Source organism: Bubalus kerabau, chromosome 5, assembly GCF_029407905.1.
Source record: "Bubalus kerabau isolate K-KA32 ecotype Philippines breed swamp buffalo chromosome 5, PCC_UOA_SB_1v2, whole genome shotgun sequence".
NCBI lineage: Eukaryota > Metazoa > Chordata > Mammalia > Artiodactyla > Bovidae > Bubalus > Bubalus kerabau.
Genome location: NC_073628.1, coordinates 58454196 through 58740508, shown reverse-complemented (window position 1 = coordinate 58740508; position 286313 = coordinate 58454196). Strand labels below are relative to the sequence as shown.

At 46.7% G+C, this 286313-nt stretch overlaps 7 protein-coding genes, 2 long non-coding RNA genes and 1 pseudogene across 13 annotated transcripts; 4 read left to right on the top strand and 6 right to left on the bottom strand.

Annotated features, from left to right (window-relative positions):
* Positions 1 to 71538: 71538 nt before the first annotated feature.
* Positions 71539 to 95304, top strand: FCAMR (Fc alpha and mu receptor). Its single transcript, XM_055583751.1, has 9 exons — positions 71539 to 71622; positions 74313 to 74373; positions 79858 to 80196; positions 81117 to 81876; positions 82548 to 82666; positions 83571 to 83659; positions 92371 to 92527; positions 93914 to 94078; positions 95090 to 95304. Exons 1-9 carry the CDS (start codon positions 71539 to 71541, stop codon positions 95302 to 95304), a joined length of 1989 nt encoding a protein of 662 aa, XP_055439726.1.
* A 6235-nt stretch (positions 95305 to 101539) lies between these two features.
* PIGR (polymeric immunoglobulin receptor) lies at positions 101540 to 111234 on the top strand. Its single transcript, XM_055583556.1, has 10 exons — positions 101540 to 101582; positions 102403 to 102747; positions 103489 to 104142; positions 105307 to 105639; positions 106587 to 106910; positions 108140 to 108302; positions 108678 to 108799; positions 109440 to 109571; positions 109694 to 109752; positions 110749 to 111234. Exons 1-10 carry the CDS (start codon positions 101540 to 101542, stop codon positions 110845 to 110847), a joined length of 2274 nt encoding a protein of 757 aa, XP_055439531.1. The 3' UTR covers positions 110848 to 111234.
* Positions 111235 to 117974: 6740 nt separating this feature from the next.
* On the top strand, positions 117975 to 138970 carry FCMR (Fc mu receptor). Its single transcript, XM_055581788.1, has 8 exons — positions 117975 to 118161; positions 125781 to 126116; positions 126891 to 127022; positions 127991 to 128213; positions 130776 to 130912; positions 131217 to 131375; positions 132152 to 132210; positions 135499 to 138970. The coding sequence occupies exons 1-8, from the start codon at positions 118125 to 118127 to the stop codon at positions 135673 to 135675; spliced, it is 1260 nt and encodes a 419-aa protein (XP_055437763.1). The 5' UTR covers positions 117975 to 118124; the 3' UTR covers positions 135676 to 138970.
* IL24 (interleukin 24) lies at positions 137522 to 143335 on the bottom strand. The gene is made up of 6 exons (XM_055583750.1): positions 143232 to 143335; positions 141352 to 141586; positions 140214 to 140276; positions 139186 to 139344; positions 138536 to 138607; positions 137522 to 137636 (listed from the first exon to the last, which is right to left on the bottom strand). Exons 1-6 carry the CDS (start codon positions 143333 to 143335, stop codon positions 137553 to 137555), a joined length of 717 nt encoding a protein of 238 aa, XP_055439725.1. The 3' UTR covers positions 137522 to 137552.
* A 16895-nt stretch (positions 143336 to 160230) lies between these two features.
* On the bottom strand, positions 160231 to 164447 carry LOC129654231 (integral membrane protein 2C-like; annotated as a pseudogene).
* Positions 164448 to 168228: 3781 nt separating this feature from the next.
* IL20 (interleukin 20) lies at positions 168229 to 171302 on the bottom strand. Its single transcript, XM_055583748.1, has 5 exons — positions 171144 to 171302; positions 170798 to 170863; positions 170535 to 170687; positions 169798 to 169872; positions 168229 to 168306 (listed from the first exon to the last, which is right to left on the bottom strand). The coding sequence occupies exons 1-5, from the start codon at positions 171300 to 171302 to the stop codon at positions 168229 to 168231; spliced, it is 531 nt and encodes a 176-aa protein (XP_055439723.1).
* A 14989-nt stretch (positions 171303 to 186291) lies between these two features.
* Positions 186292 to 200499, bottom strand: IL19 (interleukin 19). 5 transcript variants are annotated; one of them, XM_055583553.1, is made up of 6 exons: positions 198608 to 198829; positions 196978 to 197124; positions 196770 to 196835; positions 194358 to 194510; positions 193467 to 193535; positions 186292 to 186347 (listed from the first exon to the last, which is right to left on the bottom strand). In XM_055583553.1, exons 1-6 carry the CDS (start codon positions 198698 to 198700, stop codon positions 186306 to 186308), a joined length of 570 nt encoding a protein of 189 aa, XP_055439528.1. In that variant the 5' UTR covers positions 198701 to 198829; the 3' UTR covers positions 186292 to 186305. The 5 variants fall into 5 exon arrangements, with proteins under 5 accessions (XP_055439528.1, XP_055439529.1, XP_055439530.1 ...); XM_055583554.1 differs by lacking the exons at positions 186292 to 186347; positions 198608 to 198829 and adding exons at positions 191331 to 191848; positions 200351 to 200499; XM_055583555.1 differs by lacking the exons at positions 186292 to 186347; positions 198608 to 198829 and adding exons at positions 191331 to 191848; positions 198841 to 198897.
* A 45433-nt stretch (positions 200500 to 245932) lies between these two features.
* LOC129653895 (uncharacterized) lies at positions 245933 to 247950 on the bottom strand. The gene is made up of 3 exons (XR_008715256.1): positions 247830 to 247950; positions 246863 to 247005; positions 245933 to 246334 (listed from the first exon to the last, which is right to left on the bottom strand). It is a non-coding gene; the product is annotated as an uncharacterized LOC129653895 (long non-coding RNA).
* A 22420-nt stretch (positions 247951 to 270370) lies between these two features.
* On the top strand, positions 270371 to 275426 carry IL10 (interleukin 10). Its single transcript, XM_055583550.1, has 5 exons — positions 270371 to 271122; positions 271939 to 271998; positions 272295 to 272447; positions 273462 to 273527; positions 274608 to 275426. The coding sequence occupies exons 1-5, from the start codon at positions 270955 to 270957 to the stop codon at positions 274698 to 274700; spliced, it is 540 nt and encodes a 179-aa protein (XP_055439525.1). The 5' UTR covers positions 270371 to 270954; the 3' UTR covers positions 274701 to 275426.
* Positions 275427 to 281879: 6453 nt separating this feature from the next.
* On the bottom strand, positions 281880 to 282218 carry LOC129653894 (uncharacterized). Its single transcript, XR_008715255.1, has 2 exons — positions 282096 to 282218; positions 281880 to 281995 (listed from the first exon to the last, which is right to left on the bottom strand). It is a non-coding gene; the product is annotated as an uncharacterized LOC129653894 (long non-coding RNA).
* Positions 282219 to 286313: the final 4095 nt, after the last annotated feature.

The following is a 286313-nucleotide window of genomic DNA, read 5'->3' as shown; positions in this document are numbered from 1 at the left end:
TGCGGAACAGGCCCAACTTGATGTTATGAGTTAGAGCTGACAGTAAAGATTCAAATATGTGTAAATATGTGAGATGAACCACTTCATCCTTGGCAGAATGCAAAGTGTAGGTTCATAAACTAGAGGAGGAGAGCAGGGAGATGCTCAGGAGAAAGCATGACCACCTCAATCAGAATTTAGGGAGGCAGGTAGACACCATGCCCCCATGATCTTCATGTGAGTCATTATGGAGCATATACAGCTGGGCTCCATCCACCTCCATCACTTACCAGTCAGGGTACCATGGGGATGACACTTTAATTTTTGAACATCAGAGCTCTCATCTGCAAGGTAGGAATAGTAATCCTTTCCAGATGGCTGAGATGAACAAATTATATGAAATATCAAAGCTCAGTGCTTGACATAGCGTAGATATTCAATAAGTGATAGTAATTTCCCTTCTCAAAGGGAGCAAATGTATACAGGGCTGGAAGCCAAGATTTCACCCAGTCAAGCTCTGAAGAAATCAGAGAAATCTTGCTGCAAATAAAAATCTAAAGAAACATGCAGGTTTTGGCAGACTCCCCAAGTGACAACTTTACCCACACCATGGTTCCCAGAATTTGAAAACTAAGAATTGGAGTGAATCTGGCATTTCTGTCTTGGTGAAAGCTGAACTAGTTATTTCCAGCTTCTCTATCCCCAAACCCAGCTTCCCATTTATCATCAATCTCTTGTTGCCCATGACCATATAGTTTACTTCTTTTTGCTTCCTTTAACTTCCTTTTGCTGTGGTTCAGGGAAAAAATACAAAATGCTGTTCTATGTGTGTGTGCTGTGTACTGTCACTCAGCTGTGTCTGACTCTTGCAACCCCATAGACTATAGCCCACCAGGCTCCTCTGTCCATGGGATTCTCCAGGCAAAAGTACTGGAGTGGGATGCCATTTCCTTCTCCAGGGGATCTTCCCAACCCAGGAATTGAACGTGGGTTGACTGTAGGCACACTCTTTACCAACTGAGCTATGAAGGAAGCCTTGTGCTATTCTATAGTTATTTGTTTGTTTTTTTAATGGAGGAAAAGAATAAACATATAAAAGAAGGAAACTCTGGCTAAAATTCAGGAAAGGGTCTTCCCTGATGGTCCAGTGGTTCAGAATCTGCCTGCATATGCATGGGATACAGGGTCGATCCCTGGTCCGGGAAGATTCCACATGCCAAGGGACACGTAAGTCCGTGGACCACAATTACTGAGCCTGCGCTCTGGAAGCCCTTGGGCTCTAGAGCCACAATTACTGAGCCTGCCTGCTACAACTACTGAAGCCCAAGTGCCTGGAGCCTGTGCTTTGCAACAAGAGGAGTCACCACAATGGGAAGCCTGCACTCCCCATCGCAGAGTAGCCCTGCCTTGCTGCAACTAGAGAAAGCCCAGGCACAGCAACAAAAACCCAGCATAGCCAAAAATTAATCAATTTTTGAAAATTAGGAAGAGACAGAGGTTTCAAGATTCTTGGGGCATTTTGTAAAATAAGGTAGACATCTTTCAGGAATGAATCAGGCTTTCGTTAGTTGAAGAAGACATACTGGAAGACCTCTCCAAATCCCTTCTGATATGAGGGCCTTTGAATTTCAGGAGTCATCACCACCATCACCATCACTGACTTAGCATGCAAGTGAGTAAAAACAGATGATGTTCTAAAGCCCAGCCATCATTCTCTCTCGCTTATTGCCTATCTGGAGCATTGTCTTTATTCACCACTTACGATGTATATAGATTTCAAAATAATCAGAAATGGATTTTTTTTTAAAGCTCAAAGTCACCTAGTTTAAAATGGAGTACAAAGAATGACGTTTTAATGGATTGAATCTCATAGAAGCGATAACAAACCTTGTTGCGGTTGTTATGAGCATAGAAGTAAATGAGAGAATACATGTAAAAAATACTTAGCACATAGCTCAGTAAATAGTATCTATTAATGTTATTATCATATACACATGTAATTCAGATGCCAAAGGGTTTCCCCTTGAGGACTGGATTAATCCTAGCCTGCACCTGAATTCCTCAACCCCAGTCAAAAGCCCTTGTCCAGTTTCCGGAAGCTCCTGAAGCAGGCCTCCCACTTCCGACCCCCCGTGTTCCCTCTACTTATGTGATGCTGCTTCTGGGCCTCCCCACGCCTGCCTGCCTTCCCATCCCACACGCCGCCCACCCCAGAGCACCCTCACTATCCCCAAAGCCCAGGCCTCTTACTGATTCCCAAGGAGAACCAAGGTTACGCTTTTTGTTGCTTCCTGAGTTTCTAGCTGAAGATTGAGTGCGAGATGCCAAGGGACCTAAAGTGAGGCACACCACCTACCACCACCCCAGTGGCTCCCTTTTCCCCTCTCTGTCCCTCCTGCTATGTTACAAAGCACTCAGGAAACCTTCACCTCCATCTGTACTCATGGTCTGAGCATCTGCAGCAAGAGACTTCTCAAGAAATCTCTTATCCATGAATAGGGTGTTCCACTGAAATGAGCTCTGGAAACTGCAGTGTTCACTACCTCCTTACCTTCACCCCAAAAGAGGCTACAACACAAGAGTCTTGCAGCATCTGTGCTTCCAGCTCACACTGACCCCACTACGTTCTTCCCAAGGGGTTCAGCATGGCCTCCTTCAGATAGCTCCCCCTCTGTGGATAAGGGGAGAAGTTTGGTCTCCTCTTCCCCTGACACCACTGGTTTTCAGGTGGGGGTTCTTCTGTGTGAGCCAAGACCCCAGATAGGTCTTGTGAGCTGTGGGAATATCACCTAGTTGCAGTTAATTCAAATATGGTATCATTAACATTTTAGGGTGACTTCTATTGACTGAGGAAATTGCACAACCCACAAGTTGACAATTACGTTTTATTTGGTGGATGAAATTGAAGACTTAAGCTCAGGATGCAGAGAGACTGCTCTGAAAAGAAAAGAGAGAAAGCAGGAAACATAGTTTTTGCAACAAAGACCAGATAGCTGGAACATCAAAAGATTACCATTAGTTAAAGAAAACTAGGTATCTCAAGTTCAGGAGGTAGCACTTTTCTGTGTATGAGAAGATGCAAGAAGCTGGGCTCATTGAAATAATCCCTTCACCGTGCACCTCAGTTCTCTGGGACCAGTATTCTGTGCTTTCTCACCCTGGGTTGCCTCAAGGTCCATCACTGGAGGGAGGGGTGGCTGGAGTGCCTGACAGCTGGATGATGGGCATCTGTTTCCACCCTGAGTTTCCTCGGGACCCACCTGCAGGGGTGGCTATAATGTGATGGCTTGATGACTGCAACATCCTTTGTTTACTGATATGGCAGTTGACTTTTTCTTTGAGACTTGGAAATGAGGCACAATTCTAGCCCCTAATCTTCTGCCATCCCACCTCAACCTTGAGAAGCAGGGACTGCCCCGTGCCTCTGACCTCACCCGCTGGAACACATCCTCTGGCAGGCACTCTGCTCTGAGGGGCCAGCCTCTTGCAAGAAGAAGTTGGGGTGACTACCAAGGTTTTGTTTGTGTTTTTGTTCTTCTGCAGAAGACTGGAGTATCTATTGAGATTTTTAATTGAAAATGTATATTTGGTCTTCAAGCTTCCCTGGTAGCTCAGCTGGTAAAGAATCCGCCTGCAATGCAGGAGACCCCGGTTCGATCCCTGGGTCAAGGAGACCCCCCAAGAGAAGGGAACAGCTACCCACTCCAGTATTCTTGCCTGGAGAATCCCCTGGACAGAGGAGCCTGGCAGGCTACACAGTCCATGGGGTCATAAAGAGTCAACCACGACTGAGTGACTTTCACTTTCATTTGGTCTTCATCCCCTTTTCTGTCACAAAACTTCTAAAACATTTCCTTTGATGAGAGCAATAAAGGTGTCTTTTGTTGTATTAATGAGGTGACTTTTTGGAAAGTCCCTATAGAACCTATGGATAGGGCTTGGTCACCTGAGGAACCAACTTTTAGCCCCACCTCTAGCCAATGATTTAATCAGTCATGTCTGAGCAATGAAGCCTCCATAAACACCCAAAAGGATGAGTCTCAGAGAGCTTCCAGGTTGGTGAAGCAGAACACTTCAAGTGCCACTGTGCCAGGCCCCAAACTCCATGAGGACAGAAGTTCCTTTGTACAAGACCTAACCTTATGCAGCCCTTATTCTCCTTTGTAGTATACCAGTAATCCAGTGAGTAAGCTGGTTTCCTGAGTTAGGTGAGTCATTCTAGCAAATGAATGGAACCTAAGGAAGAAGTCACAGGAACCTCTGATTTATAGCCAGGCAGTCAGAAGCACAGATGAAATTCTGGGCTTGGGATTGGCATCAGACGTGAAGGGCTAAATCTTGTGGGACTGAGCCCTCAAACTGTGGAACCTGATGCTGTCTCAGGGTGGATGGTGTCAGGATTGGGTTAAACTATAAGACACCCCACTGGTGTCACTCTGGAATTAGATATTGGATCCTGCTCCCACACTACTGTACTCACTTCCTAAGTGTCCAGAAGATCAGGGCAGAATTCACAGCTTGAGAAATTACTCTTCAGACTTCCCCTCTGTACTTTATGCCTCAGCTGCTTCATTTCAAACTTAACATGTTTAAACACAGACCTACATGGGAGACCTCTCACCAAAGCTGACTCTTTAAATGTTCTCTGTCTCCGTGAACCACACTAGCATCCATCCAATCAGTCAGCCAGTAACCAAAGCATTATCCATGACATCACTCTCAATAATCAGTCGACAAATTATGACACCATCACCTCCAAAAACATCACTCAAACCTGCGCTCTTTTCTGTCTTTCTGCTACCACTGGAGCTGCACCCGTGCCCCTTCCTCTCTCCTGGTCCCCAGCAGCAGCCTCCCAATGATTCTCTTCACATCCACCCGAGCCTCACTCCAGTCCCTCTCCACCCAGCAGCCAGAATGGTCTTTCTATCTGTAGGATATTGCCTTTCATGTAAGAGAAAAGAAACCCTAAGAAAATGCATGTGTGTCTGCCATTTGTGTGAAAAGAAATACAGGAAGGGTAAACCAAACTCTAGTGTGATTAATACCTACAGAAGTTGGGTGGGAAAGCTGTTGTAAAAGCATGGAAGCAACCTTTGTTGGCAAAGTAATGTCTCTGCTTTTGAACATGCTATCTAGGTTGGTCACAACTTTCCTTCCAAGGAGTAAGCGTTTTTAATTTCATGGCTGCAATCACCATCTGCAGTGATTTTGGAGCCCAGAAAAATGAAGTCTGACACTGTTTCCACTGTTTCCCCATCTATTTCCCATGAAGTGATGGGACCAGATGCCATGATCTTCATTTTCTGAATGTTGAGCTTTAAGCCAACTTTTTCACTCTCCACTTTCACCTTCATCAAGAGGCTTTTTAGTTCCTCTTCATTTTCTGTCTGAGGTGATTGATTCCAGCTTGTGCTTCTTCCAGCCCAGCATTTCTCATTATATATTCTGCATAGAAGTTAAATAAACAGGGTGACAATATACAGCCTTGACACACTCATTTTCCTATTTGGAACCAGTCTGTTGTTCCATGTCCAGTTCTAACTGTTGCTTCCTGACCTGCATACAGATTTCTCAAGAGGCAGGTCAGGTGGTCTGGTATTCCCATCTCTTTCAGAATTTTCCACAGTTTATTGTGATTCACACAGTCAAAGGCTTTGTCATAGTCAATAAAGCAGAAATAGATGTTTTTCTGGAACTCTCTTGCTTTTTCCATGATCCAGCAGATGTTGGCCATTTGATCTCTGGTTCCTCTGCCTTTTCTAAAACCAGCTTGAACATCAGGAAGTTCACGGTTCACATATTGCTGAAGCCTGGCTTGGAGAATTTTGAGCATTACTTTACTAGCGTGTGAGATGAGTGCAATTGTGTGGTAGTTTGAGCGTTCTTTGGCATTGCCTTTCTTTGGGATTGGAATGAAAACTGACCTTTTCCAGTCCTGTGGCCACTGCTGAGTTTTCCAAATTTGCTGGCATATTGAGTGCATCAAGTACCTATATTATGTATAAAAGAGCCATATTTCTCCTTGTAAGAAAAAGAAACACAGGGAAAAAGTACTCTGAGATTATGCAAATAAGATATCTTATTTCTTATCATACTTTCTTCCACTAATTTTAGCATCCACTGATGATACTTGCCTGCAAAATTATTACAATTACTACTGTGCTGTTTGCCAAATTGTCATTTTTCTATTTCTACCATTCCTTCTTCTACATTTACTCTTTGGAATTCTAACATTCACATCAACTTTTCTGTCCTTTTGACATGCCCCCACCATTTTTTTAGTACTTCCTTACATTTTACCACCACAAGATGTTTTAGGCCAATCAGTTCTTTCCTCGTCTTCACCCTGGAATTCCTCATCAAGTATCAATGGATCATCTTTTTGCAAAGTGATATTTAGAAACTAAGATCAGGGTTCTAGATGTGCCCATTGCTTCTAGATCCTTTCAGGGAAAAGAGCTAGAAAATATATGTATGAATATACACACATCTATATCTTTGTCTGCATTCATCTATCTGTATATATGTTAAAAATCATGAGCTCATACTGATACCTCCAATTCCAGTCCAGAATCACAGGGCTCATTGTAGTCTTCCTCATTTTCTTATTTATTTTTAATAAAAGTCTGAAGGACAAAAGAGCCAATGTTAAGAGTCTCTCAATAACCAAGTGTGGAGTAAGTTGAGCAACAAAATAAAAGATAGTCATGATACCATATATACATGATTCCATACCGATAAAAATAAATGATTGAATAAATAATGAAATGGAGTTAAAAAACTGTTCTTTATTACAGTAGAATTTCAGGCAAGAAATGTAGAAAGAATGACAGGAATAGAAAAATGACAATTTGGCAAATATCACTGTGATAATTACTATTATTAAGGGCTCACATTCCTTCAATCCAGAGATGACCTGGTGTCAGGTGACAGGCAAACTGTGGCCTTCTATGGAAAGAAGAGTGTATCGTCAAGTAGTTACCACCTTCCATTTGGTGGAGATTTTAGTTCCACACAGGAGCCCAAAATGTTCAGTATATCCCTTGAGGTAGAACTGGAACACTCCCCCAAGGTTGTGTGTTTTTTCTTGACTGCTCCCTGCTCATCTCTGAATCCTCTCCCTTCCCTGATTAGCAACTGATTGAACCACTTCTTTGGAACTCAGGGAAGGGGACACAGAAAGGTTTTAATGCCCAAGAGCCCCACAGGGCCCTGCTTAGTTTCAGAAGCTGGGCATCCCAACTGGGATCTCACCAAAGTTGAAGACCTCTCTTCCTTACCTCCACTTCAGCTAATATTTACTGAGCCCCCATTATGAGCCAGAAATTCTCACACCCAGTATCTCATTTATTCCTCATCACAACCCCACAGATTTATACACAACCTTCTACCAATTTAATAAACTGAGACTCAAGAGAGTTTGCCTAACTTGCTCAAACTTGTAAATTACTAGATCTGTGGATCTAGCACTGAGGTCAGTGCTGCTTTTGAAATTACAGAGCTGACAAAAACATATGATTTCATTTGAACTCCAAATGGCCCTATGATCTAGACAAAGGTAAGATCATTTACTCTTGTTTTACATATGAAGAAGATGAATTTCAGAGAACCCATGTGATTAGAGAAATAGAATGACAGAGAGAATCAAGGCCCCTGGTTTAGTGCACTCATTCATTCATTCATTTTACAAACAATTTCCTGAATCCAAGTCTTCTACCCAATACTGGGAAGACAAAGATGAATAAGAAAAATCATCAGATCAGATCAGATCAGTCGCTCAGTCGTGTCCGACTCTTTGCGACCCCATGAATCGCAGCACGCCAGGCCTCCCTGTCCATCACCAACTCCCGGAGTTCACTCAGACTCAGGTCCATCGAGTCAGTGATGCCATCCAGCAATCTCATCCTCTGTCGTCCCCTTCTCCTCTTGCCCCCAATCCCTCCAGGCATCAGAGTCTTTTCCAATGAGTCAACTCCTCACATGAGGTGGCCAAAGTACTGCAGTTTCAGCTTTAGCATCATTCTTTCCAAAGAAATCCCAGGGCTGATCTCTTTCAGAATGGACTGGTTGGATCTCCTTGCAGTCCAAGGGACTCTCAAGAGTCTTTCCAACACCACAGTTCAAAAGCATCAATTCTTCGGCGCTCAGCCTTCTTCACAGTCTAACTCTCACATCCATACACGACCACAGGAAAAACCATAGCCTTGACTAGACGAACCTTTGTTGGCAAAGTAATGTCTCTGCTTTTGAATATGCTATCTAGGTTGGTCATAACTTGCCTTCCAAGGAGTAAGCATCTTTTAATTTCATGGCTGCAGTCCCCATCTGCAGTGATTTTGGAGCCCAGAAAAATAAAGTCTGACCCTGTTTCCACTGTTTCCTCATCTATTTCCCATGAAGTGATGGGACCAGACGCCATGATCTTCATTTTCTGAATGTTGAGCTTTAAGCCAACTTTTTCACTCTCCACTTTCACTTTCATCAAGAGGCTTTTGAGTTCCTCTTCAGTTTCTGCCATAAGGGTGGTGTCATCTGCATATCTGAGGTGATTGATATTTCTCCCAGCAATCTGGATTCCAGCTTGTGTTTCTTCCAGTCCAGCATTTCTCATGATGTACTCTGCATAGAAGTTAAATAAACAGGGTGACAATATACAGCCTTGACACACTCCTTTTCCTATTTGGAACCAGTCTGTTGTTCCATGTCCAGTTCTAACTGTTGCTTCCTGACCTGCATACAGATTTCTCAAGAGGCAGGTCAGGTGGTCTGGTATTCCCATCTCTTTCAGAATTTTCCACAGTTTATTGTGATCCACACAGTCAAAGGCTTTGTCATAGTCAATAAAGCAGAAATAGATGTTTTTCTGGAACTCTCTTGCTTTTTCCATGATCCAGCAGATGTTGGCCATTTGATCTCTGGTTCCTCTGCCTTTTCTAAAACCAGCTTGAACATCAGGAAGTTCACGGTTCACATATTGCTGAAGCCTGGCTTGGAGAATTTTGAGCATTACTTTACTAGCGTGTGAGATGAGTGCAATTGTGCGGTAGTTTGAGCATTCTTTGGCATTGCCTTTCTTTGGGATTGGAATGAAAACTGACCTTTTCCAGTCCTGTGGCCACTGCTGAGTTTTCCAAATTTGCTGGCATATTGAGTGCAGCACTTTCACAGCATCATCTTTCAGGATTTGAAAGAGCTCCACTGGAATTCCATCACCTCCACTAGCTTTGTTCGTAGTGATGCTTTCTAAGGCCCACTTGATTTCACATTCCAGGATGTCTGGCTCTAGGTCAGTGATCACACCATCGTGATTATCTGGGTCGTGAAGATCTTTTTTGTACAGTTCTTCTGTGTATTCTTGCCATCTCTTCTTAAATCTTCTGCTTCTGTTAGGTCCATACCATTTCTGTCCTTTATCGAGCCCATCTTTGCATGAAATGTTCCCTTGGTATCTCTAATTTTCTTGAAGAGATCTCTAGTCTTTCCCATTCTGTTGTTTTCCTCTATTTCTTTGCATTGATCGCTGAAGAAGGCTTTCTTATCTCTCCTTGCTATTCTCTGGAACTCTGCATTCAGATGTTTATATCTTTCCTTTTCTCCTTTGCTTTTCACTTCTCTTCTTTTCACAGCTATTTGTAAGGCCTCCCCTAGACAGCCATTTTGTTTTTTTGCATTTCTTTTCCATGGGGATGGTCTTGATCCCTGTCTCCTGCACAATGCCACAAACCTCATTCCATAGTTCATCAGGCACTCTATCTATCAGATCTAGGCCCTTAAATATATTTCTTACTTCCACTGTATAATCATAAGGGATTTGATTTAGGTCATACCTGAATGGCCTAGTGGTTTTCCCTACTTTCTTCAACTTAAGTCTGAATTTGGCAATAAGGAGTTCATGATCTGAGCCACAGTCAGCTCCTGGTCTTGTTTTTGCTGACTGTATAGAGCTTCTCCATCTTTGGCTACAAAGAATATAATCAATCTGATTTCGGTGTTGACCATCTGGTGATATCCATGTATAGAGTCTTCTCTTGTGTTGTTGGAAGACGGTGTTTGTTACGACCAGTGCATTTTCTTGGCAAAACTCTATTAGTCTTTGCCCTGCTTCATTCCATATTCCAAGGCCAAATTTGCCTGTTACTCCAGGTGTTTCTTGACTTCCTACTTTTGCATTCCAGTCCCCTGTAATGAAAAGGACATCTTTTTTGGGTGTTAGTTCTAAAAGGTCTTGTAGGTCTTCATAGAACCATTCAACTTCAATTTCTTCAGCATTACTGGTTGGGGCATAGACTTGGATTACTATGACATTGAATGGTTTGCCTTGGAAAGGAACAGAGATCATTCTGTCGTTTTTGAGATTGCATCCAAGTACCACATTTCAGACTCTTTTGTTGACCATGATGGCTACTCCATTTCTTCTGAGGGATTCCTGCCCGCAGTAGTAGATGTAATGGTCATCTGAGTTAAATTCACCCATTCCAGTCCATTTGAGTTCGCTGATTCCTAGAATGTCGACATTCACTCTTGCCATCTCCTGTTTGACCACTTCCAATTTGCCTTGATTCATGGACCTGACATTCCAGGTTCCTATGCAATATGGCTCTTTACAGCATCGGACCTTTCTTCTATCACCAGTCACGTCCACAGCTGGGTATTCTTTTTGCTTTGGCTCCATCCCTTCATTCTTTCTGGAGTTATTTTTCCACTGATCCCCAGTAGCATATTGGGCACCTACTGACCCTGGGGAGTTTCTCTTTCAGTATCCTATCATTTTGCCTTTTCATATTGTTCATGGGGTTCTCAAGGCAAGAATACTGAAGTGGTTTGCCATTCCCTTCTCCAGTGGACCATTTTCTATCAGATCTCTCCACCATGACCGGCCCATCTTGGGTTGCCCATGGGCATGGCTTAGTTTCATTGACTTAGACAAGGCTGTGGTCCTAGTGTGATTAGATTGACTAGTTTTCTGTGAGTATGGTTTCAGTGTGTCTGCCCTCTGATGCCGTCTTGCAACACTTACCATCTTACTTGGGTTTCTCTTATCTTGGTCGTGGGATATCTCTTCACGGCTGCTCCAGCAAAGCGCAGCCATTGCTCCTTACCTTGGATGAGGGGTATCTCCTCACCGCTGCCCTTCCTGACCTTCAACGTGGGATAGCTCCTCTAGGCCCTCCTGTGCCCATGCAGGATAGCTCCCTGGACGTGGGGTTGGTCCTCCCAGCCACCACCCGTGGCCTCGGGCGTGGGGTTGCTCCTCCCAGCCGCTGCCCCTGTCCTCGGACGCGGGTTAACTCCTTTCATGGCCGCACCTGACCTCGGACGCTGGGTATCTCCTCTCGGCCGCGCCCCCTGTCCTCGGACGCGGGTAGCTCCTTTCGGCCATTCCTGCGCCGTTGCAGTCTGGCACTCTTGGCCGCTGCCCCTGACCTCTGACGTGGGGTAAGTCCTCTTGGCCGCGGCCCTTCAGGCATGGGGTCCTCCCGGCTTCTGCCCCTGACCTCGGATGTGGGGTAGCTCCTCTCAGCCGCGCTTAGCGCGCCGGTCGCAGCAGAGATGTTCATAGTCTGGTGAGAAGAAAAGACAATAAAAATGTGACTGTGATAAAAAAAAAAATAGTAAGGAAATGGAACCTTAAGAATAAGGATATAAAAGATAGAGCTCTAAGAGAGGAGGGTGAAAGACTTGAGGAAAAGAAGGTATTTCAGGTAGAAGCAGCAGTACATGCCAGGAAAACATGAAAGACCATGGTTTACTTGGAGACGAGTCTGTGCTGTACATTGCCAAGGGATGAGGCTGGAAGAACAGGCAGCCGGAGATTGTGGAAGGTCTGCATGCCATGCAAAGGAGTCTGAACTTTATCCTCTACAGTGGAAAGCCAGCAGAGGATTTAATTAGGGAAGTAGCAGGATCAAATTTGCATTTTATAAAGGTTATTCTAGTCTAGGTTGTGAAGAATGGAACACTGCAGAGAGACTTAAACAGGGGAACCAGGTAGTGGACTAGCAGTCAAGAACGCTTTGGGCCACAAGTAAAAGAGTCCCCCCTGGCTTAACTCAAGGTTTATTTTTTCCCATACTGAGACATCTAGGGGTAGGTAGTTACTGGCACTGGTCAGGACTGGGGGCACTAAGATTCTCTTTGCCTTTCCCTCAGTGATTGCAAAGCAGTAACAGTCATGGTGTCAGCAGTCAAAGGTGGAAGAAGAGAAAGAAAGAGGAGCAGCAGCTATATCTGTCCTTTTTGATCAGGAAAGCAAAGTTTTTCCTGGACACTCTCCAAGAGTCTCCATTTTAGGTCCACGAGATAAACCTCCTCTAGTTGAATGTATCCCTTCCTCATCCCCTCTACGAGAGGCTAGCCAGGAGAAGGGATTCCCTGGTGGCTTAAATGGTAAAGAGTCTGCCTGCAATGCGGGAGACAGTATTCTTGCCTGGAAAATCCCATGGACGGAGGAGCCGGGGAGGGGGGGAGGGGCGGGGGGCCTGGCCTGGCCTGTCCATGGGGTCGCAAAGAGTCGGACATGACTGAATGACTTCACTCACTTGGGAGAAGGGGGTGGTGGGTATGAGTATCCTGGTGGCCAATCCACATGGTCCCCAAAGCGAGAGTTTAAATAAGTCAGTGAAGATGGAGAGGAGAGAATCAATTCTGCGAATGTTCCCAAATCAAACTAGCCATTTAGTGACTGACCAGTTATAAAGAATGAGGAAGAGAAAACGAGTTCAAGATGACCCTCACATTGCTGGCCTGGGCAAGCGGGTGGGTTTCAAGGAGGTGCTATAGAAATAGGACCAGGAGAAGCTGGAGGTATGGTTTTGGACAATACTGAGCTTGAAATTGCTGTGGGAATTCTAAGTTGACACTATCTTCAGGTAGGTGGACTGTGGATCTGCTACTCAGAAGGGAAACCTAATAATGAGGGTGATCGTGAGCATGGACAAGGTAGTCAGAGGAGGATGTGTAGAACAGGAAAAGCAGGAGTCATGGATGGGTCTCCAGGCCACACCAACAGCTGAAGAGAGGTAAAGAAAGAGATTCAGGAAGAGAGATAAAGAAAGAGAGGTTCAGGAAGAAAGATGCACTTCCAATCTCTATGTGATTGCTGTCATGTCTAGTATTCATTACACTAAAAAATTAACTACAACGTAGACAACTACAACCAACAGCAACAATAATATTTAAAAACCTTCCTTAACCCCACATCCTGTACTGCAAGATTGTCCAATAGAAAATCCTGCAATGATAAAAACATATCTGTTTTGGTCAACAGTAACCACAAGTCACATGTGGCTATATAGCACTTCAACTGTGGTTAGTGCGAGTGAGGAACTGAATTTTTTATTTTACTTCATGTTAATTACAGTGTTTAAACAGCCACATGTGGCTATTTGTAGAGCACATCTCTAGAGCTCTGTCCATCTCTCTTTCTTCTGGAAATGCTCCTTGAAACAATGATAGCCCATCCTTTCTCACCTCACACCCCTCTTCCAACCTTTTCAAAAAAGTATCTGTCTCCCCTATGTTCCCAAGACTGCACTTGTCAAGGTCACCATTATACCATTTGGCAGATCCACAGGTCCTCTTTGCTCTCATTTTATTTTACCTTTCAGTAATATTTGGCACAACCGACACTGACAACTTCCTTTTTTTTTTTCTGTCTGTGCCACACAGCCTGTATCTTGGTTCTCTAACAGGAATCAAACCCATGCCCCCTGCAGGAGAAGCATGAAGTCCTAACCTCTGGACCACAAGGATTTCCTGAAGGTTCCTTCTTTGTGAAAGACTTTCATTTCTGGTCTTCTGGCTTCTGTCTGCTCCCCCCTCAGTCGCCTTGGCCCGCTCATCCTCTTGAGCCCCTGGTGTTATTCTGCTCAGATATATCTACATATTGAAAGAGGAAATCCTTTAAATGTGTCAATTTTGTCTCAGCTTTGGGATTCTGCCTTGGCCATTTCTTCTGCTAGAATTCTCTTCCCCTCATCTTTACTTAGCCTTCTCAGCCTTCAAGTCTCAGATAAAATTTGAAATCTTCAGAGAGGCCTTTACTGAGTATTCCATTTAAAGATGATGTTCAATCTTTACTAATATCGCACTTATTTCTCTGCATAGTACTCAGTGCAGTCTAACATTGTTTATTATTTGTTTAATACTGTTTAACATTAACATTGTTTCTTGTTTGCTTATTTTATTTACTTTCTCTTTCCATCAACAAAAATATAAACTCTGTGGAAGCAAAGACTTTCCTATATTGTAGAAGAATTCTTGAGTAAGCACTCTACAAATATTTATTTAATGAATATATGAAAGAATTTCTTTGAAACATAGTAAAGAAACAGAAAAGGAGAAAGGCTGAAAGGGAAAAAGAGAGAGAGATGCTGAAAGCAGAAAAAAGAGCTCCTAAAAGGAGACATTGTCAACAGTATCAAACAGCCCTGATACATCAAATACCACAATGACAAAAACACTTTCACTGGATTTGGAAATTAAGTTACCAACAGTTTCAGCAAAGGCAATTTCAGTGGAGAGTTGAGTGTGGAAGCTGACTTTAGAGGGTTGTCAGGTAAGTGGAAGTGAAGACAGTATAGATTTAAACTTAGCTGTAAAAGGAAAATATAAAAGACAAATGACAGAAAGTCATTGGTGTTGAGGAGGACTTTTTAATAGTTTGCTTTAAGATGAAATAGATTTGAGCATGATCATATGCTAGGAGGAAAGAGTCAGCAGAGGAAAAAAAGTAACTATATAGGAAAGGTCATCATTATAGGGCAAGGTTTTTAAAGGGAAAAGGGGATAGAATCAGGTAAACAAGAATGAATTCTTGGGAAAGAGGGTCAGCACCTTCTCCAGATCAAGAGAGAAGGAAAAGATCAAGAGATGAAAAACAAACAAAAACTGTGGGTTGAGAAGGAGAAATGGAGGGAGTTCCCTCAATAAATTGCATTTTCCCTTTTAATTCAGAAGCAGCGTCAACTATTGAAAGCAAAGGAAGTCGGGGCAGGGTAAGAAGCTTAATAAAAGAGGGGGAGGTGTTTACAAAGTAGCCATAGTGGTAGGCATGACAGTTCAGTTCAGTCGCTCAGTTGTGTCCGACTCTTTGCGATCCCATGAATTGCAGCATGCCAGGCCTCCCTGTCCATCACCAAAGCTCATTTGGAACAATAACAGGAAAGAAGGTGTGGTGATACCGGAGGCCCAAATCGGGTCAGAAACGACCCAGGGAAGAGTGAATATGCAGAGAAAGAAAGGTGGTGTTGGATCAACTCAGGCTCGAGGGGGTGCAGACGTACCTCCAAACCTGGTCCTCCGACTGAGGCCCCCTCACTCACCGTTATACACCTACCACATACAAACATCCCCACCAGAAATCAACTGTATTGAAAAAACAGTTACCCCAACTTTCCACACAATTAAGCTAAAGCCACAGCTCTTGCAGCCACCCTTGCTCATCCTCAGAACCTGTGAGAACCACTCCAGTATCCTGATGGTACCTGAAGAAGCTGTAGGCACCTGGAGGCTGCTAAAAAGGGGCTTTAAGTTTACTCTGGAAGCATGGAGGATTGGTATTACATTCAGGAAGGCAGGAAAAGCATGTTCTGAAGATGGTCTGGGGTAAGCAGAACACTGACACCGCCTCCCAGGGTCATCACAGCCCCTAGGTATAAGGGAGCTGGGAGGGGAGGTTGGGGGGCATATTTCAATTAGGGCAGGAGACAGAGAAGCGGCCTGTGAAATGCTGAGCATACGGCAGAGTTCTGCGTCTAGTAGAGAGCGTGGGGTGTGGAGGAATTCTGGTGTAGGAGCCTCCATGTGGGCTGGGCTGAGATCCTTCCTTGGTGGTGGCAGGATTATGCTGGTCTGGGGTCTGCAGAGCAGAACACAGGCTAGGAGTAAGTTGTTCCCTTTGAGGTTTTCACTCCTCAGTCTTGGGAGTTGGGAGTGTCAGGGTAGAGAGGAGGTGATGAATTAAATAATCCTCGCCCCTGCTGTGACAGCCTTCAAGGCTTGGAGCAATCTAAGCTCATCTTGTACCAGTTACTCTAGTCAAGGCAGGAACTTGTTGAAGGGTGGATGGTTGATCGGCTTGAAATAACATCCAGCTTAAGTCCAATCCTAAGAAAGACACAGAGGAGAGAGTCTGTTCCCATACAAACCTTTCTAACACTTGTCCTTCGAAGAGTTTTGACTAGAATCGGTATTTAACAAACATTTAAAGAACATGACGTGTTGTAATTCAGGCTTCAAGTTGGGGACAAAGGAGCCATGGATTCTGCCCTCAGAAAGCCTTCCAATGTAGGAAATGTAAGCAGATAGGTTAGAGAGGCTCCCTGGAGAAAGAGAACCAGGGTTGGCTTTCATAAACGTACGAGAACCCATTTTGGCCTAAGCCTTCTTGTCATCTAAGTCTGGCCACAGTGCTTGGCATTGAGCTGGCCTCAATAATTAACAATCTTAAAGGAAAGTGCAGAAACAAAAAGGGAGAAATCAAGAAACAAGAATGCAACCTTGGGTCAGGGTCCTGATTCGTCAAGGGATATACATAATACTATATCTTTGAGTTCTTCACGCACTAAGGCCCCCTCCCAGGTGGAGAATGGAAAGATGGTGTTGACCCTTGACTTCAATCAACCAGACTTGGACTCTGTCAACCTTGGCCCCAATTTTATGCTGAATTCTCCTCTGCTCAAGCCCCGTCATGAGTATGTAATATATACCCTTAGCTTAAAACTTCCTCAGTTTTGCTGTTTTGGGGGATACTCCTTCAGGAAAGATCCCCAACGTTCTTCTTATTTGCTGCAAGTAGGAAATCCTTCTTTCCCCCGATTTTTGGTTTGGGTGTGTCTGTTAGGGGAAGCACACTGACCGAAACCGCCCACCCTGGCCAGGCACCATAGTAACCATTTGCATGAGTTGTTTTATGACAGGAAATCCTGATAAGGAATACGGAACTAATAAGCCACCACCAACCGGAAGAGTCTGGGAAAAGTGGAAAGGAGACATCATGTGTCCATCCACTTCCCAGAATCCCTCTCGCTAGCATCCATCTTGGCTGAGCGATGCCTGCGCCACCAGGAAAGACTCTGAATTAGAATGATTGGCCAAAGACCACCCGGAAACTAATCCCATCACCATAAAACCCGAGACTGCAAGCCATGCAGCAGAGAAGTTTTCCTAGGTTCCCTTACCCTACTGCTCTCCACCCGGGTGCCCTTTCCCAATAAAATCTCTTGCTTTGTCAGCACATGTGTCTCCTCAGACAATTCATTTCTGAGTGTTAGACAAGAGCCCAGTTTCAGGCCCTGGAAGGGGTCCGCCTTCCTGCAACAAATGGCGACTCTGGCAGGACTCTTCTTCACTGACGCTGACATCCTGACCACTCGGGGTACTCAGGGGCCAGCTTGCCTGCCAATGGGCCAGACCCAGTGGCCACAACTGGGACCCTTCTGCCCCTGGTCTCCTCCTGACGTGGACAACTGGCCAGAGTGCCCCGACCAGGTAAGGAACAAGAGACTTTATTGACCTCTCTCTCCTTCCCTCTCTCTTTCCTCTCCTTAAACCCTTCCTATTCTTCCCCATTTTTCTAGTCCCCCGGTCCTGGACGCAGGAATCTGGTCGAAGGGCCTCAGACTGAGCTGAGGATTGGAGACTGAGCTCCTTCTCTTGGCAGAGAACTTGAATTCTGGTTCTGGTCTGGTCTGATTTCTGGTAGGGCTGAGTTCCAGTCCTGCCTTCTCTGGAGGCCCAGGGTAAAGTCCCATAATACCTAGGTATCTTCAGGTGGCAGGAGATGTCTGTAAGGCCACCCCTTTTGCGCCCCTCTCCCGCCTCCTCCCCCTTCTTCTTTCAACCTGACTTCCTTTCCTCCCTTTGAAATCTTTGAAGCTGTTAGTACTTGGATCTGAAGTTCTGTGTCTCTATAGAAGGTTTTCTGAGAGACTGTATTCTTGTATGTAAGGGAGTGTCTGATGAGGACTGCCAGGTTTATATGTGTGTGTTTTAACTCTGTGTTCTGTGTTGTGATTTTTGATGGCCATTTTGCTTTGTCTGGCCACCATTTGGTTTAGACCTGCTGCCATTTTGTTAGAACTTGATTTTCTTTCCCTGTGCCTTGAGACCAGGGCTCTCAGGAACATTTATCTAGACCATCTCTAACTCCTGAGACTGAAAGAGAAGGGGGAAAAGACTTTAAAATTTGTATTTATTTCAACTGTTTTTTATAAACTAGTAAATTTTATATTGTAATATCTAATTCATGACTAAACTTAGAAAATGAAGCTAGATCTTGCACAGTGTCTGTCTAAATATGTCTTGGTATGTCTTTGTCTCTGGGTAATATTTTTGAGGTTAATTTGTAAATGAGCTCTGTTTATTTGGCTTTAAAAAAGGGTAAGTGCTTACAAATCAAATAATTCTAAATTAAACAGTAAATTCCAGGTTCGTGTGAACTGGGAAATATTCAGTATTAAATACCTGATATTAATGGTTGTTTGTTGACCTATCTAATATAGACATGTCTTAGAGTAATTAACATTAAGTAGAATATTTTCATTGTACCTAGGTTTAATATAAGTTAAATATTATATCTGTTACAAGTTTATCAACAAGGAAATTACCTCGAGTGAAGAAACTTCTTAAAAAATGTAAATGAGATGTGTGCTTTTACATAAACTCTATTAAGAATAATTATTCTTTAGAAATATCTGTCTAAAATAGTCTCTCCGGATTGGCATAACTTAAATTTCTAAGGTTGTGCCAAGTGTGCTAAGTGTTGGAAGTCTATTGAATAGTTGGGTCATTTCCAAATAAAATAAGATTTTGAAACATTTACTACTAAACACTAATTTCCTTTTACAGAGAAACCAAAGAGATTTGGGACTATAAATGAATAATGTTTGGTGCCATCCTAAAATGTTCTAAGAAAGCAAAGGTTTTAGAAATTATCACTGGTATTTATGCTCACCAATCTATAAACTGCTAATATAAAAGTTAGTTCTTGGTTGCTAAAGGAAAGTAGGAAGGGTGTTTTCAGTAAAAAAAAAAAAAAAGAAAGAAAGAAAGAAAGAAAAAGGTATGAAAAAATAGTAAAAAGAGGTATGCATGATCAGGATTTTCTAAAACTGGATTACAATTAGTTAGATAAATGGATTTTGTTAGAAATGACACAGCCACAAGAAAACTGGTTAGAGCCAACTAGGTCCAAGATGGTGGAGCTGACTTTCACTAGACCTTGAGCCTTGGTATTTAGGCCTATTGTGACATATCAGCAAGCTAAGTGATACACACATCAACGTTGACTAAATCTGACCAAATGTTCTAAACCCTTTTAATTGATCTTTTCAATAAAACTTCCTAAATAGAATTCTTTTGAAGTTCTTTTGACCTCTAGCTAACTTTAGGGTGCTTCAGAGGGCCCCTGAAACATCCCAAAGAGAGATATTAAACTGTGTTTATTTGGTTGGCTAAATTACATGAAAAAGATTATCAAATGAGTAATAAATCTGCTCATGTTATAATGTATGGTAAAATTACTAATACAGATATCCCAGAAATTATATGGAGTTCTTAACATTCTGATGGTTTTTCCAATAGTCATTTATGGATGTGAGAGTTGGACATCCATACATGCATGAAGAAAGCTGAGCGCCGAAGAATTGATGCTTTTGAACTGTGGTGTTGCAGAAGACTCTTGAGAGTCCCTTGGACTACAAGGAGATCCAACCAGTCCATTCTGAAGGAGATCAGTCCTGGGTGTTCATTGGAAGGACTGATGCTAAAGCTGAAACTCCAATACTTTGGCCAATTCATGCAAAGAGTTGACTCATTGGAAAATACTCTGATGCTGGGAGGGGTTGGGGGCAGGAGGAGAAGGGGACGACAGAGGATGAGATGGCTGGATGGCATCACCAACTCGATGGACGTGAGTTTGAGTGAACTCCGGGAGTTGGTGATGGACAGGGAGGCCTGGCGTGCTGCAATTCATGGGGTCACAAAGAGTCAGACACGACTGAGCAACTGAACTGAAGTGAACTGAACATTCTGATATGTCCTGGTATTCTAATGGAAAACCTGATGACTTCACAAAAGTTAACAAAAGGACTGAATGAACCAGCAAATATGCTTATAACTTTTATGGTTTCTATCTGAAAAATTATGGGTTTGAATCTTAGGTTTTCAGGGAGTAGGGAAAGTCTTCCTCTCAAACTAATTATGATAATACTTTGGTAAAATTAAACATTATAAACAAAACAATTATATTTTCTCTCTATATGACTCCTCCAAAAATTGGAAATTCTTATGTTTCCAGTAAGTTTATCAAATGAGTTAGGAAGTTTATCTCACGGGTACAAAAATCTCAAGAAATTTTTGAGACCTTAAAAAGGGAAGAATTCACCTAGATTTGTTAGGCAAAATCTGTGATAAGCCTTTGGTGTGAGTTTTCCAGTCCTGTTTTATTTTTAAAAGTTCAGTCTGAGACTCTATAAATGTTTCAGCATAAAACCCGAGACTGAGAGCCACGCGGAAGAGCAATTCTCCTGGGTTCCCTTACCCTACTGCTCTCCACCCGGGTGCTCTTTTCCAATGAAATCTCTTGCTTTGTCAGCACATGTGTCTCCTTGGACAGTTCATTTCCGAGTGTTAGACAAGAGCCCAGTTTTGGGCCCTGGAAGGGGTCCACCTTCCTGCAACATGTCTACTGGCTCAAAGGGCTTCCCTGGTAGCTCAGACGGGTAAAGAGTCTGCCTGCAATGCAGGAGACCCAGGTTCGAACCCTGGGTCAGGAAGATTCCCCTAGAAAATGAAATGGCAACCCCCTCAGTATTCTTGTCTGGGAAACCCCATGGACAGAGGAGCCTGGCAGGCTACAGTCCACGGGGTCACAAAGAGTCAGACACAACTGAGCGACTAACACTTAACAGTGGCTCAACATCCACCAAGAAGGGAACCTGGTTTTCAGGTAACAGAGACAGAGCACACAGATGAACAGTGCCCAGAAAGAGGAGGGCAGAGGGGCGTAGTACAGACAAGCGTGTCACTGCTGTCAGAGGAAGCTGACAGGAAGCAGGGGACACTGAGCTCCATTTTTGAAGGACGAAGAACGTAACGTGAAAAGCAAGGGGAAAAGAAGTCTTTAACAGGTTTGAATTTAGAAGGGAGGAAGGAAAAGGTGTAAGAACTCCTTGTCCTGAAGAGAAACTGTGACTCCGGTTAGCCACCTGAACCCCAGTCACGCCCAGACCGGAAGTCCTGCGCAAGCGCGTCCCATCAACCTGACACAGGGTTTTCTCTGGCCTGGAGCCGGGCCACTCTCCTCCTCCTATTTCACCACATTCACAGCCACAGACTGAAACCAGAGGCTCTGGAAGGCCTCCCACCTCTGGAAGGGTCCAGGCAGGAAGGTAACCATGAGCCAATGTTTAGCTCAGGAGACAAAAGGCCCTTTGATGGGACCCTGGCCTTGTGGCAGACTTTTTCCTCTCTGCAAATAAACTTGGATTCCATGCAGGGAAAGCAGGAGTGGTAAGCACTGGTTATTGAGGAGCCTCTTGTCCTTGAAAATGGGTGCGACTATAGCATGAGGTGCAGTTTGAACTCTGGCCTAGCTATCAAGTTTCCACTGATGCCCTTGATAAGGTCCTTCTCACACCCAGGAATTTTGTACTGGCTCTGACAGAGATGGGGCTGGGGCCAGGGAAACATGTAGAGAGAACAGGACATGCAACAATACAGGGGTCCCAAAGCACAGTCCCTAGTTTAGGAGCTACCCTCAGGTTAGAGACCCTGAGCTTGCATTTCTAGAGGCCTCTCTCCTACTGTGAAGTGCTAGTTCCTTGGTCAACCTCAGTTATAGCAGCTTTCCAAGGCAAAATGTAGCAAAGAATACTAAGCAGTTGCGTGGATCTACAGGGAAAGATACTGAGCGAGGGAAGTTGGCTTGAGAAGTGAGGCCCAATGTGTTGGGGGAAGTGAGGAGCCAACCACCCAGGGGCTGGTAGAGGAGGATATGGTAATGAGGGAAGCAGAGAAGGGGCTCCTGAGCCAGCCCCTGGAGGTGGTGCCTATTAGACCTGCCCCTCTATTCTAGAATCACCCTCCCTGACACGCTTCTTAATCCTTCCACAAGTTTCAGAATCATCCTCCCTTCCTCTCATAACTTCCTCATCCCCTTGGGAAGTTTTTCTTGGGATAAATAGAAGACCCTTTTCTGAACTGTGTCAATTTATTATAAGAAGTGCATTGTGGAAGAAGACCATTTACACCCTTTTACCTTAGGAAAGGAAAGTGGAATGTTTTATAAGGTTTCAGCAGGAGGGGTCAGCTGAAGATCAGCTAGTTTCAGGAATAGCTGATCAAGAATAGTTTTCAAAGGAAGGAGAAACTGTGCTTCCAGATTAGTACCTACTGTTTGGGCCTTTTGGATTTCTTCAAGAGAACTGAAGAGGAGGGACTTCCTTGTGGTCCAGTGGTTAAGAATCCACCTGCCAGTGCTGGAGACGCAGGAGGCTCAGGCTCAATCCCTGGGTGGGGAAGATCCCCCGGAGGAGGAAATGGTAATGTTGTAGGAAGGGGGATCCCTTCCAGGGCTCGAAACTGGGCTCTTGTCTAACACTCGGAAATGAATTGTCCTAGGAGACACATGTGCTGACAAAGCAAGAGATTTTATTGGGAAAGGGCATCCGGGTGGAGAGCAGTAGGGTAAGGGAACCCAGGAGAACTGCTCTGCCGCGTGGCTGGCAGTCTCGGGTTTTATGGTGACGAGATTAGTTTCCCAGTGGTCTTTGGCCAATCATTCTAATTCAGAGTCTTTCCTGGTGGCTCACACATCGCTCAGCCAAGATGGATGCCAGCAAGAGAGATTCTGAGAAGTGGACGAACACGCGGTGTCTCCTTTAGACCTTTCCAGAACTCTTCCAGTTGGTGGTGGCTTTTTAGTTCCATATTCCTTATCAGGATTTCCTGTCATAAAACAACTCATGCAAATGGTTACTATGATGCCTGGCCAGGGTGGGCGGTTTCCTAACAGTAACCCACTCCAGTATTCTTGCCTAGAGAATCCCCTGGACAGAGGAGTCTGGCAGGCTAGATTGCTTGCATATCCAAACTTGTGATTAGAGGGTTGGAACTGGGAGGGTAACAGGTAGGAAGGCCAGAGATCCCCAAGCAGTAGGAGGAAATAAACTGCAAATGGCAGACTTTTCTTTTTCCCCTTCTCTGTTGATGAAACCGGTTCTGCCTAAGACTAACCTTTTTTTCTTTTCTCAGCCCTTGGGCTGATGATGGCTCAACAAACCAGTATTCAAGTCAACTATTTTATGGCGGGGGAGGGGGAGGGGATGGGGTGGGTAGGGGGAAATGACACACCTTGTGCCGTCCTATCTCAAAAATGCACACTGTTGGAGAAGGGCCTGGTGAAACTCCCTCAGCCTAGAGGTATCGCTCTTATCTGATTAGCAGCTCACTAACAAATATAAAACACCTTACTAAAAACTAGCAAGCAGGCACTCTTTCTGTCCCCTTCTGATGTCTACGTCAGCAGCTTTCCCTATTCTATTATACTTTAATAAAACTTTGCTACGCAAAAAGCTCCAAGTAGTCAAGCCTCGTCTCTGACCCCGGATGGAAATCCTCTCCTCCAGAGGTCATGAATCCCAGTGTAACACATGGTTCGCAGCAACCTTTCAGAACTTTCAGTCTCATCCACCACCTTCCCACCCCCAGCCTCTGGAGAGGGAAGAGGAGATGGACATTGAGTTTAAACACCAAATGAATTAATCAAGCAGGGCTATGCAATGAAATCTCCATAAAAGCCCCAAAAAGGATGGAGTTTGGAGAACTTCCATATTGGTGAACTCATGGAAATTAGTGGAAAGTGTTGGCCTAGAGGGGACATGGAAGCTTGTGCCCTTTCCTCACGCATTACCATGTGCATCTCTTCCATCTGGCTGTTCCTGCATTATATCCTTTCATAATAATCAGGAATCTAGTAAGTAAAATGTTTCTCTGAGCTCTGTGAGCTGGTCTAGTAAATTAATCAGAACCCAAGAAAGTGGTTGCTGGAACCTCAAGGAAGGGGTCACTGGAAGCTCCAATTTTATAGCCAGTGGGTAAGAAAAACCTGGACTTGTGACTGGCATCTGAAGTGGCATGGCAGTCTTGTAGGACTGAGCCTTTAACTTCTGAAATCTGATGCTATCTCCAGATTGTTGTTGTTCAGATGCTAACTTGTGTCTGATTCTTCGAGCTTCATGAACTGCAGCACACCAGGCTTCTCTATACTCCACTATCTCCTGGAGTTTGCTCAAATTCATGTTCATTGAGTCAGTGATGCTATCTAACCATCTCATCCTCTGCTGCCCCCTTCTACATTGGCCTTCAAACTTTCCCATCATCAGGGTCTTTTCCAATGAGTCAGCTGTTTGCATCAGATGGCCAAAATATGAGTTTCAGCTGCAGGTAGACAGTTTCAAAATTGAAGTGATTGCAGGTAACTCAGCTGGTGTCCAAGATTGCTTGGTGGTGTATGGACTCCTGCCCCCAAGTTACTGAACTCAGGTTTGACTGCTCACTACTCAAAAGCACATACTTTTGAGAAACAAGTCCTGGTAGAAATGAAAAGTTTGCTGGTAGGAATGGAAAGAGGCTGGCAACTGGGGAGAAGGTGGACTTGTGTCCAAAACCCAACTCTGAAGATTCTGCTCAACCATGAATGTTTTTAAAAGGAGAATCATTTGGGAGGGGGTCAGAGTCTTCATTATCTTCCACTGTGTAAAGACTGTCTTAAGATTAGTTGGTGGTGAGGTAACAGAGTGCCATTCCAGGAATCTTGTGCTCAGCCTGACCACCCTCCAGCTGAATGGGAGTCCTAGTACTTACAGAAGAACTCAAAGATATTGTTAGGATATTCCTTGAGGAGAAACCAGGAAAGTGCCCCATTGCTGCACTATTGCTTCTTCATAGTGCCTCCTTTTTTTTGCAATCCCTTCCTTCCGTCTTGCAACAACACAAGAGAAGACTCTACATGTGGACATCACCAGAAGGACAATACCAAAATCAGTTTGATTATATTATTTGCAGCCAAAGATGGAGAAGCTCTATACAGTCAGAAAAAAAAGAAGACTGGGAGCTGACTGTGGTTCAGATCATGAGTTCCTTTTTGCCAAATTCAGAATTAAATTGAAGAAAGTAGGGAAAACCACTAGTCCATTCAGGTATGACCTAAATCAAATCCCTTAGGACTATACATTGGAAGTGACAAATAGATTCAAGGGATTAGATCTGATAGACAGATTACCTGAAGAACTACGGATGGAGGTTCATGACATTTTACAGGAGGCATTGATCAAGACCTTCCCCAAGAAAAAGAAATGCAAAAAGGCAAAATGGTTGTCTGAGGAGGCCTTACAAACAGCTATGAACAGAAGAGAAGCAAAAGGCAAAGGACAAAAGGAAAGATATACCCATCTGAATGCAGAGTTCCAAAGAATAGCAAGGAGAGATAAGAAAGCCTTCCTCAGTGATCAGTGCAAAGAAATAGAGGAAAACAATAGAATGGAAAAAACTAGAGATCTCTTCAAGAAAATTAGAGATACCAAGGGAACTTTCCATGCAAAGATGGGCACAATAAAGTACAGAAATGGTATGGACCTAACAGAAGCAGAAGATATAAAGAAGAGGTGGCAAGAATACACAGAAGAACTATACAAAAAAGATCTTTGCAACCCAGATAATCACAATGGTGTGATCACTCACCTACAGCCAGACATCCTGGAATATGAAGTCAAATGGGCCTTAGGAAGCATCACTACACACAAAGCTAGTGGAGGTGATGGAATTCCAGTGGAGCTATTTCAAATCCTAAAAGATGATGCTGTGAAAGTGCTGCACTCAATATGCCAGCAAATTTGGAAAACTCAGCAGTGGCCACAGGACTGGAAAAGGTCAGTTTTCATTCCAATCCCAAAGAAAGGCAATGCCAAAGAATGCTCAAACTACCGCACAATTGCCCTCATCTCACACGCTAGCAAAATAATACTCAAAATTCTCCAAGCCAGCTTCAACAAGACATGAACCATGAGCTTCCAGGTGTTCAAGCTGGACTTCGAAAAGGCAGAGGAATCAGAGATCAAATTGCCAACATCCACTGGATCATCAAAAAAGCAAGAGTTCCAGAAAAACATCTTATTCTGCTTTATTGACTACTCCAAAGCCTTTGACTGTGTGGATCACAACAAACTGTGGAAAATTCTGAAAGAGATGGGAATACCAGACCACCTTCCCTGCCTCCTGAGAAATCTGTATGCAGGTCAGGAAGTAACAGAACTGGACATGGAACAACAGACTGGTTCCAAATTGGGAAAGGAGTATGTCAAGGCTGTACATTATCACCCTGCTTATTTAACTTATATGCAGACTACATCATGTGAAATGCTGAGCTGGATAAAGCACAAGCTGGAATCAAGATTGCCGGGAGAAATATCAATAACCTCAGATATTCAGATGACACCACCTTTATGGCAGAAAGTGAAGAAGAACTAAAGATCCTCTTGATGAAAGTGAAAGAGGATAATGAAAAAGCTGGCTTAAAACTCAACATTCAGAAAACTTAAGATCATGGCATCTAGTCCTATCACTTCATGGTAAATAGATGGGGAAACAGTAGAAACAGTAACAGACTTTATTTGGGGGGGGCTCCAAAATCACCATAAATGGTGACTGCAGCCATGAAATTAAAAAAATGCTTGCTCCTTGGAAGAAAAGTTATGACCAACCTAGACAGCTTATTAAAAAGCAGAGACACTACTTTGCCAACAAAGGTCTGTCTAATCAAAGCTATTGGTTTTCCAGTATTCAAGTATGGATGTAAGAGTGGACTATAAAGAAAGCTGAGCACTGAAGAATTGATGCTTTTGAACTGTGGTGCTGAAGAAGACTCTTGAGAGTTCCTTGAACTGCAAGGAGATCCAACCAGTCCATCCTAAAGGAAATCAGTCCTGAATATACTTTGGAAGGACTGATGCTAAAGCTGAAACTCCAATACTTTGGCCACCTGATGCAAAGAACTGACTCATTGGAAAAGACCCTGATGCTGGGAAAGATTGAAGGTGGGAGGAGAAGGGGACGACAGAGGATGAGATGGTTGGATGGCATCACTGACTCAATGGACATGAGTTTCATTAAACTCCAGGAGTTGGTTATGGACAGGGAGACTTGGCATGCTGCAGTCCATGGGGTCACAAAAAGCCGGACATGACTGAGCAACTGAACTGAATAAAACTTACTTCCCTGGTAAGCAACTATTTGATTCTGCCGTTTGAAACTCAGGGAGGTCAAGGAGGCTGAATGAGCCCTATTTCTTACAAACAATGGAACCGGGACATAGAAAGGGTTCGTACCTGGGAGGGCCCCACAGGGTTATCCATACCCCTCAGTCACACGCACATTGGAACTGGGTTCAGAAAAACAGGGTTAAAAATCATGTGTGTTTGGACAAAATCATATTTTCTGCCATTTCAATAAACAAAGGAATAATAAACAATAAACAAAGGCCCACCATCAAGCCATCCATCACTTTAGCCACTCCAAAGTGCAACCAGAGGGGAATTTAGAACAGAGATAAAACGGGATAGGGCCCTGGCCGTATTCCTTTGATGAACATCAAAGAGCCCAGACTTTTGCATTGTAGAAAAGTACTAAAATCATTAAGTTGAGATGTCTGTTTTTTGTGATTAGCAGTGATTTTTGGATGTTCAACTACATGTTTTTTGTTTCTTTTTATTTTCTTCTTTTTGTATGTTTTATTGAAAAACTCCTATGTATCCTGACCCTTCTTTTAACTCTTTGTAACAATTCCTTAGAGCTATCCAAGAGGCTGATTCCCAGGCTATCATCATCAATAAGGTCCCTGAATAAATCATAGCTCTTGACTTTTAGGTTGTCCTTTTTTTTTTTTTCCCCAGTCATATGTGCAAGAAGGGTTGAGGGGAATAACTGCTGGGAGAAGGACATGAGAGGGCAACCGTGGAAAACTCTCAGCCCTCTAAAAGTAAAGTAGTATATGAGCAAATACATGTGACCCACCTCCATCCCTTTAGTATCAGCACCAGCCCCTTCCCTTTGGCTCCAGCCCTGCCAGTGCCCCGCCTTCTCACAAACGGAAGGACCTAACACCTGGGGCTGGGCTTTGGAAGAGGGGCTGTAAGACCAGGGCTCTGGGGAGGAGGGAAGAAAGGAGAAGAACCTGTTGAACTAGGAGGAAGCATTCTTGTCATTCTCTCCCCAGACTGAAAAGGAAAGCGAGTGAGAGAGCAAGTGAGGTGAACTGGAGAGGGGATGAGGAGGGACTGTGAAAGTTTGGACGTTCTCCCCTTCTGAGTCAGAAACCGGTGGGTGCCGTGTTGTCTCCTTGCTTCCAGCAGGATCTGAAGAAGGCAAACTTCGGACTGCTCCCATCTTGCAAGGCTGTGTGTATGACAAGGGGCAAGGTTCGGTGCCCAGAGGAGAATGGAATTTGATGCGCAATAGACAGATTGACTTGGGGCCTCTGCATAGCCATGCCATCCCAGATGCAAGATGGGAAAGGCTCGCCCAGCCTCCATTCTTCTGTGAAACGTAAATTTGCAAGGCATTGCGTTTGCCAGTGCCTAAGTTCCCTTGTCCATACATAATAAAATGCATCATGTTTTCAAGTTAGCCAACAATGAAAATTGGTGAGTATATTTTCCTTTTTCTTCTTTCTACAATGCAATCAGATAGGCTATTCCTGTCATTTATAACATACATGTGTAACAGAAGGTGAATTCATCGGAGAAGGGAGAGGGACTGGGGAAAATGTGAAAGGGACCTCTTAATCTGTCTCAAGATTTCAGTTCAGTTCAGTCCAATGTTGCTCGGTCGTGTCTGATTCTTTTCATTCAGTTTACTAACAGTGCAATGGATTAATCTGACTCCCTCTTTTGATGCACAGTGAAGAGGAAAAGTAAAAGAAGGATTGGAACAAGACTCCAGAACAGAGTTTTAAATAAAGTGATGCTTAATAAATATGCAATGAATTGATTGGTCAAGGAGAAACAGTTAATGACAGACACCCAATTCAGGGCAACAGTTCAACAAGAGTCCTGGGTGAGGAAATGCCCCCTTCAGGCCTTGGGTTAACCTGCCCATCACCTCCTGACCTCTGACAACAACACCTGTCTTTCTCACCAGTCCAGCATTTCTCAGTAATACAAAAATGCCCATAGTGACAATTTCATTTGTATCTAAAAACATGGAAGATGAGGAAGTTGAGGTTTTTTATTTTATTTTACAGATGAGGAAGCTGAAGCTGAAACAGATTAAGTGACAGTCCACCGTCCCAAAGGGATGCTTCCAGGACCAGAACCCAGGTGTCCTGACTCCCAGGCCAGGCTGACTCCTTGGCTCTAACTGCGTCTCCTGAGACTTTGCTTTGGGTTCAGCTGCCATTTGGATTCAGCCACGCGGGACACTTCTCCCCAGACTGACCTTGTGCTGCTCCTGACCTCTCTGCTAGACTTGTTAAGAGTATGCCTGCCACAGTGCTTTTAGAACTAGGTCCCAGAGATAAGCACACTCATTTTTGCTCAGAAAAATCCCCAAAGCCACCACCCTATTGAAACCAAGCAAACCCTGTGAGGATCCCAGGCACAGAAACTTTTTGGTGTCCCCCATTTTTTATGTGTAAGGAATAGGCTCCAGGACCTTCCCTGAGTTCCACAGGGCAGATTCAACAGGTGCTAATCAGGAAAGGGAGGAGAGGCAAGACAAGGGAGAATAGGTCAAGAAAGAATAGCACAGCCTTAGGGCAAGGCCTCTTTCTGCCTCAAGGGATACACATCTCTGTACAGAATTAAACCCCCAACAGAAGGAAGGTGAACTATTTGATGAAGCATTCTTCATTCCAGAGAGAAGGTCATAGTTCTATAACCTTCAGAACCACAAAAGTTCCTCAAGAGACAACCTGAGACCAGATTAAAAGAATGCAGGCCCTGCACACACCCTGATCCTTATCAACTATCCTGCTCCAGAACCACTGATATAAAACTCCTCACCAAATCCATCCCCAGGTTGGAGCACACCGTTTTTGATGGTGGGAGCCCACTATGTCCCCCTTAGCCTGGCAAAGCAATGAAGCTATTCTTTTCTACTTCACCCAAAACTCTGTCTCCAAGATTCAATTAGGCACCAGGGCAGAGAGGTCAAGTTTTCGGCATCATTATGACCTCCTAACTGGAATCGCTGTCAGAAGCACTTTGTGATTTTCCTATCTGGCTCAGTAATCCTGGGAAAATCACTTCACCTCTTTCAACTCCAGCATCTTTACCTGTAAAATATGCATGATAATACAATCCATTCAATGTTGTTGACAAGATTAAATGAGATAGCTGTTTTGAAGGGCTTACTAGGTGCTCAGCAAGGGTGATCTGCCCATCCTTCCTCCTCCCTCTTGCTTTTTCTTCTTTGCTATGGTTCATCTTGCATGTCACTCCCAGACTGATCTTTCTGAAACTGCACTCACATCAGGCTATTCCCTGGATCACAAGTCTCAACTGACTTCCCACTGCCAAGTCCAGTCGCCTCTCCATGTACCATGCAGGACCCTGGGCCACCAGCCACCCACTCCACTCTTCTCCCATGCTTCATCTCCCACTGCTCAGGAACACACTCAGTCTGGTTGCACAGTTCCCATTCACGCTGACTAGCTCCTCTTTTCCTTTGCTTCTGCCTGTTCAACCCCCTGGAATGCCCCTCCCTGCCTCTCTAGCCCTGGAGGCATCCCTCCCTGCTATGTGAATCTCTCCCCTCTCTTATTTCCAACTCCATTTCCTATCTGTATCTGTTGCTTCAGCACCAATCACCAAGTTACATCAGTCTTCAGGTTGTTTCCCCTGCCTATATCTTTCCTTATCAATTTTACTGTCCCTCCAGGGCAGTCCAAGCTCTTTACCACTTTGAGTTCCCACTAAGCCGGTAGAGTTAAGTGGGTACACCAAATGAATCCACATCTCCAGGCCTGAGTCCAAATCCCAGGCACAGTATTTCCTTGCTGTCTCTTTTTCTCAGCTGTAAAATTAATAATTTGACTTCTTTGGTAGAGCGTTGCTTTTTTCAAATGTGCTTTGCCATCAAATAAATATTCACTGCATACCTGCTATATGTGACCTGTGCTTTTTGACATATTGAGCTTATCTAATACTCATCATCTCAATCTCAATGTAGTAACCTCAGCTCTGGAACCCCAAATTCTAGCATGAAGTTCATGGAAATGAAATTAAAAGATTGCATCTGAAGTTGCATCATGCCTGACAAGTAGTAGATGCTCAGTACATCTTTTCTGAACCTGACTATTAGGTCCTCAATTAATTGGACACAATTAACTCCCTCATGCAGTACTAAAACAAGCAGATTCCCTGTCCTCATGGAGCATTCCTCCCAGCAAAGGGTGAAATAGACATGAAGCAAATAATGACAGTTATCAAATAGAGTATGATGAGAACATATACTGGGACCTAGGGGCTTCCCTGGTGGCTCAGACGCCAATCGCCTGCAATGCAAGAGACCTGGGCTCAATCAATGAGTCGGGAAGATCCCCTGGAGAAGGAAATGGCAACCAACTCCAGTATTCTTGCCTGGAGAATTCCATGAACAGAGGAGCCTGACAGGCTACAGTCAATGGGGTCACAAAGAGTCATACATGACTGAGCGAATAACACTTTCAATGGGACCTAGCATGGCTACAGTATTGGGCCAGACTTCTCTGAAGAAGATACTGAGTGCACATCTGGAAGATAGGAATCATGTAAGTGGGAAGAGAGAGGAGAAAAGATTTAGAGGTAGGGAAGATGGATATTCCAGACAGTGGCAAGAGCAAGTACAAAGGTCCTAAAGCAGGAAAGCATAGAATCTTTTCCAGGAAATTGAGCATAGCTTGGTGAAGACAGTGGAGCAAGGTGAAGCTAAAGGCGGGCTCCTATAGAGTGTGCAGAGTCTGGCTGACCATGCTGAGAAATTTGCATGTGATGCCCCATGGGACCACTGGGAGTCCCAGGCCACAAGATTGACATGATCAGGTCTGTGTTTTTGGAAGATCACTCCGGATATATGTGAAGAATAGATGAAAGGTCGAGGGTGGATTCAGGAAAGTGGAACTGAGTTAAAGAAGCACTGGTGCCTGGAACACTCCCAGTAAAGATGCTAAGTGTCTGTGGACCTGGAAGCTGGCCACAGCTGTTGGTGCTCAGAGAGCAGCAGCAGCTTCCAGGCCCAAGAACCATCTCCTTCCTGAAGCACATTTGCCCCACCTCTATCTCTTGTCCATGCTCTTCCCTCTCAGTGAGACAGCCTGATTTTGGGTGGGGATGGAAAAAAAAGAACTGCAAACACCACCCCATTTAAGCGTGGGCTAAGGCCACAGACTAGTTTGAACCTGTTGGTTCAGAGCTAGCTACAAGGCAGAGACCTACCCGGCCTGATTCAGAGTGGCCTCTCCACATTCTTGTGCCCACAATCACCTACAGGAGGCCAGGGTCCACCCCTTCCTACCCAGACAGCTGGCAGTGACCCAACTTCCACTTACATCCCCTGCATCCAGACGTGACAGCTGCATTCTCTTGTTTGGAGTTAGGTAGCTTCTGGAGGTGGGATTAATAGGTAGGCTCTGGGTTGGAGATGTGGAAATAAGAGCCCGTTCCTGATACTGGCAGTTCTTCCCACTAAGACCTGATGGCCTAAACTTTGGGTGTATCCACAGCTCAGACAGCCCAGGCTCAGGTGGAGCCCCCAACACACACGATTCCGTGTTAGTCTCCTCTGTTGTGAGCAATTGAAATGAACATTGATTGGGGTTAGGGGACTTCGGTTTTAGGACTCTGCTCTGTCAACAATATACGCAGGTAACACGACTTCTCTTGGCTTTGACTTTTTCAACTCTAAAATAAGGGAACAATGCTTGTGTTATGTATATCAAGCAGGTGAGAAAGAAGACCTATGCGAAGGTATTTAGAAAAGTTAAAAATACAGTACCAACGTAAAAGGTGTTAATAATGATATCCATGAACAACAAGACAATTATAATAACTGTATGTCCATGGGAAGGAGGAGAGTGAAAAAGCTGGCTTAAAACTCAACATTTAAAAAATTAAGATCATGGCATTGGTCCCATCACTTCATCACAAATAGCTGGGGAAACAATGGAAACAGTGACAGAATCTATTTTCTTGGGCTCCAAAATCACTGCAGATGGTGATTGCAGCCATGAAATTAAAAGATACTTGCTCCTTGGATATAAAGCTATAACCAACCTAGACAGCATATTAAAAATCAGAGACATTACTTTGCCAATGAAGGTCTGTCTAATCAAAGCTATGGTTTTTCCAGTATTCATGTATGGATATGAGTGTTGGGCTATAAAGGAAGCTGAGCAATGAAGAATTGATGCTTTTGAACTGTGGTGTTGGAGAAGACTCTTGGGAGTCTCTTGGACTGCAAGGAGATCCAGTCAGTCCATCCTAAAGGAAATCAGTCCTGGGTGTTCATTGGAAGGACTGATTTTGAAGCTGAAACTCCAATACTTTGGCCACCTGATACAAAGAGTTGATTCATTGGAAAATATCCTGATGCTGGGAAAGATTGAGGGCAAGAGGAGAAGGGAATAACAGAGGATGAGATGATTGGGTGGCATCACCAACTCAATGGACATGAGTAAGCAAATTCTGGAAGATGATGAAGGACAGTGAAGCCTGGTATGCTGCAGTTCATGGGGTTGCAAAGAGTTGGACACGACTGAGCGACTGAACAACAAAAGATGTCCATGGGAACTCTGTGTGGCTGTCCAGGCACTAAGAATCCTTGAACTTGAGCTCTGGAAGTAGTACTCTAGCAACAAGGCTGAGGCTTCCCACACCCAATTTGCCCTCCTGGCCCTCCCCTCAACGGAGTCAAGGCTGGGACAGTAGTTTAGTCCCTCGTGGTTGTGCTGCACTAGGTTAGAGAAGTTTTGACACAGCCCTGCACATGGCAGCCAGAGAACTGCTCTCTCCACTGGGACTCTTATCCTGAAGCTCCATCTGACTAATGCAGGTACTTCATAAGGAATGAGGTACAGATAATTATCAGTTCAGGCAAGGCAGTTGCAACTGCCCTAGGCAAGATTGAAACTGATGCCTAAAATTGAGATGATTCCTGGAAGGATTCAAGTGCCTAGAGACAAGGCAAAAAAAGAGTACTAAGGCCAACCAGAGGACAAAATATAAAGTTTCTACACATGCCTTCCAAGTCCCAATCTTGCTGCCCCCCAAGGATGCCTTCTTTCTCAAGGTTTTCATGAGGTTTCCAAATCTGACCCTTCTCAGGGCTCTGACACTGTGAATAAGCTCATGAGTTTAAGCCAAAGGAATGACTCTTCAAGAACACACCCACCTACAGAGAAGCCTAATCAGCCAAGACCACCAGACACAAACCTGACTCGGTGCAGTGAGGGAGGGCATTCCAGGGAAGCTATATTAAGAGAATGAACCTCAATAATAGGGAAGACAGGAAGCATGATTTACAAGGATTTGGTTCCTGCTGAAGAATTTTGAAGAGAGTCTCACAGTTCTGACTTGATTGTTGTTTCTGATGCAAGATTAGGATACATGGAAATTAACTAGGGATTGAATGTTGTCATGAGCCGAGGAGTGTTCAGCAATTGAGTATTCCTTATAACAGATGGATAGAGCAATGTTGAGTTGAAAGAATCATCTGGAAGAAAGAGCTGGTCACTCAAGGAGGAGTCTTTATGACATTTTACACCTGCTGAATGACTTAGGGAGAAACAACACTTTCTATATTGCAGCTGGTTTTATCTGTATCTGTCCTCCCAACCTGATTAAGGGCAGAGCTGCTTATTTATTTTTCATAATGAGATGATTTTGATTATTTGGCCTTCAGGTTGGATGCCTATCTATCTATCGATCTATCTATCTATCCATCCATCCATATATGTCACATGATGGTTGGGGACATAGCTACTGGAATCAGACTGCTTGTATCCATATCCCAGTTCTACTACTTGCTTATCCCTGAGATCTTTAGCAAGCTATGTTGCCAAAGATAACTCTGTCTCTCAATTTCCTCTTCTGTAAAGTAGGAACAAAATCAGAGCAGTTGCCTCGTAGGATTATCAAAATAATACATGTGAAATTCTTAGACCAGTGTCTGGCCCTGAATTAGTGTTCAACAAGCTTTAGTTCTCTTTCTTATTATTATTATTTTTATTTTAAAAGTAACCTAACTTCTGATTAAAGATGACAGATCTACTATATATGTTTTCTTTTCACCCTTCAAAGAACTCTCTATATAATAATTAAAATGTATAACTGAGAGCAATGGAAAGACTAATAGATTATTAGCATATGGAAAGAAGAAAGTGAAGTCGCTCAGTCATATCCGACTCTTTGCAACCCCATGGACTGTAGTCTACCAGGTTCCTCCCTCCACGGGATTTTCCAGGCAAGAGTACTGGAGTGGGTTGCCATTTCCTTCTCCAGGAGATCTTCCCGATCCAGGGATTGAACCCAGGTCTTCTGCATTGTAGGCAGACACTTTACTGTCTGAGCCACCAGGGAAGTCAATGTGATGATTAGCATGTGGAAGAAATCAACAAATACTCAGAAGACATGAAGTAGGTGAAGGAGTGACCACTGTTGATGCTAAGAACAGGAACCCAGAACGCAGAGGAGAGAGTGCCTGGCATGCTGCATGCTAAGTTGCTTCAGTCATGTATGACTCATTGTGATCCCATGGACTGTAGCCCACCAGGCTCCTCTGTCCATGGGATTCTCCAGGTAAGAATACTGGAGTGGGTTGCCATTCCCTTCTCCAGGGTATCTTCCCAACCCAGGGATCAAACTTGTGGTTCTTACATCTCCTGCTTTAGCAGGTAGGTTCTTTACCACTAGCACCACCTGGGAAGCCCTCGGAGTGCCTGGGGAAGATCAGAGAGTAAGGGTGTAACTGGAAAGGGTCAATTTTGACTCCATACTGGATCTGTTTCTGCAACTTCAACTCTTACTTTGCCACTTTTGTTATTATCAGTTCAGTTCAGTCGCTCAGTCGTGTCCGACTTTTTGTGACCCCATGAATCGCAGCACGCCAGGCCTCCCTGTCCATCACCAACTCCCGGAGTTCACTCAGACTCAGGTCCATCGAGTCAGTGATGCCATCCAGCCATCTCATCCTCTGTCGTCCCCTTCTCCTCCTGCCCCCAATCCCTCCCAGCATCACAGTCTCTTCCAATGAGTCAACTCTTCGCATGAGGTGGCCAAAGTACTGGAGTTTCAGCTTTAGCATCATTCCTTCCAAAGAAATCCCAGGGCTGATCTCCTTCAGAATGGACTGATTGGATCTCCTTGCAGTCCAAGGGACTCTCAAGAGTCTTCTCCAACACTACAGTTCAAAAGCATCAATTCTTCAACGCTCAGCCTTCTTCACAGTCTAACTCTCACATCCATACACGACCACAGGGAAAACCATAGCCTTGACTAGACGAACCTTTGTTGGCAAAGTAATGTCTCTGCTTTTGAACATGCTATCTAGGTTGGTCATAACTTGCCTTCCAAGGAGTAAGCGTCTTTTAATTTCATGGCTGCAGTCACCATCTGCAGTGATTTTGGAGCCCAAAACAATAAAGTCTGACACTGTTTCCCCATCTATTTCCCATGAGCTGATGGGACCAGATGCCATGATCTTTGTTTTCTGAATGTTGAGCTTTAAGCCAACTTTTTCACTCTCCACTTTCACTTTCATCAAGAGGCTTTTGAGTTCCTCTTCACTTTCTGCCATAAGGGTGGTGTCATCTGCATATCTGAGGTTATTGATATTTCTCCCAGCAATCTTGATTCCAGCTTGTGTTTCTTCCAGTCCAGTGTTTCTCATGATGTACTCTGCATAGAAGTTAAATAAACAGGGTGACAATATACAGCCTTGACGTACTCCTTTTCCTATTTGGAACCCCTCTGTTGTTCCATGTCCAGTTCTAACTGTTGCTTCCTGACCTGCATACAGATTTCTCAAGAGGCAGGTCAGGTGGTCTGGTATTCCCATCTCTTTCAGAATTTTCCACAGTTGATTGTGATCCACACAGTCAAAGGCTTTGGCATAGTCAATAAAGCAGAAATAGATGTTTTTCTGGAACTCTCTTGCTTTTTCCATGATCCAGCGGATGTTGGCAATTTGATCTCTGGTTCCTCTGCCTTTTCTAAAACCAGCTTGAACATCAGGAAGTTCACGGTTCACATATTGCTGAAGCCTGGCTTGGAGAATTTTGAGCATTACTTTACTAGTGTGTGAGATGAGTGCAATTGTGCTGTAGTTTGAGCATTCTTTGGCATTGCCTTTCTTTGGGATTGGAATGAAAACTGACCTTTTCCAGTCCTGTGGCCACTGCTGAGTTTTCCAAATTTGCTGGCATATTGAATGCAGCACTTTCACAGCATCATCTTTCAGGATTTGAAAGAGCTCCACTGGAATTCCATCACCTCCACTAGCTTTGTTCGTAGTGATGCTTTCTAAAGCCCACTTGACTTCACATTCCAGGATATCTGGCTCTAGATGAGTGATCACACCATCATGATTATCTTGGTCATGAAGATCTTTTTTGTACAGTTCTTCTGTGTATTCTTGCCATCTCTTCTTAATATCTTCTGCTTCTGTTAGGTCCATACCATTTCTGTCCTTTATCAAGCCCATCTTTGCATGAAATGTTCCTTTGGTATCTCTAATTTTCTTAAAGAGATCTCTAGTCTTTCCCATTCTGTTGTTTTCCTCTATTTCTTTGCATTGATCACTGAGGAAGGCTTTCTTATCTCTTCTTGCTATTCCTTGGAACTCTGCATTCAGATGCTTGTATCTTTCCTTTTCTCCTTTGCTTTTCGCTTCTCTTCTTTTCACAGCTATTTGTAAGGCCTCCCCAGACAGCCATTTTGCTTTTTTGCATTTCTTTTCCATGGGGATGGTCTTGATCCCTGTCTCCTGTACAATGTCATGAACCTCATTCCATAGTTCATCAGGCACTCTATCTATCAGATCTAGGCCCTTAAATCTATTTCTCACTCCCACTGTATAATCATAAGGGATTTGATTTAAGAGCTTCCATTCTCTACATCATATCTTGGCATTATCAGATTTTTTAAATCTTGGGTAATCTGATAAGTATGCAATGTCCTCTCATTGTGGGTTTTTAATTGGCCTTTTCCTGTTTGCTCACCATCCTGAGCATCTCTTCATATGTCCATTTTAGGTTTCTTCTCCAGGGAAAATTGAGATGTCTTTTGTCAATCTTTCTCTTGGTTTGTTTCTATTTTTCTTATGATTTGTGAGTGTTTCTCCTTTGTTCTGGATAGAAATTCCTTTGTCACTTTTGGGTGTTGCAAATATATTCCTTCAGTGTGTGGCTTTTCTTCTATCATTATAGTAGACTCTGATAAACAGTATAAATTATTTTTTGATAAACATTACAAAGTAGTCAATGTATTCAAATATATATAATATATTAATGTATTCAAGTGTAGTCCCCTCTCAGTTTCTTATTTCTGTTTTGTTACAAGAAAAAAAACTTCTTTTCCTTGAAGACATGAACATCTTCTATAATGCTTCTAAATTTAAATTGTTTGTTGTTTATATTTAAGTTTTTAATTCATATGGAATTAATTTTTGTGTATGGGCTTCCCTGGTGGCTAAGTGGTGAAGAATTTGCCTGCCAGTGAAGAGATGCGAGTTGGATCCCTGAGTCAGGAAGATCCCTTGGTGAAGGAAATGACAACCCATTCCAGTATTGTTGCCTGGGAAACAATATCCCATGGATAGAGGGGTCTGGTGAGCTACAGTCCAAGGGATCTCCAAAGAGTCAGACACAACACTTAGCAACTAAACAACAAGTGGTGCAGTTAAGGACTTGATTTTTTTTTTTTTAATCATGGCTAAATAATCAGCAATAAAATCCTTCTCACATATCAAGTTTTCATCTATGTGCTTGACTGTTTCTGGGTTTTCTTATTTTTTCTGTTCCATTAATTCATTTGCTTATTCTCTTCTAACATGACACTGTTTTAATTACTCTTGCTTTATAAAAAAAATGTGACATCAGAGAACATGCTAGCCCATCCCTACCACCAATCTTGTGCTTCCTCAGAAGGCCTTTGGATATTCTGGGTCCTTTGTTCTTCCAAACAGACTTTAGAATAAGCTCATCATATTTCAAGGAAAATTAAGGCTTTGATTGGAATTTCTTTAATTCTATAGATCAAGATGGAAAAAATATATTTATAAAACTGATCTTCCTTCCACACAAATATATTATCTTTCTACTTATTTAAGCCTTCTATATCTTTCAAAAAATCATATTATTTTTTATATGAAGGATTTACATATTTTTAGAGTCATTTCTAGACATTTTTCCTTCTTTACTGCTCTTATCATTGAAAGTTTGAAATTATATTTTTGTTTATTGTTGATATAAAAATGAAGTAGTTTGGGGGTATTGGGTATTGATTTTATCCTTAGCAACTTTGCTAAAAAATAGTCAATAATTTTAATAATAAATATGTATATTGTTTGGAGTTTCTTATGCAGCTATTCATATTATCGGCCAAAATGAGACTTTTATTTCATCCTTCTTCATTCTTATATCTTTTCTCTTCTTTTTCTTGCCTTTCTGATCTTGCTAAAGTCTTCACTTCCATCTTTATTTGTTTCTGAATTTAAAAGCAATACTTTTAACACTTCATTTACAATATTAAAACTGTAGTTTTTAAAAATAATTTTCTTTCTATTTCTAGGAAAATAACCTTCTATATCTAATTTATTAAAGTGAAAAGTGAAAGTGAAGTCACTCAGTTGTGTCCGACTCTTTGCAACCCCATGGACTGTAGCCCACCAGGCTCCTCCGTCCATGGGATTCTCCAGGCAAGAATACTGGAGTGGGTTGCCATTTCCTTCTCCAGGGGATCTTCCCAACCTAGGGATTGAACCCGGGTCTCCTGCATTGCAGGCTGATGCTTTAACTTCTAAGCTACCAGGGAAGCCCAAGGAAAATAACCTTCTATATCTAATTTATTAAAAGGTTGGTTTTAATTTTTTTTAAGTGTATAAATGTTGATCATCATCTAATAATCTTTCTAGACCCGTTGAGGTGAATCACTTTAAATCTCTAATGGGATAAATTATATGAAGATATCCACTCTAGGATTCTTGCCTGGAAAATCCCATGGACAGAGGAACCTGATGGGCTACAGTCCATGGGGTTGCAAAGGGTTGGAAATGACCTAGTGACTGAACAACAGCAGCAGCATTTTCCTATACAACTTTGTGGAATAGATTTATATATCATTTTTTCCATTTTCATTTATTTATTTATTTTAGGCTGTGGTAGGCCTTCATTGCTATGCATGGGCTTTCTCCAGTTGCAGTGTGCGGGCTTCCCATTGTGATGACTGCCTTTGTTACTGAGTGCGGGCTCTAGACTGCAAGGGCTTCAGTAGTTGCTGCGCGTGGCCTCAGTAGTTGTGAGGCATGGGCTTAGTCACCTCATGGCATGTGGGATCTTCCTGAACCAGTGATCAAACCTGTCCCCTGCATTGGCCAGCACATTCTTTACCACTAGACTACCAGGGATCCCCTCATATATTATTTTTTAATGACTGGATTATGTTTGGAATATTTAACTTGAGCATTTTTGGTTTTTGTTTTTCATCCACTTAAGTAAATGGGTCTGATCTGTTATTTTCTTTTCCACACTGTCTTTGTACAGCTTGGGGATCAGGTTCCACTTAGTCTTATAAAATGAAGTTGAGAGTATTGCCTTTCCTACCATAAAAGTTTGATTAAGTTTGGATTATCTGCCTTTATCTCTTGAATATATAATATTAATAGAACTCACCTTTATAACTGTTTGGGCCCAATTTTTTTCTTTAAGATTCAATGTTAATAGTTATAAAACCACTCTAGTTTTCTTTTCTATGTAAAGGCAAATAGTTACCAGTTAAATTTTTCTAGGAGTTTGTCTATTTCACCTAAGAATACAAGTTTATTGGCATAGAGTAATTTATAACACTCCCTACTATCTTTGATCTTATAATGACCTCCTTTTTCATTCCTGATACAATTTGTGAGTGCCTTTGCTTTCCTTACTTGACAGTCTTCCAGAGCCTTGTTAGTTATTTTGGTTCTGTTGGCTCTCTCTGTGTTTCTATTCCAAGTGTTGCCCTTGTCTTTCATTTTACTCTCCACTTTAACTTGATTTTCTTCTTCTTGTGGTTCTTTTCCTAACATCTTTAGTTGGATACTTAATCTAGTAAAATTACTTAACCTTCACCTCTCTGTTTTAAAGCAAGAAATTTAAGGCTATAGATTTCCTTCAAATTTCTACTTTAATTTTGAAAGTTAGTATTTTTATTGTCTAGATTTAAATATTTTTCTAATTCACATTATCATTTATATTTTAACCATCAGATATTTAAATACCTATTTTGAATTTTCCAAATATATGGCTTTTACAAGATAAAAATGTTTTTATCTTCAGATAAAAAGATCTGTTTGATACTAACTTGAAATGTGTTGAAAGTTTATAACTTACAATGGCAGTCAATTCAAGAAATTTTTGTATATATATTTTAAAGAATGTGTTTTCTTTAGTTTTTAAGTATAGTATTTAATGTATGTCCATTAGGCCAACCTGAGTTAGTTGTTTTATTCATAGTAATATTTTTAGAAACACAAAGACTGAAGAAATTTACTTATCAAGCCTTTTTTGTAGGCAAATGATTACCAACAATCTTTATCAAATATGGGAGTTGTCTAAGACAGAGGAAAACATGGGACCCGGAAACAGCAAGCTTTTAAAATGAATACTATTTCTCTTATTGTATAGGTGAGAAAACAGGCTCAAAGATGTTGAGCAACTTGCTTCAAGTCACATAATAATTCATGAGTCCCGGATTCCAACCCAGGCACCAGTCTCCAGAGCACATGCTTTTCCACTGGCTTCAGCATTCCACTGGGCTTACACTAGCCCAGTGTTCCTTTTACAAATTTACTTGTTGTTAATTGCTATAGGTTGAATTGTTCCCCTGCCCCAGTTCAAGGCCTTCTTAAATGAGCAATGCAAAGAAATAAAGGAAAACAGCAGAATGGGAAAGACTAGAGATCTCTTCAAGAAAATTGGAGATATCAAGGGAACATTTCATGCAAGGATGAGCATGAAAAAGGACAGAAACTGTATGGGCCTAACAGAAGCAGAAGATATTAAGAAGAGGTGGCAAGAATACACAGAAGAACTGTACAAAAAAGATCTTCATGACCCAGATAACCATGATGGTGTGATCACTCACCTAGAGCCAGACATCCTGGAATGTGAAGTCAAGTGGGTCTTATGAAACATAACTACACACAAAGCTCGTGGAGGCAACAGAATTCCAGCTGAGCTATCTAAAATTAAAAGATGATGCTGTGAAAGTTCTGCATATGTCAGCAAATTTGGAAAACCCATCAGTGGCCACAGGACTGGAAAAGATCAGTTTTCACTCCAATCACAAAGGAAGACAATGCCAAAGAATGTTCAAGCTACTGTACAATCGTGCTCATTTCACATGCTAGCAATGTTATGCTCAAAGTCCTTCAAGCTAGGCTTCAGCAGTGCATGAACTGAGAACTTCCAGATGTACAAGCTGGATTTCAAAGAGGCAGAGGAATCAGAGATCAAGTGGCCAACATTCATTGTATCATGGAGAAAGCAAGGGTTCCAGGAAACATCTACTTCTGCTTCGTTATTTATGTTAAAACCTTTGACTGTGTGGATCACAACAAATTGTGGAAAATTCTTAAAGAGATGGAAGTACCAGACCACCATACCTGTCTCCTGAGAAACCTGTATGCAGGATAAGAAGCAACCATTAGAACCAGACATGGAACAATGGACTGGTTCAAAATTAGGAAAAGAGTACGACAAGGCTGTCACCCTGCTTATTTAAATTATATGCAGAATACATCATGTGAAATACTGGGCTGGATGAATTACAAGCTGGAATCAAGATCCCAGAAGAAATATCAACAACCCCAGATATGCAGATAACACAAATCTAATGGCAGAAAGTGAAGAGGAACTAAAGAGCCTCTTGATGAAGGTGAAAGAAGAGACTGAAGAAACTGGTTTAAAACTCAACATTCAAAACACTAAGACCATGACATATGGTCCCATCACTTCATGGCAAATAGAAGGGGAAAACGTAGAAGCAATGACAGATTTTATTTTCTTGGACTCCAAAATCACTGCAGATGGTGACTGCAGCCATGAAATTAAAAGATGCTTGCTCCTAGGAAGGACAGCTATGACAGAGTATTAAAAAGCAGAGATATCACTTTGCCAACAAGTATCTATGTAGTCAAAGCTTTGGGTTTTTCCAGGAGTCATTCATGTACGGATGTGAGAGTTGGACCATAAGTCTGAGTGCCAAAGAATTGATGCTTTTGAAATGTGGGGCTGGAGAGTCCCTTGAACTGCAAGCAGATCAAACCAATTCATCCTAAAAGAAATCAATCCTGACTATTCATTGGAAGGAATGTTGCTGAAGTTCCAATACTTTGGCCACCAGATGCGAAGAGCCAACTCATGGAAAAGACCCTGATGTTGGGAAAGATTGAAGGCAAAAGGGGCAACAGAGGATGAGATGGTTAGACAGCATCACTGACAAGGAATCTGAGCTAACTCCAGCAGACAGTGAAGGTTAGAGGAGCCTAGCATGCCGCAGTCCTCGGGGTTGCAGGGTCGGATTCAACTTAGCAACTGAACAACAACAATTCAAATTCATATTGAAGTCCTAACCCCTGATGCCTCAGAATGTAACCTTATTTTGGAAATAGGGTCATGAGGTTGAAGCCATGCCCCATAGGGTTAACAGAAACTGGTGACAAATAGAAACTCTTGAGTTTGTCTTCTTACAGCTTGCTAAAAATCCCTCCTCTTATAGCTTGCCTTCACTGAACAAACTTGCCTTAGTTATTTTGTTGCAGGTTGCATACCCTCTAAGCTTCACATAGGCTAAGTAACATGTTTGCCCCATTTTCTTTCCAGGCACTTTGAGTCAGCAGTGTCTAGTTTCAGCTTGAGCCTGCTAACACTGGTTAGGACCACCAACCCTAAAACTGGGCCTGCGTAGGTGTCTGATGAACGAACTTTTGATGTCAGAAGGCCAGAACTCTACTCTTAGATCATGCTAAGCACCTCCATTTTTTTTTTTTTTTTAGCATACATCCCATGAAGTAGCATGTAATTCGGATATGCCTGTACAGAATAGTGATTACCTAACCTTTTCCCACTTTTGCCAACAAAGGCCCGTCTAGTCAAACCTATGGTTTTTCCAGTAGTCATGTATGGATGTGAGAGTTGGACTATAAAGAAAGCTGAGCAATGAAGAATTGATGCTTTTGAACTGTGGTGTTGGAGAAGACTCTTGAGAGTCCCTTGGACTGCAAGGAGATCCAACCAGTCCATCCTAAAGGAAATCAGTCCTGGGTGTTCATTGGAAGGACTGATGCTGAAATTGAAACTCCAATATTTTGGCCACCTGATGAGAAGAGCTGACTCATTTGAAAAGACTCTGATGCTGGAAAAGATTGAAGGCAGGAGGAAAAGGGGACAACAGAGGATGAGATGGTTTGATGGCATCACCGATTCAATGGACATGAATTTGAGTAAACTCTGGGAGTTGGTGATGGACGGGGAGGCCTGGTGTGCTGCAGTCCATGGGGTTGCAAAGAGTTGGACATGACTGAGTGACTGAACTGAACTGAACTGAACTGACTGAACCTTTTCCCTAACTTCAATCAATTTTTCCCACACCTAAAACCACCCTGCTTTTTTATCCCATAAACATATCAAGCCCCTCGCCTGAAAGAAGTTGGATTTGAGATTTGTTGTCCATGCTCCTCACTTGGCTGCCTTGCAAATAAATCCTCTCTTTGCTGCAATCCTTGGTGTCTCAGATTATGCAGATGATACCTCTCTAACGCAAGAAAGCAAAGAGGAATTAAAGAGTCTCTTGATGAAAGTGAAAGAAGAGAGTGAAAAAGCTGGCTTAAAGCTCAATACTGAAAAAACTAAGATCATGGCACCTGGTCCCATCACTTCATGGCAAATAAAAGGGGAAAGTGTGGAAGCAGTGACAGATTTCCTCTTTTGGGCTGTAAAATCACTACAGATGGTAACTGCAGCCATGAAATTAAAAGACAATTGCTTCTTGGAAGGAAAGCTATGACAAACATAGATACTGTGTTAAAAAGCAAAGACATCACTTTGCCGACAAGGATCCTTATAGTCAGGGCTATGATCTTTCCAGTAGTCACATACTGATGTGAAAATTAAACCATAAAGAAGGCTGAGCCCTGAAGAATGATGCTTTTGAACTGTGGTGCTGGAGAAGACTCCTGAGAGCCCCTTGGACTGCAAGGAGATCCAGCTAGTCAATCCTAAAGGAAATCAATCCTGAATACTCTTTGGAAGGACTGATGCTAAAATTGAAACTCCAATATTTTGGCCACCTGATGCAAAGAGTGGATTCATTGGAAAAGACCCTGATGCTTGGAAAGACTAAAGGCAGGAGAAGAGGGTGACAGAAGATGAGATGGTTAGATGGCATCACCAATTCAGTGGACATGAACTTGGGCAAACTCAGGGAGATAGTGAAGGACAGGGAGACCCCCGAACAACAACACACTGAGCAAAACGAACCTAGCTTAGTAAAAAGGTCCAGTTAAGAAAAAGGTCATACTGGAATAGAGTGGATTCCTAATCTGACATAATTGGTGTCCTCATATTGGGTTGGTCAAAATGTTTATTCGGGTTTTTCTGTAACATAAAATGAAAAACAAAACTCTACCTGAGGGGACATATTTGCCCAGGGGGTGAACACTATAGTAAGATTGGAGTTCTGCTACCCGAAACCAAGAAACAACCAGAAGCTAGGAGAAAGGCCTGGAGCAGACACTTTGCTGGTCTTCAAAGGAAACAAGATGAAATCAGCAGCGTGATTTTGGAGTTCCAGCCTCCAGAACATAAGACATAAAGTGTCCATTATTCAAGAACCCAGTTTATGGCACTTTGTTATAGCAGCCTGGCAAACCAATATACCTGTTATTCACTTATTTGCAGATGAGATAAACTGAATGTTTGGAGGAGGAAATGTGACTTACCATAAATATATATTTGGTCTTTGTCCCCATTCCTGACACAGAATTGTCAACTCCTTGTAAACTCCTAAGGGATAAGAGCACTGAGGGCATCTTTTGTTCTAACAGGGGACTCTCTAACAGTCAGCTCCTGGGTGGCTCCTGAATACTGCTGATCTCCAGAAAGACCACGCCATGATGTGAAGCTTGGAATTTTCAGCCCCACCATCCAATCTCCAGAGCGGGGTGAGGGGCTAGAAATGGAATATAAAAATGATCATGCCCAAGTGAGGAAAGCCTCCATAAAAATCCCCAAACTGCAGAGTTAGGAGAGCTTCCAGGTTGATAAACACTTAAAGGTGCTGGGAAGTTCTCCTACTCAGAGAGGGTGTGGAAGCCCCTCCCCACATACCTGCCCTGTGCATCTCTTCCATCTGGATGTTCATCTGTATCCTTCATCATATTCTTTTATAACAAACTGGTAAACAGTAAATATACTGTTTCCCTGAGTCATGTAAGTTAATCCTATCAAGTTAATCAAACACAAGGAAAGAGTTGTGGGAACCTCCAATTCATAGCTGACGGACCAGAAGTACAGGAAACAGATGGGCTTGCAATTGGCATCTGGAGGGTGAGGGGTGGCACAGACTTGTGGGACTGAGCCCTTACCTGCAGGCTCTGATGCTATCTCCAGGTAAATAGTATCAGAACTGAGTTAAATTGTAGGACATCCAGCTGACTGGGTGTCCTACATTGCTTGGTGTGGGGGAATCCTACATATGTTTGGTGACCAGAAGTGTCAGAAGTAAAATGTTCTCTGTAAAAGTAACCGGGACACACAGACTGTAGGCTTTTCTAATACAAAATGGAATTTAACTTCTCATCCATGTGTTTTTTAAATGCAAATGATTCATTAAATACTGTTTCTCCAGTCTTCTTTCAAAACACCCCAGAGAGAGCGCCAGGGATATCTCTCCTTTTCACCCTCTATTTCCTGTGATTTGACCACAGTCTACTTTCTGCTAATGGGGCAGAAGGCAGGGTATCACTCAGTTGTGTCTGACTCTTTGCAACCCCATGGACTGTAGCCTGCCAGGTTCCTCTGTCCATGAAATTCTGCAGGCCAGAATACTGGAGTGGATAGCCATTCCCTTCTCCAGGAGATCTTCCCAACCCAGGAACTGAATCCATGTCTCCTGCATTGCAGGTGGATTCTCTACCGACTAAGCCACCAGGGAAGCCCCTGAAACACCCCAAGTATACTACTAATTCTTCTGAAAGACTTACAAAAATAAATGCTGGTCTTACTGAAATTAAGTAAATAATTGGAAATGAATTATTCTATTCACCAAATTACAAAACCACCTAAAACTATGCAGTGTGATGGCCAAGAACCTTTTCTCCAGAATCTGATAACCTTGGAGCACCCTCCCCTAATGCAATAGAAAACCTCATTTCCCGGAGCCTGGGAGCAAGCCCTACAGCTAAGGCTGCCACTGGCCTAGAAAGTGACCAAGAGGTTTCAATCACTAGTGAAAGCAGGACAATAATCAAACTGAACTTAGCTAGAAAAATCCCAAGTGCTACTTGAACTTGGTGGAGTAGAAACAATATTTTATCTCTGTTCCAAAATCCCATTAACATGTAAAGAATTTTAAAAGGTAAAAATTCACAAAGACAAAAAAGAGAAAAGGAGATGACAGTGAACCATGAAAAGCAAGTTAGGAGAGGGTTCCTGACCAGGAGGGGCAGGGAGAATGTGATCCCAAACCTGAGACTGGGAAGCCAGAGAGAAGCAGCCTTTTGTGCTGAGCTGCAGAAACATCAGGAATTAGAGGAACATGGAACACCATTTTGGTGTGGATGTGGAGGATTCCAGCTGAAAGTAAAGCAATTATACCAGATAACTAAACACAGAAACACCAGGCACAGCTGAGAACTGAGAGATTAATTCACTGTCTACTCTGAATAGTTGAAACCTCAGTCTTCCTCTATTTGATTGAAAAATCCCAGCAGAGGCTTATACCCTCTCTCCACCTCTGCCCCTCTACCCATCCCACCCTGCACAGGACTGGAAGATTCTCTGGGGAAACCAACCAGCCCAAGAGAAAATGGCTATTGCAACTGAATTTGGGGGGTTCTGCCAATGAAATGGATGGGTCACTGCCTGAAAAAACAAAACAAATCTTCTGCAGTAAAGCTTGTCAAGACTATCGACAGGCCCCAGAAATACACACAATCAGATAGCTGTTTGGGTGCTTCAGTCTTAAGGATGAACATATGTACACAGACCTCTAGACCTGAGGAAAGCCTCTAAAATCAGCCCAGAGGCCAAAATAAACAAACATGAAGAAAGAACTTGAGGGGAAACAGATACAGTGCAGAGATAAAAAAAAAAAAACTCTACAAACAATTCTTTAAAAAAAAGGAATCAGTATCTTTGGAAACAAAGAGATACTGTAACCATGAGCCAAGAAAATGTCATATATTTTAAAAAGGGAATTTTGAAAACAAAATATCCTTCTAAAATGTATACGCAAAAAAAAAAAAAAATGTATACGCGTGCATGCTAAGTCACTTTACATGTCCAATTCTTTGCAACCCTATGGATTGTAGCCCACCAGGCTCCTCTGTCCATGGGGATTCTCCAGGCAAGAATACTGGAGTGGGTTGCCATGCCCTCCTGCAGGGGATCTTCCCAACCCAGGAATCAAACCCTCAGTCTCTTATGTCTCTGACATAAAAGACATAAGTTGGCGTATGACTTCTTTACACTAGCACCACCCAGGGAGCTCTGTAAAATATATACACACACACATAAAGCTGTGGAAAAATCTTCTTTGTTTCTGACCCTCCTGCTTCTCTCTTCCCCTTTATAAGGACCCTTGTAATTACACTTGGGACCACCAGATAATCCAGGATAATTTTTTCAGGTCAAGATCCTTAATTTAATCCCCTTGCAAAGTCCGTTTTGCCAGGTAAGATGGCATAGTCACAGGTTCCGGGGATTAGAATGTGGACATCTTGGGGGTGGGATTTCAAACGGACACAGTTCATTCTCCTTCCTAAATGGGCCACCTCTGCCTCTGGTCTACAGGGAACTCATTCTTTGCCCGGATAGAAGCTGAGTGACTCTCTTTAGCTTGCTCCACTCCTAAAGTTGCTAGTCAACCAGCATAGCCTCTGCCCTGGATTCCATGGGCAGGAGTCGGCCCTTGCCCAAACTGCAGGAGGCCCCGCACTCTAAGTGGTCAGCTAAAGCTTGAGCAGGGAAGCAGAGCCACCCAGCCACCCATGGTCCTTTGTTGAGGGAGGGGGCTCAGCCTCAGCACAGGTCCCTGTAGAAACAGCTGCCTCACCAGCCCCCAGTCTCTACTCCCAAACCCCTCACACCCTCGGTACAAGGATTCGCCTCACTGGCTCTCTTGGTGGAATATTTTTTATGCGGATCTGCCTCTCATCTCACTCTGGGATCATTTATTTCATGTCTTGGTAATTCAGTCGAACTATCTAACTTCATCTGCTGTTATAAAAACAAAAATGAGAAAAGGCAATTTGCAAAATAAATATGAATAACTAATATTCATTTAAAATTCATTTTCCATGTGATGAAATATATTCAAATTAAAACAAGATACCATTTTCACTGATGAGAGGAAGAAGATCTTAAAGTTTGATAACACCCTGCAAAGGCCTGAATAGACCTTTTATACACTGCTGAAAAAAGTCAAAGAGTTAGTCGCTCAGTCATGTCCAACACTTGGCAATCTCATGGACTGTAGCCTACCAGGCTCCTCTGTCCATGGAATTCTCCAGGCAAGAATTACTGGAGTGGGTAGCCATTCCCTTCTCCAGGGGGTCTTCCTGACCCAGGGATCAAACCTAGATCTCGTGCATTGCAGGCAGATTCTTTACCATTTGAGCCACCAGGGAAGTCCTTGTACACTGTTGAGAGGAACTCAAATATTTTGGATAGCAATTTTTTAATATTCATCAAAGTCTTTAAAATTGGGTGAAATTGTTGGCAGGTGTACAAAGATGAATGAATAAAGAATCACCGAATCAACATTTATATTAACAAAAATGATTGATCATTAACCAATAAAGGATTGGTTAAGTACTTTATAACCTCCGTAGGTGATGTAATTCTTTGCAATCAATCCTCTGAAGTGATGTTATAGAATGTGAAATGACATCAGTAAATAAGTCTGGGTATACTGACAAATGAAAAAACTATTTGCAGGATAATTTTGTGGGAAAATACATATGAGAGAAGAATATTCAGGTTTTAAAATAGGATATCTTTATGTAGTGAGGTAATGGGTGAATTCTAATTTTCTTCTTTGGCTTTTCTATATTTTTAATATAAAACTATGAAATGGTATTTATAAATTTTATAATAAAATCCACTTTAAAAACACTAAATAGCTGTTTCTTGTATCTGCTGCAGAATTGTCTTCAGGAACTGGTTTTGATGTAAGCAAAGTCTGTTGGGAGGTACTGGGAGGCACTCTCACTGTAAAAGGGGAGCAGGAACATGGAAAACTCCGGACAGCGACAGGGCGAGACAAATTCCACATCACGATGAGTAGGGTGGGGAAGGCCGCTGGGTCAGACAGGTGTCTCTAGTCAGGGCTCTATTAATAGATGGCATGCTTTGCCCTCCGGGGGCCCCGTCAGCACACATTGATTCTATGCCCATGAAAGAGGATAAAGAGCATATTGTGTTTGAGTTTTAAAGGGATGGTTAAGGAGAGAAAATAAAATGTATGAAATAATTACAAAGGTATGCAGTAAATATAGTTTTAAATAGTATGGAAACTATTTTGATATATTTTGATATCTGGTTTGGCTGGATTATACAATGGTTGGGTGGTGCAGTACTCTCAGTAAGTGTTTTGGAAGGAAGAAAGGAAAGAAGGAAAGAGAGAGAGAAAGAAAGGAAGAAAAAAGAGAGAGGGAAGGGATAGAAGGAGGGAGGAAAAAAGAAGAGACATTTCAAGTGAAAGGTATGGCTGAGCCAGTGGTTCTCAAAGTGTGGTCCCTAGACCAGCAACATTAACATCACCTGGAACTTCTAAGAAATGAAGATTCTCAGACCTCACCCAGATGTGCTGAATCAGCTATAAACAATCAAGGGATTCTAAATGGCTACAGTTTGAGAACCACTGGGCTAAGCAAAGATGTGGAAGCTGGTATGAGCAGTTGTGGCTATAGACTCTGGCTTTACCAGAGTGAAGAAGTTATATCAGACATCAATGGGAGACAAAGTGGGAAGGAACCAAGAAGGCTTTGTATTATTGGAGGCAAAATTGATTAATTCTTTCATAAACAATATGATTGGTATTTGCAAGGAGCTGGTATTTGTATTGATTGGTATTTGCAAATATGAAGGAAATCTGTTAAAACATATCACCTATAGCCACCCTTCACCAACACATCAATTAGCTTTATATTTTCCCTGCTCCATCAGTGTTTGTATCTTTATTTAGACAATGTTCATGCAGTTATAATGAAGTCATACATGCAACGAGGGGTGGGGGGGGGTGTTATTCACTTGTTTTAGTTCTTTGTAGTTTTCTTATTCAACATATTATTGAAAGTTCTAGCCAGATCAGTTGGGGAAAAAAAGGAAATAAAAGACATCTAAATTGGAAAGGAAGAAGTAAAATGGTCACTATTTGTGACCAGGACATGGAAGCAACCTAGATGTCCATCAGCAGACGAATGGATAAGAAAGTTGTGGTACATATACACAATGGAGTATTGCTATGCTAAACTAAGTCATTTCAGTCATGTCCAACTCTGTGCGACCCCATAGACGGCAGCCCACCAGGCTCCTCCGTCCCTGGGATTCTCCAGGCAAGAACACTGGAGTGGGTTGCCATTTCCTTCTCCAATGCAGGAAAGTGAAAAGTGAAAGTGAAGTCCTCAGTTGTGTCCGACTCTTAGCGACCCCATGGACTGCAGCCTAACAGGCTCCTCCGTCCATGGGATTTTCCAAGCAAGAGTACTGGAGTGGGGTGCCATTGCCTTCTCCACAATGGAGTATTAGTCATTTAAAAGAATACATTTGAATCAGTTCTAATGAGGTGGATGAAACTGGAGCCTATTATACAGAGTGAAGTAAGTCAGAAAGAAAAACACCAATACAGTATACTAACACATATATATGGAATTTAGAAAGATGGTAATGGTAACCCTGTATGAGAGACAGCAAAAGAGATACAGATGTATAGAACAGTCTTTTGGACTCAGTGGGAGAGGGCGAGGGTGAGATGATTTGGGAGAATGGCATTGAAACATGTATATTATCATATGTGAAACAAATTGCCAGTCCAGGTTCGATGCATAACACAGGGTGCTCGGGGCTGGTGCACTGGGATGACCCAGAGGGATGGGATGGGGAGGGAAGTGGGAGAGGGGTTCAGGATGGGGAACACATGTACACCCGTGGCGGATTCATGTCAATGTATGGCAAAACCAATACAATATTGTAAAGTAATTAGCCTCCAATTAAAATAAATAAATTTCTATTTTAAAAAAAGAAAACCCTAAAGACACTTAGAAGTCATTAGAAATAACAACAGATACAATAAATTTGTAGGGTACAAAAATCTGTTGCATTTCTATATGTTAAGGATGAGCTTACAGAAAGAACAATCAAGAAAGAAATCTCATTTACAACTACAACAAAAGAATAAAATACCTAGGAGTAAATTAACCAAAGAAGTGAACGACTATAAAATACTGATGAAAGAAGTTGAAGAAGACACAAATAAATGAAAAGGTCTCCTGTGCTCGTGGATTAGAAGAATTAACATTGTCAAGATGCTCATATAACCTACGCCAGGCCTTGGCTGCAGCATACAAACTCGTAGCTGCAGCATGGGAGATCTAGTTCCCTGACCAGGGATTGAACCTGGAGCTTGGCATCTTAGCCACTGGACCACCAGGGGAATCCCTAAAATGTATCTTTAAAGTCAGAACCAAACCTTAGACGTGCTTGGGGCATTTTGGGTCCATAGGCAATGTAGAAAGACATCTATCTTCCCCTCCTCCCTGCCCCTCTTTTAATAGGTATAGCTGGGATTTCCTTATACTTTGTCAGAGGGTCTCAAGATTCTTTCATGTATTACTAACCTTGAGCTAAGTGGAGGATGGCCAGCGTTGGTAGTTGTAGGAAGCTTCTTGCTGGGAGTAGACAGAAGGGAGTAGCACAATTTAAAACGCTGCCTCTAAAGAATGCCAGATCGTCCTCTTTTTCCCTCACATTCCCTGTCCCAGTTTGTCTGGCATAGTCCCAATTTACACCCGCTGTTCCCGCACTAAGATTAAAAGCCCCCTTCCACTTTAAAAAATGTCCTAATCTGAGTAATGGGAGTTCCCCCATGGCTCAGTGGTCAAGAATCCACCTGCAATGCAGGAGATGCAGGAGACACGGGTTTGATGCTTTGGTAGTAAAGATCCCTTGGAGGAGGAAATGGCAACCTACCGCAGTATTCTTGCCTAAAACATACCATGGATAGAGGAGCCTGGCGGGCTGCAGTCCATGGGGTCACAGAGAGGGCATGCAGGCTCAGGATCTTAGTAATAAAAGATGTGGTCGCCCTAGACATGAAGCCTTGCGGCCACAAGGTGGCAACATGTGTTCATTGTTGAAAAAGCACTGCAGCTCGTGGGCAATCCCAGTGTCTGTGACAGAAGCAGCCCCTTCCTTAACCCAGGAGAAGGGTGGAAATATAGCACCCGACCAACGAAACGAGGGTAACTTAGAATTCAGGGACTTGTAAGGGGGTCCTCTTGTCCGCCCTCCAGACCTGAGAGCTATGAGAGAGGCTGTCCCCCCCGGGATAGGGATTCTCTTAGCCCTTTGTTCAAGCATTTCCTGGGTGATACCAGGGAAGGGTCCTCTCCACCAGCAGTTTCTGAGATCCTGACCTACAAAGGCACTAGTCCTTGCACTGAAGGTACACTGCTTAGGTGTATTCAATGCGCCTCTTTGGTTTTCCCAACAATCCTTTCATTGTTAGCTCTTTTTTTTCTTCCTGTTTTCGGGCTGAATTCTTTCCTCTGAAAGGATAGGCTGAAGTTCTAACCCCCAAGACCTCTTGAAAAAAAAGGTCATTAAAGAAGCAATTAGGTAAAATGAGGCTGTACGGAGTGGAGCAGACCCTTAATCCAATATGACAGGTGTCCATATAAGAAAAGAAGAGGAATGGACTGGGTGATGCGGACGCAGGTCTCAGAACACCTAGGGTGGAACAGGGAAGGATAAATCACTTCCTGGAGGCTTCAGAGAGGTCATGGCCCTGCCAACACCTTGATTTTGCACTTCTAACCTCTGTAACTATGAGAGAAAACATTTTTTTTTTTTTCTCTAGCCACTCAGCTTGTGATATTTTACAACAGCCCTATCCCACAGATTAGCATAGATTGCTGCATAACCATACTACCGTACAGTTAGCAGATAAAACAGTGCACATTTATTTTCTCGTGGTTTCCTTGGGTCAAGAGCCCCAGCAGGGGTTAGCTGAGATCTCTGCAAGACTGCAATCAAGGCAGCAGCCAAGGCTGCATTCTCATCTGAGAGCTCAGTTGAGGAAGAATCCATTTCCATGTTTGCCTGATTATTGGTACTATTCAGGTCCTTGAGGGTGCTGGACTGAGAGCCTCAGTTTATTGTTGGCTGGAGGCCAAGTGAAAGTGTTAGTCGCTCAATTGGGTCTGACTCTCTGCGACCCCATGGACTATAGCTTTCCAGTCTCCTCTGTCCATGGAATTCTCCAGGCAAGTATACTGGACTGGGTAGCCATTCCCTTCTCCAGGGGATCTTTCTGATCCAGGGACCAAACCTGGGTCTTATGCATTTTGCAGGCAGATTCTTACCATTTGAGCCAAGGCTGTCCTCATTTCCTTGCCCCAATGCCCTTTCCTCACAGCAACTCACAATAGGGCAACTGCCTCAGCAAAGTCCACAAAGAAAAAAATCTCCTTACAATCTTATGCATCTTAATCATAAAAGTGACCTCTCATCACCTATGCTCTTGGTTTAGGTAAGTCAGACTACACTCACATTTGAGGAAAAATCATGAGCACCAGGAGGCAGGGATCTGGAAGCCACCATCTAGCAAGGCTATGGACAACAAATTACTTGGAGATGAAATTTCCAGGCCAAACATCCAGGGGCATGAGTCCCTATAGCTCTCCCTAGCCCCTACCTTCCCACAGTTCAGTTAAGACATTCATTCATGTCCAACTGTTTGTGACCCCCATGGACTGCAGCACACCATGCTTTTCTGTCCATCACCAACTCCCAGAGCTTGCTCAAACTCATGTCCATTGAGTTGGTGATGCCATTCAATCATCTCATCCTCTGTCATCCCCTTCCTGTCCTGCCCCCAATTCCTCCCAGCTTCAGGGTCTTTTCCAATGAGTCAGTTCTTCACATCAGGTGGCTAAAGTATTAGAGTTTCAGCTTCAGCATCAGTCCTTCCAATGAATTTTCAGGACTTATTTCCTTTAGGATGAACTGGTTGGATCTCCTTGCAGTCCAAGGGACTCTCAAGAGTCTTCTCCAACACCACAGTTCAAAAACATCAATTCTTCAGCACTCAGTCCTTTTCATGGTCCAAATCTCACATCCACACATGACTACTGGAAAAACCATAGCTTTGACTAGACGGACCTTTGTTGGCAAAGTAATGTCTCTGCTTTTTAATATGCTGTCTAGGTTGATCATAGCTTTTCTTCCAAGGAGCAGGTGTCTTTTAATTTCATGGCTTCAGTCACCATCTGAAGTGATTTTGGAGCCCAAGAAAATAAAGTCTGTCACTGTTTCCATTGTTTTCCCAACTATTTGCCATGAAATGATGGGACCAGATGCCATGATCTTAGTTTTCTGAATGTTGAGTTTTAAGCCAGCTTTTTCACTCTCCTCTTTCACTTTCATCAAGAGGCTCTTTAGTTCCTCTTCACTTTCTGCCATAAGGGTGGTGTCATCTGCATATCTGAGGATTTTGACATTTCTCCTGGCAGTCTTGATTCCAGCTTGTGCTTTATCCAGCCCCAGCATTTCGCATGATGTACTCTGCATATAAGTTAAATAAGCAGGGTGGCAATGTACAGCCTTGGTGTACTCCTTTCCCTATTTGGAACCAGTCTGTTGTTCCATCTCTGGTTCTAACTGTTACTTCTTGACCTGCATACATATTTCTCAGGAGGCAGGTCAGGTGGTCTGGTATTCCCATCTCTTTAAGATATGTGGAATACCTTCCCACATATCCAAACAATAAAATGATTTTCCCTCCCCATTCCCAAAGTGAAAGCAACTTCTCACTGGTCTGTGGGGTGACTCCCTTCCCACACTTCCTGCTTCCTCTCTGCTGCCAAATGAACGTGTCACAGGAGGCCCTTAAATTCTGGGACAGGGGAGAGATTGAAAGCTGAAAACAGTCTGAACCAAGGCAAGGAGAAGCTGTGTTCTCCCTGAGCCTGGTGGGTACTCTTTCAGGGATGAATGGGCCCTGCTCACCCTCACTTGCTTCTGCCTTGCCTCCTGCTAGACACAGGGTCAGTCCCACTTTATGGCAGGGTCACTTTATCTCAATGGTCCATGGCCTTGCACTTTCCCGTACTCCTTTGCCATTAGGGAGATCCATGTGACCGATGCAGGCCCTGTATATTAGGTGCGACACTCTTGTGTGAAGAAATTTAAGTCCAGTGTGTCTCCTCCGTCCCTTTCTCCCCGGACTCAGCAAGCTTGGAGGCCTAGTGCTGAGAGGGTGATGCCCAAAGATGGAGGGAGCTTGGGTCCTGACACGTGGTTCTCCTTGCCAGAAAGACCCTGCTAGCCCACAGGGGGTATCACTTGACTGAGAAGTGAGGTTCATTGCATTAAGCCACTTGGGTATTGAAATTTGTCTGTCACATCAGCTTAGCGATAAGTACCCTTCCTGATCACCTTCATTTGGGCTTCTTTATCAGCCTCAGGCAAAACGGTCCAAAGAGAAGCTCAGCCAGCAGTTCTGAAACCTCCAGAACCAACACCGGGCTTGACAGATCTGCCAGGGCCACGTGGATGGCAACACGGACAACTCATTCTGTTCTATGCCACTTACAAGCTACATGACTTTGGGCAAATTACATAATCTCTGTGCCTCTGTTTCCACACCTGTAAAATAGGCTCTACTCTTAAGGCTTTGGTAAAGAGTAAATAAACGTGCAAAGCAAGGGAGCTGCTCCAAGTTCATCATCTGTTTTACTGGCAGGGATACAGGTGCACACTCTTGGGCACCAGGGTGGTACTCACTTTAACCTTATCCTCAACCTGCCAGCACAGGTCCCTGGGGGTGTCTCCTTGGCTTAGGAAAAGGACTGGGCCTCCCATCTCCAAAACAAGTCCTCACTTAAATTCTTTCTTCCTTCCCCAGCTCTCTCTCTCTCAGGCTATTACCTTCCTTTCCTGACACTAGAAGGTTCTTCGTGACGAGTATCATCCAAATCTCCCATTCAGATTCCCACAGTCCAGTTGCAAACGGTCAGAGGCCAAACTTGACCCTGGAGCACATCACTTTAAGCAGAAGATGGGCTTCTCGTTCATCAGAGGGGCAGCCGGCCTAAGTGCTGCTAGTATATAACTACAGGTGTTACAATTGTATAACATCAGCGCAACCCCATGTGACTCCTCGCTGCCATCCCAACCTCATCACCTTTGGTTTTATCAGAGTTTCCTAATAGGCTTTCATTTTTCCAAATGTTTGCTCTCCAATACATTTTTTAAAATGCATTTCTATGTATTACTTTATTTTACTTTTCAGCCACCCTACATGGCTCATGGAATCTTAGTTCCCTGACCAACGATGGAACCCAGGCCCCTGAAGTGAAAGCACAGTGCTCTAACCACTGGCCCGCCAGGGACTTCCCCCCAGTACATTCTGTCCTTTCCTCCACCCGGCTCGAAAGACCATTACCCACCAGGCCAATTTCCAACTGCTTTCAAGACATACTAAAAAAAGTGTATCTAGAAAGGAGCAGTTTTGATAGTGGGGTTGGGAGGGAGAATGCTGAAATCCCACTATGGGTATACATCTGAAAACTCTTGTCTGTGTAGTGGGGATAGTAATACTGCCTTAAGGGTCATTGCAGCGCTTAAATGAGACTGTGGTAGGTATGAGGACAAGCAGAAAATAGACATTTAATGAAGGACGCATTTTGCATTGATTTTCTATGATTTTTGCATTGATTTTCTATGATTTTAGTTCAAAGGAATGGAGACTGTTCAGGTGAGCAGACAGAAGACCCTAGTGGATGAGTTCAAAGGCTACTAAGGGAAGTGGGAGTAGATTTAATCTCATCTTCCTCTTTCCAGAACGTATAAGCATTATCAATAGGAAGGAATTAAAAGCAGTTAGAGTTTTCTCAATTAGAATTTCCTAAAAATTAGAGACATTTGAGAATGTGATGGCTTTGTATGAGTTTCCTGTCACTGGGAGTAATCAAACTGAGGTGGAATGCCTCGTTTTAAAATAGGTCTTTGAAACTGAATAGATACTTTTTCAAAAAGGAAATGTAGATGGCCAACAGGCATATGAAAATGTGCTCAGCATCACTAATTATCAGGGAAATGCAAGTCAAAACAATGAGTCAACCTCATACCTGTCAGCATGGCTATCATCAGAAAGAACACAACAAATATTTGGCGAGGATGTAGAAAAAAGGAAACCTTTATACATAGCTGATGGATGTAAACTGGCGCAGCCACTAAGGAAAACAGCATGGAGATTTCTCAAAAAACTAAAAATAAATGTGACCAACAATACCGCTCTTGGGTATATATCTGAAAAAAACAAAAACGCTAATTCAAAAAAATACATGTACCCCGATGTTCATAGCAGCACTATTTACAATTGTCCAGATGTGGAAACAACCTAAGTGTCTGTGAACAGATAAATGGGTAAAGGTATGGTACATATATACTATACAATACTACTCAGCCATAAAAAAGAATGAAATAATGCCATTTGCATCAATATGAATGAACTTAGAGGAGCATACTAAGTGAAGTAAATCAGAAAGAGAAAGACAATACCATATGATATCATGTACATGTGGAATCTGAAAAGTACAACAAACTAGTGAAAATAACAAAAAAGAGGCAGACTCATAGATACAGAGAACAGATGAGGGGTTACCAGTAGGGGGAGGAAATATAGGGGTGGGAGAGTGAGAGGTGCAAATTACTGGGATTCAGTAGAAGCAGTGCTAAGGGGAAGGTTCATAACAATACAAGCCTACCTCAAGAAACAAGAGAACAATCAAATAAATAACCTACCTAAAGCAACAAGAAAAAGAAGAAATGAAGAGCCCCAAGGTTAGTAGAAGGAAAGAAATCATAAAAATTAGGGCATAAATAAATGAAAAAGAAATAAAAAAAGACTATAGCAAAAATCAACAAAACTTAAAGCTGGTTCTTTGAGAAGATAAATAAGATAGACAAACCATTAGCCAGATTCATCAAGAAAAAAAGGGAGAAGAATCAAATCAACAAAATTAGAAATGAAAATGGAGAGATCACAACAGACAACACAGAAATACAAAGGATCATAAGAGATTACTATCAGCAACCATATGCCAATAAAATGGACAACTTGGAAGAAATGGACAAATTCTGAGAAAAGTATAACCTTCCAAAACTGAACCAGAAGAAAGAGAAAATCTTAACAGACCCATCACAAGCACGGAAATTGAAATTGTAATAAAAAAATCTTCCAACAAACAATAGCCCAGGACCAGATGGCTTCACAGGTGAATTCTACCAAAAATTTAGAGAAGAGCTAACACCTATCCTACTCAAACTCTTCCAGAAAAGTGCAGAGGAAGGTAAACTGCCAAACTCACTCTATGAGGCCGCCATCACCCTACTGCCAAAACCACACGAAGATGCCACAAAAAAGAAAACTACAGGCCAATATCACTGATGAACATAGATGCAAAAGTTCTCAACAAAATTCTAGCAACTAGTCTTGCCTTTAGAGAGCAATTATTCCAGGCTGAAGTAGATAGGGCTGCAGGATTCCAGCCCCTTCTCTCCTTCAAGATAAATCTCAGCCTCAAAAATTGAACAGTTAGGAAGGAGAAAACCTCAGGAACTTTGAGGATCCTAGGTATTAGCTTCTGAAATGAAGACTGAGGCTTCAACATTTCCTTAGGCATCTTTGTAGAAGCCATTAAAAATTTTTAAAGATTTTTGAAAGATGGAGGATTAAGGGCGATGATCTCTGAAGATAATCTCCCTTCTCAAATTAAGACATTTTGTTACTGTGGAGCTTACCAGATGAGAATGTGAACAAATAGGCTTTATGTAGCACTGAGAACTGAATGAAATGTCAATTACCAATCATTATGGAGCTTGCCCCATCGTAGCAAATCTGGATACACATCCATCTGCTCGTTTTAACATTTGGTGTGGAAACGGCCCTCGAGACCCTCCTGTTATCAGCTGCTGTCGAATTTCAGGGCAAGTTGGGCATGTAACACAGCATTCTTTCTGTAAAGGAAAGCTGAACCTGCCCTTTCTGTTCTCTACACTGAAGTCTAGAGAAGGGAGCCATCTGGTGGGGAGATGGGGTTCTGGAGCTTGGGATGGGGCATCTGGTGCATGAGGCTTCCAAAATTTTAAATCCCAGCTTCTTCTAAACTCTCAGAGCCTGCATAATTGGCCCACCTCTCCCTATGAAGAACTAGCACCACTCTCTCTAACCCCCGAACCCCACCACCCCATCTTGCTTGAAGACCCTACAGAGACCTCTCCCCACCATCTACCTTCCAGATAACTAAGCTTATGAAGTAGGGATAAGTCCCAACATCACCCAGCTGGGATGTGCTGGTCCTGATAATGGAAGAAAATGAGCTGCAAGCCCTAGTCAGCATGACTCAGCCAAAGTCAGAGGCGATCATGTCGGACTAGATTCAGAAGGTCTGGACCAAGGAGGCTGAAATAGAAGATAGTGCCGGGAAGAGCTTTCCAAGGGTATAAGATTTAACACCCTGGCAGGGATTTCAGGAAGTCCTCGCTGTTCCCATGACTCCTAGACGCATGGAGAAAGTGATGGCCCAAGCTAGAGGCAAATGAAATGCCAGTGCTCCTCCAGCAGGCAGTGGAGGAAGAAATAAAAGGATTCAGGAAGGGATCGTGCTAGAATGGATGTTCCATACATTTGGAACACCTACCAGATGATTTTGTTCCATGAGAAGGCCTGGGGAATATATATTTACAAAAACTACAAGAAATGAGCCAGTATTACTAAAAAAGATAGACGGGGGCTTTCCATAAGCCAGGCTGCTGGTAGGAGAGGTAGGTGGAAAATTTGGCTCAGTGATACCAGCAGTGATGAGAGGCCCAGAACCAGAGAGGCCAAGTGGATGCAATTATTTGATGAGTAACAGGATTGGAGTGCAGACACGGGCCCTGACTCCAGAGAGTTATAGAGATGATTAAAAGAATCTGGTGTTCTTACACGCAAAATAATTGGGGCTTCCCAGGTGGCAACAGTGGTAAAAAAAAAATCCACCTGCCAACACAGGAGATGTGAGTTTGATCCCTGGGTCGAAAAGATTCCCTGGAGAAGGAAATGGCAACCCACTGCAGTATTCTTGCAGGAAAAATCCCATGGGCAGAGGAGCCTGGCAGGCTACAGTCCATAGGGTTGCAAAGTTGAACATGACTAAGGCACTGAGCACACACAGGCAAAGTACAAACCAACAAGATCGTGTCTTAGATTCTACCATTAAAAGAAGTCAACAATGGATGACGGTCTTAGGGCTGCTGCTGCTGCTGCTGCTAAGTCGCTTCAGTCGTGTCCAACTCTGTGAGACCCCATAGACGGCAGCCCACCAGGCTCCTCCGTCCCTGGGATTCTCCGGGCAAGAACACTGGAGTGGGTTGCCATTTCCTTCTCCAATGCGTGAAAGTGAAAAGTGAAAGTAAAGTCGCTCAGTCGTGTCAGACTCTTTGTGACCCCATGGACTCCAGCCCACCAGGCTCCTCCATCCAAGGGATTTTCCAGGCAAGAGTACTGGAGTGGGGTGCCATTGCCTTCTCCGAGTCTTAGGGCAGCCACCCCAATAAAATGTCAGACTCAGATTCAGCCAAGTCCCGAAAAGAAAAAATAAAAAAAAAAAAAGCCAACAACACCACACCTAACATACCGAGTCGAGATTCCATAAGTCCTTCCCAAAGGGACCCACAGTTGTCCGATTGGGTAACTGGGGGAAGAGAACCCCCGGTTGTTCTGAGGACTATTGGACACAGAGTCTGAGCTGACATGATACCCAGAGAACCAGAGCATCACTCTGACCCCCTATTCTAACCAGTGGGGCATATGGGGGCCAGGTAATGACTAAAGTCCCTGCCAAGGTCTGGTTTACAGTGTGCCCACTTGGTCTACAGATACACCCAGTGGTAATTTCTCCAGACCCTGAAAGTGTAACTGGGGCTGACCTGCTTGTTAGTTGAGTCACTGGGTCTTAGGATTTTGGGTAAGAGCTATCATAGTGAGGAAAGCCAGGTGGAAGCTTGTGAAAGTGCCCCATCTCTAGCCAAGATCGTAAATACAAAACAATATCTCATGGTAGGGAGGAACTGTTAATATTTGCATCTCCCTTAAATCACTTCATGGGAAATAGATGGGGAAACAGTGGAAACAGTGTCTGACTTTATTTTTTGGGCTCCAAAATCACTGCAGATGGTGAATGCAGCCATGAAATTAAAAGACCTTTACTCCTTGGAAGGAAAGTTATGACCAACCTAGATAGCATATTCAAAAGCAGAGACATTACTTTGGCAACAAAGGTCCGTCTAGTCAAGGCTATGGTTTTTCCAGTGGTCATGTATGGGTGTGAGAGTTGGACTGTGAAGAAAGCTGAGCGCTGAAGAACTGATGCTTTTGAACTGTGGTGTTGGAGAAGACTCTTGAGAGTCCTTTGGACTGCAAGGAGATCCAACCAGTCCATTCTGAAGGAGATCAGTCCTGGGTGTTCTTTGGAAGGAATGATATTAAAGCTGAAACTCCAATACTTTGGCCACCTCATGTGAAGAGTTGACTCATTGGAAAAGACTCTGATGCTGGGAGGGATTGGGGGCAGGAGGAGAAGGGGATGACAGAGGATGAGATGGCTGGATGGCATCACCAACTCGATGGACGTGAGTTTGAGTGAACTCCAGGAGTTGGTGATGGACAGGGAGGCCTGGCGTGCTGTGATTCATGGGGTCGCAAAGAGTCGGACACGACTGAGCAACTGAAATGAACTGAAGGATCTAAAGGATGCAGAGTGGCAATTCCCATAATGTCTCTATTCAACTCAACAGTTAGCCCCTACAGAAACCTAGTGGGTTCTAGAGGATGACAATAAACTACTGCAAACTCAACCAATTATTAACCCCAATTCTAGCTACCATATCTGTTTATCTACTATAGCAGATTTGATATGGCCTCAGGCACATAATATGAAGCTTTGGTTTGGTTAATGCATTCTTTGCTATTCCCTTCAGAGGAGAGGATTAGAGACTATTTGCATTTGTGTGCATGAATAACAACATTTACTTACAATTTGGTCCCAAGGCTATGTTAACTCCCCTGCCCTATGTCACAATACAGTCCAAAAGTATCTGACCATCTGGACACCCTGGAGAATGTTATATGGATCCATTATTTATTGATGGTATTATGCTAATCGGGCCATGTGAGCAAGAAGCTGTTAGCATGTTGGAGGCCCCAGTAAGATACACATGACTCAGAGGAAAACCTCACGGAAATTCTGGGGGATAGTCACATCAGCAATATTTTTAGGGGTTCAGTGATCAGGGACCTGCCAGGGACTCTCATCTCAAGTGAAAGACAAGACATCATATCCTGTATCTTCCATCCCAATGAAGGAAACAACATATTTGACAAGTCTCTGGCTCTGGAGGCAGCGCATGGGAAACCTGCTCCAGGCCAGGCAGCAAGTGGCATGAAATGCTCTTCCCTTTGAGTGGGGCCCAGGTCGGGAAAAGGCTCAGCAGCAGGTCCAGGCTGAGATGGAAGCAGTCCTGCCACTTAATCTGAGAAGCACAGGTGTTGGCAAAAGATGCCATGTGGAGCTTATGGTTGCACAGTCCCCTGTGGCTCTTTGGAAAGGCCATACCATCTGCAAGGAAGAATCATGTGTCCTTTGAAAAACCACTGCTAGCATGATACTGGGCTCTGGTAGAGGTAACACCTGAACACAGGACCCCAGATGAATATGCATCTGGAACTGCCCATCATGAACTGAGGGCCACTATACCTACGAGGTCACAGGGTCAAGTAGGCCAACAGCAACTCAGCAGAAATGGGAAGTGCTGGGATTGAGGGCACATGCAGGCTGCATGAGCCAGTAGGCTGCCCCTCATCTCCATGACCACAGCTGCACCTACGCCCCCGACTCCATTCAAAAGGGGCCACACAGGAGCACATCTTAAAACCACAGGGCAGAGGAACAAAACCCAGGCTTCATCTATAGATGAGCTGTGGCTCAGCTGGTAAAGAATCCTCCTGCAATGCAGGAGACCTGGGTTGGATCCCTGGGTTGGGAAGATCCCCTGGGGAAGGGAAAGGCTACCCACTCCAGTATTCTGGCCTAGAGAATCCCGTGGACTATATAGTCCATGGGGTCACAAAGAGTCAGACACGACTGAGCGACTTTCACTTTCACTTCTGTTCCATATGTGGGTTCAAGTTGAAAGTAAACAATAGTTAGTTGGGCTACAAGGAGTAGCCTTGAGAAACAGTGAAAGCAAGTGAATCCTTCCAATATGCAGAACTTTAGGCAGTGCACCTGGTCATCTAATTTGTGTTAAAGGAAAAATGTCCTGATGTTAGAGTATATTCAGAGGTCTGGGTAGAGAAAGATTGGTTAGAGACATGTGGGTGAATGTGAGCCGGGTGTGGAGCATGAAGCTCTTTGTATTATAGGCTAATGCCCACTAGAAAGTATCCACCATGGAAGAGGCACTAAATTAGCAAGTGGACAGGATGATTTGGCCACCTGATATCAGCCAGTTTCAGGCATCAGCCACCATGGTGCTGGCACAATGGACACAAAAAAGAAGTAGTCAGGGTCAGAGGGAAGGACCATGGGCTCCCGCGACAGCCTGGACTCCCGGCCAACCAGGCTGAGTTTAGCACTGTTGCTAACGACCATACAGCCTGCGAGCAATAAAGCTGACCCAAGTCCCCCGTCCAGCACCATTCGGGGAGACCAGCTGCTCTTCCATGACAAAGTAGTTATTTGGGGTCCCTTCCATCCTGCAAGGGCCAGCAGTTAGTCACCACAGGATAATGTCTATTCCAAATAGGATCTTAACCCAATAATCCCAACCAGTAAGAATACATTTGTTTTAATCCCCAGACTCAAATCACTGCAGAAAGTTTACACTAAGAGCTGTGAAGCATGTTTTCCCATGGTGGTCTCCACCAGCACCCCGAGATGAGTATCAGCTAAGATCTTAGGCTATGAGTACACTGCTATGATCTATGGTATGGTCTCCTGTGATTCTTTACTCTGTGCTCTTCCCAGGAGGAAGTTAAACCACCTCAGTACTCTCCTGGCTGCCTTTAGAATGTCTTCTGTGTTTGGAGGGTGTGAATGTTGCTGGATTGTAATCTTTGCTATCAGCCCAATGATGATTGGAGTTGTAAAAGCTTGCTAATGGCGTTATAGAATGATCATTTGTTCTATACAAGCACTTTCTTCTGTTATCATCTGGACGAGTGACAAGTCTCATAGTTCACCTTCCTCTATGAATTTCTAAGGAAGTCATAAAAGACTTGTAGTAATCCAAATAACTTTATTTTTTCTGACTGCTCTGCATCTTCGTTGCTGTGTGCAGGCTTCCTCTAGTCACAGGGAGCAGGGGGTTCTCTCTAGTTACAGTCCTTCTTATTCCAGTGACTGCTTTTGTCATGGATCATGGACCCAAGGCTGAGTGGGCTAAATAATTGTAGCAAGTGGGCTTAGTTGTCCCAAGGCATGTGGGGATCTTGGTTCCCAGATTGGCAGAAAGAGTCTTAACCACTGGACTGCCAGGGAAGTCCCTCCAAGCATTTTTAAATAATGCTTTCTGCAGCCTTCAGTATTCTGACCAGAGCTTTGGTGAGGGAGGGGCAGGAGGGAAGAGTCTCTCCTGCAAATAACAAGGATAGAAAAAAAGCTTACATGTGTGGGTAGAGTATGCAGAAAAATGTACAATGATGTGCAAGTTCAGTTCAGTTCAGTTCAGTCCAGTCGCTCAGTCGTGTCCGACTCTTTGCGACCCCATGAATTGCAGCACGCCAGGCCTCCCTGTCTATCACCAACTCCCGGAGTTCACCCAAACTCACGTCCATCGAGTTGGTGATGCCATCTAGCCATCTCATCCTCTGTCGTCCCCTTCTCCTCCTGCCCCCAATCCCTCCCAGCATCACAGTCTCTTCCAATGAGTCAACTCTTCGCATGAGGTGGCCAAAGTACTGGAGTTTCAGCTTTAGCATCATTCCTTCCAAAGAACACCCGGGATTGATCTCCTTCAGAATGGACTGGTTGGATCTCCTTGCAGTCCAAGGGACTCTCAAGAGTCTTCCCCAACACATGCTTTTGAATGTTCAACATCAACATGCTTTTGATGTTCAAAAGCATTAATTCTTTGGCACTCAACTTTCTTCACAGTCCAACTCTGTCATCCATCCATGACCACTGAAAAAACCATAGCCTTGACTAGGAGGACATTTGTTGGCAAAGTAATGTCTCTGCTTTTGAATATGCTATCTAGGTTGGTCATAACTTTCCTTCCAAGGAGTAAGCGTCTTTTAATTTCATGGCTGCAGTCACCATCTGCAGTGATTTTGGAGCCCCCAAAAATAAAGTCTGACACTGTTTCCTCTGTTTCCCCATCTATTTCCCATGAAGTGATGGGACCAGATGCCATGATCTTCGTTTTCTGAATGTTGAGCTTTAAGCCAACTTTTTCACTCTCCTCTTTCACTTTCATCAAGAGGCTTTTTAGTTCTTCTTCACTTTCTGCCATAAGGGTGGTGTCCTCTGCATATCTGAGGTTATTGATATTTCTCCCGGCAATCTTGATTCCAGCTTGTGTTTCTTCCAGTCCAGCGTTTCTCATGATGTCCTCTGCATAGAAGTTAAATAAGCAGGGTGACAATATACAGCCTTGACGTACTCCTTTTCCTATTTGGAACCCCTCTGTTGTTCCATGTCCAGTTCTAACTGTTGCTTCCTGACCTGCATACAAATTTCTCAAGAGGCAGGTCAGGTGGTCTGGTATTCCCATCTCTTGAAGAATTTTCCACAGTTTCTTGTGATCCACACAGTCAAAGGCTTTGGCATAGTCAATAAAGCAGAAATAGATGTTTTTCTGGAACTCGCTTGCTTTTTCCATGATCGAGCAGATGTTGGCAATTTGATCTCTGCTTCCTTTGCCTTTTCTAAAACCAGCTTGAACATCTGGAAGTTCACGGTTCATGTACTGCTGAAGCCTGGCTTGCAGAATTTTGAGCATTACTTTACTACTGTGTGAGATGAGTGCAATTGTGTGGTAGTTTGCGCATTCTTGGGCATTGCCTTTCTTCGGGATTGGAATGAAAACTGACCTTTTCCAGTCCTGTGGCCACTGCTGAGTTTTCCAAATTTGCTGGCATATTGAGTGCAGCACTTTCACAGCATCATCTTTCAGGATTTGAAATAGCTCAAGTGGAATTCCATCACCTCCACTAGCTTTGTTCGTAGTGATGCTTTCTAAGGCCCACTTGACTTCACATTCCAGGATGTCTGGCTCTGGGTGAGTGATCATACCATCGTGATTATCTTGGTTGTGAAGATCTTTTTTGTACAATTCTTCTGTGTATTCTTGCCACTTCTTCTTAATGATGTGCAAGGAGGAATGTAAATCTTGACCACCAGCAACATGGAAGTGAAAACATCTCTGTACATTGTTCTTAATTATTCATTAGAAAACATGTTTTGGAGAAGAGAGAGATTAATACATAGATTCTTTCAGAACAAATGATTTTTTTGCATTGGTTAATATTCTGTATGCTGGTTTTCACTCTAGTGTGTCTATTGAGCGAATAAGAGCCTTTGCCACAACTGGAATTGGGGGTTGGAGATGGGGATGTCAGGAAGTGAATAAAGCTCTTTCCAGATCTGACATTTGGTCTAAGTATTATTCCGCCTTTTTCTGGAGTCTGGGCCCTGTAATCCGAAGGTCACAGTGTCATAATCCATGTAAACAGGCCACCTGTGCCTTTGTGCTGGGCAAGAGAATCCAGTTATGCTCCCAAGAGAAGTAGCCAGCACAGTTTTCACTCCCACAAAGTTTCAGAGAGGACACCACTTTGGCTTTGGACCAGTGCTCTGAAAACTAGCCCATGCTTTCCAAACTAACTCGACTTTGTAATTCACGTATTTATAATAAAAAAGCCTTTAAGGTGTTCAAAAAGAAGACATTATTTTTTTGCAAAATGACCACATAGGTTATAAAATAATGAAAATTTGACAGGTATTTATTTTTAAATACAAGATCATTCCAGACATATCCTGAGTAAAACTGACTTTCCTTTAATCTTTCAAATGGCAAAAGAAAAAAGGATAAAGAGCAGCAGACCTCAGAATAGGTGAAAACATTCAAAAAGGACTTTGGGGAAAGGTTTGATCATTGTAAAACTCTTGCTCCCTGTTGCTTTGTGTTAAGCTATTAACACTATCAGCTAATATTTACTGAGAATTTACTGCCTGTTAGGCACTTCAACTTCCATGGATTATCACACTTAATTCACATAATAACTTTATGAGGTAGGTGCTAATAGTCTCCTGTTTTAAAGATTAGGGAAACGAAGTTTCCAAAAGATAAGTAATCTGACCCACATCACTTTCCCAGTGAAAAGTACAACTGGGATATCAGTTTAGGGGAGTCTAATTCCAAAGTCTTTGTGATCAACCACAAGGCTATACTGCTTTCTGAGGAGCTGGGAGGGGAGACTCTAGCCAAGCACCAATCCTCTCTGCACCTGCATGCTAAGCTGCTAAGTCACTTCAGTCATGTCCGACTCTGTGCAACCCCATAGACGGCAGCCCACCAGGCTCCCCCGTCCCTGGGATTCTCCAGGCAAGAACACCGGAGTGGGTTGCCATTTCCTTCTCCAGTGCGTGAAAGAAAAAAGTGAAAGTGAAGTCGCTCATTTGTGTCCGACTCTTAGCGACCCCATGGACTGCAGCCCACCAGGCTCCTCCGTCCATGGGATTTTCCAGGCAAGAGTACTGGAGTGGGGTGCCATTGCCTTCTCCCCTGCACCTGCATAGGAGTCATTCAACTCTGAGGGTGAGTTTCTGAAGGCAGGACTGCCACGCACAGTTCTTCACCCTGTACACTGCTCCAGGATGCCACAGCTGAGGGGAGGCCATCCACCTGGTAGACGTGTTCCAACTTACAAGGGAGGCTCTAGGTATTCGCGAAGATCTGAAGGCCATGACCAGGTCCTGGGACAGCAACACACATAGCTGTGCACAAATGAAACGGGGTAGGGCCCTATGGTCCCGGCCCCCCAGGTCCTCAGCCTACGTTTTGTCCGCGGAAAAACTTTAGCCAAAGAATAAGTTTAATCAGAGAAGTGAGAAATGCAGAAACAAGGGAAAACACTCAAAGGAAACCAAATAATAATAATGTGCTCATTAAGAACAGTCAAGGGCCATTAGTTCCTTGTCAAGGGCTACAGGTAATATTCTGAGCCATATCCCATGAGCTTTTATAGATACCGAAACCCCCACCAGGTAGAGAAGTTAAGTACATGATGAGCAGACTGTAGCCATGACATAAGCTGCCACAAATCTGAAGTCCTCAAGAAATGGAAAAAAAAAACCAGATCCTGGAACAGAAGATTAACTGTACTTAATCAAGATGACACTGGCCAGATCACTGATGACCAATTTCAAGATGACTATCAGAGCTAACCGTGCTGTTTCTGCAAATAGCCCCTCCCTCTGTCTATAAAAGCTCTTACTCCTGATTGTCAGTGCCGGTGATAGGCCTTTGGACAAGTGTCCAGCTTCCCCAATAATTGCCTGCATCCAAAATAAAGCAAACTTTCCTTTGCACCAATCTGGCCTCTTTAATGGCTTTTGAGCGGCGCGCAGCCAGACCTGGGTTCTGTAACACAAGGACACTGGCATGCACGACTGCATGAGACCGTCTTGTCCCAGCCATATGCTAGGCATCCCCTGGAGGTATTTCTTTTCCTCTCCTATTGCTTTCAGTGACTCAGTTCCTATCCCTACTGTGTCTGCAAACCTGGAAGGGAGAAAGCATAGGCAATACATGCTGCCCCAGTGGTTTCCAATATGTAACAATACGCCAACTGCATCTATTTACTTTAAGGAAGAAGTGTTGTTTCTAATTGGCTCAGGAATACTACCTAGTCTATCAGGGGTCCTGGTGAAAGTCTTGTGTCCCCTGAAGCCCTTTCGTTGTTGAGTGCTTGGGCTATGCCTGCATTTTAATGTCAGTTTAAAGCCAAAAGAGGCAGACAAATTACATCTTCTGCAAGATATTTCCATGAACTATCTTCCACAGGGAAATATTGGGGTAATTTTGAAGTACGTCATCCACCTGGATAAGCGACACTTGCCAGTGTTCTCTCTCCATGGAGATCATCTCATTTACTCTATTGTGTTTTGTCCAGAGCATGAACGGTAGCTGCCAAGCGTGCAGTTGAACTGGAGTCAGGGCCTCAGACTGCCTCTCCGTGGAAGTCGAAGGGGACCGGTCAGCTAGTAGGCACCAGCTGCCAGCCAGACAGCAGGGGAATTCCTTTCCTGAATTTTCTCTTCTGCCCAAGCTGTTGCATCACTTTACCCAGAAGAGTTCTGAATGAATTGGCTGATCTGGGGCATTCTAAAAGCTCTGGGCCCTGGACTGGAGGGGACACAAGAGGTAGAAGGATATGTGTCAGTGCGTTTCCCCTAAAGGTACTGTCATCACCCCTGGGAAAGTTCTGCAGGAATGAGGGGCGGTAAGAATGACAGGGGGCCTGGACTGGCTCCCTATTATAAGAAATAAAAACCGAGGCCCAGTGTGAAGCACTGATGGGAGTGTAGAGTGGTGACCAGCAAGCAGCCCTATGCCTCACGCCTCCAGTTTCCAGTGCTAACTCCGGCTGCCTTCCAGCGCATTCGACAGCCAACTCAGCCTCAAGGTTTAAAGAAAAGAAACTAGAAGTTTTCCAATCACCAGCACGTCAAAAACAGAAAAGGAAAAGCCCAAGTGGATTTTATTTCTGGACTGAGATGGATCTAGAATCCCCAGCTAAGCCTGGAGATCCAAAGGTGAGACGAGACTTTCCCCAAGGGGTTGGGGGCTTGTCTCCTGATGTGGGTGATGAGGGGCAGAAGCAACTGTCCCAGAACAGCCAGGCCTTGCTCTCAGGGGCCAGGGAAGGATTCTGGAGGTCAAGCCAGCATCTCCCTCCTATGGTGCTACTCTTCTCTCACTCCCACTCTCCCTCCCACCAGAGTGTAGGACTCCTTACAGTCCCCTGAGTGACTTAGAACCAACTAACGTTAAGAAGGGCTTCCCAGGTACTACTGTGGCAAAGAACCCAGCCTGCTGATGCAGGAGACATGAGAGACACGGGTTCGATCCCTGGGGTCAGGAAGATCCCCTGGAGGAGAGCATGGCAACCCACTCCAGTGTTCTTATCTGGAGAATCCCATGGACAGAGGAGCCTGTGGGGTTACAATCCTTAGGGTCACAAAGAGTCAGACACAACTGAAGCAACTTAGCACACACACATGTTAACATTAAGAAGGAGAAGGAAGCATGGAGCTCCTGCAGTCAAAGCTTTTGTGTGGCTGTGGAGAGGAGAGATGCTTTGCTCAAGGTCATTGCCATGGGCAACATGGAACCTCCTGAATCCTGGTTCTGTGCTCTTTTCTCTACACCTGCCTCCTTCCTTTCTCATCTGCTGCCACAGGTGGGAGGACAAGAGAGAAGCAGGGCTCAAGGGGGCAGCAAGGACTTGGGGAGTTACACACCAGCCTGGGCTGAAGCTGGGGTAGAGCCCTTCCCAATGGGACTGAGGGACAAGAGAATTCCCCAATGTGTCCTGTCCTCTAAAATGCGATACACGATCCTAGAGGTATTTGGCCCCAAGCTACTGAGTTGGGGCTCCCTGTCTCCTGGAAAGAGGTTTGTTGACTTGGAGGCTTTCCGTTGGATGTTATCCTCGCAACCTCAAATCAAGGCTGATAACTCCTTGGAGGCATTTTATCTCACACCCCATGCTTCCTCATTGCCCTGCAGAGGCGGTTTTGCTCCTGCAGCTGAGAGATAGCTGCACCCACTGGGGCTTCAGAGAAGCCGGGCAGGGCCGTGCAGACTTTGGCCCCAGTGTGCGCTGCGTCGGCACTTAGCACTTGAGAAAAACCCGCCTGGGGGAACCTGGACAGCAGCCCCAGAAGTAGCCTGGACCTGGTGGATATTAATCAAACAACAGATTAGGTGCAGACACACCTGGGAGAGCCTCCAGATGAGAGCAGGAAGCCAGCAGCTTCGAGGGCAGGGAGGGCTTGAGGCTGCCATGATGGTGCCCGAGACAGGAGGCAGAGGGAACCTGTGAACCTTGCCAGATCTGACCACCCTGGGGGCTCCACTTGGGTACAGCTGGCAGAGGCTTGAGTGGACGTGGCCAGGCAGAGCCATGCTGAGGCGACAAGGTGCCTCACAGAGCTGACTATGGACTCCGTCTCCTTCTCTCCTCTCTCTCCTCCCTTCACCTCCTGCTTCACCCTCCCTTCCCCCTTCTCCTGTTTCTCTGCACCCGCCCCCCCAACTCCCACCTTGTTCCCTTTTCTTCTCCTTTAGCCCAAGCCCAGCCTGGCCACTGGCCACATGTGGTTTTGTCCATTTGGACAGGGAGTGGGGTGAGGGGACCAGATTATGACTGTATGAGACTGTTCTCAACATGAGCAGGACAGGTATTAGTGTGGGAAGGAGGAAACAATGGCTAACTTCAGTTTGATTTCTTTAGAAAAAGTATCCACAGGTCCCAGGAGCTGCAGGCAGTAGATCTATTCAAAGAAGAGATTTTTAACCACTCAAAAAGCATCCATGAAAACCCTCTGGGGACGACAAAAGAAGCATAATGTATTAACACAATCCTTGCCTTTTTTCTATCAGCAAGCAACAAAGGGCCACTGATAAGGGTCAGTATGGTGTTTGTCAAAAGAGTGAGAGGTTCTTGTTCATAACTTGTTTAGTTATGCTCAGTTACGTGCCTTGGGCACCTACACCAGGCTAGATCCCAATTCAGAGCCTGGAGGCTCAAAGTCCTACCTTCCAGGAGCTCCCCGGCCTGTGGGAGAGACCAGAGCAGGGGGAGATCAGCAAGGGCCAGGGGCCAGGGAGGGATTTCGAGAGCTTGTGGAGGACAGACGGAACAGGACCCTCGGGCAGAAAAAACTTGGCTTGAGAGTTGATTTTTAACTCCTGCTGTTGCCTGGAGGCTCACACCAATGAGAGAGATTTTTCCTTGAAGGAAGCAATCCTTCTGTGAAACAGAAGGGGAAGTGGGAGACTCGGCAGCAGGCCCCCTATGGACGCTTCTAACTCAGTCATTAAGTGGCACAACACCTGTACTGAGTCTCATTCCCCAGGACAGGAAGCTGATCTCCAACACCGAGTAACATTTCCAGGGTCCCACAGTTCCAACTAAGGCTTAAACTTCTGGCTTGGAGAGTTTCCACTGCACAGTGCTCCCCCAGATCTAGAGCCCCAGGCTGGCAAGTGGGTGCTGGGGCTGGCATGCCACGGAGGGAGTTTTTCCAGGCTTGGTGGCAGCGAGCCAGCCCAAATGTGGAGTGTCTGGGGCCGTGAGGATGGAGCCACGCTTCTCTCAAAGGGCCGTGACATCCTGCTCTTAAATGAAGCTGATCCGGCCCCAGGGCTGAGCTCACCCCAATCCCACAGTGAGACGGTGACCAACCAGATCCCAGGGCTACTGGACCGGCGTCTCACTCATCTGCTCTCAGGCCTCCTCTTTGACAGTGGGTTTTTCTTGCAGGTCACCAGCCAGAGGGCAGGATGGAGAATGCTTGTCTTCCTCCTGATGTGCCTGCTGCAGGGTGAGTCCCAAACAGCCAGATTCAGAGCTTGCACCCCCAGACCCGAGCCTTCCAGGCTGCAGCCTGGTGGGCACCTCAGTGGCCTTCAGCACCCCCTCCAAAGTACAGGCATTCTCCATGGCTTTAGAGCGAGGGAGTGATTGGATCTGGGCCCAGGGAGAGTGTGGGAGGTGAGAGCTCACACAAAAATTGTATGTCCGATCACTGGGATATTCAGTGTTTTGATCTGTCTCTGCCCTCTTCCATTCAAGCTGATGACTGAAAGTCAGCTGCATTTTCGAGATATGGGTTCCAGGATAGCACTGGTCTATTCGCACTCACTCTAAAATAACTCAAGTGCCAGGCCACAGCACCAGTCATGTAAAGACAAAGACCTTGCCTTAAAGAGTGCAGAGTCTACAAAGAAACCAGATGGGTAAATAAAAACCACATCGATGCATTTACTTCTTTAGTCAATGCACACTTATGGAGGGCCTACCCTGTACCAGGCACTAGGGACAGACGGACGAAAGTCAAGTTGCAGGCTGGTGTGGTGATCAGGCTCAGACAAGGCAGCACAGTCCTGTCTCCGTGCTGTGGTGTCTGGTTTTATTCTGATGGTAATGGGGAGCCACTGAGGAAGGCAGTAAGTTTGTGCCCAGAGTATCCAAGTAGCTGCTTAATAAAAAATGTTGAAAGAGTAAATTAACAAATAAATGCTATGATAACATCCTGATGCTGGGAAAGATTGAAGGCAGGAGGAGGGGATGACAGAGGATGAAATGGTTGGATGGCATCACCAACTCAATGGACATGAGTTTGAGAAAGCTCCAGGAGATGGTGATGGACAGGGAAGCCTGGTCACAAAGGGTCAGACATGATCTGTTGACTGAACAACAAATAATAACACCAAAAACAATTTTGTTTGGCTTATCAACAAATCAGATTTTAATGAATCAAAGGTAGCTAATATTGGAGCAAGAAACCTCTGTGATATAATCACACCACCTCTTTATTTTCATCTCTCACGGCCCCCTTTAAAATTTTTCAGTAGGAGCAAGCTTCCTGGCCCCCAGATGAAAACTCAGGCAGGCCCATGATTTTTCAAGTCTCAAAAGTTCTAATTGGATCATTTTAAGTAACCAGTTAAATATTTTGGTCAACTATTTCATCTTCATTCAGAGATACGCCCCCCCCGGCCACCCCAGGCCTGCAGTCAGGAAGGCAGGGAGGGCTGCCTTTCCCCCTCCCCTGGTCCTTCTCCCCTCCTTGGAGGCAGCTGGTACCTGGGACCCCAGCAGGGTCACAGTGGCGGGTGGGAGGGGAAGCAGGAGGCAGGCTGCTCATACCTGATGGAGTGGCCTGGAACTCTCTGGCCTGGTAGACTTCAGAGCTGGCTCTTCCTCTTGTGGATGTCTTTGCGGACCCCTCCAGGGCCCATCTCCCCGCTGTGGTCCCTGCACACAGAAGACCCCATCTCAGATGGCTGCAGGCTGGTTCTCTCCCCTCTGGGCCCCACCGCTGGGCAAAAGGAGCACCCAGACCTTTCTCATCCTGTTGCTGGGGCAGAAGTGATCCATCCCGGGCCCAAGCCGGCTCTCCCTGCTCCTGCCACATGCCCCTTGCAACTCCTCACACCAAGTCAGGCTCCAGTCTGTGGTCTCCAGCAGCAGGCCTCACTTCCCCGTCCCTGCCTGAAGCCACACAGCGGACACTGCTGGGAGATGATGGGTGAATGAGAGCAGGGGCACCACCTCCACCAAAGGGGCCCCTGGGAGCCATCACACTGATCCTAAAATGCCAGCCCTTTCTTTAATTCTCACAGTCAACTAGTACAAAATTCCCAAAGCCTTTATCATATATAACTAAGAGCTTACATAAGAGTCAGGCCTCCTGAGTGGCACTAGTGGTAACGAACCTGCCTGCCGATGCAGGAGGCATAAGAGACGCAGGTTCGACTCCTGGGTCGGGAAGATACCCTGGGGGAGAGCACGGCAACCCACTTCGCTGTTCTTGCCTGGAAAATCCCATGAACAGAGGAACCTCGCGAGCTACAGTCCACAGGGTTGCAAAGAGTCAGACACGGCTGAAGCAACTTGGCACGCACACACGCAAGAGCTACCAGTTATCCACTGAACAAGTTCTTAAGGGTGCATGAAATTTGATATTGATAAAAGAAAAAAATGTGCCTTGCAAAAGTTGATTAAGGATTCCTAATCAGCTCTCAACTGCAAAGTCGGAACACCCCATCCTGCTGATCAATGGGGCTCATAAATCCTCTTGCTCTGCCCCCTGCCCCCACACACACATGTAGATCACACACAGATTCCAGAAATCAGAGCATCATCACTGTTGTCCTGAGGCAGTCCTTGTTTGTAATTACAAAGATTCTTGCTTTTTATAAGTTGCTATGTAACTTTATCAACAGTGGCATAGTTGTAATGTGTCATTTAATTAAACCCACAGTGAGTATTGATTTATCTCTAACATTTATGGTCTTGACTCTTCCTATAATGAGACCTTAAGACATATGCAATAGGCAGGCCAGCTTTATGGGCATGTGCCCTGTGCAGTCACACAGGGCCCCATTTATAAGGTGCCTGGTTTAATGATCTACTATTGCCTTAGTGCACCCCGCTCCAGTACTTTTGCCTGGAAAATCCCATGGACAGAGGAGCCTGGTAGGCTGCAGTCCATGGGGTCGCTAGAGTCAGATACAACTGAGCGACTTCACTTTCACTTTTCACTTTTCACTTTTATGCATTGGAGAAGGAAATGGCAACCCACTCCAGTGTTCTTGCCTGGAGAATCCCAGGGACGGCGGAGCCTGGCGGGCTGCAGTCTATGGGGTCGCATAGAGTCAGACACGACTGAAGCGACTTAGCAGCAGCAGCAGCAGCATTGCTTTAGTGAGGGCTTCCCTGGTGGCTCAGACGGTAAAGCATCTGCCTGCAATGTGGGAGACCCGGGTTCGATTCCTGGGTCGAGAAGATCCCCTGGAGAAGGAAATGGCAATCCACTCCAGCACTCTTGCCTGGAAAATCCCATGGATGGAGGATTTGGAACGAGAGGTCCTCCATTTTTATTTTGCACTGGGCCTTGCAAATTATGTAGCCAATCCTGGCAACAGGATTAAACTTTCTTGGGTTCAGAGGTGCTAAACACATAGAGCTTCCCTAATAGCTCAGTTTGTAAAGAGTCCACCTGCAGTGCAGGAGACCCCGGTTCGATTCCTGGGTCGGGAATATCTACTGGAGAGGGGATAGACTACCCACGCCAATATTCTTGGCTTCTTTGTGGCTCAGCTGGTAAAGAATCTGCCCACAATGCGGGAGACCTGGGTTTGATCCCTGGGTTGGGAAGATCCTCTGGAGAAGGGAAAGGCTTCCCACTCCAGTATTCTGGGCTGGAGAATTCCATGGACTGTATAGACTATGGGGTTGCAACTTTCACTTTCACTTTCAAAGACATAGAATAAAGTGTAGATGCCAGGCACCCGTATCCTAAAGCAAGATGTTAAAGCACCTGGACAGGACTGTGGAGAGAAATGGCAAAGCTGGTTGTTCCAGAAATAGCCCCCCATGTCGTTCCCCACAGAATCATCAGGGGTCGAAAAGAAGAGCTCACAGTAAGAGCTTTCTGGAAAGAGGCATTGTGATGTGCCCTGCACCACCTGTCCGTGAGGGACAGAGGGCTCACCTCTTCCCCACTTTTAGAGGAGTAAGAGAAGGAACTTCTAGGAAGCCACTCAACAAGCTTGCTGTAGTCCCAGCAGTCTCCCGACAGCTCGGATCCAGCGGGGACCAAATGTAGATCCCAGAGAAGGAGCTGCCCCAGGGCCTCCAGCAAAAGGGCCACCCACAGGGGACTGTGACTTCACCGGAGGGGTATGCGGCCCTAGGTCACAGGCTTGATGTCAAGGGGCTGTTAAAAGGCCAGCAGGAGAGAAGACAGTTCCTGCCAGGTGGGAACTAACTGCAGCCAGAGGCCCCGACAGGGAATCTGGGAGGCAACTGGGAAGGACGGGATGCTGGACGCTGCCTTGCCCAGAGGATGCCACCTGCAGGCCAGGACTCCTCCTCCTCTCCCCTCTCCCCTCCATGCCCAGCCCCAGAGGGGCCCCAACAGCAGTTCTGAGTAGAAAAGGGGGTCTTTTCTACTCAGCAAAGAGTAGAAAGTAGTCTACAAAGCAAGAGACCCTGAGCAGTCCCCCTCCCAAACATCAGGCCTCCAAGCATAGCTGGAAGAAAGGAAAAAGGCTTCAACTGGATAAGAGATTGGAATTGCAACAATCATTGGGCTGTGTGTTTTCTTATCCAAGTGAGACTACAAAAGCTACTGTACTTGAAATTAGGTCTGAGATTTCATCAAGGAGCAGAGACATCCCCGAGCCAGGGTGAAGAGGCGGTCAGTGAAAGGGCCGTAGACTGAACTTCAGCTATGATCGCAGCCACTGCCAAAGCAGACGTAGTCACAGTTCTTCTCGGCTTTGACGGCAGCCCTTGGTGGCTTCCATTTCTAGAGAAAAGTGAGCCAGCGCTGGTCTGAGGAGGTACCGCCAAGCCGGGCAGGATTCCTGTGCTTCCAGCACCCTCTTCTTTCAGCAGCAAGCATACGCTTCTGTTTTTACTATTTTACATCTCTCTTTTTAAAAAAAATTATTGAAGTATACCTGATTCACAATGTTGTATTAATTTCTGCTGTACCGCAAAGTGATTCAGTTATACATATATGTATATTCTTTTTCATCTCCTTTTCCATTGTGGTTTATCAATGAATACCGAATATAGTTCCCTCTGCTATACAGTGGGACCTCCTTGTTCTAGTATCTCTCTTTTACATTCCATGCAAACAAATCAAATCACGGTCTTTTGTCAGGTGTTGCCTTGGCCCCCTTACAGGTGCTTAGGTGGCAGCTTTTTAAACATCTGCATTTTTTTTTAACATCTGCACTGGAGCCCAGTGGCTAGAACCCAGGCTCTGGGCAGACTCGCAGAAGATCAGCTGGCACATGTTAAGTTCTATGGTGGTTAGCTGAACAGTGGTAAAATCATTCTTGCATTTTCATCTCTCAGATGGGGCCTTTCACACAGCTCCATTCCATCCTTTGGGGCTACTCCTGATCTAATGCTAAGCACTGACATTTCTATATTGATTCTTTTTAGCTTCCCTGGTGGCTCAGTGGTGAAGAATCCTCCTGCTAATGCAGGAGACACAGGTTCGATCCCTGGGTCAGGAAGATGCCCCAGAAGAGGAAACGGCAACCCACTCCAGTATTCTTGCTTGGGAAACCCCATGGACAGTGGAGCCTGGCAGGGCCACAGTCCATGGGGGATCATAAAAGAAGCAGACACGACTTTAAGAACGACAACAAAACCTCTACTTTCACGGGGGCACTTTCTGACCTGTTCCCTAATTCTAGCAGAGTCTGGAGCTCAGAGCTCCTCAAAAGGCGACACACTCCGCACTCCTTCTCCATGGACTTTTTTCTCCCTCTGCCTGCAGCCGCCAGCGCACTGACGGGCCCACGGCTGGTGTCCGGGGAGCCTGGGGGAGCTGTGACCATCCGGTGCCGGTACCCCAGCTTGGCCATCAACAGCCACCTGAGGAAGTACTGGTGCCGCCTCGGGCCCCCGGCGGGGGTCTGCCGCACCGTCGTGTCCACCAACCGCTACACGCACGGGCGCTACCGCGGCCGCGTGGCCCTCGCGGACTTCCCGAAAAGAGGCTTGTTTGTGGTGAGGCTGTCCCGGCTGTCCCCGGAGGACGAGGGGCGCTACCGCTGCGGCCTCGGGAACTCAAACAACGCGCTGTTCTTCAGCATGAACCTGACGGTCTCTCCAGGTCAGGGCCGGCGGCTGGCAGGTCAGGTGTGATGAATGCTAGGAAGGGGGAGAGACCACAGGAAGCCCAGAGGCCCAGGAGGGTGTTAAACACGAGGACAGTGATGATGAAAGGTGGGGTCACCCAAGGACTGAAGGTGCGGGCTTGCATTTCAGATGGAGGGAAGGTAGATACCAGGGAAAATGGCCCAGTTGCGCCAACAGCCGGATACTAGGGACTCCCCGTAAGCGATCCCACCCTATTCCCCCTGAACGTTGTGGCACGTGTATTTTGAAGTGTTCCATGAAGCCAGTGAGTTAGATAATGTGGCTTTGTACGGTCACGTCTCTTTGTACAGACGTGCGGAGCAGGTAAGATGCGCAGGACCGAGCCCTTCCTAAGACAAGAGCCTCTCAGCAGGCGTCCGTCAGGGGCCAGGCCGGAGTCCTGTGCGGCCAGTTCCGGAGAGCTGTCCGGAGTCAGCTACTTGAAGTCCAGGGAAGGGCGTCCAGGCTGTGAGAGGAGGTGCAGGCAGGCAGGAGTCCAGAGAGAGGACTGTTCGATTAGAGGCTGCTCTCTAACCATCTGCAGACACTGGCCACTCTGCTGTGGCTGGAGTTTTTCTTTTTTTCTCATTTGCAGAGCAGTACGTGAAGGGCTGTGGGCCTCTGGGGAAGCAGACACCATGGGGTCCTGGGGCAGTTGGATAGAGAACATGTGGGCATAAAAGAAGGAGACAGGAACATAAAGTGTCAATATTTGCAACAGACTGGAAAATACATCTGGCTTTTTCTGTTTCATCCAATATATTGGCCAAAGACTGCACTGCTTAGCGAGGGTACATTCTACACGGCAAACACCTCAAGCCTGATGTCTTTTGCTAAAGCCTGTAGGCAGCCCGGACAGCCTTCTCATTAGGCCTCCTTCTGCTGTTCACACAGGTCTTTCCAGAACCATCCCCACAGCCACTCTGGCCTATGGTGAGCTCATCACAGGATCCTTTGAAATAACATCACCCCCAGCCACCAAAAGATGCACACGAGGAAACACCCAGATGACAGGAAGACAGAGGACAGGATGGGACACAGTTGCCCTGACTCCAGGAGCCAGGAAAACCACGGCTTCAGCCACGGGAAGGCAAACCCCAGGAGCAACCGCAGCGGTGGCTCCAGGAACAGGCAGCCAGGTGGAGGGCTCCGTCTGGGCAGCTGTGCCCCCTGTGCAGAGTCCGGCTGCAACAGTCAGAGGCACGACCGGTGCAACAGAACGGGGTCTGGTGTGGAGCACCAGCAATTCAGAAGCAACCAGGGCCAGGGCCAGCGAAAGAGAGAGGGAAACTACTCCTGGGGTTAACAGGCCAAGCGAGGAGACAGAGAGCATCAGCGCAACCCCGGGCACCACTGAGACAGCCGCAGGGACCATTAGGCCATCGACCCTGGCCTCAGAAAGATGGATGTGGAAACCCCTCCAAGAGGAGACATCGGCTTCTGAGCCACAGAGCCTGAGCTCCATTGAAGGGACCATCCTGGCTGCGGCTGTGTGGACCTCAGAGCCAACCCGCATAGAGATGGCGTCTGTGGAGGGAAGCAGTGAAGTTGACCCGGACACCCCTGCCGGAGACGGTGGTCCCCGCGTGATGCCGAGCCAGGCCCTGGCAGAGGGGCCCCCCAGGTCCCCGGCCGAGGAGTCTTCCGTAAAGAGGTAACCCCCAGGCCCCCCTCCCCTGGGGCTGCACCTCTGCCCGCTCCCTCAGTGAGCTCAGCTTCACGTGCCCCTGGGTCTGCTCACTCCTCTCCTCCTCCTCAGTAGCCTCAGGACAGTTAAGGGCAAAGGTCACGGGGGGTCAGAATGCTCCCTCCTTCCAAGGTCCTCACTGGGAGAATGCCATCTGAGTATTTTCACGTGACTGAGCAAACATCTAAGCAACAGAATATTTAGAATATTTAGGTGGGACTGTTGGGACTTTTCGTTTCTTAAAGATGAGGAAACAAAGCTCCAGCGGGTGGCAAGGTGGGGTGGTGGGGTGACTCACCGAAGCCACAAAGAGAGACTTTGCAGCAGAACCAAATGCCTAGCGTGAATTCCCTGACCCTGACTCAGTTCTCTTGGCCCCTGTGGCCTGTTGGCAGGGACCCCACACAGGTGGTCGGGGAGGGACAGGACTGAGGACTTGGGAACTGGGAGGCAGGGGACCGCGTCCCAGGTCAGCGACTAACCCGCCAGCCGTGGAACAAGGGCGGCCAACCGGCCCAGGCCTCCACGTCGCCTCTGTAAAATGAGGGGTGCGGCCCCAGGGCCTTGGCTTCCTGGGGCGCTCCAGGCCCCCCTCTCTTGTGCTTTTCTGACCCCCACTCCTGCTGCTTCCTCTGCAGCGCTTCTCTGGAAGAGAAGAACTTCTCTGGGATCCTGACTCCAGTCTCGTCGGTGCTGTGCCCGCTTATGCTGGTGACCCTTGTTCTATGGAAAAGGAAGCTCCAGAGGAAAGGGAGCTGTGAGTGGGGTCTAACTCGCCCCAGGCCCGCAGAGGGGAGGGCTCGTCCCCCTCTGACACCCTCAGGACTGGGGCGGGTCAGGGCCGGGGCCAGCACTGCTGGATGCGGAAATGCTAAATGCTAGTCTGGGCCATGCTAGCCAAGCTTGGCCTTGGTTCCTTTATCTGTCAGATGGGAAAGTCGTCTGTTTATTTATGTCCTGGTGATGTCCGAGAGCCTAGGGAGACGTTCTTCAGAGAATGGCGAGACTGTTGCTCAGTGTAGGCCTGCTGCTGCTACTGCTGCTAACTCGCTTCAGTCGTGTCTGACTCTGTGCAACCCCATAGACGGCAGCCCACCAGACTCCCCCATCCCTGGGATTCTCCAGGCAAGAACACTGGAGTGGGTTGCCATTTCCTTCTCCAGTGCATAAAAGTGAAAAGTGAAAGTGAAGGCGCTCAGTCGTGTCCGACTCTTAGCGACCTCATGGACTGCAGTGCACCAGGCTCCTCCATCCATGGGGTTTTCCAGGCAAGAGTACTGGAGTGGGTTGCCATTGCCTTCTCCGCAGTGTAGGCTTAGGAACCACGTGAACAATGCTGGCAGCAGACAGGAGTGCGGGGCCCAGAGGTGCAGCCAAACTATACCTGCACCCTCTGCAGACCTCTTGCAGCACCAGGCCCAGGTTTAAACACATCTAAAGCGACTGCTCCACGGTGGTTAGATGTGGCGAAGAAAGGGTGAGATACTCTGGGAGCAAGAAAAAGGAGCTAAGCTTCCCAGACCCAGGGCCTTGACGGCCTGGCCCAGTCTCTGTGAATCTAAGGGTCAGGAAGCCCTTGACGCTTGCAGCGGGTGAGGGTGGTTCTTGGGGAGTCGGGCTCAGCGCCCAGGACCCTCACAGTGTGCTCCGTGTCTGTGCAGCTCAGAAGACAGGAAGGCCCTCAGGGGTCACCTTGATTCAGATGACACAGTTCCTGGAGCTGGGCCTCCAGCCAGGCCAGCCACCCCCGGTGGGAAGGAAGAGGCTCCAAGTTGACCCTCCTCCTCTCCACGCCAGCCTGAGTCTCCCGGCAAGAGACCCGGGACCCTAAGGAATGGAAGAATAAGCCGCTCGGTCACTGTGGAAGAGGAACCAGGACTGAATACCATAGCCCAGCTTCTTCTCTTCCTTTCTCCACGTGAAGAGCTGAGGCAGAGGGAGCTGGGGGAGGGGGGTGTGGGACTCCATCTAGGGAGACAAAGGCTGGGCCAAGGAAGGTCGAGCATTTTCCACGGCCATAAGTGACACTGTGACTCAAAGAAGGCTGCAAGAAAGAATCAGTTCACTACTGTTGAAAGTCAGTGGACCCGGATAAGGCGTGAAATTTCCATTCCTGGAGGTTTGAAAATAGGAGAGGCTTCCAATCAGAGTGCAATGTTAACAAAATTTCAACCATCACTCCTAGCCCCTGTAGGTGCCCCCTTTTCTGATGTCTGTTAGCACCCAGCCTGCTGCACACGTTTGATTATTCATTTCCAGTAGATTCTAAGCTCTGGGGGCAGTAATTGTGTGTTGTCCTTCTCACTACGTCCCCGAAGAACTTCAGCTCAGTAGAACCCCCAATAAATAAGTGTATTGAATGGCTGACTGGAGGGCCGTGGTCTCTGTGGCCTCTGGTGACCCTGCCCATGAAGATGCTCTGAAGCGCTTTCAATGTTGGGGGGCTGCCCATAGATGATCCCACAGGTCCCTACATGGGGACCAAGAGAAAGAACACTTGTTCCCCATTCATCCCTCCCCATTTGGCCCCATACTCACTATGCTGTAGACCTTTTGACCCAGTCAAGATTTTCTGGGATTTTCCTAAGTTCATGAAGGAGAAGGGTATTTTTCAGTAGATTCTCATCTTCTTCATAAAGCTCCTCTTATTCAACTGCTTATAAATCCCTGATGCCAAGGACTGTTGATAAAGCTGGAAAGCAGTTATGGTAAGAGGGGTGGATAAGAAAGAAGATGGCCAAGAGGAATTTTATGTGGATTCTGCTTTGCGACCATTTCATCACATGCTTATTGGGGGTTTTGCTCTAGTCCCGGGTGTCATGTCTCATCAGGTGTCACCTCTGCTCTTTCACTTTGCCAGATCTGTCAACAAGCTGTCTGAGCTTCATGTTTGGACAGAGCAACCCTCGAGCAATGGAAGAGAAGGGAAAGAAAGGCTCCACCATCAAGTCAGGAATTGTCAGGTAGATATTCCCAGAAGGCTCAGCCCTGCCTCCTAAGCTGTCAGCAGCACCACAAATCCTACCTTGCTGCCCCTGCAAAGCTGGGGCTGAACCCAGATGCTGTCCAGAGAGCATAAATATGAAACGCTCTTCATGGTTTGGGAGAGAAATGCTCACTGTTTTGGGTAAGCAGTGAAGTTGCCTGCACATAACCAAACGGATTACAGAACTTTAGCACTAATAGATCCTCAGAGATCAACCAGTCTAAAACCCACTGCCCAGGGTGAGAAAACTGAGACCCTGTGGCAGCAAAACAGCTTGCTGAAAGTCACTGAGGTAACCCAGTTAGAATTAGCAGGATGAGGACTAGAAAAGGGAACTCATGACCTTGACCTAGCACTTTCCTCACTTCACCTTTGCTAAACACCATATCAGAGCAAAACTCATCATCAAAACTCAGGAATCAAAGACACCACACCCCCGGCTCTAGACCATTTTCATGCACATGATCTCAGGGGCCTGCTTCAAAACCCTGTAAGAGAGACAGAAGAGCCACCATCATCCCATCCAACCGATGTGGAAACAGGCCCTCAGGGGTATAGAGTTCAACCACGGTCCCTCAGCTCATGGCATGCAGGAATGGGAGCAAATCAGACTGTACAGGGTCCTATACACTCCAGCAGTGTTTTCCAGAGGCATCCACAAAACGCTAGCTTCTGAGAACTGTTACGAGCTATTCTGAGGAAAAGGTTTGGTAGATCAAAGAAATTTGGGAAACATGGCTTAAACCAAAAGCAGGTTTTGTGGAGGAATTTTGGAAGACTTTAATACACCAAGGTGCATTATGAATAGCCCTGGTGGGAGGGTCAGGGGACATTGTACGTGTTTCCTCGGGTTTTGGACTATCGTGTTTAGCTTGAAGCGACCTCACAAGACTGGGCTCCTCAAATCTCTCCTTGTTTGGAGAAGCCTGATGCACTGAATCAGGGGTCACAACCCTTTTCTATAAAGGGCCAGAGAGCAAATACTTCAGACTTTGCAGGCTGTAAAGCCTCTGTTGCAACTGCTCCACTCTGCCCTGGCAACCCAGAAGTGGCCAAAAACCATCCTGAAATGAATAACTTTTGGCTGTGTTCCAACAAAACTATTTACAGAAGCAGGCCACAGGCTGGATCTGGCTCAAGAGTGGTAATTAATTTACAGCCTTAATGCCAATCCCTGCATTAAACCGTAAAACCAACTGAGGCTCTCCACTTCCCACTCTGATATGAACGATCTGACTGCAACCTCTTCAACAGCTTCCCTTGACCACCCTTTGCTGGCACCTTCCTCCTTCTGAGCCCTTGTAAGCCTCTGTCTGGGATGCAGCAGTTGGGCATTCTGCCTGACCACCTGCCTGGGGGAGGGAGGGCACCTGGGGGCCAGGGTGTTGTCCAAGAGGTTGGGGTCAGGGGCAGCTTCCAGAAGTAGGAGAGGCTGCCAAACCAGAGTGTTCCAAGGAAAGCTGAGGTCCACCAGCGGGGAGAGCCAGTACAAGCTCAAAGGGATGGAGCAGAGCCAAGACCAAAGTCGTTGGAGCTGAGCAGAGATAAGATCTGAGTGAAATCAGGGCCAGGAAGGAAGTGGGGGAACCCCTAAGGCTTAAGGCCCTCTTTTATGGGCTTAAGGCGCTCCTTTATGGGCTAACAGATACTTGGAGAGGGGCAAGGGCCAGGATTTAAAGGGCCAAAGGCAAAGGAGGCTAAGAAGGCCATGGCCACCGCTGGGAACTGTCAGCGCTCCGGTTTTTAATCTCTTATCCCCAGCTAGCTTGATATCCACATCTCTGGGACGAGGAGCAGGGGGACTTCCATCTCTGAAGCTAGAATCAGCCAAGTGTCCATGGGAAGTATCCAAGATACAGGGAAGCACTCCCTTTCCTAAGATCAAGCATGTTGTCTGGATTAGGGAGCAACCCTCCCAAGTCTCACCTTGCTACATAACAATGCAGCTGCTGTTCATTGAGTATCTCTACCAAGCAGGCCCACTCCCGGGTGTTTTCACATTCCACGTGCACTTGATGCAACATTTCTATAAAGTAGGCAAGATAATCCCCATTTTACAGATGAGAAGACTGAGGAGACAGAAAGAGGCCGGGAGCCACTGAACACAAGGCAGCCACAAACGAAATCCTTGATCATGGCACTGCACCACCGTGCTTGGACTTACAGCCTGCTTATTTTGGCCACACGCTTCCCTGTTTAAGATTCTAGAGAAGTCCTTGTTTTCCTCTTTTAGGCCTGTGTGTAAAAGGTCTCATAATCATTTCCAGTCATTTGTTCTCTTCAGTCACTGAGCTGACCTATTCCTGTCCTGGCTAAGTGAAGCGGGAAAGTTCAGAGAGCTGGAGCTAAGTGAGAAAACTTCACTGACCAGCCCTGAGGTCCTTACTGGCATTTGCAAAAATCCAGCTCAGATCCTAACCGCTTGCAGGGGTGTCCATCTGTCACGGGTAACTCAGGACAAGAGCTTGACTTGGCAGCCGGCTTCTCATACCCTTCTCATACAAGGCTTTGGGGGGTTTCTTCCTCTACGCCAGGAGCCAGTGGGGTCTGGGAAGTACAGAATCAGCTCCCGTCAGATACAGAGAGGGAGGTATTTCCACGAAAGGACTTACACTTCACTTCAGTCAAGTAGACATGTATTATGTGATTATTTTCCATTGGTGCAGATAATCCAGGGCTAAGAGCTTGACAAAGGTTGAATGAAGAATGGAGAGCCCGTACTAAGGAAGTGCATTCTCTGTGGGTGGTGCTGCATGCCAAGTCCAGGGCCACCAAGCCCTCCATTTTTCTTGAAGTGACACAGCGTGACTTACAGGCACTGGGCCTCCCAGGCCAAACTGCTCCCCTCACTGTCAACAAGGGGCTGAGCCATCACCCCACGGCCCACCCTCCAAGGGGACAGCTGAAACCCAGATGGGCAGCAGAGAGGTGCCAGCTGCCAGAACGGACCCGATGCCGCACTCCTAGAGGCCCATAGACATCACGAGCACTGAAGCACTGGGTCAGGGGGCCACTGTTAGCCTCCTTGTCCTGTTTGGCTGAAACATTCCATGATTAGCATCTAGGGTTTTCTGTTCTGTCTCTTCCGGCCTCTGCCCAAGTTCCCATCCTTTGCCTGTTTGTTGCCTTGATCTAGACCTACCAGTTTTGCTCTGAGCACAGAGGTTCAGTTAACAAGGGCCACCTCCTTTCCTAACATTACAGATTCCTGGTTCCCCAACCCTGAGTATCTTAGAAGGAAGAGAGCCATGATGACCGTGACCGAAAGCATTTTCCAAGTTGTCCCATAATTTGATGATGTTGCGCTTCAGACAAGAGTTCAGGAAGAGGGCACTGGGGAGTTTGCTTCTTTAAATCCTGGCATGGGAAGGACAGACTGGTTAGGAAATACAACTCTCCCCGACCCGTGTAGCACAGACAGCTGAAAACCAACTACAGTATACATCACTGGAAAGAAGCGGATTAGACACCATTGTACAGGTGGGAATGTTGAGGCTCGGATGGGCACAGGCTGCAGGGGGATCACAGAGGATGTGTTTTTAATGGCTGACGCCAGGCAAAGCTTCAGCTAAAGGCCAAGCTCAGACCAGGAACAAGGAAACAGCAAGTTTTCAGGAGGACCCCAGTGGCTTATGAGAGGGGCTGGGCCCTGCCACCTGAGACTCCACCTATTGACTTTGGATGTCTGCTCTGAAAATCTTCCTTCTTCCGCCCCTCCCTGGCCAGGGGATGGAGGCAGTAGAGGGCAAGAGAGTGGTTTGGTAACTTCAGAAAAGATTTGCTCATTTGTTCCTGCCTAGCAGAATCAGAGAATAAAAGCTCTCTGGGGTCCCAGAACTGGCCTAGGGGAAATTGAAGGAACCTGGGGACCGAAGCCAACTTTCCACTTCCAGGATCTTTCACTCTCTGGTTCGACACTTCTAGCCCCCTCGGGCTCAGGCGTGCCCACCACCATCTCTGCCGTCACACCCCCACCAGTCACAACGATCGAGTACAGACAACCCCTGACTCCCGCCCCACTCCAGAAGGCCTAGAAGAAATGTCGTTTTCACTTTCTAATTAGGAATCAACAGAGCTAGGAAAACAGTGAAGGACTAGACATCTGGGCAGTGACACAGGGAGGCAAGTTGTCAGGGAGAAGGAGGTGACTCAGTGAGTTCATGGAGACAGAGAAAAGATCTGAGGCCCGGGTGCACACACGTGGCCAGTCAGTCGCTCTCTGCGACACATCCAGTGACCTGAACCTTGAATCTGGTAGCAGCCCTCCTCCCCTCACACTCCCCACATGCCTGCCACCCAGCGTGCCACTGTGACTTTTCCCTCATTGCGGTTGTTCTTGGCATGGACACGAAGCTGCCAGGTCATAGATGCTCTGCTCCAAGTCCCCTAAGAAGGGCCCTGTGGATCCCCTATGAAATCACCCACCAGCCAGGCAAACATTTATAAGGAAGCTTCCTCCTACCTACTTCCTGACAGGGAGGTTCACCAGAAAACCTCTGAACATAAGTCTGGGCTCAGAGACTCCTCCAAAATCTGACCCGAGCTAAGCCAGGCCAACTGGACAGTTCCAGTCTGGGGCTCCAGGCAGTGACCACACAGGGACCACGCTGCCAAGCTGAGCAAAAGTGCAGTCGTCCACGTCCCAGGCCCTCTCTCAAGCCCCAAAGGTGAAATTAAAACAGCAAGAGCCAACGCTGTGCTCCTGCCAGTGGATGCCAGCTGGGCCAGGAAATACTAGATCATTATTTGCTGATGGCAAGGGCAGGCAACCTGGGCATAAATAATCCCAAATGGTCCACTTCCTTAAAAAACAGGGTTGGGAGACGGGGAGAGGGGCTTTATTTAGCTTTTGCAGAGGCACTGTCACAATTCTCTTTTCCAGCGATTGTTACTCAAATGCTCTATAAATGCTTACCAAGAAATGCTCCATTTCAGGGCTGGCTGGCCTGGGATTAAACATTGACTGCAGACAAGGGTTAAACATTGACTCAGCTAAAGACCTGCACATGGGAGCAGAGAGCTGGCAGCAAACAGCAGCGGTAGGCATTTCCTCTCTCCACTCTTAGCCCACTTGTCCCGCAAAGCTGCATTAGCGAGGACTGTCCCCAGGGAGCGATGCTGAAAGGGCAGTGGAGATCTGGGGAAGGACCAGATAGCATAGGCCTCCCCTTCTCTGTTGGTGGCTGAGTCAGCCCAGGATCTGGGAGCCTCACACTGGTAGTGCCAACCTGGGGGCCTGTGGATCTGGCCTTCTCCAGTCTTGGTGGGATCAATTCTTGGCAGGTGCAAATGGGAGCCCTTGGCTGCCTGGGAAAACAGACTTCCAAAGATTCATCCGGGGGAGTAAAGGCTTTGGGAAATGGAGGAAATTGCTCAATGTTGGGAGACCTTGGTTCTCGACCCATCCATGCCATCAGCTCATTGTGCAAACCTGGCCAAGTCCTCCCACTTCCCTGCCCTTGGTTCCTCATGGGTCAGCGGAGAAATCAGTCCATTCCAACAGCCTCTGCTGTCCCCGTGCTGAACCATCAACACCTTCTAGATGCCAGCCACCGTCCATATTATACTTAATCTTCACACCATAGTAATGGGGTAAGGATAATTAGCCCCATTTTATAAATGAGAAAACCAAGGCCCAGAGACATTAAATAACTTGTCAAGGGGCCCCCTGCTAGGAGGTGGCAGGACTTGGATGTGAACCCAGGGAGTTCCAGGTCTGGAGTGTGGGAGCTTTCCCAAGGCTGCACTGCCTGGCTGGTGTGTGGGGCTGATGACTCTTCAGTTAGACAAAAAGCCCTTGGGGAACAGGGATGCACACCCCTGCATGTCTCAAATTTCCCTGGACCTCGAACTTGCTGCAGGCGTAGTTTTGCAGTAGACTGATTGAACAACTGGTCACGGACACAGCAGAAGTTTGTGGTGGGCTGAAAAATGGCCTCCCAAAGATAGGTCCACCTCTGATCCCTAGAATCTATAAGTGTTACAGGATCTTGAGATGAGATCATCCTGGATTATCTAGATAGACCCCAAAGGCCATCACAAGTGTCCTTATAAGAGAGGCAGAGAAACATTTGAGACCCACAGAAGACAATGTGAGCCAAGGACACAGATCAGAGTGGTGTGGCTACAAGGCAAAGAGGGCCAAGGAATGCCAGCAGCCACCAGGAGCTGGAAGAAACAAGAGTCTGGTTCTTCCCCTGAGCCTCCGAGGGAGCCCTGAGCCCACACCCTAATCTCCGACGTTTGCCTTCTAAGAAAGAACACTTTTCAGCTGTTTTAGGCCACTCAGGTTGTGGTCATTTGTTGCAGCCGCCATAGGAAACTAATGTGATGCTCAATCAAAACACAGAGTCCTAGAACTGGGAAAGCCTTGGAGGTCATTTGGTCCAGTGCCCAAGTTTAACAGATGAAACACCTGCAGCCCCGAAGGGGGAGGTGATTTGGCGAAGGTCGCTCAGTAAGTTAGAGCTGGATAGAGGCTCACTGACCCCAAGCCAGGGCTCCCCAACTGATTCGTGCCGAGTCCCAGGGTCGTGAAAGGCAAACGAGGAGACTTTCTCATTATTATTTTCCTCTCTGATTATTATTTTAAGAGGGAGGGGGAGCTCTTAAACAAATGAAGCACTGTCCATCTTGGAGGTGTAACTCCTGCTTTTACCGTCATCACTCTTGAGTCGGGCGGCCACTCTCCTCCCCCAGGACTGGGAGGAATGGCCTATGTCTTGGAGCCAGTAGGTTCCCGGTGGGGAAACTGCAGCGAAAGACGGGAAGCTGGGGGACTCCAGTCACACCGCTAGCATGTGGCTGAGCCCAAAATAGGACCCAGGGTTCTGACTTCATAACTCTTCCCTGGTTCTGCTTCTCATTTGCTTCTTTCCCTAAGCTGGGTCAGTAGGCAACGTGGACTTGGGGTACGTGTGGCAGCATGGGCACGATCAGCTAAGATGGTTTTGGGACTCCTGGGAACGCACCAAAACATGATCCAAGAAATGTCCCGTCATCACAGACTGTAGGGCTAGGAGAGGAGCCCTGGGCCCCTCAGGCAGCCTGAGAAGCAGCTGTTTCCTGGACATGTTTCCCTCCCTCCCCACAGGCCGAAACTCATCAAGGTTGTGTCCTAGGGCTAAGAGGGTCCCCCTTAAGCCGGACTCCAGACACCTAGACACAAGGTAGCCCTGCTTTGGGGGAAGTGGGTAAATGAGAATAAGAGAACAAAACCTACAAATAGCTTGACGATCGAATTCCAAAGAAGAGAGAAATAAGAAGGAAAAACCTTTGAAAGGAGCCGTATAACCTGACAGAACTAGAATTTTCCCCTCATTGTCCCCAAACCATCTCCACCTCCCCTCACACTCTCCCACTTCATACTGACCCTGGGGCTAGGGAAGGAGAATGACAGCTGAGCAGGGAAGAAAGATGGCTCAGCTATCGATGAGTCTCTGGGCCTGTCATCCCCCCATCACCTCGGGGCTTAGTCCAGGGCTGCCGCTGGAGAGGAGACTGACATTGATGGAGAGACCCCCAAGGGTTTGGGGATGCCAGACAAGGGGGCCTGCGCCTTGCTTGTCCTGTATGGAGCTCTGGGGTCGGCATCTTACCATTGTCCACTGAAGCCCCAGTTACGTGGGGCAGGTGAGTGCAGAAAGCTGCAGGGGTATTGGAGAAAATGAGGCTCTGAAACACGGGATCTGAAAATACCAGAAAAATATGAGTGAGCCACACTTGCCCTGCACACACTGGAGGTCCTACCTGCAGGAGCCCAGACACAGAGACAAGGAGACCCGGGGTGGGCAACAGACCTTTCAAGATGTGCCGGCGTAAAGGCCACAAGCCAGCAGGAGGTGTCACACCGCAGCGGACGGGGCTATTCCCTTCTAGAGCACGAGGCCCACTCAGAGCCAACGTAGGGGCTCCTTCCCTCCGTCTTGAAGTCACACTGGTGCAAGCCGCCCCCTCACCCAGACCCGCTCCCCCAGGGTTCACAGAAACACCAGAGCAGCGACAGGGGGACAGAAAGGAAAGCCAACCCAGAATGAGACTGAGTTTTAAATCGGGAGGAAAGTGAACGAGATATCACTGAATCGGACCAACTTTACATATAAGTGACTAGGTAACTTTTTCCCAACATCAGTCAGATTATGGCTTTAAGGTCTGAAAAAAAAAGCTGCATAATAGAAAACAAGGTTTATTTTCTCACCATCCAAACCCATGACCTCAGGCTGATAGCCCACCGTGACTGAGTGCCTAAAATAAGACCCAGGTTCTGCCTGCCTTGTGTTTTTTCCAGGACTCTATTTCCCCTTTCCTTCTTCCCCTTCTGGGGTCCGGCCTGCAGAACGCTGTAGACAGAGCCTGGGCCAGCCCTGCACAGGTAGGACTGGGTGGGATTCTTGCATGGGGTGGGCGTGTGAGGGGTGGGGGGAGCACACGAGTGTCGGGGAGGGGGCTCCACTTGTATGACTCGGACGAAGATCGTTTGGGGAACTCCTGGGAGTCCTAACGAGGTCAGGTCAGGGAAACCACCAAGGACTAACAGAGTCAGGGAGGGAGGATTCTACCGCAGCTCAGATGGTCAGCACCCATTTTGCCGAGTGAGGCGCCAAGCCCGGGTCCCAGCAAGACGCTGAGCTCTGCCATTCCCGGAAGCCCGGGGCAGCCGGAGCCTCCAGCTCCTCTAGCATGTGAGAGGGGAAAAACACGGTCCCCTGGGCCCTGGGGGCTCTGGGACTGATGAAAGGGGCTCTGCAGGAGATGCAGAAAGAGTGGACTTAATCCAGGAAGTAGGGGACGGGTCCCCAGGTGTGTGGAGATGTGAGGCTATTCCTGCCACCTGTACCCTTCAAATGCATATCAACTCTGCACTAATATCTGGTGCTAGCCTCAGCCTGAAGGTTTGGTATCACTCTCTCTATTTTCCAGCTAAAAAGAAATAATGAAGGGGACTTGCCTAAGATCTTGCAGCTGGAAAGCAAACAGAACAGGCTCTCCATGCTTGATACCCTGTCTCCCATCCTGCAGATGCAATGATGGGGGACTCCAAAGTAACAGTCTCCCCAAGGTCAAGGAGAAGCAAGTGGAGCCAGGCAGGAAGGCGGAAAGGAAAGGAAAGCAAGGGCTCTGTGGGAGTCACGTGCCGCTGGCTGGCCGCCATGCCCATGGGAGAGTGTCCCTTTAAGAGCCCAGGTGTGGGTCAAGCACCACAGTTTCAGTTTTGGCAGCAGCATCCAGTGTCCTGCCGGAGGCTTCTACAAAAGCCAGGGCTGCGGACTGGTCAGCAGGCGGTGCTCCCAAAGCTGACGGGATAGGAGGAAGGAGCTCAAAGTAAGTGGGGCTGCTCTGGGGTCCCCGAAAGGATGCCATCTGGGAAGGGCCCTCTGTACACATGACCCCCAATCCCCAAAGAACGGGATGAGGGGAACGTGGCCACCGCCTGTGTCCCAAGCGTGTCATGGGGGAGCTGATGGGCACAAGCCTGGGCGCATCCCAGAGAGACAAGTGAGGACCAGGGGTGAACGCTCAGCAGGTGGGAAGAAGGGATGTCTAGGCTTGGCACATGGCGTTCTGCTCAAAATTTGGTCTCTGAGTTCCCTCCTAATTCCTCCATAATTTAACTGGGACCTTAGGCAAGGCACCTAATTGCTCTCTCAGCCTCTGTTTACTAATGCGCAAAATGGGCATAAAAATAAGGCCGATCACTTATGGTTGATGTGAGATTCAAATGAAAAAAGATGTGTGAAATCGCTTTGAAAACTCTAGAGCAAAATAACAGTTGTTTTGGTGTTTTCCAATTCAGTTCAGTTATTCCAGGACTATTGAGCATCAGACCGACGCGGATAGGATAATGTCTATGCAGGTCCTGGTACAAGGCAGGTACCCTTCTAGTCCTTGAATATTTCTCCCTTCAGCTTTCTGGTGGAGGCACACGAAGTCCATTTTTCTGGGTTTCAAAGACATCCTGAGATCTTTCCAACTTCAACCCCGCTTTGCTCTCACAGATCCCTGCCACCCCAAGGTATAATGTGCATCACCGTTTCATCCTGTACCTGCTAAGCTGGGAAAAATTAAGTCCTTCCCAGGAAAGTGAGTTAGGCGGGCAAAGCCCCCTGCCAGGCGCAGGCAGCATTCTTCAGTCCTCAGGCTCCTGCTGCTTCTGCAGCCAGGAGACCTCAGACTCCAGCTCTCTTATCCTGACAGCATCCCAGGCCAGCCAGGGGACGCTCAGCACAAGCGCAGCTGCTCTGCAAAGCTGCATCCCTCACCAGCCCCACTGCGCGCCACTGCCCCAGGCCACCTACGCGGCCTGCGCTGTTTTGCACACAGCCTTCACTGTCGCTCTCCCACTTCACGAGAGGAACTACAAGTCCCTGAACATCTGGAGTTGGGATGTGTCAGTTCATAGGTTAGTGTAGAAGGCAGCTGTCTATGCTCAGAGCCAGTTTTGAAACTCTCCATCCATCATTCCTCTCCCTGCCCTTGGGTGTGGTGATGTGGCAGACAGAGCAACGAACCAGGAGCCAGGAGAGCAGCTGGCTCTGTTATCTCTGCCTGTCTCTTAGAACCTCCGGACTCTGTGGCTTTATTTTACAAATAGTGTAATAGCAGCAGCTTCCAGATAGAAAACACACTTACCCTTGACTTTCACAGCTTCATCTTATTCCTACCTGAAACAAACCCAGTGGGAGTCAGGGTAGGGGTCATAAACCTGTGTTACAGTTGAGGAAACTGAGGTTGTGAATTAATGTGAGTGGTGTAAGGTCACCCAGCACGTATAAATGACAACATTTGGGTACAGTCATTTTGGTATGGTCATGGGGATATTTTGACATCACCTAAAAAAACAGGATACACAACTTTTTAAAAAGTAGCACACGCATGTGGTCAGCAGAGACCCCCGCACCTGTGTCTTGCCCCCTCTCTGGGTGGGCGGGGGCTGGGATCCCAAAGACCCTGGCATTGACACAGTGTGATGGACTGGAAAGAAGTTTTGGAGGCCATGTGTCTGGTTACAGGAAACGAACATAACCTGCCATACATATGGTAAGTGCTGAATAAATAGCAGCCATTATTAATTTTCAGGAAGAAATTCTTCTGTTGGCACATACCTCTGAGTTCAAACAGAGTCTTTTCACAGGAACCACCTTTCCTGTGAAAAGCAAAGAGGAGAGAATTGGACTAAGTTCTCCTCTAAGACTGGATTTCCTGCTTCTGCCCCTTCTGACTGCTTCCTCTCAGCTTTAAGACCCTCTGCAGGACAGCACTGTAACTAAAATCTTGTATGCTTGATCCAGAGTGCCTGAATCTGGATCCCATCCCAGTCACTTACCTGCTGTGTAACTTTGGGCAAGCATCTTACTTCTCTGGACCTCCACTGTCTCGTTTGTGAAATGGGTTTACCCATTGTACCCTACCTCCCAGGGTGACTGTGAGGACTAAATGAGTCAGCAGATGTAAAGCGCCTGAAAGTGACTCCATTGTGCCAGCTATAATCAGGATCCCTCACTTGTAACCTAGTCCCTGGCACATGTCTGCTCCTTCCGGCCATGACAGTCCAATCTGAACAGCTCGCCCCCAGTCTTCGAAGGATGCTCAGCAAACAGACGTCTGTTCTCTCGCTCTGAGACAGGAAAAAGAGAAGATTGTGTTGACTTTAAAGAGGATGTGGGAAAAGAACTGTTATTTTTAAGCCCGATACCCTACTTAGGACTTTACATATGTTGCCTCATTTAATCCTTATGGCGACTCACAAGACTAGATGCAATTATAGCCAGTTTACAGATGAACAGTGGGGCTCAATGGATTTAAATAGTCCACCCCAAATCACACAATCCCCAAGTGAGAGAGCCAACGGCCAACCTGAGGAGTCCATACGCTGTGCTACTCTCTAAGTGCACAGCACCCGCGAAAGCCAAGTGCATAAGGCCCTCAACCTCCTGTGCTAACAAGTAATTGCAGCCTCTTACAGTGGAAGAGGGAGAAGGCAATGGCACCCCATTCCAGTACTCTTGCCTGGAAAATCCCATGGACAGAGGAGCCTGGGAGGCTGCAGTCCATGGGGTCACTAATAGTCGGACACGACTGAGCGAATTCACTTTCACGTTTCACTTTCATGCATTGGAGAAGGAAATGGCAACCCACTCCAGTGTTCTTGCCTGGAGAATCCCAGGGACAAGGGAGCCTGCTGGGCTGCCGTCTATGGGGTCGCACAGAGTCGGACACGACTGAAGCGACTTAGCAGTAGCAGCAGCAGCACAGTGGAAGAGCACTTTACACTACTGGGAGTGCCTCTCTATATATTAACCATAGTCCCCCATCCCAAGGTAGCCCCTCAACTAGACGAGTCAGGGGACAATACCCATTTTACAGATGGGAGAGTTGAGCCAGCACATTTTGCCCAAGTGGGAGAGCTCTTCTGGTAGCCTGTGACAGAGCAGGACTCTGGACCTCTGAGTCTCTTCCACCCTCCCTTGAGCTACTGTCCCGTGAGCACCCAGAACAAAGAAGGCATCGGGCAAAGTGAGAGAAATCAGCCCTGACTTTGTCCTTCTCGGAGAGGGAGTGAGGCCATAACCATTCCCAATCTGATCGGTCTTTTCTGAACAGCTGGTCCTTGCCAGGCACTCCCTGGAGAGCAAGGCCTTCTGGAGATGGGGAGATGGATCTCAGTTGACCCTGCTTTCCAGGAGCTTGCCATCTGGTAAGGTGGGTGAGATAAACAGATCAAGCTAGGATGGGATAGAGTCAGCGACAGGGCTTCTCAGTCTCTGTTGAAAGGCCATCTGAAAATCTACAAGGCTTATTCCCAGAGCTTCATGAAGCTTGGATTCCATATGTTGAATTTCTGCTGAAGTCTTACATGCCTGGTTTTGACAGGGATGGGGCCAGAAAGTCTTGGATCTTCCTAGCTCATGCCTTCTTTGGGGAACCTATGGCTTCTCTCTCCATTTCCCTGCTCTCGGGAGCTTCAGTGCCTTTTCTCCAACATTGCCTGTGCTTGGAGATTCTCGCATATTCCAGGGCTTATGTAAACTATATAACCTCTCTTACAACCCTGTCTGTCATCACAAGCCTGAGGCCCTTCCAAACTCCATGGACTGCCCTCCCTCCCCTAGTGGTGCTGTGGTTTCCAGGCTCGCCCTCGTGTGTGCTCAGCCTCTGCATCCACGGGAGAAGAGAGTGATAGGTCCACACAGACTCGAGCAGCGCCTCTCCTGGCCATCAGTCCAGGCCAAGGAAAGCCCCTTCCCCAGCCAGGCCAGCTGCTCCCTGCTTCTCTGAGCCCCAAGCTCCCTGCTGCCCCAAGTTCACACTCACATGAAGCCAGAAACTGCCAACATGGCTTCAAGCCCCCCATGGTGCCTGCTCTCTCTTCCCTCCAAAGCCCCAAGGACCATGAGAGCCTTAACTGTCCCTCTGCTGTGAGCCAAGCCGGTGACAAGCCCAGAGTTACTGAAGGCCATATGCTCACCAGCAGCCAAGCCAGGCGCTGGTCCAGAAGACCCTCTCCCTCTGATAGAGGAGAAAGCCTGAACTGAGATGGACAAACATGTGACTCTCAACCACGAGAGCAAAGATCAGTCACTCCAACTGAAGGCAAGCTAGCTAGAGTAATTTTATAAGACGGTAGACTCTATTCTTCAGCAGGGCCTACACCTAGCCCCAACCTGCAATTATGCACGCATACATTGTGAATATACGAGGGGCAGTAACTTGGTAAAATGAGAATGATCTAGAATACCCCAGCCTGACTACTGAAAATACAACTCCTATTTTAAGAGCCAGGAAAGGTGCCTTCATGCATGATATACTAACCTATGTATATCTGGGAGAATAGGTCCCTCTGAGCATCCAAGGAGTGATAGGGTACCAATTTGATCCCATTCTGTTATAAGTCTTGGGGCCAGAATCTCTCTAACCCTTAGATTTCCTATCTTCCCAGGAAGATATTCTCTATCCTTTGGGTTACTATGATGGTGGATAAAGTCATCAAGCAAAGAAGGTAGCAGAGCATCCTGTGCCCAGTAAATAATATGCTCTCTCTTTCCTTCCTGAAGCAAATCCTTTGAATCCAGCTCCAGCCCCATGGAACTGGGGCCTCCCTGACACCCGAATCTCCCAGGTTTGGGAACAAATATGGTTTTAAGACTTTGAGAGGAAGGGATTTCTAATGATTTGCAAAGCCCAGGGTCTTTCAGCTGAGAGCAGAGAAACTGTGCTTTAAGTGAAGTTTTGAACAGAGACTTCCTGCTCCTGAGAACGTGGGGGTGTGGGGAGAGTCCAGTCTCCCCAGGGAATGGACTGTACGCTTCCTACCAAGGTCAGCTTCCACAAAACTTGCCCTCTAGCTCTGCATGGCTGGTGATCTCATCCCTGATGGGAGGTTATGCAAAGGGTTATTGGGCACATGTGAGCATCCTCCCCCTGCACGGACCTTCACCGCTAGCCAAGCATGTCACAAATGAGAGGCACCTGGGGAGGAAGTCTTTGGAAAATGTGGCCTCTGCCTGCAGCAAGCCAGGGCAAATGGCTGTTACCAGTCCAGACTAGGGATTGTCTCCTCCAACTCATCCTATGGGAAGACCCACTGCAGTCCAGAGAAATATCAGGAAGTTTGCTGATGTCAGGGGAGAACAGAGACGAGAACCAGAGAGCCCCTATTGGTTGGGGCTCCTTAAAGCAGATGGCACGGTGTCTTCCCACTGGCCACTGTGCCCAAGCCCAGTGCAAATGGCAGGTGGCGGGACTCTGCAGTGAGCCCATCCCAAGGAGACAAGAGAGACTTCCCAGCCCTCTGACCCCCACTCCCACCTGGGAGTCAGTCCCACGTCCACCCGGGTGGTCCTGCAGCCAGCTTTGTCCCGAGCACATCCGAGCTGGAGCTGACTCTGGCATTTGGCTAAGGCCACACTCCAGAGGTTAATCATTGGCCTGGTATGAAAAGTCCAGGGCAATTAACCGGAATCAAGAGAAGCTCAAGCTGCCACCTGACACCCATATTTGTCCCTACCTCCCCAAACCCGCTCTCCCAACTCTTCCGAAGAACTGGAGAAACAGAATACCTTTATCTCCACGAGGAAATAAAAAGGTGCTTTGCTGGGAAATTCCCTCACAGAAAAGAAGGAACCAAGATAAACGGTTCTATTGCCTTTGGCTCAAGCTAGCGAAGGGCGTCTCTGGGAGCAGGAGCGAGGCCAAGGCAGGAAGGGGGGCCTGGGAGATGGGTGCCCGCGCTCCCTGCTGCCTCGAGCCTCCTTATCTTTATGGGTGCTCGTCACTGCCCAGCACGTGTTAACACAGCTTTCTCCTTTCCCCCTCTCATCGTCAAGTCCGTTCCAAAACTGAAAGCCTGGCAAGGTCCATGGGAGAGTGGGGACTCCCCTCTTCACTTCCATCCTCCTCCAGGCTGCAGTCAGGGTCCAGAGGACAGCAGGGGTCAGGCCGGGCCCTGGGAGTCTCAACCTCCCCCAGCCCTAGGCTGTATCCCCAGATGTGACAAGGGCCACACGTGCAACACCCTCTGAGTGGCCTCACCTTGGATTTTCCATCTTTGTCCGTCAGCCTCACCAAGCATTAGGCGGTCACACCTACATGTTTAACCCTGACCCCATAACGGAGTATCTGGGAAAACCTGGGCATGTCACTCAGCATCTCACGATCTTGATTTTTCTCATCCAGGAAGTGGTTGTAATTATATCTGTCCTGTCTCATTTAAAGGGAACTTCTAGAGCTCCAGTGAAGTGGTGTAAATGACAACATTTGAAAAGCAAAGAGCACTCCACAGATAACAAGAATAAGCATGAAGGATAAGCACCTCACCTGGTTTGAGATGGAATACGGGCAGGGAGACAGACTCAGAGCTTGGACTCTGGGGGTCAGATAAAGCAGGGTTCGGTCTTCCCCACCACCTCCACCCCCACCCTACCTATCCCCACATTTAATGCCTGTGTGGCCTTGAGGAAAGCCCTTAACCTTAAAGCTTTCATCTCCTCCTATGTCACGTGTAGATAAGAATGCCGCCTCTTAGGAGTGATACGAAGTTTAAATGAGATACTGGAGGTACATTGTTTCACGGGTACATCATGGAATGCGGTGCGAGGACCGTTGGCAGTGGTTGCGACCACGCGGCCTCTGTGCATCTCTGTTTACTCGTGTGACAGGCCATAAATTATGCCAGCCCCCTCCACCTCCCAGGGATGTAGGGAGGGCAGCTGGAGCAGAGAGGTGGAGACACTTCTTGGTAGTAACCAATGATCTGGGGAGCTGTTCCTGAGATCTTAGGGATCTTGCCCAGGACGGTGCCTACCCCCAACCCCCCGCGGGTGGGGAAACAGGAAATGACGCACGTGTGTCCCTATCCCAAAGGAAGTGGCAACTTAGCTGAAAAAATGAAAGTCTACCTATCCCTACTAAAGAACAAAAGGCATTGTGAGACCACGGGACTTTAAGCTGTGATGGGAAAGGCGGGGCCATTCATTCTTTGATAGGTTTTATGTCCGTTGCTGGAGACGCAGAATTGAACAGGTGTTACAGGGGCCGGAAGGTCAGCTAGTCTTGGACGACAAAGGCGTTTCATCCCCTCGTGCCGCTGTCTTTCAGTAACCACGCAGGACGGTGGCTGGCGGCAGAGACCCGCGGGAGCCCCCAGCGATGTCGTGCCTGTTCCTCGCCTGCCTGCTGGCCATCTTCCCAGGTGCGTCAACCAGGCCCCGGCCGCTCTATGCTACTCCCCTGGGGCCCAGGGATCGGCCCATCCCCAGGGATGTCCAGGCAAGGCTGGCACCCCCTCGGGGAGCAACCACAGACACTGCAGGGAGGATGGGTGGGCCAGCGCCAAGACATCAGGACTAAAAATGGCACTTTCTTGCGTCTGGCCAAGGGTCTTCACTGGGAATAAGGAAAACGAGACCTTGACCTTGAACCAAGCCTCACTCTTGAGTTGCTTTGGGGTTTGGGAGAAATGACTTATATTTGTGCCTGTTGACATTTTTATCTGGAAAAAAAAGAAGAAAAGAATCTACAAAGTATTTTAGAAATATAGGGAAATAGCAGATAACAAATGAAATAATGTAGCACTCCACAAGGATGGTTTTAAATATATATATATAATATACATATATTTATATATTTAAATAAACATAATATATATTTAAATGTATATAAAATATATAATATATATAATATATAAATATATTATACCTATTTAAATATATAAATATATGTATATATGCAAGAAATATTATACATATATGTATACATGCAAGGAGACCACTAAATAAGTTTGCCATTTGTTTTCTTAATGTGGCTATCATTAATGAAATATGATTAAAACCTTAGAATTGTTTAATAATTCTGCAATGTAGCAATTGCCTAACTGCAGCGCCTGGTAGCTAACCCACAGAAGACACATGTCTCAGGAGGGAAAGTTCATGTCCTCAGCATGGACTGTCCAGACCCCCTCAGGAGGCTTTCCCTCCGGCAGCCTCAGAAAGCCCCTGTCTCTGTCCCCACAGTGGTCTCCATGAAGAGTCCCATCTTCGGTCCCGAGGAAGTGACCAGCGTGGAAGGCCGCTCAGTGTCCATCAAGTGCTACTACCCGTCCACCTCCGTCAACCGGCACACGCGCAAGTACTGGTGCCGGCAGGGAGCCCAGGGCCGCTGCACGACCCTCATCTCCTCAGAGGGCTACATCTCTGACGACTACGTGGGCAGAGCCAACCTCACCAACTTCCCGGAGAGCGGCACGTTTGTGGTGGACATCAGCCGTCTCACCCAGAAAGACTCGGGGCGCTACAAGTGTGGCCTGGGCATTAGCAGCCGTGGCCTTAACTTCGATGTGAGCCTGGAGGTCAGCCAAGGTAAGGGCTCAGGCTCTTTAGATTTCTGAGGAGAGTGAGAGGAGGGAAGGATTTCCCGAGAGGGCAGGGTGTCCTGGCATGGGGAAGGCTGTGGGTCCATCCAGAGCCTTCCATTTGCACAGTAGAAGGTGGGAATGAGACAGATGGGACCTACTTGGACAGGTGGAGGGCAGATGGGCCACTCTAGGTCTTAAGAGCCTGACACGGTTCTGGTTTTACTAAAGCTCTAGCTTAGAAGAGCGTGAGGAGAACAAGTTCTCTCCTCATATTTGTTGCAGGTGGGACCAGAGGTCCAGGAGCAGGGGGAGATTCGTAGGCATCCTTAAGTTCTGCTGTTAGAGCACCCTTCACATCAAGACCTTGGGCCACCAGACTTCTTTTAACATGTATTCTCTTAACTGATCTCCAGTAGTCCCTCAGAAGTCTCCGCATAAATTAAATGATCAGTTCTTGTCCAAAGACCATAAGATTGGATGTAACAAATGCACAAGTATCGAGAGAGAACAGAGCAGGGAGAGATGAGTGCCAGCTTGGGAAGGCTTCCTGGAGGGGGCAGCAGAAAAGCTGGGCTTTGGAAGACAGATTCTGATGCTGTCTCTCCGGGAAAAAGGGCCCTCTGGGTGATAAGCATACCCAGCCCTCATCAGAAACATTGAGGAAGTGAACTGTGTGGAAGGCAGCTCAGCATCCTATGACGCAAGAAAGAAAACCACAACTTGTTCCCCACCCTTCACCCTGCAGATCCTGCACAGGCAAGTGATGCCCACGTCTACACTGTAGACCTGGGCAGGACCGTGACCATCAACTGCCCTTTCACGCGTGCGAATTCTCAGAAGATAAAATCTTTGTGCAAGAAGACAAGCCAAGACTGTTTCCAAGTTATCGACTCCACCGGGTATGTGAGCAACAGCTATAAAGACAGAGCACATATCAGTATCCTGGGTACCGACACATTAGTGTTCAGTGTTGTTATCAACCGAGTCAAGCTCAGCGATGCTGGGATGTATGTCTGCCAGGCTGGGGACAATGCCAAACCCGATAAGAGCAACGTTGACCTCCAGGTGCTGAAGCCCGAGCCTGAGCTGGTTTACGGAGACTTGAGGAGCTCAGTGACCTTTGACTGTTCCCTGGGCCCCGAGGTGGCAAATGTGCCCAAATTTCTGTGCCAGAAGAAGAATGGGGGAGCTTGCAATGTGGTCATCAACACGTTGGGGAAGAAGGCTCAGGACTTCCAGGGCAGGATCCTGTCTGTGCCCAAGGACAACGGCGTCTTCAGTGTGCACATTACCAGCCTGAGGAAAGAGGATGCGGGGTACTACATGTGCGGGGCCCAGCCTGAGGGTCAGCCCCAGGACGGCTGGCCTGTGCAGGCCTGGCAACTCTTCGTCAATGAAGGTGAGACCTGAGAGGCGGAAAGGGGAGAGGTGGGCAGTCTGCAAGTGAGAGCCCCACTTGGCCCCTCTGAGTCTATCTGACAGCTTCCGTCTGTTGACCATATCTGCTCACTGACGAGCCCTGGACCAGATGCTCTGGGGGCAGCACGAGAGCCCCAAGACTGTGCATGATGGCCTCTGCCTTGTGCAATCTCTTAACTCTTCTTCTCTGTTACCAAAGGCCTTTGATGGCCGCCCCTGATCCTTAGGAATGAGGGGAGTGAAGATCCCGACTGTCTGGGTTTGAGAGAGCCATGGGAAGCACTCTATGTGGAGTCTCCCTGACCCCGGAGCAGGATGGCAGCTCAACCATCACATTCTGGTGGAAGAAGCCTTGGCTTGTGTTGGTCTCATAGCTTACCCAAGTCAACGCCCCGGCTTCCAAAATCTCTCCTCCAACATCTCTTAGGGCTACTTGTTATTCAGCGTGATCTGGTTGAATCCCTGCCCCTTCCCACCCTGGGAGCATTCTGTAGTGAGTTACCGTCTTGAGAAACTGAACCAGTACTTGAAGTTCGTGGTCACTATGCTTGAGGCTTTCCCATAAGGGGCTCCCATTCCCTGTCCTTCTTTCTTCTTCCAGCTCAGTCCTCACTACCTCCCTCAGCATTTTCGGTCACCTGGGACTCTCCCAGAACCTCAGTTTTAGTTTCTTGAAGATAGACCACACTTCTCTTGGACATGGCCTTTGTGGCCCTCAATAATTAAATTTATCTGTGCTACATAGTATATATTTTAAATCAAACTGTTCTAAATATATTTTCTTAATTTGAAGAAAAAAAAAACCCAGTTGGCCATCTTGTGGGACGAGCTAATAATAAAAAGACAAAAACTCTCTAGAAGGAGATTTTATAAGAAGCCCAAGGTGAAAGGCTGATGGTCACTCTTTAAATGCCTTCTGTTCTCTGCTCAGAATAAGGTGGGGAAGGAATAGTGGGGGAGGTCCCTGGAGACCGGGAGAAGGCTCCTGCGCCAGGCTCTGTGACATTCGGAAAGGCTTTTTCACTTTCTGAGGCTGGTAAGGGGATTGCTCTACACCTCACTTTCCACCCTGGCTGAGCCCACGGGGAGGAGGCTGCTCTGCCCACGCTGAGTTCTCCCATCCCATCTTTGTCTGTGCTTCCAGAGACGGCAATCCCCACAAGCCCCTCCGTGGTGAAAGGTGTGAGGGGAGGCTCTGTGACCGTATCTTGCCCCTACAACCCGAAGGATGCCAACAGCGCAAAGTACTGGTGTCACTGGGAAGAGGCTCAAAACGGCCGCTGCCCGCGGCTGGTGGAGAGCCGGGGGCTGGTGAAGGAGCAGTACGAGGGCAGGCTGGCGCTGCTCGCTGAGCCGGGCAATGGCACCTACACCGTCATCCTCAACCAGCTCACTGAACAGGACGCCGGCTTCTACTGGTGCGTGACCGACGGCGACACGCGCTGGACCTCCACAGTGGAGCTCAAGGTTGTCGAAGGTAAGAGTTGAACTTGGGCAAGAGGGAAGGGAGGCAGCTCCGGGCCCCCTCCAGTCAACCTCAGCATCACCCCCAGCCACTCTGCCTCCCGCCTCCCCCACCTCCAAGCTGCTGGAGAGAGCCCACCCGTTCATCCCGTAACCAGCACCCTTCCCCGACCTGTCCACACCAGCAACAAACACCCTTTCCTGCCCCCACGCTCTTCAAACCACCACACATAGCAACTCCTGTGATCAAGAGCATCAGCTTCTTTGACAGTCTGTATGGCATCAGCTGAAGCAGAGTTCAGTTCTTTGTACTGGGTCTTGCTGCTGTTGTTCAGTTGCTAAGTCACGTCCAGTTCATTGTGACCCCACAGACTACTGCACACCAGGCTTCCCTGTCCATCAGCAACTCCAGGAGCTTGCTCAAACTCATGTCCATTGAGACAGTGATGCCATCCAACCATCTTATCCTGTGTCATCCCCTTCTCCTTCTGCCCTCAATCTTTCCCAACATCAGGGTCTTTTCCAGTGAGTGAGCTCTTTGCATCAGGTGGCCAAAGTACTGGAGCTTCAGCTTTAGCATCAGTCCTTCCAATGGGTATTCAGAGTTGATTTCCTTTAGGATTGACTGGTTTCATCTTGCTGGCTAAAGGACTCTCAAGAGTCTTCTCCAGCACCATAGTACTGAGTCCAGGAGAGCAGATAACAGCAAGGAAACACACAGAAGCCCTTGGCAAGGCCCGTGGTCTGTGATAGACTGGAAGGACTCATAGTGGTCACCAGTAATCTATTACATGGTCACATAATTGTAAGTGCTTTTTGTTCAGTACAGTGTATTTATTTAGCATGCTGTCCAAAAAGGAACCGGACTGTGGACAAAGCACCCCCACCCCAGCCCCCAGTCACATGTCTGCAGCATCACTGGGGCCAACTTCTGCACCTGTTTCTCCCTCCCTGCTCCAGGAGAACCAAGCCTCAAGGTACCCAAGAACGTCACGGCTTGGCTGGGAGAGTCCTTAAAGCTCTCCTGCCACTTCCCCTGCAAATTCTACTCCTTTGAGAAGTACTGGTGTAAGTGGAGCAACAGAGGCTGCAGCGCCCTGCCCACCCAGAACGACGGCCCCAGCCAGGCCTTTGTGAGCTGCGACCAGAACAGCCAGGTCGTCTCCCTGAACCTGGACACAGTCACCAAGGAGGATGAAGGCTGGTACTGGTGTGGCGTGAAGGAGGGCCCCCGATACGGGGAGACGGCGGCTGTCTACGTGGCGGTGGAGAGCAGGGTGAAGGGTGAGTCTGTGAGGGCCAGGCCCGCATGCCCCAGGGGACTCCAGAGAAAATTGCCTGAGAACATCTCCATCAAGGGTGGCCCCAGGTTTGGCTGTAAGAGGCAGGGGCCGGGGGAAGTCTCCTTCCTGGTCTCATTTATCCTTCCAAAAAGGGCATCCCAAATAAACATACAGATTCATCAAAAATAGTGCATTTGTCAATTAACCTCAGTCTCAAGACAAATCCCATAGTCACCCCTTCAGGCCACCATGTAGCCCATCCTATATGGAGAGGTCTTCTACATGTAGACATGTCTAAGTCACTGTTATACCATATTCTGCCAAAGTTGGCTCCAGAGAGCCAGATAAGCTTCATGCACAAGGTCTGGTAAGGAAAATCCGGGCAATCTCTTCCAGTAAGATTGCATTTCAAACCGCTTCTAAAAATATCCCATGAAATGTCTTATCTCTAACGAGGGGGTATTTTTGTGTGCATGCATGCTCAGTGGTTAAGTCGTGTTCAACTCTTTGTGACGCCATGGACTGTAGCCTGCCAGGCTCCTCTGTCCACGAGATTCTCCAGGAAAGAATAGTGGAGTGGGTTGTCATGCCCTCCTCCAGGGGATCTTCCCAACACAGGGATTGAACTTGGATCCCTTATGTCTTTTGCACTGGCAGCCGGGTTCTTCACTGCTAGTGCCACCTGGGAAGCAGGCGCTAGAGATCAGGGATTGAACAGGTGTCTCCTGCATTGGCAGGCAGATACTTTACCGTTGAGCCACCAGGGAAGCCCAAGGGGTATGTTTAGTGACTCTAGAAATGAGGTTATGGCAGCTTCCAGTTGTCAAGCTCACTGAGGGACCACTTGCTAAGCTGCCCCCGACTCTTTGCAACCCCATGGACTGTAGCCCACGAGACTCCTCCGTCCATGGGATTTTCCAGGCAAGAATACTGGAGTAGATTGCCATTTCCTTGTAGTCAAGAGGCCCTGGGCAAACCCTGTGAAGAATCTCCCGGTCAGCCCTTGTGCACAGCTGGATCTAGGCACGCAGCCTTACAATGGAAGTGAAGTTGGTATGAATAGGGCAGAGGTTGTCTGTGACAGGCTGGAGAAGAGGGTAACTCCCCTGCTTCTGGTGTTCTCTGAGACCCTGTCCAAAAAGGCAAGAGATCTCCCCAAGACCCTGGGATTCCTAATGAAGCCCCGCTCCGCAGACTCCCTAAACTCAAGCCCCTCTCTGCTCTCCCCAGGGTCCCAAGACGCCAAGCAAGTAAAAGCTGCCCCTGCGGGGGCGGCAATACAGTCGAGGGCCGGGGAGATCCAGAACAAAGCCCTTCTGGACCCCAGCTTTTTCGAAAAGGAAAGTGTGAAGGACGCTGCTGGTGGACCTGGAGCACCCGCAGATCCTGGCCGGTGAGGAGGGGTCTGGGGACCCCCACCTGGAGAACATTCGAGAGTCCAAGGACCTGAGGCTGGGTCGCCAGGTCCCAGAAAGAGAGCCTGTCCACCTCTTGACAGTGGGTGCACCCACGCCGCCTTGGCCTGTGGTCTCTGCCCTTCTGAGGCCGGGGCGCAGTCCACCATTCAGCTCCATCTCCCGGTCCTGGGATGCAGGGAAGGCCCAGTGCTCGCTTTTGTCCTGTCTGAGAGGGCTTCTTAGAAGGACGGAGCTTGGGGGGCTGTATCCAGAGGAGGGAGTGGATAAATCTGGTTGGCTGGAGCCAACCTGCCAGCCCCTCATGGGACCCCCAGTGTCCCCTGCAGGGACTAAGTTAACCCTTCCCCCAGCCCTACAGGATACAGCGGGAGCTCCAAAGCACTGGTCTCCACCCTGGTGCCCCTGGCCCTGGTCCTGGTCGCAGGGGTCGTTGCGATCGGGGTGGTCCGAGCCCGGCACAGGAAGAATGTCGGTGAGTCCCAGGGTGCTGCCTGCCCGCTGCCTGCAGCCTCCAGCCCTCAGTCCTGGCCCCACAGCTCCAAGGGGACTGCCGGGGTCCATCCTCTCTCATCCGCTCGGAGGAAAGGTCCGGGCAAAGTGAGGCGGGGGACGACCAATGCACACCTGCCCGAAACTTCCATTAGGTGCTGCCGTCCAAATGCCGACCCTGGAAGCGCATCTTCAGTCGCTAGGGGGTCTAAGCTCACAGGGAGGGGCTCCGGGAAGAGGAGGGCAGGGTCCTGGAAACCTGGGCTTCCAGCCTGGGGGTGAGGACCGGTCAGCTGGGTGGCGCTGGGCGTCCCCTTCATACCTCTGGTGTCCATTCGGCTCAAGACAGAGATGAGGATAACCACCTCCAGGGGCTGGTGTGAGGGCAAAATGAAATCCTGTGCCCTGGAAGGTCCCAGAGTGATGAGCGGAGGCCAGGGGCTGCTGGATCTAGGTTGTCTGTGGACAGGGCCTGGCGGGGAGGCTCGGGTCATTTTCATTCTGCCTCGGGTCCTCATCAGAGACAGCCATCAGAGACCCTGCCCCGCTCCAGCCCTCCTGCAGGGATGCCTCGGGGACCTTCTGCCCCCAGCCCTGCACCAACACCCCTCTCTCCCTGACAGACCGGATTTCAATCAGGAGCTACCGGACGGATATCAGCATGTCGGACTTTGAGAACTCCAGGGATTTTGAAGGACGCGACAACATGGGAGCCTCTCCAGAGGCCCAAGAGACGTCTCTCGGAGGGAAGGATGGTACGTCCCTCCCTGGAGGACTGCCCAGGCCCCGGGGGACAAGCATGAGCACCGACTCTGACTCTGGAGCAGGAATGGGGGGCCAGGGAGAGCTGATCCCCCCTCTCCTGCTCTTCACACAGAGTTTGCCACTGCTACCGAGGACACCATGGAGAGCGAAGAACCCAAGAAGGCAAAGAGGGTGAGGGCAAGGGGGAAGAAGGAGGCCTCTTGAGGGTGACAAGGAAAGGCAGCAAGGCCTGCAGTTAGACACCGGGAGAAGTCCTCTCCGCTGGGGGCTGGTGCCAGGGCAGGGAAGGGGTGTGTCTTTCTGGCTGCCGGGTTAATATGGCTGAAACCCAGGCAGGAGGTGAGCTGCACTGATGGGCTATCAACAGGAGGAGGGAGGGAGGTGGTGCAGGGGCGTGGGGAGGGGCGTGGGGGGTGGTGAGGACAGTGGCCGCATTAAAGATTCTGGCCACAGGGTGGGCAGGTCAAATGGCATTCCCTGGGGATCAGGGAGGTGCTCTTCCAGGGCCATGGGACTCACAGACTTAGCTCAGCACCCTCACTGGAGGATTTTTGGGGACCGGCATTTTCGCTGGGCCTGGAAGACTTTGCTCATGGGGGGCCCCTTCCCACCTCAACCAAGATCCACGTCAGTTGAAATCCTACCTGCCTTTGGGTCACAGGTTAACCTCTCTGCTTATTATCACTGATGCTTATTATCACGTCCACACCCCCTGGCCACAGTAGAGACCCCAGCATCTGGAACAGTGAGGGGAACAGGTCGGTCTGGGAGACAGCCGTCCCCTCCAGGCTGGTGGTGTGTCTCTGAGCTGGTAGAGGAAGAAGTTGTGAACCTCTGTGGCTAATGCCAGCCTGGGTCACCTTGGCCACGACTGTGGGCAGGGCTTCCGGGGACGGGCTCAGGGCCCCAGAGCTGGTTCCACTCCACGTGTTGGAAGGAGGTAGTGAGACCGAGGCAGGTATTTTTAGAAGCTGCAGTTTTCCGTTTCTCACGATCAGTCCCTCTAGGTGAGTGTGGCGGCTGGGGTGAGGAGGGTGGGCGGACACAGGCTCGAGCTGCTTACGACAAGATCGTGAATTTAGGACACTTAGCGCGTCCCCTCCCCTCGACCCCCACTGTCCCAGAGCCGCGGCCCCCAACACTGACTCCTCTCCTGTCACCCCCCAGTCATCCAAGGAGGAAGCCGACGAGGCCTTCACCACCTTCCTCCTCCAGGCCAAAAACCTGGCCTCCGCCGCAACCCAGAACAGCCCGACAGAAGCCTAGACGGAGCCCTGGGCGCCCCTTCCCTCCGCACGTGGCAATCACGCTCTGAATCACGCTGATCCTCAGGGCCCTCAGCTCGGGGGGGCTCCACTGCCTGCACTCACACCCCGCCTAGGCTTCTCCTATCTGTCCTCAGAGGGTGTGCTGGTCCCTTCTTGGTGGCATCCAAGCCTGGCTTACTTGTTCCTATTGGGGGTGAGGTGATACGAGGAGTTCCCACCTGCAGCTTATTCGAACGAGAGAACTAAAGGTGTGGAGGAGAATTAAGATTGCAGAGGGGCCTCTCAGAAAGAAAAGGAGTGGGTGGGGAGACAACCGCAGAAAGGGGGCCATTCAGTGCTTCCCTGTCCCCTTATTTGGGGACATCAGTGGAATCCTCCCTTCCACCCCATCTCTGCACCTCTCCATCCCCACTCCATTCCATCTTCTCTTCTTCTTTCCCTCATTAAAAATGTGCATTTGGTTACTCACTAGATTCCAGGTACTCTGCTAGACACTGGGATAGGTAGGCTGAAGTCCCAGCCGGCAGCCTTCTGCAAACATCAAGGAGCCCCTGGAGCCCACAGCATCTCTTCATGTGTCCACTCACTGACATCTCATCAGGTTTCTTGACCTCTGCCTCTACTGGGAGAAATCATAAAGGGTCTGCAGCCCTGAGGCCTTGGGATTATGTAACACAGGCGTACACACAAGGCACCATCAACACATTCTTACCATTACACAGGTGAGAAAGCCAAGGTCCTGAGAGGTGGAGAGGTTTGCTCAGAGGCAGCAAGTGAGATGTACGAGTGTCAAAGCTAAAGACTTGACACCTGCTGTCCCTACAGGAGGGCCTCCTCTCTCCAGATGAGACAGAATTCCATAGGAAGGAGAAGAAAAATGTAAATAAGACTGGTCTTTCACAGGCCCCACATCAGGGAAGATACCCCTTTCCCTGTCTGTCACTCACAGAGACCTAATAGGATAAGAGAATGGTCAAACACTCAAAACCCCCGAATGTGAAGAGTTCTGAGTGGAAAGGGAGAAAAAAGGGGGGATTTGATGGTGCCAGGGAGGGGCTGATCTCCAAAGAACTAAGGTTTAAGTTTTTGTTTTTTTTTTTCCTTCTAAGCTCTGCACTTCAACTAGCATCTATGAGCTGGCACTTGCTAACAAATCAAAAATGTGAATTAATTAATAATTAAAGACCATGATTTCCCCCAAGGAGGCTCAGACTGTATCTGTCCCCATACCGTCTGTTCCCCAGGCAACCCTTTCAGAGCAGTTTGCTCTTTTAGGCAGCCCAGGACACAAGTCTAAACCAGCTTTCCCCTACCTCCAGCGCTGGGCTGAGAGGGGCTAGCAGGTGGCCTGCGAGTGTGACCAAGATTATCTTCAACAAAAGGATAGTTTGGGGTCTATACCAGTGGTCAAGGCCCCAAAGCTCTGTGTTATAGAAGATAATTAAGACTGAAAGCAGGTGTAACCAGCACTCCTCTTAGACATTAAAAAATATCTTGGTGTGGCATTCTTGGAACACTTGACCTTAAATCTCATACCTCCCTGGGTTTTCTGCTAAGATCAAGAGGCTGTTAATTAACAGCCCAGGTAACCAAACTCAGGTAACCAAATGAATAAAGTCCCTCCACAGACTATCAACTAGAAGCCAGCCAGATGATACGTGTTGGGCTTTAGAATAGTTGACCCAAAGTCTCTTGGGGGGCAGAGATTAGATAAAGGATCCCCTTGTTGCCTAAGGCCATTCCGAGGTTTTGGTGCTAAAGCTTGTCATATCCTACAAGCACTCACGTCACCGCTAGACTCTTCCTCAGGGTGTCTGTGTGTGGAGAGTTCTCTGTGGGAGAGAGTCCTTCCTGACCTTCTACCCCACCCGATGTGGGGCAGAACCTGGTCTTGAACGTAATGTTTTCCATGCTGTGTGCTTCCCCAGTCTGAGATCTCAGCATTTCTGTAGGATTAAAACTGCACGATGTGTCATAAGCTATCACTGTTTTACCCTCAGGAAGCTGATCTCTGACCCACCAGAGAGTCATGTCTGGGGCAGAGGGCTAAGATACAACTTTTGTGTTAATGCGATATCCTGCACACCAGTGCTGAGCTCAGGCAGCCTATCCCGGTCCCCAGAATCAAAAGCCAAGAAACGTTCCTAAAGCTGCAATCGTCTCTTATTCTGAACTGACACTGTCAGTAGGCGACAGCAACTTTAGTACTACGTCCTGCCCCAACCCACCTGCGCCTTCTCTGAAGAAGGAAGCTGGTCTATGGCCTCAACGGGATCGCTAATAAGTTACAAAAAATCACCAAATTGCAGGGGAGGTTGGATGGGATATTAATTTCCTAGGGCTACTCTAGGAAGTACCATGAACTGGGTGGCTTAAAACAACTGCGTAATTTATTTTTTCACCATTCAGGAGTCTAGAAGTCTGAAATCTAGGTGTCAGCAGGGTCAGTTCCTTCTGGGGGCTCTGAAGGAGAATCTGCTCATGTCTCTCGCCTGGTTTCTGGTGGTTGCCAGCAATCCTTGGCTTGCAGTGACATCTCTCCACTCTCTCCCTCCAACATCACCTGGCCTTCTCCCTGTGTGTTCCTCTGTCTTCACATACCTTCTTACAAGGACATCAGTTATTGGATTGAGAGCCCACTGTAATCTGGTTTGACCTCATTCTAGTGAATTACATCTGTAAAATTCCCATTTTTAAATATTTAAGGTCATATTCTGAGGTTCCAGATGGACATGAATTTTGGAGGCACACTAGACAGCCCAATACAGGGGGATAACAATCAACTGTGGGATTGATGATGATAAACCATAAAACCACAGTGTCCAGTAACCACTCAGAGAACTACTTCAGTATTTCTGATGGCAAGAGAATCTTCCTCAGGTTCTTGAATCATCTTGAATTTTTTTCTTTTAAAAATCCATTATATAATAATGATTATGCATTACAAAGTCCTAATAGTGGTTGCTGCTGCTGCTAAGTCACTTCAGTTGTGTCCGACTCTGTGCAACCCCATAGACGGCAGCCCACCAGGCTCCCCGTCCCTGGGATTCTCCAGGCAAGAACACTGGAGTGGGTTGCCATTTCCTTCTCCAATGCAGGAAAGTGAAAGTGAAGCCGCTCAGTCGTGTCCGAGTCTTAGCGACCCCATGGACTGCAGCCTACCAGGCACCTCTGTCCATGGGATTTTCCAGGCAAGAGTACTGGAGTGGGGTGCCATTGCCTTCTCCTAATAGTGGTTGAGAATCTGTTTATAGCAGTTGATTTCTGTTTGTAAAACTATACACATTCTGTGCTTAGTCGCTCAGTCGTGTCTGACTCTTTGTGACCCCATGGACTATAGCCCGCCAGGCTCCTCTGTCCATGAGGATTCTCCAGGTAAGAATACTGGAGTGTGTTGTCATGCCCTCCTCCAGGGAATATTCCCAACCCAGGGATTGAACCCAGGTTTCCCTCATTGCAGGCAGATTCTTTACCCACTAAGCCACCAGGGAAACCAAAGAAGACTGGAGTGGGTAGCCTATCCCTTCTCCAGGGGATCTTCCTAACCCAGGAATAGAACCGGGGTCCCCTGCATTGCCGTTGGATTCTTTACCAGCTGAGCTACCAGGGAAGCCAAAAACTATATATGTATGTATGTATATATGTGTGTGTGTATATAGCTAATATTTATTAATATTAGCACTATATATATACATATATATAGCTTTACAACTTAGCTATAGATAGTGGCTATATAATTTTATATATAGATAGATAGATAGATAAAATTTATCCAAGTCTTTCCCAAAACTCAGGACAGGGCATCTCTCTTAAACAGCAGAGAGGAACTGTATGATGTGGTCTGTGAAGCTGGTCCCCAAGGCAGAGAAACAGGTACAGTTCCCCTGTCCCCACACTTCTATGAAATAATTCTGCTATGGAGCCTGTACAGTAAAATAATAAATCATCTCAGAAACACTAGATATCTAAGTAGACAGGCATACTGAGAGAGAAGATGTAAGACTGAGACCAACGGCCCCCATCTAGCCAGGAAGCTGAAGCCAGAAGGGAAGGAAGATAGGCTGTAAAATTTGTGGAGTTCTAGAAGCTTATAAACCTCTCCTAAGGCAGATAAGGAAACCGGCAGCCAATCCACCCTTCAGTTCAGTCCCGTCACTCAGTCATGTTCAACTCTCTGCGACCCCATGAATCCACCCTTACTAGAGCCAAAAGTCTTTGTTTAAATGTGTGAAGCTGCTGCTGCTGCTGCTAAGTCGCTTCAGTCGTGTCCGACTCTGTGTGACCCCATAGATAGCAGCCCACCAGGCTCCCCCGTCCCTAGGATTCTCCAGGCAAGAACACTGGAGTGGGTTGCCATTTCCCTTCTCTAATGCATGAAAGTGAAACGTGAAAGTGAAGTCCCTCAGTCGTGTCTGACTCTTAGCGACCCCATGGACTGCAGCCTACCAGGCTCCTCCACCCATGGGATTTTCCAGCCAAGAGTACTGGAGTGGGGTGCCATTGCCTTCTCCACACCTCCTCCCTAGCCATCCTCAGATCCCTAAGACTTGCTCTTAACGACCCAGTGTGACGTTGTTTGGGCCACACATGAGGTGACACTCCCATCTCGCACATCCCCACACTGCCCGGCAGGCCCAGCCACAGGCCAGCTGAGCTGTCATCTTCATGGGCACACACTCACATGCAGGGCACAGTCACACTCACACTCACACTCACAACCAGGCACCCACGCACTCACACGCTCATGACCACACACTCACAACCACACACTACTCACTTTCACACTCACAACCACACATACACACACATATACCACACAGCCATATACTACACACTCACACTCACAACCATACACTCACAACCACACACCACACATAATCACATACCATATACAACCACACAACCACACACTCACAGCCACAACCACACACCACACACAATCACATACCACACACAACCACACACACACATTCACAACCGCAAACTCACAACCACACACTACTCACTTTCACACTCACAACCACACACACATTCACACACACATACATACACACATACCACACACAACCATATACTACACAGTCACACTCATAACCATACACCACACACAATCACATACCACACACAACCACACACTCACACATTCACAACCCCACACTGCTCACTTTCACACTCACAACCACACATACACACAACCACACACTCACACACAGCCACAACCACACACCACACACAATCACAAACCACACACAACCACAAACCATACTCACACAGCCATACACCATACACAATCGCATATCCCACACAACCACATACCACCCACTCACACATTCACAACCATACACCACACATAATCACATACCACATACAACATAACACACACTCACAACCACACACTCACAACTGCACACATTCACAACCACACATACAGTCACACATCACACACACACACACACTAACATCACACGTAAAACACTCCCGTGTCACTCTTTGCTGTCACCCAGGCACATATCCCAGTCACACACCACTCATGCTCATCCATCACACCCCTCAGGGTCACACCCACAGTCTCTCACACACACATTTCATTCATTCACTTATTCTCTCTCCCTGCAAGGCATCCCAGGCTTCGAGCCCAGCACATGTCGGAGCCCAGCCATGCTGCAGCCATGTGGTTGGGAGGAGGCCTCCAAGGAGGGAGGCTGACGGGACAGCCTGGACCCGAGCCTTGCGGCTGCCCTCCACAATTTGCTCAAGGGTGGTTGGCGGAAATCACAAGAGCAGCTGCTTGGGGATGTGGGGGCGTAGAACCCTGCCACCCACACTTCCTTTGCACCTGTCACGAGTCTCACACTCCACTTCCACTGCGGATGCTGTTGTTTGTGTTCTGATGAGCCTGTGACAGACCTGAGGTGTGGGGGCCAGTGGGGGTCAGGAGGAACTTTCCAGAGAGATGTGGGGACAATCTGAGTCCCCTGGGGGCCCAGGAGGTCGCCGCACCTGGAGGTAGGGACCCTGGGAACTGAGCTATGGACAGCCTCCAGGGATGAAGCCAGGGAACCCTCTGACCAGAGCCCTCCCAGGTCTCACATGAGGGGCTCTAAAGACACCTGCATGGCCGTGGCTTCTGCAGGGCCTCAGGGACTCCATGGAAGAGGGGAAGGTGGGCACCACCCCCACTTCATCCACAAGAGGACCGAGACCCAAGCTAGGAAGCACCAAGCCAGGACCTTCTGACTGGAGCTTCTGACTGGAGCCGGAAGTTCCTCCCAGGATGCCTCACAGCCGACGGCCTGAGCACCTGGACCCCTGGGCACAACCTCGGAGCATCCGGGTCCTGAGGGACTGCTCTGCCAGGCAGCTCTGACGCTAGGCGGGCTCGCTGCATGACCTGTATGCAGGAGAGCAAGCCAGGGATCATCCAGCCCCACCTTCATTTTCTAGATAAAGAAATGGAGGCTCAAAGGAAGGCAGTGAGTTGCTCAAAATCCACATTTAATATTCCTCCATAGTAGGTCTCCCAAAAGAAAGCAAGAAAAGTGTTAGAAAGTGAAGTTGCTCAGTTGTGTCTGACTCTTTGTGACCCTGTGGACTGTAACCTACCATCATTCATGGGATTTTTTCCAGGCAAGAGTACTGGAGTGGGTTGCCATTTCCTTCTCCAGGGGATCTTCCCAACCCAGGGGTCGAACCCGGGTCTCCCACACTGCAGGCAGACACTTTATCGTCTGAGCCACCAGGGGGGACAGGTCTCCCAAAGCGTTTATCAAATGTGTTCAAGGGCTACAACCAGCACCTTCTGATTTCAGGCCCAAGCTTCTGTCCCTACAGACATCCTCAGAGGGAGAAAATTGGCAAGAAGGCTCTTCCATGCTGAAGACAGGCATAAAGCAAATAACTCTGGCTCACATAAACCCCACAAAGCATAGGAGGACCCTCCAAAGCATAGAAATATGAGGCCTGTTAGTTTCTAGCAGTCTTTATTAATAGAAGCTGCCTCGAGGCACTTTGAACCCTGGGGACCCATTCTCACCCAACATAGCATGATTTCTCAGTTCCTGGCTTCCTCTGTGGTTTGCTGGTATTTTCTTTTTCCGTCTAAAACTAGTAAGCAAACAAGATAGGTTGTCATTTCCTCATTTCCAAGCCCCACTCCTCGTGGGGGCCCAGAAATCTCTTTTAAGCATCAGACGGCACAGGGCTCCGGGGTGAGCAGCGGGCCTCTGTCCCCCTCTTCGGGGGGCCCTTGGATGGGACCTTGCTCTGGAAGGAGCCATGGACCTGTGGCTTTGGGCGCTTTACTTCCTTCCAGGTAAGTGCTCTGGAGAACCACCTTGGACGCCGTATGAGGACTGAACTGGTCACAGGTAGGGGAGTGGCTCAGAGAAGGCAATGGCACCCCACTCCAGTACTCTTGCCTGGAAAATCCCATGGATGGAGGAGCCTGGTGGGCTGCAGTCCATGGGGTCGCTAAGAGTCGGACACGACTGAGGACTTCACTTTCACTTTTCACTTTCATGCATTGGAGAAGAAATGGCAACCCATTCTAGTCTTCTTGCCTGGAGAATCCCAGGGATGGGGGAGCCTGGTGGGCTGCCATCTATGGGGTCGCACAGAGTCGGACATGACTGAAGCGACTTAGCAGCAGCAGCAGGGGAGTGGCTGGGTATCTCTGGCTCTGAAGCGTCTGGATGAATTTAGTTGTAAACCAGTACCTGGGGCAGGACAAGGGTGGAGGACGTCCCAGCTCCCAGCTAGCACCCCTCTCTCCTCTCCAGACACTCCTCCTGAGCCCTAAGGTGTTGACTCACAGGCTGAAGGTGTCCCCTCTCCCAGGTGTCAGCCTGTTAATCTGGGATTTAAAAGCCTCCAATGTTCTCTCTTCTACCTCTACATTCTTTCTTTGGTTCTCTTATCGCCTGAATTTTCAAAGTTCCAATCGAAGACTCCCTGGTCCATTTGGTAGGCCTGCTTCCCCAGGTAGCTCAAACGGTAAAGAATCTGCCCACAATGCAGGAGATCTGGGTTCGATCCCTGGGTCGGGAAGATCCCCTGGAGAAGGAAATGGCAGCCCACTCCAGTATTCTTGCTTGGAGAATCCCGTGGACAGAGGAGCCTGATGGGCTGCAGTCCATGGGGTCACGAAGAGTTGGACACGACTGAGTGGCTAACACTTTCAATTCGTTTCCAGAGCTTCATATCTCTTGGGCACCCCGACTTCCACATCTCATCAAGATCAAAAATACAACTGGCCTGACACCTAACCTCAGATTTCTCACTGGTCACCACCTAAATCAGCTACTCTGTCTTCACTATCTATGATATCAGCTGCAAAATGCCAAAATAGCTTTTTACCCACCTCTCCCATTTAACCCCCAACCAGACTTTGACCCAACTGATGGCCAATTCATGTAGTTTGTAGATTCACACTTACCAGGATAGGAAGAAATGGCAGCCTCTGCTAGAGACAGAACAGAGGAGTGAAAAGAAAAGGAACACAGGAGCAGCTTTTAACTACCTCCCTACTTTCTGCAAGCCGAGAGCCTGTGGCTCCAGATCCACCTTACTTCTTCTTGCCTCTGATCATAACATCATCCTTCCCAACAACCTTCCATGCCTGCTACTGCAAATTGAACCAAACTCCTGAAATACCAACTCCTTCCTTGGCCTCCGCTTTTACACTCTGAGCTTATCGTTCTCCCCAGGACTTTCCTAACCTCCAGCCAGCAGAGCTCCCTGAACATGCGCTGGACTTCCCTGCCACCACGGCCTTGCTCCTGCTGTTCCTTCTGCCAGGAGCGCCCTTCCCCCCACCTCCACCACGGATGCGGCCCTTCAAGCCCATCTCAACCTCCACCTCCTTCTCTACACTTTCCAGAGCCCCTTCTTTGGAACCTTAATATATTATTGATTCAGTGGTAAGTTTCTTGGGGGTCAGAGTAGTTGTTTATTCATACTTGCTTTCTTTGTGATGGCTGGAGTTTTGAAGAAAGGCAAATGTTTGAGTCAAATGTTGGAAGTCCCTGAAAGCCCAAAGGAATGAAGTTTTAATGAAATACTCTGTGACAGGTAGTAGGACATGGGTGAGCACAGTGGATGGTTAACCAAACTTAGGCCTGAGAGGGAAGAGGGACTGGGTGGATGTGGGAGATGTCTAGAAGTGAAGGGCACCCGAATTGTAGTCCAGCAGTCTGTCCAGAGCACTATGACTCTTCTAGCCAGAAGGGTCCTTGCTCTGGGCTTTGTCCTTCTCCACTGGTGCCAGTCCCCATGGGCTGAGGAGTTCAAGACCCGAAAGGACATGCTTACCCCAAGCCCACATCCACACCCCCTCTGCTAGGCCTCAAATTCCCTGTCCAAATGACTCTGAATCCACCTTCGGCGACTCTGCAATGCTACCCTGGGTCTTCTATCCTAGAGTTATGTCTTGGCCTGTAAAAGTGGCTACAGCTGGATGTTTGGGAAGGAGATGGGGTTTATACATGCAAGCTGGGTCATTCACCAAGTATATGCCAGGACTGTTGTGGAGTGGGCAGGAGCTAGGGTTGAGAACTGAAGGGAGAGAGGCCAGAAGCTGGAGGCAGAAAACTTGGGGCCATTTTCCCCTGCACTGCATGTGTGAGAATGGACATCCAAGGAGAGCATAAATTTGTCAAGATGTTGGAGAGCCCCAGGGACAGAGGAGCCTGGCGGGTGACAGTCCATGGGGTTGCAAAGAGTCGGACACGATCGAGCAACTTAACAACAACAACAGTTTACTAGCTTAGTGATTAACTTTAAACTATTCAGACTATGATGAAAGTGAAAGTGAAGTCGCTCAGTCGTGTCCAACTCTTTGCCACCCTGTGGACTTTAGCCTACCAGGCTTCTCTGTCCATGGGATTCTCCAGGCAAGAATACTGGAGTAGGTTACCATTTCCTTCTCCAGGGGATCTTCCCGACCCAGGGATCGAACCCGGGTCTCCTACATTGGAGGCAGATGCTTTAACCTCTGAGCCACCAGGGAAGCCCAAGACTACGATATTTAGGCCTTATTTGCATTCCTGCCCCAGGTCCTGCAAATATGGGGGTGGCCCTGGTCACCAGTGCATGAGGCACAAACTACAGGCCACATCGCTTGGGGCCCCAGGTGGAGGTCCACAGAAGACAGCAGGATAGGAGGTAGGCTTTCAAACCTACCTATACCTTGACCTATAATAGTAAGAATGCACACGCTTGATGCTGTGACATAGTACAACAAACACACATCTAAAACTTACCCTTAATTCTTTAATATGAGGATGACTCTGGGGCTTCAGCACTTGGATGGACGTAGACGCTTTCTTCGGAGATAGGAAGAGCTTGTACAGGAACAGGTTTTGGAGGAGGAATCAAGAGGGTTTTTTTGTGTTTTTTTTTTTTTTCCTTTTACCATTGTAAGTGTGAAATATATCTTAAATGTTTGAGTGAAGTCCAAGTGGAGGGATCCAAAAGGCAAGTCTGGAGCTCAGAGGTACAGACAAGGCTGGAGATCCACGAGTGCTGAGATCTAGACAGAGTTGGCACTAAAAGGCATGGGAGTCCATGGGCTCTTGCAGGGAGACCCGGGGGGACAGAGAGGAGGACAGGCCCAGTGCCAGGCCCTGGGGTGGCCCAAAACTGGTGGAGAAGGAGCCATACATAAGGAAGGAGTCAAAGAAGTAAGTGAGGAGGAGAAGTAAGCGAACAGATAAGAAGTAAGGAGATGGCAAAGAACAGCCATTGAGAGAGTGACGTCAGGGAAGCCAGGAAAGCATTTCCAGGCAGGAAGGCTCTATCCCACCAAATGCTGCCAAGAGGATGAGGAAAAAAAGAAGACAAAGAAGTGACCAATGTGGCAACAAGGAAAGTTTTGGTGACCTTGATTGGAGCAGTATCGATGGAATATTGGAGACAAAATTCTGACAGATGTAGGTGGAAAAGGAATTAGGAGACGTGGGATTGAATTGCAGCTGAAGGGGAGCGGAAATGTCAACGAGGGGTTGTCCAATGTGGGCATCATCAGGGCATGTGTGTGAGCCATGTTAATGCTGGAAAAGAGGAACCACTGAGGCAGGCAGAGAAAGGGGGTGATTGCAGGAGAGAGGCTCTGTAGGAGTTGATGGGATAGACTCAGGATCCAGGGTAAAGGACTGGCTTTTGAGAGAAGACAGATACTCCATTCACAGCAACAGGACCAGGCAGACAGCAGGCCTGGACACACACAAGTCAGTGTGTGCAGAAGTAGGAAGCCGCTTGGGATGTTTCTCATCTTTTTTTTTTTTTAAGAGCCCTGCTCCATCTGATAAACATAAAGCTCTCAGGCAGGTCAGCTTCCTTCTTCCAGAGATCCTGCTGTGACTGGAGTTGATAGGGTCCTCATCACCTCTCCTGCCTAGAAAATCACCACCCCGCAGAATCCAGTCTATTCCCAGAGCACAGCCACAGCCAAGGCCTTGGGGCCTAAACCTTATTTTGTATTACGAAAACAAGATTTTTTCCCATGTTTCAAACATATGCTGTGCTGTACTTAGTCCCTCAGTCATGTCTGACTCTTCGCAACCCCATGAACTGTAGCCTGCCAGGCTCCTCTGTCCGTGGGGATTCTCCAGGCAAGAATACTGGAGTGGGTTGAGTGGGTTGCCATGCCCTCCTCCAGGGGATTTTCCCAAACCAGGGATGGAACTCAGGTCTTCCCCATTGCAGGTGGATTCATTACCAGCTGAGCCACCAGGGAAGCCCAAGAATACTGGAGTGGGTAGCCTATACCTTCTCCAGGAGATCTTCCCAACCCAGGAATCGAACCAGGGTCTCCCGCATTGCAGTTGGATTCTTTACCAGCTGAGCTACCAGGGAAGCCCATTTCAAACATATATTTATATCCAACTACATGTTGAGAGTGACTTTTTATACCACATATATCCCTCTCCCCTACCATCACCACTGAAAATCAAATCACCGATTCAGAGATTAATGATACATCACAGCTTCTCTAAAACATCAATATTAAACAGGTTGATTCCTTTATATGTACTTCTACTCCTCCCTTTCTTCCCTGGAATCATTTGGAAATGTAATCATAAGGCTCAAAATTGCAAAAAGTCAAGGGCACCTGGGTTGCTTACCTAAAAATGCAGATTCATAAGCAGATATACTCACCCATTCAAAGCAGATATAATCACCTTGCTGAAGGGCAGGACCAGGTCATCTGCATCTTAGCAAGTTCCCCCACAGGAGTCTTACATATACTGTGCTAAGTTCTAAACCTGGAGGTTGTATCTATCTTTTTTTCTATTTGGGAAGTCTGCTTGTGGTTAGAAGCTATTATGAACTCCAAGGAGAGTGGAATCTGGTCATTTTCACCTTGCACCTTAATGCTTCCTTGGGACCAGAGCTCAGTGTACCCAGCAGCTTTCCTTGTGCTTCATCCATCCAAAGTTTGCACACTAAGGATGTCCCAGTCAGTGCTGGTTGCTCTAACAAAGTGTCATAAATGTGGCTTCCACAATAGACATTTATTTCTCACAGTTCAGGAAACTAGAAGTCCTAGATCAGGGTGCTGGCAGATATGGTTTTCTGCGAGGGCCCTCTTCCTGGTTTGCAGAAGGCTACTATCTCCCTCTGTGCTCATGTGGTCTCCTGTGTAAATAGAATAAGGACACTGATCTCACTTTGAGGGCTGCGGCTTCATAACCTCATCTAACTCTGCTCCTGCTGCTACTGCTGCTAAGTCACTTCAGTCGTGTCCGACTCTGTGTGACCCCAGAGACGGCAGCCCACCAAGGCTCCCCTGTGCCTGGGATTCTCCAGGCAAGAACACTGGAGTGGGTTGCCATTTCCTTCTCCAATGCATGAAAGTGAAAAGTGAAAGTGAAGTCGCTCAGTCGTGTCCGACCCTCAGCGACCCCATGGACTGCAGCCCACCAGGCTCCTCCGTCCATGGGATTTTCCAGGCAAGAGTACTGGAGTGGGGTGCCATCATCTAACCCTACCTACCTCCCAAGGCCCCACTCTGTAATACGGGAGCTTCAACACATGAGTTTTTGGGCAATACAAACATACAGTCCATAATGTAGGATCTGGGCAAGCCAGAGGGTGACCAGCAGTACCCCACTGAATAGAGAGAGGCCACTGGAGGTGTCTGCACGTGTCGTGACCCATCTCTGCTCTGTCTTGCCTCTGCCCATTTTACAACACCTCACCCTTGAGAAAGCAGCAGCATGCCCTTTTCTGGCTGAGTTGGTCGGGAAACGTTTGCATGCTCACTCTCAGGTGCCAGGCTTTGCACACAGGTGTGTGTGGTCCCTCTGGACCTACGGGGGATTCCCCCAGCCCCTTGGTTGGGTCTTTGCCCTTTGAATGGGTCGCCCTTCCGTTGGCATGTTCCAGTCACAGGGCTGCCTCCCTCGTCTCAGTTTCCAGGGTGTTTAAAGCAGGGGTGGGTGATTCGCATGAGGGCTTTCACATCAGCTCACACGTGTCTGATAGTGCCCTCTGCTTCTCCCTGCTGTGCTAACCAGCTGCACATCCAGATACTAACAAACTCCTGTGAACGCTCCCCTGCTAGCCCTTCTCTAGCCTCCTCCACCCTGTCTCATGCTCTCATGGTTGTTTCCTCCTCTCTCCAGGTATCCCCATCCTTCCCTCCCCCCAGAATGTCCTCCTCAGCGCATCTAGAAGCCTGCAGCCGCACTTCTTCCCCTGACTCCTCGGAGCGATTCTAAATCTGTGCTCTGCAGATGAATTTCAGGAAGCTTGTGAACACCCTTCCCCTCCTCATGAACATGCTGTGTCCTCTCTCCTCTCTTAGGCTTTATGGGGCCAATTCTCACTGTCTAGAAGGGTTTCTCCTCCACTCCAGTCCCCCCAGCCTCACCCCAACACACACACCCCATCCTCTGCATCATCTTCCCAGAAATATATGGACCCTTGTTGGACCCACTTAGTTGACAAACATACCCTCTTCTCCAGCTTAGCCCCGCCTTCTCTCCACCATAAGCTTGTTGATGTCAGGGACTCAGGAGCCACACCTTTCACTCCTCCCTGCTCCACACCAGCCCCAAGGCACAAACAAGGTGTGCACACATTCAAACACACTCCTGTTTCCCTCTGTATTCCCTCCTTCGGTGAGGATGACCATCATTCTCTTAGCCCTCCACACCCAATCCTTCAGGCCACAGCTTACACAGCCCTTCTCCCAGAAAGCCTTCCTCAAATTCCCCTCCGTGGCAGCCTGGATCAGGCAGTCCGCTTGCTGCTTCCAAGGAGCCCTGTGTATCCACGCCATGGGATTTATTACACTTTGCTGTGGTGGCCATAGATTTGTATCACTGAATAAGTGACTCTTTCTGTGAGGGAGGGATGGCAGCTAGCTTATCACATGAACGTGATTCAATAGATACTTGTTAATGATTGAATTTAAAAAAAAACTGGAGGTGAAAGAGTTGTTTTGGTTGGATGGATCCAAGCAAAACAAAACTAGACAGGAAAACCTGTTCCACTAAATTTCACCACGCCTCCGGGCAGCACACTGAAGTCACTCGGGGGCCACGTGCTGGTTGGGGGCGCAGTTCACCATGGCACATGTCATGGCACATGACATTTTGACTAGATTCTCAGGAGGTTGGTGTCTGGGACCACAGAGGTTCAGGTTTGATGATAAGACGGAGGGCTACATGAAGGCTTGGGCTGGGGAGAGACTGAGCCTCAGGTGTAGAGCAGGGACGGACCAAGGAGGTTAACAGGGTTGAGGATGGAAAGAGGCTGTGGGTGCAGCTAGGGCTAGACATGAGGGAGGCGCAGGGCTGCTCACGGGGATGAAGCTGGATGCAGGGATGAGTATGAGGCTGCACTGGGGCCCAGGTTGGAAACAGGGCTGTGTTGGGGATGTGGCTGGGGATGGGGCTTCCTCTCACTAACTCCCTCTCCCTGCAGTAGTCGGAGCCCCGAAGGTCCTTCCAGAAGTAAAGATGGAGGGAATGCTGGGAGGATCCGTTACCATCGAGTGCCCACTTCCTGAAACACATGTGAGGATATATCTGTGCCGGACCATTGACGAGTCTGGAAGATGCACCACCGTGGTGTCCAGCAACAAATTCGTCAGGGAGGAATTCAAGCACCGAGTCACGCTGGAGCAGTGTCCGGACAGGAGTCTGTTCCTTGTGGTGATGACAGAGCTGACCAAGAATGACAGCGGGGTCTATGCCTGTGGGGTGGGCGGGAACACAGACCGAGGCAAGACCCAGCAGATCACCCTGACTGTTCACAGCGGTAGGTGCCCCACTCGCTGGAGGCTGAGGACACCCAGGAAACGTTGGCCCTTGGGGAGGCGGGGACAAGCATGGGGCCGCAGCGGTCCCCACACCCTAACACTGCTGCCGTACCAGCTAGTCCAGCGGAAACTGGGATCCATGGGGCTGTAACCTCACAGAGTCAGTGAACTTCACGATCCACCAAATTTTCTATCCAAGCCCTGAGAAAGGAACAGGATCGGTGTGCCCCCGGGTGGTAACGTGCCCACCTTTCCCCCGGGTCACAAGCCAAGTGGGGGGTGGGCATGAAATTGAGGAGAGGCTCTGAGACTGGAGGAAACTGGAAGCAAAAGGGCATAAGCAGCCCCATAATTGGTCCCGTGAGAAATATCAGGGATAAATATACAGGAAAGACAATCATTTTTCAAGCCACAGTTGATGGCCAAATTTGTTACTTTATATGATCCTTTCCTTATTGCTCCAGAATCCCTCCTTTCTCCCTTCTTTTTCCACTGACTTCCTCAGACATACACAGTACTCACTCAATAATCTAGATTCCCGATGGACTCTGATTTTGCAGAGAATGCCCACTGCGTTAGGGTGAAAGAGGATTTTTTTTTTCGGGGAAGACCCCAGCCCAGTTACTTTTCCTCTCCTCTCATGGGCACCGTGTCCTCATCCCTTTATTGCCATCTACCCTGGCTGAGTCAGCCTCAACTCATACCAGCAGTCCCTCCCCCGGGCCTCAGGCTGATGCTGGAGACCACCAATGGACTTCTCTTGCCTTTGGTAGTTTACGAGCCATCCTGGGAAGAAGAGCCGATGTCTGAGCCTCCAGCATGGTTTAATAGATTTCTACAAATGCACATGCCTCCTTGGTTCCAGATGCCCGCACATGCCAGTTCTTTAAAATTCATGTCCAAAGGTCAGTTCCCCGAAGCTAGGGCAGGGGAAGTGGGGGAAATTCTGTGTTGTTGTGAAAGTGGATGAGGGGAATATGTGTTCAGTTCATGCAGTGGTTGGCAGGGCAGAGCTGAGTCCCACGTGTGTATTTCCCTGTCTTGGAAGAGGGAACCTCCTTGAGGCCTGCATTCCAAGGCTGTCAAGCCCATCCCTCAGCCACTTGGCACTAGTTGCAGTACTTACACATCACCACCAGGTGGGGCCGCGCATAATGAAGTTTATGCTCCATTCACAAAATCTAGCCCTTCTATGAATGACTTAGGAAACCAAGACTGGGCAGACATTTCCCAGCCAGAAGTCCTCCTGCCTTCTGCTCCCCATGTGGCTATCTTCCATTTGATGGCATACAGTAACTTAACAGCTCTATTTTGTGACAATAAGATTAACAATAATTATACTAATGATACTTTTACACTTCTATCACTTTTCTGTCTTGAATGCATTTTGACATACGTTTCCATCATATCCTCACATGTTCCCTGAGAGGTAGACACATTAATTGAATATTGTTATACTAGAGGACTCTGCTGGCCCTTGAGAGGGGGATAATGTCACTGAGCTCATTACATACCCAAGGTTGTGACTGACAGGTGTGGAATGGGGGAGAATAGACACATAGATATAATACAAGTCAGGATGGGAACTGAACTACAGTCAAGGTTTTCTCCGTGGTTAAGAGGAGGGAAAGCTCTTCTGCCTGGGAAGTCAGGGAAGACTTCCTGTAGGAAATGGAGTTTGAAGCAAATATAGACAGAAGGGACTAGGTGTAGATGGCCTGTTCAGAAGGCATTTCAGGCAATGTGGATTGCAAGAACAAAGGTAGTCTACCTAAAAGGAAGGAATGTGTTCAGGAAAGAAATGGTTGACCCAAGGCTACCGGAGACCAGAGTGTGGATATGGAAGGTCACTTTGTCCTGCTCTGTCCTGCAGTAACCACACCAACTCAAAGGACCAAGTCTCCTCGAGCACACCAGGCCTCCCCCAACCCCTCAGTCACCCACCGCCCCCAAGTTTTCAGGGCATCTTCGGTAGCAACTGCTGAGCCCACCATCTTTCTGCCAGCCATCACAACCTCAAAAACCTCAGCTCAGAAGGGGCTTCTCAGACTCCAGACGGCCAGCTACAACCACCAAACCAGGCTTCACAGGCAGAGGTAAGATGCCTCCACCATTTGGATGGGGTAAAACTGGTCAAAGGAGACTAGAGCTAGGAGATCCACCAAAATCTCCCTAAAATGTCTGCCAACAGAGACACTTCTTGGCTTTGTCTCTAGAAGTCACTGTGAAATATAGTATAGATATATTTATTATAGCTATACTAATGTTATGCCTATAACATTAACTCATTAGTCCTATTAACAAGTACACACATCAGTGCTCCAGCAGGAGATCTTGTAGAGATGAGACGAAGATCTTTCAGTCATTCAACATTTATGCAAATCTGTTTTGACGCTGCAGCTGCCACTAAGTCGCTTCAGTCGTGTCCGACTCTGTGTGACCCCATAGATGGAAGCCCACGAGGCTCCCCCGTCCCTGGGATTCTCCAGGCAAGAACACTGGAGTGGGTTGCCATTTCCTTCTCCAGTGCATGAAAGTGAAAAGTGAAAGTGAAGACACTCAGTCATGTCCAACTCTTAGCGACCCCATGGACTGCAGCCTACCAGGCTCCTCCACCCATGGGATTTTCCAGGCAAGAGTATTGGAGTGGGGTGCCATTGCCTTCTCTGGTTAACCATGTAGATCCTCCCCATAATTGTAGGAGTTTTCCTTTTAATAGATGAGAACTTAATTTTTTATTGAGACTTAGCTCATCACTCTGATTGAGTTTAAATGACCCTAAGAGAAAACTTAAATCTATGGCCAGCCTCAGAGCAGGTATTTTTAACTGGCCAGGTGAGAGGATCCCATCTAGAATTATTATAAACAGATAGAACAGGACTGAACACTCATCTAAAACAAATTTCCTAGGGGGTATCCAATAAGAGCCCAAAAGAACAGAAATCCACCATGCTAACCCAGAAGTAATAGGCACAGGTGATTGGCCACAACCCAACAATTGGATTGAGTTTTAAACTAGCATAGAATTATGCTATCATAGATGGCTCTGAGAGACTGCTCCTGTTTTGACGGGGAAGAACTAAATGAATATAAAATTAGCTACTAAACCATCAGTAATTTAAAAATTACTTTTGCGTGTTTCCTTTTACTCTTTCAACATGGCTACTAGGAAATTTTAAGTTACCTGTCCGGTTCGGACTACATTTCTGTTGGCCAGCTCTCAATTAATGGACGGGCTGCAGCCCAGGAAAGTGCTGCTATCGACCACTAGGAGGCAGCATTAGAACAGATTCCAAAGAAAACCAGTCAGATCAAATCAGATCAGTCGCTCAATCGTGTCCGACTCTTTGCGACCCCATGAATCGCAGCACGCCAGGCCTCCCTGTCCATCACCAACTCCCGGAGTTCACTCAGACTCACGTAATACCTGCGAATTATTTTTTTTGCCAAAGCAAATAGAAGGGGCTTCCCAGGTGGCTCAGTGCTAAAGAATTGGCCAGCCAATGTAGGAGACAGGAGATGCAGGTTCTATTCCTGAGTCAGGAAGATCCCCTGGAGGAGAAAATGGGAACCTGCTCCAGTATTCTTGCCTAGAAAATCCCATGGACAGAGGCGCCTGGTAGGCTACAGTCCGTAGGGTTGCAAAGAGTCCACAGGGTTGCAAAGACTCAGACTCAACTGAGCAGTTAGGCACACACACAAGCAAAGGCAAACGTGAGCGAAGAAAGGCATTTCTGACATTATTTGGGCCTTACAATTAGGAAATTGAGCCCATGAGAGCAAAGTGGTTACAAACAGAACCAGGACTTCTGATTCCTAGTCTATTAAACCATAACAGCTTACTAGTGGAGAAGAATTCAATTAACTCAACCAACATGTTTTTAAATCCCCACTACATGCCAGGCATTGTGCTATGTCCTGAAGATGTAGAAAAGTTTAAAAACGTTATATCTAGGTGTTATTTTATTAATACTAGTCTTGACTGTGGTAAGTGTTGTAACTGGTATGAACAGAGGAAGTGGTGACACAGAGAAACAGTTGATTCTAGTTTACCACGACTGGAGAAGAAAATGAGGACTTATGTAATGGATAAGGAAAGCAAGATTTCAACATGTAGAGAAAATGGAGGGAAGACCTTCTAGCAAAGGGAGCACCATCCTCTCTTCCATAGTTATCAGAAACTAACTTATTTAAAATCTGCAATCATCTTGTGAAGAAACTGAGGTGCAGAGAGCTGGAAGTGGAACTGACCTTTGTTGATTGCTGCTTGGGTCAGCTACATTAAGGTCTTTATAGCCACTATTTTATTTCATCCTTAAACTGTTCTGTGAAACAGGTTTTACTGTAACCATTTACTGGGAAATGAGGCTCAGAGAAGTTAGGAAACTGATTCAAGATCACACAGCCAGGAAAAAGCTAAACTTGAAATTTAATCCAGGTTTCCTGACTCCATAGACAGGCCCTTTTGTGACAAGGGTGGGGGTGGGGGAGGTGGGTGGGGGAGGTGGGTGAGGGTGGGGGAGGTGGGTGGGGTGAGAATTCTGTTATCCAAGGGACAAACCTGTGAACCGCCTTCAAAAGTTGGCCCTTGGGGTGCTGCCTTAAGTCCCCCTCCGTTTCTTACCTCTCCTTCCTCTCCCTGCTCCTCCCCTGCTCAGAGCCTCCAACCAGGGCCCGGGCGCTGCGTCTGGGATGGAAGACCAAGGTGTCTTCATCCTGATCCCCACCATCCTGGGTCTCATACTCCTGGCGCTTCTGGGGCTGCTGGCGAAAAGGATCATTCAAAGACGGAAAGGTGAGTGGGTCAGGCCCAGTGACGCAGCTCCCAGAGAATCCAGCTCCCTCTGATCCCCCAGGGACACTCAGGACTCTGGATGAGCAGACTGAGTTTGAGGGGACTTGGGATGGGGCTCGGTGGTCTGGACATGGGGACGGTGAGGAGCGCGGCCCGAACCCTGAAGTGGAGGGCCGGAGCACCCTCAGGTCAGACGCTGCCAAACGGCGGGGAGGGGGCCGTCTTTAGTTTTCTGTAAGACTGGGCGAGTGCGGGCTTCTGACACCCTCCTTCCTCCTTCTGTCCCTGCGGCTTGGTCGAGAAGCTCTCTCCAGGCGGGTCCGCCGACTGGCCGTGAGGATGCGCACGCTGGACGCCTCCCAGCGGGCCCTGTCCCGGCGGCCGCGCGTGTCCCGGCGGCCGCGCACCCCGAGCAATATCTACAGCGCCTGCCCTCGGAGGCCCCGCGGCGTGGACGCGGCTGGTGAGCCGGCTGGCAGGCGGGAGGAGGGCAAGGCTGGGCGTGCGGGCAGTCAGGGGGAAGAAGGTCGGCTTGTGGGGGCGCGAGGCGGATCTGGGGGGTGGGGGGACGAAAGGGGGTGGGGGCGGGGTGGGGCTGGAGGGGTGGGGAGGGTGGGGTGCGGGGGGAACTAGGCGGGGTGGGGGGCGAGGCTGGAGGGGTGGGGCTGGAGGCGTGGGGCTGGGGGTTGGCTGGGGGGGTCGTGGAGGACGAGTTGGAGGCGGGGGCGGGGCTGGCGCGCGAGCTGGATTTTTCTAGATAAAGAAATGGAGGCTCAAAGAAAGGCAGTGAATTGCTCATTTGAGTGAATTTGTCCTTTGCTTTGTTTTATATTATGTCAAAAAGACCTTCTTGGTTTCCTAGTCATTGATAGAAGAACTAGATTTTGTGCATGGAGCATAAACTTCATTATGCGTGGCACCGCATAATGTAATATCTGGCAATATCTGTGGTATCTTGTGGTGCTCTGACCTGGGGTGAGGTGGGAGCGGGGTGGTGGGGGTGGGAGCGGGGTGGTGGGGGTTGGGGGAGTGGGAGCGGGGTGGAGGAGGTGGGGGCCGGGCCGGGGCCGGCGCACGAGCTGGAGCCGCAGAAACCGCGCGACGCACAGCGAGAGCCTGGAGACCCGCGCCTCCAGGACAGCCGCGCAGGGCCCACCGCCCGGGGGCTTGCCGCAGAGCTGGGGGGTCGGGGGTGAGCCCTGGGCCCCGCCCTCATGCCGCCCTCCCCGTCCCCATCAGGTGGAGGGGCCGCATCGCCCCCGGTCCCCGGAGCGCCCGCAGCCTCCGCCCAGCCGCAGGTAAGCCCCTCCCGCCGCGGGTAAGCCCCGCCCCACTGCAGGTAAGTCCCGCCCCGCCTCTGATTGGCAGCTGCGGCTCGAAAGGGCGGCCCCAGACCTGGGCGTGGCCCCGCGCGCCGTTTGCGGAGCTTCGGCTTCGCGGGAGGGCGCGGGCTTTCCCAGCCGCTGCCGGTCCCTGAGTCCGGGAGTGAGTATCCGTTTCCTCCTTGGACGGTGCACGTAGACGGCTACCCAACAACTGTGGTAGACTTAGTTACTTGGCTTCTGGCCAAGCATTCCTCATGGGATAAATGGGAGCTTAAGTAAAGGATGCTAGATGTCGACTAGGAAGGCCTTTCCTGTGTAAGAGATTCAGTTTACAGTAGGTCTTAAGAGGGTTACCCGGTTTCATCTGAGGAAGTACTTTCTAGTAAGCCCTCTAAGATAAGAGGAGATTGTTTACTGAAGGCAATTAAGCCTGGCCAATGGCACCCCACTCCAGTATTCTTGCCTGGAAAATCCATGGATGGAGGAGCCTGGTAGGCTGCAGTCCATGGGGTCACTAAGAGTCAGACATGACTGAGCGTCTTCACTTTCACTTTTTACTTTCATGCATTGGAGAAGGAAATGGCAACCCACTCCAGTGTTCTTGCCTGGAGAATCCCAGGGACGGGGAAGCCTGCTGGCCTTCCGTCTATGGGGTCGCAAAGAGTCGGACACGACTGAAGTGACTTAGCAGCAGCAGCAGAGACATAGATGGGCTTCCCTGGTGGCTCAGCTGGTAAAGAATCTGCCTTCAATGCAGAAGACCTGGGTTCAATCCCCTGGCTGGGAAGATCCCCTGGAGAAGGGAAAGGCTACCCACTCCAGTATTCTGGCCTAGAGAATTCCATGGACTGTATAGATAAGATTCAATACTTTGAGTGAGAAAGATTCCCCTTGAAATCTAGGTGTGGAGTAGGGAACTCATCTTTTTTTTCTCTCTCTCATCTTTCTATTGATGACCATTGGCAAGTGTATGAAAAAATGTTAAGCTATTCATCCTCCTTTGTCTTCCCCAGTTAAGAAGAGAACATTTTATTCTTTAAAGCATCCACAGTAGCAGAAACATTATTGCTTCCGGAACCAGGAAAACTAAGTGTGGCAAATGTCCCTGATTTAATTAGGGTGTAGGCTAAGCTGATGCAGCAAACGCTAAACCCCAGGGCTTGCAAGATGGAAGCCTGTTTTCCTTGAAAGTGAAGACAGGGAGCCAGGAGGAGGTGGCCTGAGCCATGGGGTCATCCAGGGCTGCAGATGCCTTCTATCTGTTGCTCCACCATCCCCTGGAGTCTTTCCTCATCCGTGGTTGATGCTCAATCACTAACACCATGTATGCATCCGCACATGGGAGGGAGAAAGTTGCTTTTTTAAGACCAGGAGCCTGAAGTTTCACGTATCAGAGAACCACTGGGCACAGTTTAACCACATGGTCACACCTGCCTTCAAGGGAGGCTGAGAACTGTATCCCTGTGGGTCTTGCTTAAAAGAGGAGAGTGATGCCTGGGAACAGGCAACAGCTCTGCCCCCATCAGGCCCAGCTTCTGGAGCTTGCCCTTACTCAGCCCTGCTGGACCTGCTGGAGGAGTTCTCAGTAGCGTAAGTAGGCCCAGCAGTGCCCATCAACTCTACCCTTTGTTGTTCACTCGCTAAGTCACATCTGACTCTTTGTGACCCTGTGGACTGCAGCATGCCAGTCTTCCCTGTCCTTCACTATCTCCGGGTATTTGCTCAAACTCATATCCATTGAGCCCTTTTCTCTGAAACTGTTCTGTGACCACACATGGCTTCATGTGGGCCTGTCAGTTCAGTTCAGTTCAGTCGCTCAGTCGTGTCCAACTCTTTGCAACCCCATCGATTGCAGCACGCCAGGCCTCCCTGTCCATCACCAACTCCCGGAGTTCACCCAAACTCATGTCCATCGAGTCGGTGATGCCATCCAGCCATCTCATCCTCTGTCGTCCCCTTCTCCTCCTGCCCCCAATCCCTCCCAGCATCACAGTCTTTTCCAATGAGTCAACTCTTCACATGAGGTAACCAAAGTATTGGAGTTTCAGCTTTGGCATCAGTCTTTCCAAAGAACACCCAGGACTGATCTCCTTCAGAATGGACTGGTTGGATCTTGCAGTCCAAGGGACTCTCAAGAGTCTTCTCCAACACCACAGTTCAAAAGCATCAATTCTTCGGCACTCAGCTTTCTTCACAGTCCAACTCTCACATCCATACATGACCACAGGAAAAACCATAGCCTTGACTAGACGGACCTTTGTTGGCAAAATAATGTCTCTGCTTTTCAATATGCTATCTAGGTACCTGTACCTTGCTTAAATTTTACCCTTCCTCCCTGCTTGAAATTCACACTCCTGCTATCAGGGATTAAAAAAAATCTTGATGAAACAAATTCACAACAAGGTGCCTATGATAAATGACTGAGTAGTTTAAGCCTTCACAGGGAGCGACTTTTTAAAAATGGTTAAGTCAGATTAGTCTCAAATGATGAACCGTAACAGGCAGTGGGAGATACATTTTTGAAGCAAGCTGCTGCCCATTCCCTCTCTGGTAAAGTACAGAAAGGAACAGCTCCTTTCAGTGAGCGCTTACTCAGTGCCTGCTCTGTTCAGGGGGCTGAACTTCTAGTTCTGAGTGGTTGCTGCAGCCTTCCTGGGTGGATGTCACAATAGTTATGCCACGCTGGGGTCATGCCATAGCCCTGGCGTCCGAGAACTGATCCATCCCGAAGGCAGATGATCCTGAAGTTTCTTTCCGGGGAAGTGGAGCTCCACACAGCCTGCTACCTTCCTCCCCTTCAACCGCCCACTCCTTCCTGGAATGCACTGTCCCGTCACGTCACAGCCTCTCCAGGGAATGAAAGCCCTATGAAGGTGCAGAGGATGACTCATCCTCCTTCTGAATAATTCCCTGAGAAGATGCATATTTATTCCACAAGTCACATCATCTAATCCAGAGGGGGAACTCCTCTGGTGGCTGGTTCTCCTTCAGACCCATGCTTAGTCACATGATTTTTGTCTGAGCCCCATTTAAAACACTTCCTGCCGTATCAGATCTAAGTGTTTTCCAGTTACGTAGAGCGTGAGGCACTACCCTGAAAATCCCCAGGGCTGAGCCGCCTGATGGAGTTCAACCACCTCTGTGTTTTGCCTTCTGGAGGACAGCAACCATGCGCACCCCAACCCGCACCCCACCATTGCCCACTGTGGATACTACAGTCACCCTACCCAAACCCAGGGATGATCCTTTGGTCATTTCCAGGTACCTGAAACTCCCTGGCTCCATGTCCCATCTCTGAAGATCGACTGTGAATATGTAAGCTTCTGCCACCAACCTGCTGCCAAGGTGGAGGACACTGATTCCAATGACTACGTCAACGTTGCCTGCCTGACTCACCTCTCCAGCTGTGCCCCTGGGCCCAGACCTTGGTGTCAATGAGTCTTGTCTGTCTGCCGGCTCCCAACACCCACTCCATCTGTTTCAGAACGCTTGTTACCTCCCCACCTCAAGTCTTGTCCCTGCCTGTTTGCCCTGAGCACTGATCAGTCTCCCCTCCTCCAGCTCTCCTTACACACTTTTGAACCCCCGTGGTTTTCAGGTGGCCTCTGGGAATGCAGAGCATTTGCCCTGTTGCCACCTGCCTCCTCTCCAAGCCATGTGACAGCCTATGGACTTGCAGAGTCTTTTTGATCACAGGGTCCTTACTCCCCTGGCTCTAGACCACATGGCCTTGGACTGGAGTGGAGGCATAGCTGTTGCTTTGAAAGCCCTTCTCGAGCTTGAGTTCCCCACCAGCAGAAGGTACCTGGACTGCCCTGTGAAGACACGCTTCAGCCCTGAGCTAGGAAGGGACCTTGGTATGAAACACCCCTGGCAACCTCTCTGCCCCAGTCTTAGGGCTAGCACTTACTAGTGATCTTCTGTTTGTCTGGAGTCCTGTGGTGACGGCAGTTTATTTGGATGTGATGAAGGGTTGTAAATTTTCAGAACCATCCTTGTTAGTGACATACGTGGATACCCTCTTTAGGTCTTCCTCCCTTGATCCACGTAAGTACCCTGACTCCAGCATTTTCTCCCTTTAAGAAATAGAATAGCTTTTGTTATCTATTTATCCTTGTTCTATAGCCTAGTACTATCTTAGCCATGGTCTATTTGAGCTATCCAAAGCCATTACAACTCTCTGCTTTCAGAAATACAGTCTATTCCAGTCCAAGTGGCTTATGGCCAGGTGGGGAAGGACAGTGATCTGGGGTTCCTGGCGGGCCCATTGTTCTGCAAGAGCACTGACATCGTGGAAGAAGAGACTGCCCACATCCTATTCATCCTCCTAAGTGTTCTGAAGGAGGGTAGAGTTAGGCAGACATTGTATCTTTGGATTGAAATCAACTCCAAAGTTCAACCAGAGCTGGAGACGAGAGAATGCCCAGTCTTGCTTTTAGGAAGAAGGCCTTTCCCAGACACACAGCTCAGCCTCACGGGGCACTGGTCCAGTGCTAGAAAGCAGAGGCTCCCGAGGTCCCTGCCTTATGAGCAGGGAGTGCCCTCACAGGTGGGACTGTGCGTCCAGGCATGAGGACACCAGCCACAGTGTCAGCCTGACTCCAGCCCCCCAGGCGGGCAACAAAGGCGGATGAGCAGGATCAGAAAGAGCACCTGAGGGGCGGGGCTGGTGGGACCGGGTGGGAAGGGCAGACGGAAGAGGCGAGAGGTGGCGCTGAGGGGGAGTCTGCTTTGTGCTGGGCACCCTCTGCGCTCTGTCTTTCACCATTTACATTCCAACCAGTGCTCTCACCTCACCCAGCGCTCTGTTCCTGCAGATGTCGTTTGTGACCATGTGATTTCCATGCCCTGAGGCTCAACTCCATATCCCAGCATCCCTCATTGTTCCTCAGCAATTCAAAGACAGGTTTTAAGAAATCCAATTTATTAAGCGTTTCCTGAGCATTCCCATCCACTAACCCCACACAGTGGTGAGGATTGTGGGGGGAAACAGAGAAACGTGAAGAGGGCAACTCCAAAAGACAGTTTCACTGAAATAGAAGTTTCAGTCTGACAAATAAATATGGCATCAGTTAAAACACTGATGGGAATTAAATAGAGTTGTAATAAATATAGGAATCTGCTTTGTAGATTATTCACAGCATCCAAGGGAACCTTCCATGACTGTTGTTGCGGTCACTTAAAGAATGAAGTCGTAAGCTGGAGCCAAGAACAGGACCCATGGTCAAGAGTGTGAAGTGCCCAGAGGACATCATGGGAAGGGACCCTCATCTGAAATGACGCGGAGAAGAAGGAAGGTATCCTGGTCTAGGCCTTCAGAGCTGGTAGAATTTCTCCATCCAGCTCAAGAGAATGTCCATTTCTCCAAAGGCTTTGGTCACAGCTGCTTCTCTGTCCAACTAAAGGGAAAGGAAAGTTGAAGACCTGCCGTGTTAGCCACAGGAACAGGTTTCCTTCTGACCCCTGAACCTGGTGCGACTGTAGATCACGGGCTGTGACCCCTTTAGGATGGCCTCTGACAAAGTCACCACCCATCACTTCTTCTCTGTGTGTGCTGTCTGCTTTGGAGACAAGGACAGATGGGTTGGTGAGTGGCCGCAGATAAGGAGCAAGGGAAAAGCATCGTGAGTCCCTGACAATAAGCATCAGAATCCCTATGCAGGGTGGATTCCATCCACCTAAGACCACTGTGCAGATGAGGAAATTGAGACCTGGGTGGTCCCTTTCCCTAGTATGTTATTGCTCTTCACCATTTGTTTATAAACTGGTATATCTGTTCCTCAAAAAATGATCGAAATTGGATTGTCTTGGGGAGGGAGCTGGGGATGAAACTGGAATTTTCTTTGTTGTCTTAGTTTAGGAAAAGACAACATAATTCTTTTTCACAAACTCGACCCTTTGGGCATCCTGGAAAATACTGCAGATGTGTGTTGGGGTTGGGGATTCTCCCTTCTTTCTCCCTCACTTTTGACTCACCAATTGCCCACCTCAGGTACCCATAAAGCTCTCACTTTGGAATGTCCTTGGTAGAGAAATCATCTTGTAGGAAAATAGAATAGCATTTTAACTTGAAAACTGGCAGAAAAATTGGCCATGTCACTTGCAGTGTTTATGCAAAGTATATGGTAACTAACACAGCTGTAGTATAGCTATGCTCCTGCTAAGTCAGGTGGCTCAGGGCGAGCTGGATGGAGTCCCCTACATTGAATTCTATACCAGGTCCCTAACGCACCCTCGTGCGACAGTTCAGGGTAGTCTGCTTCCAGATGGGCAACTCTCAGTTCCCGGCCTTGATTACCTGTTTAAATGCTTGGTAGAACAGCAAAAATCGCCTGCGTGCACTCTTATGGGTAGAAAACATCTTTTCCTGCTGGATAACAGAGAAAGAAAATTGTGCCAAGTGTCAGGTAGGAGCAGAGGTGCCTTCTCCCACTCTTTCCTAGTAATGCCAGAGAGACTCCCAAGGCCTAAGAGGGCAGCTCCAAATCTCACATCCCCAGGGCAGCCAATGCTGACCTCCCACCGTGCAGCAGAGACTGCCTCCTTTCATATTCACAGTAGTCTTGCCAGGTAGAGGTGATTATCAACACTTTATAGATAAGAAAACCAAAGCCCAAAGCGATTGACCACTTTTGGGGTTTTGTTTTTGTTTTGTTTTGGTCTCCCAATTTGTCTCTCAAAGGTGTTTTAAATAAATAAGATTGATTATTTGCAAAAAAAAAAAAAAAAAAAAGAGAGAGAGAGAGAGAGTGACCGCTTTGCAAATGGACACCCAGCCTGTTAGACCTGGACTTAAGCCAGCACTGCTGGTGTCCAGAGCCTGCGCCCTGCCCCACGACACCTGCAGCTCCCTGTCACGGAATAAAAGCCGGGCCAGATAAGGGAAGATGAGTCTTCTGAAAACACAGCATCTCCTGTGGACCTCCGTCCCGACTTTGTTCTACTCACACTGGCTTGCAGTTTTGACACGATGACAAAGAAGTTGTTGGCCAGAGTAGAGAATGACTTCAGGATCCCGAATTCAACAGCCTTGTCATGGTAGTTTTTGAAGACAGTGTTCACGTAGAACCTCAGCAGGGCATGGATGAGGTGGCAGCTCTCAGTCTCCTGGGGGGTGGCAGGGTCACTGCCAAGCCCAGGCCTCTGCCCACTCTGACCCTGATGAACCACCCACGTGGTGCACAGGGCAAGATAAGTACAAGTGCAGGCAGGGATCCTCCAGGAGATGGGGCTCTGAAGCGTTGGGTCTTACGCTTCAGAGCCCCTTTGGACATCTTTGTTTGACCAGAGGACCCACAGGCCTAGAAAGGAAGGGCTCATCCGGGGTCCCACAGCCAGTGAGTGGCAGGCCCAGGCCTGGCGCCCAGGATTCCCGCCTCCCATGTGGTTAGATTTCTTTCTTCTCCAGCCCATGGCCTCTCTAATAGCTCTGGGCAGTGATGGGCCTTGAAAAGCACCACCTCTTGGTGAGCTGAGTTTTGGCAGGGAAAAGGTTTAGAAGGAGAAATGAAGAGAGAGAAAACTAGTGTCCATGAAGGCAGGAATTGCACCCTGGGCTCCTGAGGTGCCACAGAAGGGAGCTTGTCATCCCTCAGGGGTCAGAGCTTGGTGGTTTTTACTCACTGCCTAGATGGGTGAGAAGAAAGTGGGGGCATGGAAGAGGCCCAGGCAGACGGCTCTGGGCCAATGAGAGCAGAAGAGAAATCCAGATTGATGGAGACTGGCTAAATGGAGACAGATATTTACAAGCCTCAGTCCCCGCCCTCTCCTCAGGTCCTGTATTCACATACCCTGGGTACTGAGGAGACCAGCCCAGGTGTTCCTCCTCCAGCTCACCACCCAGCCCTGACCTGTGCAGGCTCAGCCCGGAACAGAAGTGAAGTCTTCTATCAGCCTCCCCTGGAGGACCCCTCAGCCTCACCCTCAGGAGACCAGCCACCCAGAGGAGACAACACCCTTCCCCCGCGTCTGATTACCGAGACGTTCTGCAGAACCTCTTTCCGCAGCAGCCGGACACTCGTGATGTTATCTTGAGCTTGCTTGGGGAACAGAAAGGACAGATGTCTCCAGGTTGGAGGTCAGCATAGAAGCCAACCTTGCAAGTACATGCTGCTTGCCCAGACCCTTCAGTCTATCTAGTCTGTGTGACCTCAGAAGCCACAGGGGGGACCCAGGGAGGGCCATGCTGAGCTGGCTCCTGGGGGGGGAGGTACAAGGTTCCAACTTCAGAAAATCACGAATCCTGGCCTCCCAGGGGCAGATGGAATCTTAGGCGTTCTCAGAGCTTTGATAAAGGACTTGTTTGATTCCTTTGGTCACTTGAAGCATGAAGAAATATGCCCATTTTAAGAACCACTAGGATTCTTACACTAGGATGTTACCCCCACCTTCCATGGAGAGTCGGGGAGGCTGCACCTCGAGGCTTCCCCTGCAGCCCGCCACTTCTTGGGTTTCCAGCCAAAGAATCCTTGATTCTTAGTCCTACCTCCTCATTGTACAAATAAGGAAACTGATAGCTTAAGAGTGGGGGAATGCTGTGTGGATTGGTTTCAAGGTCAAGATCACACAGAGGTGTCCTGTCCCAGTCCGGCACTCTCCTCTCTCCCCAGACTGCCTTGTCAAGCTCCTTCATTCTGCCTTGCATCTGGATTGTCCTTTAAGGAGTACATGTCACAGGATGCATTAACCGTTCTTTTCCAACTCAGAATTAAACATTCTTTCAATCTTGAATCAAGGCCTCAGCAGGTGGGAACAAACTAGGAGGAGCTGGCAAAGCAGTAGGTGAAAACTCTGGTGGATCTCAAAGGATTCCCCATGACTTCCCGTGGGTGAAGGCTTATGTAACCCTGGGACAGAGATGAAGCGCAAATGAATCAGGCTTCCTTCTTATTCCTCATGGGCTGTGTTTCTTTTCCTATGGACTGGCCACATCTTTCTGAGCCTCAGTTTCATTGAGTGCAGAAGGAAATGTGGACCCACAATATCTCTGACTTCACTAAGCTCCTAGGTAGGAACATGATTAGCAAGCTGCAAAGGGCTCCATAATCATCAAATATTTTCCTTTGCCCAGATCACCTCCCTCCATGGCTGGGTCCAGAACAACACTTCACTCACCACAATGTCCTTCATGGCCCAGAAGGCCTGCCACAATTTCTGGAGAACTACTCCTTCTACCCGGCAGGGCCCAAACTGGAACTCTTGGCCCCGGACCCAAGGTCCCGGGCTCCAGAGAAGCAGCATCAGACTCAAGCAGGGAAGAGCAGCCACATGCATAGAAGAGTTCATCTGCAGGAAAGAAGGTCCAGGAGGATCCTGCTGGGGGAAGGGAGTACCCCTGTAAGGGAGGATCCTGCTGGAGGAAGGGGGCACTCCTGTGAGGGAGGATCCTGCTGGGGGAAGGAGAGTACCCCTGTGAGGGAGGATCCTGCTGGAGGAAGGGGGCACTCCTGTGAGGGAGGATCCTGCTGGGGGAAGGGGGCACCCCTGTGAGGGAGCATCCTGCTGGGGGAAGGGGGCACCCCTGTGAGGGAGCATCCTGCTGGGGGAAGGGGGTGCCCTTGTGAGGGAGCATCCTGCTGGGGGAAGGGGGCACCCCTGTGAGGGAGCATCCTGTTGGGGGAAGGGAGCACCCCTGTGAGGGACCATCCTGCTGGGGTAAGGAGGCACCCCTGTGAGCAAGGCCCTCAGCCTCAGGCGTGGTCCCCCTGGAGTAAGGCTCCTTGCCTTTGCCGCGGCCAGCCTCAGGGACACACAGATGCGAAACCTGAAACCAGGGTGCGTTCCTGGTGTTAGAACAGTTCAAACATGTGGCCTTGCCAGGGTGCCCTGGGTGGGGCAACGGTTTTTCGGCCCCAAGGGCCTTTCTGCCCCTCAGTCCTACACCCACTGGTCTGGCTATCCCTGCTACCTCCTCCCTCAGCACTCTCCTCTGCATCACACACACACACACACACACACACACACACATATACACACACCCTGCCCCACCTTCCCTGCTCCGTTACAGTCCTCTCTAGCCAACAGCCCACCCACCAGTCAGAATTTGACCAAGAAAAGTGAAGAAACGGGGAGTTATAATGTGCCAAAGAACACATACAAGGATCCCAGACTCGGCAGAACACATTGGCCTATCTGAGTTCTGCCCTCAAGTCACCAGACACACATGGGCAGGTCTTTCTTCCCTCCCCCCGGAGAAGGCCACCTCTGACTCCCATCACTGTCCAGAGGCGCTGCGGGTTTAATCCTGGCCCACAGGGACAGGCGAGCTGGTAGGCACACTCACTCTGCCACCTCAGCTGACCGACTCACTCTTGATGCTAGGAAGTAACGTTTCAGGTGACTGAACATGAGGAGGCCTCAGGAGGACTCACATGAATCACCTCTAAAGCCTTCCACTGCATGACTGTGTGAAGAGCCGCAAGCTAGAGGCAGGGAACCCCCTTGTCTGTCTGTCATAACTGTATGCAGAGATTGCTTCTCCATGACTCCTTGGCCCTTTGCTTCTCTTCTTTCTTCTTTCCTCAGAGCTCGGTCCCGCCCTTTCTTACTCCAGGCCCTGGTCTCGCACCTGAGGACGCTCAGTCCTCCACCCCTCAGCTGGGCGGGAAGCCAGGAAAAGGTCTGTCTCCCCAGTGCCTGCCAACTCGCGAGCCAGAGGAGCAGGCCCGGGGCCAGCACGCGTTGTCCTGTCATGCAGCTCTGAGCTCCAGCCTCTCCCTCAGAGTCTTCCTGGTCCCTTCTTTCCAACGCCACCGGCTCTTCAGCCTCTTGCAAATTCACCTGTGGGCTTCATAATCCTCCTAGCCTTCCTCTCCTCCAGCCTAAACTCTTCTGATGTTAAACCCAAGAGAGCAGCTCCTCCTCATGGCGTATCTCACCCTTTACATAAACACTGACAAAGTTGGCCTCTGTGTCCCCCCAGCCCCTATGCTCAGTCGGGTGGCAGTCGGTCTAAGGCTTCAAAGCCAAGTACTCGGGAATCTCCCATCACTCACCTCAGGCCCTGGAAGGGATCCTTTGAGGGCTTGCTGGTTGGTGGTGGCTGGTTCCTGTCGTAGAGGAAGAAGGTTGGGCAGGCGTCCACACACACACACACCATGCACCGACCAGGGGTGTAACAGTGGATGGAAGGCTCTTGTTCCAGCTGCGGAAGTTGTTTCCAAAGTAAAGGTGTGCAGGCAAGCCAGGCTTTGTGGAGCTTCATATACATGGGGGCTGTAGGGGAGGAGCGGGGGAGGCAGAGGGAGGTGGAGAAAGGGAAACTGGTCATGCTTTCCCAGAGAATGACGTCACTGCTAGTCAACCTTCACTCTAGACAGTGGGGCTGTGGGGGAAGCAGCCCCTGGGTGTGGTGAGTGCTGGGTCTGAGTTCCAGCTCTGCCATTGGCAGCATGACGGGTGCAGGTCATCTAGCTACCTCGAACCTCAGTTTCTACATCCATAAAGTTAAAACAAGCAAGCAAGCAAACAAAAGCTCTATCCCATCACCACAGGAGCATCAGTGCCATCAAGAGACCTGGCCAGGTGTCCTCCTAGTAGGACGCTCAGCCTTCAGGTGTAGGGTGTAGGTGAGGGGCAGACTGGAGCAGTGTTTCCAACACATGTTCCCCAGAATCTGATCCTGAGGGATGCTTATCTGCAAGACTCTCTGTGCACTAAGGATTTCACTCTCAGTAAATTAGAGAAGGCTGGCACATGCTTGCCCCTCTTGGAAACCTATAGTGCCCTGTAGGAGCCAGAAGCCTGGTGTGGGCTTAACACTCCTTAACCCAGTCTTTCCCACAAGTATTAGACCATGACTCTGGGAAACACAGTCTCAGAAACACTGGACTCTGAATGAGAAACTGGCCAACTACTGGCCGAGGATAAGATGAGAATGGCTCAGCCTGGTGAGTGAAGATAGTTCTTGTATTTTTTAATGATTGAAAAAAATTAAAAGAACATAAATTTTGGGACACATGAATATGGGTGAATTAAAATTTTAACATCCATAAATAAATCTTTACTGGGACGCAGTCACACCCATTTGTTCACATGTGGTTTGCTGCTTCTGTGTTATGGGGATGAATAGCTGTGACTGAAGCCATGTGGCCCACAAAGTCACCAATATTTACTATTAATATCTGACCCTTTGCAGAGAGGGCTTGCTGAGCCCTGTTCTGAATTACCTTCTTGCGTGAACATTCTAAGAGTTGCTTTAAACCTGGATCCAGGCAAAATCATGGGAATAGAAATGTGATGTGAGGGGCAGGACGACTTTCTCTAGTTCTCCTTGGAGAAAAAAGGACAGGGGACACTAGGAGGAGCTGCTGCTGCTGCTGTTTAATCACTAAATTGTGTCCAACTCTTTGCAGCCCCATGGACTGCAGCCTCCAGGCTCCTTTGTCCGTGGGATTCTCCAGGCAAGAATACTGGAGTGGGTAACCATTTCCTTATCCAGGGATCTTCCCCATCCAGGGATCGAACCCATGTCTTCTGCTTGGCAGGTGGATTCTTTACCACTGAGCAGCCCTTTCCAGTCTCTCCAGTTGGTGGACCCTTAATCTCTCTTCTCTGTATCACACAGTGCTGTTTGTTTTCTTTAGTAAGTCAAATATGTGCTGCAATCCCCAGCCAGCAGGCTGGTCAGCTGCCACTGCTGTATTAAGGACCATGCTTGAGGCCTTTGCTCCCTGAAGGCTGGAGTCTTGTCCTCTAGGCCTAGGCAGGGGCCCACATCACAACCCCCTTTTCCTTTCAGGATCTAGGTCACTACTAATAATCTCTAACTACCATGAGAAGAAGATGCCAAGAGGCTTTGATGAGGCAGAGAAGACAAACTAAGAATATTGAGACAATAGATGAGGGGGAGGGCAAACAGGACTACAGAGTCTAGACAGCTAAAGCTGGAAGCTGAGAGGAAAAGTGAGCCCAAAGGCATCTGCAATCCTAGACAATTGTCTATGGTTATGCAGGAAAGCAGGAGGTGTTAGCAAGACAGGCCAGGACAGAGGCATGAGGTCATGGAGACAGCTAGGCAGGCTCCCGTATAGCCACCTGGGGTTATGAGCAGCTCTTTCTGTCTAAGGAAGGAGTAACGTAACACAGAGATTCCAGGCAAACACGTGCCTGAGTCTCCGGCTTGGCTGAGCTTATCCCCAGGAGGGCATGATTCCCCGGGAAGGGAGGGCATGGAGAGAACTCAAGGACCTTGGCCCCAGGTCAACTGAGATCGCTGGTTATGAGTTCACGTCTTGTCTGCAGGCAGACCTGGGTCCAAAACATGATGAGCCCAGGAGCCCTCTGAGTTTCAGCTGCCTCACCTGTAAAACCAAATCCCCACAGGCCCTAAGGACAGTGACATAAAGCCTTGCTGCCCAAAGTGTGGTCTGTGCTCCAGCAGAACAGCAGTATCTAGGAGTTCCTTAGAATGCAAGATCTCAGACCTTTCCCCCAAAACTACTGAACCAGAAAGTGCACTTTAAAAACCCCCAAGATGATTCTTAAGTATGTTAAAATTTGAGAAGTGTTTACATAAAACCCAGGAAGTATCTGGTATCTTCCACATGGTAAATGCTTAACAAACAGGAACTGCAAGTGAAGCAGAAGGAATTAGAGCAGTGGTTCTCCACAAGGCAATTTTGACCCAGGGGAATAGTTAACAATGTCTCAAGACATTGTAGGTTGTCATAACAGGGAATGGGGGGGTGGGAAGTGGGGTGCTACTGACGGATAGTGGCATGGGCCAAGGGACGCTGCCAAACATCCTACAGTACATGGGACAGCCCCTCCCCACAAAGAACCAGGTGACAGCCCCCTAAATGCCCACAGCGCTGAGGCCCAGAAATCCTGGACTAGGGGAGAGCAGCATCTGCCGGGGAAAGAGCTGACATAGACATAGAGAAGGGTCAGAAGCGTACCCTTCGGGGGAGAAGGGCTGTAGCCAGAGAAGCAGTGGACTGTTAAGACGGTCAGGAGAGGGGAAGGAAAATAAGGTGGCAACTCGACAGACAGGGCCCGAAGGCCCCGGGTGGGAGCAGAGGGCGAGGCCTGGCGCTCTGGCTCACTGCCGCCGCCACCCCCGCCCCCACTCCCAGGGAAGCTCCAAGTCGCAGACTTGGAGAAACTGGAGAAAGTGGGGCTGGTCTCTTAGTCCAGATCTGTGTATGTTCATCCCAACTCCATTCTAGGCGAGACAAAGACCAGAAGCTCTCCTAATCTCTCTCATCCCCTTGCTCTCTGGAAACTTGGAAAATTTCCTTCACGATAATACTGGGTGGGAGAAGAGGTCCTCTGTGGATAAACTTTGATTTACAAGGCCACTTTCCCCCCTAGATACCCTTTATTGGATTGAGGGTGTTTATTCTATGACTCTCAGGCCACTCCTGCCACATATGCACGTATGCTTGTCGTGTATGTCATATGTCTGCAGTCTAAATTTTCCATTTAACTCTACTCCCACCCCACATTCCCTACAGATTCTCCTAAACCTATAGAGAGAGGAAAGGGCTGAACCAGGTGGAGAAGGGTCCCTTCTCCACTCCCCAGTGAGGCAGTAAAGATCTCACTCTAAACCTGAATATCCCCCCCAACACCACACGCTTGTGATTGACAGAAATGCCCTGCAGCAAAGAAGTGATGAGAATATGAAGTAGGGTTTCCTGAGCACCAGAGATAAAGGAAAGTTAACATCACCATTTTTCTTCCAGTTAACTGATTTAATCTTCACTCTAAAATAGATTGTTATCTCGCTATTTGGCTGGGAACACGCGCACTGACAGATGTGAGATTTCTGGGCTTTTGTCAGTTCTTCTCCCTGCTTCAGCCGCTGTCATTCTAGGAGTGGAGATGAGAGGTGGGTGTCCATTGGTTGGCCCCCCTAAACTGGCACTTTGCCATTCTATCTTGTCCTCCATCACTGGTATAATTAATAACTTATTATTAACACAGATCAGTCTTGCAGCTCTACAGCATGCTCAGATGTACAAAATACCTCTAAGTGAAATCTCTCATTTGCTATTCACTATAACAAAAATGTTAGAAGAAGGACAGATATTGTTAACTGTGCTTTGCAGATTAGAAAACTGAGATTCAGAAAGGTCAAATAATTTTCCCTACCTCACATAAATAAATGACCGAATCATAACTGGAGTACAGGTCTCCTGGCTCTCAGTCAGTATTCTTTCGTCTGTTCCACCCTTCATCAACTTCTCAATCTTGCATGTATTCACACGCTTACTGAATAAGGTCTTCCTAAGCACCTACTGAGTGTCAGAAAAGTCTATACAAAAATGAATGACTATGATAACATTTACGTAAACGTCCAGAAAAGACAGGTTATAGAGACAGAAAATAGAGTACTGGCTCCCTAGGGCTTAGAGTTGGGAATTTGGTGGATGGAAGGAATTGGGACTGACTGAAGATGAATACAAAGTTTCCTTGGGGAGTAAAGAAAATATTCTAAAATTAGATTATAGTGATGCACTCTGTGAGTACACTAAAACCCACTGACCTGTACATTTTAAGCAGTGAACTCTGTGGTGCGTGAAATATATCTCATTAAAGCTGTTTAAAAAAACAATTAAGATTCAGTTATTGTTCTCAGTCCTAATGAGTCAATAGAGTGAATACACTTGCAAACAGATAAATTGCAACACCAAGTCATGGGAATGTGTTGACACCAGTAACAGAAGGATGGAGCCAATGAAAACATCTAGGTGAGGCCTTAATAAGATGTATCTTGGATGTTGCTGGAAGGGTTAAGAAGCTTCCTAGTGGAGGTGACATTTGATCTGAGGCTTGAAGCCTAAGTTTGCCAGCAAAAATAAAGGAGGACATCTTCTGGAGACCTCTGTGACCTCCGCTAATTCTATGGCCATATAACTGCTATAGGGAACCAAGGAGAAGAAGGTTCCAGAAGTTGCTGGAAGAACAAGGATCCTTGATTGCTGTTTTGCTTGATGATTAATGGAAATCCATGGGCAATAGCAGTTTAAATATAGTTGCAGGATATGTAAGGGAACCTAAGGTGCTACTGAGGCCCAAGAGCTATAGACAGGAAGGGAGAAGTTGGGTGAAGGAGTTGGGTCTCAGTTTTCTAAGCAAAGGCTTTAGCCAATCATAAGAAAGAGAACCATAAGAGACATCCAACTCTGAAAACTGCAATTGCATCCCAGAAGTCAGGTTCCTGTACCTTCTCACAGCCTGAAGAGCACCAACTTTGAGTCTCAAGGGCATGAATGTTTTAAATAAACATGGCAGTCAACAGGGTTGGAAAAAATGATAGTTCCAGAGTCTCCTGAGTAGATTCAGGTTAAGAATTGTGGTCCATTTCCCCTGTGTCACCATGTCTCTCATATATCCAAAGTTGCTTTTTCTAACAGATATATATTTTGTAGGGTAAGGAAGGAAGGCAAGTAAGGAGGGAGGGACTGAGGGGAGGGGAAAGGAAAGAAGGAAAGAGAAAGAAAGAAAGAGAAAGGAAGAGAAGGAGAAGACTTTGGTTGAAATGAGATATCTTTCATACTCAGCAGTTAATCAGCATCAATATTCCTGAAATAGCCCCCCTACCTTCCTCCTATGCAAATTCATTTTCTAGACTTACAAGGAACTTTTTAGAGTCCTAGACAGCAGCGATCACTCCACTCCTGTGCTCATCTTTGATGGCACCTGTGTGATCCTTCCTTGTGCCCTGGTGGTCTTGTCCACCAGGCTGTGAACTCCCTAGGCACCAGCACTGACTTTCCTTCATCTCAGAAGGGCCCTCAGAACCTGGCACATGGTGGGTGCTCAGTAAGCGTTTGTTGAATAAGTGCATTCCATATGACTGATCCCCAAATCTAACTGCTTACAGGACCCAGTAGCCTCCCAGACTGTGGACATAAAGTGAAAGTCAAAGTCAAAGTCGCTCAGTCGTGTCCGACTCTGCAACCCCATGGACTATAGAGTCCAGGGTATTCTCCAGGCCATAATACTGGAGTGGGTAGCCGTTCCCTTCTCCAGGGGATATTCCCAACCCAGGGACTGGACCCAGGTATCCCACATTGCAGGTGGATTCTTTACCAGCTGAGCCACAAGGGAAGCCCAGTACATAAAGTCTTTGCCAAATGTTCACCAATTTGTTCAGGCAACAATCACTGGGCTGTGAGACACTGCTTTGCATTCCATGGTCTGATTAAATATCTGGGCCAGCTTTGCATATGCCCCTAGTATGAGAGTAAAAACACATGAAATGATACTATAACCACTCACCTGCTTGTAGAATCCCAGGTGAACAGAATCTGTGCTTAGGCCAGCCCAGGAGAGAGTCCTGGGTCTGCGAATAAAAAACTCAGTCCCATCCTCAAGCTTCCAAACTGCTGCCTTAAATATGCTTTCTCTGTGCCACCTGTCCCATTCTGCCAAAGGGGGAAATGATTCCTATTTCATCTATTTTACAGACTCTCTCCCAGTCTCATCCCTCTTTAAACAGAATGCCCACTGCTTCATAAGATCCTTCTAAATGCACAACTCTGATCATACTACTCCTCAACCTTAAAAATTATCTTTGATTTCTCCCAGTCCATTGCTCTTTTTTCCATTTCTGTATCCATCAGTGCCTAGCACAGAGCCTTCAACATTTTAGTTTGTTCTTGACTCAATTCTTAATTTCAAAACCAAGTAATGGAATACATTTAAGGGGGAGGATAAATTAAATTGATTTTTATACTCCTCAACTGATGCTATTCTATGCGTAAATCCATATAATAGAATGCAATTCAACCACCAAATGCAATTTGTCTTTACATCCATAAAAAAAAAAAAAAAACTCTTTTATAACAGTTTAGGCTTAAAAACCAAGTTACAGATGAAATATGCAGTATGGTCCCATTTTTGTAAAAAAAAAAAAAATAGAATAAGCATATGTACATGTTGAAAATGATCTAGAAATATAATACCAAAATGTTAACAGGATTCCATTTGAGTAGTGAGATAATGGGGATTTTCCTTTTCTAGAGCTTATCTGTGTTTTCCAAGGTTATACAAATCTAATTCAAGTGTAAGTTTTTTAAAAAACATATTTAAAATTTGAATAAATCACTAGTTTCACCATTGCCCACAGAAAATCACTGAAATTCCTGGCATGGAAGTGCCCATTCTCTAACATCTGGCTACTCACCTTTCCAACTTTATCTCTTCCCACACCTCCGCTCACCATGCTCCAGCCAAACTGGGCTGCTCACCTCCATTTTCTGCCTCTGCCCCACTGTTATGGAATCTGGGATGTCCTTATCATGTGCCAAACACTAACCAACAATCTATTGCTGCTGCTGCTAAGTCACTTCAGTCATGTCCGACTCTGTGCGACCCCATAGACGGCAGCCCACCAGGCTGCCCCGTCCCTGGGATTCTCCAGGCAAGAACACTGGAATGGGTTGCCATTTCCTTCTCCAATGAATGAAAGTGAAAAGTGAAAGTCAAGTCGCTCAGTCGTGCCCGACTCTTAGCAACGCCACGGACTGCAGCCTACAAGGCTCCTCCGTCCATGGGATTTTCCAGGCAAGAGTACTGCTCGGACATAAAAAGATGCAGTGATACGCCATTGACTGTCAAAGACAAGTTGCATATATATGTATACATGTGTTCACATATGTGCATATACATACTATAAAATGTGTGTGCATGCACACACACACACATATCCTGCTAAAGATATTTATTTTGAAGCAGTACAATTGCAGGCTGGATAGAGTTTTATTTTCATCTTTAAAGGATTTTGTATAATTGATGTAAAAAGAACTCAACACACACCTACCATTTGACAGAGAGAGATTTGCATTAAAATTTTACCTGTCTTTCAAGGTGTCCTTCTTGAAGCTATTCTAAAAGCTGCAAGGAATTTTTGCCACCCTTGAACACCGCAGGGATTTGAATTTCTTTTGTGGCACTGAATTTCATCTTTCGCCTTCCCTTGTCCCTATCCCTCTCCCCCCTTCCCTCCTGCTTCCTCTCCCTCTCCCCCTCTGTATACCCACCCCCAAATCCCTCAATCTAGGGCCTTGGGAGGACAAAGGAACAGATGTGTTCTCTTCCTCATGCTGCCCAGCACAGCAGAGTAGGTTACTGAAAAAAATAAGCACGTAGTGAGTAAAATGCTTGATAGGAAAAGTATTCAGAATGATATGGAGTCCGCATTTCAGTGGGTTCATCTCATCACAAGAATAGAGAATTGGGAAAAGGTAAAAGGAGTAAAAGACACTTACTCCTTGGAAGAAAAGTTATAACCAACCTAGACAGCATATTAAAAAGAAGAGACATAACTTTGCCAACAAAGGTCTGTCTAGTCAAAGCTATGGTTTTTTGAGTAATCATGTATGGATGTGAGAGACAGCTGAGTGCTGAAAAATTGATGCTTTTGAACTGTGGAGTTGGAGAAGACTCTTGAGAAGACTCCTTGGACTGCAAGGAGATCCAACAAGTCCATCCTAAAGGAAATCAGTCCTGAATATTCATTGGAAGGACTGATGTTGAAGCTGAAGCTCCAATACTTTGGCCACCTGATGCAAAGAGCTGACTCATTGGAAAAGACCCTGATGCTGGGAAAGATTTAAGGCGGGAGGAGAAGGGGACAACAGACAATGAGATGGTTGGATGGCATCACCAACTTAATGGAGATGAGCTTGAGTAAACTCCGGGAGTTGGTGATGGACAGGGAGGCCTGGCATGCTGCAGTCCATGGGGTCACAAAGAGTCGGACACAACTGAGCAACTGAACTGAACTGATTCTAGGTGGGATGCCCACTGGGAAGTATGGGAGACATTGCAGTTACAGTTCCCCTCTTCTCAGAAGAAGGAAAATCGCACTTCCCTGCCCCATGGAAGCTTGGCATGGCCATTGGACTATTTTGACCAGTGAAATGCAAGTGAAAGAATCAAATGTCTTTTCAGATGGAAGCATTTAAAGCACAAGGCACCGTTCTCCACACGTGCTCCTACCTCGCTTCTGTCGGGATGGCAGCATTATGGGATGGAAGTGTTTCCTCCACCTGGGTTCCTGAGTAGCCATGATGAGCAGATGGCCACGTGAATACATATCAGCCATGTATTATAACTGAGAGATCAGTTTTGTCATAATAAACCACTGAGAAAGACTAAGGTATTGTCTGCTGCTGCAGCATAATGTAGCCTTACCTAATATAGAAGGAATGTTAGAGGGGAGAGGGATTTAAACACATTTCAAGTCCCTTTCCGCCCTCAGAAAATGAATGTAGATTCTGCTATAGGCAAAACTGCTATTCTACATGCTATTTAGACAACTCATTATAAGTCACAGAGAGTCTCAAAATTCTTCTTTGTTGGAAAGTACTGCTTTCCCCTTGCACACAATATAAACTATGCATTCAGCGGGATGAGGTCATGTTACGGCATGAGGCTGACCACTTTGGGATCCAGGAATTGGCGGCCCAGTCATTCAGGAGTCACAGAAGGGGCCACACCTCTGGAATGGAGCAGGGACGGAAGTCTGAGAGCCTGTCTGGGAGAGAGAGCCCTGTGCCCTGGGCAGGGGTGATAGAGAGACTCTGCTATTCAAAGGTGCCAGTAAAAAGCTTTGAACAAGCTAACAGAAACACACACCACACATACTCACTTACTACATAGATTTTAAAACTGGCAAAGAAAGGCAGGCTAAGGCCCAGCAGGTCTAAACTTGTCCCAGAATGTGAGAAAGTAGAGATCGTATCCCTGAAAAGCCTTACATAAGGTACTGGAAATGCAAAATGATTCGGACTCTTAAACCGAAATAAACTGGTTTTTGGTTCCTTATCTCCTTTGCCCAGAGGTAAAGGGTCAAATCCAGGGAATCATCCAAAGTGGTGAAGAGTAGAAGCTGCTTCCAGCAACAGTGAGTAGGGCTCTCTCCATTCAGACTCTGACTTTAACTTCCAAACAGTGTCCTCAGAAAATACACTACTCGTGAAATGAAGGACAAATTCACTAGCTCCCTCTGTAGACTAATCCCTGCCTTGAAAAGTCACCACCTGTCTTCCCAGACCAGAGAGATAGCTCCACAAGAAAGTAGAACTAATGGATCTAATCAGTTAATTCCGATTGAGTGAATTCTGCCTTCCCACAATAAAATAAGAATAAAAATAACCTGGAATATCAGAATCTGAATGTCCACATTTCATTAACCTGGGAAGAAAAATTAGAAATTAAAAATCTCAAACTGTGTGGTCCCCAGTGCTAATACAAAGCTAGCTGGCTCTTGCAGAGCTCCACTCCCTAGTATATTTTGAGAAGTTCCAAAGGGATGTATCTCATAGCTTTGTCCATGAACGATCCCTGCCATCAGGGCTGGCTGAGCCAATGACAGCAAGCTCCAAGGGCAGCCCCGGGGACAGTGAGAATGGAACTTTCCTCACCGGGTTTTCGGTGCCAATTCACTCCAGTCAAAAAATGTTGCAAGGTCACATTCACCCCTAATAAGGTGTCTGAGTCCAAAGTATTACAGAGTTCAGTGGAACAACTTTTCCAATTTACACTCAGAGACTTTCTTGGCTCTAGGATGCCCACATACCTCAAGAGTGGTTGATTTGAGCAACTTCAGTATCATGGGCCTGGAGCTCATCATTTCTTAGGGGTGGGAGAGGGGCTGGTAATGGTTAGGTCTCAGTGCTAGGCCAATAAGCCAGCATATGGCATAATACTTTACTAAATACTTCCACAATTCGATATTCACAAAAGCCCTGTGAAATAAAGCATACATCATTATCTCCATTTTAACAACTAGGAAACCAAGGAAAGAGGAAACCTAAATGGTGATTTGCTTAAGCTCAGAGCTAGAAAATGGAACTCCTAGTCTGGACCCCCAGGTCTCTGACTCCAGGCCAGGTGTACCAGAGGCGGTGCTGTGCGCTGGAAAGCATGCAACCGTGAAGGCACACTTCCTGCCGACCCTTGGCTCTGAGGCTTAGTAGCTGTGCGATCATGGGTGAGTTACTTGATTCTTATATGCTTCAGTTTCCTCATCAGTAGAGTAAGAATAACAATACAAATCATCTCATAGGTATTTGTGAGGATTAAATGAGAAAAATACATGCAAAGCACATAGAAGTCAGCCTGACCCATCAGGAAGCAAGAGAAAGAGTTAACTATTATTAAAACATTACTAATATTATTTTTATATATTACCATGACACACAATGCTTTTTTATTATCGAAAAGAGCCTGATATGGCTACAAACAATTTTTACTCTGTAACTATAGTAACTTCTGTTTAGGAAAAATGCTAAGTGCTCATAAGAGTGTCCAATATGGAAACAGTACACCACAATATACTATAGCCAATCCCCCATTTTTATCAGTCTGTTTAGGGAATCTGTGAAGTTGTTTTGAAGTGATAGTACAAGGATGGAAGGAATAGATGAAGGGGATTATGAGGCACAAACTTCCAGTTATAAAATATTACTAAGTCATGGGGATTTAATGTACAGAAGAGGGACTATAATCACCAATATTGTAATAACTTCATATGGTGACGGAACGTGACCAGGCTTACCATGGGGATCATTTTGTGATGTGTATGAAATCTGAATCACTGTGTCATACACCTGAATCTATTATGATAGTGTATCTCAATTATACTTCAATAAAAAGGAAAAAAATTAGAAACCTTAAAAAAAACAATAGTCCAGCCCCAAGAGAAGTCATATGAGAATATGATACGAAAGCTTCAGGACCAGAATTCATTGAGTGGGCTCTTTTTTGATTGATGGTGTAATGAAAGTAACAAGAACCAAATCATTTCCTAACCAGCCCTATCCTTTTGTACTAAAATCATTATATTATAGCTATTTCTACTTTTGGCCAAAGTTTGTTGATCTGAAATGTTTTTATTTCATCTTCATTTTCAAACTAATAGCTTTATTGAAATATAAATTTCAATAAATATATAATTCAATATATAATTCACCTTTTTAAAATGTACAATTCAGTGGGTTTTGGTATATTCACAGAATTGTGCAACCGGCACCATTATCTAATTTCTAAACTTTTTCATTACCCCAAAAAGAAACCTCATACCCATTGGCATCACACCCTACTCCATTCCCCCTTAGGCCCTAGAAACAGCTATTTTTTCTGTCCCTGTGGTTTTACCTATTCTGTGTTTCCAGATAATTTGAAGTTTAGGATATTAGTGTCCTCTGAGGAGTATTTATATTTGCTTCTGGAAGGGGATTGGCAATTCCACATTAACTTAATCCAATCATAGAATGAGGTGATTCAAAGTTGATTTTCTGTCCCTGTTAAGGGATTACCATGGGTTACCATGACCCCTAGAGGGTAGCACTTGGGGGTCTCAACTGGAAGCTTGGCCAGGAGGTTCTAGGGGCCCTCCTTCATCAGCAGAATAGGAGCATGTACTGCTGTTCCCCCCATCCTGTAAATTTGTGGCAAACTGAGCGCATCTGTTTCCCAGTCTTCCATCACCTTTTTTTTATAATTGGAGTTTATTTGCTTTACAATGTTGTTAGTTTCTGCTGTTCAGCAAAGTGAATCAGCTACACGTATACAGAGCACTGAGTAGAGCTCTGTGCTATATGGTAGGTTCTCCTTAGTTACCTGTTTTATACATAGCAGTGTATATGTATCAATCCCAGTCTCCCAGTTTATCCCACCCATTTCCCCACTTGGTGTCCATATGTTTGTTCTCTATGTCTCTATCTCTGTTTCCCCTTTGCAAATAGGTTCATCTGTACCTCATCAACTTTTCTAAATTTAGATGACCTTCACCAAGGAAAGGGCTTCCCCTCATAGCTCAGTCAATAAAGGATCTGCCTGCAGTGCAGGAGACCCAGGTTCTATTCCTGGATCAGGAAGATCCCTTGGAGAAGGAAATGGCAACCCACTCCAGTATTGTTGCCTGGAGAACCCCATGGACAGAGGAGCCTGGCGGGCTACAGTCCATAGGGTTACAAGAGTCGGACACAACTGAGTGACTGAACCACCACCAAGCAGTCCCCAGTGCTGAGCTCATTTCACTGGATTTCTCTCTCCCAAATCTTGGCCCTGGAATTTTGCCTGTCTTGTTATCTCTTCAAAACCTTCAGATTGGGGGGGTGGGGTGGGGTGGGTTGTTTTTTTTTTTAATTTCCTGATTTCTGCAACTTTTCTTGAATTCTTCTCATTGTGTTCATCATTCAGTCGTGCCCAACTCTTTGCGACCCCATGGACTGCAGCCCACCAGGCTCCTCTGTCCATGAGATTTTCCAGGCAAGGATACTGGAGTGAGTTGCCATTTCCTTCTCCAGGGGATCTTCCCAACCCAGGGATCAAACCCAGGTCTTCTGCACTGCAGGCAGATTCTTTACCAACTGAGCTACAAGGGAAGCCACACATCTAAAAGCCAGTAGCAATTTTCTCCTTCAGGCAGAACAGACAAAGAGGAAGATTCTTCCACATATTTACCAGCTCCTCAACAGCTTCAGAAAAACCACCATCTTTTGCCACTGGCAGGAGAGACACACCTACTGGGCATGTCCATGAAGATCGAAAAAGATAACCCAGGCAAAGTGCTTAGAGAATTTTGTAATAATCATGTTTCCTGCTTTGTTCCAGCCTCGGTAAAGCTCAGAGCTGAATTTTGATCCTTCTAGCGAGTTATGACTCAGAACCTCATGGCATGTCCTTTGCAGAATAATCTTAGCTCAACATCATTGTATTATCTGTGTTCTGTTTCATCTAGCTTCCTTAAATCTTGTTGTATTACATGTATTCTCATAAGTCACTCTCAATCACTTTGATAGAAAGTGGGACATAAATAAGTAAATAACATACATTAAATAAGAGTGTTTTGAACTGCTATATGCTATACGTGTGACAGAATACTGATATAAGCACAGGTGGAATCACTTCCCTGGGGTAGCAGGACTTCAAGGTCCTTTGTCTTTTTAGGCTACTTGTTGACATCCCCGCTAATCCTTCACAGTCTAACTCAAGGATCCCTCCTTCAGAAAGCCTTCCCTCATCTTTCTACATGGAGGTCTTTCCTTGTCATTAAGTCTTATATTGCTGGCAATAACATGTCCTCACAATCTCACTCTCTTTAAATGCCTCTAACCTGCACAAAAGCTTCCCTGGTACTTCAGTGGTAATGAATCCTCCTGCCAATGTTCAATCCCTGATCTGGGACGATCCCCTGGAGAAGGAAATGGCAACCCACTCTAGTATTCTTGCCTGGGAAATTCTATGGACAGAGGAGCCTGGTGGGCTACATACAGTCCATGGGGGACTTAGTGACTAAACAGCAACAACAACAATCTCCACTAGGCCTAGAAAGAGAAATTACCTCGAATTGAACTGTTTTTGAAGAATTTTACTGATACACAATTGGCAAGCAATAAACTACACATATTTAAAATGTACAATTTGATAAGTTTTGGCATATGTATACAACTGGAAATCATCACCAAGATAATGAACATATTCATTATAGTTTAACAATTCACTTGTTGGTAGACATTTAGTTGTTTAAAATTTGGGGCTAATAAAAATAAACCTTTCATAAAATGTTTACGTGCAAGTCTTTTCATGAACATATGTTTTCTTTTCTCTTGGATAAATACCTAGGAATGGAATAACTGGGTCATATGGCAGCTGTTTCTTCAGTTTTTTGAGAAACTGCCAAACTATTTTCAACGTGGTTGTATCATTTTACACTACCAACAGACGATATAAGTTTGAGTTTCTCCACACCTTCCCCTAGCACTTGATATGGTCAATTTTTTTTTAACCATTCTAATAAGTATGTTGTGGTATCTCACTGTGGTTTTAATTTGTATTTACATAATGAAAGACAATGTTAAGCATCTTTTCATGTGCTTCTTGTCTACATATATTTATCTTCTTTTGTGTCTGTTCAAATTTTGTGCTCAGTTTTTAATTAGGTTGCTTCCTTATAATTGAGTTTTGAGTATTCTTTATATTTTTTGGTCACACATTCTTTATTATATACAGGGATTTGCAAATATTTACTCCCAGACTATGGGCTATCTTTTCATTTTCTTAGGCATCTTTTAAAGGGCAGAAGTGTTTAATGAAGTCTAACCTTCCAATTGGGTTTTTTATGGATTCTGCTTTTGGTTTTATATTTAGGAAATCTTTTTGGCTAACTCAAAATTATGAAGGTTTTTCCCTCAGGTCTTCTTTGAGAAGTTTTAAAATTGTAGATTGTACATTTAGATTGATGATCCATTTTGAGTTAACTTGTATATGTAAAATATAGGTCCAAGTTGATTTTTTTCTATACAATATCCAATTATTTTACCACCATTTCTTGAAAGATCATTCTATCTCCACTAAATTGCCTCTGCACTGTTGTTGAAAATCAGATGTGTAGGTCTTTTTCGCAACTTTTCATTCTACACTCTATTCATCTATTTTTACACCAGAACCACACTCTCTTGATTGCCATGGCTTTGAAAGTTAAAGTGAAGTTGCTCAGTAGTGTCTGACTCTTTGCAACCCCATGGACTGTAGCTTACCAGGCTCCACCCTCCATGGGATTCTCCAGGCAAGAGTACTGGAGTGGGTTGCCATTTCCTTCTCCAGAGGATCTTCCCGACCCAGGGATCGAACCTGGGTCTCCCACATTCCAGGCAGACGCTTTAACCTCTGAGCCACCAGGGAAGCCCTGCCATGGCTTTATATGCCATGGCTTTATATGTCTTCAAATATAATAATATTAATCCTTCAATTTTGTTCTTTTTCAGTTATTTTGATTATTTTAAGTTTGTTGCATTTTAATATGAATTTTAAAGTGAACTTGTCAGTTTCTACCTTAAAAAAAGGCTACTGAAATTTTTATACTGACTGTATTGAATATATAGATCAATTTGGGGAAAATTATCATCTTAATAATTATCAAGACCTAAGAATATGGTATATCTATCCATTATTTATTATTTTTAAATATTTAAATATTTCTTTATTTGCTTGTGCCAGGTCTCTTAGTTGTGGCACAGGGAATCTTCAATCTTCCTTGCAGCATGTGGGATCCAGTGATCCATCCCAGGCACCCTGCACTGGGTGTGTGGACCATCAGGGAAATTCCTCCATTATTTAGATAATCTTTCATTTCGCCAGCAATGATTTACAGTTTTCAGTAAAGAGCTCTTTTACATCTTTTTTTTTTTTTTCCAGAAGTCAAAGATTCTACAAACACTTATGAAAAGAGACCTGATTGAGAAAATATACAAAACATTTAAGTTTCATCTCCAGAGAGCACTGAAGTCTGACAGGAGAAATGGGACTGAGAATGGTTAACATGTAAAATGACCAGTAAAAATATGCAAAAGTGAGAGGGAAAAGGAAAATAATGCTGCATTGCCCAAAGCAGAGGGGGACGGAATTTTAGAACAAAGAAGAGGCTGGGTGCACAAGTACCAGGTGGCTGTTCCTCTCCTTCCCCCAGGTATCTTCCAAAACAGCCCTGAGCTGCAGAGCAGGGAGCCACCCCCTCAGCAGGACCTACACACCGCTCTCTTCTCACTGCTCATCTCGCCCAGCTGCCAGTAGACAGGATGAAAAGAGAACCGCTCCACCCCAAGCTGTTCCTCTGTGACTGTGGCTTAGGGGATCCTCCTTGAGCTCCTGCCCTTCCAGCCCCGACTCCTTCCTTCTTTGGTTCCACTGGGAAGTTGATTGTGCTTGACAGACTCATCCCACCCCCCCCAAACTCAGGCTCCCACTGGTGGCTGGAGGCACTGACATGAGTCCTGGAGAGATCCCCAGGACAGCCACCATCCCTGGGCTCTGGAGGAGGGGGTGGGGGGCGCCATTCCTGGGCACATTTCCTCCATCCTCAGCTCGGGCCCGGGAGTCAGCACTGGCGAGGAAGTGTGTTTGGCAAGGTGCCTTTCAGGACTCTCCAAGCTGTGCAGACATCCCTGAACCCACTCCCTCTCCTCACCCCAACACCCGGCCAGGCCTGGTCCTTCCAGCCAATCCTTCTTTGGCTGCCAGTCAGGACCCCAGTCACCTGACCTCATAAGGGTCACAGAAACCATCTTGGGGCGCCCCACCCACCCCCCAGGCCTGAGAAGTCGGCAGAGATGGTGGCCTTGAGACGTCACAGCTGTGGTACAGGGAGGTGAGCAGGGCTGGAGAGAAACGGGGACACACGTCCCATTTAGGGAAAGGTGTCCAAAGCATGAGCTAAGTGAGGGGAAGGAGAGCCAGGGAGCGGCCTCCAGAGAAAATGAGAGAGGGTCGGGGCAAGCCTGGAGCCCCGGGCAGGTTTCACACCACCCTCACCCTGGAATCTCCGCACCCAGGAGCTCTCAAAATGGCGGGTGGCCATTGCTGTTGTGGGCCCCTCGTTTGTACTTCTGCTTCCGGGTGACCCAGCGCCACCGCCTGTAGGTGTCCTTCCTGCTGCAAACAGGTGGGAGGCGAAGGAGGCCGAGGCCTTCGGTCGCTGACGAGTTCCTTGACCACCATCTCCTCCGGGGTGACGTGTGTCTGCGGAAAGTAGGTACCCCTCTGCACGTCCTCACCAGGAACTCCCAGAAGTTGCGAGGGGGCAGCAGGTTGGTGACGTTGAACAATGAAGTGGCTCCTGTCCAGGGAGAAGTCGTGATAGACAGTGAGCCTTGCTGGAATCGTGGAGGATGTCCCCAAACCAGGGCATGAGCACGTTGATGCCCTTGCGGTTCCTCTCCTCCAGTTAGATCTTCCGTCCTCCTCTAGCTCCATGCGAGTGCGGACCCGGGAGGACAGGGAGGACTCCTAGAAGACCCCACAGTGGAAAAAATTGTCTCGGGCCAGCTGAATGAGAAAAAGGATCCGTAGATGTGGACGGAGGCGAACACCAGGCCCATGAGCGGCAGGTCCATGCCCATGGACAGATCCCCAGCGTCTTGTAGGGATGGTGAGGGGGCCCTCCTCCCAAGGGCTCCTCCCCAGCCAGGGTCAGCAGGATCTCAGCGCCCGGGGCGGGCACCGGGGCAGAGACCAAGGCCGAAGCCTTGTCAGTCTTGCCGGCCTTGATGAGGGCCACCCCCGGTTGGAAGCTGATCTTCACCACGGCCGCGTAGGCCGTGCGTCCGCCCTGCGCCCTCTGTTGGCAGCCACTCTCCTCTCAGCCCCTATCTGTACCACAGCTCTGCAGGCGCGGGAAGTTTGGTGCCCTTCTACATCTTTTGTTCTTGATTTAGCCTCAAGGATTTCCCACTTTTTGATGCTATTGTAAGTAGTATTTTTTAAGAATTTCAAGTTCCAATTGATTGTTGCTGGTATATGGAAATACAACTGATCTTGTATCCTTGTATCCTGCTGTCAAACAAAACTTTTTTATTCTACTAGCTTGTTGTAGGTCCATTGGATAGTTCTCCCTAGATGGGCCTGTAATCTATGCATAAAGACTGACTTCATTTCCAATCTGGGTTATTTTTATTTCTTCTTAAACTGAATTGAGATGTAGTGGTCCTGGAAGTACAGGGACCTGAGCTTTAATGTCAACTCTGCCATAACTCTCTGTGTAACCTTAGGCAAGTCACTTTCCTCTCTGAACCCCGGCTACCCTGTAAAGTAATTTGTAAGTCCTCTCCTCTCTCTAATGTTCAAAGAATGTACTCTGAAAGGTATTAGCACTCTGGTTGTAATCCACAGCTTCCTGCCTCCAGGCCTCTGAGTCCTGCTTTCTTCCTGTCAAGCAACTGACTCATTCTGCTCCTGACAGCTGGGCTGAACCAGAGTGTCTGTCACCTGTTTTCCTCCCAATCTTGCAGTGAATCAGGAGTGGCTCTACTAGTTCATTCTTTTACCAGTTGTTTTTCTGCTGCCTCCTGTTGACAAGGCCCAATCTGCAGGGTGGGTTATCTATTTTCTAGCAAAGCCAAAGCTGTTAATTCATGAAAAAATTGGCTGAGGGCCTCAAACATAGAATAGTAGTTTCTTTTCTTTTTTTTTTAACTTTTAAAGACACATTCCATTTGCCTGCTTTTGAATTTAGTCCTCATCAATAATGTAATTTTATACTGTGCTGAAATAAAGTAGGCTTTTTTAACACAGTCCTGTCCTGCAGGAACTTAAGAGTCCTGCAGGGGAATGGTCCATTCATTCTCCATCTGTATGGAAGAGAAACAGGTAGACAAAGTTACACTGGACTATGTTGGAGAAGACCTGAGTCCTTGAAAATAAGAAGTTGGGGCAATCCTAGGGCATGGTAGAAATGAAAGGTTCAGCAGACTTTTTTATTCTTTGAGCCACCCTGCAGCTGGATCTCATTCGTAGCTTTAGGAGATCCTCTGCCTTCTGATCCCACCCCTCCATCAGAGGGAAGCCTTGTCCAGTTTCACTGACATCACCTGGGTATTTCCAATTGATATGCTCACCTCAAATTCTGAATCCAAAGCTGGTGACACAGGAACCATACAAACCCCTTCCAGTCATGAAGGCAGCAGCAGCTAGATCTGATCTTCTGAGATAGATTTAGCACATCCAGTTTCTAGAATTCAGAATCATCTGTCCCAACTCTTTCATTTAATTTTGCAGTGTGGAGTAAATGAAGACCAACCAAAAGAGATCAAGCAAAGCTATTTATTCAGAGCTTGTTATAGAAAGAGAGTCAGCCACCATGACACGTTTCTGCAGAGACTCTAAGAGTTGGACACAACTGAGCAACTGAATGACAAAAGCCTGCAGAAGTAGGAAATCGTTACAGGAGAAAACAAGGAACTTGTCAGGTATGCCTTGACTGGAGGTTGTTGACACGAGGGGCCGTCAGAAGGCTAACTAGAAGCAGAACATCCTATGTGATTGGTTAAGGACACATTATTTGGCTTTTTCCGGTTCATGCTTGGTTAGAAACAGGACAAAAATTGAGGAAGTTGCCAGTTTTTAATCAAGTCCTGGCCATTTGAATCCAATGGCTACAAGAGTTATAGTTTGCCTTCATGGGCTGGTTGCTAGAGACTGTGGTCTGATTTCATACCAATCTAACTTACAGATAGCAGACCAGCTCCATAGGCTGCTTACTGCAGATAATGGGTTGGTTTCCTGGGCTGGGTGCTGCAGACTATGGATCAGAGTTCTACTTTTATAGAGTGTAGCCATTGTCCATCTTTATACGCACTCTCTCAGCAGAAACTGAGGCCCATAAAAGTAGAGTGGTTCTAAGGTTCTTAATCCAAGGTCTAAGAGCTTAAAGTAATCAGAGCTGACAGGTCAATCCTATCATTTCCAAAGGAACTTATTCTGCTTATTGAGGAGACAAGGTTCAGATGCCTAGAAGAATGAAGTTCAATAAAGATGTTATAGAGGTAAGTGGCACCAGGAAATTAATAGCTTGGAAGGAAGGCTCATCACTTTCCTCTCCAGGCAGAGCTACTGCTACAGCCAGAGCCTCTACTGACCAAGAGCTCCCTATATACTGGGCATTCCAACCAGCTAGCAAAGCGAAGTGGTTAAATGCATGGTTCACTAGGCTGCCATCTGTCTTCATATTTTACTTTCAGAAATATTTGCTGTGAACTTGAACAACTTGAACAAGAGATTTTACCTTTCTGGTCTTTAGTTTCCTCATCCATAAAATGGGAATAACAGCAGCACCTATCTCATCATGCTTTTGTGCAAATTAAATGAATGGACACTCGTAACACACTTAGAACAGTACCTGATACTTAAGATGTGCTTGTACAAGTTATTGTTTATTCTTCACATCAACCCAGCATGATAAGTAGTATAATGCTACTTTTCAGATAAAGAAACTAAGGATAATACTAAGGATAGCTATGTCACTTGTCCAAGATAGTGAGTTTCTGAGTCAGGATTTTCACTCGTATCTCTATGAAGCCCAAACTTATTATTCTTCACTACTGAGTTTCTGAACACAAGATGCCACTGTTGGGAAAGAAGTGGCTTATAGAGTGGGAAGCCATATAAGGCTATGGTATCAGGGTGTCTGCGTTCAGCTCTTTGTTCTGCCCGTACACAATTGCTTATCACCTTTGAACACGTTTTCACTTGCAAACTGGTAATAATAACGTATCTCACAGGTTTAAGGATTAAATAAGACAGCGTTTTAAGGATTAAATAAGATAATGTATGTGAAGTTTCCAGTACAGTGACTGGCACATAAGTACTTAATAAATAACAGCAATGATTTTAATTGTTTAATTTTAATTTAATGAATTGAAAGTGACAATTGCAAACTATTCTTTAGAGTCTGTCCCTTAAAGGCCCACCTTCATGTCCCCAAACTGACTTGACTCTCCACTGCCGTATTCCCCATTGTTGGTACTGTGATAGGTCAAGCGAAGACCAGAAAAACAACTTAGAGGAGGAAATGGGTCCTGCAGGGGAGAGGAATAGACAGGTAAGGAGTGGTCACATGGTAACATGGAATTCCAAAAGACCAAGGCTTCCCATGGCCCAGACTTTCAGAAGAATCAGAACGCTTCTCAAGAAACAAATGGAGGAACTTCATCCTCAGCTCTGTAGGTCAACCTGAGACATGCCCATCTGAAAGACTCACACTTGGCAGATAAAACTAGCCTCCTCTTTGCCATCAAGTGTCTCTTGGAGGTAGTAGTGTTAGTCCCTCAGTTGTGTCCAACTGTTTGGAGCCCACCAGGCTCCTCCATCCATGAGATTCTCCAGGCAAGAATACTGGAGTGGTTTGCAATTTCCTTCTCCAGGGGATCTTCCTGACCCAGGAATTGAACCTGGGTCTCCAACACTGCAAGCAGACTCTTTACCGTCTGAGCAACCAGGGAAGCCCTCTCTTGGAGGTATTGGTTCTCATTTCACACTGAGTTCAGTGAATTCTCAACTATTCCTTGAGAGCCAAAGCTGAGTTGCTGGTCAGACTGGTCAGGGAAACCAGGGGAGGGGAAACAAGAAATTCTGATAGGAGAAGGGTGATCATAATTAGGAATATAAAAGCAGAAAATGCCCTGTTTTAAAGGAATGTAAAGAACCATTTCTTCCATCACCCTGAAACGTTGATGTTATCAACTTGTTTTCCAGAAGAAGAAATTAAATTCCAAGAAGGTTAAGTTTTACAGCCCAAACCACTCAGGTAATGAGAGGGGAATCATGACTTGAATCCAATAAAAAAAGATGTAGAAAAAACATACCTAAATATTTCAGACTTGGTATCTGTGGGTGATAAGATTATGCGTGATTTTAATTTTCTTTTCTATACTTATTTGTATTTTCCAAATTTTCTCCACCGGGTAGTTGTCACTTAATAATGAGGAAAAATAAAGTTCTTTAAGTTTCATCAGGACCTGGGATAAGGGTTGGGAGCAGAGACAGCAAAGAAAGCTCACTATAGAAGCATTAGTCTGCTGTTTCTGAAACTGAGCAAGGTAAACTGCTAAGCTGAGATGCAGCTCAGATTGAGCTGGAGAGGGAGGAGGCAAGCAGCCCAGGCCAGAGTTTTGGCTCCTTCGAGCCCAGGGAAGCTCAGCATGAAAGGGGCCTGGACTGAGAACACCAACTTAGTAGTTGGTTCCAAACACAAAGACTTGATCCAAGAACAACCTAGACTGTGGGGCTGGCCAGAATCCAAAATGGAAAGGCCTTCAAAGAGGGCGTACGCACCTCCCTAGGCAGGACACTTTGCACCTATGTCTTCTTAACCCTTATAATAGAACCTCCTGCCCATTGTAATTTGTGTTGCAAGTAAGACCTCTGACACAAAAATATGAGAGCTTGAAATGAGGGAGAAAGCTGGGGCACAGAGAAGACTGCTCAGTGCCAGGGAGGAAGAAGCAGGGAAGGCTGATGTCCCTCATCCCTGCATAGCCCCTTCGTGTGGAGGAATCAGAGCTGTGGGTGATTTGGCACACCCACAGCTCTGGGGTGGGTGTGGCAGCGGGGGGTGGGGGTGTGTTTGGCAGCGGAGAGAAGGCCTAGGTTCCCACGGGCAACTTCCTGCTCCAAAGGAGTACAAGGTCCCTAGGTCATATAAGACTCAAGCTCATCCCTTTAGAAACCCATCCCAATCAAGCTCAATCCCAGTGGAAACCATTGTTTCCACTCCTGATGCATTCTCAAACTCCAAGCAGATATTATACAAAGAAAACTTTATTTGTAAAAATATATCCTGGCCACATAGGCTTCCATAGCTGGAAGAGACACAAGTCTGGGGTCTAGGAGTTGAGTGGGGTGGTCAGTAATTGTAACACAAGCCTATAATCTTACATCAGAATTCCTTCTTCCACAACCCACACTTAGTAGCCATTAGTTCAGTTTTAAATATCTCACAGAATACTGGTGGTCAGTAAATATATCCTTAATTTAATAAAATTCTAGCCACTCCTCTAGAATTTAGAGAGTTTGTTCACTCTATGAAAAACCTGCTCTAGTCAGCTTATAAATATAATCTGTGAGTTGTTTTTAAAAAGTCTCATTTTCAAATATAAAAATAAATAAGTTAAATAGAAAAATAAATAAATACATTAACTAATAAATACAACCAACAGTAGAAAAGATCTTACTAAAAGCTTATAAAACAATGATCCAGATTAAGAGTTCAGTTCTGTTTAGTCACTCTGACTAAACAGTCCTGTCCAACTCTCTGCGAGCCCATGGACTGCAGCATGCCAGGCTTCCCTGTCCATCATCGACTCCCTGAGCTTGCTCAAACTCATGCCCATCAAGTCAGTGATGCCATCCAACCATCTCATTCTCTGCCGTCCCCTTCTCCTTCCTGCCTTCAATCTTTCCCAGCATCAGGGTCTTTTCAGATAAGTCAGTTCTTCCCATCAAGTGGCCAAAGTACTGGAGTTCCAGCTTCAGGATCAGTCCTTCCAATGAATATTCAGGACTGATTTCCTTTAGGATAGACTGGTTGGATCTCCTTGCAGTCCAAAGGACTTTCAAAAATCTTCTCCAACACCACAGTTCAAAAGCATCAATTCTTCAATGCTCAGCTTTCTTTATAGTCCAACTCTCACATCCATACATGACTACTGGAAAAGCCATAGTTTTGACTATGTAGACTTTGTTGGCAAAGTAATGTCTCTGCTTTTTAATATGCTGTCTAGGTTGGTCATAGCTTTTCTTCCAAGAAGTAACTGTCTTTTAATTTCAAGGCTGCAGTCACCATCTGCAGTGATTTTAGAGCCCCAAAAATAAAGTCTCTTGCTGTTTCCATTGTTTCCCCATTTTCCATTAAGTGATGGCACTGGATGCCATGATCTTGGTTTTCTGAATGTTGAGTTTTAAGCCAACGTTTTCACTCTCCTCTTGCACTTTCATCAAGAGGCCCTTTAGTTCTTCTTCACTTTCTGCCATAAGGGTGGTGTCATTTGCATATCTGAGGTTATTGATATTTCTCCCGGCAATCTTGATTCCAGCTTGTGGTTCAGCCAGCCTGGCATTTCGCATGATAAACTCTGCAAATAAGTTAAATAAACAGGATGACAATATACAACCTTGACATACTTCTTTCCTATTTGGAACCAGTCTGTTCCAAGAACTGGCATTCAGTTCTAACTGTTGCTTCTTGGCCTGCATACAGATCTCTCAGGAGGCAGGTCAGGTGGTCTGGTATTCTTTAAGAATTTTCCACAGTTTGTTGTGATCCACACAGTCAAAAGGCTTTGGTGTAGTCAATAAAGCAGAAGTAGACGTTTCTCTGAAATTCTCTTGCTTTTTCGATGATCCAGAGGATGTTGGCAATTTGATCTATGGTTCCTCTGCCTTTACTAAATCCAGCTTGAACATCTGGAAGTTCTTGGTTCATGTACTGTTGAAGACTGCCTTGGAGAATTTTGAGCATTACTTTGCTAATATGTGAGATGAATGCAATTGTGCAGTAGTTTGAACATTCTCTGGCATTGTGTTTCTTTAATTAAGAGTAGAAACACTAATAACCACAATAAGGAAACAAATAATAAATAAATAATGGACATGGTCACCAGCACTAAATTACACAACAAAGAGACAGTGGTTCGGGGTCATACTTCCATGGGTCCTGAGGGCTGAGCCCAGAATACTCTAAGCAGCATCACTTTCATCCTAGTCCGCCTCTTCCATCCATTGCAAGAGAATGTCTAACTCCCCCAAAGCCTTCACCACCACTACCTGAGGCGGAAGCTGGAAGACACAAAGTAAAGAGGTGAGCAACTCATAAAGAGACAACATGGGCTCCAAGTTTAATCCTCTCCTTTTACTGGTAGGTCTGTCAGGGATTATAAATGGAGCGTATTTTCAAAATGAAGAGCTTGAAAGACATTATGGAACCTCAAGATCTCACAAGAGGGAAAATGAGGGAGTCTAGTCACACTAGCGGAGAAGGCAATGGCAACCCACTCCAGTACTCTTGCCTGGAAAATGCCATGGACAGCAGAGCCTGGTGGACTGCCGTCTATGGGGTCACTAAGAGTCGGACACAACTGAAGTGACTTAGCAGCAGCAGCAGCGGTCACACTAGTCTTACATAGGGAAACTAAGGCCCAGAAGAGTAGCAGAATTGGGACTACAACCCAAGCCTCTTGAATCACAGAGAGTAAAGCTGCTTTTAAAAGAAAGATATGTGTTTCTGTGTGTGTGTGTGTGTGTGTGTGTGTGTGTGTGTGTGTTTAGGGATTGCCTACTGTGCATCCTCCCACTGAACAAATATTTACTGTGCTAAGCACTGGACTGGCTAGGGATTCAGGGATAAATGGCACCATCACGACCCACGGGGAATTCAGAGTCATGTAAAGGAGACAAGCAGAAGCAGGCAATTAAAATGCAGTGTGGTGAATAACTGCTGGGGTCCCCTCAGGACGACAGGGAGGCACTTAACTCTCAGAGAAGTAGCCAGTGCCTTCCTGGAGGTGATACCTAGGCTGAGTCTTAAAGGATGAGTAGGTGATACTTAGGCTGAGTCCTAAAGGATGCGTAGGTGATAACCTAGGCTGAGTCCTAAAGGATGAGTAGAGTGTGCAGCAAACAAACTCCAGTCTTCCTGACAGAGATGCGAAGGCTTTGAGGTGAGAAAGAGCATGGCAAAGGCATGTGTGAAATGGTGAATGACTGTTTCTGAAGGGATGTATATGTGTGTGAAGGCTTCCCCGGTGGCCCAGTAGTAAAGATTCTGCCTGCAATGTAGGAGACGCAGGAGATGAGGGTTCCATCCCTGGGTCAGGAAGACCGCCTGGAGAAGGGCTTGGCAACCCACTCAGGTATTCTTGCCTGGAGAATCCCATGGACAGAGGAGCCTGGTGGGCTACAGTCCACAGGGTCACAAAGAGTCGGACACGACTGAAGCAACTTAGCATGCACACGTGTATGTGTGAATGTGGAAAACTAATGCCTCTTATCTGTGAAACTGAAAGGTCCAGGTGTCTCTGGGGTGACTTGATGGAATCACAGCTATTCTTTCTTGATTTCCAGAGCATCTTCCAGAGACAGCACCCTACTAAAGCCTGTATGGATAGCCCCTGGGATACCCATTAAAGCAGATGGATAGTCCATGTGCCCTCAGAGGGCCACTAACCTCAGGGCTATAGGATTTCTTTGAGTATGAATGTCCATCCCACCCATCTATGATCTCATTTCTAAAAACGTACTCATCCCAACCAAGGCCAAAATTGCATATACCTCTTCGAAGTGACTCAGAATCTGGCTGTATTTCTCTTTTGCTTCTTCCCCACAAGGGCATGACATATGGGCATGCTGAAAAGAATACCAAAGAATGATAGACATTATTAAAGATTGCAATCTTCTGCCATTGACATGAAGTAGGTAGGAGTTCTGTTCTTTCCACCTATAGAAATCTTTTCACACTTCTTTATTTGGGATCACTAAAGTGTACATCAGCTAGAAAAGGAAGCCAGAGTTTTATGCTCAAATATAGAGCTCGTTGCTTCTGTTCAGAAACAAGCAGCACTGAAGGAGTTTGTGAGCGCCGTATCCCTTCCCACCTGCACCCCTGTTCTAATCTATTTCCCTCCCAGAGAGCATCATGGGAAGAGCGAATTGGATTCTGAGGTCCTATCTTGAGGTTGAGTCTGGTGGTCTGCTGATTAGCTGCCTGGGCTCAGGATGCCCTAAAACACCATAGGATAACTCACAGAAGAACCATGATTTCATTCACATGTAGTGATGATTATTAGTGACATCAAAGAGCCAGCACTTCATAGTTCTTTAGACATTTTGCATACAGCATGTATCCAAAAGTCAATATAACTGAGTTCTTATTACCTAGTCACATAGCTCAACGCAGTTATTTTAGAACTCTCAAACTCAGTTTTTCCGTCCATTAAATGGGTCTAAGATGACCCTGATTGCTAAGTTATGTGCTGAGGTGGATCCTTTTACCCAAGACCCATACTCACACAGAGCCGGAGGTCCTTCTTGATGGTGAGAAGAGAGTTGGCAAGACGGCTGACCTTCCGGAAGATATGGTGGTCAGGGGGTTGATAGTTTTTGAATACCCTGTCCAGGTAAAGTCTCAGTATATGATGGAGGAGGCAGCACTGATCTGCAGGCTACAAAGAAGACTGGTGTGTTGGTGAGGGCAGGGTGTCCAGGGACAAGGTTGATGAAGATGCCCCCAACTCATATTTCCTCCCAGAATTCATATGGACCAAACACATACCTTTGTGCCTTGCAAAGACTGAGTCTTCCTCAAGATTCTGACATCAATGATTTCATCTTTGGCTTGCTAAACAGAAAAGGGCAAGGTAAGAAAGTACAGGTCGGTGACTTCCACCAGGATCCTAGACATCAGGATCTCCCATCTGCTCCATGCCATGGCCCAGTGGGCAGAATCCCTCTCCAAAAACACTTTTACATTATGAATTATAGATACTTCCTAGCAACATATCCTCCTGGTAAGGAGCCCCCAACCTGCTTCTTTTTGTGACCACCCTGCTGGAGGACAGATAAGTAGGAAAGTGGGGAGGCAGTCACAAGATGAAGGGTGGGGTGCCTCCCTCACATACCACACTGTCCCGAATCTCTGAAAATCCACTTCGAATTCCCTGAAGATTTGTGGTGATCACACAGCTTCCCAAATGCAGTGTTTTCAGCCCAGCAGAAGGTGTCCAGAAGAGATAAAACACAGCAGAAAGAAGACAGAGGGGAAGACCAGAACCTCTCATCTTGTGCCAGAATCTGGAGACCACAGGAGCTAAGAATTCAAAGGGAAGAGCATGACTTACCGATTTCCCCATCCCATCCCTTAATAAGCCAATGCCACCACTAAGGACTTCTCTCTCCCATCCCCCATGCCCCTCGAGAAACTTAATAGCTTCATCTGACTTCAGATGGTCTGGCCCATTCATTCAACTTACTAAGAAAGACTGTGAGCCTCCCAGAAGAGACGCCTTCAGGTGCCTGTTCAGAGCCTGCGTGTGGGTTGGTGCTACAGGTCCTGGTTCCTTTATTTTGTTCCCCTCCCAGCCCCATCGTCATTGCCCAGCAGGTAAAGCCTGGGGCAGTAGGCACTTGCAGTGAGTAGACACAGGACGACATCTCAGGGATAATGTCAAAACTTGTTTTGGCGAATTGACGTATATAGTCTTCCTTTCCAGAATGCCAGTGTAACTCACCCTTCTCCTCCCCTTAAACCTACAGAGGAACTGGGGGAAAACAACCACACAGAAGCTGTTCCTGAGCCACCAAAAGCATTTGAGGGAAACTGTCTGGATTTTCATGGCCGTCCCCAGGGCAGAGGAACTTAGCTCTACTTGACATTTGTCTGAGATCAAGTTGATTGTTTGGGGATGGTAGACTTATTTCAGCCCAGAAGCCAGGTAGAAAGTCAATGATTTCATAATAATCCTGCCAGGGAAAGACAAGTTCTGTTGGGCAATCAGCCTAATTCCACCTAACACCTCTCCGCCCTCCGGGGGTGGCTGGACTCCACCGTGCCCTCTGCAGAAAGACTGTAGTCAGGCACACTCATCCAAGAGTATAAGCTTTCCTAACCTTGTAACTCAGGTTCAAGATCAAGAAAGCGTTCCCAAGAGAAAGAGGAAAAGGGCGGGAAGGAACTCATTTCTTCTTGGGGCGAAGCTTGCTCTATAAGAGGGCATTTTATAGTACTTGCTGAGTGTTAAGATAAAATAATAATGGGCTGAGATTAGGAAGAGGAGAGTGAAGCACTTATCTCAGGCACAAAACTTGAGGGGGCAAAAGTCTCTTTAATCAAGATAAAGAATGTTTTAATTCAGTAGCAAAATTAACAAAAAAAAAATCCATGGTGAGCAAAGATCGACGATTTAAATAAAGACAGAATCTGACAGTGCCATGCCGAGCCATGTTGGAATCCAGGACAACAGGGAAAATGAGTACTAATACCTGTCTGTGCCATGCTTAGTCTCTCAGGCGTGTCTGACTCTTTGCAACCCCATGGACTGTAGCCCACCAGGTTCCTCTGTCCATGGAGATTCTCCAGGCAAGAATACTGCAGTGGGTTCCCATGCCCTCCTCCAGGGCATCTTTCCAACCCGGGGATCAAACCGAGGCCTCCTGCATCACAGGCAGATTCTTTACTGACTGAGCCACCAGTGAAGCTCAAGAATCCTGGAGAGGGTATAGCCTACCCCATCTCCAGGGGATCTTCCCGACCCAGGAATTGAACCGGGGTCTCCTGCATTGCAGACGAATTCTTTACCAGCTGAGCTAAACAGGGAAGCGCTCATATCTATCTATATATGATCTATCGAACCATTTATATATGTTTATCTTCCATCTATACCTATCTATGTATCTATATCTGTGTCTATGTTTCTGTGTACCAATAGTGATTAATTTTTCCCAGAAATATATGATGAAAATATCAATGATGAGTTTCTTCCCTTAAAACCAGAAAAGTAAAATTATAATAAATTGTGTTTGGGACAAAAATAACATATTTAAGCTTAAAAATAATGTGAGTTGTAATACAATTACTTTTCAAATTTTCAAGAATTTTCCACTACCTTAATATCTTGAAAACATAACATACACAAAATAATAAAAGCATATGTATAGGGGTGTACATCTTTACGCTTTACCTTAGGCTCCAGTGTGGCTTGGCACAGCAATAATAATCATTATTGCTTGCTGATATTCTCCTATGTGCCAAGCAATAGGCTTGGTATAATTTACTTCATGTTCACTTGGGATACTGCCACATACAGGAAAAGGGGATAAGCAAACTAAACCCCAAAGTATCAGAGAGAACTCTGGGTTAGAAAACAGTCCAAATGTGTGCTCTACAAATCTCCATCAATGTAGGTTATCCCAGTTTTCCCAACACTGAGGGGGTTCCAGAACTTCGGACTTTCACTGGAAATGTCACAGGTAAATCTGGGAGTTACTTACTCTCCATCTATGTGACCTTGGACTAGTTGACACACCTCTTTGAGTTTTCTTTTCTTAGCCCCAAAATGGTGATAATTCAATTTACCCCAGAAACTTGTTTAGACTTTTAAACAAATGATACATGATTTGTGGATCACACCCTACTCCAGTACTCTTACCTGGAAAATCCCATGGACGGAGGAGCCTGGTGGGCTGCAGTCCATGGGGTCGCTGAGGGTTGGACACGACTGAGCGACTTCACTTTCACTTTTCACTTTCATGCATTGGAGAAGGAAATGGCAACCCACTCCAGTGTTCTTGCCTGGAGAATCCCAGGGACGGGGGAGCCTGGTGGGCTGCCGTCTATGGGGTCTCACAGAGTCGGACACGACTGAAGTGACTTAGCAGCAGCAGCAGTGAGTGATCAATTCTTTTCAAAAAGATTTGAATCAAATCATTCAAATAGAGAATGATGTTGGTTGCCTTGAACATAGTAGGTGTGTGGTAAAAAATGTTCAATTCAACAATTTGATCAGCATGTATTAAGTACCCACTACCTTGAATGTCATACTAGGTACTGGAGTACAAAGATAAACATGACAACTCTCTATCCTCCAAGATATTTTGTCCTAATGAAAAGGACTCCTTTAGACATGGCCTTGGACACACCTGGGTAGATGACTGGGAAAACTGGACTTATCTCTAGAACCATATGAATTGTGTAGAGAGAGGGCGCTCTCTTACCTGAATTCAGGAAGGGCTGCTGTCTGCAATCTCCTAGGAGTCTGTCTCAAGCTAAGGGGCTTCCAATTATGTATATATAACTCCAGTACTCTTGCCTGGAAAATCCCATGGGCAGAGGAGCCTGGTAGGCTGCAGTCCATGGGGTCGCTAAGAGTTGGACACGACTGAGTGACTTCCCTTTCCCTTTTCACTTTCACGCATTGGAGAAGGAAATGACAGCCCACTCCAGTGTTCTTGCCTTGAGAATCCCAGGGATGGGGGAGCCTGGTGGGCTTCTGTCTGTGGGGTCACACAGAGTTGGACACGACTGAAGCGACTTAGCAGCAGCAGCAGCAAGTCACATGAAGGAAGTCAGCTCCAGCAGGTGAGGGCTAAAACTCCCTTGGAATTTCTCTGGTGACAGTGTACTTCCTCCCAGCCTGAGGCAGTTTAATTGCAGGCTGGATTACCTCAACACCTTCCTCCACTAAGAAGCACTTCTTGGGGATTACTTGTTATAGTTATTAGTTAAAGGATACCTCTTTCTTTCTGGCTCCCTCCCAGAAGGAAGGTAAAATGGTAATCAGGGCAGAAAAGATCCCTGAATTACAGAACTGAAAGAGAATTCCAAGAGGTGCTTTTCCCCCTCCTCTACACCCAGGCGTCCTAACCAGGTTTCTCCCCCACCCCAACACTGTGGACTCACTCCTGTTTTATTTTGCCTTTGCTTTTCCCACCATTTCTCTCCAAAAATGGTTACCCTATTTTCCCTCCATTCGTCATTGAAGAGTGGACCCCAATTCTTTATTCCTAAACTACATTGGCCCAAAGCAATCTCTCTCTTCTCTGACTTCCAATAGCAGATTTTTCTTTGGCATGTGAGAATCTAATGTTGCCCTCCGTGACAAGGACTAATCCATCAGGCAGGACCACCCCTCTAGGCAAAATTAAATTAAGGCACCTGAGATTAACCCTCCAACAATGCTTTGAAAACTCTCAAAATGGTAGAAAGATAATATATTCCTTTGCAACTTTTTTTCCTATTCAATATCTAAGACTCTGAAGTACTGTATTTAAGTCTAGAGATTCCATAGTTAACAGGAAGACTTTGGCATGTTGTTTTGTCTTTCTGGATTTCAGTTTGTAAATTGAGAGCAATGGAATAGATAATGTATAAGACCTTTTCTGATTCTGACATTCAATGTCACTATGATGCTTGGCTCATCTATCTTTGATCAGAACACTCCTTTTAATGTCTTCCTAAAGTTCTTTGAAAATGAAGACTATAACTTTCATTGTAAGGCTTGATAAATGTTGAAAACATGTGTGAATATCTAAATATCTCTTGAGTGTATGCCTGTTTTTCCATCCTTGTTGCTGAGTAAACAGTTTCTCATCCATACCTGTGATTGAAGTAAAATTGAGAAACATGGTCTAACAAGACATTCAGGAAATATAAGCTGTACTCCTGCCAGTCAGTTCCTCTTCATTAACCATGAAGAACCCAATTGTTTTGTTTTAAGTTACCTGTAATGATTAAGTCAACTTAGTTATTCACGTGCAATCTCAACTGACTTTAATAATGGAGTCTGTCCTTTTCCTATATCAGAATACGTTATTCTTTTAAAAATCTAATCAATAGATCCCATTCTGCAGTCTGTACAAACACCAATTCAATTTACCAGCTATTAAAAAAAACTTCCTCTGCCTCACCCTAACCTTTTTCTCTCTCTACACCACCACTTACCAAGGCAAAATTTATCCCTTCTTCCCACCTGTGGAGCTTACCTTTATTTTGTATACCTCTTCTGTAGTCAGGACAGTGAATTGAAATTTTTTGGTTATATATTTGTATCTCCCACTAGCTTGAGAGCTCCGTGTTCAGCTTCATGGTCCCAGTACCCAATGGCTCCTGGAAAGTGCTCAGCAAAGGTGCCTACTGTATAGCCCAAGGAACTTGATGACTGTTGAATTGACACGCTGATTTCAAGTTATTCTTTCTTTCTTCTGTAGCCTAAAACCACAGGATCTCAGGCTTAGCTGAGCCTGAAAATGGAGACTTACAAATTAATCAGTAATTACCAAACAGCCTAAAATTAGACTGAGAGAGGAGGATGGGGACACAAGAATGAAAGATAAGCTGGTTGGAGGGTAGAAGCAAAATTAGTTATGTTAAGGAGTTGAGACTTTATCCAAAAGCAAGGTGTTACAAGGGCTTTCAGCAAGGAGCAATTCAATTAGAGAGACACTAGAAAATCGACTTCAGGGAGGTAAAACTGTAGGCAGGGAATGCAGCCGCTGAAGTGCTCCCAGAGAGATTTCACTGTGGCTTCAACCAGTAGCAGCAGCAGAGAGAGAGATGTGGATGGACTTGAGGGAATTTAAATACATTTTTTAAAAAATCTGGAGGCTGATTAAATGTGTAGTTTAGGGCAAAGGGGAGTCAAGGATAGTAAAACTTGGGCTAGGCTGAACCATATCCGATTTCCATCTGTGTAGGTCAAGATGGTCTGATATTACAAATGGACTTATCTATGAAACCGAAACAGACTCACAGAGAGAACAGACTCGTCAACAGACTTGTCAAGGAGGAAGAGGGAATATACTGACTCGCTTTGCTGTATACCAGAAACCAACACAGCATTATGAATGAACTATATGGCGATAAAAGAAATTAAAAATAAAAAAAGACTGGTCTGATATGGGCCTTTTCGCATGATTCGATCAAATAATTATTATTATAATGATAATATATAGAGAGTATCCTAAGCCTAGTACCTGGACTGACATATTAAATACTGTAGACATTATAATCATAATATATAATGTGTATTATGTATAAACTAATACATGTAAACTGATTCTCGTATTCAGTTCAGTTCAGTCACTCGGTCGTGTCCGACTCTTTGCGACCCCATGAATCACAGCACACCAGGCCTCCCTGTCCATCAGCAACTCCCGGAGTTCACTCAGACTCACGTCCATCGAGTCAGTGATGCCATCCAGACATCTCATCCTCTGTCGTCCCCTTCTCCTCCTGCCCCCAATCCCTCTCAGCATCAGAGTCTTTTCCAATGAGTCAACTCTTTGCATGAGGTGGCCAAAGTACTGGAGTTTCAGCTTCAGCATCATTCCCTCCAAAGAAATCCCAGGGCTGATCTCCTTCAGAATGGACTGGTTGGATCTCCTTGCAGTCCAAGGGACTCTCAAGAGTCTTCTCCAACACCACAGTTCAAAAGCATCAATGAAATATAAGCTTTTTGAGGGTAAGAATTTTGTCTGCCTTATCTACTGCTGTGTTACAAATGCCTAGAATAGGGCCCAGTTCATAGTAAGCATTTAATAAATGTGTGTTGAATAAATTATTATCTCTTTGAGGTAGGTCTTATAACCCAACTTTCTGATGAAGAAACTTAAGCTTAGAAATTAAGAGGTCTTCCCAAGTTGCCCCAGCCAGTGAATGGCAGGACTTACTCAAAAAGCAGCATCTTTTCCTACTGTTATTACTGATATGAGGATACTAAGGCCCAGGGAGTCAACATGGAGATGAAGGAGAAAGTTGGTGACAGAATGGAGACATTGACCTAATTGAAATTTATTACTCTTTGCATTAAATTGCGTGTTCTTAGGGACAAGGGGCTCAGGAAGAGTGGTGGGAACGTGCCAGGGGACAGGACCCCCAGTTCTACTTCTAGCCCTGTGTACAAGGGAGAGACCTGACATGATGTCCAGTTGAAAGAACAGACCACCCATCTTATCTGTCTGAGAACAATCCACAAAAACAATTTTTCTCACTCTAGCACTCCCCATCATCCCTCCCAGGATTCCTGAATCACTGGGATAATTCTGTTCTATCATAGGCAATGCCAGCTGCTTAAGGACCCATTTCATAGGCAATAAACAGGATGGGTGTCGTTACTGAGTTTGTGAAGCAAGCAAGGAACTGTTGTGACTCACTCTCAAGTCCTGAAATCATAAGGTTTTCAAATTTCCCAATATAATGAAATTCAGTTTTTCTTGGAGCATTTATTTTTAATCATACCATTCTAAGAATATGTTGATTCGGTACTGCAAATAATTGCTGGAAATAATTGCAAATTATTCCCACACCTTCTGTAACATGACCTACTCAAGTTGTAACAAAAATTACTACAAAGTTGGACAAAAGTGAAGTAGGGTTTTATTGTCTCTTCCGTTTGCAAGCTGACCCCTGCCTGCTGATATAATCCTAGAACCATTAGAGAAGACAGTGGCCTGCAATGCAAGCATTTCATCATTTAATTTGGGGGGAACCCAGGGGGACCCCTGCCACAACATCACTCCTAGAGTATTAGAGCTAGAAGCGACTTCAAATGCATCTAGTCCAATTCCTTCATTCCACAAATGGAGAAACTGTGGTTCAGAGTGATTAAGTAACTTGCCCAAGGTCACTTAGCTGGTAAAAGATTTAAGCAGTGGAATCAATCAAGTACTCTTTCCAATAAATAACACTTTTAACCCATTGTGAACAGTAGGTAGCATCCCTTGAAAATGAGAGAAGCTTTCCTATCACAATTCTGGCAGAAGAAATAAATTTTCTATGGAAAGAATGTAGAGGGTGTTGATTGGCCTAAATGGGATCGAGAACCAGGAGACTTCTAACACTTACTTTCTCACCAACAACTTTCAGGGTGACCTTGGATAACCCAAAAACAGTCCTTACACTTCAGGCATTCACTGATTCATCAATAAAATGGAGAATAAAACTGACCTTGCCTGTCTGGCTCATTGATTTGCCAGTAAGTTTTTAAATATATGCCTAGTTATGCAAATCGTAAAAAAAAACAAGAGTAGATTTTGATTACTCTTTGTATATAATAGAATAGATTTTAAATTATTCTTTCCATAAACATGTACTAACTAAATGACTTCAATCTGCAAGACACTGCTGAATGCTATATTAGTGATGCCTTAGGAGGTCTCACGCCCTTGGCTGCTTATAGCCCCTCTGGGGGGACATCACACGTGCTTACAGAACACAGAGAAAACCAACACTTTCTGCTGGGATAGATTTCAGGCAGGAGGAGAAGGAGATGACAGAGGATGAGATGGTTGGATGGCATCACCGACTCAATGGACATGAGTTTGAGTAAACTCCGGGAGCTGGTGATGGACAGGGAGGCCTGGCATGCTGCAGTCCATGGGGTCGCAGAGTCGGACATGACTGAGAGACTGAACTGAACTGAACTGAGTGAGTAGAGGGTAGGAGCTGAGGAAAACAAAGGCGAGAGGCTCACACAGAAGAAGGTTTGAGCTGACCCTTTAAATGGACAAGGACTCTGGAGAGAGGTGAAGAGGAGGAATAGGGCATCCAGCAGAGATGACTAGGACGGCAGAGCTCACAAGGTGTTTGAGGACAGGCGGATGAACCGGCAGTGGCAGACCTAAGTTGGAAAGACGGCCGCATCATTGCTGCTGCTGCTGCTAAGTCGCTTCAATCGTGTCCAACTCTGTGCGACCCCATAGACGGCAGCCCACCAGGCTCCCCCGTCCCTGGGACTCTCCAGGCAAGAATATTGGAGTGGGTTGCCATTTCCTTCTCCAATGCATGAAAGTGAAAAGTGAAAGTGAAGGCGCTCAGTCCTGTCTGACTCCTAGCGACCCCGTGGATTGCAGCTACCAGGCCGCATCATTAAGGAGCACAAATATCCTGCCAAGGATTTCAATTTGAACTGGAAGTCTAGAAACCGAAGTTGTAGCTCTAGCCTCAGCCTCATCCCACTGTGTGGTCTTGGGGAAATCACTTCCCTTCTCTGAACGTGTTTCCTCATCTGTAAGTTGTGCAGATATAAACGATTTCTTAAGTCTCTTTCAGCTGGGCCTTTTGATCCTGTAATTCTTTGTTTTTGCCCTGAGGCAAGAGGGAGCCATGAAGAGTCTTAGAGTGAGAGACACGGTAACAGCTCTGCACTAACCAGGAGATTTTCAAGGGCCCCCACCATGCAGAGCGCACTGTCAGGGCTCAGCTGGAATGGATGGGGATGGTGTGACTTGGCAGAGAAACGGGGGTACATTTCTTGAGCACACCAAGCTAACTTTCAGGAGTCTCAGAACTGCGGTTTAGCGCCTGATCGGTGCCCGGGGCAGAGGAGGGACACAAAGGAAATAAACCCGGCTTCTTAACCAAGCCATTTTTGGGCAGGAAACAATTTTCTAAAAAAAAAAACAAAAAACAAAAAAGGAAACCCAGCGACTCCTTTTCTCCCACGGCAAGTCCTGAGTTGACAGTTCAGGGTTTTCCCTGTGTGTGATGACATCACACTTGCTGGCATCTGGGCTTCCTGCCCGATGCATCACTTGTCAGGGAAACACGTAGCAGTTAGGGTTCTGCTGGAAGAAGACTCAGCTCCCTGGGTGGGCAGGTGAACGCCTTTTCCATTCTCCGACCTGCGGCAGAGAAGCTTGGCCCCGCCTGCGCCTGAGGCCTCGGCTGCCTCCCTGCTGGGTAGGGATGGGCGGAGTTGCTGGGACTCCCTGCGAAGCTGCAGTGTCAGTTCCGGGTCCTCAAAGCCGACAGCGTGAGTGACGTCATTTCCCTTTCCTGCTGTTTTCCATCGTGTCTGTCTAACCAGCCCGACTTGCTGCCATCCTTTCTCCTGACATTTCCCCTGACGTATCCGAGTCCCCCAAAGTTGGCTAACCCCTCCCCGTCCTGTCTATAAAGTGCGAGGCACTGGAAAACCCTCTCCGAGACACCCAGTCTGGGAACAAAAATCCAGACAGGAGCTTGAATTAAGTTTCCTCATCTAGGAGAATCCCATGGACGGAGGAGCCTAGTGGGCTACAGTTCATGGGGTCGCAAAAGAGTCGGACACGACTGAGCGACTTCACTTTCACTTTCTTTCACCTAGGAAAATAAGGATGTCCTCAATTCTTTTCCTTTTAATTCCCAAAACAAACTGCAATTCTCCTTGTGTGGACACTGAGCTGGATGACCCATGAATACCAGCAGGAACAGGCTTAATCTCTTGGGACCTCTCCTGGGACCTTAGGGCATGGTGAGGGGAAGAGATGCTCTAATAAAGGAGTTCCTAATCTGGCAGAATTGATGCTTTTGAACTGTGGTGTTGGAGAAGACTCTTGAGAGTCCCTTGGACTGCAAGGAGATCCAACCAGTCCATTCTAGAGGACATCAGCCCTGGGATTTCTTTGGAGGGAATGATGCTGAAGCTGAAACTCCAGTACTTTGGCCACCTCATGCAAAGAGTTGACTCATTGGAAAAGACTCTGATGCTGAGAGGGATTGGGGGCAGGAGGAGAAGGGGACGACAGAGGATGAGATGTCTGGATGGCATCACTGACTCGATGGACGTGAGTCTGAGTGAACTCCGGGAGTTGCTAATGGACAGGGAGGCCTGGCGTGCTGCGATTCATGGGGTCGCAAAGAGTCGGACACGACTGAGTGACTGAACTGAACTGAACTGAATCTGGCAGAAGGAGAATGGGGAAAAGCCACATCTTATCTTTTCACTAACCTCTGGTCAAAATTTAACTTTTTTTAAAAAAAAATTTCAGAGGATAGGAAACAAATACAGACCACAGTGGTATTAGCAGTGCCTTTAACCTTGTTGCTGATAGAAATCACAGATATTGTGTCCCATTATGGTTGTTTTAGATATCTCAACACTCATCACTACTTAGAAATGTCAATAATTTGTAGGCCCACTGCTAGATCTTGTTAATGCATTATAGAGAAGCACATATAATACTAATTGTCATTTCCATATTTTGATAGCTGTTTATTAATAAAATTTATTTCCTTTGCAATCTTATATACTTTATTTTATGCATTTAAAAACATTATTCAAAACCACAGGCTTTGCTGGTGTGCCAAAGGGTCCCATAGCACACAAAAGGTTAAGAGTCTTTGTTCTAATGGCAGATGCAAAAGCCTGTGGGTATAGCAACCATACTTTCCCAATTGTGACAGGCAGTTTGAGAAGAATGAGGCTGTTATAAGGATGATGGAAATGTTTGTTATCAGGACGTTCCTGGAACAATTCCAAGTCTGTGTTCATCACGGCATAGGGAGAAGGAAGTGTCAGGATGACTTCTAAGGGCTAAGAAGTATATCAGGGGAAGGTTACTTGGAGAAAGTCCAGTTTGAGCGACGATTTGAAGAACTAATAATTTTATGAGCTTTGAGGGTGGAGAGACAGAGGCAGAAGCAGAAGGACCCTTGCTCCTTACAGACGAAAAGCTGCAACAGAATTCCTGAGTCCAGAGAGCACTTTGGTACCCGGAGGATGGCGCTTCTGTGGGTGTTGGGTAGGGCAAGGCGGTAGGTTTTGGAAAAGGTTGAAAAGAGTCAAAATGCAATGAACTGTGAACAACATTCTGAGGATGTTGCACTCAGACTTTTCATTTCTAAAGAATCAGTGACTGTTTTCTTTTGGTAAGCTGCTCAGGATCTAGATATCATCACATACATCCCAGGAACTCAACAAAATTGCTTATTGATGTCCCTCCTTAACTAAATTCAAAGCACTTTTTCATGCACTGTTTCCCTGCAAAGAGACTGAGCTCTCTGATGCCAACTACTCTCACAAAAGACTTCACTTCTAGCCATCTGGACGTAATCCCACTACTCCACGGTAACCACTGAGGGATGTTGTCTGCACCCTGTCTCAGGGGTATCTCATCAAGACTTTAGCTGTTCTTCTTGGGTTAGGTGTGGGGGGGTGTTTTAGAGGAATTGAGGAGGTGAGGGAGAGGAGGTTCTTTCTCCCCATGAGAAGTTGATCTTTAGGCAACCCTTAACACAGGGATGAGTATTCTCTTTATTTTCCAAATAAGGAAACTGAGGCACAGAGTCTTCTTTGAGTATCTAGGAAAGTGACCAGAGGGAGCTGTCCAGACCAAAGCCGTGCTGAGATAAACTTATCTCCTGGTATGAAAGCTGGGTTTTGAAACCTCTCCTGGTCCCAGTGCCTGAACCAAGCCTTAAGGCCACACAGAAGAGGTTTCTTTCACAATATTCAGTCCTGACTGACAGTGGTTCCGTGGCAGAGACCTGAGACTGGGCTAAGTTTCCATAACAGAGCTGCAAGTGTACAGACTAGCTCTAGAGCTCATAACAACTTTTTAAGACTATGCATGCATGCTAAGTCTCTTAAGCTGTGTATGATTCGTTGTGACTGTATGGACTATAACCCGCCAGGCTCCTCTGTCCATGGTATTCTCCAGGCGAGAATACTGGAGTTGGTTTCCATGTCCTTCTCTAGGGGATCTTCTTTTCCCAGGGACTGAACCCATGTCTCTTAAGTCTCCTGCATTGGCAGGCAGGATCTTTATCACCAGTGCTGCCTGGGAAGCCCTTTTAAGAATATATCCTCCCCCAAAGTCCTTGAGAGTCACTTAGATAGTAAGGATATCCAACCAGTCCATCCTAGAGGAAATCAGTCCTGAATATTCATTGGAAGGACTGATACTGAAGCTGAAACTCCAGTGCTTTGGGCCACCTGATGTGAAGAACTGACTCATTTGAAAAGACCCTGATGCTGGGAAAGATTGAAGGCGAGAGGAGAAAGGGATGACAGAGGATGAGGTGGTTGGATGGCATCACCGACTCAATGGAAGTGAGTTTGAGTAAACTCCGGGAGTTGGTGATAGACAGGGAGGCCTGGTGTGCTGCAGTCCATGGGGTCACAAAGAGTTGGACACGACTGAGCAACTGAACTGAACTGAAACTCCTTGGCCAAACATGACATGCTGACCCCTGAGTCCACCTCCAGGAATGATCAGTTGGCTTCTGCCACTGAGCAGGGGCATTTATTCACATCTGCAGAGGACGTCAGGTACATTTGGATGTACCCAGGATTGTGTTAGGCGTGAACAAGCTTCAGGAGAGTCAAGGTAAGAGTTTCACACTGGGATGAGTCTGTGTCAGAGAAAGGACGTGGGCAGGAGAGCCTGCAGGGGGCGGTCTGAGTAGCAGGAAAATCGGGAAGGCTACCCGGCCTGGCTGGCCAGATAAAACTTCAAGCACCTGTATGAGGGGCTCAGCTGAGAGCTTCCTGGAAATACAGACCCAGAAGACAGCACAGCTGGCCTGGGCCAGTGCCTTTTGCCTTGTCATACTTGCTAGTTTGAAAAAAAAAAAAAGACGTGAGAAGAAAGATTTCCCAAGACAATGGGAGATTTAAAAAGTTAAAATTTGTGAATAGTAACAACCATCATTTTAGTGAGCACCGACTTCACAGCTACTATAAATGGCATCTTGGATCCTTATTACAATCCACACACATGAGGAGAGGGGGCACAGGTGAAGTGAACTGTTCAAGATCACACGACAAGCGGCAGGACCAGGATTTCACATGAAAGCCAATCCTCTTATCCATTTGAACAAAAAAGTGTGAAAGTCGTTCAGTTGTGTCTGACTCTTTGCTACCCCATGGACTGTAGCCCACCAGACTTCTCTGTCCATGGAATTCTCCAGACAAGAATACTGGAGTAGGTAGCCATTCCCTTCTCCAGGGGATCTTCCCAATCTAGGGATTGAACCCAGGTCTCCCGCATTGCAGGAAGATTCTTCACCAGCTGAGCCACCAGGGAAGCCCAAGAATGGTCAAGTGGGTAGCCTATCCCTTCTCCAGTGGATCAGAGCCAACCCAGGAATGGAACCGGGGTCTCCTGCATTGCAGGCGGGTTCTTTACCAACTGAACTTCCTAGCAAATTCATTGTTCCATAAGACAGCTGCCCTGAGCATGTGTGGCTGTCAGCAATCCACACTGGAAGTTGAAAGGAGGCTAGAGTGTCCTCCAGGAGGAGACCAGACTCAGCAGTGCCAGGAACATCATGTAACACGTTCAGAAGTCGGCCTCTGCTTCTTTGCTCTGTGTTGGTCCATAAATATGTGTGTAATTTCACAAGCTTGTTGCTGGCAAGTCCAGGCTCCTTTTTATGCAGCTGGGTTTAAAGATCTTTGTTGCTGGCAGCCAGTATAGCAACTTGGGCTCTGGGTTAGATAGCTTGGTCCAAAGTGAACCGCCCCAGCAGCAAGGGGAGAGAGCACCAGATCCAGGAAGATCAGACCTGGGTTCACTTTCTGGGCCTGCCATCCCTCAGATGTGACCTCAAGCAATCCTCCCACCTCCCTGAGTCTCAGATGCCTCTGCTGGTCACATGGGAATGAGACCTATGACCTCCTCCGTTCCTCTGCGCTTTAGTGTGTTAGTGGCTCAGTCGTGTCTGACTCTTTGTGACCCTATGGACTGTAGCCTGCCAGGCTCCTCTGTCCATGGAATTCCCCAGGCAAGAAAACTGGAGTGGGTTGCCATTCCTTTGTCCAGACTCTCTTCCCCACCCAGGGATCGAACCCAGGTATCACTCATTGCAGGCAGAGTCTTTACCATCTGAGACACAAGGAAGTGAGGCCATATACATAAAGTACCCACAGGGTCCTGCCACAGGCTATGTGTTCCCTCCCCTTGCACCTGACCTGTGGAAGGTGAGCCCCAGATTTCTCCAGGGTGCCTCCTAGGAGCTAATCGTGGACTCAGAGGCCATGGTTTGGGAGAAAATTGTATACTTGGCTCCTTAGTAGGCATTTATTAAGCACCAGCTGTGTGCTTAATAAATAACACCAACAAAAAATAATAACACCAAGAAACAAAAGCACAACTCTGTGCCATGCCCCCTGAGGACTACACAAGAACCAGGACACGTTCTTCAAGTCTGGAAGGAGAGCAAGGACAGATAGGCAAGTGAAAGAGTTAAAGTGAAGTAAGCAGGTGGGAGAAATGGGCGGGGGGGTGGGGGGGGTGGGGTACTTCTCCTTTAATAGTTCTTCCTCTCTCTCCCTCTCTGACTCCATCTCCTACTCCTCTGCTTTTGCATCCATTGATAAAACAATGTTTCTTTCCTATAGGTACAGCTCCTTATGCCAGTAAATCTCCTCTTCATTGTCCACCATGCGTGCAAGGTGGGGTAGAAAACCGGCATTGGGTATTGTTAAAAGATAAACTGATGCATATTAAAAATTTTTTACCAGTTTATTTGAACAAAAATCTCTTGGAATCAGCAGCGCCAAACCAGAAGTGGTTAGGAGCTCTCAGTGGTCAGGAGCCAGCTGGGAAGGACCTATGTAGAGAAGCTGCGGAAGCAAAGAAAGAAGCTGTTAGATTGGCTGCAGCTTAACGTCTAATTGGCTCTCAGTGACTGTCCTCAGCGTTTTTATTTCATAATCTTGAGGCATTTGCAGGCTTAGATTTTGGTTTGCTTACACAGATCCCTCCTAGGGCATCACAGCGCCTCACTCTAAGGGTCTCCTTGTTTAATTAACTTAACAAACCCCAGTTCCATAACTAACTGTGTGACCCTTAGTGTGTTGTTGAGCCTCGCTAAGCTTCAGGCCTCATCATCTGTGTAATTTAGTTGTTAATAATCTTTCTCATAGAGGATTATCAAGAGATGTAAAGGAGAAAGTGGAAGTATTTTCACTGCACATAATACGTGCTCAACACCTGGACACTGATGTTGACAGTAAAGCTCACCCTGGAAGCAGGCTGTGGGGACTGGAAGCCTGGCTCTGCCGCTTATGATCTGTATGACATCAGGTGTTTCTTGACCTCTATGTCCAGGTTCTTCCCCAAGGTTTAACCATCTGTATGGTTAACATTCAAAGAGGGGGCCTTTTTTCATTTTATTTCACTCTCATTTCTATAGGACTGTCTTAAAAATTAAAATGAAATATATATTCATTATATATATTACTTAGATGACTGCTTGGCTTACAAAAGCACTTAATGAGTGTTTGCCATTATTTTTGTTTTAATTCATCTGGATCACGTATTCATGAAATGTTAATTTAATACTAAGTGCCAGGCAGTGAACAAACCTATCCTCATGGAGCTTACGTTTGAGTAGAGAAACAGATATAATAAAGTAGGATGCTGGGGAAGCAAGGGAAGGGTATAAGATGTGCTGAAGGTGGAAATAGGGGAGTTTATGCTTAAATAGGACACCTTTTGAGTAAAGGCCTGAAGAAGGTGGAGGTGCAAGCCGTGCAGGTGTCTGTGGCAAGCACACCCGGGGCAGTCACGGAAGATGAGATATGCCCTCATGAAGCTTGTCTTGCCGTCATCCAGTCAGCTCAGGATGAACATCCAGCCCAGTCACCTTGAGAAGGTTGAGTCCTCTGTAAATACTGCTTCCTCTTAATGGCCTGTTAATCCCATTCGAGCATAACATTGGAGGTTTCTTTTAATCCTATCTCAGCTTATGTGTATGTGTGCACGCAAAGCACAAAGGCCCTATGGTGAGGGACAAGCCTGCTCATTGTAGAGCCATGAAGCAGATGAGCGTGGTCGAATGGTCCTGAGCCTGGGCAAGAACAGGGGACATGGTGCGAGGAAACAGTCAGGAACCCCGTGTGTGCAGATGTGAGGGCTTCTCAGGCCATCATAATGCTCTGGCTTTCGCATGATAATACAGGTGTCAGTGTCCACACTGCAGACAACTGAGGGTCAAGGCAATGTGGTGACCTGTCCTGGGCGAATCATGGCAGACTTGGAGCCAGACTGTGATTCCTGGCTTGGCACTCTTTACACTACACGTACAGCTTCCCACTCTGAAGGGCTGCGGGGCCCTCATCTCACTCATAACTCACAGCAACACCTGGAGACCAGTGTTATTATCTCCGTTTTACCCAAGAGGCATTGAGACTTAGAGCCACTAAGTAATTTGCTCGGAGTCACATAGGATTGGAGTCAGGACTGGCTGACTTCAGACACTAGAGCCTGTTCAATGAAATTTCTTTCCCAGTTAGGAATAAAGAAAGGTTGCTTCAGCCAGCCAGTCACAGTATAGATACAGGACCCAGGATCGTACACGTAAAGCACTTATTTCGGCATTCAGCACATGGCAGCTGCTCAGTAAGTATTGGTTCTTATTGTCATTAGCCATCTGAGGCCTGTCCACTAGAAGTTGGTGCCCATTTTGGCCAGAACCCCTCTACCCAGAATTCCTCTTGCCTTGGGCTGCAGTCATTCAGCTTTGTCACCATGACAACCATCCCTTTGTTAGAAATACCTTCTCTCCAACTCCACATACATACCCGTGGGGGATGAATTTAGGGCCTGAAAAGATATATCTAGGTTGGGAGCAATAAGAAAGAAATGACAGAGAGACAAGACAGACATGTGGGCAGCTTTGGGCAGGAAAGAGCTCTCTGCAGGAGGCACCAGCTCTTGTCACTAACCTTACACCAGGCCCCCATGCTCTGCTCACCTCTGGCCCTGGCACACCTTGCACATCTTTTGATCACACAGTACTTTGTCTAACTTGTTGTTTCTTTCCATAGATCAAAGAAATAGAAGTGAAGAATAAGTAATTAACACATCACCAGATCTCCTCCCCAGCTTCCCTTTCACTATCTTTTGAACAAACTGTGTGAGCAAGATAACATCTAAAGAAATAAGAAAGGTCAGACAGAGTCAACAAGCCTGCACACAGTGGGGGATGGTGGCGACTCTGACCCCCCACCCCCACCCCCGGCCCATCTCAATGATTAACTGAGGTTACTTCCCTGTTTCACTTTAAAAGCTTTTATGTCCAAGCAGAATCTTCAGAGGTGGTTTTGAGGGGAGGCAGAACTGTACAAAAAAGATCTTCACGATCCAGATAATCACAATGGTGTAATCACTGACCTAGAGCCAGACATCCTGGAATGTGAAGTCAAGTGGGCCTTAGAAAGCATCACTACGAACAAAGCTAGTGGAGGTGATGGAATTCCAGTGGAGCTATTTCAAATCCTGAAAGATGATGCTGTGAAAGTGCTGCACTCAATATGCCAGCAAATTTGGAAAACTCAGCAGTGGCCACAGGACTGGAAAAGGTCAGTTTTCATTCCAATCCCAAAGAAAGGCAATGCCAAAGAATGCTCAAATTACCGCACAATTGCATTCATCTCACACGCTAGTAAAGTAATGCTTAAAATTCTCCAAGCCAGGCTTCAGCAATATGTGAACCGTGAACTTCCCGATGTTCAAGCTGGTTTTAGAAAAGGCAGAGGAACCAGAGATCAAATTGCCAACATCTGCTGGATCATGGAAAAAGCAAGAGAGTTCCAGAAAAGCATCGATTTCTGCTTTATTGACTATTCCAAAGCCTTTGACTGTGTGGATCACAATAAACTGGAAAATTCTGAAAGAGATGGAAATACCAGACCACCTGATCTGCCTCTTGAGAAATTTGTATGCAGGTCAGGAAGCAACAGTTAGAACTGGACATGGAACAACAGACTGGCTCCAAATAGGAAAAGGAGTACGTCAAGGCTGTATATTGTCACCCTGTTTATTTAACTTATATGCAGAGTACATCATGAGAAACACTGGACTGGAAGAAACACAAGCTGGAATCAAGATTACCGGGAGAAATATCAATAACCTCAGATATGCAGATGACACCACCCTTATGGCAGAAAGTGAAGAAGAACTCAAAAGCCTCTTGATGAAGGTGAAAGTGGAGAGTGAAAAAGTTGGCTTAAAGCTCAACATTCAGAAAATTAAGATCATGGCATCTGGTCCCATCACTTCATGGGAAATAGATGGGGAAACAGTGGAAACAGTGTCAGACTTTATTTTGGGGGGCTCCAAAATCACTACAGATGGTGACTGCAGCCATGAAATTAAAAGACGCTTACTCCTTGGAAGGAAAGTTATGACCAACCTAGATAGCATATTCAAAAGCAGAGACATTACTTTGCCAACAAAGGTTCGTCTAGTCAAGGCTATGGTTTTTCCTGTGGTCATGTATGGATGTGAGAGTTGGACTGTGAAGAAGGCTGAGCGCCAAAAAATTGATGCTTTTGAACTGTGGTGTTGGAGAAGACTCTTGAGAGTCCCTTGGACTTCAAGGAGATCCAACCAGTCCATTCTGAAGGAGATCAGCCCTGGGATTTCTTTGGAAGGAATGATGCTAAAGCTGAAACTCCAGTACTTTGGCTACCTCATGCGAAGAGTTGACTCATTGGAAAAGACTCTGATGCTGGGAAGGATTGGGGGCAGGAGAAGAAGGGGACGACAGAGGATGAGATGGCTGGATGGCATCAATGAATCAATGGACATGAGTCTGAGTGAACTCCGGGAGTTGGTGACGGACAGGGAGGCCTGGCGTGCTGCGATTCATGGGGTCGCAAAGAGTCGGACACAACTGAGCGACTGATCTGATCTGAGAGACCCGCCATGTCCCCAGATTGCTGGCAGTCTGAATAAAAGGCAACTTTCCTTTACATGAACATTTGTGAGTACTGATTTTGAAAGCTGTGAACCGTGGGACCCAATTCAATAACAGAGAGACAGAGAGCAAAGACAGAAACACAGAGAAAGAGACATCAGAAATGGAGTGACAGCAAGGAGTCATGATGAGAAGCCCTGTGTTCACCCTCTTGATCATTATGTGGAGCACAGGTGCTAGGTGGAGTCCAGTCTGAAACCCTTCTCTGTACTAACTCACTTTGAGTAAATTTTTATCCCTTTCTAGGCCTCAGTTTTCCCATATATTTTTGTTCTTCAAGGCCCATTTCATTTCTTTTTTTTTTTTTTTAATTTATTTATTTGTTTTTGGCAGTACTGCATGACTTGTCAGAGAAGGCAATGGCACCCCTCTCCAGTACTTTTGCCTGGAAATCCCATGGACGGAGGAGCCTGGTAGGCTGCAGTCCATGGGGTCGCTAGAGTTGGACACGACTGAGCAACTTCACTTTCACTTTTCACTTTCATGCGTTGGAGAAGGAAATGGCAACCCACTCCGGTGTTCTTGCCTGAAGAATCCCAGGGACAGGGAAGCCTGGTGGGCTGCCATCTATGGGGTCGCCGAGTCGGACATGACTGAAGCGACTTAGCAGCAGCAGCAGCAGCATGACTTGTGGGATTATTTTGTTCCCCAACCAAGCATTGAACCCAGGCCCTTAGCAGTGAGAATTCAGAGTCCTCACCACTAGACCACCAGGGAATTCCCCAAGGCCCCTTTCATTTCTCATAGTCTCCATTCATGGTCCTTGACTGGCCTTCCTAAAACAGAAGACACTTCCACTAATTGGTAAAGAACAGAATTTATTCAGAAAAAAACCAGTCAGTACAATATGCACCACAGGATATCGCTTAGCTCACATCACAGACATGGGATAAGAAACTTCACAATAAATTAAGGAAGCCCACCCTCTCCCTCCAGGATGGCCCCGCAGGACCTCTCAACAGACATATTTTGTTACAAATATAAAACCAGTAGACTGCTTGGATACCTTCAGGTGAGATCAGACAAGCTGGGCCCAGCCAGTGAGATTTTAGCCACAAGGTGAGGTGTGCTCAAACCCAGAATTTCCCCTTACAACACCTCAGCCCAGAGAAGAGAATTCCAAACAAGCAGGAAGACTTCCTCAAAAAGACCCTCATTTGCATAAAACAGGGCCTCCCCCGTCTCCCTCCCCTTCCAAGTTGGCTGTCCCCCACCAGAAACCTCTCAGGGGCCCTTCATCCCCCCAGATTAGGTTCCTTGTCTTGAGGCAGCGGAAGTTCCTCGATGATGCTTGTCAATCCAGGCTAGAAAGACATCCAGCTCTCCCAGAGACTTAATGGCAGCAGACCGGACCTCCAGCTGAAACCATGCAAATCATCATCATACCCTGCCTTTCTGAGCTGTACCATAGTTTTCAGTCACTTGCCCCATGGTCTGGTCCCCATGAAGTTTGCTTTTTATGCAACCATTATCTCTGCAGGGCATACAGACCCTAAATTATTTTCCTAACAGATGACCTTAATTGTTTTCTATAAACAAACAGTTAAATCATGTCAGTAACTTATAAACAAAATAAGAAGTTCTTCATTCTTTGCCGTCTGATTTTCTTTTTCCTATATGTCACAGAAAAACAAACAAACAAACAAACTTGCTTTGCTGGAAGCTCTGCTTGCTTTCCTGTTGACATCAGCTCAGCCTACTACTGACACTGTCCGTGAAAGCCACGGTCCCCGAGGGGCCCAGCAATGAGACGCGGGAACAGTGTGTCTCCGTTGGACGCTGGAGCCCCTAAGAAGGTGTCCTACCCAAAGTCACACAGCCGACTGGCAGCAGAGTTAGACTGGAACCCAAGTCTCCTGACTTATCCCAGCTCTTCCTTAGCAGAGTGGAAGAGATGGTAAGATACCAAAGTATGTCCTGTGGAGCCAGATGGCATGGGATCGAGCCCTACCTCCATCACTCAGTTGTGGTATAAACTTAGTTAAATGACTTAACCTGTTTGTGTCTTGGTTTTCTAATTTATCAAATATAGACTATGGCTTGTAGCATTGTTGTAAGGAATAAGTGTGCTGATAATACCTTTAGTGCACTTAATACCTCGTTCATAGGAAGAACAATATGAATTTCAGCCATTGTGATATTACTCTATGGAGCCTCTCCACAAAGAAGAGCTCTGAACAGACCTTGCAGCTCCTTGTTATTCAAAGCATTGACTTAATCTGGGAGTGTGGATGAACCACAGAATCTCAGACCTCATTCCAGGTCTACCAGCCAGAATCTGCATTTCAACAGAATCTCTAAATGATGCAGGTAAGATACTGTGCTTCTAACTCCACCTCTATATAGGTGTGCATACAACACCCGCACGTACATGAGAAGCGCTGTTCATCACCACACAGGACGCTGACCACAGTTCCTAGACACAGCAACCCGCTACCAGGTAGCATGCTTCATGCATAACAGCTTACAGTTCACTGGGGCTCTTTGCTCCCTCTGCATTGTGCGTGCGTGCTAAGTCACTCAGTCGTGTCCAACTCTGTGTGGCCCCATAGACTGCAGCCCGCCAGGCTCCTCTGTCCTTGGGATGCTCCAGGCAAGAATACTGGAGTGGGTTGCCACGCTCGACCCAAGGATCGAACCCGCGTCTCTTACATGTAACCTGCATTGGCGGGCAGGTTCTTTACCACTAACGCCACCTAGGAAGCCTCCCTCTGCCTCAGCCCTATCTTAAACAGTGTGTGCTTTCCCTCAGATGTGAACATAGTTCGGATATGTGGAAAGAAAACAGTGGAGGCATAATGGGGAGGGAGAGCCCAGGAAATTAACAAATGAGGTAAGACCAACACACTCTGCAGACACAGAACTGGGCAGACCGGCCATCAATACTGTTGAGTAAATGGATGAATTTGAGCAGGGAGGAGGCTGCCCATTCAGGCCGCTGCATCTCTACCTCCCCTGTCCTCTCCCCCTCCCTTACCTGATCATAGTTGTCATGGATGATTCTGGTTGCATTGGTTGCTTCCTGTCTGCAGTGACACAGATTCTGCTGTGATAAAATGGAGATAGCATCCATCAGAAGACTTTTCCACCCTGCCTCACTCTTAACACCACCTCCTATGTGAGGAGTGATAGTTCTCCTTCCTCCCAAGGTGAGAGTCAGGTGAGTCAACCCAGGCTGGGGCAGCAGGGGGCTGTAGGGGCTGTTTGTAGGATCACCTTGCATTTCACCAGGGCTGGAAAGGCCTGGAGAGCAGGGACCAAATCTGTCTTGTCACCCCTCTGTGAATGCAACACTACTCTAGGCAGGCACTCAATGAATATTTGTTAGGCTAGTTAATTAAATAATTGGTTAAATACATCTTAACGTAAGTGGGACAGGGGTCAAGACCTCTTCTAACAATTTTAGGATCCAAGGCACAGAGAGGTGAAGTAGCTTGTCACAAAGTCACCGGGGAAATCATTGGCAGAGATGGGGCCAGAACCCCCGGGTTTTCTCCTGGTCTAAGTTTTTATTGGCTCTTGGGGGCTCAGTTTTATTTCTGAGGTTTGTTTTTAACAAATCACAATGTGTGTTATGATAAGCCCAGAATCCTCAACATGCCCCTCTCATAGGCCAGTCCCGGGATCACTTAAGAGATGCTTTTAGGTAAGTTGGTCATCCCAGGAAGATTATCCATGAGGAAACCAGGTCTGAGGAGGAGGAAGCCCTGGGCAAGGAGGACCCACTAGAAGTGGTTCCTGACACTTCTGCCCATGGATGACAGGGCAGGGGATTTCCCTTGGGCCCAGAACCATTTCAGAAGGCCACACAGGGCCAGCGTGTCCTGGGCTCCGTGGGGCAGGCAGGAAGCAGATGCTGGTGACTCACACATTGTTGTAGAGTCTTCTGCATGTAGAGGAAAGAGTTGGCAAGGCTGCTGATTTTTCTCATGATTTGGGGGTTCAGCTCCTGATGGTCCTTGAACACCCTGTCCACATAAAATGCCAGGAGGTTCTTGGTCACGCAGCACACATCTAAGGGCTATAGACACAAATTAAGAATAGCCCCAGAGGACCTCTTCTCTTATTATCCTAGAGACAAAAGCAGCCTGCTTGGGTCGGGGCAACAAGGAGTGAAATAACTAAAAGCCATTTTTTTACATTTTTATTGGTCTCAGAGTGTCCTCTTATGACACCAAAGCTGCTTATGACAGAGTCACCAAGAAGAGATTGCAGTTCTTACCCTCTTTTCCCGTGGCCAGGAGATATATTCACAGGGGATGGCGCCCAGCAATAGGCTAGAATTCTTTCTACAGCATCCCTGACATATCACTAACTTCTGCTTAACTGCTTCCAGGGATCAGACACTTCCCTTTTGAAAGGAGCGATGTCTCAGCAGCTTTCTTGAAAAGCACTTCCTTACACTGTACTGAAGTCTGGGTCTCTGGAACATCCTCTAGCCACTAAAAGCCACTCAGTGACTGCTGCATGTCAGGCTTGTGCTAGGCACGTATTCCTTTCAGTGTGATGACTGCTGGTCTCTCCTCCAGTGTGATCTTTTTACACTTCAGGGATCACTTGGTTGGAGTGGAGATGTGCAAAAATGGAAACTGACAGCTGCAGAAATGCATGCATCTGGCCAGGTCCTCCTCAGAAAAGCTCCTGACTTCCTTGGGCATGGCTCAGGGCAACTGGCCAGCCAGAGTTTCCTTCTTGCAGTTTGCACTCCACCCTAAGAGCCAGTGGAGGAGATCTGTAGGTCAGCCTGAGAAAAGAAGGGTCTACAGCAACGGTGCATCTCTATCTTCATTAGCATTAAGGCAGCGAAGCCTCCTTGGCCCGACAGGTAGCTTTTCCTGGATGGAAACTGAACTTGCAACACAAAACGTCTCCTCTTCCTCTGCTCTTTCTAATTCCCTTCACCTTTGTCTCATCAAAGAGGGAGAGGGGATGAGAATAAATATGACGATGAACTGTATACTCATAGACTGCTTGCCTTAGACCACATCAACTATTTCTAGACCTTGAGAGGACGAAGAAACAGGGGCATGAGACTTGAGAGTCTATTTCTGACAACCACTACTAACTAGACATTCTTTCTCCCAAGACGTCCTTTGGTCATTTGAAAATGATGGTTTCAAAATACATGGCCTTTGGGTCCCTTCCAGTTATAATATCCTGTAAATCTCCTATACCATTGACTAGAATAGAATTTAGGAAGCGCTTCCTTGCATTTACCATAAATAAATCAGGCCTAATACTGCGTAGAAGAATGATCTTGTGCCTTATACTCTGTCACATAAACAACTGAAAGAACTGGGTTTCTCTAGAATGCTATCAAGGACTGGAGGAGCTCACTTTTAAAGGTACTTCTCATTGGCCCCTTCTGTGAAGTGAACCGTCACATCATAAATCAGCTGTTTTCCAACACACGGACTCTCAGCACCTCTAGTCTGGCAATTAGACATTCCCTCCCTGCCTTCTGGCCTCAAGCTGTCTATTGTAAGGAACATCACCAGACTGTCTTTCTGAAAGACTATGTGGTCACCCACTCTGGTTCCAACACCCGCAGGAACTCCCTGTGGCCTGTATTATAGGCCATGGCTCAGAGTTCTCTGGCTGTCCAGTAGTTAGGATCCCACGCTTCCTCTGCTGGCGACACAGGTTCCCCCGCTGGGTAACCAAGATCCCACAAGCCGCTCAGTACGACCAAAAATAAATAAAGCTGAGGCTCAGCCTGGATTTCAAGTTTGCCTCTTTTTTTTTTTTTTTTTTTTTCTGTCGCACCTCATGGCTTGAGGAATTGTAGGTCCCTGACCAGGGATTGAACCCACACCCTTGGCAGTGGGAACACAGAGTCCTGATTATGGGACCACCAGGGAATTCACCCCGGCTGCCCCCCTCTGTCCCCGGATATGTATTTCCATTGATCTTACACACCTATTCTCCCCAAACCCTTCCTTTCTTTTAGCCACTAACCCCAAGCCTCTTCAGCTTTTGAGACACTGCTCATTGTCTCAGTTTCCCCACAAAACCATAAAAGTCACTCTAAGCCATAGAAATCCTGCCCCATCTGAGCATGTGACACTTAATCACTGTTGGGGTGAACACCCTCCCTGGGGTTTAAGTTCCCCGAGACAGGAGCACACCCTTGCACATCAGCTGACATGTGAGGAGTCGGCGGAGCCTCAGAGTCCGGGGAGGTCAGGGAAGAGGCATGCACAGGCGCAGATTCCCCTTCAGCCCTGGGCCACTTCCCCACAAAACGCCAGAGGAGGAGCGAGCAGACAGAGGCCCGTACCTTAATGCCATGCAGGGTCTCCGATGGGGACAGGATGGTGACGTTTTGGAAGGTGTCCTTAGCTTGCTATGGAGGAAAACACAATGGACACAAGCAGTGAGGACTTCACATCCTCCAGGGACACCAAGGTGGTGAGCAGGAGCTGGCTGTCACGCTAAGAGGTAAAGTGAGGCACGCTCCCACACCGTCACCCCAAACCCACACTCACAATGGCTGTTTTGATTCCTCGGAAGCTCTCCTCCACACGGTGCAAGTTCATGGAAATCAGGCATCTCCTGAGGCCTCGGGCGTGCGCTGAGCACAGGAAGAGCCCGGCACCCAGGAGGCAGAGGGAAATGCACAGTGCCTTCATGTCCTGCAGGAAGGGGTGAAGTGAGCTTTCCGGCCAAGAGACCCCAACTAAGTCTCCCTTCAGACCTCGCAAGGCTGGTCAGAAGGCAGCCCAGAAAGCAGGACTCAGGACCTCAGCCTGCGGACCTCAGGGCATGTCTCTCCTTCTCTGGTTTCTTTGAATCAGTTGAGTTAGCCCTTCCCTGTCCCCCCCGCTGCACCCACTCCACTCCCGGAAAGCCTGATCCACAGTGTTCTCCCAACTTTCAAGGAGTAAATTTGTGTGTAAACCATTCACATGACTCAACACAGCTCGTTTTTCAACAGGGGTGAGAAGCGTTTTGGTTTTGTTTTGTTTTTTTTTAACAAATTCAATAGGAAAACAGGGTTGGTAATATGCCCTAGAAATTAGGCAACAGATCTGAAAAAAACATAGAACACATTTCACTTTTTTATGTTTACCCCTGAAAATAGGAGACATCCTTTATTATATCCCCACTTGGTAACTAAGTTACATCTCCACTGTGTCTGCTTAAAATCACTCCTTTGATGCCAACTATGAAGACGTCACCAGCTGAAGAGATGGGAAAGGGAGATAAGGGGCCTCTAATAACCCATTAGCCGCAGTGTCGAGGAAGACCCACAGATGGCAAGGGTGGTGGCTTCCCCTCCATCACCCACCAAGCCAGGAGGTGCCAGGGACGTGCTTGCCCCTCGCCAACCTCTAACCAGGGCCAGACCCAGACCCCTGCTGCGCCCGCCCCGCCCAGTTCTCATACCCGCTCCTGCCTCTGTCCTGTCTTTTCAGTGAACCCCTGTCAGCGGTGTCATGTAATACATCTTGAGAAAAGTGCTCAGCCTGTTGAGTTCTCCTCCTCTGACTTTTCCCAGCACCAGCACACATTTCACAAACAGAGCCAAGTGTTAAAATACGTCAGAGGGCAACACATGCGCACGGACTGGCCTCTGCCCGGCGTCGTCCATGGTACAGACTGAGCACTCGCTTCCAGCCACGTGTGTGCTGTGTAAGGCGTGTGGGCGCCACAGTGGATGAGACGGGGGCCGCGAGCATAGGAAGCCAGCTGGGGGCTGTGGACGCCCCCACTTCTAACCACGCCTGTGGAAGAGCGTGAGCCGTACCCCACCCCTCCCCTGACCCCGGGTCATCCTCCAGAGTCCCAGGTTCTTCTCCAGAAGCAGAGAAGTGGTGACTCCTGCTTAAGAAACCGTGTTCCCTCACCTCTCCTTAACTCAGCAGCATTCCCAGCAAGGGACAGGTGTATGCTGAGATCTCACTGGAGAGCAGGCATTGTGCTAAAGAGCTTGATTTCTCGTCTTGCAACCTGTTTCTAGCAGAAAAAGGAAATAGACCCCATTGACAGGGCAGGCAATAGAATCCTCTCTCCCCTCAAAAGACAGCTGGGGTGCTTCTGGGGAGACAAGTGACTAAAGGGGGCACAGTTTTTCTGCTGACAACTCTCAGAAGCAGTGGGGTGTTGCCCGCTTACCCTCACTGGGAGCCTCGGAGGAGAAAGATGTCCCTCAGGTGATTCCAGCCATTTCACCTGATTCAGGCAACAGTAGTAGCTAACATTGATCATGCCTGCCTCGTGCCTCGGACTCCATGCCAAATATTTTCCATGGTTATCTCATGCCCCCAGCCAGCCTCTGAGGGTGGTTCTTTTTCCATCCCCGTTTTACCTGAGACGGAACTGACTCTTAGCGAGGTGGAGAAACCTACCCAAGGTACGTGGCCCCTGAGCGGCGGAACCAGGATAGGAGGGCAGGGGCCGCTCCCCTCAGCCCTGCACCGCCCCGCCCTCAGCACCGCCCCCTAGATCTCAGCGGGAGACCCAGCAGATCCCCTAGCCGCAGACGGACAGGAACAAACTTCTGCCAGGTCCCACCGAGCCCGTGATACTCCTTGTATTTAAAGATATACTTAATAACTGCAAATGATTAAAAGTACATATACTATAAAGTTCCCAGGAGTTTTTAGAATTAAAAGAAGCTTATAGTAAATGCTAGATTCTTTCGCTTTGAACCCTCCTACACTGCTCTGTGTGTGTGTGTGTCTGTCGCTTAGTCGTGTCCGACTCTTTGTGATCCTATGGACTGCAGCTCGCTAGGCTCCTCTGTCCATGGAATTCTCCAGGCAAAAATACTGGAGTGGGTTGCTATTGCTTTCTCCAGAGGATCTTCCTAACCCAGGGGTCGAACCCACAGCTCCCACATTGCAGGCAGATTCTTTACCATCTGAGCCACCAGGGGAGCCCCCTACACTGTTGATGGGAATGTAAATAGGTGCAGCAGCTATGGAAAACAGCATGGAGGTTCCTCGATAAACTGAACAAGGAGTTACCATATGACCCAGCAATCCTACTCCTAGACGTATATCCAAACAAAAATAGAATTTGAAAATATACATGCACTTCTTTATTCATAACAGCACTATTCACAATAGCCAAGACACAGAAACAACATAAATGTCCATTGACGAAACGAATATTGTCAACGGATGTATACAATGGAATATCACTCGGCCACAAAGAAGAATGAAATAATGCCATCTGCAGCATCATGGATGGACCTAGAGATTATTGTACTAAGCGAAGTAAGTCAGAAAGAGAAAGACAAATGATGTGCTTATATGTGGAATCTAAAATACGACACGAATGAACGTATATGTGGAACAGAAACAGACCTGCCGATATGGAAAACAGCCTTGTGGTTGACAAGGGGGAGGGAAGTCGGGGAGGGAAGGACTGAGGGTTTGGGATTAGCAGACACAAATTACTGTGTATACAGCAGATAAGCAACAGGGTCCTTCTGTGTAACAGAGGGAACTATAGTCAATATGCTGTATAAACCATCACAGAAAAGAATATGAAAAAGTATGGCGATATATATATATACACACACATAACTGAATCACTCTGCTGCACAGCATAAGTCAACACAACATTGTAAATCAATATAAAACTTAAATACGATCATCATGCTTCTGAAAACAAAATAGATCCCTTCCTCTTCCCTTTCTTCCTTCCTCCTTCCCACTCTGCCTCTCTACTTATTGAGAAGAAAGGACTAGAAAGTTCAACCGGAACACTCCTCCCCGTTCTACAAAACGCCCAGCACCTGGAATACCATAGGCCACTCACAGCGACCGCAGGTCACCTCTCTGCAGCTGTAATGGAAGAGGAGTGGGATGGTGATGAGCAAAGCCTCAGGACGGACACCGCAAGCCTCACCTCTCACAGAGTGCTCCAGGGCCGCCCCTATGCCTTCTCTCTGCGCTCCTTGCCACTTGGAAAGGGCTGGTCACTTTTATGCAGGTGAACACAAGGAAATGCTGTCAGGGTTTAACTGGGTGGGTCCGTCTGGGGGGAGATCGTTTTTCCCCACCTTTCCTTAGCATCTTATTTCCTGAATTGTTTTCTTTTTCTTTTCAGATACAGCTGATTAATCATTATTAAGAAATGTGTCTTTCTTCTCAGTCTTGACAGGCAGCTTCTAGGAAAAAATGAGCTCCCCAACTCTATGCAAATGAGATTTTCTTGCAATTCTGTGTCCATACAGAAAAATCCAAGTTAGATCACTTTCCTGAGAGCCATGGCATGTCACCAATTGTACCCTGCAGGCAACGTCAGGAAAGCAATCTTCTGACAGCCACGCCCTGCAACAGCCAGCCGTGAGATCCTGCAGGTGCCCCGGCTCCTGTCCGCTCCATCTGCCCGAGCTATTCAGCACCTAACGTGTGCCAGGTGCTAGCTAAAGGCTTTACGTGCCTTATTTTGTTTAACTTCGTCAGGAGGGTTTTTTCTTCCTCTCGCAGAAATGCAAGGGTTTCTTTGGGCATCTTCTCTTTCTTCAGCATCTTGTCCCTTAGACAGCCCTTTCATTCTTAATGCAGAGGGAGAAAATGAGACTGGGAGGCAGAGGAGCTTAGCAGCCAGGAGCAGGTCGGGAACAGAGACTAGAATCCTTGATCTTGGGCCAGAAGACTCTCTGTCTAAATTGCTTTTTTTTAATATACAATCTCTATACCACCAGTTCTTCAGAATCAGGGTTTGGGGCAATGGTGATGAAAAAAGATAGGGTGTAAAAAGTTTCCTCTCCAAACAAGAACTCTCAAAACAGTTTGTTTTTACCAAAACGAAACAGCTTAGGGATGGGGTATGATTATAAGAAACCCCATGGGCCCTTTGGACAACAAGCTGGAATGGAATCTGCCCCGTGGCCAGCCTGGGTAGACAGAGTGGTGGGCAGCGCCCAGCAGGGAAGGAAGAGGAGCAGGGAACACTGAGGACAATGTATGAGCAGAGATGCCAGGAAGTGAAGCCACAGGGGCTGGATGTCTTGCGATCCAGCATCTTGGACTTAATGAAATAGTACATGTTGAGGGAAGCGGTCGATTGTAGCGGTCACAGCGTCGCTCTAGATTTAAACCCTGGCTCTCCCTCTTCTCTGTGAGATACTGGACAAGCTGCTCAAAACCTCCCTGGAGTTTCCTAAAATAGGTAAAGATAAACTGTGAGGCTCTGAATGATCTAATGGACTTGACCCTGGTGAGTACTCCATAAATATTTATTCTGATGCTGTGTGCCAAGCACCTGGAAAAGGAGAAGACACCTTTTTTGGACTCAGTGTCTCTGTGCTCCTTCTGGGGAGGAGAGGAAGAGCTAGTCTTGAGTCCAGAGATCTCCCCCTCCTCACTCCTGCTTCTCCAGGAAGGGAGATGGGCAAGGGAGTGTATGCTGTTTTCCACAGCACTGCCTGAGCTGCCAGCTCATCGCTCACAGATGGTGAGTGGATTGCATCACTGCTGACTCTTAGCCTGTATTCACCACCTTGTGCTCAGACTGTGTGTCTCATCCAACTTTGATTTCAGGACAAAGATGTCACATCAGGAAGCTTGTAGAGAAAGGAAAAATATGTGCTGTGTTCATAGCTCCACTCCAGTACACACTGTATCATAGTAACTGGGACTGCAACTCGGGAGTCAGCCAACTCAGGCTGACTGCTTCTGCTTGCTTTGGCTGTCAGACCAAAAGCAAGCCAGTTAATCTCTGTGCCTCTATTCATCTGCAAAATGGTGCTAATTGTGCCTGATGAACATTCACCATGCAGGCATGGTGTGTAGCTTACATGATTAAATGTAAGCTTTAGCACAAGGCCTGGAAAATAATAAGCGATCAGAAAATGATAAGCTTTGTTATTAATTTTACAGCACCCCCCTTTCAGTTCCTAAACTAGGAGAAAAGAGGGACAATAAGAAATTGCTTTTCTCCATCCTAAGCCTCTCTACTAACACTTAATATAAAAAGACAAGAATACAGATTGAGGTGGAATGGCATTCCTCCCAGGATTGCAATCAAACTGTGGATTTGATCCATAGATGTAGGTTCTATCTAGCCTAGAATCGGGTCTTCTAGAGCCAGCTGACCCACCACTGGGATACCAGAGCTCCATTGCCCATTTGTTAAATGGGGACACAGACAAAATGAAGGAAAACCAGAGACTGAGATGGAGATGCACTGAGTTTGACGTGTGCTGGACACAGCTCTCTCACACTTTCCAATCCCCTATGCTTCCACTCAAACTCCATGAGCCATTCAAGATGCTGCCAAGGCAATTTCTTCTCCATAAGAGGGTAGTTTGCCTCTCCGAAGAGCCACGTCTTGGAGCTCAGACAAGAAGGGAACCAGGCATTGTGCCACCCCAGGGGGCACCACGCCCAGTGCCTTTCATGGGAATGAGGTGCCCTGGAGTTGAGCAAGGTGCAGCCCTACTGAGTGACTCTGAGGAAATGACTTAGGTTTATATGCCTAACTTTAGTGATATATGAGGAAAATCCTATAGTTGTGAGGACTGTATGACACCGGAAATTTGCAAAAGAAAGAAATACCGATATTGATGAATGGATAGTTCATTTGGGAAGTAAATACAGATTTAGAAAGAATATAAATGATTACTCACTTTTCTGTCTTTTTACTCATTATATTTTAAATTGAAGTATAGCTGATTTACAGTGTTGTATTAGTTTCAGCTGTATAGCACGGTGGCTCAATTATACATATATGTTTTTTTTCAGATTCTTTTCCTTTATAGGTTATTACAAAATATTGAGTATAATATAGAAAACAAACATACTTATCAGAGAAAAGGAGGGAGGGATAAAGTAGGGGGTTGGGATTAACATATACACACTACTGTACATAATAAAGTAGATAACTAACGAAGACCTACTGTATAGCATAAAGATATATACTCAGGAATGTAAATTTTAAATGTCTCGGTAAATATATCTGGATTGTAATAATTTGTTTTTAATTGTATATAACTTTTAAAATACAGCAAAAAAAAAAAAGAGAGAGAGAGAGAAGATTTCCGGTTCCGGTTCTGTTGTTCGCATTGAATGGTTCTGTAAATAGTTGTAGTTTTGGTGTGTCGGTGGAGGAGGTGAGTGCAGGGTCTTCCTGCTCCACCTTTTCAGCCCCTCTCCTGGGGGACCTTAAGCCTGAACCATTTCTCCTCTGGGATTCAGAAATGAGAGTTAGAAAAGACAACAAAGAGCACCCAGTTCCACGTTCCCATTAAAGCCATGAACAAGCAGAGATGTGAGCCAGCCCTTCCTTCACGGCAAAGACACGGCACATGGTTCTCAAACCTCCTTGTCCTGGCTTCCAGCCTTCTCTAAGCCCATGCTGCCTTCCCACCCCAGGACCAGGTGGACCGGAACCAAACAGTGGGGAGCCTCAAGCCTGTGTAGCAGGGGAGGTGACGTCAGTCTCCCAGGCCAAGCAGTTCTGACTGCCTTCACCTAGGAAGTTGACGACCTGAGGAATTGCAAACTGACCACCCCTTGCAGATGGGGAGGGAAGCACAGACCCACCTTGGGAACCTGTCCCCCACCAATCTGGCCTTTCCTTCTCCGTTTTCACTCCCAAGGTTCTCAGCCGCCACCTGGTGGTCCAGAAGCTCAGATCCTGTTTGACGTCAATGGGTTCTAGGTTCGAGGGCCCTGAAGCAGCCCCTTGGAGACTGGCGGAGGGAGCAGGGATGGGTCATGGAAAGAGTCCAAGCGCTACCTCCCGATTTCTATCCTGGGTTGCTGATCTGGTCTCAGCCCCAGCCACCCATCCTCCCCCAGGTCCCCACCTGTCTAAAACACAAACCCAGTCTTGGTGTTCCCCCGCCAAAAGCTCCCCACATGGTCCCGGGGCCTTCAGGGCGAAGGAGACTGCTCCCCATGACACGCCAGCCCCATCACAGCCTGACCTTGACCACATCATCAGCCACACCCCTCGTGATGAGCCTCCACACCTCACCCAGAAAGCACACCCTGTGCTCTTCTGCCTTACAAATGCCTACTCAGCTTTTAAGACTTACTCCAGACTGACTTTCTTGTGAAGCCTCTCCCCTTTTCTTGCCCTCTCCTCTCTTCTCTCCACCTTCCCACCCCCACCCTGGTTGACTTCTGTTTCTTTCACATTCCCACTGATTGGATACAAAGACACCCAGTTAACTTTGAATCTCAGATGAACACATCTCAGTGTTTATCCACCTGAAATTCAAAGTTAACTGAACATCCTGTATTTTTATTTGTTAAATCTGGCCACTTTCCACTGAACTCTCCACAGACTTCAACCCCCGCCAGGGCCAGACACATGAGGCCTGCGGCTCATGGGATGCTCTTTAAGAAAAGGAATTTTAAAATAGAAGTTCAAAATTAGGGACAGAAGTGAATATATATTAAGAATGAGAAGTGAATTGTGACAAATTACAAATCTCAAAAAGCTGACAAATACCACAAACACCACACAACTGAGAAAGATAGCTCAAACACTTTTAGAAATAAACTACCTGATTCCTCTTTGTTTGCTTCTTCTATGACAATAATTTTTAACTTATGTTCTGTAAAGATGATTTTTTAAAGTTAGTCTTTCCTTTGGTATGGTTGTTCAAAATTCGGTTTTGGTCACTGATAGCTGGCATGTATGAAAGATGCTACAGGTTTGTGCCCTACAAATTTCACATAAATTCCCATAAATTCTGCTTCACGAGATTCCCATTAGAAAATAAAAAAGTATGTGATTCATTTATAATTATATATGTTGCATTATTGAGTAAATGTTTCCACTTTTACTAGATTTTAATGAAAACCGAATCTTTAGCTTACAATTTTAGGTGTTCGATGGCTGGAAGAATTTTCAACACATTTTTTTCTGGCTCCAAACATCTCAAACTTTGCTTCTCTTCCAAAATCCACACACTTTCAGTAAAAAGAGTCAGTACAGTGGCTGGAAGGAATATTCCTTGATGCCATTCTTACACCAGGATGGGTAGCAGTATCTTAACCACACACATATGTGATTCCAAGCCATCTAAATACATCTCTCTAAGGGTCAAATATGGATGTGAGAGTTGGACCATAAAGAAGGCTGAGCGCCGAAGAATTGATGCTTTCAAACTGTAGTACTGGAGAAGACTCTTGAGAGTCCCTTGGACTGCAAGGAGATCCAACCAATCTATCCTAAAGGAAATCAGTCCTGAATATTCATTGGAAGGACTGATGCTGAAGTTGAAGCTCCAACACTTTGGCCACCTGATGTGAAGAACTGACTCATTTGAAAAGACCCTGATGCTGGGAAAGATGGAAGGCAGGAGGAGAAGGGGACGACAGAGGATGAGATGGTTGGGTGGCATCACTGACTCGATGGACATGAGTTTGAGCAAACTCTGGGAGATGGTGATAGACAGGGAAGCCTGGCATGCTGCAGTCCATGGGGTCGCGAAAAGTCAGACACAACTTAGCGACTGAACCACAAAGGACCAAATACATCCCCAAGTCAACAGCTCCTTACTCAGATCCCCAAGTTATTTTGATCTCTTCAGTGTCACCTGAGGAGAGGCCAGAGTAGAAAAGAACACTGATCTTAACTGATTAAGATGAACTTATCTTCCCTTTGTGAATTTTACAAGAACATGACATGTGAACACATACACTTCCTTAGCTTCAACAGTCATTTCTCCTGGCCACAGACCCTAGAATGATATATTGCATTTTACTGTATTTTATAATTTATTTTTCATTGAAGATTTCCACATATGAAATTTAAGATGGCATGTATATGATGCAAACCTGCAGGCCATTGCCCCAGTCTGCCCTGCCCCCATTCCTAGGACGGGTAGGCAACCGCTGTCAACATCCAGGGTCCCCATTTGCTATTTAGCTTCATAATTCTAGAGAACACACATTTATTCTGTTTCTGAACTCTTCATTTTAGAAATGAACTATTGGCTTCCCAGGTGGTGCAGTGGTAAAGAATTCGCCTGCTAGGAGGACCAGGAGATGTGGGTTTGATCCTTGGGTCTGGAAGATCCCCTGGAGTAGGAAATGACAACCTGCTCCAGTATTCTCGCCTAGAAAATTCCATGAAGAGAGGAGCCAGGTGGGCTATAGTCCATAGGGTCACAAAGAGTCTAATATGACTGATCACACATGCACTATTGGCTTCCTATAACTGAAGATAAAGATTTAGTTTCTTTACACCTCACACAGACATGCTCATTCCCCTTCACCATCACCAGAGCTCCTCTTCCATGGCAACATGTCACTCAAAGCTAGGTCCACCCAGAGTAGCCAAAGCCACTGGGAAAAGGCAAAGTCCTCCTCTCTTGCCCTTGTGACAACCTGCTCCAGGGAGAATCAGAAGAATGTTATCAGGGCCAAACATTGCATGTGCCCTTATCATTCCTTTATCTGACATTTCTCATTGTCACAAACTCAAAATTCAAAGGGGAAGGAGCAAGGCTGACAGTTCAGTTCGGTCACTCAGTCGTGTCTGACTCTTCATGACCCCATAGACTACAGCAGCCAGGCCTCCCTACCCATCAGCAACTCCCTGAGTTTACTCAAACTCATGTCCATCGAGTCGATAATGCTATGCAACCGTCTCATCCTCTGTCGTCTCCTTCTCCTCCTCCCTTCAATCTTTCCCAGCATCAGGATCTTTTCCAATGAGTCAGTTCTTCGCATCAGGTGGCCAAAGTACTGGAGTTTCAGCTTCAGCATCAGTCCTTCCAATGAATATTCAGGACCTATTTCCTTTAGGATTGACTGGTTGTATCTCCTTGCTGTCCAAGGGACTCTCAAGAGTCTTTTCCAACACCACAGTCCAGCAAGGCTGACAGTGATAGCTAAAAAAACAAGTCGTGAGCACAACCACCCACTGTAGTAGGGGCCTATATGCATTAACTCTTTTAATTTTCACATCTACTCCATGAGGCAGATAATATTTTTGTGTCTATTGTTTTAGAGAAGAAAGCTAAGACAGCGCTGTCAAGAGCATGCCCCGGGGCACCAAGGGAGTAAACAGCAGAGCTGGATGCCATTTGGGCAGCCCGACTCCAGCACCTCCATCCTCAGCCACCTCACTCTACCAGACAGGAAGGAGCAGCTGGTCCAGCCGTCTCCCTCCCAGAGGAGGAAACAGTGAGGCTCTGAGAGAAGACATGACTTACCCAAGGCTGAACAGTGGTGGAGTAGGGACCCAAGCCCACACCCTCAAACTCTCAGTCCAGTGCTTCTCATTCATATGCCCTTAGTCACCTCCTCTGATTTCAGACCTTCCTTCCACAGAAATAAAGACACTTCTCTTGAAGCTGAGGAAAAGCAAAGCAATAAGTTATTGCATCTAGTTTAAGAGTGCCCTTCCCAACCAACAAATCCAGGCAAGTCAGCAGAAACTGTGATTCTGTGGAAATCAGATGTGCTTTTTCCCTTTTTGGTAAAATGACCCATGGCCATTGAGAAGAGCTCCCCTGGGCACTGGGAGCCAGGGGGTTCCTGGGGAGAGCTTCACCTCAGGAGACCTGGGTGGAGGAGGGGCTCGGGCTGGAGACTGTTGGCTTGCTCCATCTGTATAGTGAGGGGACAGCAGAGAGCGGGCTGGGGGATGTGGAATGTTTGCAGCGTGAGAGCAGGTAGGGGACAAGGACTACATCTTGCTTTCTTGTTGTTTCCTGGAGGAAGCCCCAACCTTCGGACCTCTGCCGTGGTATTGTTCTAGCTCTCAGGATTCTGTCCACTCAGAGAACCAGAGACATTGCCTACACTTCTATTCCTAGTAGGACTTTCTCCCCCAGGTCGCCTAAACCTCCATCAAAATTCAGATACAGAGTGATTCAGTCAGCACGCTGAGTGGGAGCTGTGATTTTCTTAGACTTGAGCTGTGATTTTCAGCTTAGGGCCCAAACTTAAAGCAAGATGCAGTTCCTCCAGGAATTTCTCCCATCACCCTCCTTGAGCTCTTTCCCCTTAGTCTCTCCTCAGCACCTGGGGACTTATTTTGAGAATTGGTGACTAGGAGGTTAGGTTAGTTGAACTGTTCTAAAATCTCTCTCCCAACAGACCTGAAGCTTGAGATGGACTGAGGCTGTGTCTCCTCCCCATCAGAGAGAGCATTTCAGCAAGTGACTAGATGGCTCCTTTTAGTTTGAGAAACCGAAGTCAAGTTCTTCCTTGGATATAGACTCCATGATGGCAGGGATCTTCTCTGTTTTGTTCACTGGCTCCAAAATGTAGCACATAGCAGATACTCCATAGAAATTTCTTAAGTGCATGAATTAATGACAGGGAATGTATGTATGCACACTAAGTCCCTTCAGTTATGTCCAACTCAGTGACACTGTATGGACTGTAGCCGACCAGGCTCCTCTGTCCATGGGATCCTCCAGGCAAGAATACTGCAGTGGGTTGCCATGCCCTCCTCCAGGGGATCTTCCCGAACCAGGGATTGAACTCAGGTCTCTTGTCTCCTCCCTGGCAGGTGGGTTCTTTACCATTAGCACCACCTGGAAGCCCAATGACAGGGAATGGGACCTCCCCAAAACAGAGACAATTGCATGGTTCTTTGATGTTTCCACACACCCACCTGCACAGGGTTTTGGTAAGTTCAACATGAAGAGTTTGCCTGCTAGGCTGGGAACCTGGTGGGAAGGGGCCCTGGATTCATACCACAGAAACACTATTTTTCTATGCCCCTTAAGTGAAGCATTTCCACAGAAAAATCAGAGAAGCCAGGCCTAAAGCATTTGAATGCCTCTCTCTCAGTGTACAAAACAGCGAGCCCCCAGGAAGAACTGAAGGCAGTATCGAAGAGTTGAAGAGTTGAATTGTACAGGCCTTTTTCTCTTTTGATGTGTGCATCTATGTTGAGAAATTACACAAAATGTGGCAACAGAAGAAAAAATTCTGAACATGATATTTTAAAGACATTGAAAAATTAACAGATAGGAAAAGACAAAAAAATCAATTTGACTAGCTGTGTCAAAGTTCTGTAAAATCAATTAGTTTCGCCTGGTGCCCTTGAAACACTTAAGCACATTTTAAGTACCAGAGTAACTTGTCATCCCTAAAGCTTTTCTTGAAATAAAAAAAGTTAATCATGCACCCACTGTAGATCTAAGAAGTCTAATTCATTCCTTTGAGAAATTGGTGAAATATGTGAGATGCCCCACTCCCCAGCAAAGAGCACATGTACACACAAACTTTTCCTCTGATACCCATCTATAGACCTTCAGGAGTCTGCAAAGTCTAAATTTAAACCCTTAAAAGACTTGGATTTGGATCTAGTTTCAACACTTGGCTGTGTCACTCTGGACAGGCCAACCTCTCTGCGCCTGTTTCCTCATCTCGAGAAATGGGGGTGGTAATTTCTGCCCTAGCCGCCTGCATCCAAATCATATGCTATCTGCATGTGTAAGGGATGACAAAAACAAAGGGAGGGGTGCTCATCTGGAAAGGAAGAGGTGCCTTTTCTCCCCACCTATTTACCCAAGACCAAGTTACAACCTGCTCGGTGATGGGAGCCACAGAAAGGGAAATTGGTCTGATGCTAGAAGAGAGCTGTCTGCCCTTCTTTCTGTTGGGTTTGTTCATGGTAGTCTTGCTTGTAGAAGGGTTTTCACAGGGCTGGGGCTTGGGTCATTTCTTCCCTTAGGAAGAAGCAAGAGTGAATAATTCTGGGCTCTTCTTAGATCTACAGCCCCCACTGTATGTGGCAAAGCCAATGGTGCTGAGTTATGGAATGAGCCCTGGACTTAGAGTGACCAACCATCCCAGTTTTCCTGAGAAGAAGGAATTTCCTAGGACACATGACTTTCAGTCTTAAAGACAGAAGAGTCTGGGGCAAATCAAGATAAACTAGTCACCACAAGTTGGACTGAGAAAGAACTAGATCTGATCTCTGGTCTGCCACTTACCAGCTATGTGACCTTGGACAAGTCCCATAAGGCTGTATTCTACTAGCCTCAGTTTTCTCATGGGGCAAATGAGGAATTGACAAGATGGTATGTAAGAGAGACCCTAGCTGAAGGAGGAAACTCAACAAATTGCTTTTTTTTTTTTTAATCTGAAAATGCAAGCAACAGGAGCATAACTCACTCTGCTTTCCTCTTCTCCACCAATAATTCTCCCATTCACAAAAGTTGGTCTTCCCTCATAGCTCACTTGGTAAAGAATCTGCCTGCAATACACAGGAGACCCCAGTTTGATTCCTGGGTCAGGAAGATCCACTGGAGAAGGGATAGGCTACCCACTCCAGTATTCTTGGGCTTCCCTTGTGACCCAGCTGGTAAAGAATTCACCTACAATGTGGGAGACCTGGGTTCAATCCCTGGGTTGGGAAGATCCCCTGGAGAAGGAAAAGGCTGCCCACTCCAGTATTCTGGCCTGGAGAATTCCATGGACTGTATAGTCCACGGGGTCGCAAAGAGTCAGACACGACTGAGTGACTTTCACTTTCGCAAATGTTAATAGTATCAGTCCATCATTCCATGCACTCCAAAGCACTTCCACATATGGTAGCACTTTATACTCAAAATTCCACATAAGTAGAGAGATGTCCTTATATCTTTTCCAGATGGGGAAACTGAGGCTCATTGATTAGTGGAGCAATCAGTTAGAGCTAGAACTCCAACCTAATCACCTTGGCTCTTAATCCAGGTCTCTTTCTCCAAGACCACTCTCTCCTTTCCCCCCATGGAGCAGCTGCCAGCCCTTCCTCCAACCTGGGGACTCCAGGCCTCTGGAGATAAATACTCCACTGATATTAAGGGCGGGTTCAGGGTGAACCTTGGGGAAGGCTATTCACCCCCTACTACACATACTCCTGATCATTTCTTGGCACCACAAGATTTCAGGGCTGAGAATGTTTTTTTGCCCTGAACCCATGGAGGTCCTCTTAGAGCTCAAATTTGTTTCAATCATATCCTTCTCAGGATAAGAAAAGCAGGAACCATGTCCCCTTGGCTTTGTGCTTTGAGAATACCCTGGGCAGGAATCAAGCTGTGAGGCCTGCCCCCTCATGGGCCCTTGGAGGCTAAGACAGCTCATGGGAAGGAGAACAGAAACACAGCCATCCTCTTCATCACCTTCTCATTCTTATCCTGCTTCACTTCTCCATTCCCGACAGTGCAGAGTTTTTGCTTAGAAGGATTTTCTCTTTTTCACCCATTGGAAAAGTCATCTTTGTTTTGGTACAGAAAAACTATAGAAACCAAAGAAAGAAGAAAAGAAAAATAGTCACTCATAGTCATTCCATCCAAGAATAACCTAGGTGACCATCCTAGACAGCTTATTAAAAAGCAAAGACATTACTTTGCCAAAAAGGTCCATCTAGTCAAAGCTGTAGTTTTCCCAGTAGTCATGTATGGATATGAGAGTTGGACTGTGAAGAAAGCTGAGCACAGAAGAATTGATGCTTTTGAACTGTGGTGTTGGAGAAGACTCTTGAGACTCCCTTGGACTATAAGGAGATCCAACCAGTCCATCCTAAAGGAAATCAACCCTGAATATTCATTTAAAGGACTGATGCTGAAACTGAAACTCCAATACTTTGACCACCTAATGCAAAGAACTGACTCATTTGAAAAGACCCTGGTGCTGGGCAAGATTGAAGGCAGGAGGAGAAGGGGACAAAAAAGGATGAGACGGTTGGATGGCATCACTGACTCAATGGACATGAATTTGAGTAAACTCCGGAAGTTGGTGATGGACAGGGAGGCCTGGCGTGCTGCAGTTCATGGGTTGTAGAGTCAGACATGACTGAGCGACTGAACATTTTCTAACCTGGGATCATTAGAGAAAAATGTTTAGGGGGTGCACACAGCGACTGTAACTCTAGGTCCTAACCCTCACAAGGGCCCTAACCCGAGTCTATCTTAGTCACTGATATATTCATTCACCAAACACTCACTGGGCCCTTACAACTTATCAGACACTGCACTCAGTTCTGACGATACAGCGGTGGACGACACAAACAGCCCTGCCCCTACAAGCCTCGGAGCGACAGGGGAGACAGGCCATCAACCAGCCACGGTCACTACATCATCCTGAGCATTCTAGAGCTGGTCTCTGTGCTCAAACCTTCCAATGTATTGTTTCATCCTACAACTCTGTGTGTGCTAAGGAGCTTCAGTCGTGACCGACCCTTTGCAATCCTATGGACTGTCACCCACCAGGCTCCTCTGTCCATGGGGATTCTCCAGGACAGACTGTCTCCTGCATTGACAGATGGGTCCTTTACAACTGGCGCCATCTGGGAGGAGGGCCTATATTCAGCCACATTTACACACTGAGAGAATTTAGGCCAAAAAGAGCTTGACTGTTTGAACAAGACCACAGAGCTAGGAAGGGTAGACAGGGGTCTGGACGGCCGAGTCTGACTCTGGGGTGGGGGAAGGGTCGTAACTGTGCGGCCCTGACAGAAGCTGTGAAAGTGAAGGAACGTGAAGTCGCTCAATTGTGTCCGACTCTTTGGGACCCCATGGACTGTAGCCTACCAGGTTCCTCAGTCCATGGGATTTTCCAGGCAAGAGTACCGGAGTGGGCTGCCATTTCCTTCTCCAGGGGGTCTTCCCGGCCCAGGAATTGAACCAGGGTCGGGTCTCCTGCACTGCAGACAGACGCTTAACCGTCTGAGCCACGTGGGAAGCCCTCACAGACAGAAGCTGTACAGGAGCCTAACTAGGTCCACAGGCCAAGGACAGGGTCCTGACAGAAGTGAGATTTAACTGGAAATATGGTGGAGGAGCGCTGGAAAAAAACTGATGGAGGAAATGGATTCTTTCCTCCTGATCACCCACGAGACTCCAGTGTCGCCCCCCAGGAGTCCTGCCCCACCTTCGCCCCGAGCTGCGGCCCTCAAGGCCCTCGTGTCTGCATCCTCACTGTCTTGCTCTTAGCCTTTCTCAGTGTTCCCTGTGAACGCTCCTCAGGGCCCCATTCCAAACTCTTCCTCGGCACCCTGCCCTGTCTCCTCCTCTCAGCAATCTTGGAAACTTTCATCCTCCCTTTCCCTCAAAATGCTCAAGCTTGGCCCAGAACCCCAGCTTTCCCAGCACCAATTATTAATCACAGTTCAGAATAAACTGCTATGCTCAAGTTTCCCCACATTCCGGGCAAGGTGGAGCTGAGACATGATAAGGAAAAATCTGGGACTTTTCAGCTGCCTGCTACCCAGAAAGTCAGGGCAAAAGCAAGGCCTGAGGCAACTTGAAGAGCCTAGGCAGCTCCCCCCCAAATTAAGGTGCAGACCAAGCCCTCTCCCTGAGTGCAGTTAGTGTCCATTCCAGTCGGTGCACTTTCCCACCAGCTTTCCCCCAAAGGACCCCAGGTTCCGAGGGCAAAAGGGAGCTGGGTGCACATCCCAGGGTGGCAGACGCTAGAGGAGCCTGTCCCTGACTCCTTTCTGCCTCTCCGTAGCTCTCCAGGCCTGGGTTGGTTCAGAAATGCCTGGCAAGTGGCAACATCTGTATCCACCTGCTGCAACGGAAGCCAACGGAGAAGTGATGGTGCTGAAGCAGGGACTAAGCTTCTGCCAAAGGAAGACACGCGCCATACTCTGTTAGCCCTGAACACACTTCCTCTTCCTGAGGATTCCTCTTTCCGGAATTCTAACCTCAGGGAACTCCCAGAGCCTGAGGGAGGAGGAGGAGGAGCAGGAAGGGGGCCAGTGGTGACGTCCAAGGGCCTGTTCAGGGGAAAAGCCGGATGTGAGAACAAAAGGAACTTCTGACAAGGATGACTCTACCTCTGAAAGCTGCACAGGTCATGGTGTTTGCAGTAGCAGCAGTAGTATCAGCTGCAAACACTTATGTGTGAGGCACTGTTCCAAAAGGCTTTATGTACTTGAGCTCATTTAATCTTGGATCCAAGAGAACCTGCTTTGCTGAGACCCTTTTACAGGTGCTGAGTCCCATTGCTGCTGCTGCTGCTGCTGCTAAGTCACTTCAGTCATGTCCGACTCTGTGCGACCCCCTAGATGGCAGCCTACCAGGCTCCCCCGTCCCTGGGATTCTCCAGGCAAGAACACTGGAGTGGGTTGCTATCTCCTTCTCCAATGCATGAAAGTGAAAAGTGAAAGTGAAGTCGCTCAGTCGTGTCTGACTCTTAGCGACCCCATGGACTGCAGCCCACCAGGCTCCTCCGTCCATGGGATTTTCCAGGCAAGAGTACTGGAGTGGGGTGCCATTGCCTGCTGAGTCCCGTTACTAGTCTGGTATTCTGACAGCATCGTTTTAACTCACAAAATCTGCTTTAGCATCATGTTATTCATCAATTCAACATGCTGAGCTGGGATGTATCTACTATATCCCACTGTCCATGAAATTATCAGTAAATAACCTATAATAGAAATAGAAAAGAGTTTTATTTGAGCCAAACTGAGGACTGTGGTCTGGAAGATAGCCTCTCAAATAACTCTGAGGAACTGCTCTGGAGAAGTCTGGGTTTTAGCAGTTATATGTCTTGTCAGAACAAAGAATATCAAGCAAGTCAGCAATACACTCCTTCAAGGTTCCAAAAAAAACAGATCAGCACATACACAGCAAGTTAGTATGGCCTTGACACCTGAAAAGGGAGTCTTATTGTCAAAAGAGTACCAGCATTTGTGTCCCAGGAAGGGAGGCAGTTAGTCTTTATTTTTAGTATGGACATTCTTTACTTCTGGTCAATGTGCCGTTTAACAGTTTAAGCAGATGTACAAGGTATGTGTGATAGGCCAAAAAACCGGCTATTCCAGTTAAGTTAACTCCTGTACAAGTCAGAATGACTTCCCCATGCCTCAACACCTGAAAATTTATTTTACCACCACACTGGCCATACAAAAACACAACAGTTCCTTCTCATTAAGAGCTAAGGGTCTAGTGGGACAGAGAGACAGAAGGACAATTGATCACAGAAGGTAAGTGTTCTGAAAGGGACATACACGTAGTGGGGACACAGTGGAGAGATACTTAATGCAAATCAAAGTGTATGGGGTAAAGGATATCAGAGAAGGTGGAGGTGCACACTTAGCTGAGCCTTCAAGGACGCATAGGAGTTAGTCAAGGAAAGACAAAGAAAGGCATGCTAGGTGGAGGCCTGGAGATGGCTGGAGATGGCAAGTCCTGAGAAACACATGTCAGCCAACATGGACAGAGTTTGAAAGCAGGGTGGGAAGAAGGGTCATAGAAAGGCATGAGGCAAGATCGCTAGATCCTCAGAATTTACACTTAGTGAGCTCATGTCAGAGAAGTCTCACTGCATTAGGCCCCTGCTGTCATTCAAGCCATCCGAGCAGATGCCAGATGGGATAAAGGCTATTCTCACCAATCCATGTCCAGATTCCATATTCACAAGCAAACAAATCATTTACCATTTAAAGTCATTACTTTGAGATGGCTTATTTTCAGCAAGAGATGATCAAAGTAATCACTTGAAAGATGGGGGCAGCCATGGAGGACAAGGAGGGCTAAGTAACTAAGTGAGAAGTATCATTACTAGGTACTAGTAACTTGATCCTCTCAGGCCCCATATTTGGTTAGAAGCACGCATTGTTTGCTAACACCTGAAAGCTAATTACATCAGCCAGTAAATATTAGTATATAATTCTAGACGGTGCTAAGGAGCCTCTAGGCTCCAAACGCAGAACACATCCCCAGAAACTGTATACACGGACAGGAATGAAGGATGCTAGTAGCTCAAAGGGTACAGACTGAGAAAGCTATGTGAACCTAAAGGGGGTGTTCTAACAGCTAGCCATGGACTTCCACCCTTCCCCTTGTCCTGTCAATGATTTTCATCAATCACTTGGTTGAATAAAAGTTAGGAGACAAGGCTTATCAAAGTCACTGAAGATATGAAGCTTGGAAGGTTAGTGTGCGTATGAAATGATGGAATGAGAATCCTAAAATATTTTGACAACTGGAGGGATAATATAACACTCTGTGTTTGAATCTAAAAAGAAAGTTTTCACAAGTATAGAATTTAAAAGGTGTGGCCTAGCCGTAGGATATATGAGAATCACCTCAGAGTTCAGACTTTGGACTGAATTTAGGCTTTGGGCTGAGATAAATGAGTCTACACTTTAGCTAGAAAACTTAGTGAGTCTTGAAAGCTACTTAAACCTCTCTGAGCCTTAGTCTTTCCTTGTAAGAATTAAAGATAATTCATTTAAAGAGCAGTTTCTGGCACAAAGTGATTGCTCAATAAATGGCCAGCAGAGATCTAAGGTGTTTGCTAAGGTGTTTATAAAGCTATGATAACCCCCTAATCCCTACAGAGTCTGGGAAAGAGAACTTCCTCTGATGACAGAAATGTTCTATAATCTGCACTGACCAGTATGGCAGCCACTAGCCACATATGGCTACTGAGCCCTTAAATATGGCTGTTGCCACTGAGGAACTGAGTTTTTTATTGTAATTAATTTAAATGTGAATGGCCACTTGTGACTAGGGGTTACAAATTGGACAGCCCAGGTCTCAATGATGTTAAGACATGCTAAACTCTAAACCTACGTAGGATCTGGAGAGAAGGGAAAACCTTCACCCATCTTCTTTGTAAACTTCTGCATCAGTTGACCTTTTTTTATTATAACTAAAGTGTACAATTTTATAAACTTTGATACATGTCCACCTTCATAAAACCGTCCCTTCAATCAAGACTATGAACAATCCAGCTCCCTAAAAAGACCTCTCCCGCTCCATTGCAATCCTTCTGTCCTGCCCCTCTCACTTGTGGCCCCACTCCCACTTCCTCCAAGATAACCACTGGTCTGCATTCTGAAGCAGAGGTTAGTTTGGATTTTATAGTATATTATATAAACAGAATCTTATAAGATACTGTCTTTTTTGTCTGACGCCTTAAACTCACTATAATTCATCCCTGAGATTCATCCATGGTGTTATATGTATGAGTAGCTGATTTCTGTTTACTAGTGAGCAGTATCCATTCAGTTCAGTTCAGTTCCATCGCTCAGTCGTATCCGACTCTTTGCGACCCCATGGACCACAGCACACCAAGCCTCCCTGTCCATCACCAACTGCGGGAGTTTAAGTATCCATGGATGCCACAATTTCTTTATCCATTCACCTTCTAATGGACATAGGGCTGTTTGCAGTTTCAAGCTATTGCAAATAAAGCTGGTATTTATCCAGAAGTTTTTATGCAGACACATGGTTTCTTTTCTCTTGGGCAAATACTTCGTAGTGAAATGATTGGATAATGCAGTAGGTGTCTGTTTAGTTACTTAAGAAACTGCAAAACCGTTTTCCAAATTGGTTGTGCCATTTTATGTTTCCAGCAATGGGAATCCTCGTCAAAACTTGGTAGGCCAGTCTGTTTAAATCTTAGCCATTCTAATAAATTCCAGTGTGGTCGTATCATCTTGGGGTTTGTGTGAGTGTGTGTGGTTGGAGATATCAGGGAGTTTTTTTGTTTGTTTTTTTGTTTCAATGTTTGGCTGCCCTGGGTCTCGTTGCCACCTGCCGGCTGCTCTTTGATTGCAGTGTGTGGGCTCCTCAGTGCGGTGGCTTCTCTTGTCATGAACACAGGCTCTAGGGCACACGGGCTTCGGGAGCTGAGGCTCACGGGCTCTAGGCTGCAGCCTCGGGAGGCGTAGCACACGGGCCTAGTTGCCCCACAGAACTGCAATCTTCCTGGACTAGGGATCCCACCCGTGTCCCCTGCCTTGTCCAGCAAACTCTCAACCACTGGACCACCAGGGAAGTCCTGTCAGGTTCTTTTTTTAATATCGTTGGTGTGTAATATTATATAAGTTACAAGTGTACGATATAGTGATTCATGAGTTTTAAAGGTTATATTCCATTTGCATAAAAGACTAACAAAAACAAAAAAGTTATTATAATAAAATACTGGCTACCTTCTCCATGTTGTACAGTATATCCTTCAGCTTCCTTTATTTTTTTTTAATTTTTATTGGAGTATATAGTCGATTTCTAACGTTGTGTTAGTTTCAAGTGTACAGCAAAGTGAATATACCTGTGTCCACTTTTTTCTTTTTCAGATTCTTTTACCACATAGGCCATTACAGAGTATTCTTTGTAGCTTATCTTATACCTAAGAGTTTGTACCTCTTACTCCGCTACCTACCTCTGTACTGCCCTACCCCCTTCCCTGTCCCCCACCCCACTCCCGGCCGGTAACCATTGCTTTTTCTAATGACTCATGATGTTGAGCATCTTTCCACTGTCTATTTGTCATCCAATATCATATTTGTGGTGAAGTGTCTGTTCAAATATTTTGCCCATTTTTTAAGTGTAGGTTTTTTTAATTTTTCACTGGAAAATAATCAGCCACAGTATATGTATGCCCCCTCCCTTGTGAGCCTCCCTCCCATCTCCCACCCACCCCACCCCTCCAGGTTGTCAGAGAGCACTGGGGCGAGCTCCCTGGGCCACACAGCAAAGTCACGCTGGTTATCTGTCCTGCACATGGTAGTCAGCAGAGAGCAGTCTCTGCTGCTGTCTCAATTCATCCCACCCTCCACTTCCTCCACTGTGCCCCCAAGTCTGTTCTCTGTGTCTACGTCTCCACTGCTGCCCTGCAAAAAGCTTCATCAGTATCATCTTTCTAGATTCTACACGTAAGCGTTAATACACAATATTTATCTTTCTCTTTCTGACTTTGTACAATAGGCATTAGGTTCATCCACCTCATTAGGACTGATTCAAATGCATTCTATTTTATGGCTGAGTGATATAATGTACATATTAACCACAATTTCTGTATCCATTCATCTGTCGTGGACATCCAGGTTGCTTCCATGTCCTAGCTATTGTAAAGAGTACTGCAACGAACACTGGGGTACATGCATCTCTTCAATTATGGTTTCCTCAGGGTATATGCCCGGTAGTGGGATTGCTGGGTCATATGGTAGTTCTATTCCTAGTTTTTTAAGGAATCTCCAATCTCCGTACTGTTCTCCATAGTGGCTGCATCAATTTACATTCCTATCAGCAGTGAAAGCGAGTTCCCTTTTCTCCACATTCTTTCCATCATTTATTGTTTGTAGATTTTTAAATAATGGACTTTCTGACCCTGACTAGTGTGAGGTGATACCTCAACGTAGTTTTTTGCATTTCTCTAATAATGAGCAACATTGAGCATCTTTTCCTGTGTTTGCTGGCCATCTTTACGTATTCTTTGGAGAACTGTCTGTTTAGCTCTTCCACTCATGTTCTGATTGGGTTGTTTGTTTTTCTGATACTGAACTGCGTGAGCTGCTTGTATATTTTGGAGATTAATCCTTTTTTGCTTCATTTGCCATTATTTTCTCCCATCCTGAGGGTTGTCTTTTAATCTTGTTTATTGTTTTCTTTGCTGTGCAAAAGTTTTAAGTTGAATTAAGTCCCATTTGTTTACTTTTGTTTTTTTTTTTTTTTCCACTGTAGGAGGTGGGTGGAAGAAGATCTTGCTGTGATGTATGTCAAAGAGTGGACTGTGTTTTCCTCTAAGAGCTTTATAGTTTCTGACCTTAACTGCCCATTTTTAAAATCAAAGTTTCTTATTACAAAGTTTTAAGAATACTTTATGTTTTCTGAAGACACATGTTTTATCGCATACATGTTTTGAAACTATTTCCCCCCATTCTGTGACTTGTCTTTACATTATTTTAACAGTACCTTCTAAAGAGTAAAGATTTTTATTTTGGTGACATCTGTTAGAAATTATTAAGCAGAAACCTCTATTAAATAGAGTTGGGAGTCCAGAAAGGGGAGCTCCCACTCCCTGTGATGGTAACAGAGCCCAACAGAAAGAAGAAACATTCTCCTTTCCCAGCAAGGAGTTAGCCAATGAAAAGCCATGGACTCTATGTGTTATATCCCTCCCAACTTCCTTTTCCTACCATGGTGGCAGACCTCGAATTGCCATTCTCCACTGATCCCAAATAAACCCTTCTTTGCTTGAGAAATATCTACTGGTTTATCTGTTCCAGATAAACAAGTCCAATTGTCAAGTTACTCTTTTATGGATTGGGCATTTGGTGTGATATCGTTGGAATCTTTGCCTAAGCTAAGGTCACAAGATTTTTCTCTCATGTTTTCTTCTAGAAGTTTTATAGTTTTAAGTTGCACACTTAAATCTATGATCCCTTTTTACACACAGTGTGTGGTAAGGATCAAAGTCTATTTTTTAAAAATATGGATATCCAATTGTTATAGTACTATTTACAAAAAGACTATCATTTCTTCACTGAATGCCTTTCCGTCTTCGTTAAAAATCAGTTATCCAAACTTTTGCATAGCAAATGAAGCTATAAGCAAGACAAAAAGACAACCCTCAGAATGGGATTTAAGCAACTAACAAAAGAATTAATCGCCAAAATACACAAGGAGCTCATGCAGCTCAATATCAGAAAAACAAACAGCCCAATCAAAAACTGGGTGGAAGACCTAGACAGACATTTCTTCAAGAAGACATACAAATAGACAACAAATAAATGAAAAGATGTTCAACATTGCTCATTATTAGAGAAATGCAAATTAAAACTACAATGAGCTATCACCTCACACTGTTCAGAATGGTCATCATTAAAATTAAAAATCTACAAACAATAAATGCTAGAGAGGATGTGGAGAAAAGGGGAACCCTCTTGAACTGTTGGTAGGAATGCAATTTGATACTCACTATGAAGAGCAGTATATAGATTCCTTAAATAAGCTAGGAATAGAACTACCATATGACCCAGCAATCCCACTACTCAGCATATACTTTGAGAAAACGATAATTCAAAAATATAATTGTACCCCAATGTTCATCACAGCACTATTTACAGTAGGCAGGATACAGAAACAACCTAGATGTCTATCAACAGATGAAAGGATACAGAAATTATGCTAATATGTAGAATGGAAGAGTCAGTTCAGTTCAGTCGCTCAGTCGTGTCCGACTCTTTGCAACCCCATGAATCGCAGCATGCCAGGCCTCCCTGTCCATCACCAACTCCCGGAGGTCACTGAGACTCACGTCCATTGAGTCAGTGATGCCATCCAGCCATCTCATCCTCTGTCATCCCCTTTTCCTCCTGCCCCTAATCCCTCCCAGCATCAGAGTCTTTTCCAATTAGTTAACTCTTCACATGAGGTGGCCAAAGTATTGGAGTTTAAGTTTCAGCATCAGTCCACCCAGGACCGATCTCCTTCAGAATGGACTGGTTGGATCTCCTTGCAGTCCAAGGGACTCTCAAGAGTCTTCTCCAACACCACAGTTCAAAAGCAATTCTGTGCTCAGCTTTCTTCACAGTCCAACTCTCACATCCATACATGACCACAGGAAAAACCATAGCCTTGACTAGACAGACCTTTGTTGGCAAAGTAATGTCTCTGCTTTTGAATATGCTATCTAGGTTGGTCATAACTTTCCTTCCAAGGAGTAAGCGTCTTTTAATTTCATGGCTGCAAAACAGAATAGTACTCAGCCATAAAAAGGAATAAATTTGAGTTAGTTGTAGTGAGGTGAGGTGGGTGAACCTCGACCCTGTTATACAGAGTGATGTAAGTCAGAAAGGGGAACAAAGCATTGTATATTAAAGCATATATATGGAATCTAGAATAATGGTACTGATGAACCTATCTGCAGGGTAGGAATAGTGATGTGCACATAGCAAACATACCTGTGGACACAGCAGGGGGAGGGAGAGGGTGGGAGGGATGAACCGAGAGAGAGGTGTTGACACCACGTGTAAAATGGAGCGCTAGCGGAAGGCGGCGGTATAGCACAGGGAGCTCAGCTCTGTGCTTTGTGATGACCTAGAGGGTGGGATGGGGTAGGAGGGAGCTCAAGAGGGAGGGGATATGTGTATACTTATGGCTGATTCAGTTTTACAGCAGAAACCAGCACAACAGTGTAAAGAATTATCCTCCAATTAAAAACAAATTGTTTTAAAAAACAGTTATTCAGATGTGTGCAGGCGTATTTCTGGAGACACTATTCTGTTTCACACACTGCCTTGATTACTACTTGTAACACATCTTGAAATCAGGAAGTGTTAGCCCTGTAAATGTATTCTTTCTCAAAATTGTTTTGGGTATTCTCAGTCCTCTGAATTTCTACGTGAATTTTGGAATTTTCTGTTGGAAATTTTGGTTATTTATTGAATGTATAGATTAATTTGGGGAGAATTGCTAAATTAACAACATGAGTTTTCCAACCCATGAACAAGGCAGCTTTTTTTCTTCCTTCCCAATCTTCCTCTCATTTGTTTGTTTGTTTATGTGTATATTTATTTTGCCTCATTGTAGTAGAGCTTGGATCTCAAATACAGTATTAAATACAGGTGATGAGAGTTAGTATCATTCTATTGTTTCTGGTTTTAGGAAGAGGGTATTCAGTCTTTATCCATTAAGTATGATTTTAGCTATAGGTTTTCCAAAGGTGCCTTTTAGCAGACTGAGGAAATTCTTTTAATACAAGAATTTGGTGGGCTTCCCTTGTGGCTCGGCTGGTAAAGAATCCACCTGCAATGTGGGAGACCTGGGTTCAATCCCTGGGTTGGGAAAATCTCCTGGAGAAGGCAAAGGCTACCCACTCTAGTATTCTGGCCTGGAGAATTCCTTGGCTGCAGAATTGATGCTTTTGAACTGTGGTGTTGGAGAAGACTCTTGAGAGTCCCTTGGACTGCAAGGACATCCAACCAGTCCATTCTGAAGGAGATCAGCCCTGGGATTTCTTTGGAAGGAATGATGTTAAAGCTGAAACTCCAGTACTTTGGCCACCTCATGTGAAGAGTTGACTCATTGGAAAAGACTCTGATGCTGGGAGGGATTAGGGGCAGGAGGAGAAGGGGACGACAGAGGATGAGATGGCTGGATGGCATCACTGACTCGATGGACATGAGTCTGAGTGAACTCCGGGAGTTGGTGGTGGACAGGGAGGCCTGGTGTGCTGTGATTCATGGGGTCGCAAAGAATTGGACATGACTGAGCGACTGAACTGAACTGATACAGTCCATGGGGTTGCAAAAAGTCAGACAGAATTGAGTGACTTTCACTCACTCACATGGTACTATAAATATCCCCCAAAGTATTGCTTTAGTAGCAGTCCACAAATTTAGAATTGTGTTATTTAGCTTTCAAATATTCAGGGATTTTCAAAATATTTTTCTCCTCTTGATTTCTAATTTAACTATTGTAAACATAATGTGGGTCTTTGTGTCTGTGTCTGTGTCCGTGCGTGTAATCTCCAGTTTACTTTTGACTAGTATATAGTATGGTGTATTTTTTGGCATTTTCTGTATTCTTTTACTTTTAACTTATTTTAATCTTTAAAATATTTTTCTTGTAGACAGCAGCATATAATTCAGTCTTATTTTTTAAACCAATCTGATGAGCTTTGCTTTTAAATTAAGGCATTTAGGCATTTAATGTGATTATTGATGTGGTTAGGTTTAAGTCTACCTTCTGGCTCAGTTCAGTTCAGCTGCTCAGTCACGTCCAACTCTTTGCAACCCCATGGACTGCAGCATGCCAGGCCTCCCTGTCCATCACCAACTCCTGGAGCTTGCTCAAACTCATGTCCATTGAGTCGGTGATGCCATCCAACTATCTCATCCTTGTCGTCCCCTTCTCCTCCTGCCTTCAATCTTTCCCAGCATCAGGGTCTTTTTCAATGAGTCAGTTTTCACATCAGGTGGTCAAAGTATTGGAGGTTCAGCTTCAGCATCATTCCTTCCAATGAATATTCAGGATTGATTTCCTTTAGGATTGACTGGTTTGATCTCCTTGCAGTTCAAGGAACTCTCAAGAATCTTCTCCAACACCACAGTTCAGAAGCAGCAATTCCTCAGCGCTCAGCTTTCTTTGTAGTCCAACTTTCACATCCATACATGACTACTGGAAAAACCATAGCTTTGACTAGACAGATCTTTGTCAACAAAATAATGTCTCTGCTTTTTAATATGTTGTCTAGGTTGGTCATAGCTTTTCTTCCAAGGAGCAAGCATCTTTTAATTTCATGACTTCAGTCACCATCTGCAGTGATTTTGGAGCCCAAGAAAATAAAGTCTGTGACTGTTTCCATTGTTTCCCCATCTATTTGCCATGAAGTGATGGGACTGGATGCCATCTTCATTTTTTGAATATTGAGTTTTAAACCAGCCTTTTCACTCTCCTTTTTCACTTTTATCAAGAGGCTCTTTAGTTCTTCGCTTTCTGCCATAAGCATGGTGTCATCTGTGCATCTGAGTTTACTGATATTTCTCTGGGCAATCTTGATACCATCTTGTGCTTCATCAAGCCCAGCGTTTCTCATGATGTACTCTGCATATAAGTTAAATAAGCAGGGTGACAATGTACAACCTTGGCATACTCCTTTCCCAATTTGGAACCAGTCTGTTGTTCCATGTCCAGTTCTAACTGTTGCTATTGACCTGCATACAGATTTCTCAGGAGGCAGATCAGGTGGTCTGGTATTCCCACCTCTTTAAGAATTTTCCACAGTTTGTTGTGATCCACACCGTCAAAGGCTTTGATGTAGTCAATGAAGCAGAAGTAGATGTTTTTCTGGAACTCTTTTGCTTTTCTATGATCCAACAGATGTTGGCAATTTGATCTCTGTTTCCTCTGCCTTTTCTAAATCCAGCTTGAACATCTGGAAGTTCTCAGTTCACGTACTCCTGAAGCCTGGCTTGGAGAATTTTGAGCATTACTTTGCTAGCGTGTGAGATGAGTGCAATTGCGTGGTAGTTGAAACATTTTTTGGCATTGCCTTTCTTTGGGATTGGAATGAAAACTGACATTTTCCAGTCCTGTGGCCACTGTTGAGTTTTCCAAATTGCTGGCATACTGAGTGTAGCACTTTCACAGCATCATCTTTAAGGATTTGAAATAGCTCAACTTTAATTCCATCACCTCCACCAGCTTTGTTCATAGTGATGCTTCCTAAGACCCACTTGACTTCACATTCCAGGATGTCTGGCTCTAGGTGAGTGATCACAGCATCACGGTATGGTGACAGAATGATCTCTGTTCATTTCCAAGGCAAACCATTCGATATCACAGTAATCCAAGTCTATGCACCAACCACTAATGCTGAAGAAGCTGAAGTTGAATGGTTCTATGAAGACCTACAAGACCTTCTAGAACTAATACCCAAACAAGATGTCCAAGTAGGAAGTCAGGAGATATCTAGAGTAACAGGCAAGTTTGGCCTTGGAGTACAAAATGAAGCAGGGCAAAGGCTAACAGAGTTTTTGCCAAGAGAATGCACTGGTCATAGAAACACCCTCTTCCAACAACACAAGAGATGACTCTACACATCGACATCACCAGATGGTCAATACTGAAATCACATTGATTATCTTCTTTGCAGCCGAAGATGGAGAAACTCTATACAGTCAGCAAAAACAAGACCAGGAGCTAATTGTGGCTCAGATCATGTACTACTTATTGCAAAATTCAGTCTTAAATTGATGAAAGTAGGAGAAACCACTAAATCATTCAGGTATGACCTAATCAAATCCCTTACGATTATACAGTGGAAGTGACAAAGAGATTCAAGGGATTAGATCTGATAGACAGAGTGCCTAAAGAACTGTGGACAGAGGTTTGTGACATTGTACAGGAGGCAGGGGTCAAGATCATCTCCAAGGAAAAGAAATGCAAAAAGGCAAAATGGTTGCCTGAGGAGGCCTTACAAATAGCTGTGAAAAGAATAGAAGCAAAAGGCAAAGGAGAAAAGAAAGAATATACACATCTGAATGCAGAGTTCCAAAGAATAGCAAGGAGAGGTAAGAAAGCCTTCCTTGGCGATCAAGACAAAGAAATAGATGGAAACAATAGAATGGGAAAGTCTAGAGATCTCTTCAAGAAAATTAGAGATACCAAGGGAACATTTATGCAAAGATGGGCTCAATAAAGGACAGAAATTGTATGGACCTAACAGAAGCAAAAGATATTAAGAAGAGGTGGCAAGAATACACTGAAGAACTATACAAAAAAGATCTTAATGACTTTCTGTTTGTTTTGTATTTGTATCATTTGTTCTTTAATGCCTTTAACCCCTTCTTTTTCTGACTTCTTTTGAATTCATGAAATGGTGATGATAGGAATAATGATGAGGAGGAGAAGAATTCCATTTTATCTCCTTTGCTGGTTTTTGGGTCTTTCCAGGTGGCACTAGTGGTAAAGAACCCATCTGCCAATGCAAGAGCTGTGAGAGATGTGGGTTCAGTCCCTGGGTTGGGAAGATCCCCTGGAGATGGAAATGGCAACCCTCTCTAGTATTCTTGCCTAAAAAGTCCCACGGACAGAGGAGCCTGGCAGGTTGCAGTCTATAGAGTCACGAAGAGTCAGACATGACTGAAGGGTTTTAGCACGCTGACTTATTATATATAACTCCTTGTTTTGTTGTTTTAGTGGTTGCCTAAAGGTTTAATAGACATCTTTCACTAATCACAATCTACTTCCAAATCATATTATGGCAGGCTCCTTTGTCCATGGGATTTCCCAGGCATGAACACTGGAGTGGGTTGCCATATCCTTCTCCTGGAGATCTTCCTGACCCAGGGATTGAACCCAGGTCTCCTGCATTGTAGGCAGACACTTTACTGTCTGAGGCACCAGGGAAGTCTACTTCATGTTAAATATAAAACCTTACAATAGTGTACTTCCATTTCTCCACTCCCAGACTTTATGTTATTTTTGTCATATTTTGCCCATGATTATTTTATCAACTCAAAAATACATTATTTCTATTATTTAAACAATTATTGTTTAAAGAGATTTTTAAAAGAAAAAAATTGATGCATTTATTCATGTAGCACCATTTTCCGTGTTCTTTAAACCTTTGTGTGCATTCAGATTCCCATTTAGTATCATTTTTCTTCTGCCTAAAGGAGTTTCTTTAACATTCATTTTAGTGCAGGCCTCCTGGCAATGAATTCTTTTAACTTCTGTACATCTAAAAAGTCTGTATTTTATCTTCATTTTTAAAAAGTTATTTTCACTAGTTATATAATTGTAGATTGACAGATTTTTTTTCAGTCCTTTAAAGATAATGCTCCACTGTCTTTTCACTTGCATTGTTTCCAATGAGAAATCTAGTATCCATTTCATCTTTTTCCTCAGTACATAATACATCCTTTTTATCTGACTACTTCCAAGACATGTTTATGATTTGCCTTAGAGTCATTTTCTTGTTAAGACTATGCATTACATAGAATTGTTTTGCTTCCATTTTGCTCATTCTAATCCCCAAGTCATGTTGCTAATCATGTAGAATTGACCTAATTCAGAAAGCCACATGCATAACAACAAAGAAAGGGGTATCTTAACTCAGTATTTCAAAAGGACTTATATAACTAAGAACTCATCCCATAGAAAGAAAACCACATACATTTGACCAGGTAATTTGGTCAGCTAGCCATTCTTGAAAGTAAAATTTTTACTCCTTTTTATATTTCCTCTGCAGTGGTTTAAAGACATCACTCCCAAATTTCCTTGACCTTCTTTCCACTAAAAAGTGAGACCTACACCTCCTGTCCTTGAATCTGGGTTTTGTAACTACTTGACTAATGGAATTCAGTAGAAGCAACACTGTGCCATTTTCTGAGCCCAGACTTTGAGACACTCTCACTTTTTACTTTCTCTCGGAGGATGCTTGTTCTTTGATTCCCAACGACTGTGCTAGAGCTGATCCCAAATTGCTGGAGACAAGCCCACGTGGAGAAGTGGCTCATAGCCCAGCATCTTGAGAGCCTAGACTAGAAAGCCTAGAAAAGTCTAGAAACTAGGCTCCCGGAGAGACAGCTCCAGCCATATGAATGACACATCTAAAAATGGATCTGCCCAAACCTAGCTGTTTCAGGTAACACCGTGTGGAAACAACATTAACCTGTTAGTGTTTCAACAGCTAAACTGCTGGTGGTGGTTGTTTTAAGCTTCTATATCTTTAGATGATTGGATGCATAGGAATAGATAAATAGAACTTCTTCTCTAAAAAACTAAACCCTAAATCAATATCTCAGATAAGCAACCTCTGCTCTGATCCACTGTGGATCCACTCTGATCCAACTCTAGTCTTTTATGTGATCCAAAGTGTCCTGTTCTGTTTTTCTTATGCACTAGGATAATCCTGTCATTCTAGAGAATTCATAGCTATTTGTATGAAGCACCTGTTCTTCAACCATCTGTTTATGTTCCAAGTGTATTCTAATTAGAGCTTTTTAACCGATTTCTTCTGAAACTCTGATTCCCTCCATTACGCTCTGAAAAATACTGCTTAACTGCTCGAAGTGGTAATCATTGTCTCTTGCTAGTCTTCTAACCTAACACACTAGGTTAGAAGAACACTTCTAACCAGACACACCTGACATCTGTCTTCTCTGCCTAAGCCACATTCTATTCACTGGATGCATTCTCTACCAACTTTTGCTGTTTAAACTTACATTTAGTATGGGAGTCTTTCTTTAAAACTTCACCAATTCTTCAGCACTGAATCACTTAAGGTTCAGTCAGGAAATCAAAACCACACTTGTTATTTGAATGTTGTTGTTGTTGTCTGGTTGCTAAGTTGTGCCTGACTCTTTTGCAACCCCATGGACTGTAATCACTGAGCCACCAGGGAAGCCCCCATTATTTGAACAGAGAGAGTTTAATACATGTTAGTGCATATAAAGATCTTAAGTAGATAACTATTAGTCAGGGATCTCCAGAGAAATGAAACTAAAATCTCTTAATGTATAAACAAATTTTTATTAGTTTTATTTATTTATTTTATTGAAGTATAGTTGATTTACAATGTAAATAAATTTACAGGGCAAATGAGAAGCCCATGCCCCACGACTAGAGAAAGCCCATGCAGCAGCAAAGCCCCAGTGCAGCCAAAATAAAATAAATAAATTCAACAATAAAGATAAAGTCAACTGATTACAGATGTTCACCAAATCTACAATATATCCTCAACAACAATGCCTAGATTAGTGTTTCACTAAATAACTGGGCACTACAGCTAAGTTGACATATAAAACTAACCATCAAAGTAACTAAAAGGGTTCAAAGGGAACTGTAAAATCATAGAAGTTGCAACTGTTAAGATATAAAGATGCAAAGGAAATAGGTGGAATTATTAAAACTTAGTAGAGAGGGCCTGAGGAACTGAAACTCAGACCTCTTAGTAGGAAGCATTGCTCAGCCATTGTTAAATGTCTGAGTTTAGAAAAGAGACACGGGGGACTGGGACCCAGATCTCTGTGGATGGGGCACGCACTGGCTATTGCTGGTATACCCAGGGAAGAGCAAATGAGGCTGATTTTGCAGATGTTAGAAAAACCGCCAAGTGGATTCAGCTACTGCCACAAGAAGAAAATGGAAGAAAATGCTTATGTTATGGTGAAGAAGTTTGCTGGGGTAATATTCATAAGAAATACAATCAGACAGGAAATCCTCAAGAATCACACAGCCAGGAAAAAACCATTTGTTCCTCCTTCAGCTTTGCACTTTCTCCATCGAGTGTCCTTATCATGTGATCCAACTGGAAAAGCAAAATTGTGATTTTCAGAGTCTTAGTTCCAGGATCCTAGATGCTCAAGGTTACCAAGGCCATGGCACCAAGAAGCAATGCTAGACGCTCTGAGACTGGACACTTGCCCACTCTCCTGAACAAAATAAAGTTGTTTTAATATTAAAAAAAAAAGTCTGGGGTTGAGATACAATAGCCTAATAACTGATACACGCCATATCTTTGACTCTTCAGCATCCACAGCACTACAAAAATTTGAACCTTGATATAACCACAAAAAACCTTTTTGTTTACTCCTCAAATTGTAACTTTTCTCCATATAAACCAAGATAGTGTTGTCTTCTCCCCAAATTTAGATTAAGTCCCAACTGTCATTACACCTGTCTCTGAGCAACATTCATTATTTCTCAGATTCAGTCACAATCTCATCTGAATATATGCTTCTTAAAAACCAAATTGTAAGCTTCCAACAAAACATGTGAAAATAATAAGAAAGAGAGAGAAGAATAAAATGGCTAGTGTACAGAATTATATATACATGCATTCAAATAATAAGCAGGTCCATAACTGGTCATCAGGCCATATTGATATTTATAACTTCCTTCTTTCATATTGCATTTCATATTTCCTTTGTCTTCATCTAGTAGCTAAGATGGTTGAGGTTTTTCTTAATATGATGTTGTAATCTATCCTCCCTAAAAGGTCTGAATCATCACTGGTTATGGCTTTCACAGTGGAGTGAGAAAATGTTCATCTTCTATCAACTCTTACTATTAGACGTGAAAATACAAAAAGGCATCCTGAATTTCAGATACAGTCTTCCCTGATCCCACTGAGTGGCAGTAACCCAGTTTTCCTTTGGTAAGCAACACCAATCACTCCAGCCAGCAGGGTAACTCTTTCCTTTGCCTGTTGGTTAGGTAATATAAGGAACCCAGAATGACCAGGTAGCCATCTCATCTTCCAAATCAATGCAATAATGGTGCACATCCTGGTAGAAGCATTTGTTTCTTGGAAATCAAGACTCCAAACCAGAAGAGCTCAAAGTCACAGGGACTGGAAGTTTAAAAAAAAAATGTAAGCAGACTATGAGATTTAAAAGTGTGAGGAGCCATTATGCTTCCACCTCTAACTCCCAGTCCCATGTGGTCCAGATGTGGGAAACGCAGGACTATATATTTGTCTGTGATTCAAAATGTCATCTCCATTGTTTGAGGAAGAACCTCTGTCCTTTCAGAGTGTAATTTCTCAACTGGTACCGTAACTGCAGTAGGTTATTGATCTTCTAATAGGCCAGCTGCTTCTGGGGGATGAGGTATGTGGGGTATGTGGTATAATCCCCAGAGCATGAACCCATTGCTACAATTCTTTTGAAATGACTCCCTTGATCAGAAGTAACATTGTGTATAGTACACCATATTTTGTAATCGCAGATGGTGCTGACAGAAGATTTTTGGGCAGAAAACCAAATATGTACTTAGAATACATGTCTCCTCCAGGGAGGAAATTTTTTTCTCCTCTCCATGACAGAAGGGGTACAATGTAGTCAACTGGCCCCTAGGGGCTGCCCTTTGGAAAATGGAGCCACATCAGGGGCTTAGTTTAATTGGCAAGTTAGACACTCAGCAGCATTGACAGAAGCCCTGATTAGGGCCAGCCTATGTTGTTGAGCCCACATAAAAGTCCCCATCGCCGCCACTGTGCTCGCTTGGTACTCAGATCCATTAAGCCAGCACTAGAGTATCAGGGTGGCGGGTAGGGTGGGGGGAGTCCTAATAAAGACACAGGGTGGGTCATTTTGTGCCCCTTCAATCAAGGGACTCTGAGTCTGGAACTGCCTGAGGTCTGTAAACTGAATGAGAGGCCATTCAAGTCAGGTTTTTGGTCACTAGGCTTTTGGGGGGCTTCCCCGGGGGCTCAGACAGTGAAGAATCTACCTGCAATGCAGGAGACCTGGGTTCTATCCCTGAGTGGGGAAGATCCCTTGGAGGAGGGCATGGCAACCCACTCCAGTATTCTTGCCTGAGAATCCCATGGACAGAGGAGGCTGGCGGGCTACAGTCCACGGAGTCACAGAGAGTCGGACTCGACTGAGCAACTGAGCATGCACACACACAGGCTTTTTGTATAGATCAAACAACAGTTTAGTAGGCTGTCACCTTTTTCATTCCCAGATGTGTTATGAGCAACTAGTCCCACTAAAAATCCCTGGGTTTCAAATTAGTGATTGTCACTATGCCCTTGCTGCTTGTCAGGATAAGTATGCTCTTGTCTCTGGTGGTTGAATTCTGTTATTTGGACTCTGTTATAAGGGAGCCCCATCCCTCCCAGTCAGACTGGAGCCTGAGTCAGTGGAGGCATCTTTCATCTCTACATCTGGCTTAGAAAAAGCAACCACTGTGGAGTTTTTCAGAGATGCAAGTGTTACCATCAGCCATGTATTTTTCAGTGTCTTAATGAACTGTCCTCTGGGCCCTCAGGTTGATAGAGGTGGGGGGTAGGTGTGTGGATAGCATATGATAAAGTTACTTTATCATTCCTGTCTCTCTAAGCCTTGAATGTTTTTCTCTGCATCTCATCAGGGAAATCCTAGCATTCCAGCCTTATAAAGCATATGCCACTATTGAGTCTAAAAGGTTCAGTCAGCCAGACAAGAAAATTTTAGAGGTATTTCCAGTTGCAAGGGCTAATACATTAAATCCAGAATATCTAACAAATGTACCCAACTGCCAAGGTCCAGCCCCGGCTGATCCAGGGTATTCAAAGGAGAGACGGCAAAGGCGACCTATTTATTTATTTATTTATCAAAGATATAAAGAGTAATAGAATGAGGATAGCTCAGTAGGAAAATTCAGTGGAGAAAAGAAGCTGAGTAGCTTGGTTTATGCGGAAAATCAATATAACCCGTGACACCAGGTTAGCTCTGACCACGGAGGCCGCAGGCGCCCTCTCGAATAGCGGAAGGTGCCCCACCTTAGACACCTTCTCGAGTGGGTCTTAGAAGCCCAGGCAAATAAATGGTCGCAGAGGATATCCGCACTCCAGATGGAGACTCAGCTGGAGGTTAAAGAGAAAAATGACATGGGGAGACCAAGCTTTGGTGAGCAAGGCCCGTAGCTTTATTTTCAACAGGGGCTTATATACCCTAAGTTACACATAGAGAATAATAGGGGATGCAAAGTCAGCAGTCTTTGATCCTTATCAAAAACCAGGGCTTCTTTCCTGCAAATTTATCATATACAAATGGTTTAGGTGATTTACATCATCTTCTGGCCAGAAGGCCTATTAACATTTTATGACTCTTGACGAAGACTTATCAACAAAGACTTATTTTCTCTAAGAGTTATTATTTTAAGGTTTGGCACCATCTTCCGAAGATAAAATTGCATTCCTATAGGGCGGATGTGTAATGGGTTTACAACAAAGGAAAGAATTTATTACCTTAAGGGTCTAAAGTTACTAACACCAAGGCCACTACTTATTTTTTCTACATACCAACTATATTAATTAATACACATTCAAGGATACAATACAGGGGATGTGGAAACTTGGCAACAAGCATTGTCTCATCAATGAAATCTTTCACTAGTTTTATTCTGACAGTTTCTAACTCTCTGAGAGGCTTCTAAGCTATTTGAATATCTTAATCTTCCCGTGCCTCTCGAGGCTGGGAGACTGTAAACAATCGTATGCATAGCTGTAGGAGTCCGGGTAAACTTGTCAGGCGAGTTAGGGAGCCATCTGAGGGGTTTGGATTTAAACACTTCTAATTGCCCAGGAACTTTATTAATTGGAGCTGTAAGTTAACTCTTTGACAGAGAGAGCGAGATGGTGGTGGGGACAGCCCCCAGTAAAGTCAGAGGTGAGAGCACAAAGCAATAAAGTAGGCAGACTCTGGTTTTTTGGGGGTAGATGCTCGAGAATATCCGGGGGGACTCCCGAGGCTCGATCCCACCTTTGCGTATGCCGAGCCTCCTTCCTCATGACCTTTGTCACGAGTGGGATGTCTCTCGCCGGCTCCCGGCACCCAACAAATTTGATCTGATAAAGTGCTGTATTCTATCATCCTTAGTCTAGCATCCTTAGGATATACTCCTATGTATATTTTCCAGGTTTCTTCCAATATTCATTACAAAATCTTGCACTTCTTATAGTATACCAACCATTTCTTCCTGAGTCAGGTTTTGTACTCATCTCCTCTAGGCAAAGCTGTGATCTGACTCTAATTCTGAGTCCAGGGGCAGTAAAGTGTGGTTGAGATGGGTCTTGAGAGGAAGGGGCATCCCCTTGAAGGATATTGCTCTCAGATAAAGTTGCAGTAAGGTTTTCAAAAGCACAGATGAGATGATTGAGTCCATATATGGCAATTTCAGAGCTACAATTCACCATTCACTGATTAATCTGAGGAAATTCCCGTCAATCTCATTAGAATTGAAGAAACGCATCTTACAAGTCACTTTAGAGGAAAGATATCCTTCTCACCACCGCCAGCCCACTGCCACGACTACTGGTTGTCTCTGGTCTGTGTGGGTCTCATGTCCTGTGCAGGGCCTGCTATGGTGCCATCTGGTGGCAAGTGTTCTTACAACCCCATCTTCCCAGGCTGCCATAACCGGTGAAGAGGTCACAGGAGGTTCGCCTTTTCTGGTGAGTCTCCTAAAACTAGATAGATGCCCAGAAGTTGGGATGGGTGCACTGCAGACTTTCTCAGAGGCAGGGTGACAGATGAAATCATCTTTTGAAGTCCCTATCAGAGCTGAAGACTGGACAGAGGAATGCCCTGCTCAGCTGGCCAGCCCAGTCTTCCTTCGAGGCTGGACTGAAGCGAGGACCCAGCAGGAAAAAAAGCCGCGGAGCCCAGGCCCACAGACGGCATCTCCAGAGACAGATGCCCACCTACCCGCCCCCCATCCAGGACCAAGCATAAGTGACATCACAGCTGACAAAGCCTACTATGGTGGGGATCACACGGGAGACTGTGGGGAACGCTGTCCCGCCTTTCTTGCCAGGAAAGCCGTCCTAAGATGTGAACTAGCTGAAGTGACGGAGATACGAAAGGGCAGAGGCAGGTGGGTCAGCCACGACGGTGCTCCAGGCCTTCTCTGCACTGTTCCTTCAGGGCTCACCTCGAGGGACACACGCCGTCTCACAGAAAGGCTGCTGTCTGGGACTAGATAGCAGCTTTGCTCGCTCCCTCTAGAAGACTTACTTCTGGGTTCGGGAGGATGTGTGCGAGTTTGCTTCCAGAGCCTTCTGCCTCCCCTCCTGGCATCCGGGCTTCTCACGGCCCGTCATCTGCGACGCCCCAGCCCTCAGCCTTCCCTTGTGCAGCAGCCCCTCCCGCGCCTGCAGCCTCCCTGCCGCCTGGGCCAAGCCCTTATTCCTGTCCTACAAGGCGTCCTCGGTGTCCAGGGGCCAGAGGCCCACCAGCGCACCCCTCATCGCTGCAGCTTTTTATTTCCTGAGTTTTAACCCACGCTGAGCGCTCTGGCGATGGAAGCCTCGCTGGGCTCCTTGCGCGCTCCCCCCACGCTTGCTCATCTTAAGTGCAGACCTCTGCTTAGTCTTTCACTAAGCACACACATGCACACACTCACACACACTCACACATTCACAAGGAAGGGCCTTCTTACCTCTCCCTGATTTACTGAATCCTATCCTTCCCTCAATGGCAACCCACTCCGGTCCTCTTGCCTGGAAAATCCCATGGACGGAGGAGCCTCGTAGGCTGCAGTCCATGGGGTCGCAAAGAGTCGGACATGACTGGGTGACTTCACTTTCACTTTTCACTTTCATGCATTGGAGAAGGAAATGGCAACCCACTCCAGTGTTCTTGCCTGGAGAATCCCAGGGACGGAGGAGCCTGGTGGGCTGCCGTCTATGGGGTCGCACAGAGTCGGACACGACTGAAGCGACTTAGCAGCAGCAGCAGCTTCCTTCCCTCAAGGTCACAAACACTATGTGAAGCTCATTCAGCTCCCAGCTTCTGCACCACATTAGTCTGTATCCACTTTTCTGGCCTGAAATCAGGAACAGAGGGCATTATATACTGAATTTGTTCATTTAATTCAGAACTTTAAAATCTGCCCCCAGCTCCATTTTTTTTACATCATCTTTTTAATAGGAAAAATGTTTGCCATCACATTAGAAATTACAATTAAATTGACTACCTCAATATCTTTTTATTATATATTTATTTCTATGTAGCTGCCTCATTTCAATGGTTCTTCTCTCCTGCCTCCTAAAATATATATATATATATATATATATATATATATATATTGCACCACTCCTGTATCCCACCAAGTAATAAAACCTGTGAATTCTGTGGCAAACAAAATAGGTCCCTGCATTCATGGATTCAGGCTCCCAGACAAGACAGATAATAACACAAGTAAACACAAGTCAATGTATGATTGCAGACTGTTTAGTGGTTTGAGATAAGGATGCCAAGAAAAATAGAAGGAAGCCTATTTTTAGATTATGAGATCAGAAAACATCTGAGGAAGTGGTGTACGTAAGTTAAAACACCATGAGAGGAGCCAGCCAAGGAGAATGGAGAGAAGGAAAGGTCCAAGTAGAAGAAACAGCACGTGTGAAGGCCCTACAGAGGAAGGAGTTTGGCACGTTAGCAGAAAGGACAGACAGGTAGTTATGTGTCTGCAGTGAGGTGAGCAGAGGACAGTGGGTTGGGATTAATGCGTGGAGGCCGAATCTGCACAGGCTAGTTCTCAAAAGCCATGGTGAGGAACCTGAATTTATTCTACACACCGTACAAAGCCATAAATTATTTTAAGCAAGGTAATGTGATCTAACTTACTAGCAGACCATTGGGTAATATATATAGGGAATGGCTTGGAAGGGTTGAGAAGGAAAGACAAAGGCAAGTTCACAGACTGGCGATGGTCCTGATGAGAAGTGATAGTGACAGGTGATGGTGGAAAGGGAATCCATTTCAGAGGTGGAACTACAGGACTTGGTGATGGTATGTACTTACTCTTAATTTATCCTTATTGTTCCGGAACACATTTTTACCAGTTTGTTCAAGGAGTGTCCTAGGAACTTTATTTTAAGAGTACATATACTACGAGCGTCAGTTTGCCCAAGAATTCTTGAGTCACACAACCTTTCCTCCACAATTCAAGGAAGGAATTCCCCTGTGTCATAGCATTTAGGGGCTTCCCAGGGGGGGCACTAGTGGTAGAGAACCCACCTGCCAACGCAGGAGACATAAGATACTCGAGTTTGATCCCTGGGTCGGGAAGATCCCCTGGAGGAGGGCATGGCAACCCACTCCAGTATTCTCACCTGGAGAATCCCATGGACAGAGGAGCCTAGAGGGCTATACAGTCCATGGGGTCACAGAGAGTCCGACATGACTGAAGCGACTTGGCACACAGAGCACATAGATCGCATTTAGAGTTAGGAGTTAGAAGGAGAAATCTGAGGCATACTTATTTATAGGATTTTGGTAATCTTTTAGATTTAGATCAAGAGCAGTTCTTTTATTAATCTACCCACCCCACCCCACCCCCCGATGATGTGTTCCCCTTTCTTCTGAAATCCACAACCACATTATCCTGTGGGAACCTGTCTATCCCTCACTTGCAGTCCTTGTGGGCACTAGACAGATCTGAACATCCCCTCATTCTAGGAAGGAGAGTGTGCTACCAATGAAACTAACGCAACAGCCCTTCTCGGGCACCTGGATTGAAAGAGTGAGTACAGGATTCAAGCCAGACCGGAATCAATGAGGATTAACCCAAGGTTAACGTCACAAGTATTAGGAATACACAACTCTTTCTTCCCGTTGGGCTTGGAAATCTAGAAGAATATAGGAGCAAAAGAGAGCCACCCCATGGGAACAAGGTGCCCAAGAATGAAGCTAACCTAGAGGAAAACCAGAGCTGAAAAGCCAGATTCCTGGTGAACCTGTGGGCTTCATTATATGAGCCAATAACATCCCTTCTTTCATTTAAGCCAGTTTGAGCTGGGACCCTAACACAAAGCAAAGATTCTTAATTAATACCATAAGCAGGCTCAGTTTCAAAACCAAAATGTTACTGAAGGTTAATAAATGTTCTACATATGACTTCTGCTACAAATTATTCTGTAAATTATTTTAGTAACTCCTGTTACTTGTGGGTTGGCTCTTTGATATCCGTCTTTCGCAATTATTATATTCTTTCATTTTCATTTCTTTATCTTTTTCTTCTGTGTTCTAGGAAATTTATCTTGAGTTGATCTTTTACTCACTAACTTAGTTTCCTGCAGTGTCCATGTGTAAGTCATGGCTTCCATTTTACAGTTTAATTCAATAATCATGTTTTTCAGCCTAATAGTATTTTTTCCACTTGGATTGTTTCCTTTTTGTAATGGTTTAATCTAGTCACAGAGACGTAAATTTTTTAAAGCATCTAGCATATGATACTTTTGATAAGTAAACAAAAAATGAGTGAAATTATCACTCATTTTCCTGAGCAATTATTTCTTATCATATTATTTAACTTCCCATGGACTCTTTGTCTTTATAGCACCTATCATCTGAAAAAAATATATCTGTATATATATATATATATATATATCTGAAAAATATATATGTATATTGCCCAGGACCTTGAACAATGGCTACCGTAAACTGACACTCAACAATTCAACATTTCTTTCAATGGAAATAAATTATGTAAATGCATTAACTTGTTCACAGTATCCTTGAGAAAGTAAATTAGCATGAAAAGATACATAAAAATCCAAAACAGCTAATTGAGAACTATCAGAAAAGCATAAATGATTAAGAGCTAAATGAATTGTAAGAATACAAGTGTACTCTAGAATCAGAACCAGGTGTGGGCAGGGACATCAGTTGGGGCTTGAATGATCAGAACAATGTCCACAGACAAGCTCAGGATTGAGTGCAGCTCTGAGGAAGGGGTGTGATTTGGAAAGGAAAGAGGCCGGTGGAGTCTTCTTCCAAAGAGCCTCCCCTGGGACTCAGATCACCCCACCCACGGCAGTCAGTGTCCATTCAGTCCTTCAAGGGCACGGTTACTTTTCCTATGATATAATGGAATTTCAGGGCCCAAACAAATAGAGAATTTTAGGTGGAAAAAATCCCAGCACATCTTCTTCTCCTCCGCCCCCCAGTGAAGATTCAGAAAGCAGACAAGGAGCCTGGTTGAGGGGGTTTCTTTGGCAGTTTGCTCTCGTTTGATTCCTGAGTCATTGCATCAAGCATCTCTAATCAGGAGCACCATTTTAAAAAAAAAAAAAAACTAGAGTATAATTGCTTTACAATGTTGTGTTAGTTTCTGTTGAAGGACAGAGTGAGTCAGCTATATGGATACATACATGCCCTCCCTCCTGGACCTCCCTCCCACCCAGCCCCTAATCCCACCCCTGTAGGTCATCCCAGAGCCCCGAGCTGAGCTCCCTGTGCTATACGGCAGCTTCCCACTAGATTTTCACTTTACACACAGTGGTGTATATGCGTCGGTCCTAATTCATCCTACCCTCCCCTTCCCTCCTCCCTATGACTACATGTCCGTTCTCTATGTCTGCATCTTTATTCCTACCCTGAAAATAGGTTTAGCTGTACCGTTTTCCTAGATTCCAGATCTAGAAAAATATATGCACATACATGCATTAATATATATTTGTTTTCCTCTTTGTCTTACTTCACTCTGTATGACAGACTCTAAGGTCCATCCACATCTCTACAGCCCAATTTCGTTCCTTCTTGTGGCTAAGCTATATTCCATTGTGTATATGCACTATATCTTCTTTATCCGTTCCTCTGTCAGTGGACATTCAGGTTACTTGCATGTCCTGGCTATTGTAAATAATGTCACAACAAACACAGGTACATGTGCCTCTCTGTGTTGTGACTTTCTCAAGGTACACCAAATCTCTTCCTGGCTGAGTTGTCCCTGGAAAGGTGATGACATCAGTAAGAGCTTGTTATTGAGACAAAAGATTCAGCGTATGACTCGAGTGATGCACCCTTGGGGAGACTTCATATGCTCTAATTCCTTCCATCTCTAGTCACTCTCAGTTTCTCACCCATTTAATTACAATGAACCCAGCCTGGGGCTCATATCTGGTAAAAAATCTATGGAGGTGTAGAAAACATGAAAGTCAAGAGAAGAACACTTGACATGGGTCACACTGAAGCCATGGAGTGCCTGTGTTAGAAAGGACTTCAGGGTCCATCTGTCCAGCTCTTCCAGCGTGGGTTCTCTAAACCATGGCTCAAACAGAAGTCGTCCAATGTGGTTCTGTGACTTCCAGGGCCTGGGAGCCCACATCCTACAAAGTCATCCACAAAATCAGCAGGCCAGTGTAATTAGTAAGCAACCCATGTTTAAATGTAATGAAAATTAATATATGTACAATATCCGAATGCATCAAACCCTTCTGGATTGTACACAGCTAGATAAATCCCTGTGTTGCCTCATAGGAGAAATGAGAGGTGAGGCTTTTCTGAGCTTCCTGCCATGTAATGGTGGAGATGGAAAGCAAAAGACAAAGATGAGGCAAGGAAAGTACAGATGACTTGATATTGCAATATTCAAGCTGGACTGATTTTCTCTTTCACCTTTCTGGAGTGTCTTCCAGTCCCTGGAGCAGTGCCAGTCCAGCTGCTCCAGAATCCAGGGAGCTTCACTCAGATTCCTAAGTCCCAGCCCTGAAAACCTGAATTTAGTAGATCTGGGGTGAGGTCTGGATGGCTCCATGTTTTAAAGCTTCAGATTGTTTGGAAGTGCATCCAGGTTGAAACTGACTTCCTTGGAGAGCTCTGACCTCTATTATCCCTGGTAATAAAAAGTAAAACCCAAAATACTACAGTCCCTAAAATTCATGCAAGCAGATAGCTCTTATCTCCTCTGGCAGTGTTTTGTGAAGTCATACTTTTTAATCACCTAGAGCCAGTCGACTAATACTTTCCTGCTCCCCGCAGCCCCAGCCAAGCCCCGAAGCATCACCTGAAGCCTGTGTCTGGGCCCCTGCATCTTAGCTTGCGCTCCACTGCAGACCAAGATGCTGACAGGAACAGAAATGACTTGTTTTTGAGAGTAAAGCTGTGACTGAGATGACGCACATGGGCTCATGGAGGGAGACTCTCACATCCGACGCACCGTCCTCCATCCCCAGAGTCACGTTGCTACTGTAACCACATCACTAATTCCGAAAGACCGGGACTCCTACACAAGCCTACGGGTCAATGCCTGTGACTGGGGAAGGAACCTGGAAGCCATCCAGCCCCAAGTTCCTGCCACCTCAAATTTTCTCCACACTAATGGCTAAAACCCATGAGTGTAACCGTGTCACTGAAGGCTGTGTTTTCTATTTATAGAGTCTTTGGAGTGCTTGTTTAGAAAGATGGACACTTGGGCGTCACCAAAAATAAAAAAATCTGAATACCTGGGGTAGGGGCAGAAAAGCTGCCTTCTGAACAAGCAGGTGCAGGTAATTCTGACTGAAGCTGATTTTGAACTTCACCCATTCAGGACTAAATGCCTAAGAAGGAAATGTATATGAAAACAGGGACAATTTCCCCGCCCTCCCAAAGCCATTGTTCCATCTCTTCTTGAGATCTGCGCCAGGTCCCCTATTTCTTTTTTTTTTTTTACATTTTTCTCACCTTCCTGCCCATTCTCTTTCTCAAGAAAAGTTCTAATCTGCCAGAAAATTGGTCTTTTTTTTTTTTAAGCGAGCAGTTCACTTTGCCTGGAGTCCAGCTCTATCCATCTAGGCGGAGGACACAGGGCAAAAAAAACAGGCCTAGTGAGCAGAAACATACAGAAAGGAAAGACTGGTGTTGGAAGAAAAGCCTAGGCTTGGAACTTGCTTATGTAAAGTAAAAAAAAAAAAAAATCCATACCCCATTATGTCATTCAGAATTGAAGTATTAAGCGATGATTCACTCGCTAAATTCTTTCGCAATGAACTGGGTTGGGGAATCGAAAGATCCGAGTTTAGTCATTGGTCCATCACTAATTGGCTGTGTGACCTTGGGCAAATGACTGAACCTCTCTGAGATTTAGTTCTCTTATCTGTAAAGTGGGGTTGATCATGTAATAGCACTGCTAATGTTTTCATGCAATAACATGTTTAAAGTCCCTGACATAGGTTGTGGCACACTATAGGCAGTCCAACAACACGAGACACCGTTAGTAATGTAACTCTATAATATGGTCCTTCCGCACTTCCCTCCTTTTGCTCCTCCTCACTTACTCTAGGCTCTAGCCAACCTGAGTCACCTACTCTTCCCAAGGGCTCTGATCAGTCATGGGCTTGAGAGTCGAACAGGATTGATCTAATCCCATCTCCATCACCAGCCTGTGAGCTGATCGACCTTTCGATGGCTCAGTCTCCTCCTCTGGGAATAGCAGCCCCCTGGGACAAGATCACAATGCCCTGGTTCAGCAAGGCATATGGAGCTTGGCCCTTGCCATTCTCCTCTCCTCTCCTTCCCTCCAGGCTCCCATGTTTGCCTATGTTTCCCTCCTTGGTGACTTTGCTCATTCTTCCACCTGTAATGCCCTTTCCTCATTTTCTACTTTTGGAGTTCTTCCCAAAGTCATCTTTATACTACCCAACCCTGATAGATGAGATGCTGAGATAAACTACCCCTCATCAACAAACAGAGTAAGTCGCAAAGAGAAAGACAAATACCATATATTAATACGTCTGTATGGAACTTAGAAAGATGGTACCAACGATCCTACCTGCAGGGCAGCAAAGGAGACACAGACCTTTGCACTCAGTGGGAGAAGGCGAGGGTGGGATGATTTGAACGAATAGCATTGAAACATATGTAAGCGAGATGACCAGTGCAAGTTCGAGGCTTGAAGCAAGGCACCCAAAGCCAGGGCTCTGGGACAACCCAGAGGAATAGAGTGGGGAGGGATGTGGGAGTGGGGTTCAGGAGGTGGGGGACACATGTTTACCCATGGCCGATTCATGTTGATGTATTGCAAAAACCATCACAATATTGTAAAGTAATTATCCTCCAATTAAAATTAATTAATTTTTTTTAAAAAAACAGTATTTATCAAGAGCCTATTGTTTGTCAGGCACAGTTGTTAGGGCCTAGGGATACAGAGATGATTGAGGTTTAGTCAACAAATTCAGTTGACTTAACATAAGAACATAGTAAAAGCTATAATACTAAGTAGTAACAGAGATGAGTCTAAAGTGCTGAGAGAGTACAGAAGGGGGAGCTCTTGGGTCAAATGGACTGGGGAAGTCTCCACATTGACAAGGACCTTTAGGCTTGACCTGGAACAGGAGTATTTGACAGGAACAGGATATTTGACAGACAGAGATGAGGGGAAAAGTTGTCTACAACTGTCCTGGAGACCTGAACATCAGAGTTAGCAAGAAGGCCAACACAGCTGGAGGCTAACTTGGAGTTGGGAGGGGATGGAGGCAGAGCTGGAAAGGTGGAAGGGGCCCAGGGTGTGACTTTGACCAGGGAACGGTCTCAAGAAGTTGGCCACGATCCACCCCTGCCCAGGTATCTTGGGATAAGAGAGGACACCCCTGTGGTCCCATGAGGAACAGCATCCCAGGACAGGAGCAGTTTCTAGAGACCTTTTTGTCTTTTCTGATACTTTGGCCACCTGATGCGAAGAGATGACTCATTGGAAAAGACCCTAATGCTGGGAAAGATTGAAGGCAGGAGGAAAAGGGGATGACAGAGGATGAGATGGCTGGATGGCATCACAGACTCAATGGACATGAATTTGAGCAAGCTCTGGGAGCTGGTGATGGACAGGGAGGCCTAGCGTGCTGCAGTCCATGGGGTCACAAAGAGTCGGACAGGACTTAGCGACTGGACTGAACTGAGGGGTCATGGACTATAGGATAAGTTATAAGACATGTGAGTATGGCAGCCCCCACTTCTGCTGGCTTTAAAAAAAAAGAAAAACTACAAATGAACAGCTTTTCTTTTGATCTCTTGAAATTCAATTGCAAGATTTAGAAAATCCCACTACACTCACCAGGGAATAAAAGTGGGAAAATTTAGTGCTTTCTGAGGAAGGTTGCAATTTGGGAGTGAAAACATCTTCTCATCATCCAGCCCTCTTTCTCTGAGCCAGAGGGCAGCAACCCCAAGGCCAGTGCAACGCTTCATCCTGGAGCCTTCTAGAATATGTTCCTGGCCTCCAGGCTCTGCCAGGTCCCACGCCAGAATCAGCCAACATCCTTACCCTCCAGTTGCCAGGGCAGCTGGCTGTTGATGCATACCTATCACCTCCTTGGCTCAGCATACAAGGCTAGGCAAGGTCTCTGGCTAACTTCATCATTCTGTTCCCCATGTTCCTTGTGTTCCATAAACCCTGAACGTCTCACCATATTCCAGAACCAGCAGCTCTTTCTTTTGATTTTTAATTGAAGTATAGTTGATTTACAATGTTGTGTTAGTTTCAGGTGTACAGCAAAGTGATCCAGATATATAATCTTTTACAGATTCTTTGCCCTTATAGGTTACTACAAAATACTGAGTATAGTTCCCTGTGCTATACAGTAGGTCCTTGTTGGTTATCTATCTTATATATCGTAGTGTGTATATGAGGGCTTCCCTGGTAAAGAATCTGCCTGCAATGCATGAGACCCCAGTTCAATTCCTGTGTTGGGAAGATCCCCTGGAGAAGGGAAAGGCTGCCCACTCCAGTATTCATGGGCTTCCCTGGTGGCTCAGAGGGTAAAGAATCTGCCTTCAAAGCAGGAGATGCTGGAGACCTGGGTTCGACCCCTGGGTCTGGAAAATCCCCTGGGGAAGGGCTTGGCAGCCCCCTCCAGTACTCTTGCCTGGAGAACCCCATGGACAGAAGAGCCTGGCAGGCTGCAGCCCATGGGGTCGCAAGAGTCGGACACGACTGAGAGACTGAGCGCTAAGCACCAGTGTGTGCATGTTAATCCCAAATCCTAATTTATCCCTCTCCCTTGTTCCCCTTTCATAATCATAAGTTTGTTTTCTATGCCTGTGGGTCTATTTTTGTTTTGTAAATAAGTTTATTTCTGTCATTCTTTTAGATTCCACATATAAATGATATCCCATGATGTTTGTTTTTGCCTGGCTTCCTTCACCTAGTATGATAATCTCTAGGTCCATCCATGTTGCTGCAAATGGCATTATTTCAACATGTTTGGGCTGAGTAATATCCATTATATGTATATATATATATATGCCACATCTTCTTTGCCCACTCAGCTACCAGTGGGCATCTCAGCTGCCTCCATGTCTTGGCTGTGATGACCAGCACTGCGGTGAGCACAGGATGCATGTGCCTTTTCAAACTGTAACTTTCTCTGGAACAGCATCCATCTCATAATGCTTACAATCTTTTTTTGCATCTGCCTATCTGGAAGGGTTTTATCACTGTCATTCTCCCCTCTTTTTCCCTGCCCCCCATCCCCTCAACACACACACACACTCACACACACCTCTCCCTGGCATACTCCTACTCACTCTGCAAGTTCAGTCACGTGTCCCGCTTCTCAGTGAAACCTCCCTCGGTTCCCTCCTTCTACCCCAGGTGGTAAATCACTCTCTCTTTGAAGTCTGACAGCGCTTCTCCTTCATCCTTTGACAGCACTGTCCTGTCACCCAGGAATGTATCCGATGATTCGCCTGAGACGCCCAAGGAAAGTGGGCTCCTCAAGGCAGTGCCGGAGATTCACTCATCTCTACCTGGGCACTGTGTATAGTCGAGTTTGCTGATGATCTCCACTCACATGGAAGTTCAGTGGGGTGAGAACTTTCTTTGTCTTGTTTGGTGCGGTAGCTTCTGCGCATCCAGGCCAGTGCCTAGTATCCAGAAGGCGCTCAGTAAAATTTGGTTGTATGAATTAATTGATTGAATGAATTGAATTGAATCAACTCAACACAGTGCAGCGACATAAATGACCTGGCCAAGTTACTTCAGCCTCTTAAAAACTTATTTTATTTGAGGATTATCATGACTTCAAAGATATATTCAGTACCTGCCCAGGTTTTCAGCACAAGCTGTGAGGTTTATAAAGATAAAAGAGAAGCTTAGTGATACATGGGATGGGGGGATAAGATGTTTGTGAAAGCAATACTCACACAAGGTAGGAAACAATAAGTGCCATAGAAGGGGGCAAGAAAAGTACCGTGGGAACTCAGGAGAGAGGAGCTGGGCAGGGGTCTTCATGGAGGCCGAGCTGTTTGTCTTGGGGAGCCATTTGTACCGTCTTCCCAGTGTGTTGTGACCCTGGAAGCCTCACGACCCAGGTCCCCTGGATGTAGCTGATCGGAGGGTGGCCACTTGCAGTATCTCCCAGGAGCCAGAATGGAGCCTTCAGATCACTGACCAGACAAATACTTAAGGACTGAAGACAAGTCATCTTCAGAGCTGTGTAGCTGTAGACTTTTCTCAGAGATGCAGAGAGAGCTGGTCTGGGGAGAGAGCAGTGTGCAGGGGCAGCTCGCCAAGCGAAAGGCCGAGGCCTGCTTTCTGACGGCTTCAGCTCCTGGCTCCCGCCCTCGGGGACCGGCAACCGCTCCTGCCCTTGGGTGTTCTGAGACACCCCAGGCGCCCTACAATAAACACCCCTCTTTTTGTTTCAGCCAACCAGACTGTGCCACGGTGGCCAACACATTTTGGAGACGTCTTTGTAGGTGTGCAGAAATGGGCCACTGCCAGGGTGGGGCTACTGGAGAAGGGGTGTGAGTGGAGAGCTTACTGACCTTCACGTCACTCCACATTCCCTCACTTCCCTCAGCATCTCCCGCCCAGGGGTCCCCCTGGTTCTAAACCTACCCAGCAGCCCAGCGGCCAGAGACTGGCGTGGTCCAAGCAAAGGCCTTCCCGGAGAGGTACAGGTATCTGGACGCCCAGTCTTTCAAATCCCTAGAATAAACTGGGTATCCCATGTCCCAGACATTGACTCTACATCCAAGATCCCTATAACAGAAGCGACTCACCCCATGGAACAGAGTGCAGAAGTTTTTGCACACACACAAGCTTACACAGATCCACAGGTGTCCATGGCGAGAACACACAGACTCATATGTAAATGGTCCCTCTGTGTCTTCTTGGAATCCTATGAGAACACTCAAACATTTATCTATGGAGAAAAATCATAGAGAGTCATCATTACAAAGAAAGTAGACTCAGCTCCCGTCCTCTGGTGGCTTTGAGGTCTGCAAAAGTGTTCACACAGCAACCTCTTTACAAAAACTTAGCCCAGCTACTCAGAGGGGAATCACACCTTCAATCAAGGTTTGTACTGTGTGGGAGGGCTCCACAAGGAAAAGAGGGGTCCGCGATGTTTCTCAGGGAGGTTGTGGGACTCTGACATTTGGCTGAGCAGGTGACAGAGGGGCACAGTCAGGTTTAATGGGGCCCTGAGGCATATACAATTGGAGGGAGTGCTCTCTTTAAGGAAAAAAGAAAAAAAATTATATATATATATATATATATATATATATATATATATATAATTACTAATATAAACTAGGTCCAGGGCTTTGAAAAGGGCTCATGCAAGTGGGAGACCCTGAAGCTTTAGAAGAGGCAGAAGCTCAAACTTAAACTTCTTTCCTTTCTTCCGTCCTTGTCACCTCCATACCAACTGAAGTCCTCAGAGGACTGTGGTTCCACGAAGGTAGCACTTACATCATAACAGTGATGCCTGGGACAAGACCCCTGCAGGCCAGAGAGGTGAGCCCGGGGGAGATACCGGGCCAGGTGAAGAGCATCAGCAAGGCCGCTGGAGAGGGAGGGAAAGGAGCTATTCCTCCTCTTCTTGCCTCTCCTCTAACCCAGCCATTGCCAAACCGCTTCAGCTTGATCCCTTTGCTTCTACCTCTTATAAATCACTCCCCTTCCTCAACTCCTAGGACACACAACCCCTTTATGTGGTGGTTCCAGGGGGAAAGTGGAACTCACCCTCCATCCTGCAGGACACCTCGAGCCGTGGTCTAGGGATGCAACATAGCGAGAGTGAGAGCTGAGGGTCAGGCTGCCTGCGCTTGAATCACAGCCACTTCTTAGCTGAGTGAGCTTGGGCCAAGTTATTTCAGCTTTCTCTCTAACTTCCAGTTTCCCCTCTGTAAAACTGAGATAAAAATAGACCCCGCCTCTTAGAGTTATTGTGCAAATAAATCAAGAAAAAAATGTCCAACCCAGTAAATGCTGGTCAGGCTGACGCCCATCTGTGGGGTCGGCACTGCGGGCACAGCTGTTGGGCTGAATGCTCTGGCCCCGACTTTCCTGAGGATCGTGCCTTTTTGTCAGAGAAGCCCCTCCCCTCACTCCTGTCTCTGTGGACCTTAAAGCATTTGTCAGGGGTCCTGCCTTGGAGCAATAGACAAGGGAACTTAGGAGAGTTCTCCCCATTTCACACCCAATCAAGGTAAGGCCCAGTCCTGTTAAAGGCAGGGTCAAAGCTTCAGAAAAAGCAAAAGCACGTCTACAGGTGGAACCAAAGCCACATGGCCCCTCAGTATGATTCTCTGGATCGGGAAGCGGCTAGGACTGTCCCCATGGAAGCTTTGACTCTGCCAAGGACCCAGATGGAGAGGCAGGGGTAGGCAGTAGGTGGTCCAGGGGAAAAAGCCCACGGCAGCTGTGTTCCACTTCTTCCTTCACCTCCAACTCAACACAACCACACTCGGCAGGCTCTGGGTTCTCTGAGTAGCCAACTGTGTGGCCTTGGTCAATCCCTAGCCCTGCCACTGGCCTGCTCTGAGATGACTGCTCTTATCACTAAAATCAGAGGTTGGGCTTAAGTACATTCAAGTTTCTTAAACTTCTCCAGAAATTGCTTCATCTCCAAGTCACTTGGAGAAAGAGTGAGAGGCAGTACCCCAGAATGTTGCACTTCCCACAAACCATTACACCCTCTCGAGGGCCCCCATCATGTCCCAGGGAGCCCGATCCGTGAGGGCATGGGGCCTGACATGGCCATCTGCTGTCATCTGTGGCAGTGTTTATGAGTGAGTGCAGTGAGTCTGGAAGGGGCAGCAGGAAGACTTGTTGGGCCTTGAGCAAGGAAAATAAATTCAGGGTACTTAGGTGCTTCAAGTTGGAAGGCAACTTTTCAATTAATACTTTTAGGTATGCGAGCAGACACCAGCCCATTCCCATATTTGGCAGGAAAAACACAATAAGGGACTCAAGATCAAATTATACTAGCAGAAATGTCATTTGCAAGAACAGCTGAGCTTTCTGAAGCATGCAATGCTGAGATGGGTGACCACAGGAAAAAGTGGAACCCTTTGGTGCACCCAACTTCCATGTGTTCTGCTTAGGACAACATCCCCATCCCACTCAGACCCCACCATAGATTCCCTTCCCGCCTAAGAATTTTAGAATTCTACATGGGTTGGGCAGGAAAGTACAAAGAAGGACTGACTTGGCAAAAGGAACAGGTTTGGCAATAATGTGTCACAGTGTGACCCCAGACAAGTTACTTAACTTTGACCATTAAGTAAAAATCGAGGATGTTCACATCCTGCCCAGCAACAAAGCCTTGGGGGTGGACCCTGACGATTAGAGCCTGACCCCAGTGTAGGAGTCAGAGATTTGTTTTCCTAGAAGTCTTACCCCAGCCTCACCCTCAGCACAGAAAGTCTTTGTGACCCAAGTCATCAGGCAATGCCAGTCAGCTCCTGGACTCTGAGCATCCCGGGTTTGTAGCCCTGTGCTAGGCAAAGGGTGACGATCCACAGAAAGAAAATGATGCCTTTCAAGGGCCCCTAGAATGGCGGGGGAAGCAAGCCAATGGACTCTACCCTCTAGGAGTTGCCAGACTAAAGAGGATAATAAAGAACACACTGAAATAACCCTATAGGAGCTCCTGGAGGAAAAAACGACACTAAGTGAAAATTAACATAACACAAGCCACCCACCTAATAAAGGATGGAGAATGAACTGAATTAATCAGAGAAGGCTTCTTGGAGAAGGTGAGTTTTAAGACTGGTAGTAAAAGGAATAAGGAGTAAGAGGCATTGTTTCAGGCACAACCGATAAAATGAGAATGAATTGTGGGGCATAACCCGAGGGTGGGCTCTCGTCCCAGGGGAGGCAAACTCACAGCCATCCGTGTGTGGACGCCATATGGGTTCCCAGCAAGTTATGCCCAAGTCCTGGCTCTGTCTCCCCACCCACAGAATGAGGAAGAAGATAAATTAGCTTGTCTCTACAGTCCCTTCCAGCTCCAGCATTCTACATGTTATAATCCTAATGTTTAGGGAAAAGTCCGTGCGTGGGCTGGGTTGAGTAGAATAGAAAACAGATGGAAAATAGGTGGGGCTAGGCAAGGTTCTCATGCGAAGAGTTGACTAATTGGAAAAGACTCTGATGCTGGGAGGGATTGGGGGCAGGAGGAGAAGGGGACGACAGAGGAGGAGATGTCTGGATGGCATCACTGACTCGATGGACGTGAGTCGGAGTGAACTCTGGGAGTTGGTGATGGACAGGGAGGCCTGGTGTGCTGCGATTCATGGGGTCGCAAAGAGTCGGACACAACTGAGCGACTGAACTGAACTGAGGCAAAGTTCTTGGGGCATCTAATCTGAGAATAATCTGAGCATATCAGCTACAGCTGAACACACTCAAAACCTACCCCTGATGGAGCATCTTCCAGGACCTTCCAGCATCTTCTCCGTCAAGCAGCCCCAGAGCAGAGGGCAATGTGTGTAAGTGACAAAATAAACACATCTGGATGCAAAGAAACAAGTGTGTCAGGGACATGGGGCTGGGTCTAAAAATGTACAGTGGCTTTAAGATGACTCATCCATCCCCTCTAACAACAGACCCCTCCCCACAGACCTCTGGCCAATGAACAGCCCTGGAGGCCAGATGTTACTCTAATTTTCAAATTCTTCAGTGGGCCCCAAAGCCTGGATCTAGACTGGCCCCTGTGTCTGAGCTGTTTGCACAGAGAAGAGACCCTCCCAAGAGACCCGTATGGTCCAGAACAGGACAGCCAGCCTAGCTTCAATAGGCACAGAGATCAGGTAGAGCTTGGGAGGCATTGAGTGAAACCAGCACTCAATGTGCTCAAAACCAGCAGAGCACAAGGTTTTGCTCCCCCTCTCACCCCCCGCCCAGTCCTGCCCTGAAGGATGCACTCCCTGGCCTTTGCCCTGATATCCCAACAGTCTCCATTCCACCACATCTTTGTCAGTTCAAACAGGCACCATGGGCAAAATAGGTGTAGAGAGTAGGGAGTGTGATAGGATTACAGCTCAATAAAGCCCAAGGGGCTAGGGACAGGTCATGAAATGTGGTCCGGGGAAATCCCCAAACAGAAGTGCCCCAGCTGGTTTCCCCATCATTTTAGGTAACTTTCCATTGCCACACACCCATCCCTACCCCCTTAGGTCTCTTCTAAAATACCTACTGCTTTCTTAGTGACCTGCTGGGTACATGCATCAAAAGAGGCAATGAGCCCAGTTCCTAATTTAAGAAGTTACAGCCTACATGTGGGGTCATGCCCCAAGTAGGGAGGACCCAAAAAGTTATTATTTAATGATCGAGGGCCAAGCTGAAATGTAAGCGGCTCAGAGATGGGCACGTCACCAAGAACTGAGGCAGTGGCCCAGCAACTGGTGATCAGTGAACATCTGGAGGCAGGAAGGCGGGAAGAGGGGCTTAGGGAGCAAGGGACAGGGCAGAGAGAAACTGAGATTAAAGAAACCACCATTTGCTGAGTGCCCACTCTGTACCACTCAAGGTGCCAAGCACTTTCCACTTGTTATTTCATTTTCTCCCAACAAGAGTGGTAGGTAACTTTATTTCCATGTTGCAGAGAGGGAAAATGAGGTGTTTATATGAATTTGGGTTTGACCTGGTGATGAATGAGGCATCTCTGTTAGTGGCCAAACTGGGGAGGAGCTTGAGGGTAACAGTGATAGGAAAAGTTTGGCCAAGCCATGGCACCCAAGGTGCAGGAGAACACTGTCCATCTGCATCCTAACGTCAGGAGGAGACACCGCCCGGAAGCCCCCTGGAGGTCTTCGGGACCTTGAGTGATGATCTCTGACTTGGGACTCACCCTCATGACTCAGGAGCACTAGAACGAGCCTTCCCTCAAGGACCTTTGCCACGCTAGGTTTCAAGCTGGTCCCACTCTCCTTTGCCTGGGGCTCAGCATCTGCATCTAGTCACCAGATGCCCTTTACCCTTGCCCAGAGGTTGGATGAGGTTAATTAATCATCACCAACAACTAACTGTTAAGGAGGTCAACGAGGTGCTATCATCTCAGCCACCCAAACTGCGGCTATGACTAATCGAGCAGTGTCAGAGATTCAGAAAGCATTGATAATTATTATAATATTTTTCCAGCCCTTGTGCTTTTTCCCATTTTTGAGGTTCCCGGTGTGAACTGGAGAGTCAACGGGACACCCAATCGTTCTTTCCCAGAATTGAGAGGATGAGCCATTTTGCTCAGCCTCCGACTCAGTCTCACGGTGGGTGAAGGGGTGCCTGCTGGGGCCCTGTTTGTTTGAGTCTCCGAGCAGCACCTTTTGGAGGTCTGAGCACCACTGAGCAATCTAGGGACTGGAATGAGTCAGGCCAGATGGGGGAATTGGAGGCATTCTACCAGAGCGTGGCCGCTGGGTCGGGTCGTCGGGGAATCCCTCAAGGGAACCATGGACCCGTGCTGACCAAAAGCAGCCTGCAGGAAAACCCTGTCTTGCTACATGACTCCTGATTCATGGCTTTCCCCTCCTGGGACTCAGCTCACGTGCTGCCTCTCATTCTTTTTAATATAGTCACCATCCCGCGAACACCTCAGACAACAAACTCCACCTGAGATGGAGAGACTGAAATGTTGGGAACCAGAAAAGTCCTGTGCAGAAAGTCTAGTCAGGTGCGAACTCCGGGACCTCCCAGGCGATTTTCAGTGGCCAGCTTGAGTGTCCCACAAACCCACTCTCAGCACGAAGCCTTCTCGTCTGCTCTGTAATCGGTCCTGAGAGCCCGTCACCCCGCTGTTGTTAGGATGCACACCATTCCTGACCGAGTGACGGCAAGTGGGACATGAGAACTAACGTTAAAGTGCTGCTTTGAAGGGGCGGCCAGGACAACTGTGTTTATTGCTGAGCTTTTCCTAGGCCAGCTGGGTCTGAGAGCAGCCATCACTGTTAACTAGACACAGCCTTTAAAGCTATGGGGAAGGGGCTAAGGCCACGCCCAGGTTGGGACTGGTCAAGAACAGAAGCCAAGGAATGCAGCCCTGCCTCCGGCTCAGGAGTACTCAGCCATGTTCACCCAGGAAGTGGGTGGATGGGTGGTTTGCTTGTATATCGTTTCCAGGGTGGACTCTTTTCTCTTTCCCAGGCTTCCTCAAAGGCATAGAACAAACTTGGCCATTAAAAGCCACAGATGTCACCAGGACAGGGCAATTCCAGGGAAGTGGGTAACTGCCTATGACTGGCACTACTCATCTTGCATACTGGGGAGAGTGGCTGAGATGATAAATCCAACCAGCCTGGGAAGGCCCTGGGCCTGCCCCAACCCTGCCCTCAAATACTCACATACACACATGCGCGCGTGCACGCACGCGCACACACACACACACACAGCCAAGAATGTTCCTGTTTACTTAGATACCCTACCAGTGAAAACTGCGTAAGTTTTCGTGGGAGGGTGAGAAATTGCAGTTACAACCTATTTTTTAGTATTCAGTTGATTAATAACCTTCAAGAAAATGGGGTTTTTGTAGGAGGAGGAAAGGGTACACCTGGTAACTGTGAAGGTGTTGGTGAAGGAAAACACAATGAGGAGAGGGCCCTGGAGGGCTGGGCACAGGACCCAGGAAGAGCTGGTGCCCAGCACAGCATGCAAAGAACTAAAGTCAAGACCTGGGTGCCCCCTGGATACAGCCCGCAGCAGGGCTGCTGGGAATGTGCCCAGCCTTGCCCTAATCGTGAACAAAAGTTCACTGATCTCTCTATCCTGTGCTATCACCACCCCTGGAAACAGTCTTCTTCCCAAGGAGGAAGTGGAAGAGGTCACCCCGGCCCTCCAGTTGGAACCTGACTACTGCTGGGAATGACAATAGTTCATCTGGTGACCAGCAGAGACAATGATTTACAGTACCTGGTAAATCTGACCAGCCCTGGAAAAGCCTTCTGGTCCATAAATGTCTCATACACACAAGCATCACATGAGATAGAAGAATTTAGCAAGAAGGAGTAAAATATCAAATGTCATCAATCAAATCCCCCTCAACTTTCTGTACTGTATTCTAAGAGAAACTCCTGTGGACTCCAGCCTCCGTCCTTCTGTCCCACCCTGGTCTGCCTTCAGGCTGCAGGCATATTCTAAGGGGTTCTAGAGATGGCCAAACCCTCACGCCATTCCAGCACCTTGAGCTGCTTCTGCCCCAGCAGGTCTGTGTCAGGGAGCTAGAGGAGGCGGGGCGAGGGTGAGGTGTCAGAGGCCAGAGGTGGCCATGTAAACCCCAGACACCTGCCAGGGCCCTGAACCTGCGTCAGAGCCTGACTCTATCGAAAGGAAAGAAAGCAAGTGCACCGCAACCAAATCACAGTGGCCAATGTGGAAAATATCACTCTGCCACAGGTCGTTGGCTCTGGGGAAAATTCTGCCGATGAACCACGTTGAGATTCAATGCTGTTTATCTTCTATGGTTGCCGAGCCTGGGGTTTTTTCTTACTCTTTTTCTACTTGAAAGGTGGCACGTACTTTCCTCTCACTGCAGTGGAGGGGGCTGCTGTTCCATGCCTTTGGGAGCCACAACCAGAGAAAGGGGCTGACCAGCGCCTGTGATGCTCATGGGTCCTGCTTTTCTTCCGGGATACTGAAAGGATGATGGGAGGGGAAGACCAAACCCTGTCACATTCTTACTTTTTTCTTTTCTTCATTTTATTGAAGTATAGCAAAGTGATTCAATTATACATTTACATATATTCATTCTTTTTCAGATTCTTTTCCCAGCATTTTTTCAAATTGAGCTATAATTGACATATAACTTCATATTAATTTCAGGTGCAATGGTGTTTTTAAAATTTTTTTTAATTATTAAAGCTACTTTGTTTATCTCAGTATGGTGATGGGATAAAGAAATGAACTGACTAGAACAAACTTCTAATTCTCACTCTGTCACTCAGGCGATGCTTTAAAGTTTCTGAGTTTCAGTTTCCTCATCTGTAAAAGGAGAGGATTAATACGGAAGTCTACTGGAAAATAAACTCCAAAATCCCTGCCAGTTCTAATAATGCTAAGCACTTAGAGTCAAGTCTCAACTCTACACATCCTGGCTATCTGATTTCAAGCAAGTTATCTAACCTCTCTAAGCCATAGTTTCTTCATTTGTAAAACTGCAGCAAGAGCCCTAGCCTGGTCTCCCTCCTAGGGTGGCTGGGAGGACCAAGTGATACCATACCTGTAAGGGCACTTGGGGCATGATTGAGCAACTAAGCACAGCACACACACGCAGACTGTATAATTTCCACTTACCAAGGCAAACAGCAACGGAAGAAGGTTTTGGTTATCTGCCCCGCTTGGTGCTCCATGAAGCTAGCAACAGGATGATAGAAAGCAGAAGAGCAGGTTTGTTGGACTGAAGAAAATTTTCTGACCAACAAGATCACGGACATTATGAAATCTTTTCTGAAAGACTTTAGGAAAAGACTAGACAAAGACTGGAGCTGAGGAGTTTGATATTTGGTCATGTCTTGAAGGCAAGGATCCAGGCTAGATGACTCCTACTTCTTCAGTGTAAGAATTTTTAAGGGTTAGGCTGGGAAAATCATCTACATGGACAATAGCCCTTTGGATTTGAACTGGACCAATTCTTATCCCTACCGCTTACTGGTAGAGGTAAGAGGTAAGCCTCTTTGGGAGAGGCTTCCTGGAAGATGCTTAGAGAGGCTGTTGACCGCATGGGCGATGCCTTCTGAAGCACTGGGTTGGGAGAGTGGGTGGAGTGGGAGTGAATGCAGTTTAGAAGGAATGTAGAGGAATAGTTTAATAGTTTCCCAAGAGGGAAGTTCAGGAAGCAGGTATGGCTACTTTGAGAAAATTCTTGCTCTTGTAAGAATCTACATGGTATAGTTTTTATTAAGGTCTAAGTTTCAGGGTCAAGTCTGGGTTCACAATTCTGCCTCTGTCACTGTGAACTCTCTGACCCAGGGTGAGCCTCATTTTATTCTTCTTTAAAATCGGGTTGACAGGACTCGCCTGGTGGTCCAGGGGCTAAGACTCTGCTCTCCCAACGCAGGGGGCCCGGGTTCAATCGCTGGCCAGTTGCAGGGCCACATGCCACAACTAAAGATTCCCAACGCCACGACAAAGATCGAAGATCCACGGTGTCACAGTTAAGACCCAGCGTCACCAAACAGATAATTTAAAAATAAAGAAATAAATAAAATAGGATTGAGAATTGGATTAAACTCTTGAATGTGGTTATGAAATTTAAAATGAAATAATCTTGATGAAATTCCTGGCACACAATAAGGAGCCAAAGAATAATAAAGGAAAACCAGTGAGGACAGGCCATAGTCAACTGTGGGCATCAGCAGGGCTCCAAGGGCTCTCTCCCTCGGGTCAGGATACGTCAAGTCCATGGCACACGGTAGACACACATGACATGGCAGCAGACAGTTGGCATCAGTTAGTCACAGAAGAGCTGCAGAGAGTCACACACCCATGCACGCTCACAAGCACACACTCACACTAGATTGGATTGCTCAAACTTGCCATCTCAGATCTAGAAGATGAATAAGAAGTCTGCAGACCAGTGTGTTTCCCCAGCCATGTCACAAGAAGGAAGGTCCTTGGCATCCCTGGGAACCCTGGGTAGAGGGGGATTTTAGAAGGAAGCTCTCTGAAAAACTCAAATCCCCATGGCTGTAATGTGACCTATAAAGGAAAGTAAGGTCTGACACACTGCCACACAAGGCACTGGGAAGGCTAAAGCCCAGGAAAGCGCTGTGCGACTTGGAGTTTGGGGACTTAGTGAGGAAGGAGACATACCTAGGTCCAACTCCTGCTGTTGGTTCTGGGAAAAGGCAGCAGGGCCTCCCTCCTTGGGTCAAGGATAAGACCACAAAGGGGCTAACTCTTCCATATCCTTGGCTATTTTGTGGCCTTAAAGTCTTTCAACCTATGGGCAGGCATCTTTGATCTTCTGCAAGGGAGGAGTCTCCCCATTTCACAGAGACAGAAACTGAGGCTCAATGAAGTTGGAAGACATCTCCATAGCCACACAGAAGAAAGGCTAAAACTCAAACAGGTCACCTTCTCCTGGGCCAAGATCTTTGCCATTTGAGAATCTTAAACTCATCTGCTAGCCAAAATGAGCAAAGTATTTTGCTAGATTGTTCAAGCCAGATTTTCTCCTCCCCATCCCTGGCATGTGTCAACATAGGTCCCGGCCCCAAGGACAAAACACAAACATACATACACACGGAATGGTGGTGTATGTATTCACAACTCGAGGTGGTGGTACCAAGGGTGGCATGTGTGGTCATAGGCAGTGGCTTCCCTGGTGGCTCAGGGGTTAAGAATCCATGTGCCAGAGCAGGAGAAGCGGGTTTGATCCCTGGGTCGGGAAGACCCCCTGGAGAAGGAAATGGCAACCCACCCCAATACCCACTCCAGTATTCTTGCCTGGAGAATCCCATGGACAGAGGAGTCTGGCGGGCTCCAGTCCATGGGGTCTCAAAGAGTTGGACACAACTTAGCAACTAAACAACAACAACAAAGCAGTAGAGGATTTAAAAGAAAGAGAGGGAGAGAGAGAGGAAGGGAGTTCAGTGGGATTGGATTGGTAAAGAAAGGCTCATGGAAGAGGTGGCTCTGGAAGGTTCAGTTGGATGAAAGTGGGGAGGGGCGCAGTCATTGCAGACCAGTGAAGCCGTGAGTGGAAGCCAGATGCTAAGAGCAAACAGGGCATCTTCTGATAACAGGCTTCTTTGTTTTGCCCAGAGACCATGTGCAGAAAAGCTGTGGGAAAGAAGGCTGCAAAGGCATTTGGAAGTGTGAATGCCAAGCTTGGGTGGCTGGGGTCTATTCTGAAGGACCTGGGCAGCCATTGATGGTTCCTGCAAATGGGAGTTTGGTGATGATACCGATACATTAGGGAGATGAGCCTGTAAAAATTTTTCTGGAAAAATAAAAAATGACATCAAGAACTCCATCTGTTGTCTTGGTGGCCTGGGGTTGATTGGGAAGAATCAACATAAAGGGTTAAGTTGCTTGTGCTTAGCATGGTGATAGCAGTAACTACCACCTGTAGCTGAACCCACACGTGGCCTTTAGCTCAGCACGGGCAGAAAGTGCAGGGGACCCGCCCTGGGGTCCGTGTGACGGGCAGCAGCCTCACCATTTCTGCAGCCCTAGATCTCAGCTGCAGTGGCCCCAGCAGCCTCAACCCCAGCTTTCCCACCATGGCAGCCTGTGCAGGAGCAAGCCCGTGTTCCCCGTGGCCTCTCACATGCCAGCAGCTCCTCCTCCTCACCTCCAGTTTACTCTAAACCCTCTGCTTTTACCTGAAATGAAACAGAAGCCCCAGCTGTGGTCATAGTGACCAGAAGCTCTCACACGCTGCTCCCCAGTGTGTCTCCCTCCACTAAAGGCCCTCCCTAGTCCTAGGACTCCCCCCGCCTGCCCTGCTTCACTGGCACCACTGTCTGGATGTTCAGAGTCATTTCAAGAGGCCCAGAAGGGAAAGCAAAATTGTGGGAGTATCACCAGTCATAGCTGTCCTGGTAGTCATGGGGTGGGAGGTATAGCAGAAGCCGTGGACTGCCTGCCAGGTAATGGACCTTGAGCATGCACTACGGGCCAGGCACTGTGACAAGCTTTGATGCCAGTTTCTTCTCGTGACCAGGAGATGGGTATTACTATTTCTTCCATTTACAGATATGACAGGGCTTCCTTGGGAGACGTGTAGGTGGGGCCCTGGATTCCAGTGGCAGAGACAACAGGCCAGTTTGCCTATGGCATCCCACTGAGGATATCCAGTTATCCCTCGCCCTCCGTACGCCCAGCCCCAAGTCCCCATCGCCATCCCTCCCCGACACACAGCGCGCCTGGCAGCCCCTCTAACTAGGTACATGTTTGTGCTTTTCAGTGCAGGTCAGCTTTGGGCCTAGACATAGTTGTTTGTAAGTCACTTTTTTGGAACAATGTCATTATAGAAACTCATTTTTCAAATGCTGATTTGTTCTTAGCCTACTATGTAGCTGTATCATACTATAAATCGCACCAACCTCAGCTCAGGTTCTTGGGAGCTAGGGTCTACAAGATTGACAAGAAAGATTCTTTCCCCTATTGGATATATGATCAGCCCCAGGCAATATTTGGGGGCTTTCCCAACAGCTCCCCAGGTGAAGAATCCACCTGCAATGCAGGAGACACAGGGGACACAAATTTGATCCCTAGGTCAAGAAGATCCTCTGGAGGAGGGTATGGCAACCCACTCCAATATTCTTGCCTGAAAAATCCCATGGACAGAGAAGCCTGGTAGGCTGCAGACCATGGGGTCGCGAAGAGTCGGACACGACTGAGCGACTTCACTTTCACTTTTCCCTTTCATGCATTGGAGAATAAAATGGCAACCCACTCCAGTATTCTTGCCTGGAGAATCCCAGGGACGGGGGAGCCTGGTGGGCCGCCATCTATGGGGTCGCACAGAGTCGGACACGACTGAAGTGACTTAGCAGCAGCAGCGGTTGTCTTGGGTCTCGTCTCTGACACTCTGCTCCCTCGCCCTGAGACCCTGTTCTGGGAGGTCCCTGTTACTCTCTCCTCTGAGGCCACCCTCACTTGAAACTGCTCGGTTGAAACCCCTGCCTTCTGCCCTGCTTGACCCACAGCTCCCAGGTGACTTTCGGCCTTGGTCAACCCGTCACAGCTCACGACCCAGCCGCACACAGAGCCCAGCCACTGGGGTCAACACCCTTAACCGCTCGGCTCCTTCCCCACCGCCGCTTCCCGGCCCTGAATCTGCCCCAGAGGCCCTCAGAGGAACTGGTCACTTCATTAAAGATGTCTCTGAAACAGAATCCTAGAGTAAGGCGCTCCTGACTTCAGAAGGGCAAGACCGAATGTATGGACACCATCTGAGTTTGTAGAAATGGGCATTCCTACGTTGAGGGCGGCCTGCTGTCCCTTGGCCCGAACCTCGTGTTTCTGACCGGTGGATCTTTGGTTCTCTACTCCTTGGAGCTGCCTTCACTGGCTCCGTGAGTCCTCCGCGTTGGACCCTGCATGAGGTGAGTGTTCCTCCGCAGAGGTTTCTACGCGATGGTCAGATAGTCTGCTTCCAGCTCGGGTCCTTCCGCCTCTGCTCCTTTCCTTTTCCCCGTGAGCTGTGACCAAGGGTCTGAGAGACCTCCTCACGGCTTCAAAGACTTCGACACTGGGAAAGCGCAGCCTGAGGCAGCACCCAACCCGGCTGCCATGGGCATCCACCTCAGTCTGCCATGGGACCCCTGCCACCGAGAAAACCCGTTCTCCGAGACTCCGGCCTAGGCCAGCCACATCAAGGACACTGCTCCCTTGGCCACGGCCTGCTCCTGGCCAGCATCAGAAGGACAGACATTTTACCTCCCAGGGCAGATAAGCTGAAAATGTAAAGGCCCTTCTGAGAGAGCCGAAGCGATCTCTAGGGCTTTCCAGTAATATTCTTTCCTCCCAGAGACAGTCATTGTGAGAAATCCACTTCCGGAAGGTGTTCACTTCCCTCCCACGCCCCCACCGCCCGCCCCAGGCCTCGCTCTTGAGGAAAAGGCAGCATCATGTCCTCCCCGACCAGCGGAGGCCTCTCTCATTTCCACTGCTCTCAGCATCTCTGACTCACAACGAAACTGCAACCTCAAGAAAGCTGGGGGCCAGGATTGCGAGAAGGAAACACAGGTGAACACACGCAAAAGCTGCCCAAGGGAAAGGTTTTTGTTTCTCTTACAGAATGGCACTTCCAGGGCTGGGCAGCATCTCTGGAAAGGGCCGGAGGGGCCCCTTCTCGAGCTGATCTAGCGGATCTGGCGGGTGGGTGGGAAGGTGTGCATCATTGTCCCCCATGCCAGCTAACTCCTGCCAGAGACGGTAGCTGGGGCAGGGGAGGGACATAGGAGCATCACAACATGCCTGAAAAGTACCCTAGGGAAACCATTCCATCAAACCTCCCGCACACCAACGCGGAAAGGAAAGTGGACAGATGGAAAGGCTAGGTCCTGGATTCACAATGGAAGCCAAGGCTGGAAGCCATCCTCTGGACACGAGCCAGAGCTCTCATGGGGTTGATGTCTCTGCCCCCTGTAACAGCCTCAGAACGCTGGGGTGAAGAACCTGTCTTGTTCCAAGACTTTCGGTCCATGAAGAGATACCTCCGGCTCTCGCAGGGGCACAGGCCCGCAGAAAAGCGTCAACAGCAACTCAGATGTACTGACTGCTTGTCAAGAGCCAAGCACTCACCTAGGCACTTGGTCCACCCGCTGTTTCACTTACTCCCTACAACAGCCCCACGGGTTTGGTCATCATCTCCAGCTGGTGACCTGCCCAGGGTCACACCAATGCTAAAGAGCAGAGCTGGGTTGCAAATTCAGTCAGACTGGAGGGCCTACACATTTAACCACCACTGCCTCTTGCAAAGACCAGCCCAAAGGCAGGGCATATCAAGTGGTTTCCAGTAACTGAACACTTGGACCCAGCGAGGAGGTGTGGTGGCAAGTGGGCAAGTTGGGTGCTTTTCTGTCAAAGAGCCGGCCTTGCTGTCAGAGGCATACGAGGCATGCCACGCAGGGAAGCTTGACTGCAAGATTCTTAGCCACGCTTCCGTGAAACCAGTCCATCAACTACTTTATATCCAACCTCCTGCTTGAAGCATGTGATGAGGAACAGTCCTGAATTACCCAAAAGCCCAGCACAAAGAGATCCTGTTCAATTTTTTGAAAGAATGATGTTCTTAAGCATTGATGTGTGTAACCATAAAAGTATCAGAGCCTTGTTGGACTTCCTCAAATTTCTTTCATGGTTTAGTGAATATGTTACCATGAAATACACTTGAAGGTTAAAGCGTATTAGGACTTCTTAGTCCACCCTGTTAAAAATTAAAAAAAAAAAAAAGAACCTCTTTCCACTCAGTCTACAGAGTCTCCCATAGTCAGATGACAAGCAGGGACCAAGTTTTAATTTGAGCACACCATGTCTGACCCAGTTCCTCAAAGGGTGCCTGCCTTTCAAAGCGATTTCTGAATTAACCAGATCAATCAAAGCCCTCTGCCTTTGTCTGCCACTCAACTGTGCAGTTGGTCTGAAGAGAATGGAAAGCAAATTGTATTGATTTGATCGAATGAATCCTGGCCTGTTAGAATGGGAAATATTGGCTTTTATTTTCCAAGCTTTTCTGAAAACTGAGAAAGCCCAAGTCTAGCCAAAGAGAAAGCAGGGTTTTTAACAAACTGAAGGACAGAGAGCAAGAAAGCAAGAGTGAGAGAAGAATTAAAAGTGGAAATGGAAAGTAGAGTCAAAAATAAGTCTGCAGTAGAGTCCCTCCCACCACCCAGCGCCCCTGACTGCCCCCAGCCCTCGCAGCCTGATCCCGGGGCCCCAGCCCCTTGGCAAAGGGGATTCACAGTAACAGGTAGGGCACGGCGAAGCAGCCCCCAGACTCCTAGGGGTTCTGACTTGAAACCACAGGTGTGCGTGTGAGGCTCTGCCATTCCAGGACACACGTGATGCTCAGAGGCGATGTCACGCTGAAGAACCGCACAGACTACTGGGAAACTCTTCTGTCTCCTGTGAAGGAGACAGCAGTGAAGCAATGGGCGTCTCCCTTCTTGCTGCAGGTCAGGGGCCTCCGGGTACATCCTCTACTCCTTCCTTGGAGGCCAGGCTTTGATCATCCTCCTGCCATTCATCCTCACACAGACATTTTTGTTAAATGTCTTAATTAAGGTTCAGCTCCTTAAGCCAGCAGCTCTCAAAGGCTGGTCCAAGGACAGTTTGTATGAGGACTTTTGTCTGCTAACTGTATAGTTCTGTGAGGCTGGATTTTCTCCATATGCTTCCACCTCAAAAACCTATCACACTGGGTTGGCTGTAGGAGCAGATGTCAGAGTGTAAGTTTTTCTATTAAACCAGGTATGCAAAGAGCTTTGCGACAGTGTCAGACCAGTACACTTCTCTCACTGAATGTGTTCTGACTTAGAAAACAGTTATTTTTCATTAAAAATATGCTATTTATTTTAACATGTAGTGGGTTTTTATTGTTTTTCTTTAGAATGCCATACATGGACTTTTAAAAAAATTTCTTAGTTTTCTTTTCTACCATGATCAGTATCAATAGACATAATCTAACAAAGTAAAAGCTCTTTGAGGTCTTCAATACTTTTTAAGAAGGTAAAGCAGTCCTGAATCCAAATAGTTTGAGAAGAGTTGACTAAGGGAATCCGGGACCACACTGAACACGGTGACCCACTCCCACTCCCTGCTCTGGAGAATGGACCACCTTGGGCTGGCGTGTAAATGACACACTCATAGTAGAAGTGATGCAGGTCCAGGACGGAGGGAGCAGCCGGCTTGTCCCGTGTTAATGCGGCCGTGCACCTAAGCAAACATGCATTGAGGTTGAGGATTTAGAGTTGGGGTCCATCTTACAGATGAAGGTCGGAGCAGGCAAGCTGAAGGCAGGCCCTCAGCTCTCTTAAATAGGGTCCATGAAGGAGACTATGCTTCAAGGGTGCCAGGGCAAGAGGGTGAGCCAAACTATTCTTTTATGTCACTGCGGTCACATCTTAAAGACAATATACAGAAGAAACTCCTTTCTGTTTGCAAATACTCGAGGGCCTGAAATATTTCCCTAAAAGAAAAATATCTAAGCAACTCTCACCCCCATCTCCAGCTCCTAAGCATAAAGGCTATGCGCCCTGCAAGTGCATAATAGAGTTATCACTGTTTTATGGAGGAAACACTTATTTTCACAGACTTTTCGCTTCTGCTCATCACTGCTGCTCACATCTTAGACAACTCCCCCAGCCATTGGTGCTGACCATGAAAACTCAGTGATATAACACTCATGTCAGTCAAGGAATTAAGTACTGATTTGAGAAGAAGAATGCAAAAGGAATCGAGTTCTGATTTCACCTTTGTTATTAACTATCTCTAGCGCCTGCTTCCCAGGTGGCGCTAGTAGTAAAGAACCCGGCTGCCAGTGCAGAAGACGCAAGATCTCCAAGTTCGATCCGTGCGTTGGGAAGATCCCCTGGAGGAGGGCATGGCGACCCACTCCAGTATTCTTGCCCGGAGAATCCCGTGGACAGGGGAGCCTGGTGGGCTACAGTCCATGGGGTCGCAAAGAGTTGGACACGACTGAAGCAACTTAGCATGCACGCATGCAGCCCCTGGAAAAGTCACTTTCTTTTCTAGGCCTCAGTTTGCCCACCTGTAAAATGAAGAACGTGGATTTTGTTGCTGTTGTTGTTTAGTCACTAAGCCCTGTCCAACTCTTTTGTGACCCCATGGACCATAGCCTGTTAGGCTACTTTCACCCTCTACTTTATGTGAGATAGTAGTCAAATGTAGCCACTTACAGCCACAAAGAGTTCAGGAGGCACACGCTCCGTCATGCTCCATCATTGACAATATTTAGTGAGAGCCTTGGATGTGCCTGGAATTGTTTTGAGTACGAGGCAAACAGCAATAATCAAAAATAGACATGCACCCTGCCCCTTCGGAGGGCTGTCTAATGGAAGAGATAGAGATTAAGCAGGTGACCACGTAGCCATGCGAGTAATTACAAACTGACATCAGTACTACAGAGAAAAGGAGCAAGGTGTCCTGAGATACACCCAGGTGGCTCAACCTTTTCAGGGGAATAAGGAAAAACTCATTTGACAAAGTAAGCTCTAAGCTGAGAACTGAAGGATAAAGAGAAGGGAATCCCCTCTCTTTAATCTCTTTCCATCCAGAAAAGGGAGACTACATGCGCAAAGGCCCTGTAGTAGAATAGAGAGCACAGATCATTTGAAAAAAAATAAAAGAGGAAAGCCGGTAAGGCTGGGATGCACAGAGAAGTGGACAGTGCTGGAAGGTGAGGCAGAAGGAACACTCAGGGTCAGAAGATACAGGGGGCTGTAAACAGCATTAAGAACACGGGTCCTTATTTTACCCAGGAAGGGAAAGTGGCACATCATTGAAGGGTTTAAGCAAGGGGAGAGTCATGATCAGAGTGGTGTTTTGAAAATAATCCCTTGGGCTACAAAGAAGAAAACAGTTTGGAAAACGGATATTAGAATATCAACCAGGCACTTGTTTGGAGCCCAGGAGAGATAAGATGTTAGCTTGAACCAGACAGTCGCTGCTGCTGCTGCTGCTGATGCAAATAGAGAGAAGTTAGAAGATTAGAAAGATGTTTGTGGGGACTTTCCTGGTGGTCCAGGGGTTAAGAATCCAATGCAGAGGGTGTGGGTTTGATCCCTGGTTGGGAAACTGAGATCTCACACGCCACAGAGCAACTAAGTCTGCATGCTGCAAGGAAGAACCAGGGCAGCTTAAGCTTAAGAAGAAAAAAAAAAGGATGTTTGTGAAGAAAATTCTGCAAGACCTTGTAATAGATTGGACATAGGTTATTAAGAGAGAGAGAGGAACCAACAAGTTATTTCTAGGCGTCCAGCATGTATGTTAGGTTAGATGGTGGTCCCCTTCCTGAGTGAGGGCACCATGTCACTGGATGAAGCTGAGATGAAGCTATGTATTTAGTCTCTGATAAAAGTGGGCCCCATCATCCTGGGTCCCAGCGTAAAACGAAAATGTTCTACAGTTGTTAAGAATTTCAAGACAGTGACAACAGAGCAAAGCACGGGCCCCTGAGTGACCACACAAGTCACGTGACTTGCTCAGACACGAGGTGTCGGCCATTCAGGGGAATTTGACTAAACTGAATCCCACCAGAGGGACAGCCTGGGAGCTGAAGGGATCTGTCTGTGCCCCAGGCTCAGGAACCCACTCGTTATTCCAGCTGGTCATGCAGACTGAGCAGAGACAGCTGTATTCTCTGGGTGGCAGGATCTCCAACACCTTGTGTCCTGGCCCCTGCAGCCAAATTTCTCACGTGAGAAATTACAGAACAGGGTGTCCGTCCCCTAAGGAAAATCCAAGTTGCTTGATTTGGCGCCACCGTTGCACAAAGGGGAATTCCACGTTGGCTGTCCAAAGATCAGCCCTTCCGCTGTGGTTTGCAGCGTCTGCCGGCCTAGGTCCTCGGAAGGGCGCCCACTCCAGTTTGCATAACCCTCGCTAGATTCAGCCAAGGGGCCAGCCCCAACTGGGGCTCCTTTTAAAGCTCTGACCCACCAGGTCTTTATTCTGAAGCACCTCAACCACAAGGTCAAAGTCACAGGCAGAACCCTGTCCCCTTGAGCCCTCCCACCCCCACCCCCGCCGCTGCACGTGGAGGGTGTGATGCCATAGTCTGCGCTCTGGACCAGGCCTGTTGCCGCACAGCCCCTGAGGAACCAACGGTTCAGGGAGCCGAGGGGGGTTATTCAAGGGAATACTAGAAGTTTCACGCTGGGGAAACTGTGGTACGTTCTAGATGTCCTGAAGAAGAAGAAATGAAACTCCGTTATCAGCCTTGAAGTAATAGCTGCAATAAGCAAGCAGGGGCCAAGCCCTGAGGGGTTCTTTGGGGAGGTCGTCAGCCCCCTGGTTCCGGGTGGGCGCCCTCGCACTTGCCTGCTTTCATCACTGACCTGCCTGCTGCTGCCGTGGTGGCCCTGTTGACAGGCACACTGGCTGAACCCTGAGTCCAGCAAGCCGAGATTCCACAGGGCAGGCCCACGCACCTCCCCATCTGTTTCCCACTCTTGGGACAGAATTGTTGCAAGGCACAGGGCAATTCTACCAAGAAGGTTGTCCTTTTGCTGAGCATGAGGGTGGCCACGAGGTGATTCCTTGTAAGCCCTTGTACAGTCTAGACTGCACTCTCCAAAATCTATCCACACTTTGTCTGCCTAGAGTCCTCTGTAGCTAAAGTGGTGAAATGCATCAATGGAACATTCCAGAAAAATCATTAGGGCCTTTGGTCTCTACACATGTCCCTCGTCCCTGGCATCTTAAAATAACACGTAGGAAAGCAAGACGGCAGAAAAGGCTGGTTCTGTTGACATTTGGGTGCTGCGCTAGCTTTGGACAACCTGCCTCTGAACTTCTTGTCACTGGAGACCAAAAAATAATATCCCTTTCCTTTTAAAGCCCTGGTGAGTCAGGCTGTCTTTCCTTTGTAGCTGAATACTGACATTAGGGAATATTTTGGAGCAGGGCGAGAAGAAAGAGGCATTTCCCCTCCCACACGTTCCTGATTTCCCAGTTAGTCTGCACGGGAAAAGATTCGCTTAAATTCTATCTCATGAGCACACATCAGACATCTGCCGTGAGTCTAGACTTGAGAGGTGACTGGGCTCAGGTCATTTGCTCTCAAGGAGCCCACAGTCTGACAAGCAGCACCTGTGTTGTCTTGAGAGCCACAGGCCAAATGTGTCCAGATTGAGGCACCGTCTATCCGCAGGGATCTGCTCACTCGTTTCCTCCCCTGCTCAGGCTCTTCTCTGGGCTGGAAAGGCCAGCCCAAATCGAGCATACAGACTGCTGACATTTATTTATGTCTCATCTATGTGACCCTGTGAGTTTGGGACTTTTCGCAGCGGATTGTAATGACTTTTCAGATGAATGATACCTTCACGGTCTTGAGACACAGGGGTCATCTTTGTTGTTCTTACTGTTTGGTCAACATATAAGCAGGGGATCTTAACTTTTCCCAAAATGTGCATACCTCTTCTCATATAACATCTTGACACATCGGTTCTATGAGATATATGGATAGGGAAGATCTTGTTGTCTCCATTTGTTAATTAAGTGATTGCATCAAGGAGATTGCCTAAATGGTCTCTGACCATTCAGATTGTGAAAATTTTGAGAGGAGAGAGGACAACGGTTTCAAATCAGTGGAGGAAGATCAACAATTCAACAAATGACTTGAAGTAATTGGCTGCCGCTGCTAAGTCGCTTCAGTCATGTCCAACTCTGTGCAACCCCATAGACGGCAGCCCACCAGGCTCTGCGACCCCTGGGATTCTCCAGGCAAGAACACTGGAGTGGGTTGCCATTTCCTTCTCCAATGCATGAAAGTGAAGTCGCTCAGTCGTGCCCGACCCTCAGCGACCCCATGGACTGCAGCCCACCAGGCTCCTCCATCCGTGGGATTTCCCAGGCAGGAGTCCTGGAGTGGGGTGCCATCGCCTTCTCCGGAAGTAATTGGCAACACGTTCCAAAACAAAGAAGCCAGAAGCTCAGCCTCACCCTACCTGATGTGTTATAGAAGAAAGAAAGATAGAAATGTCTCTTTCCTCCTCCTTTCGGCTGCCGTTGCATGCACATGTGCGTGTCCCTGTCTGTGTGAGTGTGTCTTTAATATTTGAAATTATAAGAAGAAAGTGGAAGACACTCAGCATGCCTTCCTGAGTTGCTGTCCCTGTTTCTCTGAGTGCTTGCCTGTGTCTAGACCTGCCCAGGTCCAGGCTCCTCCAGCCCTGTTCCGGGCTCACAGGATACTCTCCTATGCCCATTCCGACACAGGGAAAAGGAAGCTATGTGCCTAGCACATTCCAGAGGCCAGACCCTGTACTCCGCACCAGGTATATAGGATAATGAAACAGCGCCGGGTCTCAGAGAGCTCACACTGTCTAGCAGAGGCAGTGGGGTACATGGATGATAGCAGCGGTTGGTGTCAATTGAGTAGCGTAGAGGGGCACAGGGCACGGTGGCAAACAGTAAGAGGCGGTCTGCACCACCTGGGTCCAGAAGTAGGGCCTCTGGCCTGAGGGATCTGCCAGGCTGAGTCTGCACCCAGAATACCCATCTCAGAGAAAGGTTAGCCCTGTGGGCTAAAGCAGACACAACCCAGAAAACCCAGGAGCCAAGCGGTGAGGGTCAGGGCAGAAGAGGTGCAAAACCCAGCCCCTGACCCCTTCGCTCTTTTTCCTAGTGGCCAAAGTCAGAACTCTTAGCTAAGCCCAGTGTAAATATGGCAGGAGCAGTAATTCCTGAGTCAGTTCTACACCTGTATAATTTTTTAATTTTATTAAAGCATTAGTCAAAGTATAATGTGTTAATTTATGCTATACTGCAAATCAGTTATACATATATATATATATATATATATTCTTATTCATTCTCTTTTCCATTATGTTTTATCACTGGATATGGAATATAGTTTCATGCCTATTTCTAAAACTTCTTTCTCCCTTCATGAGTCTTAGATATCTGCCTTGACATTCCCCAAGGGGTGGGAAGTGAGGCTACAGCCCGCTGCTCCTGCCCCACAAGGTACAGCGTGGGCCTGGACCCTCTTCCTCCTTCCTGCCCCCGCCCACTCACTACAGCCCCAGTATATCCACCCTCCTTGTCTGGTGCAGTGAGCTTCTTTAATGGGGAAGGCTCAGAACCCAGGGCCACCAATGCTGATGCAGGAAGGCAAGGAAATAACAGAAACACTGGAGACACCCTACTTCTGGATCCATGAGTTACCTCCCCGATCCCCTGCCCATGTGAAGCCCAAAGGCCCCCCAGCAGGCAGGAGGTAGGTACTGCTGCGCCCTCGGGATGGACATAAAACAGGCAGAGGAGGGTCAAGTGACTTGCCCGGGTTTAAAGCATGACGAAGCCCAGGCCTCCTGGCCCCTGGATGGGAGTTCTTCACAGGAGAGGCGGGGAGAAGCCCCTGAAGAAGGAGTCAAGGCACAGTCTCCACCCTTTCCTTCTAGTGATAAGGCAACATTCCTCAGTACATCTGGCTTACTCCACGCTTGCACACACGCGCGCACACACACACACACACACGAACGTGCAAATCCAAAGAAAGACAACTAAGGTTTCTTTGGAAGGAGAAGGGTTAGGGAAGAGGGGAGAAAGAGACCTCATATCCAGCCTCCATAGAATCTCAACTTATTTTCCTTGTTACTTCTGCTTCTTTCTCCCCAAGTGTGAGTCTCCAGCCAAAGCAGTTCACAACCAAGAAGAAACCTAATGCCTCTTTAATCCAAAGTTTCCTTCTGCACCCAGGGGCCAGTGTAGAGTAGGGAATAGTTGGCCTGAATGTCGGGCAGACCTCAGTGCAGATTCTGGCTCCCTCCCTGGGTGCCCATGTGCAGGGTACCTGACACCTCTGTGTCTCGGCTGGTTCACTGTGCAGTGGCGGTGAGGGTCCCAGTGACTGGCAGGCACAGCTTCCAGTGAGCATGGACTGTTCCTCCTAACACCCCCTGAGGATGGGGCAGCGGAGGGGGTTAGAGGCATAGATCTGAGAGTCTAAATGAACCCAGGGCCAGGGAAAGAATCTGGAACACACCCCATGCCCCTGACTGTCCTCTGGGAAGCTGGCCACTTTGAGGAGTAGTCCTGGAACATAAAAGAACCAGAAGGCAGCTTTGAGGACATTTAGCTCACATCTTTGTTTTCATTTGGGGAAACTGAGGCCTGAAGAGTTGAGGTAACTTCCCAACCCAGCAAGAAGAAGCCCTGAATATCAACGCAGGTTGAGGAGTTGATATTATTTCTTAATCACATTGTATTCTGGAATGGCCAATTTGCCCTCGTCACTGTGATCTAGAGACACGTGAATGGAACCCACAACTGTGGGTCCCTGCGTACAGAGCAGCTGTTCACCCCAGGAAATCAACTTTTTTTTTTAATTAAGAGAAGTTGAACATTATTTTTAAAGAGAGAGAGAGGTAGTTTCTCCTAAAAATAGCCATATGCAGAAGTTCATTTTTCACCCATCTCTTTTGCTTACGATGCAATATTTAAAAACTTTTGAGTAAGAGGTTCACCAAATGCAAAGCTGGAGAGGTCTAGGGAAGGGAGGGGCAAAGAAACCTTTGCCAGGAAATCTGTGAGTGACACTGTGGCTTTTTGTGAATGGGAGGCCTCACACAATATAAAAGGGGGCACAGTAGGTGAAGGTCTACACAACAGGGGCTTGCTCTTGCAAAACCAAACCACAAGTCCGACTCAACGAAGAAGACAGAGCTCCGCCATGCCCAGCAGCTCAGCCCTGCTCTGTTGCCTGGTCTTCCTGGCTGGGGTGGCAGCCAGCCGAGATGCGAGCACCCTGTCTGACAGCAGCTGTACCCAGTTCCCAACCAGCCTGCCCCACATGCTGCGGGAGCTCCGAGCTGCCTTCAGCAGGGTGAAGACTTTCTTTGTGAGTATAAAGCCCTCCTGTCCTTCATTTCTCCCTTAGGACCGCAGGAAGAGCCATTCTGCAGGCGCTCACAAGAGCCTCCTTCTCACTCACCTCCACCCTCAGCACCCATTCCCCTCGAAGCTGAAATTCTTAAGAGTCCCTGGTCAAAATGTGGGTTCAGTGAGTTAATCTGAGCTCTGGTGATGTAGCAGATTGTGCAAGAAAAGTTGTCTTTAAAAATGTAAAGGCACTATCTAGCCTACGCTAGAAAATCTGTAAAAGGATTCCTCTGGAGCTCAATACCTCGTTGGCTGGGAGAGATCTGATTGGAGGTGAAAATGTTCCCAAAACCCCATGGCAGGGGTACAAAAGTTGCCCCAGCTTGGAGGGCTTCTAGAACCTGGAAGACAAGTGGGTTGAGGGTAGCGCATACAGGGGGAAACCTGCAGGAGAAGATGCTTGCCACTCCCAGAGAACGGTCAGCGCTGCAGCTGGAGACAGCAAAGCAGAGGGTGCTAAGGGGTTGGGAATGGGGGTCCCTGCACACGTGACGCAGCTCTATAGAAAGAAGACTGGGACCCAGGCAGGCTTCTGCCTTGCCTTCAAAATCAGCCAGGTTTTTAAAAGAACTTGATCCCCGGAGGAAGGACCTGGTTTAACTAAGGGCTTCAGCGCTGTTGAATGTCCTGTTTCAAAACCTCTCCTTTCCCTTTTGGAGACAGGGCTGTGTTGATTAAAAATCAAAAAGTCTCTCAATAAAAGGATATCAGAAAGACAGTCCTTCTCAGTATTGCTCCAAACCTTGGGTTCACTCTCCTTCTGTTCTTCTTGCAGCAAATGAAGGACCAACTGGACAGCTTACTGTTGACCCAGTCTCTGCTGGATGACTTTAAGGTGAGGGCTGGGGTGAGTGCGTTTGGTGGGGGCAAGGAGCGTGCGGTGTGCCTAAGGGAGACTCTGCTTCTTTGCCTGCAGGGAGCTGGGTCTGCTTCCTTCACTTCAAAAAAAGGAGAAGTGGGAAGATCTTAACTCAGCACATAGCCAGAGGGCGGCAGGGGGTTGGGTGTTGCCAAGGGCTCCGTTCCAGGGGGAGGTGGCCACTGAACAAGGTCCTTGGGGAACAGAGCCGTCCTCTCAGGCAGTGTAGCCCTTCCTCCTGGGTCACCACCCGCCTTGGCTTCCGCCCTCAGGGTTACCTGGGTTGCCAAGCCTTGTCAGAAATGATCCAGTTTTACCTGGAAGAGGTGATGCCACAGGCTGAGAACCACGGGCCTGACATCAAGGAGCACGTGAACTCGCTGGGGGAGAAGCTGAAGACCCTCCGGCTGCGGCTGCGGCGCTGTGTGAGTAGCAGGCCGGCTCTGGCTCCTCTGGGCTCGTCCTGAGACCTCCTCTTCAAGCTCTGCTCTCGCCCAGAGACCCCGGGACACCAGCCCTCGGGGGCCCTGCCCCTCCGGAGCCCCAGGCCTGGCTTGGCTCTCTCTGAGCTGCGAGTGGGGGTGGTTGCTGAGTGCTTACATGTGAAGATTTGCAATAGCTTTCCTGTTATTTGTGAGTCATTCGTGGGTTATTAGCAGTCCCCGGCCTCGACGTGAAAGGGGCCCAGAGCTTCAGCCAGGGCTCCTTTGTCCCTGAGGACAGAGGCCCTGGGCCCCACGGGAGCAGACAGAGGCGGAGGGCCCGGGAGAGGGAAAGCCCCTTCCTCTTCTTCTCGACCTTTTGAAAGCAGAGCTTCAGGTGGGGCCCGGCTGACTGCCAGGACTGTCCCGGCATTTTAGAAGAGCCAGGGGGCTCCTTGGTCCCAGGCTAGTGTCTGTGAATAATCCCCCAGGATTACTGATCCCTCCAACTGCAATGATACCCTCCCCACCGGTTTCCTCTGCTCCCTCACCGATGTTGAGAAATCAGTTGGGCTCTATTTGCAGAACAGCGCTAGGCAAGGGGGTTGGCTGGCAGGGCTGAGCCTGTGTCTCTGCTCCACGAGGCACTAAGAAATGGTCCTTGTGGCTGGGACCAAGGAGGGGGACAGGCCAGAAGCGGGACAGGATGGAAGAAGGGCTGGCTCCACAGTCCAGTTGGCACTGGGATGCGCCCGGAAGGAAACTCCAAGATGGAGGTGTTGATGCAGCCTTGTTAACGGTGGGGAGGAGCTCCTAGAGACACACATGCTGCCTGGCCCCTGCCTTGCTGTGCTTCCTCTCTGCCTGGTGGGGAAGGGTGCCCAGGCTCAGTCCTCCCTGAGATGCAGGGTGGGCCTTCAAGATGAGCTGGCTTCCTCCTGCTCCCAGGCTGTCTCCCAAGCACGGTGCATCCAGGACCAGGCACCAATGTTGCTCATACTCTCTCCTTTTCCACAGCATCGCTTTCTGCCCTGCGAAAACAAGAGCAAGGCGGTGGAGCAGGTGAAGAAAGCCTTCAGTAAGGTGAGGCTGGGCTGCTGGCAGGGAGGGACTGAGGACCATGACCTCCATCCACTCCCAAAGGGGCGGAGGTGGGCAGGTGCTCAGCAGGCCCTGAACTTTGCTCGGAGGGAGTGTGGGAACCCGGCAAGTGGGGTGACCTCTTCATCCAGTGAGGGGCTGCCACCTCAGTTATATTTGTTTTCTGTGAAGTGTCTTTGGGGGTTTCTAAATGACTGCTCCCTGCCTTCGCAGGCCTGCCAGTTGGGCCGCCCAGCCAGCTGTGAACACAGCGAGTGGGGTGCTGGGGAGAGTGACAGAGGAAACAGAAAGTAGCTTGTTGGGATCCAGTCTGAAGCCGCACGTGCAGGAAGCTGACACGTGAACATGCACTTACAAACACACCCAGGGGCGCAGCCTGAGCACCCCGAGCCCAGAGCAGGAAGCAGAGCTCTCCTTACCTGACTTGACCCCTCTCTTTCCACCCGCCAGCCTCAGCACACAAGGTGCCTGAGAATCTCAGCTCTCAAACAAAGTGGTCTTTCTCACTTCCAACTGTCCATGAGCTCTTCTACCCCATTTTCCAGAAGCCGTGGGACCTATGTCCTCCTTGTGGGCGGGGGACAGACCCTGGGCAGGTTCCAGTATCAGGGGCCATGAACCTCCGTGCAGTAGGTCAGAGCAGCGGGGCTGGGCCTGCTCACTCCATGGGTAGGGGAACATAAACAGGAACAAGGCTACCTTTCTCTCTCTCTCTCTCTCTCTGTCTTTCTTTCAAAGTGGTTCCGCTAATGTGTTTTCATCAGATATTGAATAAGCGTCATGTGAGCACATGATGTTTAAAGCTGCTGGAAAAGCACCGTTCGAAAAACCGCGCTTTGCAAAGTGAACGTTCCTCTTGCTGCCCACTGGGCAAGGTCCAGGGCAACACATAGCCTTTGCTAACAGTCAGGCATCTCTCCAGATGCCCAGAGTCTGTCCTTCATCTCCCAATGCAAGCAAGCTAGTGCAGCCTCTGGGCCCAGGGTCATGACCTTCCCAGCAGGGACCCACTCACTTGCTCAGAGGGAGTTTTCACTGAACACGTCTTGTCTCCCCACACAGCTCCAAGACAGGGGTGTCTACAAAGCCATGAGTGAGTTTGACATCTTCATCAACTACATAGAAACCTACGTGACAACGAAGATGCAAAAGTGAAGCATTCTGGGGAAGAAGACCTCCAGGATGGTGACTTTACTAGACTCCATGACATAAACAGAAGACCTCTGAAATCCGATCCAGGGTTCCGGGAGAGCAGGGCCAGCTCCCTGGAGACCTGTACTGTGCCTCTCCCCTAGAGTATTTATTACCTCTGATACCTCAGCTCCCACATATATTTATTTACTGAGCTTCTCTGTGAGCTATTTAGGAAGAAGCCGAATATTATACTTTTTTTTCAATATTTATTCATTTCACCTGTGTTTAAGCTGTTTCCCTAGGGTGATACCCTATGGTATTTTAGTGTTTAAAAAGAAATTGTAAGTTATATAAAGAAATGTTCCTTGTGGAGCCAACTGCAGTTTCCATTCCAAGCCTAACCATGCTTGCCAGCTGTTGGGCTGTTTTCCCTGACCGCCCTCTAATTTCTCTTGTCCCTGGACCCACCCGGGTCCCTGGGCTCCCCGAGTGTTATCGAGACTCTTACGCTCTTAGGAAGAGAAACCAGGGAGCCGCTTTGACGATTAATATTCCAGTGGCCCTGAGGGATTCCCCTGACCTCATTCCCCAACCACTTCATTCTTGAAAGCTGTGGTCAGCTTGTTATTTATAACAACCTAAAATTGGTTCTAATAGAACTCAGTTTGAACTAGAAGCAACTCAATTCCTCTGGGAATGTTACATTGTTTGTCTGTCTTCATAGCAGATTTTAATATTGAATAAATAAATGAGTCATTAAAACCATGTTATGATGTCAGTTGACTTCTGTCTGGGTAAAAATGTTCCCTCAAAGTTTCCAAGATAGAGGAGAGTGGATGAATGGATTCTGCATTCCAGGGAAAGAAAGCTGGATACCACCTCCCGGAAAAGGGAAGCCTTCAAACCTGATTGGGGGAAAAGCCGTCACCCCTTCAAATGACAAGAGCGAAGGCCACCATCGTCTTCCCACAGATTCAATCCTTTAAAGAATGATCCTTCATGATCATGCTAATTTTCAAGGCTAACGATGAGGTTCTGTACATACCAAAATTGAAAAGCTAGGCCAAGGAACTTTTCTGGCGTTTTGGTTTGGGGGTTTTGGTGGGGGTTTGCTCGTCTTGTTTCTTGTTATTCTTGTCTGCTTCTTCAAGCCCCAAAGTGTCAGGGGTGACTATTAATTTGCCCGGGTTACTGCAAGGATTGGGATAAAGGGCTACGCGTCTGCGGACCCTAGGAGACGGTCCTAGTGCACGCAGTCGGCTGTCACTAGTATTCACACCTAAAATCTACCGAATTCTCCTTGAGCTGAGCTCAGAGGCAACAGGCTGGACCCAGTAGGGTGGAATACAAGCAAGGCGGCCCAAGGACTCAAGCTGCTGCGTTTCTGCTCTCTCCTTGAGCTGCCAGACACACCTGAGATCAGCTTCAGACTGCGGTCTGCTGGGAGGGGCATGGTGGCTGGGGAAGCCCTGCTCAAAGCCCCATGACTCGAGGCAGAGAGGGGTAAGAAGGGCTGAGGAACCCCAACCCCCTCACCCTCTGCTCAGGCAGCCCTGGTCGGGGGAGGGTGGGAGCCGAGCGGCTGTGGTCAGTTTTTCAGTAAAACCTGACTCACTCCGGTTAAAGTAACCATAGGAAGGAAGTGGGAAGCATCAAAGCTGAAATTCTGAGATGAAAGGTTAGGGTTGAGAGCGGAGGCTAGCATTAAAGAGAATAAAATAATGTCGTTTGCAGCAACATGGATGGACCTAGAGATTGTCATACTGAGTGAAGTAAGTCAGACAGAGAAAGGGAAATATCTCATGACAATTCTTATATGCAGAATCTAAAAAGAAATGACACAAATGAGCATATTTACAAAACAGAAACAGTCTCACAGACTGAGAGAATGAACTTACGCTTACCAGTGGGGAAGAATGGGGGGAAGGGATAGTTAGGGAGTTTGGCCTGGATGTGTGCACACTGCCAAGCAGCAAGGACCTCCTGTGCAGCACAGGGAACTCCGCTCAATCTTCAGTGCCAGCCTGGACAGGAGGGGAGTTTGGGGGAGAATGGATACGTGTGTATGTATGGCTGAGTCACTTCAGTCACCTGCAGCTATCACAACATTGTTACTCAGCTATGTGTCCATTCTAAATCACTTCAGTCGTGTCCGACTCTGTGCGACCCCGTGGACTGTAGCCTGCCAGGCTCCTCTGTCCATAGGCTTCTCCAGGCAAGAATACTGGAGTGGGTTGTCCTGCCCTCCTCCAGGGGATCTTCCCCACCCTGGGATCAAACCTGCCTCTCTTAGGTCTCCAGCATTGGCAGGCAGGTTCTTTACGACTAGCGCCATCTGGGAATCCCTAATCAGCTATACTCCGCTATAAAATAAAAAGTTAAAAAACAAAAAAGAATGGAGGCTAGCAGAAGACAATGAAAGAGGGAGGAAGGCTCTCTGTATTGAGAGGGAGAAGAAGCCACGAGCCCCTCTGCTGGGATAGTTCAGGTGGTTGGGCTCACTGACAGGTAATGCACTCTAACTTTGGTTTGAGGTTGACACCTCACATGAGGGAAGTGGGCATCTGAAATCTCACCTAGAAAGAAACTCACCTAGAGAACCCACACTGCTGATAAGATGCTGTCAAAAACTATGACCTCTTGAGCACTTCTTTTGAGCCAATCCGTTCTCGGCATGCACAATGTGCACCAGTTACACTTGATGATATTTTGTTGCTGTTTTCTATAAGAAGAAACTGATGCTCAAAGTGTTGTTGGGCTGGGCCACATGAGTGATGTGGAGAACGGACCAATGAGAACAGCAGCACGAAACGCCTTTCCCTTGGTACCAATTACCTATCATTGCACCCCTGCCCCCACAAGTATAGCAGCTCAGAACAACAAACGTCTGTTATTTCACAATTTCTATAGGTCAGGAATCTTGGGACAGCAAGGGTCTCGAAGGAGGCTGTAGTCAAAACGGCAGCTGGGGAAGCAGTCACTGGAAGTCTTGACTGGGTCTGGACAATCACATGCCCAACAGAACACTCACAGGGCTGTTGGCAAGTGGCCTCAGTGCATCACTGACCGCTGGCAGGTGCCTTGGCTTCCTGCCACATGAGCCGCTGCACACAGCTTCCTGAGCATCTTCACGACACGGCAGCTGTCTGCCTGAGCCAATGATCTAAGTAGTGGGGGCAGGGGGTGGCGGTCAAGGTATCCTTTTGACCTCACCTCAGAAATCACATACCATCACTTCTGCCACATACCATTTGTTAGAAGCACATCGTTAAGCATATTCCAGGGGAGAGGACTCAGATTCCACCTTTGGAAGGACAGGGCATCGGCGAATCTGTGGACATGTTTTAAAGCTACTACACCTTTCTAAGAATTTAGAGGGATTTGCTTTGAACCATCCATCAGGCTTCTGGATTGTTAAGGGGAAGGAGGAGATTTGGATAGATATCAGAGTGCGTGGATAGGTCATCATCAAGGATCCTACCCTCTTTGGTCCTCTCTTACGCTGCTGCTGCCAAGTCGCTTCAGTCACGTCCAACTCTGTATGACCCCATAGACGGCAGCCTACCAGGCTCCCCCATCCATGGGATTCTCCAGGCAAGAACACTGGAGTGGGGTGCCATTTCCTTCTCCAATGCATGAAAGTGAAAAAATAAAGTGAAGTCGCTCAGTCGTGTCTGACTCCTAGTGACCCCATGGACTGCAGCCCACCAAGCCCTTCCATCCATGGGATTTTCCAGGCAAGACTACTGGAGTGGGGTGCCATTGCCTTCTCCAGTCCTCTCTTATAGGTTCAATCTAATATTATTACTTCTCTGAGCCTCAGCGTCTCATCTGGAAAATGAGCAAAACTTGTTTTCCAGGTGTTGTGAACTGAATGTGTTGCCTCAAAATGTATGTGTTAAAGCCCTAATCCCCAATGTGATGGCATTTGGAGACGGGTCCTTTGGAAGGGAACTAGAGTTAGATGAGGTCATAAGGATGGGGACCTTGTGATGAGATTAGTGTCCTAATAAGGAAAGATGGCAGAGAGCTCATGCGTGTGTGGTCTCCGAGTCTTCTCCCTCCTCCCAAGCACAAAAAAAGGAGATCGTGTGAGGAGAAGAGGCCTTGGGATGAAACCTTCTTTGCCAGCACCTTAATCTTGGACTTTCAGCTTTCAGAACTGAGAAAAATAACGTCTTTTGTTGAAGACACTCAGTCTCTGGCACTTTGTCATGGCAGCTTGAGCTGACTAACGTGCCAGTGTGACGTCAGAGTCAAGAGGAGTGTCAGGTATGAAGATGTCCATGTGTTTTGAAGGGACATGAGATGCAGAGATGAGGCTTGGATGGGGACTTTGCTTCCTATCTTTATTCTCTAAGAACAAACCTCTTCACCTCCTCCTGTGTCCGCCGGTCCCCTCACAGCAGAGGTTGGCTGCCAGTGGAGAGTGAGACTCTGCTTGTTGGTGGTCCCAGCTGCCGAGGAGAGGAGGGTGGGCCCTGTGAGATCAGCTCCCCAAATCTGTGATGACAGTGTGGTTACCCATCTGAACAAAGGCAGAATCAGAGAGAAAGCAGCATGTGCTTCCACCCTGGGGGCAAGGCACAATCTGGAAGGAAGGGATGAGGTCAAAGACGAACAGAAAGAGGAAAAAGGAGGAGTGGCCAGACGGCAGGGCCACCCACCCGATGGCCCGTTTCCCCTCAAAACACTCCTCAAGTGGATTTGACTGTTGAACATGGGAACCAGCTCTAGGCCCAGGGCGAGTTAGGGAAAAGCAGAAGTAACACTACAAGGAAACAGGAGCTGGATCATAAGAACATACACCCAAAATTTTAAATGGCAGAAAGATCTTTGAGCTCACATAAACTACAGAACTGGCGGCAGAATGAACCAGTCAACTCTGTATCTCTGAGTGGCTGGTGGGTCCCAGGTGGTATGTGTCCCATTATTTAATACTCCTTTTAAGCACTAACTCACTTGATGACTTTACATACCTTGTCTGGGCCTCATTTTCCTCAATAATAAAGTAAGGAACTAGGTCTGTACCAATGGTTTCAGACTGGGGCCGTTCATGTGGGTTCGTAAAGGCAGTCATGGGCTAGAAGAGGACTGCCCTTGAATAACATCCAAAATTTGAAGAAGTCTAGTGGGAATTGTACATCTGTCACCCGCTACCTCCCATAAGTTTGTCCAGACTCCAAAAAAAGCTGTGGTACATGCTTGACTAAAGTAATAGCCACTTTGTATGGAAAAACAGGTTACCTCTTGCTGATTGAAGGCTCTCCTTGGTAGTTATGTATCACACTTTTGATAAACAATCAGAAAATGGAGTTATTTCCTTAAAAACACATTTATCCAGTCAAAATAGTTTAAAATAGACTCTCTGAGAAAAATTGGTTCCAGCAGTCCAAAAGCTTTAAAACCAGTAAGTTCCCTTCAAGCCCTCAGTTCCTAAGCCCAGCATCAGATTTTCAGTCAGCCAGACCCACTTCCACTTAAACCCTCCTCCAGGACATGCTCCTTTGTCTACCAGGTCTGCACGGGGGATTCTCCAAACAGCTTCCCAGGGATCTGTATGTCATCAACCGCTCCCCTCTCCAAGCAGGGCTGAAGCTCGGCACTCTGGCTAGAGAGGATATGGGAATAACACAGACTACTTCTTATTCCACAGCACCCGGATGACATGGGCAGGTTCTGGAATCTGCTCAGTCTTGGCTGCAAGCCACATGACCTACTTCAGTATTCTCTATAATACAGAGACAGCAATCATTCCTTCAAGGTGCTGTTGTCATAAGTGAAAAAGGCGTGGATACATGTAAAGCGCAGAGTAACTAATTAAAGCAGCTCCAGGCTTCCAGGGAGGTAAACAATTCACCTGCCAACGCAGGAGACACAGGCTCAATCCCTGGGTCAGGAAGATCCCCTGCAGTAGAAAATGGCAACCCGCTCCAGTACTCTTGCCTGGAAAATCCCATGGACAGAGGAGCCTGGCGGGCTGCAGTCTACCCGGTCACAAAGAGTCAGACACGACTGAGCAGCACAGCATGCTCTTCAGACATTTGGGAAAATGCTCACGTGAGAGAGGGTAAGATCAGTGCTAACACCATGGACAAAAGCCGGACATCCCCTGTGTGCTGTTCACTAGACCTATACCTTCCATTTTGACGCCTTCTTCCTCCCTACTCACCACTTCCAAGAGGAAAGCAAAAGGAACCGTTGAAGAAGAAAAAAGGGAGATAATAGTTTTTTGAGTGCTTGAAGTTGGACTCAGAAATACTTGGCTTGATAAAGTTAAAAAATATACATATGAATTACAGTCATTAGAATTGCATAGGACGGAGGAGCCTGGTGGGCTGCAGTCCATGGGGTCGCGAAGAGTCAGACAGGACTGAGCGACTTCATTTTCACTTTTCACTTTCATGCATTGGAGAAGGAAATGGCACCCCACTCCAGTGTTCTTGCCTGGAGAATCCCAGGGACTGGGGAGCCTGGTGGGCTGCCGTCTATGGGGTCACACAGAGTCGGACTGATGCGACTTAGCAGCAGCCTCAGTGGCAGTCAACTGCCTAACATAAACACCTAATTTCCTTCAGAGCAGTAGTGGTTGCCCATTACATTAAATATAGATTAGATTAACTATGTAGAAAGTTTCACTTGATTACAACACTGAGCTTCGTTCATACATGCTCATTATCCCTCATTGTTACTTCCCTGCTAACAACCTGAGACGGGAGTCAGCCTACTGACCTGCTTTTTCTTTTACCACTATTTAAGAAAAAAACATTGTTTTCCCAAGATCAAAAGGCCATTGTATAACAGAGCCTAGCGTTTGTCCCATATACAACCAGGAATGGCATGTCTGTCTGAAGACATCTTCCTGGATTATGGGGGGTGGAAGAGGAGATCATTTCCCCAACCAGCTCCTATCAAATCTCTCCACCAGGGTTTAATTAGTGGCTGAACTTAGAATGCAGCATAAATAACTAATCAAGTCACCTTATAGAATAATTTCCACATACAGGGAACACATGAACACCCATGGCAGATTCATGTCAATGTATGGCAAAACCACTACAATATTGTAAAGTAAGTAGCCTGCAATGAAAATTAAAAAAAAAAAAAAAAAAGAATTTCCACATACATATGTGGCAAGGATGAGGTTCAAATAAAAACAGGCAGGATGGGCTCCTCTGTGGGCTTTGCCTCAAATCAGAGTTGTTATGAGAGGTACATTTATTCACTCAGAACCTGTTACACTGTAAGTACTATGTTGAGGGCTGAAGAAAAAGGCAGTAAGACAGACATGGAATCCACCTTCATGGATTTCATAGCTAGGGGCGGAAATAGACATTACAAAGTTAACAACACAATTTTATTATAATTGTGACATCAACTAAATGAGAAATAGGAGCTTTTAAGAGAGCAACTCACCTTGACTCAGGTTAGAGGGAGGCTTCCGTGGGAAGGTGACATTCACCTGGACATGGAGAACGAGTGGGAGCTGGCCAACAAAGAGGGAGGTGCTGAGATCGTTAGCAGCGAGAACTATGTATTAAAGACCCCTTGCAGGGTGGGAGGGGAAAGGAGGCAGGAGGGAGGTTCAGGAGGGAGGGGACAGATGTACGCCTATGGCTGATTCATGCTGAGGTTTGGCAGAAGCCAACTTAATTCTGTAAAGTAATTATCCTTCAATTAAAAACCAAACAAATGTAAATTTTTTTTTTTTTTTTTTTTTTAAAGTAAAGGCCCTTTAGAACTGAGAAGAATGGGAAGCGGGTGTCTCTGAAGCAAGAGTGATTTTACTGATAGCTGGACCGGGACCCTTTCAGGACCCTCTGTCCTCTCCATACCCTCTCATAATCTGAGGCTTGGAAGTAGGACAGAACTTAAACTGCTTAAGGAAATAAAAAATGAAGCCCGATAAGTGAGGGACGTCATGCTTGAGGGAGAGAGATTTAAGATGAGCTTGAAGCAATTGGCAGGGGTAAAATTTTCAGACTTTAACCTAAGAGCAAAGGGAAGCTATTGAAGGCTATTAGGTAGAGAGAAAAATACGTATCTTCTGAACAAGACCCATGTAGGGGCCATTTGCTAGCAATCCAGACAAGAGGAAATTGCAGTCTGGACTAAGGTGGTAAGAAACAGGAATTGAGAGAAGTGTGAGTGATCAGATATGCAGCAACTGCTTAGATGAGGGTGGCGACAGCGGGTCACGACCAAAACAAACCTCAGGTTTCTGATTCGAACAACAGAACAACCGGGTGGGGACGAAGCCGGTTTGCAGAGGAGGGTGATACACTTGTCAACTTCAAATTGGCACTAGTCAAGGTTGCTTGCCATCCACCCCTCCGAGGATTAAATCCTGTGCTGCTGTAACTGCTGAACTTCAATACAGCAGTTGTGTGTTGTGTTGGGAGGTCAGGGCAGAAATCAGGAATGAGGCACGCTGTGCTCTGGCAAAACTGGCAGAACAGGTCTTCGGATAGTTGGATATTTTTAGGAGCTGACTTTATGAGCCCAATTTTTGCATCTCCTCAATCTAGAAAAGCGCTAAATTCCTTCATGATGACATCTGCTCCTAGTGACTAGCAGAAAACTTTCGGTAAGATAAGTGCTTGATTGCATGAATGCCCCCTTCACCAAAATGACACATGTACTGACCTTCCCCCTCCACCCCACCCCACCTCTTTGGAGCTGTTTCTCAGAGCTGTCTAAAGTGCTGTCTCCCAGCTATGGTCCTGATTTTGCCCCAAATAAAACTCAACTTCCAACTCTCATATTGTGCTTTTTTTTTTTTTTTTTTTTTTTGAGTTGACACCCTCTACATTGACCCTGTTGAGTCAGAGTTGCCTCTGAGGTTTTGAGTGAATATGTCCAGAGTGGTCAGCTGGACAGAGACATGGAGTCTGGAGATAAATTGCAGTAGGCTGGCTGTCACTGCTGTCGAGACAGAAAGCGAAATGATGGCCTGGAGCGAATCACCGAGGGGAAGAGTGCAGAGTGACGAAAGAGTCCAGAACCAAACCCCAGAGAAGCCAGACAGTTATAATTCAGAGCAAGAGAGGCTAAAAAGCAGCTTGAAAGAGCAACCTGAGCAGTAAAAAGAAATACGAGAAGAGTGGCATCCCTGAGGACAAGGGAAACATTGTGCCAAGGGGCAAGGAGTGCTCAGCCAAGTAAAATGCTACTGGGAAATCAAGTAAGATCAAGACAAGACAGCCTCTACTGGATGCAGCAAGTGGGGCCCTGGTGACTTCATCTCCAAGACTGCAGGGGAGTAGCGAGAGGTCAGATAGATGGGGTTGTACGAATGGAGGGGTGGAAAGTGAGGACAAGTGTAGACAGCTCTGCTGAGATGCTGGGCCAATCAGGGAGGAAAAGCAGTTGAAGACAGAGGAGTGAGATGGGAGAGCCCCTGAACACAGAGTTTTCAGAAAGCAGGAGAAGGTGGGATGAAGGGAAAAGCAAGAGGGGAGGCTTTTGAAAGGAGGAGGAGCACCTCCACCAAAGAACAGGAAGGAAGCAGGGACAGTGGGTACAGAAGCAGTCCGGGCTGAAGATTCGTTAGCAGGAAGTTGAGGTTGTTTCCATCAGATGGTTTCTATTTTCTCTGAAGAGTCAATAAGGACCAGAGAACACAAGAAGGTTTGAGGGGAGAAATAAAGCTTTGAGATGATGTTGTCAAAAATGTGGGAAGCAAACAACTCTCAAGAAACATGGTGGATTTCCAGGCAGTGCAGAGCTCGGTTGCGGTAAAAAAGTGAGAATTGAAGTGTTCTGCCAGGTTGCATCACCTTTCTCAGGATTGTCTTGGCAACCTAGAGTAAGCTTGAAGAAGGTGGAGTTGTTTTGCTCCATGAATACCCCAGAAGGACAAAGAACAGAGGACACGAAGCGTACACCTAAGAGCCAGATTGGACAGTTGGATCCAGGATTCAGAGTTGACTAATAAGGGAAGTGAAGACAGGAGAGAACTGCTGAAAAGAGATCATGTAGATGAGCCAGGCAAGGATCCGGAGGGTGCGCTGAGATCAGGGAATAGTTGTGGTGGTAGCAACTGAGATGCCAAGAAGAGGCAGAGGACAGAGCAGAAAGACTAAGCAAGGAGATTTGGGAGGTTGGGTAGCTTTCATGACAAAGGCCAGGCTATAAATCTTACAGCGGATGACTGAGTAAAGGCAGAGAAAAAGATCATTGGAAATACGGAGGTCGTGGAGTTGAAAAGCCACGTTTTGGGTAAATCATCTGCAAGGGCACCGAAGTGACCCAGGCTCAAGGCAGCAGAAGGGAGGCCAGAAGAATGCAGTCCAAGGAGGAGTACAGAGAGGTGCCCAAGTCATCTGTGGGTGAGAGCGGGAGACGGAAGGCATTGGAGGGCACCAGCAGCTGGCCGAGCCTTATTTCCACATATGTACCTCTATCAGTTTCATACACTGCACATATGACTGCTTTAGATTTTCTAAATCTTAGAGGACACTAGATCTAGATTTCTTAGAAGGCTCCCTAAATACAGATTTCTTGGACTTTCCTAATAAAGGGACTAACATATTTATAAACATATCTCACCAGACTGAAGTCATTTTTACGTCAGAAAAATAACAGTGTTCAAACATCAACCCTGGAGTCATTCAAATCAAGAAGTGTATTTTTTTTTTTTTTTTTGCCAAGATGAATCATCATCTAGTGACACATCCAAGTGGGAACCTCCAAACACAGATCTTTTCCTCTAGTGTGCACGCTCTTTGCCACTCCCCCAACACAAGTCTGTTTCGGCTCACATATTATCATTTTTGTATCAATGTTTCCTACATAATAAGAGGACAGAAAATCACCAGTGCTCTGTGGTGACCTAAATGGGAAGGAAATCCAAAAGCGGGGGGGTGGGGGGGGAGATATATGTATGCATATAACTGAGTCACTTGACTTCAGTAGAAACTAACATAACATTGTAAAGCAACGGTGCTCCAAAAACAATTTACTTTAAAAAAAAAGTGTTTTCCCAAGTATAATTTGTCTGTTGATGAAAAGGTCCCATGAAGACAACAGTGCAAAAATCTAACCTCTTCCCCTGATGTTTGGCCCAACATTGTAACAGTAATTCTCACATCCTCAACCCGACTGAGGCGTTAGCACGAAACATCCTGAGTTGCAGTCTAGGGAAAGAGAATGGAAGCAGAAAACGGTCTAAATCAGTGCTGCTCACCGTGGCTGAAGACTAGTGCTGGCCTACCAGCAGCGACCAGACTCTGGCAAGGGAGGAAAAGGAACGAAGAGTAAGTGCCTAAAAAACTGCATAGCGATTTGACAGGGTATTTTTTTTGTTTGTTTATTAGATTGAATCACTGGAATGGGGTTTGCATTTTATATACTTTTATCATTTCTATTTCATTTTCCTAGTAATTTTTGTTATTGTGTTTATTAAAATATTGATCCATAATGGCTTGGAATTTTTTCTTCAGTCTGGCTCCTAGCCAGAAAGTGTGTTAGTTGCTTGATCGTGTCCCATGACATGAGTGGGTCATGGGATCGTGTTCCACTCTTTTGCAGCCCCATGGACTGTAGCTCACCAGGCTCCTCTGTCCATGGAATTCTCCAGGCGAGAATACTGCAGTGGGTAGCCATTCCCTTCTTCAGGGGCTCTTCCTGACC

Bases quoted from the DNA above. Each gene is read 5' to 3' on its own strand.
- IL20 (XM_055583748.1), bottom strand. From the start codon at position 171,302: ATGAGAGGTTCTGGTCTTCCCCTCTGTCTTCTTTCTGCTGTGTTTTAT. The intron at 169,873-170,534 runs GTGAGTATGGGT...TATTCTTTTCAG, and splicing joins AGAAGGACCTCCGGCTCTGT to CATGCCCATATGTCATGCCC. The intron at 168,307-169,797 runs GTATATGCAATT...TGTGTCTTCCAG, and splicing joins TTCTGAGTCACTTCGAAGAG to CTTCCGCCTCAGGTAGTGGT.
- FCAMR (XM_055583751.1), top strand. From the start codon at position 71,539: ATGGATCTAGAATCCCCAGCTAAGCCTGGAGATCCAAAGGTGAGACGA. The intron at 74,374-79,857 runs GTGAGTCCCAAA...CTCTGCCTGCAG, and splicing joins CCTGATGTGCCTGCTGCAGG to CCGCCAGCGCACTGACGGGC. The intron at 80,197-81,116 runs GTCAGGGCCGGC...CTGTTCACACAG, and splicing joins GAACCTGACGGTCTCTCCAG to GTCTTTCCAGAACCATCCCC.
- PIGR (XM_055583556.1), top strand. From the start codon at position 101,540: ATGTCGTGCCTGTTCCTCGCCTGCCTGCTGGCCATCTTCCCAG. The intron at 104,143-105,306 runs GTGAGACCTGAG...CTGTGCTTCCAG, and splicing joins GCAACTCTTCGTCAATGAAG to AGACGGCAATCCCCACAAGC. The intron at 105,640-106,586 runs GTAAGAGTTGAA...TCCCTGCTCCAG, and splicing joins GGAGCTCAAGGTTGTCGAAG to GAGAACCAAGCCTCAAGGTA.
- FCMR (XM_055581788.1), top strand. From the start codon at position 118,125: ATGGACCTGTGGCTTTGGGCGCTTTACTTCCTTCCAG. The intron at 126,117-126,890 runs GTAGGTGCCCCA...TGCCTTTGGTAG, and splicing joins CACCCTGACTGTTCACAGCG to TTTACGAGCCATCCTGGGAA. The intron at 131,376-132,151 runs GTGAGCCGGCTG...CGTCCCCATCAG, and splicing joins CCGCGGCGTGGACGCGGCTG to GTGGAGGGGCCGCATCGCCC.
- IL24 (XM_055583750.1), bottom strand. From the start codon at position 143,335: ATGGTGTGTGTGTGTGTGGACGCCTGCCCAACCTTCTTCCTCTACGAC. The intron at 141,587-143,231 runs GTGAGTGATGGG...TTCCTCCAGCAG, and splicing joins GATCCCTTCCAGGGCCTGAG to GATCCTCCCTTACAGGGGTA. The intron at 139,345-140,213 runs GTAATCAGACGC...GCCACCCCCCAG, and splicing joins AGGTTCTGCAGAACGTCTCG to GAGACTGAGAGCTGCCACCT.
- IL19 (XM_055583551.1), bottom strand. From the start codon at position 198,700: ATGATCAATGTTAGCTACTACTGTTGCCTGAATCAGGTGAAATGGCTG. The intron at 197,125-198,607 runs GTAAGCGGGCAA...CCCTTCCTGCAG, and splicing joins CTCCGAGGCTCCCAGTGAGG to GACATGAAGGCACTGTGCAT. The intron at 194,511-196,769 runs GTACGGGCCTCT...TTGTGTCTATAG, and splicing joins AGACCCTGCATGGCATTAAG to CCCTTAGATGTGTGCTGCGT.
- IL10 (XM_055583550.1), top strand. From the start codon at position 270,955: ATGCCCAGCAGCTCAGCCCTGCTCTGTTGCCTGGTCTTCCTGGCTGGG. The intron at 271,999-272,294 runs GTGAGGGCTGGG...TTCCGCCCTCAG, and splicing joins CTCTGCTGGATGACTTTAAG to GGTTACCTGGGTTGCCAAGC. The intron at 272,448-273,461 runs GTGAGTAGCAGG...CCTTTTCCACAG, and splicing joins GGCTGCGGCTGCGGCGCTGT to CATCGCTTTCTGCCCTGCGA.